Raw genomic sequence first — 282,043 nt, 5'->3', positions numbered from 1 at the left:
ATCCAGGGAACCCCAGCTTCTGGCCCCCTGCCCCTGCCACGCCCCTGCCTGTGCTTGATGCCAGGAAATAGCAGGAAGTTTGGAACCTGAGTTGTTTGTGGAGGGTGTGACCGGGGGGCAGGAACACCCTTCACAGCATATCCAGGCACCCCACTGAGCAGCCCAGGGTGAGCTCAAAGCCTGGGAGATCTGGGACATGTTCAGTTAAAGTTCCAGGGGATCAGAGGCCTCTTCCTTCTCTTACAGGAGTCACAACACCCTGACACAAACATTTACTGCCGATCAACCCCAGGACAGAAGTGGCTTCAGATACCCACCTCCAGGTTTTCCTAGTGACATTGAGAGCCCAGACCTGGGGGAATGTCAAGACAACAATTGACCCAGATCTGAGCTCTGGAATGTTCCAAAAACTGGATCCAGGGTTACGGTCCATCTTGGTTTTCTAGATATCCTGTTCTGAGCCCTGAATGGGCCTGGACAAAGCCCATGGAACACCAAGATGTGTGTGCTCCCGGGGGAGTGACCAGGCCTGTGACCCACAAGATGGCGACAGAGCCACTATGCCCCTGCAGCCCGCCCAGGGAGGCTGACCCATCTCAGTTCTGGTCCCTAAACCAAAAGGGACCTCACCTCTTTTGTCAACTGCCCGACTCCATCAGGCTGCAGCGGCCACAGCCTATTCTCTATATGCAGCTGAAAGAAAGTGCCTCAGCCGTGTACAAGTTCACACAGGTCTTGGACCCCAAACAGCGACCCCACAGCTTAAGCTGGCCCACAAGTACAGACCAGAGACGAAGCAAGAGCAGAAGCAGGGGTTGCTGGATTGGCCTGAGAGAAAAGCTGCTGGCAAAGGAGATGGCCCCCCAAAGCATCCACCTGTCCTGTTGGGGGAATAGTATGTCCTGAATGAACTCCACCCACACTGTGAGTGATACCACTCGGTGAATGATTTCAGATTTTCAGGAATATGTGTCCTAGTGTGTCTCCAGTAAGTTACTATGTCCGGAGGGGAAGGTGTGTGTTCTACGAGCAGAAGGGTTCATTGACAACGCAACTCCACCGACACCTCCCTGCCAAAGAGAGTCCAGGCGCCAAGGACTACAACTCCCAGCATGCCATGGACCTGCCTTGACGCCGACGTCCTGAAAGGGGCATGCTGGGAACTAAGGGCGGGGTGAAGCATCCCTGCTTTCTGGAACACCCTACTGAGGGGCCTGCGCCCGCTTTGTTTCGCCTGCCTACGGCGCGCACCTGGGGTGTCGGCTCAGACAAGTTGCCGGTAGGACGTATCTCTTTTTCTCTCCTTTCCTCTCCTCCACATCACCTCACTTCCCTTGTGAATAAACCTTTTAACCTTGCTATGTGTGCCTGCCCCTGGGTCTTGTCCCGAGTTTTTTTCAGCACACAGGTGAGGACTCACTTTCAGGCCACCCCGTTTGTTCCCTGGGGCGTTCCAAGCAGCGTTATTACTGTCACCGCTGGGCTGGAGAACAGGCTGGCCGAGCGGCCGGTGATCGCACGTGAGCTGGACCCCACGGAGCCGTCGTCTTCCGGCTGCCTTGTGTCGGGGTATTAGGGTTCGCCGAGGCGTGATCAAGGGGAGGTCCACAGGGAGACTTGTGCCAGCGTCACCTTAGCGGAGGTTCACTCGGAAGACAAGGGAGCCCTGGCTAAGCTGGTGGAGCAATCAGGACCAATTACAGTGACAAATACAATGAGATCCGGCCTCACTCGGGAGGCAACTACCAGGGTCCAGATTCTGTGGCTCGCATCGCCACGCTGGAAAAGGCAAAGACTAGAGAATTCACCGCCTATCTGGGCTGAATGTATGCTCATTTTTTTCTGCAGGAAAAAATGATAAATTTCCTCCTTCAAAGAAGAAAAAGGGCAAGTTGAAGAAGGCAGAAGTACAGGAGTTTCTGAAGCAGCCAAATGTAGGCCCAAAGGAAATGGGAAGGAGGGGACTAGGGAGGAAAATCAGAGGAAAGGGAAGGTCCAGGCAGAGACTCACCCCCCGGGTCACTTGATCAATCTAAGAGATCCAGCCCCAGGGGACGAGCTTAGCCCAGAGGAGGAAGCACCTCAGCGATGACACTCAGGAGCAGCCGTTCTTGGGAGCCTTTCTGGAGCCCCAGCTCTTCTCTCAGAGGGAGCTCAGAGCCAGCGGCACACACCATGGAGGCCCCCTGAGCCCATGGACACAGACGGCGAGTCCCCTGGCAGGGACTCCTGCTGGCAGGTGAGAGGGGGTCATTCCTGATGTGGATGGGAGAACCGAGACTGTCTGGGCCCCTTGGGAGGACAGGGCCTGAGAGGAGACAGAGGGCTTCTGTCGGACCTGGGGCCGGGGGGAGGACAGTGCTGAGGTGACGGTGGGCTCTGCCCTCAGAGACCGTGCACAGTGACAGGACATGGAAGTGAAACAAGCAGAGTGTGAGAAGAGAGGCCTTAAGGGAAAATGGCGGGAAGCGATACTGCTGCGTGTGGGAGAATGTGAGGGGTGCAGCAAGTGCAAGGTCTCGCTGTGAGAGCAGAAGGACGCAGCAGCTGGGAGGGGGGTCTGGACACTCTGAGGACGACACACAACCTCACACAGACCAGTGACCTTGCCTTCCCCTCACCAGGCCCTTTCCCTACATGTCCCTCCTCGTCTCCCCACAAAATGACCTTCATTTCCCCTTTCTCTTCTTTCATCAGGAGGAGACACCACAGGCCTCTCTGCATGGGTCATCGCAGCCATCGTAATTGGGATTGAGGTTGGGATGGCGCCGGCAGCCTCCCTGGGGTGTGTCCTGGTTCGCAGAAGGTCTGGCAGGTATGAGGGCATTTCCCACATCTGATCCTGTCCCTGGCCAGGAGGAGGACATCCCATCCTTGTTTTCTGGACATGGCTCCCTGGCCTCCCACCTCCCATGGCTGTTCCCTCTCACCCCATCCCTTCCTCTCTCACTAGCTGCTGGCCTGGGGCCTCCTCAGAGCCTCCTCATCTATCCATGAGCTCAGGGAAGGCCCCCTCAGTGCTGTCCTTGTCCTTCAGCAAACCCCTAGAAGGGAGACAGGAAAGGGCTAAATAGCAGCCCCCCTGTTGTTGGCCTAATCCACCCTCCCCTTGAGGGGCCTTTGCAGCCTCATATCTGAGGGTGTCCTGGCCCAGGTCACACACCAGGGTTGGAAGAGCCTGGACAGGTGGCGTGGGGTCAGATGCCCTCAGGTGGGAGAGGGGTGAGCCCAGCCCCTGAGATGTGAGGCAAGAGGAGGTGGGCCAGCCAGGAGGACAGGGCCTGGGAAGTGCTTGTGCCTCTTGTCCAGGCAGATGGAGAAGGGTGAGGCCACTGACACATTCAGCAGCTCCTGGCCTGAGGGGGGTGATCAGCCCACAGCAGGGCACCTCATTCAGGGACACTCAGGGATACCTGGGCCCTCTGCTCAGCCAAACCTCAGTCAGATTCATCTAGATCCCTCCTCCTTCAGGAGTAACTTCCTCCTGAACCCCCATCAGCTGTGGGTCCTTCCCCTCTAGGCCCAGGACAGATGTGGCTTCTTCAGACCGTCCCCGAGCCCCCTCTGTGGGCCCTCCTCTCCTAAACAGCACTGGGGGAGGAAGGGAGTTTCCACATCCTTCTGGGAAGGGTGACCCTCCAAGTCCCCTGTCCTTATATCAAAGCTATGCCCTCACCTCACCTCCCCATAAATGACTAGCCAGGTCAGAGTGGCAGGGCTCCCCACCTAACCCTCACCCAGACTCTCATGGTGACAGCAATACCGCTCCCTCCACCCGGCCCCTGTGCCTCTGCCCCATCTCCCCTGCAGCCCCTCCACACACCTGTCTGCAGTTCTTATCCTTCCCCAAGGGCCCTTAGGTGGTCCCAGAAGAATCACTTGGATTAGGGAGCCCATATTCCACAGACACGCTGGTCTGAGCACCAAGGCACAGGACCCCAGTGTGCGAGGATGTGCTGGCACCCTGAGTGGTATGATGAGTGAAAGAGACCTTTGAGTTTTCAGATCACAGTTTAGTTCTAATTTGCTCTTTATCCCACCTGAACATGATGGGATCAGACAAAATTCTCTCATCACTTTCCTATTACTGTTTAGCAAATGATCAAATGGTGGAGCAAATCACACGTTAAGGTGTCAACACGACTGTCTTTTCTGGGGCCCTAGGAGAGAGCTGTCTCCTTGTCTTTTCGGGCTGTGGGGCGCTGCCGCTTTCCTACGCTCGGGCCCCTCTTCCTTCTTCACAGCCATGGCGTAGCACCATGACGTCTCTGCTCTGTCTCCACCAGCACATCTCCTCCTTGGCCCTGCCCTCCTGCTCCCTCTGTCACGTATGAGAAAGGGCCTTTGTGATTCTGTTGGGCCCAGTCAATAAACCACCATCATCTCCCATCACATGATCATAAGGACATCAGTAAATTCCCTTTATCACACAAAACTTAGTCACAGATTCCAAGGATTACCATGTGAAATATTTGAGGGGCCCTTGTTCTGTTACACACCTCTCCAGGCCATGTTCTTCATCTTTGTTCACGACCAACGGCTGTGGGCGGCCTGAAGTCTCCATCTTGAGTGTGGGGCCAGTTCCTGCACTGATGTCCACCGCACCTCACTCCCCCATGTGATGGGGACCAAGAGCAGTCCACACCCCGCCCCTCCACTCCTTTCTTGATTGCGGTAACTGATCCCCTACTGTGACACAAAGCAACCTGTGTAAGCGCACTACTCTGAGGAAATGTCTTGGGTAGATTGCAGGATATTGAAAATTCAAGAGTGGGACAGGTTTAGAGTAAAATTACACGTCAACCCCTGAGATAATCTGAGGACAAACTACTTGGCAGTGACTCTTCCTTCTGCAATTCCCTCTGTGTTCACAAGAGGGCGACCGAGCCAATACGTACCTGCAGCCTCTCCAGGGCTGCTGACACCACTTAGCCTGGCCCACAAGTCGCGCCTGATGCTCATGTCATCTCTACGACATTCTCCTCTTCTCCACTCCCCACACTGGACTCTCAGCCCCTCATAGGGTCAGGCGTCTGCCCCTGATGGCCCTGCTTTGTCAGGGCCATCCTTATCACTCCGTGAATGTCCAATTAACCCTCACACTAAGATCCCAGATAGGGCACATTTTCAAGTGTTCAGTGACCAGAGATATGACATACATTCCTTCAGTCTGGACAGTGACATCTCATTGTGGGGGAGGAAGTGGGAAGAAGAGAATTAAGAGAGGACCCTGGGCAGAGACCCGCCCACAGGCCATGTGACCCTGCTAAGGGATCCTGAGGAAGGAGGAGGCACCTCAGCACTGACACTCAAGCGCAGCCATGCTCTGAGCCGTTCTGGAGCCCCAGCTCTCCTCTCAGAGGAGCACAGAGCAGGCAGCAGATACCATGGCCCACCCTCAGCCCATGAACACAGAAGGTGTGCCCCTGAAATTAACTACAATGTAGGTACATTTAGTAGCCTAAATGGTTTGTACTCTTGTGTCTGTGACATGTCTAGGGAGTTCATAGTTTGAGCCCCAAGTTAGCAACGTGCCTTAAATGCAGTATGTGTGTAGTGTTTATAGAACAAAAGAGCAACCTGAGCATAGCATTTTTGGTGAAAACTTTTGAAAGCCAAGGTTTAAGTTGTCAACTAACTTAGAGCTTCTCAGGCTATAGGACTGTAAGAGCAATTTCTAGAAAATGAAAGCAAGAAAAGGCCCCATTCTTTATTACTAGGTATTTCCCCTGCCATACCTTCACTGAAAATTGCATGTAGCCTCCTTGCTGGAGTTATTTAGGACCTCAGTGATGCCATCGCATTCAGGAAGCTGGGGATAGGGAAAGAACATACCCCAAAGGCCTAAATTGGCAAGTGAGAGTTATGTGAGAGTCCAGAACAAAAGTCTGAGCCATGATTTGGTTGGCTGGAAGTGATAAATAGGTAAATGGTAACCGGAGGATGTGTGAAGAAATCATACAAGGAAGGAGACACAATAGTTAGAGCTGGTTCGTGTGCTAGTGTGTCAGGCACACTCAGTCTGTAACCAGAAGACTGGAGTTCAGGCCCCCTGTCACCGCCGAATGCCAGTGAAGTTGGGGGGTGGGGGAGGAGGGGACGGTTTTAAGCACCCTTACGAAACCACCTTCGCATTTCATTTCCAGCTGGCTTTTTAGAGTGGATTGAACAACGGCAGTTCAACAGTAAGCAGGCTTCACTGCTGCCAGGAGCGGTGACGTCCAGCCCCTGAAGCTCCTCATTGCCTTCCTGGACACTTGGCCTCACGCTCACCCCAGCGTGCTGAGGCTGGTGTTCAGAGAGCACTGGCTCCCTGCACGCCTCCAGACGTGTCCTTGGGCTGGGAAATTATGTCTAGGCGATAGACAATGGGTGTGCAGATCTACTGTACATGAACAGTGTCTTACCCGATCACCTCCCCCTCCCTAGCCCCTATGAAGTCCACCAGAGATCTGGTGTTTCCTTGACATTTCGGCTCCATAACGACGATTCTATGGAGTATTTTCCAGAATTCCAGGAAACTTACTCCAGGTACTCAGGGTAGTTATCGAAACCTTTTCGCCCAGGGAGACGGACTGTTCTCACGGTTGCCCTGTGGCCCTGCAGAAAGGGTAGTCCGGGAGCCCCTTGTGGCCGCAAACACTTGCCCCACGAAGGGACCACAGACAGCGTCCTCCGGCCTCCCGGGCAGTGCTGCAGCTCAGAGAGGCCACATCCACCGAGAGGGGCCGGGGGCGGGGCCGCGGAGCCCTCCTCGTGCATGCTGGGAAGTGTAGTCCAGGGGCGCCGCGCAGGCTCCGGCACTTCCGTTCTCGGCGGGCCCCGCGGGGGATTCTGGGAACGGCCGTCCGGGGCCTAGTAGCCGCTTCCGCTCCCGACGGGCGGCGCGGGTCTCCCCGCTTCCTTGCGGGGTGTCAGTGCCGCGCCCCGCCGCCCTCCCGCGCGTCCTCGCCTGCTCGCGAGTCAGCAGCGACGCGGCCGTGGCTGTGGGGCGGGCAGGACGGGCGTGGGCGGGTGGGGCCGGCGGGGCAGCCCGTCCTCGCGCCGTGAGGAGATGCCCGCGCCGGCGCCCCACGGGTGAGTGGCCGGAGCGCGCGGGCCCGCGGTGTGCTCGGCGGCGGAGGCGGTCGGCGGAGGGGCGAGCGCACGGCTGCTCCTGGGAAGCTCCTCGCGCGCCGGGAGTGCGGCTGCGGGGCGGGCGGGGCAGTGGCCGCGCCAGGGCTTCCTGCGGGGACGCCCAGAGCGGGCCCGGGGAATGCGCCTTTGCCGTCGCGAAGTTAACACTTAAGGATTTACTTTAAATATATGTCTAAGCGCTGCCGCGGAGCTTGCCGGGAAGGGATCTGGAAAGGAATGTTCTGGATAGCGGTGCCCCGATGCGGTTCCAGAATCTCCCCGGGTGCAGGTCTTGGGCGCGGGCTTGCCCATCCCGGAGCGGCCACTCAGTACGTGCGCAGGTTCCCCAGGCAAGGGTGACCATTAACCAGACTTGCCTGCCCCACTCCACCACTGTTCTCTCCAGGCCTCAGGAAAAAGAGCTTGGCCACCCAGTCAACTATTCTCTGGCATCTGGAGCTCGAGGAGACGTAGTGCGCACGTGCCGGAACGAAGTAGATAGTGGTTGAGGAGGTCCCCGATTTCCTAAGGGTAGGCCCTAACCAGAGCCTGCTGCTCTCCAGGCCTCGTTCTTTAAGATTTGAGTTCTGAGGTCTGACAGGGGACAGGCAGAAAGCCCTCCTTGGCTTCCCGCACCTGCTGCACAGAGGGTGGTTTATTCATCTACAGGTCTTAGGGCCTCAGAAGGCACAGGCAACTGGGAATTAGGAATAGAGAGAAAGGGAGGCCCACTTAGATCATCCTGGTCCATCCTCTGCCTTTCTGTTGGCTTTTGTCTTTACCTTTTGATCTGTAAATTTTTTGATCTGAATATAAGCCCTCTGTCAGATTATGTGTATTGCAAATATTGTCTCCAACTCTGTGATTTACTTTTTCACTATGTTTTTTTTTTAATTTATTTATTTTTGCATACAAGAGCTGGGGTACAGGCCAGAGACGTGGGGGCTGAAAGGATTCACTAGAGACAGAGTGGGGACAGAACAGGCAGGCTGACTGAAACACACTGCTGAGGGGAGCAGCAGGCGAGAAAGGAGAGGTCTGCTTCGCCTTGTGGGTTGCTCCCTGGCTGGCCAGAATTGAACTTGTGCTGCAGAGGCTGCAGATTGATTCATAGTGCGGTGCTCAACTCCTTGCACCACCAGGGAGGCCCCTACTTTTTCACCGTCTTTTTGCTGTGATTTTCAAGTGAAATTTCATGCATGAAAAGATGGTCATATAATGAATCATCATATATTTATCAGTTTCAATAGTTAACTATTCATGGTCAATCCTATTTTAACTATGTCTCTGCCTGTTTTCCTAACCCCCAATTTGAAGCAACTCCCAGACATCATCACATGTAGCTAAGCAATTCCTAGGCATTTCATCTATACATAAATCTGAGATAAGTAATCCCTTCTGTCTTAAAATATAATCACAGTATTCACACACACACACACCATTCCTTGACATCATCAAATATAGTTACTATTCATATTTCCCAATTGTCTTAGATTTAGAATTTTTAAAAAATTCCCTGTTCATTATTAACATAAGGTCTCAATGGTATCTAGCAGTGATCAGCTGTATTCTTAATGTTATTTTTGGATAAGATTGTATATTTTCATTTGTGTGATTGAGGGGGCAGCTCTTTGCTCTCATGAATGCAGGGCCTGCCATGTGTCTAGGGGTCTGCAATTCAGGATGTATTTGACCCAGCAGCCACCCTGTCTTCAACTAATCCTTATTAAACTCGGTATAGCCCTACTTCCTGGATATCAGCATTTTCTGGCAGCCAGGGAATTTGAACGTGGCCCTGCTTAGAACCTCCATTACATTGCCCTTGTTCTGCATCTCAGTGCAGATTGACATGATGACTTAGCCAAAAACTAAAGTATGGGCAGTTTATATTTTTCTTTAAGAGATTGAACTGCTTTTAGTCTTAAAACAAACTTCTTATGTTAAAATGAAAGCCATATTACCTAAATTGGCAGCTTAACCTTCAAATTGTAAACTGGAAATGTTGTTAATCAAATTTACTACTAAATTAAACCTGAAAAATTATGGTGGTTTTGTTCAAAAGAGGAATGAAAAATAAGTATTTCCTTTCCCCACAATTAATGTGTGGGTCTGTGTGTAGAAAATTCAGTGGTGCATTTAACAATGACATCTTTTTCAAGCTACTCGTTTGACAATCAACATCTCAGATGCCCTGTTCCTGGGTGCAGGCTGCTTTATTGGATGCCCCCCTAGTGATCCAGGGGGCGATAGCAACCCAGAGAGGGTGAAAACTGGTTTTTGGAGACTGAGAAAAGGTTATTCTTCTTGTGTTAAAGCATAGCTATGTATCCCTATAGGTACATCATCAGATAAATAATGTATTCGTGGTATTAAAATTCCATGGGAGATACTGATTAGGAAAAGACATCAATGGCAATAAGAAAAAATGGTTAAGAAGTACTGTTTGTGGGGCCTCTATGGTGGAGCAGGGGTGAATGTTTCAGCTCTATCAAGCAGTTGCCAGCCACTGCGACATGAGTTCCATCACTGGCCAGGGAGCTACCCACATGGAGCTGCAGACCTCTCCTGACTCACCCCTGCTCCCCTCAGCAGTGTATTTCAGTAGATACACCTGTTCTGCTCCCCACTCTGTCTCTGGTGAATCCTCTCACCCCCCACACCTGTGGCCTACACCCTAGTTCTTTTTTTTTTTTAAGATTTATTTATTTATTTATACAATTACTGGGTATAGTCAGAAGCGCAGGAGGGTGAGAGAATTCACCAGAGTCAGAGCGGGGAACAGAGCAGGCAGACTGACAAAACACACTGCCGAGGGGAGCAGCAGAGCAGCAGGAGAGGTCTGCGTGCCATGTGGGACCCTCACCGGTGGCTGGGAATCGATCCGCTGCTGCAGAGGCTGCAGGCTGCTTCACAACCCAGCGCTCAACCGCTGCGCCACTGGGGAGGCCCTACACCCTAGTTCTTGTATGCATAAATAAATTTTTTAAATATTGATTTAAGAAACAAAAAAGAAGAAGTACTGCTATTATCTTTGCCAGTTTACTTTTCAGGTACCATTTCATCCTGTCTTCACCTGCCCAGAAACCTTCAGTAGTCCCCCCATGATCAACTCTGGAAAGCCTGAATTCATTGTTGTGTTGTTTAAATTTCTTTCTATTTTACCCGAACCATCTTGCCATCCTGATTCCACTCCTGTCCCCACAGAGGTGCCCTCTCATGTAAATTGCTGCTCACTTGGGAGCTCTTGCTTTCCTTGCCAGTCTGGATGCCTTCCCCTTCTCTCTTTCCCTGTGGAAACCCATTCCGTTTTCTAGAACAAACTCAACCCCACCGCTGTATTTAGCACTTCCCTCTTCACTCCAGTCCAGAGGTATAGCTCGCTCATCTAAGTTTCTGCGGTGTAGGTTGCCTGTATCATGCAGTAGGTAGAAATTTATTGCTCTGTGCTTTTAATCATCTGATTTAGATCCTTCCTCCAATAAAATGCAGTTACTCTAGGAGCGTTTCTGAGATTTATATCCCTCTCTTCTGAGAATAGACCTTGTGTAGTTGGCACTGGTAATTTTCTATAATTGATTTAATTATTTCTAATTTAAGGAGAAAAACGCAAGATTGTCTGTCAGAAGGACATAATAGACTTTGATGATGCTGTAGAGGAGTAGATTTATATGCTGTTTTTCAAATATAATTCTCATTTTACATTTCCACAAGCCTCCTTCATAATAGTAGTGATGTAAATTTGCTTCATGATAACCATTCTCATGTGTGTGAATGAGATTCTGATTATAGTTTTAATTTGTGTTTCCATAACCATTAGTGATGTTGAACATCGTTTTAGATGCTTGTTGACCATTTATATGTGTGCAAGTGGAAATTATCAGGCCTCAAAGTTTCCAGTACATTATATACCACAGGTATTTTACAACTTACCCTTTATTCCTTCAGAAAAGAAAAAATTATATACTCTGTCTCAGCACAAATTTAAAAACAAAATTTAGAAAAGAAGAAATGATGACAATAAGTACAGACAAGCGTTTTGAGGAGTTTTGCTCTAAAACTGATTTCCAGACAAGTGAGTGTCAAACCAATTAGCACATGATAGGCGTGGACAAGAAATTAGATTTCAACATGGCGGCGAGGAGACACTGCGAGTAAGATCTCCCATTAAAAAAAGTTAATAGGGAGGAAAAGCGGCAGGTCCCAGTAAGAACTGGGACACGGAAGATAAACAGACGACTCCAGCAAACTGCCCGAAGAAGAAAGTTGCCATAAAAGAGGACCAGAAGGGAGGGAAGCGCAGAACCCTGCTCCCCTCCCCCGCCCACAAATTCGGCACTCTCCGACCGGCAGAGAGGAGGGAAACAACAAACCAAAACGGCCAACAAGAAAAACGGACGCAGCAAGTGGGACTGTGAGTGGAAAGGAACTATTTCAGCCACCACACCCCGTGAACGGGAGCTGTGGAGAACCCTGCAGGATCCGCCGCGGAGGTGAGCTCCAGGCGCCATTAAAGAGAGCCCCGCCCCCCAGGAGGAGACCAGCACCAGCACACAGCCCCGGCCACCCGGTAAGCTTGCGCAGAAAGCCGCGCGCTGATCCAGATCGGATCGCAGCTGCCCAGGTCCCCGCGCCTGTGACCTAGGCTTGCGGGGAGACCGCGGAGGCCCTCCCTGAGTGAGCAGGAACAAGGCGCCCAGGCAGGGAAGCGGGATTCAAAAGGCGCCATTCCCGCGCCACTGATCTGGGCTACAGCCCGCGTCCTGGAACTGAGGGCTTTGGAACTGAGACCCGGGGCACGAAATTAGGGGCATGGGTTCCCCACGACGGTGGGGCACAAGGCAGACACAGCACCCCAAAGCCGTTGAGGTGTACCCTACCATCCCCGCTCTGCTCCCTGTCCCATGGGGCGGAAAATCAGCTCCCCAAGGGCTCTAGGAGAGATCTCTGGCGCCACCTAGCGACTTGAAGCCAGCAGAGGCTCCTGAAGGAGCTAGTGGCCAGCTGGGGAGTTAGCCCACACCGGGCCCCTTCCGAACAAGTAGTCTGAGCCCACAGGGAGAGCGAGCACCCACAGCCGGGGCAGACCAGGCGCGCAGAAGAGTGTGGCTGAGACCAGACGCACAGGGAGTGTGTCCCACATCACCATTTTAGAACAGGGACATTTCTTCAGTAAAGACTACCTGCAGAAGGCTTCCTCAGGAGCCAGAGGTGAGCGGGGGAAGTTCGCCCACGCCAGACCCCCTCTGGCCTGCAGTCCAAGCCCAGAGGGGGAGCAGGAACCCACCGCCGGGGCAGACCAGGCGCACAGGGGAGTGTGTCCCCACATCGGCATTTTAGAACAGGGACCTTTCTCCAGTAAAGACTGCTTGAAACTGACAGATGACTCCTGGAGGAACCAGAGGGGAGCAGAGAAGCCCACCCAAGATGCCAGCCAGTCCCAACAACACAGTGTCCCAACGCATACGGCAAATTAGAAAACAGACAGTAGGGAGGAGAAGAACCACACGCAACCTAGCAACTCTCCAGAGAAAAAGCACACCACAAAAAGAAAACCAGCCCCCAGATTGCAACGACAATAACTTGGAAGAATTTCTGAGCCTTCCAGAAAGAGAATTTAAAATTGCCGTGATTAAAAAACTGACAGAAGTCATAAAGGAAAACAATGATAAGGGAAAAATAATCAACGATCAGAAGAATGCAATTGAGTCCCTAGAGAGGGAAAACAATGGTCAGAAGAAAGAAATTGAGTCCCTAAAGAGGGAAGTAAAAGAAATGCTGGAGATCAAAGAATTAATGGAAGAACTAAAGAATTCTGGGAAAAGCACTGAAAGCAGAATAGATAAAATGGAAGAACGAATAAGTAATCTTGAAGACACAGAAATAAAAAGAACCAAAACAGAAGAGGAAAGAGAAGTACGAAGGAAAAAGAACGAAGAAAGACTTCGGGAACTATCTGACTCCATGAGGAAAGGAAATATAAGAGTTATAGGAATACCAGAAGGAGAGGAGAGAGATGTAGGAACAGAGAAAATATTCAAAGAGATAATTGAAGAGAACTTCCCAAATGTGAAGAAGGAGCTGAAAATTGATATACAAGAAGCAAGAAGAACACCAAACTTCCACAACGAAAGGAAAAATACAGCAAGACACATAATAGTAAAGCTCCCAAGAATCCAGGACAAGGAAAAAATAATGAAGCTGGCAAGAGGGAAGAAACAGATAACATTCAAAGGAAAGCCAATCAGGCTGACATCAGACTTCTCCGAAGAAACACTACGGGCAAGGAGAGAGTGGAGGGACATAGTCAACAGACTCCAAGAAAACAAATGCCAACCAAGAATACTCTATCCCGCAAAGCTCTCCTTCCTCTTTGAAGAAAGAATATGGACCTTCCCAGACAAACAGAAACTCCAGAATTTCATTACAACTAAACCCCCACTCCAAAAAATACTACAAGGAGTCCTAAAGCCAGAACCTCAGAGGGACGAATAACAATGAAAGAAGGCCAAAAAAAAAAAAGCTATTAAAAGAATAAATAATTAAAATCAAAGGAAAGACAATCACAATGGCAAATACAGATGCTAACATATCAATATTATCTCTAAATGTAAATGGATGAAACTCTTCAATAAAAAGACATAGAGTTGCAGCCTGGATTAAGAAACAAAACCCAACCTTTGGCTGTCTCCAGGAAACACATTTAGCTACAAAAGATAAAAATAGGCTCAAAGTTAAAGGATGGAAAACAATCCTACAAGCAAATGGACCAAAAAAGAAAGCAGGAACAGCTATACTTATATCAGATAAAACAGATTTCAAACTCAAAAAGATAAAAAGAGACCCCAATGGTCACTACATTATGATCAAGGGGACAATACTTCAAGAAGAAATAACACTCATTAACATATACTCACCAAACGAAGGAGCACCAAAATATATCAGACAACTGTTGTCCTCTCTGAAAACAGACATCGGAGAAAACACATACGTAGTGGGAGACTTCAACACACCACAATCAACAATGGATAGATCAACAAGACAAAAAATAAGTAAAGAAACCAAAGCTCTAAATAAGGACATAGAGCAATTGGGCTTAACAGACATCTATAGAACACTAAACCCCAAAAAAACGGAGTACACATTTTTCTCAAGCGCACACGGATCATTCTCCAGGATCGATCACATACTGGGGCACAAGACAAACATCAACAGATACACCAAGATTGAAATCATATCAACCATCTTTTCTGACCATGAAGGCATAAAACTAGAAATAAACCATAAAAAGAAGGCAAGGAACTTTCCTACCTCATGGAGATTAAAAACCACACTACTGGAAGACCACTGGACTAATGAGGAGATCAAAGAAGAAATTAAAAAAATTTTTGAATTGAACGACAAGGAGGGCACCAATATCCTAAATGTATGGGATGCAGCAAAAGCAGTAATAAGAGGAAAATATATAGCAATAGAAGCTCACATCAAGAAACAAGAAAGAACTCAAAGAAACAACCTAATCTCGAAGCTCAAAGATCTAGAAAAAGAACAACAAAAAAGCCCCAAAACCAGTAGAAGAAAAGAAATAATAAAAACCAAAGCAGAAATAAATGAAATTGAAACTAAAAAAACAATCCAAAAGATCAATGAAACCAAGAGCTGGTTCTTTGAAAAAATCAATAAAATAGACAAACCCCTAGCCAGGCTCACACAGGAAAAAAGGGAGAAAGCACAAATAAACAGGATCATCAAAAAAAGAGGAGAAATCACAACGGACACAGCAGAAATCAAATGAATAATCAGTAACTACTATGAACAGTTATATGGAAACAAGTTTAACAATCTAGAGGAGATGGACAAATTCCTACAACTCTACAATCACCCAAAGCTAGATAAAGAAGAAATAGAACACCTAAACAGACCAATTACAATTAGCGAAATTGAAATGGTAATCAAAAACCTCCCCAAAAACAAAAGCCCAGGACCTGATGGATTTAGAAATGAATTCTACCAAACATTCAGAGACGAATTAGTGCCTATCCTTCACAAACTCTTCCAAAAAATTGAGAAGGAAGGGACAATACCAAACACGTTCTATGAAGCCAACATTACACTAATACCAAAACCGAACAAGGACAACACAAAAAAGGAAAACTACAGGCCAATCTCCCTAATGAACACTGATGCAAAAATCCTCAATAAAATTTTAGCTATCAGAATCCAACAATGTATCCATAAGATAATTCACCACGACCAAGTAGGATTCATTCCAGGGACACAAGGATGGTTTAAGATCCGAAAATCAATCAACGTTATCCAACACATCAACAAAAAGAAATATAAAAACCATATGATAATATCAATAGATGCTGAGAAAGCTTTCGACAAAGTGCAACACCCATACATGATAAAAGCCCTTGAAATTCTTGGGATACAAGGAACATACCTCAACATCATAAAGGCCATCTATGACAAGCCAACAGCCAGTATCATTCTCAATGGTGAAAAGCTGAAAGCAATTCCATTAAGATCTGGAACAAGACAAGGATGTCCACTCTCACCACTGTTTTTCAATATAATACTGGAAGTCCTAGCCAGGGCAATAAGACAAGAGAAAGACATCCAAGGAATCCAAATAGGAAAAGAAGAAGTCAAACTATCACTATTTGCAGACGATATGATATTATACATAGAGAACCCCAAAAACTCCACAGAAAAACTAATTCAACTCATCAATCAGTTCAGTAAAGTGGCAGGATACAAAATCAACACGCAAAAGTCAGTAGCCTTCCTATACACAAACAATAAATCTGAAGAAGAAGAAATCAAAAAAACCATCCCTTTTGTTATTGAAACAAAAAAATCAAATATTTGGGAATAAATCTAACAAAAGAGGTAAAGGACCTATACAAAGAAAACTATAAAACACTGTTAAAAGAAATAGAAGAAGACACAAAGAAATGGAAACACATACCCTGCTCATGGATTGGAAGAATAAACATTATTAAAATGGCCATCCTTCCAAAAGCAATATACAGATTCAATGCTATTCCAATGAAAATTTCAATGTCATTCTTCAAAGAAATAGAACAATTATTGATGAAATTCATATGGAATCACAAAAAAACCCGAATAGCCAAAGCTCTCCTGAAAAAAAAAGAAGGGAATGGAGGCATCACACTCCCAGACTTCAAACTATACTACAAAGCCATAATCATCAAAACTGCATGGTATTGGAACAAGAACAGACATACAGACCAATGGAATCGAATAGAAAATCCAGAAATAAACCCACAGATTTATGGTCAACTAATCTTTGACAAAGGAGCAAAGAATATGCATTGGAGCAAAGAAAGTTTGTTCAATAAATGGTGCTGGGAAAACTGGGTCGCTACATGCAAAAGAATGAAGCTTGACCACTACCTCACACCATACACAAAAATCAACTCAAAATGGATTAAAGAACTAGACATAAGACCTGAAACCATAAAATATATAGAAGGAAATACAGGCAAAACACTACGTGATTTGCACATCAAAGACATCTTTACAGACACATCACCCAAAGCAGTGATAGTGAAGGCAAAGATCAACAGCTGGGACTACATCAAATTAAAGAGCTTTTGCACAGCAAAAGAGACAATAACAAAAACAAAGAGAAACCCCACCGACTGGGAGAACATTTTTGCACCCAACACTAATGATAAAGGACTGATCACAAAAATCTGCAAAGAGCTGATGAGACTCAACAACAACAAAGAAAATAATCCAGTCAAAAAATGGGCAGAAGAGCTAAAAAGAAACTTCTCTGAAGAGGAAATGCAAATGGCCAACAGGCATATGAAAAAATGTTCAACATCACTTGTCATCAGGGAAATGCAAATCAAAACTACCATGAGATACCATCTTACACCAGTGAGAACGGCACATATTAAAAAAACTAGCAACAACAAATGTTGGCAAGGGTGTGGAGAAAAAGGAACTCTTCTGCACTGTTGGTGGGAGTGCAAACTGGTCCAACCACTGTGGAAAGCTGTGTGGAGATTTCTGGACCTACTAAACATAGAGCTTCCATATGATCCAGCAATTCCACTCCTAGGTATTTACCCAAAGGACACAGAAACATCAATTCCAAAGAACACCTGCACCCCTATGTTTATAGCAGCACTGTTTACAATAGCTAAGCTTTGGAAACAACCCAAATGCCCAAAAATAGATGACTGGATCAAGAAGATGTGGTACATATATACCATGGAATATTACTCAGCATTCAAAAAAGATAAACACATGCAATTTGCAGCAACATGGATGGCGCTGGAAGGGATCATGCTCAGCGAAATAAGCCAAAAAGAAAAAGAAAAATACCGGATGGTCTCACTCATAGCAGGAATCTAGAAAACTTAAATAAGGGACCAGGAAAATGAATAACTATAAGAAAGTGAAAATCAAAATCAACAAAAAACTATGAACCAGAGACACTTTTAGGGGGGCGGGGGCGGGAGGGGAGGGATTGGGGTCAGAATGGGGGGGCTGCAATTGTATGGGGAATATAACAATAAAATTTATTAAAAAATAAATAAATAAATAAATAAAAATAAAAACAAAATTTATCGGGGCCTCCCTGCTGACGCAGCAGGTTGAGCACAGCGCTGTGAAGCTGTCCTCAGCCTCTGCAGCGCGGGTTCAATTCCCGGCCAGCCAGGGAGATTCCCACATGGCGTGGCAGACCTCTCCTGTCTCGCCTGCTGCTCCCCTCAGCAGTGCTTTCAGTCTGTCTGCCTGTTCTGTTCCCCGCTCTGTCTCTGGTGAATCCGCTCACCCTCCAGCGCCTCTGGCCTGTACCCCAGCTACTGTATAAATAAAAAATAAATCTTTAAAAAAAAACACAAAATCTGTCAAAGAAGTAAGACTCAGAAGCAATCAAACTCTTGTTTAGTTGATTTAGCAATCAAACTGTTTTTTCCTCAGTGTGTTTAAGAAATACGTCACTCACAAATAGAATTAGCAGTTCCACAAATTAAAATTACATGATTTTGTTGATCAGAAAAGTGTGTGCTCTATTGGTTTCCGTGTGTGTGGCTCCTATCTGTATATGGCTGTGTACAAGGCTCATGTTATTTACCGCATTCTATGTTCTTCTAAATTGTTCCCGTTATTGTCAGAGGACACGCCATGAACAAATTTAGAGTCTCTAAGGGCACTTGGTGACTGAACCATTTAGAAATGCTAATTTGTTCTCCTTTAGCCACTCACAGAAAGCATCTGCCTTTAATCTTTAAAGCTCTCAGAGTGGTAGAGAATGTTTATGCTAATCAAGCATTTCTTTATGTCTTTTCCATTTGATTAATGGGAAGGATATATTTGTTCTAGTTGAAAAGAAGCTGCCAATAAGTTTGAAATTATTCTGTTGCAGGACACGGCTCAAGCCTGAAAGATGATGTGGTGCGGCCGCTTCAGGGTACAGCAGAGGATGTTGGTGGTTCTTTATCAGGTACCGGGTGGAGACTATTTACAGTTTGAGTAAAAAATCTGAAGCCTGACTAGGATGAATATGGTTGAGTAAGGTCACTTAAATTCTTTTCTGGTTGTGTTTTGCAACCTCTTGACTTAAGCTCTTAATAGCTAACTTGAAGGTGTTTGGTTTTTCTCGGTATCTCTGGAGTTGAATCTCAGGTCAACACAGTCAGTTTGGTTTTGCACAGAGCTGGGTGACAAAGTGAAATCTTGTAGAATTGCTATGATCTTTATTTTTTTATTTTTTTTTTAGAGGCATGTTTTTTTTTATTTTTTATTTATTTATTTGTTTATTTGTTTGTTTTGTTTACACATGCACTGGGTACACTCAGAAGCGCGGGAGGGTGAGAGAATTCACCAGAGCCAGAGCAGGGAGCAGAGCAGGCAGAAGGACCGAAGTACACTGCTGAGGGGAGCAGCGGGCGGCAGGAGAGGTCTGCGCGCCATGTGGGACCCTCCTCTGGTGGCCGGGGAGCAGCCGGGCATCGAACCGGCACCGCAGAGGCTGCAGACAGCTTCGCAACCCAGCGCTCAACCGCTGCGCCACCGGGGAGGCCCTGCTATGATCTTTATAAAAACATATTCCTCCCAAGAGAAAAGGCCTTGTATGCCTTCCGATGCAGCCATTTCTCCTTTTGCATGGAAACACTCATGTAATTCAACACTCTGACATGTTCTGTATTTTAGGCAAATAGAGACCGTGATGTAGAGTTGATGAAGCTGAGGTTGAACAGGATGCGTAGATGTAAATGAGACTTAATATGTGAGAGATTTCATTAGAACATATAAGTAAAAGAAGAATAATATGGTTAATAAAAAAAACACAAAATCCATGTTGTAATAGCATCTAAACAATCTTATTTATGGGTCAGTAACAAATCATAAGACCTCTGCAATTATAGTTTTATCAGTTTGATCTGGCAACAAAATATTTTATCCCAAAATTGAAATGAAATAAGATAAATGGTGTATAAATAGTGAGTCCCACCTAGGTATGTTACTTTTGTCCAGTTATAGAACAGCCATATAACAATTTCCCATTAAAAAAACAAGGTTTTATTTTTCTAAAACGACCCAGGAGGTCTGTTTGCAGAAGATGAAGAAAGAATATTTCAGTGATAAGGGTTGTTCTATTATATATCATAATACTGGGAAATTTTTCCACCTTTCCTTGGATGGAACTCTGAGGAGGATTATTCTTTTGTCTTCTGCTTTATGGTGACACCCAGATAAAGTGTTGCACTTAAGCTGTTTTTAAATTCCAGTATAGTGTCAGTGTGGCTTACAAAGTTATCAGATGTAGGAATTAAGAAATTTGAAACGTGACATGGTAATACAGGTAGAATCATGTATCTTAGATCTGTCTGCGTTCACACATGTCAGTGAAATACACGAGCCTTGATTGTTGGCCCTGAAAATTTCAGGGTCTTTTTCACTCTTCCAATGGCCTGTTCTTTCTGAGAGTGGGCTCTATTAGCAAAGTCAGGCCCCCATTTCTGCTGTTTCGGGTGGGTTGGGTTCATGTCTTCAGCATGCTGGCCTGTCTTTGCCTGGCTGGAAGAGAAAAGGGAGGAACCACATGTTTACTGAGGCCCGTCTGCAGTCTTTCACTCTAGTCTTGCTTTGCTGTCACACACAGAAGACAAACTTACTGTGTTATGTCATCATTTATAAAGCCTTAAAGCCTTTCTTTGCTTCCCACTGTCCTTAGGATAGTCCAAGCCTCCGGGTGCAGTTTATGAGACACTGTTAACCCTTTCCTGCTTTCTTCCACCTGCACCTCTCTGTGACATGCTCACTCTCCTTTCTTCCCCTCTTACCCCATTCACCTTTTCAAGGGTTTGTCCTCAGATTAGCTACTTTCTAGGTAGTCCTGCCTAACCAGCCCCCTCTCCCCATCTCCAGGGGTGTATCACATGTTCCTTGTAGGGGACACTCAACATCCTGTCACAGTCCTCAGGGTCATCTGTTGAAGTTGCCTGTGTGCCTGACTGCCCCCAGGGTTCTCTGAGCTGCTGGCTCAGCTTGTATCCTCAGCTTCTAACAGATAGTGTGCACCTAGTTGATAATTGGTGAATGCATCATGCATGCCTCTAAAGTACAGGGGTTTTTTCCCTTGTAAAGATAAGGAAAATGAGACTCAGGAATTGGAGGAAGAAACCATGGCTCCCACCTGGACCTGTCAGACCCTGAAGCCCACCTCCTTTGGCCGAGATAAGAACCTCAGGTTCTTGCCTGTCAGCTCCTCTCTCTCCTTATTAACTGTAGATTGGAAGCACAGATCTGGCTGAATTCTACCTTTTGGAGGAGAAAACACTAGAGCCTCCCTGCAGACCTCTCTCCCAATGCTAAGAGCTTTATTGATTACTGAGATGACACCATGCTGTAAAAATTAAGTTACTTAACTGGGAGACAGTGTGGTTGTCACACTCCTCCAGGGTGGGAGTTCATATCAGGGTAAAGATGTAGGCAGTCTCAGATAACTGGGCAAGGCCTGGGTTAGCAGGCAGCAGGCTGACTTCCCTGCAGGACTGGTGAGCTCATGCTGAGTGGACAGTGAGGCTCCTGTGAGTGGACAGTGGTACATTTTTATCTTCTTGTTACTGATTTCTCTCCTCAGAGCACTCAGTATAGAGCATTCACCAGACTTTCATGTGCCAGTGGGTCTCCTGGCCATCCCCTCACAGTACAGGTTCTACCCCAGAAGGTGCTCAATAAGAACCAGGCCCCGATGTTCCTCCATGCACATAAATGAACCCAAAAAAGCCCTAGCTTTCCACATCCAGCCCTCCCTCCATCTGGTCCTCTGACTGCTCCCCACCCACAGTCAGCCACCCACAGGGAGATGGTCTCACCTTCTCCTCACTTTGGGCTCACCTTGTCCTTTCCCAGCCCAGTGAAGTCCCCAGAGCAAAGCACAGATGGTGCCTCCTTGCCAGGTCCTGAAGAGACCAGGTTCCTGCCAGCACGATCTCCATTCCAAGCTCCCAGAAGTACTAGCAGATGAGGGTGGCACTTGCTCCTAGTTGCCAAGCCCACCCTGCTACAGCGTGACCTTTAAGAAATTCAGAGTGAAATGAGGCAAATATCCTGTCTCCTCCAAAAATAAAGTTTACCTAACAATTCTGAGGTCAATGGGGAAGGCTTAAGTGTCCCCATGATTTTAGGTGGAAGGTTTGTTATGATGTAAATTTTATTTGGTTTGTATGCAGTTCAATTTCAAAATTTCTGAAATGTGTCAAGCTAGGCTGAAATTCACCACGTTAAAAAAAAATGCATGGGTATACATTGCAAAGGTGTCCACAATGTATTCATGACAGACTTTGATTGGCAGCTGACATCAGGTCACTTAGAGTGAAATATTTTTCGCCAAAAAAAAAAATGTCCTCTTTAAAAAGGGAGTTTAAATATTACTGACATTCTTCTGGTTCCTTTAAATGTCTCTGGCTATTCCCAGAGGGTTTTTGCCTTTCTTTTGTCTCTTCCTTATTTGAGTCTTAGCACCCATTTAAGTTATGATCCTCTGGCCTTGTATGGTTTTCAAGCTTGCCTAGAAATGAGACCATTGTCAAACCACCACAAATGTATAAATGGCTATTTTAATGCCACAGTCTTTCCTGTTGCCTGTGGAATTACATTGTCTCTAGAATTTTATACTTTCATCATTTAACATTGTAACATCAGTATGTTGTGCAGCATTAAAAACTTCAGATTATTGTGTCTAATTGCTACACTTCATCTGTATATATTGTAACTTAAGTATTCACTGGCACTTCCATGTAGATTGTGTGTGATTACTTGTTACTATAAAGTGAGTTCTGGTGAACATTTGTCCACATAAAGATTTTTATCTCTATTTGAAAGCATTGAGAAACAGGTTATTTCCAAAAATGAGAATTGTTTCTATTTAAAATAAAAGTTAAATTCAAATTTTAATTCGAATTTTAAGCAGAAGTGTGTTGTGAATTTATTTTCTCAGCAGCAAATGAGAGTACATGTTAGGATCTCACCCTTGGAACGTTTCATTCTTTCTAGCTGCCTTCCTCCAGGCTTTTGATACCATTCCTTCCTCCACCTGGCAGAGCCCCTCATCTTGTTTGGCCTCCTTTCATTCCCACTGGGAACTGTCAGCATTCCCACCCTTTGCCACTTTACTCCTCACCACCAGGTAGCTTGCTCTGTTCCCACCAATCTACGACATTAGCCACCCTCCGCCTTACTTGCTGTCATTTCTCAGGCTTTTGCTGCATCACTCTGACTTGCCACCAAGCAGGGACCTCCATTTTTATGCACTTGGCCTGATAGGGACATTTCCTTTCCCTGTCAGCCCTCAATCATGTCTCATCAACCCTCTTTTATAATTTTGCCCTTTGCACTATTCCTCCCCCATCTCTCCCGCCTGTGTGCTGCCATCAGCCTGGGCTTCTTACCCCATTACCCCCTTCAAACGATGAGACAACGCTGTCCGTTTCTCCCGTCCTTTTTTTGCCCCTCCCCACCCGCCACCCCTGGAGCCCCCCCCCCCGCGGCATCCCCTCCTTCCTCCAATGACTTCCGGTCACTTAGTTGTTTCAGACTATTTTCCGACGATACCACCCCAGTCCACGAGGGGGCGCTCTCCGTTTTTCCCGTCCCTTTTTTTGCCCCAGGAGCCCCTCCTTCCTCCAACAACTTCCAAGTCCCAAAGTTATTTCAGACCGCTATTTTCCCACGTTGCCACCCCAGTCCACAAGGCGGCGCTCTCCGTTTATCCCGTCCTTGTTTGACCCAGGAGCCCCTCCTTCCTCCAGCGATTTCTGGACCCTTAGTGATTTCAGACCACTATTTTCCCACGATACCACCCCAGTCCACAAAGGGGCGCTCTCCGTTTTTCCCGTCTTTTATTGGCCCAAGGAACCCCTCTTTCCTCCAACAACTTCCGGTCCCTTAGTTATTTCAGACCACTGTTTTCCCACGATACCACCCCAGTCCACAAGGCGGCGCTCTCCGTTTTTCCCGTCCTTTTTTTTTGGCCCAAGGAGCCCCTCTATCCTCCAACGACTTCTGGTCCCTTAGTTATTTCAGACCATTTTTTTCCCACAATACCACCCCAGTCCACAAGGCGGCGCTCTCCGTTTCCCCCGTCTTTTTTTTTTGGCCCAAGGAGCCCCTCTTTCCTCCAACGACTTCCGGTCCCTTAGTTATTTCAGGCCACTGTTTTCCCACGATACCACCCCAGTCCACAAGGCGGCGCTATCCGTTTTCCCTGTCCTTTTTTTTTTTTTTCCGACGGGGGCCCTTCTTTTTTTGCACGGCCAAAATTTTTCCCACGATACCACCCCAGTCCACCAGGCGGCGCTGTCCGTTTTTCCTGTCTTTTTTTTTCCAACGGGGGCCCTTCTTCTTTTGCACTGCCAATATTTTCCCACGATACCACCCCAGCCCACAAGGCGGCGCTCTCCGTTTCTCCCGTAATTTTCTTTTGCCCCCGGAGCCCCTCCTTCCTCCCACCACTTCCATGTCCGGCCCTTCTTCAGACCGTTATCTTTCTAGTCCCCGTTCCCTCCCTCCCGTCCCTTTAATTTGACCCATAAGCTGCTCCTTCCGCCACCGTTTCGTGCCGCTCTAGCAGTGTGGGTTTTACCCATGAGTTGCGAGGGGGAGCATAAAGGGCACAGTAGAGAGAGGCTCCCAGGGCAAGGGGAAGGCACTCCACGACCGCCAAGGGCCGGCAGGGCCGGAGCAAGCTGCCTGGTGGTGAGACGCGGTAAAGTGGCAACAGCCGAGAGTAAGGGCAATTCAGAGCGGGGATGAGAGGGGGCGGGCCAAAGGAAGGAGCCAAAGAGTGACTGCTGCTTAGTCTTTTATTTGAAAGTATTTAACATTCATGCTGAGATGGAGCACATAATTTTTCTTCTCTGAAAGAATAAAGGGTGAGTGTGTGAAATGCCTGCGGTATACAATGTAATGGAAACTTACAAGACTAAACCCTGATAGTTTCCATTTGCAAAAGCCAGTATCTCCAAAGGTGAGGCCTTCCTTTTCAAATCATTGAAACAATCTGAAAAATATTTTTAGATAAAATGTGGTTGATGTACAGTAAAAATCTCCATCACCCTTATTCATAACTATAAATTGGGCCTCCCAGGTGGCACAGGGGTTGAGCGCAGCGCTGTGAAGCTGTCCGCAGCCTCTGCAGCGCGGGTTCGATACTGGCTGGCCACGAAGAGTCCCACATAGCGCAGCAGACCTCTTCTGTCTCGCCCACTGCTCCCCTCAGCAGTGGATTTCGGTCCTTCTGCCTGTTCTGCTCCCTGCTCTGTCTCTGGTGAATCCTCTCACCCTCCTGCACCTCTGGCCTGTACCCCAGCTCCTGTATAAAAATTAATAAATCTTTTTTTAAAAAAGTTAAAAAAAAAACTAGAAATTTATTGCCTCTGTAGTGGAGGAAGCTGGTGGAGAAACCCGGAACCAACAGAATGAAGCTCACAGGAGAGAGCATTGTGTGCAGCCCTTGCTTTGCCCTATCTCCAGACCCCAGCACAAGGAACAGGGCCAACCCCTTTAATATTAACTGCCTGGGAAATGTGCGAAGGGGAGGCTGGGAATGTGTTGGTCACCAGAGTGGGTGCTGGAGGCAAATCAGAGCCTTGCCACTCTGGCCGGATAGTGTCTGTGCCATCTGCAAGTTGAGAATAACAATCCGCCCACCTCCCAGGGGGGCCCTGAGGATGGAAGGGTGCGCCACTGTCACCTGCTGGAGCCCAGGACCTTGTTTCCTGGCAGCTGCAAAGCAGAGGCTAATCTGCCTCATCAAAGTATCTTAGCAAACGTGCTTGTGAGATGTGCAAAGGTCATAATCCCCCACACAGCACCGCCTCAGTTTCCATGCACTAATAATGTACAAAACCGACGTTATTGCATTTCAATGAATATAACAGAATGCGACAACTGTCTACACGACAAAGTGGCCACCACAGCATTTACCGTCTTTTCGTAGCACCTTTCACGTCTGCGACAGCACAGTCCTGACTTGGTCCCCGGGGGTGCGGCAGGCACAGCTCCCGACCCGCTGGCTGCTCGGCTGTTTAATATTCTGAAATAAGTTTCTTTTGTTATTGAGGCCTTCACACCCCCCTCTCCCACCCAACCCCACCTCCCGCTCCAGCCCCTGCTGGGTGACGCATTTTCTAACGGGAAGTTTGCACCTTTTCATCCCCCGCACCCATATCGCCCCCCCATCATCTGGTCGCCCTGAATGTTTTCTGCCTCCACTCCTTTGCAAAGCTGAAATCCTGACTGGCAGCTACATTTATTGGTCTAATTCCTTTTTTTATTTATTTTTTATTTTTTTAAAGATTTATTTATTTATTTATACATGCACTGGGTACAGTCAGAAGCATGGGAGGGCGAGAGAATTCACCAGAGCCAGAGCAGGGAGCAGAGCAGGCAGAAGGACCGAAGTCCACTGCTGAGGGGAGCAGCGGGCGGCAGGAGAGGTCTGCGCGCCATGCGGGACCCTCCTCTGGTGGCCGGGGAGCAGCCGGGGATCGAACCGGGGCTGCAGAGGCTGCGGGCAGTTTCGCAACCCAGCGCTCAACCGCTGCGCCACCGGGGAGGCCCATCCTTTTTTTATTTTTTAACCTTCATATGTGTTTTCTAAACAGCAGCAAGCGGCGGTGAACTTTCCTCCCGAGGCCAGACGCGGCTCAGGGGCACCAGCCTCGCGCGCGGCCCCCACAGAACCTCCGACGCGCGTCACCTCCGGGCTACACGAACCCCCCGCGCCTGGTCCTTCCCCGCCCTGGAGCAGCGATGCGGGGGGGGGGGGGGAGGGGCGGGGGTCCCCACGACCCGGGGAAGGGAGTCGTGGCGTACGCGCTCCCCGCGGCTGCCGAAAAACAACTTCCCTGAAGCCCGCACGCGGCTCCTCACGGTCCCGACGGTCCGGAGTTCGGGGCGTCTGGGGCGAGGCCCCCGGCTCCGCAGCTGCCAGGCGCGGCGGCGTCTCGGCTCCGCCTCGGGCTCCGGCGCCCACGGGGCGGCGTCCCGAGCCCCGAGCCCCGCGCGCCCGCCGGGCCGCCCGCCGGGGGAGCCGCTTTCGGGCCGGGGCGCGGCCACCGCCTGGGGGAGCAGGGAGCCCCGCGGGGAGGGGGTCCCGGGAGCCGCGTCTCGGCCCCGACGGGACTCGCTCCCGCTCCGCGGCCCCGCTCGACACGAGGACTCGGCCGGTCCTCCCAGCGGGAGGCCCTGGACAGACGCGCCCCGCGCCCCCAGCCCCGCGTCGGGGAAGCAGCGCCGCCCCCGAGGGAGCCCGCGCGCCCCGCGGCGCCACCTGCCCGCGCCTGCGCGCCCCGCCCCTCGCGCTCCGGCCGCCGGCTCCGGCCCGACGCACACGGGCCAGGCGAGCCGCTCCCCGCGCGAGCCCCGCGGGAGCCGCCCACCTGCACCCCAGGCGCCGCCCCCGGGAGGGAGGGGGCGCGGCAGGGGCCGAGGGCCGCGGAGTTGCGCGCGCGCCCCCCGTGGTGACCTGAACATCCCTGTTCGCAGCTTCCCGCCGCGCCCTTCCCCGGACCCCGCGCTCCACACGGGCCGCGTCCGGCCAGGCGCCCCGGCCCCGCTGCTCACAGAGCCCGCCCTTCCCCGCCCGCACCCGGCGGGGGCCGTCGGGAGCCTCCTCGCACCCCCGGGGGTCGCTCGTGAATGAGCCTCCGGGGGCGCCTGAGCGGGGTGATCGCTCCTCGGCGTCGCGCCGCGGGTCCTGTGGCGGGAGTGAACCCCAGGACAGGGCAGGGAGGCGGCCCCCACGTCGGAGGGCGAGGCGAGGCGCAGCTTCGCGTCCTGGAAGCTTGCGCCCCGAGGCCGGCCCTGCCCTGTCCCCGACGGCGTCAACCCCCGCCCCCCCCAGCCCGTCTCAGCGCCCCCCGGCGAGGACGCCCTTTCTGCTGGGAGCCGGGGCGCCCCCCCCCGCGCAGCTCCCCCGGGGTTCACCCACCGCGGGCCGGGTCAGGAGAGCGGCCAGACGCCGCCCGCGCCCGGGTGCGCCCCGCAGCGGCTCAGGGTCCCGTCGGGCTTAAGCCCCTCCCGGGGCGCGTCCCCGTGACCCAGAAGGTCCGGCGTCTCGGGTACAGTGTGGGCCCCCCCGCGGGTGCCCTAATCCCGCCGTCGCCCGGCGAGAGCGGCTCCCGGGGCGCGCCTCCAGCCGTCGGGCAGCTCCGCGCGCGGCCACAGTCCGCGGGAGGCGGCGGCGGGTCGGGGCGCCCCGGGGGCTGCTTCCTGCCAGGGAAGCGCGGTCCCCCCAGCGCACCCCCTCGTCTCCCGGCGAAGGGTGGGGACCCTGCCAGGTCCCCCAGAGTCCTCTCCGCGCGGAGTCGCGCAGGACGCGCTCAGCCCCGCCGCGAGCGGGAGGCGCCGGCCTGGGGAGCGGGAGGCCGCGCCGAGGCGCCCGCGCGGGCGGGGCTGAGATAGAGGTTCAGGAACACGACGGAGCATTTACAGGACGTGTGACCCACGGGAAGTGTCCACTGATTGTTTGAATAAAGAAACGGAGCAGCAGCTGCGCTGCCCGCTTGTGACTGTGCAGGGGCCTCTTTTCTTTCTCCTTTTCCTAATAAACAAGTTCCTGTAAATTTTAACAAAATACAGCAGAGATCGGAGCTGCTGCAATTCCGCCCGTGTCCACAAGACGGCGACAGAGCCACGACGCACCTGCGGCCTCCCCAGGACTCAGCCCGGTCCACGTCCCAGGGGTCTGACCCTCAGAACAGCTCGACCACAAGACTCCTTGCTGTCCACTCCCCACATTGGACCCTCGGCCCCTCATCGGGCCAGGAATCTTCCCTGACGGCCCGTCTTTGCCATTCACTCCTAAAACTTCCATTTATATCTCAGTGAATTTCCTTCCAATCAGCCCTGATAGTCAGGTCCCTGGCAGAATCGGGGTTCAGCGATGGACACACGCTGACATCCATTCCTGCAGTCTGAGCAGTGGCAGCTCATGTGGGGGAGGGAGGAGATTATGGGGAGCAGGGACTCGTGAGCAGAAGCATGGTGGCGCATCTGCGGAGTGTGTGACCCATGGACAATGTCCACGGATCGTTAGAAAAACGAGGCGGAGCAGCAGCTGTGCCGTGCCCTCGTGACTACGCAGGTAACTCTCTCTTCCCTTCTCCTTTTCCTAATAAACAAGGTCTTTTAACATCTTAAAAACAGGGCCTCCCTGGTGGCGGAGGGGTTAAATTCTCAGCGCTATCAAGCTATCAGCAGCCACTGCAGCATGAGCGGCATGCCCCCACATGGCACAGCAGACCTCTCCTCTCCAGTCTTGCCCGCTGCTCCCCTCAGCAGTGCATTTCAGTAGATTCACCTGCTCTGCTCCCACTCCCGCACCTCTGGTTGGCCTAGACCCCAGCTTTTGTATGCATAAGTAAATAAAATAATTAAAAACAAACCCTCTCACGCAGATCAGAACTGCTGCACAGCCTGCAGTTCCCGCCGTGTCCACAAGACGGCGACAGAGCCACTACACCTGCAGCTTCCCCAGGGCTGCTAACCCCACTTCAGCCTGGTCCACAACTCAGGAGTCTGGCGTCCAAGGCACCTCAGCCACAGGCGTCCACGCTGTCCAGTCCCCATACTGGACTCTTAGCCCCTTTTTGGGTCAGGTGTCTGCCCTGTTGGCCCGTCGGGGTCAGGCAGCTCTCCCATAAAGCCTTCCACCTGTAACTGAGAATGTCCAATACGCCCTAATATTCAGATCCCTTAGAGAACACATTCACAGGAGCTCAATGACTGGACACACGCTGACATCCATTCCTGCAGTCTGAGCAGTGACAGCTCACTGGGGGAGGGGGGGAGGAAGGTGGTTATGAGGATCAGGAACTCATGATGATGGAGCATCAGCAGGATATGACCCACCGGAAATGTCCACTGATTGTTTGAATAAGGAGACGGAGCAGCAGCCGTGCCACTCGTGTGTGACTGTGCAGGGGCACAGTCCTTTTCCTAATAAACAAGTTTATTGTAAATGTTTCTTTTTTAATTGGAAGATCAGAGCTTCTGCAATTCTGCCCATGTCCACAAGACAGCGAGTCTCACTACGCACCTGCAGCCTCCCCAGGGCTGCAGACCCCACTCAGCCTGGCCCACATCCCAGGGGTCTGCCTCTCACAGCACCTCAACTGTCCTCCTCGCTGTCCACCCCCCACACTGGACTCTCAGCCATCAGGTCAGGCATCTGTCCCTGATGGCATGTCTTTGACAGCTCCTTCCTAAATCTTTCCACCTATAACTCAGTGAATGTCCAATCAGCCCTCACACTCAGGTCCCAGGTAGGACACGTTCCCAGGGGCTCAATGACTGGAGATATGATACACCTGCCTGCAATCTGAGAGGGTGACATCTCATTGTGGGGCAGGGAGGAGATTATGGGGAGCAGGGACTCATGAGCTGGACATGATGGAGCATCTGCCGGATGTGTGAACCATGGACAATGTCCACTGATTGTTTGAATAATGAGTCGGGGCAGCAGTTGTGTTGCCCGCTTGTGACTGTGCAGGGGTCTGTTTTTCCTTCTGCTTTTCCTAATAAACAAGTTGTTTTAGATGATTTAAAAAAAAAAAGTGAGCAGCAGAGATCAGAGCTTCTGCAATTCCGTCCGTGTCCACAAGGCGGCGACAGCGCCACGCTCACGCCACTCTGCCTGGTCCACGTGCCGGGGTCTGACGCGCACGTCTCCTCAGCCACAGGCCTCCTCGCTGTCCACTCTCCACAGTGGACTCTCAGCCCCAACCCCAGTCAGGCGTCTGCGCCTGGTGGCCTGTCCTTCAGGCAGCGCCCCCCTCCTGCCCTGCCCTATAGAGTTGACATACACTCACCTGTTAGATCAACCCACACATCCTCTCAGGGCATTCTCCGTGATCCCCAGAACAGCTGACACCCACTGCGGAACGGGAAGCACCAGCCACTGTCCTTCCCAGCCCTTGTCTCCATTCTCGTTAACGCTTAGCTGCATGACTTTTACCAGGTGCAGGGACCAGGCGTGTCCTGCTCTCTGTGGCGTTCCCAGGTCCAGTCAGTCTGAGCTGCTGGAGGCTCTGCACATACCTGGAGGAGGAAGCCACAGTGACCCCTGGGGGTCAGACACCTCCCTTGTAGGCACAGGGGCACCGGCATCAGCCAGGTGATGCCCACCGCTGCCCAGGGACTTCACCTTGCTGGAGTCAGGAGTGGGGACAGGGCCTCTGAACAGTGCGGCGTCAGATCCCTGTTCATTCCCAGAAAACAGACACACACACCCCGATTTCTTCCTGTGAGTGACTGTCTCCTGCAGGGCCTAAGCCGGCAGCCTCTGTCCTTCCCCTTCAGAAACCCGACCTGGCTCAGACCCGGGGTTCCCCACCCTGGAAGTTACCTCCAGGCCAGGGAAAGACAGGGGTGACTGCATGGTCTCAGGTGATCCCTGGCTATGGACCCTGAACACTGCTCCCAAGTCAGTGAGTTGGGGGACATGGGGGCTTCTGTGTAGAATGGGAGCAGACACCCAGGTTCTGCTTCCATATCAGAGCAGTTGAGGATCCGAGGGCTTCTCTCCCCACGGTCTTATATGTCTGGGGAGCCACTTGGTGCTGACGCAGCTCCTGGGCCGTGTGGGCAGGTCTGGACTGGCCTCCCAAAATGCCCCAAGGTGTCCTGGCATTTTCAATACTTGTCTCCCTGACTTTGTGGAGCAAAGGTCAACTGAGGCCCTGAAGAGAAACAGTCACCACCACGTACAAAAGCAGGTCACACCACAGGCAGCTGATTCATGATAAGAGAGGCAAGACGGCAAGACGGCCTGGGGAAAGAAGCGCCTCTAACAAAGGTGCCGGAAGCAGGGGGGCCACATCCAAAAGAATGAAGCTGGGTCACTCTCCAACTCTGTGCACAGAGGTCACAGGGGACCCAGAGGGTGTGGAGGGGCCCCCGCCCAGGAGGTGTGCCCCCCACTGCTGTGCCTTCCTTGCTCATCTGTGTGTCCCCGCACCCATCTTCTGTGCTCCCGAGCCTCCAAGCAGCGAAGCTGGGAGGGGCCCACGGCCTTGGCCCTGGGCAGTGAGGACAGCGGGCGCCCTCCAGGCGGACAGGCCTCTGCAAGCTCAGCTTCTGTGAGCAACGTCCCTCCACATCTGCAAACCCCCTCCCCGGGAAGACACATGCTTCGGGGAGGACCTAAGAGATCATGATTTTCCCCGTGAGGCCCAGGAGGAATGGCCGGCGCCAGGGAAATATCTGCCTACAAGTTCCCACGAGGAGACGGGGAGCAAACGGGGAGGTTCCCTTTATTCAGCCCCTGTCAGGCGGCCCCCAGTGGGTCACAGGCCTGGACACTTCCTGGGAGCTGCCCACGTCCTGGTGCTTGATGGCCTTTGCCCAGGCTCACTCAGGGATCAGAACAGTGTGTTGGGGTCTTCAGAAAATCAAAAGGGACCCCAAGCCCTGGTCCAGTGTTCGGAATATCCCATTTATAATTCTGGCTCTTGAGGTCATCTTGTAGCTCTTGATGTCCCCCAATTCTGGGGTGGCAGTGGGGCCCTCTGAAAGGCCTAAGAGAACAGGCCTAACAGGACCCAGAAGAAGCTAAGCCTCTTGTGCCCTGGGGATGATCTGGCAGTAGATGTCTGTGTCGGGGTGCAGTAACTCCTGGAACAGAAGGAAGAGGCCTCAGAGCCCCTGGAACCTTCTCAGAACAGGTCCTGCCTGGTCCCACTCAGAGCTCCTCTGTGAGAGGCCCCGGCTGTGCAGAGAGGGGTTTTCCTGCCCCCAGGTCACACCCTCCTCAACCACCCCCTGTTCCCCTTTCCCTGCTGTTCCCTGACATGAAAACACAGCCAGGGGTTGCAGGGGGCAGATGCTGGGCTCCCCCGGCCTGCAGGACAGGACACGCATCACCTGCACTCACCTCATAGATGGGAACATCTGGCTTGATGTCAAGTTGGGGGGCCTGGGCAGGGGGAGAGAGCAGGAGTCAGGTGTCAGGGAGGGTCACTGCCCATAGACCAGCTCTGCCTCCAGAGCAGCTGACTTCACGAGACAACCCTGAACCCCAGTGCTGGTCCTGGCTGTACCCCTATACTTCTGTTAGTCCAAAACCCCTGACTAATGCCCCAGCACCCATCCTGCTGCTGACTGGACTCCAGGGTCCCCAGAGGCTGAGTGAGGGGAGCAAGGAGGGAGTCATCCTTCCCCGAAGATGGGTCCAGCCCAGCCCAGAGCACCTGGTCCCAGCTGATTGGGGGACAGGGCATCTGCTATGCTGGGGGGCTGAGCCCCACGCTGAGCCTGCACAGCAGGACCCCGGGCAGAACGGATGGGTGGGCTTACCGAGGAGGCGGAGCAGCCTGAGGGAGCAGAGCCTGGGAGCAGAGACAGGAGTTAGCACGAGTTGGGGGGGAACCTGGGCCCGCCCAGCAGTGGGGCTGGTGTCCTGGACCCCCAGATACTAGGGGTGAAGGAGACTCTACCAGAGTCCAGTGAGAGCCACATGGAGACCCACGACCCACACATCACAAATCAGGTTGGCTGATAGTCAGGGTCGCCTGTGCTGAGTAGATTTTGAAAACTTCTCTGAATTTTAATAGGAAACAGTCAGAGAGCAGGGGTGACAGGCAGGAGCAGACACAGGACAGGGGTTGCTCCAGGGTCTCCAAGTCTGTGTGACACTCACCAGGGGTGGGTGCTGGGGGCTGGCGCTCTGGGAGGCTGTGCTTGTCTCTGGTTGGAGGAAAGGCTGGATTATTAGTGAGGGGAGGTGAGGAGAGGGCACAGCTTTGGTGGCAGGACAGGGGACAAGGAGGGTGCCCCTTCTCAGCAGGATGTGGAAACTCCCTTCCTCCCCCAGTGCTGTTTAGGAGGGGAGGGCCCACAGAGGGGGCTCAGGAAAGGTCTGAAGAAGCAACATCTGTCCTGGACCCAGAGGGGAAGGACCTGCAGTTGATGGGGGTTCAGGAGGAAATTACCCCAGAAGGAGGAGGGACCCAGGAGAGGTATCCGACTGAGGTTTGGCTGAGCAAAAGGTCAGAGCCTCAGAGGGACAGCAGGGCCAGGTGTGTGCTGGACACTCAGAGAGTCCAGGTATGTGGGTGTCCCTGAATGAGGTACCCCTGCTGTGAGCAGACTCCTCCCTCCTGGCCAGGAGACACTGTGTCAGTAGGCTCACCCTCACCTGACATGTGGAGTCTGAGTTCCCTCCCGCCTCACACCTCAGGGGCTGGGGTCAACGCTTCTCCCACCTGAGGGCATCTGACCCCACCCTGTCTTTCCAGGCTCTTCTGCCCCCTGTGTGTGACCTGGCCAGGACACCCTCAGATCTGAGGCTGCAAAGGCCCCTCAAGGGAAGGATGGATTTAGCAAAACAGGGGGTGCTGCTACTGAGCCCTTTCCCGCCTCCCTGCTGGGGGTTTGTTTGCTGAGGGACAAGGACAGCACTGAGGGGGTCTTCCCTGAGCTCAAGGATAGATGAGGAGGCTCTGAAGAGGCCCCAGGCCAGCAGCTGGTGAGGGAGGAGGGGATGGGGTGAGAGGGAACAGGCACAGGGAGGTGGAGGCCGTGGGAGCCATGCCCAGAAAACAAGGACAGGATGTCCTCCTTCTGGCCCGGGACAGGATCGGATGTGGGAAATGCCCTCGTACCTGCCAGACCTTCTGCAAACCAGGACACACCCCAGGGCAGCTGCCAGCACAACCCCGATGACAATGGCTGCGATGACCCCTGCAGAGAGGCCTGTGGTGTCTCCTTCTGCTGAAAGGAGAAGAGAAAGGGGACATGAGCCTAGGGCCATTCCGGGGGCACCACGAGGAGCCTGACAGGAAGGCGAGGGGAAGGAAAGGTCACTGGTCTGTGTGAAGTTGTGTGTCGTCCTCAGTGTGTCCAGACGCCCCTCCCGGCTGCTGCATCCTTCTGCTCTCACAGCCGAGACCTTGCACTTGCTGCACCCCTCACATTCTCCCACACGCAGCCGTACCGCTTCCCGCCATTTTCCTCAAGGCCTCTCTTCTCACACTCTGCTCGTCCCTCTTCCCTGTCCCGTCACTGTGCACGGTCTCTGAGGGCAGAGCCCACCGTCACCTCAGCGCTGACGAGGAATAATAATATGAGCCGATGTGTCCTGCTCGGCCTGTGCCAGGCTCGTGGAAGAACTTTCCATTCCCTCACCTGGTCCTCCTTCCAGGAAGGAGAGAGTGTCATCCCCACGCTGCATAATCAGAACCTGACAGAAATCTTGAAATAGTACAGGGGTCACAGAGCAAAAGAGATAAAACAGTGACCACATTCTGGGGGATGATCAGTGTATAAAACGTTAATTTTCACAAATTGAAATAATAAATACTAGTTGAAAACACACCTGTGCTCTGACTCTGTACGAGCCTGACAACATGATTTCATTTCATTAGCCTCCTAATAACACCCTCACGACAGCCTGAGAGCCAGCTGTTCTATTCCAGTTTGACAGATGGGGAAACTGAGGCTTAGGAGGTTGAGTCTTGCCTGAAACAAGCTGGGTCATCAGAACCAGCAAGGTTGGCTTAACTCTGGTTCTTCCCCATGTTGCCCCACAGGCTCTGAGGAGGCGCCCACTCCTCAAGGCTCCTCCATTTCACACCTCCCTCCGCCAGTAAGATGTACAAGGGGAAGCAGGAGAGGTTAAGGGTCACTCACTATTCACAATGAGGGTGAGGGGGTCACTTCTGCTGGAACTGACCAGGTTGGAGACATCACACTGATACTCCCTGGCATCCTCCCTCCTGACAGGGTTGATGGGGAGGGAGCTCTTGTCCTGGGGCAGCGTCATCCTGTCTGTGAGCCGCAGACGCTGGTTATTGAGGAGCCACAGGATGGAGATCCCAGTGTCTCTTGTGAGGCAGGTCAGGACCACGGGCTCCTTGTTCAGTGTCTGTGGTGCTGCTGGCTTAGATGGAGGGCAGGGCCACTGGGTTTGTTGAGAAACAGCGGAGGTGACTGACTGAGAGTGGGCCTGGGCCTGGGCCATGCTCCCTTCTCAGATCACAGCCTCTCACAGGCCACAGTGAAGCTGTAAAAGGCCACAGAGGATGGACCTGACCCCTGCAGGAGGTGAGTATTTGTGTTCAGGTAATGATATGTAAGGAGAGGGCTGTACCAGCCCTCTGACCCCAGGGTGACCTCTGAACAATCCCTCTGGGCATCAAGGAACCCCTTCTCATCCCAGGTGTCCAGCAACCTCATCCTCAGGTGGAATTTGTTCCCTGGACTCTGTTTCTTCCCTGCTCCTCATGTGAACTTCCGGGTATGTGGGAAGGCAGCTTGCCAGTCCTGCCCATCTGCGGCCAGGGCAGCCTCACATAAAACAGGAAAGGACTTTACTCCTGGTCAAATACTGATGAGGGAATGAGGACGCCCCTCCCAGTCTTCATGACCTTAGCACCAAGAGTCTGCAATCCAATGACTTCTCACTGAACACAGGACTTTGCTTTCTCAGTCTGAAGGAACAATCTAGAGGGGGGGGTACAGATTTAACAATAGGCTGGTGCTCTGGGAACAGAAGGAAACTCCTGCAACATAACAAAGGCCTCTTGAAAGGCCCTCAGCAGCACCTCATGGGGACGCCCTGAAGCTAACCCCTAGGGTCAAGAAGGAGGCCGCACTTTCCCCTCCCCCATCAGCACAGGACTGGTCCTGAAGCTAACTCCTAGGGTCAAGAAGGAGGCCGCACTTTCCCCTCCCCCATCAGCACAGGACTGGTATAGAAGCTTGAACAATTGGTCAAGAAAAAGAAAGAGAGGCATCCTAGTGGAAAGGAGAAGTGCAGCTAGGTGTGTTTGTAGATGGTATGAACTTAACTGCAGAAAACCCTAAAGAGTCCACAAATCCATGAGAAATAATACAGGAGTTGAGGAAGGCTGCAGGATACAAAAACCAACACACAAGTATCAGTTGTGTTTCTCCACACTAACAATAAACTATTTGGATTTTTTTTTATGCATACAAGAACTGGGCTGTAGGCCAGAGGTAGGGGGGTGAGAGGATTCACCAGAGACGGAGTGGGGAGCAGAACAGGCAGATGGACTGAAATACACTGCTGAGGGGACCAGCAGGGAGACAGGAGAGGTCTGCTGTGCCCTGTGGGTCAGCTTCCTGGCCGGGGATCGAACTCAGGCCACAGTGGTGACAGTGCTGAGACTTAACCCCTGTGCCACCCAGGAGGTCCACAATGAACTACTTGTGAAAAAAAATCAAGAGCACAATTCCACTTAAAGGAACATCAGGGAATAAAATACTTAGGGATAAACTTAGCCAATGAGACAACAGACTTGTACATGGAAATACACCAAAGGTTTCTGAGAAGAATTAAAGGAGACATAAAGAAATGGAAAGGCTGGGCCTCCCCGGTGGCGCAGCGGTTGAGCGCTGGGTTGCGAAGCTGCCCGCAGCCTCTGCAGTGCCGGTTCGATCCCCGGCTGCTCCCTGGCCACTGGAGGAGGGTCCCACATTCCCACATGGCGCGCAGGCCTCTCCTGCCACCCGCTGCTCCCCTCAGTAGTGTGCTTCAGTCTGCCTGCTCTGCTCCCCGCTCTGGCTCTGGTGAATTCTCTCACCCTCCCGTGCTTCTGACTGTAGACAGTGCTTGTATAAATAAATAAATATTAAAAAAATAAAAGACTGACAGGCTGCCTGTGAGGGCTCTTCAGGCTTACCTGTATTTATTAAAAAAAAAGAAAGAAATGGAAAGGCATCTGTGCTCATGGGCGGGAAGACTTCATATGGCAGAGATGACAGTGGATCCACAGGACCCACAGATCCTGTGCAATTCCTATACAAAATAGTTTGCAGAAGCCAATATCCCAATATGCATATGAAATCTCAAATGACCCCAACAATCAAATTCTTTTTAAAATAGAAGAAAGTTGGAGGACTAATAATTCCTGATATCAAAACTGACAGCATAAGAATAAGTAACCACATTTTTACTTAAACAGAAATGCAGAGCAATGGAATAGAATAGAAAATCCAGAAATAAGCCTCGACAAATATGATGTAATGATTTTTGGCAATGTTGACAATATCTTTCAAAGGAGAAAAATCTATTCAAGACATTATGTCAGGAAAACAGAATATCCAGTGTAAGTAATGAAATGTGATCCTTGCCTTACACCCTGAAATTAACTTAAAATGGATCAGAAATCTATATCTGTTAATGCCCTGTAAGAAACACAGGAAAATTCTTTTGAAATTGGATTTGCATGATTTCTTAGCTGTGACCAAAAAAAGAGAGAGACTAAGATCCAGAATATATAAAGAGCTTCTGCAAATCAATACCACAAAAAGAAATTTGACCCTGAGAACCTTTCTTCCTTCCCCATCTGTGAAGACCTCTCCATGACTGGGGCTTGGGGCTGAGAGAAGTCCCGCCTCCAGGATAGACCCACATCTGTCATGTGAAATCCAAAAGCAAGGGGAAAGTTTCAGGGGTGGAAGGATGGGGGAAGTTCAGCGAGAGATTTGGGATTTATGTGTCCATGGACACGATGGGTGGGAGTAACTTCTTTCAGTCTCTTTTCTAAACCAACGTTCTCCACCCAGAGATGGTGCTGATGGTCCAAGGACCCACTTACCAGAGACCATGATATTCTTGACTACAGCACTGTTGAGGCCAGTGGCGTTGTTGTGGGCCAGGCAGGTGTAGGATCCACTGTCACTCTCAGTGATGTTGGGGATAAAGAGCTCATGTGTGGAATTCTGGGGCCTCCCATTGATCAGCCAGTAATACTGTGAGGGCGGGTTAGAGGCTGCATGGCAGGAGAGGCTGAGCGCTGCCCCTGGAGGGTAGTAAGGTTGTGGGGGGAAAATGATGGGGGTGTCCGGGCCATCTGGAGCAAAGAGAATAAAGCACACGTGATAGCATCAGAGAGAGGGAACTCCTGGGCTGTACAAGGACCACAATGACCCTCTAAGCAGATCTCACCTTGTTTGAAAAAGTCCCACCACCACCCCCGAGTTTGGCTCCTGAGTCTGAGACAGTCCTCTGCTCCTCCATCACAGGTTGTGGACTCGCCTGAGGCCCCCAGCCCAGAAGCAGCCCCCCTCCTAGTCTTGGCTCAGGCTGGGCCTGCCTGGCTTTGCCTGGGACAGCCAGTCATGCCCAGCCCGGGTGTTCAGGGGAGGGCCGTGCACGTGGACCTGAGGGGGACAATGGGGCCGGGGCTCTGGCTGTGTGGATGTGGGGCAGCCCAAGGTGTCGGGACAGGAGTTACTCACAGAGAACATTCAGGCTGAGAGGGTCGCTGCGGCGGGCACACAATGGGTTCCGGGTCTCACACACATAGGGCCCCGTGTCAGTCCTGGTGACACGGAGTAGCATGAGGGTCCGGTTGTCCTTGGACAGCTGCAGCCTGTTGCTGTTCGGGAGGCTCTGGCTGTTGATGGACCACAGGAAGGTTGTGTCCAGAGTCTCAGGTCCACATGTTAACACCACGGTGTCCTCGTGCTCCACGGGGTCCGAGTTGTTGCTTGTGATGTGGGGTTTGGGTAACACTGTTGAGCGGGGAACAGAGAGAACATTGCCCTGAGGTCCCCTGCCTCCTGCAAAGGTGTCCGCATATAGCTGGCATCTCTCACCTCTGGGCCAACCTGAGTCCTTAAGCACAAGGCGGGCGTGTGTCTCCAGACAAATGCAGGAGGGTGTGAGCTCAGAGCGTGAGGCCGCCTGCTCCATGATGACAAAGACAGACCTTCTCTGCATCAGGTCAGTGTCAGGGCTTAACACGGAACCCAGGTCAGGAGTCAGAGCCCTGCTCCTGCTGTTTGTCACTGAGCAGCGATGCCTGACCTGCTGTGCTCACCTGGGACGGGGTGCTGGGTCCCTCCAGCCGCACAGGCCTGCACTGCTGGGTTGAGATGTGTTTTCACTAAGGCCTCTTTCCCAGGGATTCCTAGAGCTGGGTGAGGAGGCACCACCCACAGTCCTGAGACCCCGAGTGTGGGGGCAGCAGGGCCTGATGTGCTGCTCAAACGTGGAGGTTTGAGCAGAAATGACACAGGGGGGCCTTACTAGTGACACAAGGAGTTAAAGACATAGCACTATGAAGCTATCAGCAGCCACTTCAGCACTACTTGGATCCCCGGCCAGGGAGCTACCCACATGGTGCAGGAGACCTCTCCTGTTGCGCCTGCTGCTCCCCTCAGCAGTGTATTTCAGTAGATCAGTCTGTTCTTTGGTGAATCCTCTCAACCACTGCCCCCTGCCCTATACCTCATTTCTTCTATGCAAAAATAAATAAATGAAATCTAAAAAAAAATGACACAGGGACAGGGGCCAGACCAGGCTGCAGGACCATGAGGTGGGCAGTCCTGCCCAGGTGATGGTGTGACTGACAGGACAGTGACCTGAGAAGGGAGAGCAGAGAAGGAAGGTTCTAGAACAGAGTGAGGGGACAGCAGGAGCTGGTACAGCAGAGCCAGGTCCCCTGTCCTCAGTCTTCCATGTCTCCTCTCTGAGGGCGGTTGAGGGCCCTGCTGGTCTCTCCTGACATCCTCCTGTACAACAGCCACACAGAGGAGTGACTCGTAGACAGTAAGACATGAGCCTGCTGAGACTCTGGCTGGTGGGCCCTTTGTGTTTGGCAGTTATGACCCAGAACTGGACAAGTTCAATTGTGAGAGAATATGTGAGCTCATGATTGAAGCCCCAGAGGTCCTGGGAGCAGTTTCTGGAGGATTCTCCTTGGAGAGCAGTCTGGGACCTTGGACCCTGATCTGCAGTCAGGCCAGGATCAGGCACCAATCAGAGGAAAATGCTGATGTGGGTGACAGACTCAACCAGGGAGAACTCTGGGTGCCTCAATTGTGTAAAAGGAGAAAAGTCCCCAAACTACTAGAGATGCTGTGGTTAGTCTACTAAGGAGAGACTTCCGGCCACCAATCTCTAGGCCCTCAGGCCCTGGGAGGAGGCCCCAGGCACAGGTGCAGGCTTCCTGGGCTTTCCTCTCTGCCTCAGCAAACACACTTTCAGGGTGTTTCTAGGGTTGTGGTCATGGGAAGGGCCCGGGGGGCTGAGACCGACCCCTCCTCTGCTCTTCACTCCATCGGACTGGTCCTGATTTCAGCAGGGGCTCCAGTTCTATGAGCCTTCTCCACTCTCTGTTTCCTGCACTAAATGTTCAACCCCACAGTTGGGGGATGAGGCAGAGCCAGGCCTGTGAGTCCCATGTGTGTGAAGCAGAATTTACCCCCCAAACCCAAAGGCCAGAGCAGAATTACTCACAGTATACGCAGAGCTGTTCGGTTATTTCTTTCATAATGTGACTTCTATTTGTGAATCTTAGGGTGTAGTCTCCTGTGTCATTCTGGGTGACGTTCTGGAACAGCAGGGATATATTGGGGTGCATGATCTCTCGACCGCTGTGTGCAGGCCCATTTAAAACCTCTTCCGTGGCTACATTGTATGATGCAATACGTTGACTGCCGTCCACCTTTCCTCCTTTGTACCAGGAATAGATTCCAAAACGCTCTGGCAGATTGCGGACACGCAGAATCACATCCTGCCCCTCAGCAGCATCGAGAGGCTCTGATTCAATAGTAGGCTTCGCAGTGATGTGCGGGACATCGAATGTTAAGAATGAGGCTAGGAGGGAAGTGAGAGAAAATGATCAAAATTTGGGCTGAAGTATTGGCATGGAAAGGAGAGGCCTGGACAGAGCAGGTCCAGAATCCCTCAGATTTGGGGTGTGATATGTGTGTGTGTCCTACATGCTCCAGGCCAGGATATGACAGCCATCACCGCTTCCCCTGACCTTGTCCTTCCCTCTGTTTGATTACCCTTCCCCAGGTGTGTGTCCTCCTCACCCCCTCCCTGCCCTCAGACCCTGCTCACCCTCAGGGCGTCCTTGGGAGATGCCTCCCTGACCCCCTGCTCTGAGACCCTCTGTCCTCACTGTGTGACCTTTCCCTGCTCTGTGCCCTTCAGGACACTTGTCAGCACCTGACAGCACATTCTAGATCTTTGTTTACTTCAGATCTTCCTCCCCAAGAATGTGAGCTCCACGCCTTCAGGGACTTGCCTGATCTTTTTCCGCCCCCAGTAGTGGGTCAAGCTGCCAAACCCTGTGGATGAGTGACAGTCCCCACAGCCTCCATGTCCTGATGTTTATTTGCCAAGTTCTAATGGCAGTGACTAGAGAGTTTAGTGCTCTCTCTGATTTTTTTTTTTTTATGACGTGACCTCTTGCTATTAAGGACACCAGTTTTCAACAATCACTTTTCAGTGATAAATAATTTAGAAAACAGTTGGTGTCTCACCACATTCAGACCATGAGAATTCCCGGTTGCTTAGTTCCAGCCCCTCCATTCACATCTCTCATTCTGGTCCTACCAGAAGCTTCTGTCCCCTCTCAGACCCTGTACTCCGGGGGGACCCAGCCAATCTCTGGTCTCCCTCCTCCCACCCTCGGGAACAGCCCCTCTCACCTGCCAGCAGAAGCCCCTGCCAGGGGCCTCGGCCTCTGCGTCCATGGGCTGAGGGGGCCTCCATGGCGTCTACTGCCTGCTCTGTGCTCCCTCTGAGAGAAGAGCTGGGGCTCCAGAGAGGCTCCCAAGCACGGCTGCTCCTGAGTGTCAGCCCTGAGGGGCCTCCTCCTGTGCAGACCTGGGCCAGGAGCTCTAGGCAGGGTCACATGACCGAGGGCCTGTTCTTGTACCTAGATCCTCCCTTTCCCCTCTCTCAGTCCAGCCTCTCCTGTCCCTTCCTCCCTATTTCCTCTCTCCCACATTTGGTTCCCAGGGAACTGCTACTGTCTCTGCCATCCTCACCTGCAACTTTATGACCGACACACATAGAAATGCCTGCAAACACGCACCCCTGTTTGGACAACTCTGGGGTGTCTGTGTCCAGGGTTCCCCCACAGATATAGGTTGGGGAGCACAATATCCTCCCCCACACCCCTCTCCCCTCCGACTGTTCCCTTCAGAGCAGGAGTCCGGGGGCCACACCTGGTCACAGGGATGTCCCCTCCTTATAAGCACAATGAATCCTCCTCCTGCCTCTCCCCTCCCCTCCTCCTCCATTCTTCCTCCCATCCCCTCCTCCTCCTTCTCTTGGGAAGGTCCGATGGAGTGAAGAGCAGAGGAGGGGTCGGTCTCAGCCCCCCGGGCCCTTCCCATGACCACAACCCTAGAACACCAGAGATAGCGGCAGTCCCCAGCACTGTGGAACTCTACAATACCTCAAATGCCAAGGTGACACCTTAGAAATGCTGCTTTAGCAGCTGCCCAGGGAACAGTAACCCCATGATTGGGGTGGGCGCTTCTCCCCCCCAGCCTGTGCACAGGCAGGGGCTGCAGATCCCGGGAAAATAAAGCTCCTGACCCAGCAAATGAGGAGGGACAGAGACTAGGAGGATCAGGTGATGCTGACCATCCTGGCCCGTGAAGCCCCCTTTCCATAGCGAGGCTGTCCACTGCCACATCATAAACACTCAGACTCAGTTTGTTTTAAGTCAGTGATGACACCTATTTGCTCAGGAACCTGTGCTCTGCAGGTGCCACTCATCACTGTCCCAGGAGGAGCCAGAGCCTGGGCTCTGAAGACGCTCTCTGTGGCAGGCTGGCTGCAGCTGCAGCCCGGGACCCTCCCCTGTGGCCTCTCCCTGTGGGTGAGACTGGACTTTCACACAAGGGGAGGAGAGGGGAGGGGAGGGGAGGGGAGGGGAAGGGAGGGGAGGGGAAGGGAAATGGTGCTCAAATTGCAATGTTATGGGCCTCCCTGGTGACACAAGGGGTTAAGTCTCAGCACTATGAAGCTATCAGCAGCCACTGCAGCAAGAGTTCGATCCCCGGCCAGGGAGCTACCCACATGGCAGAGCAGACCTCTCCTGTCTCACCCGCTGCTCCCCTCAGCAGTGTATTTCAGTCAGTCTGCCTGTTCTGTTCCCTACTCTGTCTCTGGTGAATCCTCTCACCCCCCGTACCGCTGGCCTAACCCCAGTTCTTGTATGCATAATTAAATAAAATAAATCTTTTAAAGAAAATTCAACATGCAATGTTATGAAAGGAGCTATGCTCATTTGTCTGCTCTTGGGGTATCTCCCTTCCTGGGGGCTGGGGTCTGACTTTCAACATTCTCCCTAACACCCCTCAGGTAGAACTCCAACAACGGCAGACCTGACTCAGTTTGGAAAAGGAAGACCAGGCTGGAGATGAAGCCTGAGCCCCTAAGCCCCCAGTCTTGGGGGGCTCCACTGGACAAAAATCAACAGGATGTTTATAAGGAGGAAATCCCACAGGCAGACATCCAGCACCTCACTTCTCTGGGAACATCCTCGCTCCACATGAGAGAGCTGTGATGGGGCTTCCCTGGTGGTGCAAGGAGTTAAGACGCAGCACTATGACGCTATCCCAGCCACTGCTGCATGAGTTCAATCCCCAGCCAGGGAGCGACCCACATGGCAAGCAGACCTCTCCTGTCTCACCCGCTGCTCCCCTCAGCAGTGTATTTCAGTTAGTCTGCCTGTTCTGGTCCCCACTCTGTCTCTGGTGGATCCTCTCACCCCCGCATGTCTGGCCTGTACCCCAGTTTCTTGTATGCATAATTAAAAAAAAAAAAGCTGTGATGAAGAACTGCAAAAATATGTGTTCGAACTCACAGGGGGCAATGGTTTTACCCACAGGTATGGCGACTGTCCCCGGAGGAGATGTCTGCACTGCACTGCACTGGAGCCCTCCACCTGCTCAAGGGGCATCTTTTCTTTTCTTTTTTTTTTAAAGATTTATTTATTTATGCATACAAGAAATGGGGCCAGAGGTGTGGGGGGTAGGGTAAGAGGATTCACCAGGGACAGAGTGGGAAGCAGAACAGGCAAATCTACTGAAATACACTGCTGAGGGGAGTAGCAGGCGAGACAGGAGAGGTCTGCTGTGCCATGTGGGTCAGCTCCCTGGCCGGGGATCGAACTCATGCTGCAGTGGCTGCGGACAGCTTCACAGTATTGTGTCTTAATCTCTCGAGTCACCAGGGAGGCCCCTCATGGGGCATCTTTTCTGCAGGTGTGGTGCTGGGCTGCGTTACCTTTGCAGTCACTTATCCTGGGCGTGGCAGGCACATACCTGTGTCTCCTGCAGGTATGCTGGAGACACGCTGGCAACATGCGGAATGTCTGTCCACAAACCCTCCCGGCTCATTCTCATCAGCTCACGCCCATATTCCATTTACAAAGGTCAGAAATTGTGCGTGCACCAGAAACACAGCGGGAGCTACATATAAAATTTTCTAGCAGTCATATTAAAGATAGATGAAATGACAAGACATATATGAATGAACAGAAGATGCTCAGTATCATTCCTCAATACAAATCCATACCAGAGTGAGCTATCCCCTCACCCTTCCCGCCCCCCCATTAGGACAGAAGGGAAAACCACAACAAGGAAACAAAAAGCAAAAACTACTGGCAAGGAGGCGGAGAAATCAGCTTGTTGTACTGTTGGTGGGGCTGTCAAATGTACATCCTCTGCGGCAGCTGGCCAAAAAAGTAAAAATAGAATCACCATACCATTCCAGAAACTCTATCCCTGGGTATATACCCCAGGAAGTGACCCTAGGGGAGGTATCATGTTCCCTGCCCCCACCTTGGATTAGCTCCAGGGAAGGAAGGGCAGAGCTGAGGCCCTGGTGAAGCTATGTTGCACCCAAGGCAGGATGCTAAAAAGGGGCGCTCTTGCTCCTGGCGCCATCTTGCACCCTGGTATTGTAAGGAGACATGGAGGGAAGCCGTGAAGGGACACTTGAGGAGAGATGTGTGAGGCTGACAATGGCGGCCCTCATCTTGATTTGTACTTTGATTTTGCTTTCTCTGTCCCAGACTCCTTTCACGTGTTTCTTTTCCAGAGGTGCCTTAGATTTGTGGCAAGCTTTTGAGCCTCAGAAGCCCTGCTTCGAGCCAACCCTGTTTGGCTGGGCATTTGCCCATGAGGGGATACTAATTCTGTTAAAGCTCTATCACACTAAGGGTCTTCCTTTGTTTTCATGAGGCGAAAGGCAGAATTCCTTTAGAGCCATTCATCTGGGGGGGTCCCTGTCCCCTGGGCATGTGCCAAGAGGGACTTGAGCAGATGCTTGTACCAGCATGTCAAAGCACAGGTGAACATTTCCCCACCCTCAGGGCTCTTCTCGGGCTGGACAAGCAAACAAATTAACATCAGACAGATGAGTAGGAGAAAAGACCAATTTAATTACAAATGCACGGAGAATCTACATGGCTGTAAACTCTAAAGTAAAAGGAAAAAATCAGGGTTTATGTCCTGGGTTAAGGAATGGAATAGGAGCTGGGGGTTGTCACGGAGAAAGTTGGGGTCTCATATGACAAGGAGGGGATGACTTCATATGACAGAACCCTGCCTGTTTGCCCTGTCCTAAGATATGTTTCTCGGGCCTCCCTGGTGGCACAAGGGGTTAAGACACAACCTATGAAACTATCTGCAGCCACCGCAGCATGAGTTCGATCCCTGCCCAGGGAGCTACCCACATGGCTCAGCACACCTCTCCTGTCCAGCCTGCTGCTCCCCTCATCAGTGTATTTCAGTCTGCATCTTCTATACCCCACTCTGTCTCTGGTGAATCCTCTCACCCCCTGCACCTCTGGCCTGTACCCCAGTTCTTGTATGCATAAATAAATAAATCTTAAAAAAAAAACCCAGACACTTTTTCCAATAAAAAGAGGTTATTTCTGGAGATGACACTAAATCTGGGATATCTGCGTGCTTTAAGGTTATGGCGTCAGTTTCTCCTGAGACCCATCAGGCCTCCACTGACCTTATTACTTCCAGATACCAAGGTGACATAGGTTGGAGAAGAAAAACTGGTCTAGACATCTTGAGAAAAGCCTGTCTGCAGTTTGGGAGAGGCGATCCTATACCCACGTTCAGAGCATGTTATTCACAATAGCCAAAAGGCAGAGACAGCCCAAGCGTTTGTGACGGATGGGAAAACAAAACACAGTAGCGACACATAATGGAATATCACTCAGCCCTGAAAAAGCCTACAGCACCGATGAAGCTTGAAGACAGGATGCTAAGTGAAATAAGCCAGACTCAACAGGACAAATACTCTATGATCCCACTTATTCGAAGGTCCTAAAGTGATGAAATCCACAGAGACAGAGAGTACAGTGCTGCTTGCCAAGGGCTGGGGGGAGGGGAGGGTGGAGTGACAAGAGTTCTGGAGCTGGATGATGCTTATGGATGCTCCACGGTGTGAATATCCTTTACACGACCCAAGGACACACTTAAAAATGGTCAAATGGCTCATTTTATGTTATTTTACCACCACAAATGTTAAACAGATGAAATTAATTTTACCATATTTTTATTTATTTGTATTTACAGTCACTTCTCAACAGGCAATTACTTTTCAAGATGATTGAAATGTTTTCTATGTCCATCCCCTGAATCCTTGAAAGCTCAGAGTGTGCAACATTCAATTCGGATATTAGCCACATTTCAAGGGCTCCACAGCAATGCAGGGCCAGTGTCTACCCCACTGGATGGCCTTGATCTAAAAGCTCCTCTGCAAGCAACCCCACCAAATTGGCAAAGACCCACAGCTCATCTGCAAATGCACTTCCAGTTTCTCTGCAAACCTCCCCCATCCTCTGCAAACAGGCCCAGCTCACAGGCCAACCCCTTGATCGCACCGCAGACAACGTCAGAGAAAGCACTTGCTGGAGGAACACGAGCTGATTCTAAATCAACATCTGCAAGTTGATTTGATGGGAGATCGCTCCTCATTGCATTAATTTGCACCTCATTCATGTGTCCGTCCAGCCGGGACTAGATGGTCATCTCAAAGTCAGGGAGCCGGTAGCCGGGCCCTGGGCAACAAGCCCCCAAGGGTCCTTCCTCCTCCTCCTCCTCCAGGTCTTCATCCTTCTCTTCCACCATGCTCTCCTCGTATTCGTCCTCCTCTTCCAGGAAGTCCAACAGTTCATCCCGCAGCGCCCCCATCTCCAGTCCCAGGCTGCACAGCTGGCCCAGGAGCTGGACATCCACTCGGCGGAGGTTCCCCTGCCGGTGGGAAGGGGAAGTCGTGGGCATCCCACCCCAGAGCGCAAATGGTCAGCATGCCCCTCACCAGCCGGGTGGGAGTAGGGTCCTGGCTCGAGTCCTGACAAGGATTCTCTGCTTGATCAAATTTTTATCAGTCTCCTGCACCTTCTCCTGGGCCCATCTGTGCCCTTCCTGGTAACATCCAGGTTTTGCAAGAATCCCCAGTACTCCTATCTGATCACTCTTGGAATTGTTCAGGAAATGACAGGCTCAGAACAGAGTACCAAGACTCAGTACCTAACCGAACTGGTCTCAAGACCCCTAACAGTTCCAACCTTCCTGGGGAATGCAGACTTAATAGGAGGATGGAACTTTCTGGGCAACACCAGAAATACCATCCTTTCCATTCCCAAAGAGAAATGAAATAATCAATAAGTCCTTCTTCTCCGCCCCATGAGTGAGTTACCCGAGCCTCTTCCCTCACCTTGCCTTTTTTCTGCTCAGGATAACCTTTCTTTTGTATTGCTTTTTGCAACACTTTTCTACTTACCAGAGGAATTCTGTCTGATTCATTAATCATTTAATAAAGTCAATTAGATCCTCAAAATCAACTCAGTTTTTTGTTATTTAACACCATCTAGTGGGGTTCCTCACCTTCCACCATCCACCTGGTGGTGTCTGGTCACCCCCACCTGTCTCCAGCATGAATCCAGCTGGGTCAGCTTACCAGGAGTCCCCTCTAACTCCTGATGTTTCCTCTTAGTAACTTTCCATCCACTAACCACCTCCAACTCTGCCCTTTGGCTGTGAGTTCCCACCCGCTCCTGTGTGAGGAGCAGACCCCAAACTCTCCCCAGCTGCAAGGCCCCATCACAGGGCCCCCTACACTCCCTACACCCATCACAGGGCTCACCTTCAACATATCTTATAAATAATTGGCCACGGACCCTAACTGTCTCTGCACTTCTGCCCCCATCTCTCTCTCTCCATTTCAGTGGCCCTCACTGTCTGAACCTCTGTGTTATAGGTGTGTGTGTCTGAGTCTTAGTCACTTTGTCTCTCTTGCTGTCTATCTCTATGTCTGTTTTCACTTGTCTGTCCCTGTCTCTACGTCATTCTATGTCCCTGTCTCTATTTCTCTAATCTGTCTCATAATTTCCACCCTTGCAATCTCTGGTCTTTCTATTTCCAATCCATTCGTTTCCATTCATTCATCCTTTCTCTGTCTCTCCCCACCACCGCCTACCCCTCCTACACCCACGCCTGCATCCATCTCATCTCTTAACCCTCTAAACCACTTACTCACCAGCTCCTCCCAGATCCACAGCAGACTCTCCCTGGCACCGCCATTGTCTGGCCCTGGGGACATGACAGTCTGGTCATCTCTCCCCGCTGGGGGGACTCCCATCAGGGCCGTAGGGGGTGGACCCAGGCCCTGGGGCAATAGTCCTGCCTGCTTCAGCTGCCTCCACAGCTCCATAGTCTCAGGGCAGTGGCTGTCAGGAGAAGGAAGGTGCAAGGTCCAGAGTGACCCAGGCCTCTGGGGAACTGGAGGAGTAAAGGGCAATGAAGGGAGGGGGCAGGAGGATGGCATCCCAAAGTCCACTCTTCAGTGAAAATAAGCAGTCTGGGGCCGGGGGGTTGTGCGTGTGTGTTTCCTCCTGAAGTCTAACCTCAATTCTGCTCACAAGGGTCTACCCATAGCCACTCCACTCCTCCCTGCCTCTTCTCAGACTGGTCGCCTTGAGGTGCTCACAGCTTCACCTCTTCCTGCCCGCTCTCATGTCCCTACTACCAGTCCTCCTGAGACTCCTGTGTTGCCTTCTTCTCCACTTGGCCGCTGGCTTGGTCCATCCCTGTCTTTTCTACTCTGGCTATCCCAGGGCTTCCCAACCAGCATACCTAAGGAGCCAGGAGTGGTTTCCCAGGGACCATCCCTCAGTCAGGATGCCTCAGGGTCCAGGCCCACAACTGAGCAGCCAGTTCTATGGACCCTCAACTTGCCCACAGCTATTACCACCATCAGCATGGGCCCTGCCAGGGAGGGAAACAGTTGGATGCACTGTGGGCCTCTCTCTGCCACTCTTCCAGGCCCAGGGTGTCGCACGTGCAGTCTGTGGCTAGTGGAAACGTCGTTAAGGGAATGACTATTTTCAGCCTACCACAGGTGCCCCTCTGAACCTACTGCTTTCTCAGGTTCCCCATCTCCATAAGCAGCATCACTATCCTTTCCATTTCTCCAGGTGTTGGCTCAATTGTCAAAACACTCATAATCTGAGCACTTCTCACCATTTCCACTGCCCACCCCCCTCCCATTCATCTTTTGCCTGGATTATTGCAGTAGCCTCTTTGCTAGGGGGACTCCCTTCATTGCCTGTTAGTCCTCCCACCCCCAGTTTCCTAGAGGCCTAGGTCACTCAGGACCTTGCACCTTCCTCCTGACAGACACTGCCCTGAGACTATGGAGCTGTGGAGGCAGTAAAAGCAGGCAGGACTATTGCTCCAAGGCCCTGAGGAGAGTCCCCTGCTTCCACCCTTGCCCACTAAGGTCTGCTGTCCAACTGGCAGAAATAATCTTTACAAATTGTAAATCAGATCAGGACATTCCCTAGCAAATGGAATAAAATCCTACCAGTCCTACACAATCAGCTGCCTGCCCACCTCTCTGAGCCATTCTCCTCTCTGCAAGCCAGTTCCCAGTTCTAGGCCTTTGCACTGGCTCTTACTTCTCCTAGAACATCCACCACCCCCAATCTCTGAATGGTTGTTTCCTTCTTAACCTTCATTACCACGAAGACGTCATCTCTTCAGAGATGTCTTTTTGATGTTTATATCCAAGTCACTCCCTATTATATTGCCTGTTTTTATTTGACTCTTATCAAACCTTGTCTGAAATGATGTTGCTTATTCATCTGTTTCATATCCATCCTCACCCTGCCTAGGATGTTGACTCCTTGATAAAGGCTGCTCTGTCCTGGTCACCATGGTAACCTCAACACAGAGGGCAGTGTGTACCACATGGTGGTACTGAGTAAATATTTATAGAATGAATAATTCTATTCACAAGGTTTCAGTTGAATATTCACGCTGATTTCTAGTCTTTAACTCTAAACTGAGATCGCAAACATCTCAATGCTAGTCTTCAGATCTCACCTCCGGCTCTTACCTTGAAGTCTAATCTCCACACCCACTCAATTTTTTTTTCCCTTTCCAGACCCTGGTTTGAAGAACCACATGATGCCGTTTTAAGGAGGCAGTGAGAGAGAGCTGGAGGAACGGGGGATGCTCAGGGGTACTGTAACTGCAGACGGAGGGTAAGAAGAAGGGATGCCCATCCTCTCTAAGGAAAAGACTGCAGAGGCCCCTTCTAAGGTTAAAGGATTGGGAGCTAAGGGGCATCCCTGGCGGCGCAAGGGGTTAAGCACAGCACTATGAAACTATAAACAGCCACAGCAGCACGAATTTGATCCCCGGCCAGGGAGCTACCCACATGGCGCAGCAGACCTCTCCTGTCTCGGCCGCTGCTCCCCTCAGCAGTGTATTTCGGTCAATCCACCTGTTCTGCTCCCCACTCTGTCTCTGGTGAATCCTCTCGCCCCCTTCCCCGCCCCCCGCCTCTTTTATGCATTAAAAAAATAAAATAAATCTTAAAAAAAAAAAAAAAAAAAAAGAAGGAGGAGGGCCTCCCCTGGTGGCGCAGCGGTTGAGCGCTGGGCTGCGAGGCTGCCGGCAGCCTCTGCAGCGCCGGTTCGTTCCCCGGCCGAACGGCGAGGGTCCCACCAAAAAAAAAAAAAAAAAAAGGAATGGGCGCTAAGAGCAGCGCCCAAACACGAAAGGCATAAAAATTGCGCGCGCCTTTGGAAAACTGGAGAAACGCGTAGTTAAGGAAGGAGGCCGAGAGGAATACCTTGTGGGTGGGGCCTCTTCACGGGCCGGCCCTTTCCGGGTACGTAATCCTAGCAAGATGGCGGCGCCCAGGGCGGTAGGTGACTGACGCTCCTAAAGTCCCCAAGTCGAAGTTCGCTCTGCTGCGTCTGCCTTCAGGGCCTCTGTCAGCGCCCGGGAAGCAAGGAGCGTGAGGGAACAGGCGGCCTCCCCCGTGAGACCGCCTGCTGGCAGACTGGGCGTGCAGCTGTGGGGGGCCGGGAGGGATCGACGGGTCGCCTGAGGCTGAGGAGCTTCGCCGTTAGCGTGGGGGCGGGGCCTTGCTGAGAAACCAATGGGGAAGCAGGGAGTGTGTGCCGTAGGTGGAGCACCTGGCCAATCAGAGGGAAGGACCCTATTGCTTGGAATTGATGGGCTGGAGAGAGTGGGCAGGAGGGCGTGGAGGTGATGGGCACTGGAACTGGAATTTGATGTCCAGCGGTAGGGAAACTGAGCGCAGAGTTAGGAGTTTTGACTGAAAACCAAAGAGATGATAGGGAACGGGAAGACAGGAGCCAAGACGTGAATTGGGGAGTCCAAGGGAAGGACGGGGGTGGGGCTGGGTTAAGAATTAAAGGGACAATTTGCCATATTTATGAGGATATTTTAGGAAGAATTGGGTAAAATCAAGGAATGAGTTTACGTAAGATTAAAGTAAGAGGTTGGGAGAAAAAGAAAATTAGAAAATTTGCGAAAACCAAGAAAGAATGTTTGGCTAAATGAAAGAAATTTAGGGTTAAGAGGAAGGAATTCTGAAAAATCTGGGGAAATTTTGGGAATCCTAAAGGCAGAGTTTGGAATTTCAGAACAGAAAATTTAGTGAGCTCAGAAGCACTGAGTAGGGGTGTGATGTGGAGCATGAACAGGGAGATCCTGCTCCATCTCTCACTGGAGGCTCCAAGCTCAATCCCACTATTCTTCTCCCCAGTCCCTGCACCTGGTGGCCCCAGTCTGGAATCAGGGTACCAAGGGCATTCGTGGCCTGAGCAGCACAGTGACCCCGGAGGGCAGTCGGAAGAAGGGGAGAATGCTGCTCCAGTTCCTGACAGACCGCTTCTATGACGTGAAGGCTCTGAGGGAGTACCTGCTCCAAATGCGGTTGTCAAATGTGCACCAGAAAAATCGGTAAAAACCCCAAGTGTGGGGCCTCCCCTGGTGGCGCAGCGGTTGCGCGCTGGGTTGTGAGGCTGCCCGCAGCCTCTGCAGCGCCAGTTCTATCCCCGGCCACCGGCCAGGGTTCCACAAAAAAATAAAAAATAAAAAAAAATAAAAAAGAACCCCAAGTGTGCCAGACCCTGCTGCTTGGGCCTCATCAGTTACAACTCAGACCCTGCCCTTGCTCCTCCCAGGCAGCCCTGTGCTCCAGAACTGCCTTGCAGACTCTTGCCTCTTCATCTGCAGCCCACACCCTTCCCAAGGGGTCTACCTCATACAGGCAACCTCTGCCCAATCTCTCCTCATGACTAGCTGGCACCTTAAGCCTTACATGACTAACAGCAAACCCTTGATTTTCCCCTGAGAAAAATCTCACTCCCAAACCTTCCCCATCCCAGAATACTACCAGTACCCGTCCTGTTGTTCAAGCTAAGTTCAAAGGACCCATTCCTTATTCCTCTCTTTGCTTCTCTGCCCTCCACCTCCAGGCCATCTCAGCTCCTCGACTGGTGTGAGCCCCTTTATTTTACGATTAGATGACTGCAGTAATTTCCTAATGTCACCCATTGCCCCCTAGAGACTTTTATACCAAGCAGCCTGGGACTCTGGACAGTAAGATAACATTACCACTTGGGTTAAAACCCTCAAATGGTTTCTGATTACAATTAGAATAAGTCAAATTCCAAGGCCTAAGGCATGCCCCCTGTTGAGCTTTGAGACCCCTCCCAAGGGCACACCAACATGGTGGTCTCACTGCTAATTCTTCAACCGTCCTCATTTGAGCTGCCAAGCCCTCCCACCAGCTGTTCCCTTGGCCTGGCAGGCTCTTGCTTTGACCTTCACATTTCTTCCATCACTCAGATTTCTGCTTAAGTAGCAGCTCCTCCAAAAAGCATTTTTTAATACCCACACGAAATTAGCATCCTCCAGCCACACCCATGACCCAAGCCATTCCTGCCAACAGTCCCTCCCAGTTATTTTCATCAGGAATTGATACTCAGCAATTTGCCATTGTTTCCTGTTTTGTTATCTGTTCCCCCTGTAAAACAGTTTCACAAGGGCAGGGACTGCTTTGGTCACGGATGCCCCAGCTGCACTAGCTGCCCTGTGCCTACTTAATAGACACTCAGTAAATATTTATGGCATGACTCAGTCCTTCTCTCTCAATGTCTGTCAGTCTTTGAACTGTGACCCTGTCGTTAGCAGCCAGGCAGGGTGAGGGTTGGTGTTCCCTGACCTCAGGGCCTCACTCACTCTCAGCTATTGTTTCTCCACAGAGCCTTCACCCACATAAAGGAGCGCTATGGCCCAGACATCGCGGGTGCCTATTTCATCCTGAAGCAGGGAGGCGCAGTCAAGTATGACAGCAAAGGTGTCAGAATGGGTGGGGGGAGGCCTGGGGCTCTCCAGGCAGATAGCCACTCCAGGGATCCTCTGTCCACATCTTACTATGCAACTTGGGGCATGTTACTGATCTTCAGTTTTGTCAAGAGGGGTTCTGTGAAGAGGGGTAGGTTCACATCTAACCTGCACAAGTTGCCCTAAAGATTCTAAGGGATTTCACAGTCTAAACATTTACAGCTCCACCAAGCACAGTGCCTGAGCTCATAGGCATATTTCTTTCCTCCTTCCCCCTTACTTTCTCCTTCCCTTTTTTAAATGCAATTCTGTACACTTCCTCTATCTCTTATCTTTGTTCCTATTAAATTTTTTAGTTGGAAGACCTTCCTGCTGGTGCAGGGGTTTAAGTCTCAGCATGATCAAACTGTCACCAGCCACTATGTCCTGAGTTCAATCTCCGGCCAGGGAGCTGACCCACATGGCACAGCATACCTTTCGGTCTCCTCCGCTGCTCCCCTCAGCAGTGTATTTTAGTCAGTCCACCTGTTCTGCTCCCCACTCTGTCTCTGGTGAATCCTCTCACCCCCCGCACCTCTGGCCTGTGCCCCAGTTCTTGTATGCATAAATACTTAAAAATATATATTTTTCACTTGGTTTGAGCACTTCAAACCAGCACCTTCCTTAGAAATGGTGTCTGAAAATGTCTCAACTTTTGCTCATCTGTGAGGATTCTTTCATTACAGCTCTTCTCTCTTGGCTCCAACTCTCAGATTCCAGGTATTAAAGATGGCAGAACATTTCATCTGTGATGGGACTGCCATAGGATGCAGTGAGGCCAGACACGTAAAGCCCTTAGTACAGGGCCTGAGAGGTGTGCCAGACCCCATGCGTGAATGGCGGGCACCCTCACCCTGCTGATGCGCCTGCTCTCCTCCCCTTTCCAGGTTTCAGGGCAAGGAGTGGATGGGGCCCCATGGGCAGCGTCGCTTCTCTCTTGACTTCTTCAAGTTCCAGGAGGTGCCTGTAGAGGCTATCGATGCCAGCGGCTGTACCATCAACTATGAAGGCCTGGACAACCTCTGTGAGTGGGTCGGTGGGGTGGGTTGGAGACTTAATGTTCCCTTAATATTCCCTTTCGTGGTGGGTTCCCAAGGCGCCCTCCCTGCCATTGCCCTCTCCTCCTGCAGTGGCCCTGAAGGAGCTCCAGTCCCTGTCACTGCAGCGCTGCCCCCATGTGGACGATTGGTGTCTCAGCCGCCTCTACCCGCTGGCAGAGTCCTTGCAGGAGCTTTCCTTGGCCGGTTGCCCCCAAATCTCAGAGCGGGGCCTGGCCTGCCTCCATCACCTCCAGTGAGACCTCATCTCAGGCTGGACCCCGAGCCAGGGCACCTCCCACGGGTCAGGATGGGAGAGAGGGTGGGCGGATGCGCTGTGGGCCCTCATGTTGCCCAGTTCTGACCAACCTACAGAGTTAGAGGTAGGGAAGCACATGTGAGCGGTGGCAGTGGCCGGGTCTCTAGGAGAATGAAATGGTGCCTGGATTGTCTTCTGTTTCATTTCTGTGAAAATGCCATGATATCTGCCCTGTTGCAGAGTCCCAGGAGCCCGAGGTGCCAGCTTGCAGTTAATACTGTAGAGTCTATGTATGCTGCGGGGCGCTCACTTGTTCTGGGCACTTAGGGAGATTTTTATTTTAGGAAGCTAGGGGTTGGGGGCAGGGGGCCGTGAGCAGAAATGGATGCCTTTCTCACATGGTCCCTCCCTTCTGCCTCCTCAGGAACCTCCGCAGGCTGGACATCTCAGACCTCCCAGCCGTGTCCAACCCGGGCCTAACGCAGATCTTGGTGGAGGAAATGCTGCCCAACTGTGTGGTTCTGGGGGCTGACTGGGCCCAGGGCCTGAAGTTGGGGCCTAAGGAGCAGTCTCAGGACACAGCCAGGCCCCTCCCAGCCTAGCCTCAGCCGCCTCCAGCTGGAGCTCTGGGGGCCGAGTTGAGTGACAGTTCTCCATGCTTCTGGCTCCCCATGGGGCTGGGCTGGTGAGGGAGTGGCACTAGCAGCTCAGAGGGAAAGAGAGCACAAGGTCAGGTGCTTCCTCCCCACTTCAGGGTGGCCCTGGCCAGCTGCATCCTGGGCCCAAAGTCATCCTGTCAGGCAGCCCCCTCTACGCACTTCTCTCCTTCCCAGTTTCAGTCACCTCCTCTTCAGGCTGGGGGTGGTGAGTAGCCCCTCACAGCTGCCCTCTCCCTTGTGGTTTCCCCACCTCGCCCACTTTTATGTCACAAAACTCTTTAAGAAGCAAAAGTCAAAAAAATCTTCACAAGTCATCCTCACTGTGTGAGCTCCCATTCCCTGCCAGGACCCTGGCCCACACAGTGGGTGCTGCTGGCATTCTGCAGGGGAGGCTCCTCCCTGTGTGCGTCTGCTCAGCAACCTGCAGGGACAGCAACTCTGGCCCGCGCTCACCCAAGCAGGGTGCCTGCTTATCAGCTACTGACTCTCAGCTCCGAACTCAGCTTCTTTGTCTGCTCAGTGAGAACTGATCTGGGCCTTGGAAGCATTTGAAGTATCAGTATTTTCTTTGCCAACTGGCATGATGTGCTTTGTCAGTAGAGGGCGCTCAAGAGACATGACAGAGGAGAGGCTTTGACTTCCAGGCTTGCTACCAATGGGGCTCCCCCAGCGCGGGGTCCTGAGGTATCTGGCATACTGGTCAGCAGCTTCCTCTGGCACACCTTCAGGCAGTTTCACAGAGCAGTGCCCCCCAAGTCACCTCCCTGTGAAGGACTCCCCACCATACCCCAGAAGGTAGAATTCTGTAAGTTCTGAGGCCCCTTATCAATGAATCCCTTACTTTGACTTGCTGTTAAAGTCAGTAATTCCTTATAAACTTTTCCTGTTCAAAATGCTGTATGGTTTTTCTTTCCTGACTCAATCCAGACTGACATGCTGGCATCGAGTGTTCCAGGAGACCGAATCAGAGATGGTATTTGGGGGTGGTTTGGTTTTGTAGGAGGTGCGGATCTCCTTGGTGATGGGAAACTAGGTGCCAGAAAGCCAGGGCGTGCGGTGGCGTCATAACCAAGCTGCCTCTTGGGGCTGGCTATGGTGCACTGCCAGCTGTAGCACAAACCCCAGAGCCCCTGTGGCTGCTGTGCTCGACTGACATGGCAGTGGCAATTCTAAGGATAGGTGCCAACTTCATTAGGGGGCCCTTGATGACTAGACAACAAACTTGGGTCTATTCAGTCAGCTCTAGAGCGTCCCACGACAGCCCCCCCAAAGGCATTCATGTAGGCACAAAGCTGATGCTGCTGAGAATACAACACTTAAGTTTGCAAGTGGGATTCCCAGTTTTCACAATCCTCTCACATGAAAGAGGGAGGTGACTGACAAACAGTGGGACCCCAGATTGGAGCAGGGTCGTGTGGTTGGACCAAAACACCATCTGGAAGCTCCAGGTTGTTCTCCCATGTCTGGAGCCACCAGCCTTCCTATGCTTGAAAACCCAACCATGAGCTCACCTGAGGGAAGTGCCTTGAAAGGAGGGTGTCCCCTCTTAAAACATCACAAGTGCCGCTGCTGTCTCCAGACCCATAAATACCAAGGGTCAACTCTCAGCATGCTCACTATGACTATGACGCAGGAGGGAATAGCTTATCCTCAGAAAGAACTGAAGGGCCTGCAAGTAGATGTAGAGTCAGAAACCTGGGGAACCCATGCAGGAATGCATTCTGGGGTGTTGCTAGAGCCTAATACTTTTCTTGGTGGACTGACAGGAATTTGGACTCAACAGGGCCTACAGTTAATGAGGTGAGAACTGCCATGGCGGCTCTGGAAGAGGGGCCCAAAGGCTCGACTGGGCTGATGAAGTTCCGCCTGCACATCTACCCCCAACTCTTCCCCAGCAAGGGAGCACTCATTCTCCTAGTCCCACCTTCCGGTTCTCCTTCGACAGCAACTGTCCCTGTTCTGATTGCTGTGTGGTTTCTCTCCTGACTGGACCCGCACTTAAGCACTTAGCAACAAAAACTATCCTCCAAGATTTCCAAAGACCCCCCAAGAGGGGCAGTGCAGCCCCAGGTTGACAACCTCAGTGCCCCTGGGAAAGGCGCTTGTGCCAGGAGAGCTCAGGGCCCCGCCCCAGCCCCCGGCTGCCATTCCTCACTCTCCTTTATTCCATCAGTATCCCCACCTCCTCCAGCTGGTCCCACGGGCTCCATTATTCAAACTCGGAGGAAGGAAATCAGCCCTGGTCTGACAACCAACTGCTGCTGATAGGGCCCCTCAGATGATCCAACAGTCCCTCGCCAGCCCGGGTGGGGTGAAAGGGGTCAGCTTCACAGGGGCCCTTAGTCCAGGCTCCAGGAGGTCTGGGATGAAGAGGCTCCGCCTGCCTCCCCAGACAGCTAAAGCAGCCCCAACAGCGAGGCCTCAAGAGAGTGGAGATGTAAACACAGGCAGACACCCTCTTCAGTCCCAGGGGGCCGGATGTGAGTGTTCCTGGAGTCACTGAAGCCTGGGTGGTGCTGGCAAGGGGGACAGGGGAGGGATGAGTTCCCGCCCTGCTGGGCAGGCTGCCCAGGCACCGAAGAGGATGGGGTCAGCTTAGCTCTAGGGTTCACAGCACCCCCTACTGCCCTCCAGCTTGCCCCCGCCCACTTTGCCTGCCCCTCCCCCTTCCATCTGGTCCTCTCCCTCAGTCTCTGTTCAGACTCCCTCCTCTGCCCCCACCCGCTGCCCTCCACCTGCCTCTCCAAATCTCTCCCTCTGCCCACCCCCCCAGGCTTCCTGGCCACCCGTTATCTCTCAGCTCAGTGTCTCATTGCCCTCCTCAGTCCGGCCACCTTCATCCTCTCCCTCTCTCCTCCTCCCTCTTCCTCTCCCAATGCAGTTCTCTCTTCTTTGCCGCCAGTGTCTCCAGCTCCTGTCTCTCTCTGGTCGCCCAGTCTGTCCCTGCCGTCTCCCTGGCTGTCTCTCCTCCTCACTAGCCTCCTTCCCCATTCCCACCCTCATTCAGGCAGCGAGGACACCCCCCATCTCTAGCAGGGCTGACCTATTCGCGCTCAGCACATTCACCGCAGCCTCCTCCCGGCCAGGCGCCAGCCCCTCTCCTCCGGCTTGGCCACTTCAGCGCTCTTCTGTCTCTAGCCCAGACCGACGCGCCCCACCCAGGCTCATGCCTGGCCCTCAAACCTCCCCCTCCCCCGGATCCTCACTGGCAGGTTCTCCCCACCCAGTCTCTGGGCCGCCCCTACCCGAAGTCTCACCAGAAAACTAGCCCTAACACGCTAGGGCCCCATCCCTCAGGTCGGCCTCCAGCCCTCCTCCTCCCTCCCTCAGCCCCGCCCAGGCCCCTCCTGGCCCCTGGGGCCCTCCCAGCCTCCAGCTCCTCTCCTTCCCCTCCCCTCTGGACTGGCTGGGCTGGGCTGGGCTGGGTTGAAGAACAACGACTCAACCACAGCACGGACAAGGGCTGAGGGAGGGCCTGACCAGAGGCCAGGGTGCCGGAGCTGGTGGGAGCAGGACGCAGAGGTAATGAGGAGCGAACAGATGCCTGGTTTCTCCCTCCCTGGGGTGGGGATTGTCGGGGCTCAGGGAGGCTGTGTTTCAACCAGTGGAAGTTGCTGACCGATGATCTTATTCCCAGTGAGGGGAATGAAAGGGGTGTGAACCAGGGTGGAGTCTCTGCTTCTGGGGTGGGGATGAGGACTGGGAAGGTGGAAGGAGTTGAGCTGAAGTGAAAAGAGCAGGATGTTGGAATGGGAGCAGGATTCCAGGGAGCGGGAAGTCAGGCCCTTGGTTGGGGCCAGCTTAGGGTGTGGAATGAAGAAAAGCCTTCACAAGGGTTGGCAGGGGCTGTGGGGGCCCATCCCTGCAACCCCAAATGCTTCTGTGGCTCCTTTGCAGCTCCCTCGGCTACCCCTTCCCTGGGCTGGGTCATGCGCTGCCCCAAGTGCCTTCTCTGCCTGTCAGCATTGCTCACACTCCTGGGTCTCAAAGTGTACATCGAGTGGGCCTCCGAGTCTCGACTGAGCAAGGCCTATTCAGGACCCCGAGGCACCCCACCAGGCCCCACACCAGCCAGCCCCGAGCCCACCCTACCAGCTAACCTCTCCGTCCGTCTGGGACAGACCGGACCGCTGCCCTTGGCATCCTGGAACCAGCAGCAGTGGCGGCTGGGGGTCCTGCCGAGTGGCGAGAGTGCTAAGGCAGGGGGCTGCCAAGCGTGGGGGGCTGCAGCTGCTGCCGAGATCCCCGACTTCACCTCCTACCCTGAGGACCTCCGTCGCTTCTTGCTGTCAGCAGCCTGCCGAAGCTTCCCACAGTGGCTGCCTCCAGGAGACAGTGGCCAAGTTGCCAGCTGCTCAGACACTGCCGTTCCCTACCTGCTGTTGGCTGTCAAGTCGGAACCAGGGCGCTTTGCAGAAAGACAGGCTGTGAGGGAGACGTGGGGCGGTCCTGCTCCCGGCATTCGGCTGCTCTTCCTGCTGGGGTCCCCAGAGAGCGAGGGGGGCCCTGACCTAGGCTCCCTGGTGGCCTGGGAGAGCCGCCGCTATAGTGACCTGCTTCTCTGGGACTTCATCGACGTCCCCTTCAACCGGACGCTCAAGGACCTGCTGCTGCTGGCCTGGCTGGGCCGTCACTGCCCCAACACACACTTTGTCCTCCAAGTTCAGGACGACGCCTTCGTGCACACTTCTGCTCTGCTGGAACACCTGCGGGCCCTGCCCCCTAGCTGGGCCCGAAGCCTCTATCTGGGTGAGATCTTTACCCAGGCCAAGCCACTCCGAAAGCCTGGCGGGCCCTTCTATGTGCCTGGGTCCTTCTTCGATGGTGGCTACCCAGCCTACGCAAGCGGGGGCGGCTACGTCATTGCTGGGCGCCTGGCACCCTGGCTGCTGCAGGCAGCAGCCCGCGTGGCACCCTTCCCCTTTGATGACGTTTACACAGGCCTGTGCTTCCGTGCCCTGGGTCTGGTGCCCAGAGCCCACAAAGGCTTCCTCACCAGCTGGCCACCAGACCGCATGGCTGACCCCTGCGCTCTCCGTAAACTGCTGCTGGTGCGGCCCCTCAGCCCCCAGAATAGCATTCGGCTCTGGAAACAAATGCAGGACCCGCAGCTCCACTGCTAAGCCTCCCTGGGGAGGGCATGGGATGGGAGGACGGGCTGGACCTGACCTGAGCCCAGGGCCCCTGCCTAGGTTCAGCCTCTGTTAGGCCTGGGTGTGAGGAAGTCCCCAAGTTCAGCCGCAGAAGCCACTCCTTGGCCCCCCAGGCCAGCCGGGCACTAGGCGGGAGAGGGCAGCGGACTGTTTTTCTCTACTTTTTGATTAAAAAAAAAAAAAAAACAAATCCACTCTCAACTGTGAGGCCTGAAGTGGTCTTTGCGTCTATGGGGCCTGGAGTAGTTTACAGAACCGAGCCGACCTGCATACCAGACACCTCCCATGCCTCCAAGGCCAGGCCTGCTCTGACAGCCTCTGGTTACCTTGTGGAAACAGAGTTGCCCCAGTCTATGGGAGATCATCAGGAGGACCCCACCCCTGCCCGCCTACTGAAGCTGCCCTCCAGCTTGCAAAAGTTTCCGGGGAGAGTAGGGATCTCGACGGCCTTGACCATATGTACCTAGTGGAGAAGCTAGGGGTGGTCCCAAACCAGTCCTGCCAGACTCTCCTCCCACCTCTGAAACTCCAGGAAACAGACCAGAGTTGGCACAGAGCCAGATGCTGATACAGTTTATTGACCACATGCCGACCCCTCTCCTATGAGTAAGCACCCAGGACCACCTACCGCATCACCCCCGCCTAGAGGGGCTTCCAGACCTGGAGGCGCCCTCACCTGGCCCCTGGGAGAAGGCACTGTGACAACAGGTGAAGAGGGGACTGACAGAGCCCCCAGCAAATGTAACAGCCTGGAGGAGCAGGAGTCCCATGGCAGACTTGGGCACAGCCCTAGCCCTTGAGTATGTGGGAGAGAGTGGGTTGGAGACTGGGGTAGTGTCCCATCAGCTCCCTCCTCCCTGCAGACTCGGGTGGTTGTCGTGGATGGGGTGGGGTGAGTGGGCCTCACTTGTCAAAGTGTTCCAGGGGGTAGTGCTCGCCATAGGTCTGAAGATGACGGGCCAGGGACTCCTGCTGCTTGCGGAGCTGGGCGGGCATCTCCTGGTACACGTCTGAGAACAGCAGGCTGGGGTTGGGCTTCGGCTTCCGCTCAGCCTGCTCAAAGGCCTCCATCACCTGGGGGACATGGGATGGTGAGACAGTAGCCGCCTCCCACCCAGGGCCCTGCTTCCCACCTGTGGCACCACAGTGAGGGGTCTCCCTTCTGAGCCTTTGTGTTTCCCAGGGGCACAGTAGAGCTGGTTGTGCTAATAGTGGTGCTGGCTGACATCCACATCAGCGTCCCAGATCCAGCATCTCCATCCTGAGCAGGACCAGGAACTGTGCTCAGTGTATGGGCTTATTTCAGTCTCTCAAGAGCCCTAAGGAGCAGGCCGCTTAATGGTGAGGAAACAGACACACAGGACTTGCCCACGATGATGTAGTCAGGGGCAGCGCCAAGGTCCGCTCTTACCAATAGACTGCCCAGCCCCTGGCTCACAATGCCAGGGCTGAGGAGGGCAGCGCCCCAACCATGGGAAGGACAGTCACACTGCAGGCAGGGGGAGAGAAGGGAGCACAGGGCCCACGACGCACCAAGGCAACACAGCCAGGATGAGGCAGAAGGCCAGGTGCCACGCAGCCTGCCTCCACAGGTTTAGTGATATTACTGGGTTTTTTTCCTGAGTTTCCCAGTACAGAGTCGCCCAAATCCTAGCCTCACCATCCTTCCAGGTTCTCCATAATGCCTCATCCCAGAACATATCCCCAGAGCACCAGTTTCCTACTGCGGTAGACCCCTTCACCTTCTTGCGGGACTGCTTCCTCCAGGCCTTCTCCTGTTCATCGTCCCACCAGCCACGGCTCTGCAGGTAGTGCCTCAGCCGGGAGATGGGGTGGTCCTGCTTGTCCCAGTAGTTGACCTCATCCACCGAGCGGTATGCAGAGCTGTCGTCACTGGTGCTGTGGTGCCCGATCCTGCCCAAGGGGAGGAGGAAGGGGCTCAGGGTCAGGATGGGGCTCCCTTGGGTGGGGGTCAGATAGGAAGGGGGAATGAGGGGAGAAAGCAAGGAAGGGAATACGGGGTGGGGCGAGGGGGCTTTGCTCTGTGGACAGTGGTCAGTGTGGGGAGATTCTGTCAAGGATGGGAGGGGAGGCAGGCACCTGTAGGTCATGGCCTCAATGAGAAAGGGCTGGTTCTCGGCCACAGCCCGTCGCCGGGCCTCTTTGGTGGCATTGTACACAGCAAACACGTCGTTGCCATCCACGCGGATCGACATGATGCCATAGCCAGGGCCTCGAGCCGCTGCAGGGACAGAGAGAAGGCAGGTGGGACCCAGGGCCCAGATGGGAAGTAAGCAGGGCCAGGAGAGAAGGAAAGGAGGGGAGAACTCATCATCTGTGAGCAGCCTCGTGCCAGCTGTGCCCAGCAGCCCAGGGAGAGCCGGGGGGCGGCGGGGGAGAAGGTGGGAGAGTGACCAAGCAGGCACGCAGGGTGGGGGCAGCCAGGGGCCCATACCTATGCCATCCCCGCGGTACTGCTCAGAGGTGGGTGTGGAGATGGCATAGCCATTGTTCCGGCAGAAGAAGATGATGGGGCACTCCAGGGTGGCGGCGAAATTGAAGCCGGCGTGAGCATCCCCCTCACTGGCCGCCCCCTCACCGAAGTAACAGATGACGGCCCTGTTGTCATTGGCCCTCTTGGCTGCGTAGGCCGCCCCCACAGCTGCAGAGGGGCAAGAGGTGGAGAGCAGGGACAGTCACGGGCAGGCTCACCCAACCCGGGGCTCCTACACTCACATTGGCTGCCAACAGGTGCTGCGAGGAATGAAAACACCTGCCCTCCTGACTGTCACCCCAGAACCTGCCCCACCCCCTCTGCTCCCGTCAGCTAATGGCAGCATCATCTTTGATTCACTCCCACATTTACTCTGCCATGGAAATGGAGCCAGCTCTCCTGCTGCCCCCACTTCCTGGTCCTGCCTTCCCCCACCGTCCCCAACACACACACTCCCCATGGACTTCAGTTTTCACTCAGGAGTTGTCAGCCCTGACGCAGCCGTCTGACTCCTTCATTTTATTTACCATCTGTCTCCCTCATCAGCAGGTCAGCTCCAGGAGGGCTGAGGTTTGTGCCTTGCGTTCACTTAGCAGGGACCGAATGGCTTAGCGGTCGGCCACATGGAAGATGAGCCCAGGACCCACCTTCTGGAAATCCTACCTCCCTTCAGGAAAATGTCACCCCCTCCCTGAAAATCGCCCTCCCACTTGACCCCTCAGAGGCATAACTGTTCCCAGTTCCCACACACAGTTGAACTACTGTGCATGGGGCTTCCCGAGGGACCGGGCACTCTGCTCAGCCCTGCACACATGTCAACTCATGTGTCAGCTGCCCTAGAACAGAGAGCTGGCATGCAGACTGGCCTGAATGGGGCGGACTCGTTGGCCTGGGTCTGGTGCTGTACAGGAACTGGACCGGTGCCCAGGGGCCTGCTTCCCCTTTAATAAAGGCCAGTCTGGCTGCTCTAAGCCTGATGGGCTTCCAGAACCCTAGAGCGAGGTTGGGGGACTGGCTCCGAGGACTGAGGAGAGCAGGGTCGGGGCGGAGACCCCAGGCTCTAGAGGCACATGGCCCACAATTTATGTCCCTGTTGTTAGGTGTCCACAAGCAAGTGGTGTCCCTTCTTTGATGTGTCTAGAACCTGGCTTTAAACTAGAAATACTACAAACACAAATGTGGCCAGACTGCATGTAAACAGGGTGAAGAGCAGGCACTCTCCCTAGGGCTACTCTGCGAGTCACTAGAGGTGACAGAGGCAGCTGGGGGATGCTGGCAGGCCTCGGCACGGGCAATCAGCTGTGTGTAAGGCGACAAACGGGGAGGGAAAGCATGGGGAATCTGGAGCATGGCATGAGGTTCAAGTCTGCCTCATGGGGTCTAGACATCCCCGGCGCCTTCCTCCCAAGGGTACCCAGGGAGTGGGGCCTCGAAAATCTGCAGCCCAGACAAGCACTCCCACCGCAGCGCCAATCAGGAAGCCCGCCGAAAGGGCTGGAGAAGAGACCTGCGTGCTCACCCTGAGGGATCTGCGTGGCCAGGGGAGAGGAGATGGTGACGAAGTGGCGCTCCTTGCAGCCATAGTGGACCGGCATTTGGCGCCCCTTGCCCATGTCGTTCACGTTGCCGTAGCACTGGGCCATGAAGAGCTCCAGGGGGTAGTCCCGGTACATCAGCACACCTGGTGGGGAGGCAGCAGACAGCAAACTGACCCCGTGAGGGTCCCCAGGCAAGGCCCAGCCTACTTCCCTTTCCCTGTCTGTACTGTGAGGGAGCTGGACTGGAGGAGGAGAGGCTCATTCAGATGGGGCACAAGCTGGAGCGGGGGCTGTAGAGCACCCTAAAAACACAGGCCCATCTTTTTTTTAAAAAAAAAAAAAAGCACAGACCCATCTTGAGGGCCAACTATCAGCAGCCCCCAGAGGCCAGACTGCTCAGTGCTGGCCTCCCCTAGGTCCCTGCATATGTGAGCGTGAGCACCAAGCACTGCTGACCCAGAGCACTTTGCAGACACTAACCCTGCAGATTCTCAAGCCCCATCAGAGGAAAGAGGGATGATTTCCCCATTTACAGATGAGGAAACTGAGGTAATGGGCGTTTCCATAACTGACTTCCCACAACTGGGAAGTGGGGAGCATTTCTGTTTCTCAACTAATGGGTGTCACTGTTGAGACAGCAACATACAGTGAAGTATGACTTGCACAGCTGGCTCTGAGACTTGGTGCTAGAATTTTGCATTAGGCTTTTAACATTACTTCAAAATTCACCTGTAACAAAGCTTTATTAGTAACTCTGTCGCCCGTCTTTCAAAGGACATACTACAAACTCACGCAACACATGGCCACGCTGCACACAGCGGGTCAAAGACAAGGGGCTCTGGCTGAAGCAGGAGCCACAGCTTGCAGAGGGCCTGAGGGCACCAGATCTCAGAAGGGGGCTTCCTCCTGGTGTGGCCACATGAGTTAGCGGGCAGGGTCAGAAAGGGATACAGATTCAGAGGTCCAAGGCCCAGGTGGGTCTGACTTGCTCCCGGAAATCACAGGTCCAATGGAATGACAGCTTTGCCAGGCTTGGCGCCTCTGAAATGCCCGTTTCCGTGAGTACTTCCAGTTGGTGCCACAGTGGACACTCCACATACACCCCTAGCTTGTACCAACCGCCCCAGGGCAGCTCCAGAGGCAAGGAGAACAGGCTTACTCAGGGAGGGCTGCTCACCCCTCAGGAGGCATGTGGTCAAGGCCCCGTGACTGCCCCACTCTGACCTGGACTTAGGACCAGGAGCTGTGAGGCCTCACGGGTCTGGCAGGGCCCCAAGGCAGCACGATCTGGCCTGTCTTTGCTCCAGTGGGACCTCACGTCTGCCATGAGGTGAAATGACAGTCTCTGCTTCTAGCATTCAGAGAGCACCTTGGTGCTCAAGAGCTTAGCGTATGACAGCTGCTTTCCTGACTTCCAGTTTTCCCTACCTCACAGGTTGGGGGCAGTCAGCACCCCATCAGGATCAGGGATAGGGTACTCGGCTATGACTCACCCCTACCCAACTCGAGCTTCCTCTGCAGGAGTCTGGCCCGTAGTACTGCAGAGGCGGTTAGGGTCCAGATGGCCTTCCTCCCCTAGATACTCGAGCCCTCAAACACAGTGGCGAGTGCTCAGCAGACCTGCCAGGGCTCAGCTTATAGTCCAGCACCTGAGGAAATCTCATCTCCTTGCTAACCATGCTAAGCCAGAGACAATACCCCTGGGTATCTGTCCCCCTAGAGCATGTGGGGCTGGCATCTGGTACAGTTAGAGAGCAAACTGACTAGAATGCCATGCAGACCAGGGAGGGCTGGGGATTGCCAGATAGGCCCTGTCCCAGGAAGACAGGCCCTGTGACAATATGGCCTCCGACTCCGCTCACCCCAGGCAAGCTTTACACCCCGTGCTCAGGGCTTTACATCACCTGCCTCATGAATCCCCATGACAACCATCTTCAGAAACTGAGTCAAGCAACAGTTAAGCAACTTGCCCACCATCATGTACACCAAAAAGGAAAGGTCAAGATCTGCCCCCAGGGCCTCCCCGGTGGCGCAGCGGTTGAGTGATGGGTTGCGAAGCTGCCCGCAGCCTCTGCAGCACTGTTTGATCCCCGGCTGCTCCCTGGCCACCGGAGGAGGGTCCCACATGGCACGCAGACCTCTCCTGCCGACCACTGCTCCCCTCAGCAGTGTACTTCGGTCTTTCTTCCTGCTCTGCTCCCCGCTCTGGCTCTGGTGAATTCTCTCACCCTCCCGCGCTTCTGACTATACCCAGTGCTTGTATAAATAAATAAATCTTTTAAAAAAAAAAAAAGTAAAAAAAATTGATAAATGTTAAAATAAAAAAATTAAAAAAAAAAAAAAGATCTGCCCCCAGCACCCACCGTGGGGGTGGCTCCCATGCAGCGCCCCCATAGCAACAATAGTTCTGGAAACCCCCTCACAAGCTCACAGGCCAAGGTCACCCCAGTACTCCATAAGGCTAGAGTCTCTTCATTCCTAGTCTGTGATCCTTCTTGGCTCCACTTGTTCACTCAGAAGTCAGCTGGCTCCCCAGCTGGGACCCACCAGGCCCTCCCCTCTGCTTCTGCTCCCTGAAGGTCACGCACCTACAGAAGGGCCAGGAGAAGAGGCCAGAGGCCCACAGCCTGCCACACCCGCAGCTATGCTGACCTCACTAAGACGCCCAGCAACCCCACCATGCAGGTACCAGCATAATCTCAACTGAGATGAGAAAATTGAGGCTCAGAGAAAGGGAGTGATTTGCCCTAAATGTGACAGATGTGGACCAGCAGGGCATGGGATGGTTAGCAGCACAGGCTCCTAACCACACACTGCCCAGCCTTCAGCGAGGGATGCCCCCCACTCCAAGCTCCTGGCCTTGGCTTGGCTCTTTCTTACTTGGAAAGTTTTTCCTCCATCTTAGACCTCTCTAGCCTCAGGTGGTGCCTGGAAGAGTGCTGGTGCTAACGGGTGTGGGCCTCGCCTTTGCCCCAGGAGGGCCTGGGCCTGCCCTGTTCGGTAGTGACCACAGACCCAGGCCTCTAGCAGACATACCTGCCTCCCGGTACTGGCCAAACACCAGGTCCGTGTTGTCCATGGCCGCAGCACTCCCCACGTGCGTCCCCTCCTCACCATAGTTGGTCATGTAGAAGGAGATCCGGCCCTGGGGGTGGAGGGGGCCCGGAGGCCAGGGCTGGGTTATGATGGGCAATGGGAGAGCCACACAAATTCCAATTGACTTCTGATGACTCCATTAATCAACAGATATTCTGGGCCAGGCCGTGCTGGGGTGGCTGCCTTCATGGGGGAGCTGCCAGGCTAGTCAGAGCCAAAGTGGTGGGGCTGTGATGGGAGGCTGTAGGAGAGACCTCAAGGGATCCTGGGAAGAAGACACACCTGGAGTGAGCAAAGGTCCCCACCTTTGTCATTGCATTTTGTGGGTGGAGGTTTCCAGGCAAAGAGAATAAAGGCTGTGAGGCCAGAGAGGCTAAGCACGCAAAGGGTGGCAGGGAGGCAGGAGAAATGGCAGGAATAATATGTCTGAAATTTAGCCTGAGCAGCAATGATCTGACAACAGTTCTCAGGCAAGGCATGTTTTAAATGTCTGTCAGCCAAGGGCAGAGGGGGCAGTGGTCTGGCCTGGTAAGCAGCAGGAGACAGGGAGAGGAGCAGACGGATGAGGTCTTACGAAGCAGTCACTGGATAATGAAAGTGTGGGGTGCAGACTCAACGGGCTAACACCCAGCTACTAAGGTGGAGCAGCTCCTTCCTGAACAAAACGGATGGAGCTAGAGGCCAGGACACTAAGGGAAGCAAGTCAGAAAGGGAAAGTTACCAGATGGTGTCAGTCATTTATGAACATAAATCATCATACAAATCAGACCAGCAAAACATAACAAAATAACTAATAGAAGGGGTCTCTCTGGTGGCCCAGGGGGTAAAGACTCAGCAATATCAAGCTATCTTGAGCCACTGCAGCATGAGTTCGATCCCCGGCGAGGGAGCTACCCACATGGCACAGCAGACCTCTCCTGCCGCGCCCGCTGCTCCCCTCAGCAGTGTATTTCAGTCGATGCGCCTGTTCTGCTCCCCATTCTGCCTCTGGTGAATCCTCTCAGCCCCCGCACCTCTAGCCTACACCCCAGTTCACGTGTGCATAAATCTTTAAGAAAAAATAACTCATAGACTCTGAAAAATACAGTGATTGCCAGAGAAGAGAGAGCGGGGGAATGGGGGTGGTGTGATGGTATGCGGGCCCTGGAGGTGGTGGAGCATGAAGGAAGCGAAGCTGTACTCCCCAAATTATAGTTATGTATACGAATGGCCAGTCAATAAAAACGGATGGAAAAAAAGTGCCAGTGGCAACAATGTCAGGCAGACCTTGCTGGCTAGTACACTGGTTCAATGTCCGGAGGTCCAAATCCAGAGCCTGGAAAAACCAAGTGTTCAGGTTCCCAGCCACCTTTCGGCCAGAGGCGGCTACAGGACACATTTCTAGTGAGAGGCATAGGTGAAGTCTGTATTTGATTTTTTTTTTTTTAAGATTTATTTACGCATACAAGAACTGGGGTACAGGCCAGAGGTGTGGGGGGTGAAAGGACCCACCAGAGACAGAGTGGGGAACAGAACAGGCAGAATGACTGAAATACACTGCTGAGGGGAGCAGCAGGCGAGTTAGGAGAGGTCTGCTGCACCATGTGGGCAGGTCCCTGGCCGGGATCGAACTCGTGCTGCAGTGGCTGCGGACTGCCCCACAGGTTGCATCTCAGCCCCTTGCGCCACCAGGGAGGCCCTGCAATTTTTGATAAAAGATCACTGCAGCTGGTGCCACCCTTCTTCCTGCCTTGCCCATAGCTGCAAAGCCTGAACCCGCAGCAGCCATCTTGGGACGATGAGGCAACAACTACAGGATGAACGCCAACTTGCCCACAGGGGTGAAGCAAAAAGATAGGAAGTCTGGGTCCTTGACAGGGCTGCTGAGCAACAGAACAGACTTCTAACTATATACCAAGACAGAGCGCATGAGGGGACAGTGAGCAGAGGGGTGAGTGGGACAGGGGTGAGATGCAGGTCTCCACTAAGGCACATGGATAGACAGCAGTATCCTGCACTGAGAAATGGCCTGAGGAGGAAGAAAGCCAGGTCTGGGAGGATGATGCTGAGGTCAAGTCTGGACAGGCTGAATTTGGTGCGGGACATCCAGGGAGAGAAGATCAGGGGCTTAGAGATGAGGGCTGGCGGATCTGGAGAGTCCCTGGCACAGACACGAAAATGAGTTCCCTCGAAGCACATGTCAAGTGAAACAGAGAGCGCCTGGGTTGGCACCTGGGGGAGGCCTCTGCCCAGCCCTGTGTTCTGCAGGCCTGGCTTTTCTATTGGGGTGAAGGAACCAGATGAATAATGCTTTCTTCTAAGTGGGGAGCCAATTAAAAGTTAATTGACCTGCCAATGCCAAGTGAGTGGGTGGGTGCTGAGGGCTTTAAGGTTGGCACCAGGAGGAGCCTGAGAGGGGCCCTCTAAGGAAATGGGACCTGATTCCACCCAGCAGCCTATCCCCTTTCTCTCTGCTGACAGGGATCTCATCCCACTGCAGGCAGCAACTGCCAAAACTAAAGGACTACACTTCCCAGTCTCCCTTACAGCTAGGTGGGAACAACGAACTCTGAGCAGATGTTACTGGGGGGGACCCAGAAAGTGGCAGAATGAAGACTTAGGCAGTCCTGCTCCAGGACCTGTACCCCAAATTCCTTCTCTGCCACCTTTCCAAAAGCCAGGAGTTTCTAGAGATGACCGCTGCCTGAGAATGAAGGAAGTCAAGGCCGAGAAAAGAAAATAGAAGAGCGAGAAATGAGTAATATCTTTGGGGCCCCTGGATTTAGATGTACCTGAAATGGAACCCTGGGCCCTTGTGGTGATTTGCATCCATAAGGTCCCGCTATTGATGCTTCTGACTGGTCTCTATGCGCCCACCCAGCACTGTTGGGGAGCACTGAAGATGACACGGCATTCCAGGAAGCAGAGCTCATGCTGCTTCTAGGACTGTGAGCACCCAGAGGAAGAGCTGGCAGATCCCCACCTGCCCTCTCCCAGCACAGCTAAACCCCCAGCCTGGCACATGGTAGGAGCTTCTAGTGATCTGGTCCATCCTTCTGCCCTGAGGCAGGACCCTGCCACCCCTTTCCTCCAGAACCCCAAGAAAACCCCAAGAATTCTAAGGACCTCAAGATAAAGGATCTTCATCCACTCTGTGCTCACGGGGAGCCAACCTCTAATTCAAACATAGGTTGGGGAACCTGTCATTCCAAGCCCCATCCCCAGGCTGTCCCTGTGTACCTGCCGCTGGGACTCATAGAGGATGCGGTCCATGGTGTTGAGCAGGGTCATGCTTTTGTAGAACTTGAGCACCTTCTCCTGGGGCAGCTGCAGATGGAGGTACAGACAGACGTGGGGCAGTTGGAACCAGAGAGAAGATGGGCAAGGGGCCTGGGCATGGAAGGCAGGGGTGGGAAAGGCGGCTTCTCACTTGGGGATCCTCGCTGGGGTTGATGATCTGGCCCTGCCGGTCCATGACGCGGTAGATGGGGATTCCAGAGATGACATTGGGCTGGATGAACTCTAGCTTGTCAATAAATTCCGCCGAGGCCCCTGGAAACTGGGGCTTGTCATCCAGGGATGAGAAGTGCTGTTGCTGCCTCTGGGGGTGCTGGAGAGAAGATACAGGGGACACCATGTCAGAAGGGGCACCGAGGTTCTGCTGAGGTTCCAACCCCACAAGCAGGCAGCATGGCCTGCAGTTTAGCTACTACAGCCCTGGTGGTCTCTTGGGCCCTGACACATGGGGTTGGATCCTTAGGCAACTTAGTAGAACTTCTTTTTTTTTTTAAGATTAATTTATTTATGCATACAAGAACTGGGGTACAGGCCAGAGGTTGGTGAGAGGATCCACCAGAGACAGAGTGGGGAACAGAACAGGCATATTGACTGAAATACACTGCTGAAAGGAGCAGCCGGTGAGTGAGGAGGTCTGCTGTGCCATGTGGGCAGCTCCCTGGCAGGGGATCAAACTCATGCCGCAGTGGCTGTGGACAGCCTCACAGGTTGCGTCTTAACCCCTTGCGCCACCAGGGAGGCCCATTAATAGAACTTCTTTATGCCTCTGTTCCTCATCTGCAAAATCGGGAGGAAAATGCAACTATCTATGCTACAGGTTGCTATGAAGAATAAGTCACTCATCAAATTTCCTTTAGTCTTACCCAGTACTTTTTTTCTTAAAGATGTATTTATTTATGCATACAAGAACTGAGGTACAGGCCAGAGGGTGGGGGTTGGGGGGGGTGAGAGGATTCACCAGGGACAGAGTGGGAAGCAGAACAGGCAGATCCACTGAAATACACTGCTGAGGGGAGCAGCGGCTAAGACAGGAGAGGTCTGCTGTACCATGTGGGTAGCTCCCTGGCCAGGAATCAAACTCATGCTGCAGTGGCTGTGGATAGCTTCATAGGTTGCATCTTAACCCCTTGCACCATGAGGGAGGCATCTTATCCAGTATTAAGTGGCAGGCAGCTCAAGAACTGGCAGCTATTATCATCGTCAGAGACCCAGACTTTACCCAGGCATTCAAGGCCACCCTGGTCTGACCAGATACCCCCTCTAAATCTCCCACTGTTTCCACAAGCCACCCCCACCCCCAGAAACCCTCAGGCTAATGGGCTCTTTGCTGACCCCTGTGACCCCAAGGAGGTCACCCAGCTTGGAGCTCAGATCTGTGAGCTCGAGTCAGCCCACCTGGGTCACATCCCTTTCTGGGTGACTTAGGAAGGTGACATTCTTTCTTCAAGTCTATTTTCTCACCTGTGAAACAGAAGACACCCACAGAAATGTTGTGAGGCTTAAACCATATCACATGCATGAAATGTCTAGCAGAGCGCTGTAGGTAAGCCACAGAGCAAATGCTTGAGAAGTGTGGACTCTCCTCTCAATAGAACATCTCCCTCTCACCTGGCACACCGCCCCACATGCGTCAAGGCCCTCTCCAGCCCAGGACCAACGCTCTCATGGGTCCACACTGACTCGCTCAACAAATATTTGAGCACCTGCTTCGTTGCAAGCCCTCAGCTGGGTTCTGAGGACCTAAGAGACAAAACATCTAACTCTGCTGCCCAGGAGGAAGACAGATGTTGAACAAGTCACGGTGTGGATCATTCCTTTCTCAGAAGCCGTGGGGCTACAGCAGAAGGGCAAAAGGGGGAGGCTTCTCTGAGGTAGCAAGGTGAGAGAGAGCTGAGACCTGAAGAATATCTAGGAGTTAAGGAAGAACATTCAAGGCCAAGGGGACAGAACAGCAAACGCAAAAGGTGAGGTCTAACATGTCCCCTGTAGAACCTGGAAGGAGTTCAGAGAAGCCAGAACAGCCTGTGGGGAGCCTCATCTCTCCCCCAAGAGGAAGAGCAGAGAAGCAGAGGAGGCTTAGCTGAGAAAGTGTGTGAAAAGCCTACATATGCAACAGGCTGAGGCAACTGGATTTCTTAGCTCACGAGCTAGCCTTGAACTGGCCTGAGCATTGCAACAGCTCCCCTTGATGAGCATTTGCAGACAGTGCTGCCAGCACAACCTAACCACATCCTCAGAGCCTGTCTGTGAGGCGAACGTTATTTACTGTCATCATTACTTAGTATCAGCACTACTATCACTTAGCATTACTTACTACTATTTACTATTGCCTTGAGTAGATGAAGACATGAGGTCCACAGAGGTCAAATAATCTCTGGGCCACAAGTCAGGACTGGGATTCAAACTTAAGCAGGGCTGACTTTTGGGACCCGAAACCTCTGCTCTAAACCCAACTGCATCCCCCTTGTCTTCATCTCTTCTTCCCACTGCTCCTCAGACTGTGCTCAGCTCAGTAATCATGTCCTCACTTCTAACAGGAGCTGAAAAAAAATGACTGGGTTTGCCAGGAGCCAGATCACAAACAGGGGTGCTCAAGGACCCTGCCCCCTCACCCGCCGGCAACTGTTGGGAGGAAGCCATCCAGGCTCTAGCGGGGGGGGGGGGGGGGGGGGTGTGTGTGAACACGTGTGAGCGCATCTGCATTTGTGGCTGTAAGGAAATTACACTCCCAACAGCAGGGCAGGTTCAGGCGTGACTACATCGTGCAGGCTTCCAGGCAAACTCTTGCAGACCAGCTTCCCTGGCTCTATTTCTGTCTCACACACATCACAAGCTTCAGGAGGCAGGGCCCTGGTCAGGTCAGCTTACTCAGCAGGTGCGCCACAGGCACTCACTTTACTAGCAGATGAATGAGCAGTTAAGTTCACCGGCTTAGGCGTCTGGTTGGCCTGGGTTCCAATTTCTTAACCCGCTGCATGGCCCTCTGCAAATCACTTGGTCATTCTGAACTTCCTCATCTGTAAAAAGGCTGCAAAGGGTTACTGTGAGAGGCTCCTAAGATAAGGCACACAAGGGTTCAGCCAAGGACAGACTGTTCAAAAACCAGTAAAAGGGAAAAGTGCAAAATCTAGAAGGTGAAGAAATGGGAAGAGGGGAAGTGACTGGTAAGAGGATGAGGAGAGAGGTGTTGGGGAGAAGGACTGACTGCACCTCAAACTGGATGGCAGTATCAGAGCCAGGTCCCATAGACGCTCGAGACAGAGGCAGAGGGCAGGTGCCCAGGCAACAGGATGGGGGCTGAGGTCTGGGAACGGCCCAAAAAGGGTGAGCTCGGGGCCCGCAGAGGTCAGGAAAGGATCTGATGGCTCAGAACCACCCGGGGGGTCAGGACAGGGCTCTGTCCACCTGGAAAGCTACTGTCAGGGCACCCTATGCACCCCAAACATCAGCATGGGGCCTGGCTGTGCCCCGTCTTTCTTGGGCCTGCAGAGGTGAAGGTGGCACCTAAGCCCAGGTTACTTGTGGGTTCAGTGAGCCACGTAAAGGGCTGAGCACAGCACCTGGCCCTAAGGAAACGCTCCACTGTGAGAGTGGGTGATGATAAGCCTGCAGAGGAAGGATGTGACTCCACCCACTTTTTCTTCTGAGAGAAGTGAGTCTGCCTGGTGGCTGGTGACTTACAACGGCAAAGGTTACACAGAGTTACACAAAGCCTTTTAGCCACATCCTCTCCCACCGTGCAGGAAGCAGAAGCCTGTTCAGGAAGCCTGGTCTCCCTGGCAGGTACTGGTCCCCGGGGCCATTCCCTCGGACACCAAGGTTAAGGGCATGGAGCTCCCCGAGCCTGCTTCCTCCTGTGTAACCTGAAGGGGTATGAGGACAATCCATGGGTTGTCATGAGGATCAGCCAGTATGAATGCTCCAGAAATACAAGTAATTGACATGTGCATCTGTCCAGTGCTACAGTTTAAAAGGGAAATGCTGAATACTGGCCCCAGGTAAGGCCCTGAACGGAGGGTGAGAGATGACAGAGAGGATGACAAAACTACAGACAAGTCACATTCAAGAGGGACGATCTCAGAGGAAGCCGATTTAGTGGCTAACCACAGCGAGGGGAGGATGAGGGACCCCAAAGCTAAACTGCTTGTGTAGAATCTGGCTCTGGCCTTCCCAGCTGTGTCGCCTTGGAGGAGATACTTTGCACGAGCCTGCGTCCCCTGGTGGAGATAATGAGCATTTCAACCTCACAGTCTGTCATGGGGTGGGAACCTTTCATTAGCAGGCATCATATGAAGCCTCCCATCAGGAAACGCTTCCTGGACAAAGGGAGTAAAGCCCATGGGGCCTGTGGCAAGCAGGGGTAAGTCAGGGGAAGAAGCCTCAGTCCTCGGGAACAACAAAGGCTCTGAGGCAGCACGGGGCCTGGCTCCTGCAGCCCTGGAGAGCGAAAGGTGCAGCCCAGTACTAACAGACTAACAGCAGCTAAGTCTCTGCCTCTGCGCTAACTGGCCCAGCACCACAGTGAGGTGAGGCAGGCCCTGTCATTACACCTCCCCAAGTCAGACATGGCCCCGAGGCTTGGAGGCATGGAGATCATCAGAGGTGATGTCAGAATCAGAAGCCAGGCTGACCACTACTGCCTGGGGAGGCAGGAGAGGAGGGTGGGTCCCACGTGGAAGGCTTTGTGGGTGGTGCCCGTTAGCTGTGTCCCCTGACTCTAGGACAGCTAAGGTCACCCAACCCACACTCTCCCAGGTCTAAGGCACTCTGCCCTCAAATAGCATGCTCCCTGGTTTTGCTTCCAGCTCAGGAATGTCAGCAACTACCCTTTCTGGGAGACCAGAAGGCCTGCAAAGTGTAGAGATTAATCAGGCTTTTTCTGGCCTCCGAGTGCCTTTGCAGCACTCTGCTCCCCCAGACAGTGGAAGAAGACAGGCCTAGGGAGGCACCCTTGCCTGTGTCAATCCTGGTCACAGCAGATCTATGGTCCCTGGAGAAAACCAGCAGTTCCCTTTCTTAAGCCTAACCAAGCATACAGAATATGTAGTAAGGGCTTCTCAAGAACCACTTTCTTTACTCCTCACCCCATCTCTCTGACCCCATTTTATAGATGGAGACTGGTGTTGCTGTGGAGACTGGTAAAGCTTCTCTGAGGGTGGGGCTTGTGAGCTGACATCTGAAGAGTCATAGCCCAGGAAGGCCTCTGGGTGAGAGGGGTTCAACCAATGGAAAATGGCCAGTGGGCTGGGGTGGCTCCTCTCACCCAGCTACCACCACCCCTGCAAAGCCGGGCAGAGGCTGGTGACACACACCAGCGCTGGACCCCCAGAATGTTACAAGACATGAAGCAAATCCTTGGAGTCCTTCTCCTCCAGGCAGCCTGCTACAATGAAAGAAATCCAAGCTCCACAGTCAGGCCATGACAATCTGAGCCTCAGTTTCCTCACCTATAACAGAATACCACCAGTATGTGCCTTGCAGTGTGGCAGTATGAAATATAATAAGGGTGTGAGCTGGCAATGTAAACCAGAAGGTGCTTCATGTTGTGATAAGAGTCCTCTTGGGGGGGCCTCCCCGGTGGCGCAGCGGTTGAGATCTGGGTTGCAAAGCTGCCCGCGGCCTCTGAGGTGCTGGTTCGATCCCCGGCTGCTCCCCGGCCACCGGAGGAGGGCCCCACATGGCGCGCAGACCTCTCCTGCTGCCCGCTGCTGCCCTCAGCAGTGTACTTCAGTCCTTCTGCCTGTTCTGCTCCCCGCTCTGGCTCTGGTGAATTCTCTCACCCTCCCGCGCTTCTGACTGTACCCAGTGCATGTATAAACAAACGAACAAATAAATGAATAAAATACATGCCTCTTTAAAAAAAAAAAAAAAAAAAGAGTCCTCTTGGGGCCTTCCTGGTGGCGCAAGGAACTGGTTAAATCTCAGCACTATGTAGCTATTGCCAGCTGTCGTGTCACGGGTTCAATCACCGGCCAGGGAGCTGAGCCACATGGCGCAGCAGACCTCTCCTGTCTTGCCTGCTGCTCCCCTCAGCAGTGTATTTCAGTAGATCCTCCTGTTCTGTTCCCCTCTCTGTCTCTGGTGAATCCTCTCACTCCCCTAGGCCCTGCACCTCTGGCCTACACCCCAGCTCTTGTATGTATAAATAAATAAATCTTTAAAAAAAAAAAAAAAAAAAAAAAGCCGAGCTCCAACCAGTTAAGAGACCAGTAACCACCAGCTCCACTCGGGCCACCAGACATACTGGGCACAGACAACTTGAGGACACTGCACCGGCAATGGCATACTGACACGCGGCTCAGACAGCTGCACTGGGGAAGTAACATTACTGCTAATTTGTGAAGATGGGTCCCCTCCATTTTGCAAGAGACTAAGAATTAGGAATAATTGAAACTTCAAACTAACTACTGAACTGCATTCCCTCTATAGGATTAACTATTAACTCTCTGAATTGTACCCCACCCCACCCCCATTCCCTCCTTATGATTAACCGTTAACTGGCTCCAACGAACATTTCTAGAAGATTTGGGAAAACTGACTATATTTTAACCTTAATAAAAATATCTGTGCTTCTATAAGATCAGAAACAAACATCTGCTGGCTGCTGAGAAAACGCTTCCTGGGAAAGTCAAACACCCTGACTTATGGCATCCAAACTCCCAGGCACATTCTCAGACCTGGAGATGTTAAGCCCCAAACTTCCGTCCCATTGCTACCTTCCTTTCCTTAACATTGCTGCTCTCCCGGCAGCTCTCCTGCCCACTTGAGACTGTGCAGGTGCCTCTCTTTTCTTTCTCCTTCTAATAAGCCTGCCATTTTAAAAGGTAAAAAAAATAAATCACTGCACTCTCACATGCGAGGAGCCAGGTGTTTTAGGGTGCCTATCCCTTGATGACCATCTCGAATAAAACTCCTTCGTGTAAAGACAATCTTGGGAATCAGATATGGCTTTCTGGATACGAGTGAAAGATGCCATTTGGTCGTTCACCATCACACCGTCCAAGCTCCAGGTGCTCCCTGACTTCAATGGGCCAGGAACTCTGTTCCCCCATTCAATAAGCTCAGAAAAATCAAGTGTCTTGGCCGAGGTCCCACCTGCTTTTTGGGGTGGTGGCTGAGAAACCAGCGAGGACTCCCTTGACAATTGAAGTTTCCTTCCTCCTCTTCTCCCTGAACACTAAAACATCTGCTAGCAACTGGAACAGAAGGAAGGGAGGTAGAAGTCAAGCAAAACTCTGAAGCAACAGAGTGTTCAGGAAAAGGCACAGTGGAAGGGGGGTGGCGGGCAGGTACGGAGAATGCAGCCCTGGTCATCCTCCTCACCCAGTTGGCACCAACAACGCAGTCTGGCTCAATGCAGTCTCCCAACCTGCCCCCGTGGCACCATTTTGTGGCTCCACCTTGATTGGCCTTGATTGCTTGTGGCTATTTAAACTTAAGCTCCTTAAAATTAAATAAAGAAAAATCGTCAGTTCCTCAGTCACACCAGCCACATTTTGAGAGCTTAATAGCAGTCAGTGGCTACTGTTCTGGATAGCACCAATATGAAATACTCTGTCTTCACAACAGTTCTGCTGGCCTATAATCTCCTGTGACTAAACGCTACCACTCCTTCCCTTCACCCCAGCCCACTGCACTAAAGTGTTTCTTTTTAATCTTAGAAAGAATAAGCTAGATAAATAAAGTGAGAAGGAAAAAAAAGAACACAGGGACTCCAAATATATATAAATAATGAATAGGAACTCTGAAAGACATCCGATCGGCCCCCTCCCCCCAAAAAATGAAGGAGAGGCAAGAGGGAAGGGCAGCAGACTGAGCCAGGAGGGAAACAGATTTTTTTTTTTCTGTCATTTGCATTTTTTTTTTTAGATAATAAATTTTATTGTTATATTCCCCATACAATTGCAGCCCCCCCATTCTGACCCCAATCCCTCCCCTCCCGCCCCCGCCCCCCTAAAAGTGTCTCTGATTCATATTTTTTTGTTGATTTTGATTTTCACTTTCTTATAGTTATTCATTTTCCTGGTCCCTTATTTAAGTTTTCTAGATTCCTGCTATGAGTGAGACCATCCGGTATTTTTCTTTTTCTTTTTGGCTTATTTCACTGAGCATGATCCCTTCCAGCGCCAGGAGGGAAACAGATTTAATCAGCTATAAATGACCTTTCCCTATCCCTACCCCCTCCGCCCACCTCCCGCCCCACTGGCTCAACCAATGGGCTCTTCCCACTGAGATCAGCTGGGGAGGCTCTGACTGCTCCAAAAAAAGCCACAGAGAACACACCAAAGGCAGGAGACTGCCCCACCCCCACCCTGCTCCAGCAGCTCTTCCACAATCACCTGCTTTAAGTGACTCCCTTTCTGGGTCTCTGTACCTCACTCTTGGCCCATCCTCTTGACCCCCACCTTCATCCTATTTCTCCCTACCTAGAGCTTCTTCCCTCAGATTCCAACTTCCCTTCCTAACAGACTGGGGATCAGAGGGTCTAAACCAACTGGACAGGACAGAAATCTTGACAGATTTCCTTCAGGGCCCTCACCAATCCAGGCCCTTTCCCAGGGTCATCTCCTTCCTTCTCCCCATTTCCAAGGTCAGTTTCTGTCCCTTCTCTCCACCCTCATTTTCAACAGTCACAACATTCCCATTGTCCTTATCATAGCCAGTTCTTATCACTTCGCCGATTTCATATTTCATATTTAGATCAACCTTAGTAGGGAGCCAAAGCTACCATTTCCCGAAGGGGAAATTTTAAGTCCAAAGAGGAGCAGCCCCTTGAGGAAAGGCAGAGCAGGGAAGGGTGGTCTAACTTTAGTAACCACCTGAACCACTGCTCTCACGTTTGTGACTTTTTAGTTCCTAACTCTTCTGCAGCCCACTGCCTCTCTTCCTACACAGAGGCTCCCAATTAGATTTCTGCTGCTTGCCACATTAGCAGCCTCAACCTTATTCCAAGCCTTTGAACAAAAAACGAGGTGTTTCTCAAGTGTTTCTAAGAAACAGGGGCAAAGTGCCCTGTCTGGACTTTTCTCCCTCCTCTCTCTTCTCGTTAATTCAGCCACCACTGACTATCGTCACCTCTGTAGAGTAACCAAAACAGGCAGTCTCTGCCCTCACATTTGATGGGGTGGGGGCGGGGGGGGGTGACCAGGAAAATGACTTTTTTATGCAACCCATTTTAAAATCAGAATGTGAGCAAAGAAATACAGGGCACTATTAAAAGCCCATGACAGGAAACCTTACATCTATTTTTTCCCCTGAAAGGGAGGTGGGAGGGAGTCCTTCATGCAGGAAAAAAATCTCTCCCTTACTATGGCAGTTTCACTCTCCCACTTTCTCTTTCAACAGCGGCCAACATCCCTATTGCCCTTATTATACGCCAGATCCTGTTCTTAGCACTTAATTTTACTTTAAAAAAAAAAACAGATGTACTTATTTATGCATACAAGAACTGGGGTACAAGCCAGAGGTGCAGGGGGTGAGAGGATTCACCAGAGACAGAGTGGGGAACAGAACAGGCGGATTGACTGAAACACGCTGAGGGGCGCGGCGGGCGAGTCAGGAGAGGTCTGCCACGCCATGTGGGTAGCTCCCTGGCTGGGGATCGAACTCGTGCTGCAGAGGCTGCGGACAGCTTCACAAAGCTGTGCTTAACCTTTGCGCCACCAGGGAAGCCCCTAATTTTACTTTTTAAATTTTTCAAATTTTATCTAATTTTCACAACAACCCTGAGAGCGGAAAGGTCGCCTTCCTCCTGGGGGCACACTGACACCTGAGGAACGGCTCTCCCTCTCTCCACATTGCCTTCCTTCTTCAGCGCCCACAAAGCGGCTGCTGTGCTTCTCCTCTCCTCAGGAAATGGAGGTTCTTCCCTTGAATGTCCTCTTCAAGTAGTTCTCCCAGTTCCTGCACAGCTTCAGTGACAAACCTTCCCCCACTCTGCAGGGGCCCCCCACACTGAAGACAGCGATGACATGCCTACTCCCCCTTGGGGAGAGCTCCCAGTTACTCACAGATCTAGCCAACCCCCGCGCTCCGGGCCGCCGCAGGAACAGGAAGCCAGCCTGGCTCAGGACTCGACGCAGCCCCCCGACCCTCGCCGCTGCAGCTGCCACCGCCATCTTGGTTGACTACGCTAGACGGTCCGCCCCTGTCTCGGCAGGACTGGGGCTGTCCCTTGTAGTGCCTGACTCACATACCAACACCACCGTGCCAACAAGCCGCCTGATGCCAGCCATTCTGTCTCTACAACATGTATATAGGTGGAGAAAATATATGCGCTTCTCCATCAATACTCTGATGTTCTCATCGTAGTTGTTTTTGTAACAGGCAAGGAAAAGGACAACCTTTCCAGAGCCTCAGTCTTTTAGGGCCCGGGGACCTCGGGTAGGACGAGCCCCTGCCAAGGCCCGCCCTCTCTCCGCTGCTATCCAATGGCTTCCCTGAAGTTGCGGGGCGGGATGGGCGGAACCAGATTGTTAGTAAACCAGGAGCCACGTGCGACGCGGCTCTTGGCGCCCCCGCGTTCCGAATCGGCGCGTGCGCACTGAGTACACAGCCTGTACGCCCGCGCGCGCTTCCGGAAAACAGCAACTGCCGGGTCTGCACGTGGGGCTGGGGGCGATGGAAGGAGTGATGCATGCTGACGCGAAGATTCGCCCAGAGTCTGGGACAGAGCCGGTTGCTCGCGTCCCTGGCTGCAGCCTCCGGCATTTTGCTTGCGAACAGAACTTGCTTTCCCGACCGGATGGCTCTGCATCTTTCCTACAAGGTAAGAACTTAACCCAGGTAAATCCGGTCCGGGTCACCTTCACCCAGGTCGTATTTATTTGGGGGCGCGACTACACTGTACCATACGTAGGCGTGGCCGCCCTCTTCCACGCTAGCTGGTAGCTGTCCTTCCTGAATTGGTGTAGAACTTCTGGCCCTGGCGGATGAGAGTTTACATGTGTCTCTTCCCGTAGAAAAATAGGTGTGGCTACATCTTTTTCTTCCCAACTGGAAGGGGGAAACCATATACCCACCCAGACAGATGCTCTTCATTATGAGAGACTGAGCTCACTCCCATAAGAAAATATTCGAGCAAAGGCGAAATCTCAATAGGGTAAATATCTTCCTTGAATAGATTCCCCCCCAAACCCCTTTCCACATATACCCATACAGCTCAGACTGAGACAGGCCTGTCGATTTGCCTAAATACCTCCTAGGCTTGAAGATCTCCTCTACCGACTTATTTACTTCCTAGACCTAAGTCTTTTACCTAAGTAAACATTTTCTAAATTGAGGGTGACATATACCACCAATTGTGTAACTGACCTCTTCGCTTTGTTAACTACCTCTCAACTACATTCAGCTCCTTGACCCAGTAAATACATATTCTTCTCAAATAAGTGTAAAACCCCAAACTGTACCAGTCCCCTCACTAAGGCCTTACCTTCTACCTAGGTACAAAACCTGCTTTTATTTTTTTTATTTTTTTAAAGATTTATTTATTTATTTATACAAGCACTGGGTACAGTCAGAAGCGCGGGAGGGTGAGAGAATTCACCAGAGCCAGAGCGGGGAGCAGAGCAGGCAGAAGGACCGAAGCACACTGCTGAGGGGAGCAGCGGGCGGCAGGAGAGGTCTGCGCGCCATGTGGGACCCTCCTCCTGTGGCCGGGGAGCAGCCGGGGATCGAACCAGCGCCACAGAGGCCGCGGGCAGCTTCGCAACCCAGCGCTCAACCGCTGTGCCACCGGGGAGGCCCAAAACCTGCTTTTATTCGTTCCTTTGTTCAGCATACACGTATTTGTGCTGAGTACTGTTCCAGGCACTGAGAGTTCAGCAATTTAAAAAAATTAATTGCCACATTAACAGAGTGTATATATGAAAGATAACTAAAATATATAATAAAATGCTGTGGAGAAAAATGCAGCAGTGCCAGCGAGCATTACAGTCGTAAAAGAGATAGTGAGGGGAGCCTCAATGAGAAGGTAAGGTTTGAACAAGAATGAAAGGAAAGGGAGCAAATCTCAAAATATGGGGAGTAAAAGCATACCAGGAATGGGGAACAGAAGGCAAAGCCCCTGAGGCACAAACTGATCTGATAGATTTGAGGAAGTCAGGAAACCATGGTGGTTGAAGCAGGGAGAGGAGGTTTTGGAGGGAAATCAGAAGGCTTGCCCATCGCTGATGCCTAGTCATTGAGATGGAAACCATCAGGGTTTTGCTCAGGAGTGACATGATCTGAATGTATCTTAACAGAATCTCTTCAACTGCAGTATTGACTACAGAGGGTATAAGGAGAAAGGGAGATGGTGTTGACTCATCCCAGCGTAGAGCAGTGGAGGTGGCGAGATTCTGGCACCCAGGCAGTTAAATAGGATGTCTAGGGGAAGGGCCTGGGCATCATAACTGTTAAGCTCCCCAGAAATTGCAATATCCAGCTCCAGTTCTAAGCCACTGTGTGCACTAACAGGCTGCAGACATGACCAGTGATCCTCTGGACTGGAATAGTAGAAAATCCAGCATATCACAACAGTAATAGTAGTAGTTGTGTTGTGAGGCATTTGTTCCATTGACACAGGCGCAGATTTGGTGAGTTTGGAGTTCTGCAGTAAAATGTATTTCATCTGCAGAGTTATGGTCAGACGCTTGAAAGCCACTACAATTGTCCAGTTTCTTCATTCTGCACATGGTAAACGGAGGCCCAGAGAAGTGACAATCTCACAGGAGGGGATAGAGCAGGAAAGGCAGACAGGACTAAGTGCCAGATTTCTATTTGTTAGGACCCCCCTTGCCCTCTCTCATACCCATGCAAGGAAACATGCAGGAGACAGGACCCAGCCCCAGTAGTGATCCCTTTCTCAGGTGTCCTGACTGCTGCAGAGCTTGGGACAAGGGCCTGAGGAAAGACAGCTGGGAAGGAGAAGTTGAGACCAGCAGCAGTAAGAGGGAAGAAGGTTAGCTCAGGAAGAACTTCCTGTTTGTACTATTACCTAAAGTCTGTCACATACTGAGCATGCGCCAGACCATGTCCCAAGTGTTCTACATGATTGTCACATTTCATTTTCGTGGCTCCTTGAGGGAGGTACTGTCATTGGCGCCATTTTACAGATGAGGAAACAGAGGTGGGATGTGAAGCAGGTGCACAGAGAATGACTGCCAACAAATGGTGGGCCAGAGCAGGGGTGACGTAGGGAACCCTGGCCTCTAGCTCACGCCCCCACGGGTAAGTGCTGCCCCTTGGGCACCAGGGGCAGAGAACTGTGGTGATGCCACCCATGCTGTCTCCCCCAGGAGATACCTCCGTCCTGGCCGGTGTGTACGGACCAGCCGAGGTGAAGGTCAGCAAAGAGATCTTCAACAAGGCCACGCTTGAAGTGATCCTGAGGCCAAAGATCGGGCTGCCAGGTAATGAGCCCAGCTGTGTTTCCAGATGCCCTGTCTCTTGGGGCTTCTGGCCCAGCCCCTTGGCACTTCCACCCCCAGTCTCCACTCCCCTCAGATCTTTCTCTTTCCAGCTTTCTACCTCTGATTTCTGTATTTTTGTGGCTTTTCACTTTGCTTCTAACATCTGTCTGTCTCTCTTGTGCTTTCTCTCGCCATCTCCGTCTCTGAGCCGTCCCTTCCCTCTTTTCTGACTCCATCTCCCCTTCTTTCCCTTAACCTATTTTTCTACCCTTGTATCCTCTGTCTCCTTCTGCCCTGGGCCCACTGGCTTATAGGAACCCTTCCCTGGATTCTTTTTCCCACCCTGCCATCCCCACTTCTTTGCCAGATGCTGCAGGTGGCAGGGATGGGTAGCGGTCAGGCCCTGCCTCCTTCTTGCTGAAAATCATCTGTCATCCATGCAGGCTTCCACACCAGCCTAGGCTGAGACCACAGGCCCTTCCCAGAGGACTTGGGGGGAGCATACAGAAGGTGGGCCAGACGGAAAGGGATAACCTGACCACCCCACTCACCCCCGATTTCCCCAGGTGTTGCGGAGAAGAGCCGGGAACGGCTGATCAGGAACACGTGTGAAGCGGTGGTTCTCGGAGCCCTTCACCCCCGAACCTCCATCACCGTGGTGCTGCAGGTTGTCAGTGATGCTGGTTCTGTATCCTTTTTGCTGGAATCCTCCTAATAACCTGCCTTGCTGCTAGTCTTGTCCACACTCTCTGCTAACCAGGAATTCTCTAAACACTTGAGAGGCACCAGCTTACTGAAGAAGAATAATGTAGCTTAAGCACGTGCTTTGAGCCAGGTACCGTTCTGAGTGCCTTACATTAACATGGATTAATTTTATCCACCCAACACAAGAAAAAGGTTTCATGATAATCCCTAGGTTTTAAGTAAGGAAATTGAGGCACCAGAAGGGGGCACTTGAAGCCAGGCCACTGATTCTAGAGCCCAAGGCCCCTGGCAGATGAGTGTTCTTGTGTTACCATGTTTCAGGTGAGGACACTGAGATCAGAGAGAGGAAGTCAGCTTATCCAAGATCACACAGCTGGAAGGCAGCAGAGGCAGAAATGACACCGGGCCCTGCCTGTTCCATCGGCCTCCACTCACCCTGAGCTTCACTGAGCCTCCTCACCAAGGGAGCCCTGAACAGGCAGGGCAGTGGGTCAGCAGCATGGCTAGAGAGATCCCTGTGGTTAGGGTAAGAAAGGCTGAGGCCCTGAAAGCACATTTCCAGAAGGCTGTTCTGGCATGTGGTCCTGCTTTGGCTCAGCACTTCGTACATGGGAAGAGGGAAGGACTACTGTGATACCATTTCACAACAAGGAATTAGAGTTCAAAGGGTGGGTGGTGAGGTGGGGCTGATTCTAAAGCTAGGCCCTCATCCTCTGGGAAGGGGAGACTTGAGGAAACTGCAGACCTGGAGCTGTGTGACTCCAGGTCTGGACTCCTGAGGTCAGTGATAATGACACCTCCCCTACCCATCACCCTAGTGGCTGCCTACGAAATTCCCAGACAGTCTAATCTCTGTCTGTCTCTCTCCTGCTGTCTCCATCTCTGAGTCCTTCTGTGCCTGCCTCTGCCATCACCTTCCCATGGGCTCTTACAAGGTTTCTCTTCCACTCTGTCCTCAGTTTCCCCAAAGGTACTTGGCTCATGCTTCAGTTTGTATCTGTTGAATGTCATCATGATCCACAAGGCAGTTGAGGCTCAGAGAATAGCTTACTTGCTCGGGGTCACAACAAGCTGAGAGGTGGCAAAGTCAGATCCGGAACCCAAGGTTACTCAGTTCCAGAACCAGTTAGAACTAAGCTGCCATACTCGCTTTCAGTGATTGATTAGTGATGTCTGCGACTGGCCCGTGAATGGAAGCTTGGATAAGTTCTGCGGTCCAACCCTACAGTAGAACCTCTTCTTAACCATTCCCTGTGGCACTCAGCTCCTGGCCTGTTGCCTGAACGCTGCCTGCATGGCATTGGTGGATGCTGGTGTGCCCATGCGGGCCCTCTTCTGTGGGGTTACTTGCGCCCTGGACTCTGATGGGAACCTCGTGCTGGATCCCACAACCAAGCAAGAAAAGGTAGGTTCGAAGGCCAGGTAGGTGAAAGGCTGTAAGCAGACATTCCCCCTTTCTCTAGGCCCCACTTTTCCAAAAGAGTTAGTTCAAACTGGTAAGCCAGGCCCTTCGTCAGGGCACAGGTTAGGAACCCAGCTCAAACCCACTTAAGGAGTCTGTTGACAGTCAGTACCAGACTCAGCGTAGCTAGCTCCAGGAGCTCAAACATTTCCTCCATTTCAGCATTTTCTCACTTCATTTCTCAGCCCCTACTTTTTTCTGCATATTGGCTGCTTTCTCTCTAGCCAGTATCTTTCCTGAGGCTGCGATGGCCCCTCAAGCTCCATGCTTTCCCTCTTAAGAGGCTCAAAAGTAAAGGAGAAGAGGAGTGCGCTTTCCTCATCAGCTCATGTCGATGGTGGCCTAAGGCTCTGGTTATTCTAAGTTATTTGCCCAGCACATCTAGTCAGGAAAGCAGATTGCATGCAGGAACTGGCCTTGACAATGAAGAGCAGAAAGTGTAAAAAGGCAGAGGGAGGAATACCCAGAGATTAGAAGCCCATAGCAAGCTCTGCTTTGTGCTGTTGGGGATGTGGCATTGAGTTCAGATGCACAAAGATTCTCTGGCTTTCCCATGGCTGCTGAAGTCCGGAGCCCACCCCCCTCCGTGGCCATTATGGAAACTGCCACCAGCACAGCCCCTGCCTGTGAGGATGAGGGCCAGAATGCTGCTGCTCCTCTTGCAAGGACATTTGGGAAATAGTTTGCCAGCTCCCAGCCCCAGCTCCACCTCTGCTGAGTCCGGAAGGGGGCCAAGAGGCACCTGTTAATGACCATTTCTGTGCTTGGAAGCCTCTGTCAGAACCTTGTGGTTGGAATTGGGCGTGGGGAACGATTCTAAGAAAGGAAAAGCAGAGGAAGCGGGAAAAACAGAGAAAGTTCTCACTTAATGGCCCTCATAGTTCTTGGAAATTACAACTTTAGGTGACGTGCCCATGACAAAACAGATCCTTAAGTATACTTGTTCCACATCAGCCAGTATTTCCATTCCATTCATGCTGTAATGAGGCAATGTTATTTGCTGTGCATTTGCTACGGGAGCCACTGGCTGTAGGAGAAGCAAGTCCACCCTTAGGGCCAATCAAGATCAGGACTGAAGGTCAAGTGCCGGGTCCCCCATCTCTACCCTTCATCCTCAGGAGGCCCGGGCTGTCCTGACCTTTGCGCTCGACAGTGTGGAGAGGAAGCTGCTGATGTCCACCACCAAGGGACAGTACTCCGACACTGAGGTAGCCCCGCATGCCTAGCAGTGGAAAGCAGATCCCTCCCACTCCCCCGAGAGGTTGAAGGAGTCCTTTTCAGGCACTGCACATTTCCAAGTGCCCTGGCAGCCACAGTCCAGAGCCCACCCCCTCCGTGGGACCGTGTGTGTGAGGGCCAGATGCAGCCATGGACACCTGGGTGGAAATTTTAAATGGAAGCTAAATGTGTGAATTGGAGGGAAAGAAATTTCAGGTTGAAATGAGGGAGGGGGCACCTGAAGCCCCCCAGCATCCAGCTCAGAGTGGTATACACCCCAGAATTCTGGGTCTCTGAAGGGAGAAGGTTTAGAAACCTGGGCCCAGTGGTATCCCAAGAGCATTCCAGCCTGGCCCTCTGTGAATGTAGAAATACCAGGCAGTCAAGGTTTGGGGTCTCCAAAAAGAAAATACTCAAAAACTAAGGGACATTCATAAATGCAGTGAGGGCTCTGAAGGGAGAGGGGAGAGGAAGGGACGAGGGGATATAAAGGATGGCGATGGGGAAGAAAAAGATTTGGGGTCTCAGATGCCATGGTTTTAAAGAGTATCTGGAGGCACAGGGCCTATGGCTCTAAAATTCCATCTCTAATTCCATGAGGAATGGGAGCTTCTTGAGGGTGCCTGGTCCTGCTGGTGAGGTCCTGGAGCTGCCAGAATCCTATCCTCTGAGGTCCTTGCATTCTATTTCTCTCTTTCCCTCAAAGAGAGAGCCCATGAAGTAAAGGGGGCCGGGAAAGGGTGGAGAAATACCCTTGGAATCATCCCCACCTGGGTCACCTTGAGAGGAGGGGGCTGGAGGTGAAGAAGCTCTGGGCATTGGGTGGGTCAGACAGGGCTGGCCAGGTGATGCGGGGGTGCAGGGCTGGGCCCCCAGCACTAACCAGCCTCTCCCTTACAGCTCCAGCAGTGCCTGGCTGCGGCTCAGGCTGCCACCCAGCACGTCTTCCGCTTCTACCGGGAATCGCTACAGAGGCGTTACTCCAAGAGCTGATTCCTTCCCACCGCCACCACCCACCAGCTCCAGTGTAAAATAAACACATGGCCCAGCCTAGCCAGCCTGCCCTGTGTCCTGCCTACCCGGAAAGCTTGACCACAGCCCTGACCCTGGGGCACAAGCCTCCTCCCCCAGAACACTGAGAATCGCCCATCCACTGGCTCCATTCATTCTAACAAATGCCCGTTGAGCACCCACGTGTATGAGCACTCCTAGATGCTGGGACCCAACAGTGAAGGATACCCAGGCCCCATGCTCAAGGAACCATGAGGGGCTGGGCAAAGAAAATAATGTATAGCAGATGGTGGCAGTTGCGGGGGGGTGGGGGGCAGGGAAGAGGGGCTTGGAAGAGTTAGTTAGGAGAGGGCAAATTTACATTAATTGTGGTCTCCTGGAGGGAAGGGGGACATCAGAGGGAAACCCAGGAGGAGGCCAGGGAGTGAGGTCATGGACATAGGGCTATGTGGGGGCAGAGGCCTGCAGTTTGGCATGGGGTATGGGTTAAGGAACAGCCCAGGCAGAGCAAGTAAGGGCCAGAGAGGGAAAAGGTGGCCCGGAAGGGAATGTCACTGCAGGTAGGAGCCTGGTTCTGAGCCCTGCTTCCATGCACAAAACCCTGTGAGCTGGGGCCGTTGCTGCTGGCCCTTTTTAACATGAGGAAACAAGGTCACAAGCCAGTTAGCTGCCATGGTCACCTGCTAGTGAGTGGTGGGGCAAGGGTCCCACTCGGAGCCCAGCCCCCAAGCTATTACTTACAGTTAGCCCCTGGAGGCTGGTGGCACAAGGGGTTATTAAGATGCGGCAGCCTATGAAGATATCTGCAGCCACTGCAGCACAAGTTCAATCCCTGGCCAGGTTGCTACCCACATGGTGCAGTAGACCTTTGGCTTGAAGTGGTGCTCCATGAGCAGCTCAAGGAAGCAGCAAATGGCAAGTAGTATTTTTTTCTGGGAAGGGCTGTTTGAATAGCACTAAACAGACACTGCCCGTCACTCTGTTACTTGGTGACGTCAGGCCCCATGGACAGCACCTCCCAGGTGGCCATTCTGTTGATGCCATAAAGCTCCATCTCTGTCCTCATCTCGGACCATTGAACGGGGCTGCCACAGCTCAGGGAAGCCAACGAGAGGGCACCTCTAGATGGTACCTGAGCTGTTGGGGCCATTTTCTCCCCCAGACCAGGGATTCTACACAAGGCAACAGGAAAGGTAAGGGTGGGGCAACCAGTGGAGACTAGGCTGTTCAGTTGAGCCCCTGAATTCAGTTCTGCCTCTGCTGCTTCATTCTGTTGCATAAAGCAGTCAGCATTCTGTTTGTGGCCCCTGGAACAGAAAGAGCTCAGACAGGCTGCTGTTTACCTATATAATCCACCCATTTGGTCCTCACCACAGTTCTGAGGTGTGGAGAACCTTGGTCCCATTTTGCAAATGAGAAAAGAGTCTCAGAGAAGTCACTGTGGGCAGTTAATGTGAAGGAGGACTAAAGACTGGGTACTCAACTCAAATTCTTGACTGACTCCTCTTCCCTGCCTTTGAGATCCCCCCTTCTCCAGCTCCAAAATAACAGCTTGGAACACTGGCCCATCCCTTGCTGGTCTCGGGCACCCCCAGCCCCTTCCACCTTCCCCCACACACGGACAGACACGGGTTTGGCTACGAGAGTGCCTGATGTTTAATCTCATGTTTCACCTGCGATGGGGGAGAGGGGTGGTCCAGCTGGCCCCCATTCTGGATGCAGCTGTCGCTACTGCCTCCTCATCCACCCCAAGTCTCCACTCTGCCCTGGGCTGCCGGCCTCTGGGTTCACGAAGCTGCTGGGGCAGCTAGGGTGGGTCTCGGGAGGCAAGGTAGGCAGCCAGAGTCACCAGGGCCGCTGCGTATGTGCACACGCCCAGCCCCACAGCCAGGACCCCGAGCAGGAAGGCACGGCGGGAGGCAGCCCCTGCCCCCTGGATGTCCCCGTTGGCCCAGGCCTTGTTGGTCTGCGGAGGCATTGACAGTGGTGATCCAAGCATCCCTCAACCCATCCTGCTTCCTTCCACCCTAGCCCGCCCCCATGGACACACCCATATATTCACTCATATTCCCAAAACAGGGAGTGCCATGGTTGGGCACTGGGGATACTGAGTGACGAGGAGAATTATACATATATCGCTGTATGCCCCTGTCCTGACTCATCTGACGCAGTGATCCCATGGCAGCATTACTCCCAATTGGCAGGAGGAAAACGAGGCCGTGGGGAGGTTAAGTGGCTTGCCCCAGATCTTCAGCATGCACAAATTCATCACCTTTCAGGGCTACCCCTGTGAAAACCCCCTTTTGCAACACTGAATGTTGCTAAGGGGTTCCTCCTCCTCATCTTTCCCTGAGGCTGGCCCCTCCGCTTTGTTTCCTTTGGTTTGGTTGCTTTTTTCCTCTTATATATACAATCCCCTCCCAGCCACACACACACAGACTGACCTTCTGGGCCAGGCAAAAGGCAGCGATGCCCAGAGGCCAGAAACAGCACAGCATGGAGAAGACAGCCAAGCCGAGGTGGTCGTGGGGTAGGAGCGGGGAGAGGAGGACACCCCTATCCCAGTCCGAGTCGCTGTCACTGGATGATGCGTCCTGTGGGCAGAGACAACTGGTTGGTCCTTTCCACCCGGCCCTATCCCACTGTTCTGCTCCCCCCCTGCCCCCAAAGACCAGTACTAGGGTCCCCCTGGACACCCCAAGAAAAAAAAATTCTAAGAGCTAGGCCCTTGACTTTTCTATATCCTGGATACTTTTGAGAGGAGCCTGTGAACCCTGCCTCTGGAGAAAAGCCCCAGCCCCACCTGAAGTTTTTGAATTTAGTTTCAGGGTGTTCCCAGGTCCAGTCACGGGTACTGCTCTTGCCTGCAATCTGAGTTACAAGCCCTTGATGTGGATGCAGACACTATAGAGCACAGGAACCCGCAATAAGGAGATTAGGGGAGACAGGCCAAAATAACTGCAGCCTGCCTCTAAGGAACCTACCTGTTGAAGCGGTATGTTTTAGGTAATTTTATTTTTTAATCTTTATCAAGTAGCTCACAAGAGTGCCTCAGCTTACAGAAGCCAGCCAAATATTCTTTGGAAGACGATACCTGCATTCTAGGCCTCAATAAATTTTTCCTCAAAACAATGTTTTAAGGGGCCTCCCCGGTGGCGCAGCGGTTGAGCGCTGGGTTGCGAAGCTGCCCGCAGCCTCTGTGGCACCCGTTCGATCCCCGGCTGTTCCCCGGCCACCGGAGGAGGGTCCCACATGGCGCGCAGACCTCTCCTGCCGCCCACTGCTCCCCTCAGCAGTGTACTTCGGTCATTCTGCCTGCTCTGCTCCCCGCTCTGGCTCTGGTGAATTCTCTCACCCTCCTGCGCTTCTGACTGTACCCAGTGCATGTATAAACAAAACAAACAAACAAATAAATAATAAATAAATAAGAAAAAAAAAACAATGTTTTAAATACAATGATCAGCATGCAAAGACAACCAGGTATTCAGGGAACCACGTATGAAAACTAACAGAGATAAAACCCTCAAAGTCTTCAAAACATGGGCTTTTAGATATATCCAGTGTCAAAGTGAAGCTTCCTGCCACCAGGTAGCAGACACTTCAAAAACAATGGCCAAAACAGTCTCTCCCATCCCGCCTGTTTCTACAGTGTGAGTCCAATACTCTGTTGGGGTGAGGTCTGTGTCCCCTTTCCTTGAATAGGGCAGTCTGTGGCTCACTCCTGGTTGGCAGAATGTGGTACTATTCTGTCACAAGACTTTTAAGCCAAAGTCAAATGGTTGGGCGGGTTCTTTGCTGAAACACTCATGCTGAAGGTGTCTGACTGCCCTGAAGCCACCATGACGTGAGGAAGCCCAAACCAGCCCACACGGAGAGACCACGTGGAAGCCCCAAGACTACATGGAGATGCCCAGCCCCTGACTGCTCCAGCTCTAGCCTCTGGCCAAGTGCTACCTCATAAGAGACCCTGAGGCAGAATGCCTGACTCACAGAAACCATGCAAGGTGATGACTGCTGGCATAAGCTACTAAATGTTGCAGTGGTTTCATATCCTGCAATAGTAACCAAAAAACCTGTTTAAGAAATAAAAGGGGGGCCTCCCCAGTGGCACAGCGGTTGAGCGCTGGGTTGCGAAGCTGCCCGCAGCCACTGCAGCGCCAGTTCGATCCCCGGCTGCTCCCCGGCCACCAGAGGAGGGTCCCACATGGCGTGCAGACCTCTCCTGCCGCCCGCTGCTCCCCTCAGCAGTGTACTTCGGTCCTTCTGCCTGCTCTGCTCCCCGCTCTTGTGAATTCTCTCATACTCCCGCACTTCTGAATGTACCCCGTGCATGTACAAATAAACAAAACAAATAAACAAATAAATAAAAACATGCCTCTATTAAAAAATAAATAAATACATTAAAAAAAAAAAGAAATAAAAGGGGCCTCTCTGGTGGCACAGAGGTTAAAGTCTCAACACTATCAAGCTGTCACCTGCCACTGCAGCATGAGTTTGATCCCCAGCCAGGGAGCTGACCCACATGGCGCAGCAGACCTTTCCTCTCTCGCCCACTGCTCCTCTCAGCAGTGTATTTCAGCCAATCTGCCTGTTCTGTTCCCCACTCTGTCTCTGGTGGGTCCTCTCACCACCCCCCACCTCTGGCCTACACCCTAATTCTTGTATGCATAAATAAGTAAATCTTTTAAAAAACAAAACTTCAGGGGACCCAGCTAAAAAGGGCCCCCCCATAGATTAAAAAATATGTGCAAGGAATTATAGAAAGTAATACTAATTTGGGGGGCCTTCCCTGGTGGCGCAGGCGGTTGAGCACAGTGCTGTGAAGCTGTCCACAGCCTCCGCAGCGCCGGTTTTCCATCCCGGCCGGCCGGCGAGAATCCCACATGGTGCAGCAGACCTCTCCTGTCTCGCCCGCTGCTCCCCTCAGCAGTGTATTTCAGTCAGTCTGCCAGTTCTGTTCCCCACTCTGTCTCTGGTGGATCCTCTCACCCTCCCGCACATCTGGCCTGTACCCTGGTTCTTATATGCACGAATAAATAAATCTTTAAAAGAAAAAAAGTAATACTAATTTGCGGGGAGAAACAAGACTGACAACAGTCAGAGGTACATCAGCTTTGGGGAGAGAGTGATGGGGAGAGAACGGGGGTGTCAGATACCAGAGGGGAGACAAAGGGCCAAAGGGAGGGAATGAAGATGAGAGGCAGAGAAAAAAGTAAAGGAGCCAGGGGGAATGGAGGACAGTGGAAAAAAGGAAAAGTGGAGTGAGTCTAAGCTAGAGGCAGATTCCCTAGCAGCTAGCCTGCCGATGTTGACCACAGCTGGACTCCCTAGCCCCTTTCTCCTACCTCGGGGTCTGGGTGCCCTGGCTCCCCCAGGCCAGCGCTCACAGATGGAAGTGATGGCAGGAATGGCCAAGCCCTCGGCGACTCGGCAAAGGCTGTCTCCCGGAGAGGGGGGCCTGGCTCACGCTCACCAGGGTTCTGGACAGGAGGCTCACGGCCTGTACCTGCCAGCAGAGGCTTCTGGAGCTCTGGAAGACTGCAGCTGTCCATGACTGGGGAGAGGTTCCCAGAGGATTTCCTGGGGGCAAAGGAAAAATAAAGGCAAGGTATCAGAAGTCTCACCTTCCTCTTCTGACTCCTGCAGAAGAGGCTCTAGGCAGAGACTTGCCTGATCAGTGACCCTCACACCCATTTAGTTCCGGGCTTTTCCTCAGGCAAAAGCCAAGTCTATTGCTTACTCCAGACTATTGGAAGCTGCCCCTGGGCTATACTTGTCCACCCCTCCCCCAACCCCATCCTCAGTGACCCTTCATCCTTAGCTCCAGCCTACACACCCTCTGTGCATACCCCACCGTGCACACACTGAATGCCCAAGTCCCCTGCCACACCCACCCACTGAGGCAGGCTGCACCCCCACATAAGGGACTCCTTGCACACTTCGCCCAAACAACATGAGCTCCCAGAAGACACTCCTCTGGAGCCCCCAATTTTCATACCAACACTCATTCCAAGTGACTTCTTGCACACTCCTAATTGCGCCCCCACTCTCCCCTCCCCATTCAGATCTCCACATTTGCACACATATTCACAGGTTTCTCACAAAAGCACCTGACACACTCCCCTTTTCCCATCACTCCCTTGCACATCTGCTCCCAAAGCCAGTCCAGCATCCCTCCCCTACTCCACCCACAGCTCCCTAAGCACCAGCAGTGAATTCACCTTTACAGACACCTCCATAACATCCCCAACCCATCACACCACAGAGGTGCACCTTCAACTCAACCAAAAAGGAATGGTCTCACCCTTCGATCCCCACGCAAGCCTCCTGCCCTCACTCCTGCCCTGGCTAGAGCCGGTTTCCTCATCAAAGGCTTGCCTCCCCATCCCCAACACCCGGACCCCAGAAAGAGGCGGTGCTCCCCAACTCCCACTCACCGCCCTCGGGCAGAGGGACCTCCTTAGCCCCCTGCACCAACACCCGCCTCAACCCTGCTTCCCGTCAGTAGTGGGGGCTCAATGAGCTTGGCGCTCCCTGGCGACCCCGGCCTGTGGGGCGCTGGGTCTGCACACGGCACTTGGTTACCCACCCCCGAAGGCCCCCACCTGCCGCCCGCAGAGCGCGGGGGCGGAGATGGGGGCGGGGCGAGCCCCGCCCTCTGCTAACCCGGGAGAGGGCCTTGACGGCCGGGGACAGCACTCCGGCGCCCGCATCTGCCACCCCGGGCGTGTGTACAAGCGGGGGTCCCTAATCTCTGAGGACACTCGACCTTGCACTTGCAACGGGGCGGAGAAGGGGACCCCCACCCCATCCTCCAGGGCCTTGCTGGCTTGGCCCCGCCTACACACACACATATACACACACACACACACACTAACAACGGCAGCCAGGGCTAACAGGTAGACTGTTCCAAAGCTCTGCATGTACACGTACGCATTTATTCCTGGCACAGCCTGAGACGCAGGAGCCTTCCCTGTCCTGTTGCACTGGAGGAAACTGGCGCAGAGAGGCGAGGTAATCGGCTAAGCGTGCAGCTGCTCACCAAGCACGGACTCTCCGGCCCAGTATCGGATACTCCTCACATCGCTTTCTCTAAGGAGCTCTATTTCTATCCCTAGTTTGCAGATAAAGAAATTGAAGCTCACTTGGCCGAGGCAAACAACCTGTGCTGGACCCCGCGGATGGTAACCCAGGACAGCAGTCCTCACCTGCCAGCCCAGGCAGAAGCTGGGGGTGGGGGTGGGGGGGAGGCAGTGGTGGGATGACGCACTGATGCTCAGGAGGTACAGGTAGAGGTTAGGAGTCAGTGTTTGGACCCACACTGACCTGAATTCCTTTCCAGGATGTTCAAGATATTTGCTGTGTGACCTCTGGGCAGTGGCATCCTCTGTCTGAACCCTGATTACTTTACTGCGTGAAATGGGGTCGATTTCCTGTTTCCTAGGTGTGATAAGATAAAGCACTTAGGTAACATTCAGCAACAAGTGTCCAACATTTACCCAAAGTCTGCCCAAGTAACACTGTTTGGTGGTGCTTGTTTTATCCTCTACATCCACCTCCATCAGTCCCTATTAGGGGACTCTCCTCTTCCTGCAAGCCTCCACCTCCTCCAGGGGGCCCACCCTGCTGGCACTGGCTTCACCTTCCCAGTAGCCCTTCATCTCACCAGTCCATCACAGAACCTAGAGGACTCCCCTCCTGATGTGGGGTGGCCCAGAGTTCCCTTGCTCCTGGGCTCTGTGCCAAGAGCCAGAAGCTGGAGTTGGCACGGGTCCCACTCCCAGAGAGAACAGATGGTGACCGTGAGTGCACTTGGTACAGCCAGACAACAGGCAAGCAGGGAGACCCAGAGGAAGGCAGCTGAGCGGCAGAGGAAGCAGGATTGTTGTACCTGGGGCACTGCCCTGTTACTCCCCATCCCCTTCACCTCACTCACTGATTGTTGTGTACCACGTATCAGTGTGAAACAGATGCATTTCTGTCCTTTGTACTTTAAATCTTCCTATATCAGTGTCAGCTCCAGGAGGGCTGGGATTTGAGCTCTTGTATTCACTGCTGTGCCTCCTGTGCTAGAACAGTGCCTGGCATAAACCGTTGATACCTATTTGTGGGATGGGGGCATGCATTCCCACCAGCCTCAGTGTTTCACCAAAGCCCTGAGTTCTGGGCCTCCCCTGGTGGTGCAGGCAGTTGAGTGTAGCACTGTGTGGCTGTCTGCATCCTCTGCAGCGCCAGTTTGATCCCGGCTGGCTAGCAAGGGTCCCACATGACACAGCAGACCTCTCCTGTCACACCCGCTGCTCCCCTCGTCAGTGTATTTCGTCAGTCTGCCTGTTCAGTTCCCCGCTCTGTTTCTGGTGAATCCTCTCACCCTCCCGCACATCTCGCCTGTACCCCACTTCTTGTATAAATAAATAAATCTTAAAAAAAAAAAAAAGCCCTGAGTTCTATGGGTACTTTTGTCTCCCTTGCCCTCCCTAGAGATTCAGTGACTTCCAGTTAGATCTCTCTGGTCGCCATCAGACTTGTGCAGTCTCCCCAGCTTCACCCCTTCCATGGAATGACAATCCGGGAGCATGAAACACCAGACTGCAGCCAGGATCATCAATGGAGGCTTGAAACACTGATTTTATGAGAAGCAGAATGTTTCTGGATGTGGCACCAGGCAGTAAGAAGCTCTTGTCACCCACAGCCATGCTGTGCAAGGGCCTGCAGCGGTCCGGTAGGTGGTTTGGATGTAAGAAGAGGGCTATAGTCATGGCCCACTGCAAATGGGGCCACGGCCTCCTCACGGCACTGGAGGCCACAGGAGATGATGGAGCCTTGTGCACTACACTACCAGCCATTCTGACCTGTTTTGCTTCTGGGCAAGAAGCAATTCACCTGCATGGACATCCAAGCCAGTGGGTAGGATGGTGGTTATATGGCCCAGCTTTATGCAACTAGCCAGTCCATCTCCAAAGCCCTGGTGGCCTATTAATAGGAATACACGGATGAGGCTCCCAAGGCGATCGATCAAAGATATCCTTATCAAGTATGAGCCGACCCTGCTGGTGGCCGATCCCCCATTACTGCCAATCAGAAAAATTCTGAGGCCCTGAAATCTATACTCGCTACCAGAAGTCCTACCAATATGCCCATCATACACATCCAGGTTTATAACAAACACTGGTTGTGGGATGTTAAGGTTTTTAAAAAAGGAACGGGATATTTATTAGTCTTAAGTAACTTCCCACAGATTACTTGTTTATTACAAAGGGGGAAAATAGTATTAATGGCAAAGACTGCCAGGTATCACCATAAACGGGTGGTAGAAGTTAACATCGCAGTCATGGGACAAGCTGACATCAGTGCCTCCTGATCTGTCCTGAGAAAGACCTCGACATCATTTCTGTGGTTTCCCTGCCCAAAATGCATCATCTGAATCTCATCATGACAAAACACAAGACAAAGCCAAGTAGCTGGCCTATACTTTTCAAAAAATGTCAGTGTCATGAAAACCAAAACAATAACAACAACAAAAAATTTTTTGTAAGCAGCAGGCCTGTTCTAGATTAGAGGTGACTGAAGAAACATGATGAGTGAAACACAAAGTATGATCCTGGATGTTGGGAAGATACTGACCAAGCATGCTGTTGGGACATATGTAAACTATAAATCAAAGGACATTTTGTATAGTGTTCAATTGACACTGTTGAAAATGTTAAATTGGTTATATAAGAGATTTCTCGTGTTCTCAGGAGGATTTTACTTTTAAAAATAATAAATTATGGGGGCCTCCCTGGTGGCACAGAGGGTTGAGCACAGCACTGTGAAGCAATCCACAGCCTCTGCTGCACAAGTTGGATCCCCGACCGGCCAGGGAGAAACCCATATGGCACAGCAGACCTCTCCTGCCTTGCCCACTGCTCCCCTCAGCAGTGTACTTCGGTCAATCTGCCTGTTCTGTTCCCCACTCTGTCTCTGGTGGATCCTCTCACCCCCCACACCTCTGGCCTGTACCCCAGCTCTTGTATGCATAGATAAATAAATCTTTAAAAAATAATAATAAAAAATTATGAATAGGGACATAGAGGTGTGTGTGTACATACAGATACATGTGTACATACAGATGTGTATGTATATATAGATGTGTTTATGTAATGAACACTATTACTGTTAATGCGTGTGTTTGTGTGTGTGTATGTGTGTGTTTATGTGTGTGTAGAACTGGGCCAGGGGTTAAGTTTCAGCACTATCACCACTAAGGCCTGAGTTGACCTTAAAACATACCAAATAGGAATGCTCTACTTTTAGATAGCGGGAAAACCTCTGTACATACATATACATACATACCTACATATTCTTGTAGGTATGTATGTATATATACATGTAAAATAATTGTGTGTATGTGTAAAATAATTGTATGTATATTTATATATATACATAAGCAAAATAATTGAACAAAAACTTCACAAAGGAGGAAATTCAAAATAATCATGAACATTAAAAAAGACAATCAACTAGTCATCGGAAAAATACACATTAAAATCAAAATGAAAATAAAATAAAAATGCCACCAGAATGATTCAAATGATAAAGAACACTAAATGTTGGTGAGGGGTGGAGGAGAGGAGTACAAATTGGTCCAACCACCACAACTGTTAGTCAGTGTTGTAGCTGAACATCTATCACCCTGCAGTTCCATCCCAACCAGACGCAAACACATCTGGCCACCAAAAGACAAATGCTCCAAAACATATGCATTAGAGGTGACTAAACAGGAAAGACAAAGAAATATTGACAGCCACATGCAACAGCATGGATTAATTCCACAAAAACACTGAGCAAAAAACAGCAGACACCATCAATCTATACTGTGTAATTTCATTTATATAAAGTACATGACCAGGCAAAATTAATCCATGTTGGGCCTCCCTGGTGATGCAGGGGTTAAATCTCAGCACTATCAAGCTATCCTCAGCCATAAGTTCGATCCTTGGCCAGGGAGCCAACCCACGTGGTGCAGTGGACCTCTCCTGTCTCATCCTCTGCTCCCCTCAGCAGTGTACTTCAGTAGATCCCCCCGTTCTGCTCCCCACTCTGTCTCTGGTGAATTCTCTCACCCCCTGCACCTCTGGCCTACACCCCAATTCTTGTATTCATAAATAAATCTTTAAATAAAATAAATCCATGTTGTTAGAATCCCAGAGTGGTTATCCTCAGGTGCAACCTAGGCCCCTGATGGTCATGTTCTTGAGCAGAGTTTTGGTTTGGAGACATATTTACTGAAATTTAATCCAGCAGTTCAGTTATGATCTGTGCACTTCAAAAGAGTTAGTTTGGATAAAGAATGTGTCAGATCTTTATACACTAATATGAATAAATTCCAAGATGCATCACTCAGTGAAAAAAGTGTACATACTGTAACAGTCACTATGGAAAACAGTAAGGTGGTTCCTCAATAAACTTGAAATAGAATTACCATATATGACCCAGCAATTCCCCTTCTGAGTATACTTCTGAGTATATACCCAGAAGAACTGAAAGCAGGGACTTGAGAGATTTGCACACCCATTTTCATAGTAGCAATACTCCCAACAGCCAGCAGGTGGAAGTAGCCCAAGTATCCATTAATAGGTGACTGGATTTAAAAAAATGGACTATTATTCAGCCTTAAAAAGGAAGGAACGAGGGCCTCCCCGGTGGCGCAGCAGTTGAGCGCTGGGTTGCGAAGCTGCCTGCAGCCTCTGCAGCCGGTTCGATCCCCGGCTGCTCCCCGGCCACCGGAGGAGGGTCCCACATGGCGCACAGACCTCTCCTGCCACCCGCTGCTCCCCTCAGCAGTGAGTGTACTTCGGTCCTTCTGCCTGCTCTGCTCCCCGCTCTGGCTCTGGTGAATTCTCTCACCCTCCCGCACTTCTGACTGTACCCAGTGCATGTATAAACCAAACAAACAAATAATAAATAAATAAATAAGACATGCCTCTAGAAAATTAAAAAAAAAAAAGGAAGGAACGGGCCTCCCCGGTGGCGCAGCAGTTGAGCACTGGGTTGCGAAGGTGCCCGCAGCCTCTGTAGCACCGGTTCGATCCCCGGCCACCAGGCAAGGGTCCCACATGGTGCGCAGACCTCTCCTGCCGCCTGCTGCTCCCCTCAGCAGTGTACATCAGTCCTTCTGCCTGTTCTGCTCTCCACTCTGGCTCTGGTGAATTCTCTCACCCTCCCGCGCTTCTGACTGTACCCAGTGCTTGTATAAATAAATAAATAAATCTTAAAAATAAAAAAAAATAAAGATCTTGCCAAACCTTAAAAAAAAAGGTAGGAACTTTTTGAGGAGAAGAAGCAAACACAAAGTAGGGCACAATGGACTATGGCGATGGACTATAGGTGCTTTGGTGGTGGGAATACTATGGTTACAGCACTGGAAGAGGGGAGTATTGCCAAAATGCAAAGAACTATGTTTATCAACCTTAGCTCAATATAAATTTTAAAAGTAAATCTAAACGTGCAATTTAAAGTAGGTTTGAATTTTGAAAACCACTTAAAAATCCCATGTAGTTTCCTTCAGATACTTTCTTACTCCAAATTGTCCCATATTTTCATACTACCAAAATATGTCCTCTAGCAAAACATCGATTATACACAAATATAAGTCAATTTGGTCATGCACAACTATATCGCATTTACCTAATTGCACAGCTGAGCAGAAATTGGAGTCTAAATACTTTGTCTAGCCATTTCGCATTGACTTCACCTAACACTAAAGAGTCACAAGATACCCAGCGCTGGCAACAGTGGAGCCACTGTGTTATAAGTTTAGATGTAACATTGCCATTTTAAAAAATGAAGTACTGGGGCCTCCCTGGTGGCACAAAAAGTTAAGATGCAACCTATAAAGCTAGCCACAGCCACTGCAGCACAAGTTCAATCCCTGACCAGGGAGATACCCACATGGCACAGCAGACCTCTCCTGACTCGGCCGCTGCTCCCCTCAGCAGAGTATTTCAGTCCATCTGACTGTTCTGTTCCCCACTCTGTCTCTGGTGAATCCTATCAGCCCTCACATCTCTGGCCTGTACCCCAGTTCTTGTATGTATAAATAAATAAATTTTTTTTTAAATGAAGTACTTTGATTAAAAATAAGGATCAGCCCGGCAAAACTGAGGGCAGAAGAGGTCGTTTTAAAAATTTTGTCCAGAACAGCAAGGGGAACAAAAGCAAAAGCCCCCGTTTTGCTAAAACGTAAGGCAGTAAACTCCCATCGGCCCCTGGGCTGGAGGAAGGAGGGACCGTGCTGAGCGGGTGGGGCAGGCGCTGCTCCGGCCGGTGCCCATTGCACGGACGAGACGACTGACACCCACAGCCGCGCAGTCACAAGAGGAACGCCTGGCCGAATGCAATCTGCAAGGCCCAGATTTTCTGCCGATAAAGAGGCTTCAGTTCCTCATTTCTCATACTTCTCCCTGCCTTGCTCAGAACCAGCACGAACAGCAAAGAAGCGGGCAGTAATTCTGAGAAGGAAGTCGGATTTATCGGTCGCTGAACCCTCAAAAAGGGGAAGGAAACCCCCGCCCCAACTTCTCGAGCCTGCCTAAGGGAGGGTTATTTCCCGCCCCCAGTTATGAGGCAGGGGGATGCACACAATGACTTGAAGGGGATGCCCCCCTTAGCCCTGGCGCAAGTGTCTGAGTGGTGGTCCCGGAACGGGAAGGCGTTTGGGATGGGGGGAGGGACGAAAGCCTGGAGTGTAGATGGATCTGCTTCGAGGTACCTGGGAGAAACAGCGATCAAACTTCCTCAGCCACACTCAAGATGGCAGCCGCCCAGCCACGCCCCAAATGGCGCGACCGTGGGTCGTGGCGGGAGAGACGCGTTCCTCAAAATGGAGCGTGGCGGAGAGAAAATGTCCATCACGGCCAGCCCCGCCCCGAGCGGGCGGCCAGGGCCAATCAGCTGGCGGGGTTCAAGCAGCGGTTGGGGGGGGGGGCTCCTGTTGCCCTAGCAACCACCAAGGAGCCCGAGGCGGGCGAGGCTTCGGAAGGTTCGGAGCCTCCGCTCTCGCTGCTGGGGCGGGCTGGGAGAGGCGCGGGCCAGGCCCGGAGAGCCGGCGCCCGCGGAGAGCGTCAGTCAGACTCATGCGCTACCGCTCCTGCGGCGGCTTCCGTTCTTCCTAACCGTTAGGAGCGCCGAGGTAGGAAAAACGCATGTGCGGCCCTAGGGGCGGGGCCAAGGCGGCCCTACACTTCGACGCATGCGCCTGGTGGAGCTGGGCGGGGCCGACGGGGCGGGGCCTTGTGCTTGTGGGTGGAGTCATCGGCCCCTGGGGCGGGGTTTGCGCGGCGCTGGGACGGAGGAAGTGGGCTGCTCAGCTCAGCCTCCCTCCCAGGGGCTCTCCTGGGCGGGCAATTAAGATCATGCTTAAAACCGCAAACTTCCATGGTTTGTCGGAACCAGCGTGGGGTCCCAGCACAGCCCCTTACTTGGCGAGCCTCAGTTTCACCATCCTTCAGATGGAGATAATGATACACTTCCCTCACAGGGCTGTCATATTTTCCCCCTCGCAGGGCCATGGCTGAGGTGCACGTGATTGGTCAAATCATGGGGGCCACCGGTTTCTCGGAAAGTAGCCTCTTCTGCAAGTGGGGCGTCCACACAGGTATTCCGGAATCTGATTCATTTCCCCTCTGCCTGTTCCTTGATCCCTCACCCAGTCCCTGAGCCTCCTCTTCCATGGGCACTCAGAACTCTCAGTTGGACCACACTGGCCTCGGGAGTCTGAGGCTCCCTTCTTACCCCTTCCCGTCTCTGGGGGCTCTGACTCCCACAGTCTGAATACACAGTTCCTAGGAACATGAGACTCCATGAGGCTAGCCACAAACATTCCCAATCCTCAAAGCTAACCCTAATCCTTCACTGTTTGGACTTTACTCACTGTCGTATGAGTGTCCTGGATCCCTCCCAGATCTTATTAATTCTTTGCTTAATAGTCTCCATTTATTGAGTTCTTACTATATGTAAAATGGAAGTTTTAATCCCAGATTTACAGAGGTGAAGCCATCCTCTATTCATAATTCTCTGTGAGAAGGTAGGAACCCCGTTTTGTTAATCCAAATGGTAGATCCTGGACACACACCTCAGAGGCCCCAGTTGTCAAGCCTCCCCTCAGGAGCAGTATAGTGTGGTGGTACAGTGTAGTGGTTGGGGCACAGGCTACTAGATCTAGGCCCATATACTAACTCACCCACTTATTTAGTAGGGGGAGGTCTTTGGACTTGACCTCTTCAGCCCTCAGTTTCCTTGCCCAAAAAGGAAGCTAATAGCATCTCAGAGGCAGCAGAGCTGAGGTAGAGTGCAGACAGCCTGAGTTCAAAACCTGCTGTTGCTTATTAATTATGTGACCTTGGGCACTTGTGTGTGCCTCAGTTTTCTGGTCTCTACTATGGGAATATCAACAATATTTATCTCTTGGGATCATTGCCCAGCAAGTGCTCCATAAGGGCATGCCTGGCTTGTGTAACCTGGATGGAGTTTTTTGGGTAAGGCCCCCGGTATCTTGCCTCGCACAGAGGAACATCCAGGAAACAAGTGTGGGTACCGCCATTATCTCTTCAGGCCCTGGGTCCTTTGTGATTTCACTGGTGGGTAGGTGGGTGGTTGTGATTCCTGGGGAATTTGGGATCCTTTGGTTGAGTAAATAATAGGGGGAAAAAATGGTTTCTAGTCTGGATCCTGTCTCTCACCTGCTCTGTTTGACCCTAGGCAGGAATGGTCCCTTCTGGGAGCCTCGGTTTTCTCATATGTAAAATGGAATCATTGTCCTTCTTAGGGCCATTGGGATATCTTGTATGTGAAGATCCTGATTGGGAGCTTGGTATTTTCCTCATCTGACCCAGAAGGAATAGTAACTTACATGACTTACTGTTTCAGCAGGATGAGGGTAGGGGGCCTTAATCCAGCAGAGAGCACACAGGGCTTGGGTAAAGGACTTGGGCTCTGCACTTACATGGATCCCAGTTTGAATCTAGCTCAGTTTATGGAAACTTGGTCTACAGTACCCCAGCACTGAGAACATTGCTTGGCTAACAGGAAGTGTTCAATCCATGTTTATGGGATGAACAGCCAAGTGACTTTCATTCTCAGAGGCTGTTGTTTTACCTGTCAGTTGGGTGTCCGATTAGCACCCACCACCTAGGGTCACTTGTGCAACATTTACTGAGTACTTTCTGTGTCTCAAAAGTGGGGCTTGAGGTTCAGGGGATCCAGCTAAGTACAAGATCCCTACTTTGCTGGGACTCACAGGAGGAGAGAAAAATTTGAATAAGCAGATAAAGAAATGAGAACCATGACTACAGACAAGGGTAGTGTCAGAGCTCTGAGGGAAACCCCCCCATCCCTCTGTGTTTAAGGACTTGGACCATCAAAGAGAGAGAAAGGGGGAGTCTTCAAATGTTAAGGAGGGGATTATCTCATCTTTACTCAAAAGAGTAAAGATGAAATTCTCAGACAGAGAGGTCATATTGACTGATATACCAGCTCCTGGATGATACCCTTCCCAGAAACTACATTCTTCTCAGTCATCAAAAACAGAGGCCTCAGGGATTGCCCATTTGATTAGGACAGGAACAAAGGACTGAGCTGAGACCAGGAAGGCCCTTCACTGGTCTTCAACTTCTATCTGTATTCCTGAACAGAGGTTCTTGGGGCCTCATTTGGTTCCTCATACCAAGGTGACATTTATTGGAAGAGGCCTACCCTGGGCATATTGAGAAAGCCTATGGGACCATTTTAGGGAGACTGATCCACAGTAGGTACTAGGAAGAAAAGGGATGATATGCTAGAGACTTCGTTTTTGGATAGGAGGCTAACGCATAACTCTCTGTGAAAGCAGCACATGAGCTAATCCCTAAAGGATGCAAAGCGAGGCTGGCAACATGTAGAAGGGCTTTCTAGGCAGAGGGAACAGTCAATGCAAAGACCCTGAGGAAGGGGAATAAAAATATGACCAGTGAGGCTAGAGGTTGGTAAGGGCTAGGGACAGAGATGCGGAGATGAGCTCACAAAAGGAGGTACAGGCCAGGCCACGAGGGGCCCTGTGGGCTGTGGTGGTGTGGAAGAAATTTCTCCCTACCCCTCTGGGTCATTTTCAGGCTGGCTGAGCAATCAAATTAATGTCAGACAGATTAGCAAGAAAAAAGAACAAATTCAATTACATGGGGAAACACCACATAGATGTAGATTCTAAAACCAATGGGGCAAAATGAGTATATGTATCCTGAGCTAATGAATGGGGTGAGGGTCTGGGGCTTCAAGGAGAAAGGAAGGGAACTCACATGGTGGGGTGGGGAACTCAGAGCTCATATGACACAGACCAGACGCTCTGACATTAGTTGTCTGCCCTGTCTTATAGCCAGGTTTCTCTGATAAAAAGGCTCCTTTCCCCTTCTACAACTTTTTTATTTTTTAAAGATTCATTTATTTTATGCATACAAGAACTGGAGTACAGGCCAGAGACGTGGGATATGAGAGAACTCACTAGAGACAGAGTAGGGAACAGAACAGGCTGAAATATACTGAATACACTGCTGAGGGGGGCAGCGGGCGAGTCAAGAGAGGTCTGCTGCGCCATGTGGGTAGTTCCCTGGCCAGGGATCGAACCCACGGCGCAGTGGCTACGGGTAGCTTCATAGTGCTGTCTTAACCCCTTGAGCCACCAGGGAGGCCCTCCTCTTTTACAACTTTTTACTTTCATATTTTGCTCCATTTCCTTCCTATTTCCCTTTCCAAAATACCTGTTTTTCTTTAGAACAAAATCTACATTCTTTCCCCTTAATTAAAAACTCAGTTCTGGGCCTCCCAGTTGGTGCTGTGCTGTGAAGCTGTCCTCAGCCTCTGCAGCGAGGATTCAAAAAAAAAATAATAATAATAATAAAAACTCAGCTCTATTCCTTATACCTTCCCTTACTGAAAACATGTATCTTACTTCTTTGCTTGCAAAGATACTTTTCCAATTATTTCCATTAGCTTTAATTAATACATTAATTCCAATTCTTAACCCTTAGAAACCTTCATTTCTAATGAAAACTAAGCAGAAAGCAGTTGTGAACAGTTACACCATATCAGATTGGAAAACTTACAAATAAATTTTCATCATTTCTAGGACACTTCCTTGTAGTATAGTTTTTCAGTGGGGCATAAGGCATGTTTACTAAAAGGCCCAAATTTCTTTAGTTCTCCTGAAATAAGAAGCCAAAAGTAACCTTAGTTCATCCAATCATTAAGGGTTCAACAGTTTATCTTATTAGGGAATGATCGACATAGTCAATGAATTTTAACACAGCAAAACTCTAAATGTTTCATGTTACCAAAGATATTTGTGAGACAAACAAAACTACTGCTAGAACGTTCACTTTAAAAGTCTTATCCCATGGACATCTATTTAAAACATTTACTTCTAGCAACTATGTTGAATGGGAGTCTGTCAAGCAAGTTTACCTGACCCGAAATTCCAGGCTGACGTTTCTGGGTTGCAACTGCAAGTCAGTTAAGTATTAAGTCTTGAATTTGGTGACATGAGCTTTGCAGTAACAACTCCATCTTAGGCCTGTTGTCTCTTGATACTAGCGATATTTTTCTTGTTAAATAATTTTAGCTTATTTTGATTAATAAACCCATTAATAAATACCGAATGTTCTAACTCTATAGATAGCCTTGTTTTAGATAAAACCATCCATTTTAAGCTAGCTTTCATTTACCAAAAATTATCCCAGGTCACATTAACTCGAATACAAGCATTTGGGTTAGTTTCAGTTGTTTGACAGTGTTTGGAAATAACTTTTATAAATGCTTATTTTCTTAAATTTATTTATTTAGTTATGTATACAAGAACTGGGGTACAGGCCAGAGGTGTGGGGGTGAGAGCATTCACCAGAGACAAAGTGGGGAGCAGAACAGGCAAATCTGCTGAAATACACTGCTGAGGGGAAACAGCGAGCGAGACAGAAGAGGTCTGCAATGCCATGTAAGTAGAGCTCCCTGGCCAGGGATTGAACACATGCTGCAGTGGCTGTGGATAGCTTCATAGGCTGCATCCTAACCACTTACACCACCAGGGAGGCCCTATAAATGCTTATAATTAAACCCACTTACAAGTTAATTTCAGTAATGCCATCCAGAGGTGGGAATGTCACATACATAACACACATGGGAAGACACGCACAATATACAAATGTACAATCAGATATAAACAGACACTAAAAAAAAGTGCTTGCGGTGAGTTGCGTACAATGTAAAAACTCATTTTTTAAAAGAACAACTGGGCCCTTTGATGAGCAGTCCCACTGGGGCTGTGGGCCAGAGTCTAGGCAAGGAACCATCTGCCATCATGGGTGCATTCATATCAAAACCACAAGTAGGGGGGCGTCCCTGGTGGATTAAGTCTTAGCACTATGAAGCTATCGCCAGCCACTGCAGCACAAGTTTGATCCCCAGCCAGGGAGCTACCCACATGGCACAGCAGACCTCTCCTGTCTCACCCCTGCTCCCCTCAGCAGTGTATTTCAGTAGATCCACCTGTCTGCTCCCCACTCTGTCTCTCGTGAATCCTCTCACCCCCTGCACCTCTGGCCTGTACCCCAGTTCTTGTATGCATAAATAAATAAATCTTTACAAAAAAAAAAAAGCAAACCGTGAGTAGGTGGCTCAGATTATCTTTGAAAAGTACTACCCGTACCTGGGCTATAATTTCCATAGCAGCCGCCTGTAGAGTTAAAAGGGCTTCCCCTCGCTTCCTGTTTCTTTTCCTCTTGTTTTCTGTGTCTTGTCTCCCTGAAGATTGGAGAGAGAGAGAAAATCCATTAAGATAATACCTGAGATGCAAGGCTCTGGGGCTGATACTATCTCTAGATTCCTATTTCTGATATTGCTAAGTGGAGAGTATTTTATCTGCAGCGAACATTTCGCTTAAGGGAGAAAGTCAGAAAGTCGGAACAATTTAAAAAATCCCTATGGGGTCTGATTATTAGCTTTCCCTTTGGTAAAAAAAAAAAAAAAAAAAGATCTTTTGATCCTTTCAGAGAGTTTGTCAGATTTCAGCCAGATGAACAGAAAATATTTCTGAGAATATTGAACAATTTCATGGACCCAAGAGGGTGCAAAGTATATTGTCACTCTAGGACCCAGAGCCCCTGCTAAGGTAGTGGAAAGAAAGGCCTTAAATTTAAACCAGCTTCCGTTTCCTTTTTTTCCTTTCCTGTTCCTGTAGGTACCCAGATGCTAACTGCTAAGAAACTCTAAATGAAAAACAAACTTTTCAAATATAGTTTTTCCAATTCAAAGTATCCTTATCTGGCCATTATCTTAATAATCCAAATAGCAATTCAAACCAATATGCCTTTTTTCTGGTTTCCCAAGATAGAGATAATTTACTCCTGAAGAATATAGTTCTAAGAAAAACTGCAGAGAGCCAGCACTCTCTTCCCTAGTGGTGGAGACCAAGGAGGTTATAAAACCTTGGCCTTAGGGCAAAGAAACTAGAAAAATTCTTCCCTTAGGTTCTTTTGGGTTTTATTTAGTTTTGTTATGTTTGGTTTACATGCACATTAGCAATTTCAGCTAGGCCTGAGGGCAGCCTTTAGTTCTACAGAGTACCTCATGGCATGTAAGCTGTCTGGAGAGGTTGGCAGGTGGTCCAGTGCCAATCTGAGCCTCTCAGAGACCAACCTATCCTTGAGGTGGCAAGTGCTCTAACAGCTTTTCAGTGCTTGACCCATACCCACCAAATTTGCAGCTGCTTGTCGGCCAAGATTCCCTTAGCAATAGCTGTACCTTACGTGTGTATTCATTTCCTACCGTTCTCCACATGACGGTAGATAAAAGCAAGGAACACAAAGACCTTCTCTGGGAGGAATAGAATCAAAAGATCAACAGTTCTCATACCCAAATTAGGAAGAATACATTATCGTTATACCCACTTTACAGGTGAGGAGACTGAGGCAGGGAAAGGGAACTTCCCCAAGGCTGCATAGGCAGGAAGAAGTAGTCCCAGGAGCTGAACCCAGGCATTTGGCTCCAGAGTCCACGCTTTGTGACCCTGGCCTCCAAATGCCAAGGAGAGATGGGGTTCTCCCTCCACCAATGGCATCCCTTCCCAATGATGGCCTGCCACCCCTACCCCCCATCTGTTTGTGTCGTGGCTCTCATTGCAGGGGCGGCATGGAAGCTCCTATCGGGCCTGCGGGAAGGCCAAACACAGGTGGACACCCCCCAGATCGGGGACATGGCGTACTGGTCCCACCCCATTGACCTGCACTTTGCCACCAAAGGTCTCCAAGGTAGGTTCCAGGCTTGCATCCCAGGCCAAATTGAGGGAATGGGGCTAGTAGCACCCAGAGCTGCTGGGGCTCTCCACATCAAGTTCTATCTCTGCTCCCCATTGCCTTTCCCCACCAAGCCTGGCCCTGGAGAAGCTGAACTGTATCCCTGGTCTAGAAGGTGTGGGACCAGGGCAGGGGTCAGGGCTGGTGGAGAGGGGGCAAGGTGTGACCAGGGTGAGGACTGGATAGCTTTTATTTTTTTAAAGATTTATTTATTTATGCATACAAATAGAGATGGCCTCAGAGCTGGGGTGCAGGCCAGAGGTGTGGTGGGTGAGAGGATTCACCAGAGACAGAGTCAGGAACAGAACAGGCAGATCTACTGAAATACACTGCTGAGGGGAGCAGTGGGCGAAGACAGGAGAGGCCTGCCCTGCCATGTGGGTCACCTCCTTGGCTGGGGATTGAACTTGTGCTGTAGTGGCTGCTGACTGCTTCATAGTGCTTAGACTTAAGCCCTTGCACCACCAGGAAGGCGCAGCGTATCTTTTAAAGACACGCCAACGGTGTCTTCAATCAGGAGGAACTGGGAGGAGGTTAGCCGGCCCCCCCATTCCCGGCCCAACCCCCATCCCAGTGCTGGTAGCTGTTCTGCAGGCAGGAGTTCTCAGCTTGAGAAGTGAGGTACTGCTTAGAGGGGAAGTGAGTATGTTGGGGAGGAGAGTTACCAGAAAAGCTTTTCTGGTAGAAATTTTGGGTCCTTGGAGACAAGTAGTTTCTAAGAATTGATCTAAGTAAAGATGCTATATATTTCAACAACATGAATAATATCTACTGATTGCCTGCCCTGTTGCCCAGGCTGTGTTGGGTAAGGCCAGGGAGAGGTCATTGATTGAGATAGCCCCCAAGCCCTGTCCTCTTAGGCTTTTTCATCCCAGACACTGGCAGCCCCAAGTGGGCAGGGCTGTGATAGGGGATCCTAAAGGCCCGTGGAAGCCCAGAGGAGGTACCTGACTCTGCTGGTAGTTCACCGAGGGCTTCTGGGAGGAAGGATGTTTGCGCTTTGTTGTGAAGGGCCAATAGATGCTGATAAAGCAGAGGGCTAGAAGGTGGTTCTAGGCCAAGAAGTTGGTTCAAGGGAGAAAGTCAGCCAGGGGCATCTGGAGGACCAAGACTGAAGAGATGAGGAGACAGGGGGTGGAGGGGGGCGGGCCATTCAGACGCTGAATGCCAGGCCACAGAGCTGAGGCCATCTCCTGAAGGCGCTGGGGAGCAAGAGCAGGCTACTGATTGCAATCTTAAAAGATTCTCTGGCTGCCCTGTGGGTGATGGATTGCCGGGTAAGACAGATAACTGCCCTTTCAGCCCTGCAGACACCATGACCCCTATGTTGTCATCCTTGCCTCTTTTCTCAACCCCCGATTCTGTCCATCAAGGAATCCAACTGGCTCTACTTTTTGAAATGCATCCTAAATCCTGTAACTTCTCCTCCCTCCTCTCTTTCAAGACCCAGATCTGCCCGCCCTCACCTCTCCTGAATGATCACAGTAGGCCCACCCCCATAGTGTGGGCCCCTGTGAACACCTGAATCACCTCAGGTGTTCGCTCCATTCAGACCCTCCATGAGCAGCATAAAAGCCCAAACTTTACCATGATCACAGGGCCCTGCACAGCCTGATTCTGTCACTACTTTCCCTCCAGCCACACTGATTCCACTGGTGTGTTCCACCTCAGGGCCTTTGCACGAGCTGTTCCCTCTACACAGAGCACTTTTCCCTAGATGTGCACTTTTCCCTTCTCTCCTTTATTTTTTTTAAAGATTTATTTATTTATGCATACAAGAACTGGGGTACAGGCCAGAGGTATTGGGGGGCGGTGAGAGGACTCACCACAGAGTGGGGAACAGAACAGACAGATTGAAATACACTGCAAGTCAGGAGAGGTCTGCTGCGCCATGTAGGTAGCTCCCTGGCCGGGGATTGAACTCATGCTGTAGTGACTGCGGACAGCTTTGTAGGTTGCGTCTTAACCCCTTGTGCCACCAGGGAGGCCCCCTTCTCTCCCTTAAACACTCAAGTGCCGGGCCTCCCCGGTGGCGCAGTGGTTGAGCGCTGGGTTGCGAAGCTGCCTGCAGAGGCCTCTGCAGCGCCAGTTTGATCCCCGGCTGCTCCCCGGCCACCAGAGGAGGGTCCCACATGGCGCGCAGACCTCTCCTGCCGCCCGCTGCTCCCCTCAGCAGTGTACTTCGGTCCTTCTGCCTGCTCTGCTCCCCGCTCTGGCTCTGGTGAATTCTCTCACCCTCCCGTGCTTCTGACTGTAGCCAGTGCTTGTATAAATAAATAAATAAATAAATAAATAAATAAATAAATAAATAAATCTTTAAAAAAAAAAAAAAGAAAGCGAAAATAATCCATAGAATGGGGGAAAATATTAAAAAAAAAAACAAAACACTCAAGTGTCACTTTCTCAGAGAAACTTTTCTTGATCACCCCCTTTCTAAAACTGCACCCCACCCCCACCCTGCCCAGCCTTTTTTCCAGAGCAGTTATCACCATCTGACATACCCTATAATCTGCTTATGCACTACATTCACTGTCTAGGATGTCGGCTATCCAAGGGAATTTTTGTCTGCTCTGTTCACAGCCATGTGCCGGCTTCTAGGAGAGGGCCTGGTACAGAGGGGGAATAAGAATGGAGGTGAAATGGGGCCAGAGGGCTTTGCCTTCAAGGCTCAAGAGCCAAACTGTACACCGAGGACACTGGGGAACCTCTGGAGGGGGAGGAAGATGCTTCCAGCTGCCGGGTGGAAGGTGAATGGGGGGGGTCACAGCTTAAAGGCCTGAGCCCAGAGAGGAGGACAGGACAGGGCTGTGGGGAAGGAAAGAGGGAGGCATCTAGAGACATGACCCAAGGGGCTCATGTGCCCTGACATGGGGGCACAGAGGAGGCTACAGAGGGCAGTCTGTAGAGGCTAGATCCAAAGGGCCATGAATGCTGAGGAGACTGGACTTTACACTGAGGGTACTGGGGCACCAGGGAAGCGTTCTGAGCAAGGGAGGGACATGATGTGGAAAGATCATTCTGGCTACAGTGTAGACATGGGAGTTCAAGGAGGAGGATGGGGCAGAAACCCCGAGAAGGGACAGAGGGGTATCTGGGAGCAGGTGGCTAGGCTATACCTCCCCTCCTTACCGCCTTCCCTCCCATCCTGCAGGCTGGCCCCGGCTTCATCTACAGGTGTGGTCCCAAGACAGCTTCGGCCGCTGCCAGCTGGCTGGTTACGGCTTTTGTCATGTGCCCAGCAGTCCAGGGACTCATCAGCTGGACTGCCCCACATGGCGGCCCCTGGGCAGCTGGCGGGAGCAGCTGGCTCGGGCCTTCGTGGGAGGTGGCCCTCAGCTGCTGCACGGGGATGCCATCTACAGCGGGGCTGACCGCTACCGCCTGCACACGGCCGCGGGTGGCACTGTGCACCTCGAGTTGGGCCTGCTGCTGCGCCACTTCGACCGCTATGGTGTGGAATGCTGAGGGACCCTGCCAGACTGCCCGATCCGTATCCACACCCCCAGACCCCCGGGAGGGGCAGGATGGCACAGCCGTCAAAAGAGTGGGCTCTGGGGACAGTCAGACCTGAGCCTGCGAAGGTAGGCACTGCTTCTGTCCCGCTGGGCCCTTCAGGCAGTGACTGCCACTCCGGTGTCCTGTTTCCCCAGCTGTAAAATGGGGCGGTCGCATGTGGGTGAGAAGAGGCTGCTTAGCAGGGAGAGTGCTCAATAAAGGCGAGCAGCTCCGCAGTGTTGGTGCCCGCCTGCGTCAAGGCCCCGCCACACCCTCCTTCCTCAGGGTCCCTTCTCGGGGCAGACCCTTCCTCATCGCCTCCGCCTCAGCCTCTCCCTCCTCCCCACGCCGGGGGCGTCCCTTTCCCTCACGGCCCCCCTCCTTTGCTCCACCGCCCCCACTTTCCTCCACTGAGCCCCGTACCCTGTGACCCCTCCTCTAATGGGCCCCGTCTCTATTCTCCCTCGGTGGCCCCTGCTCAGCGCCCCAAGCGCGCGAGTCTCCGTGGACCGCCCGGGTAGCGCGCGGCCGCCAGGAGGCAGCACCCCCTCGGCGGGGCGGAGCGGGGTGCCCACCCCTCCCCCCGGGCCTGAGGGACCCCCCTCAGAGCCCGCCCACGCGGGGTGAGGGTGGCTCGGCCCCCCCATGCCCTCCCCCTGGGAGCCGCCCCCGCCCCGCGCGCGCTTCCTGGGTGGGGCCCGGCGGCTTCAAAACCCCCCGCCGCCCGCCCGCGTCCCCACCGCGCCACCCAGCCCGCCCGGCCGCCCCGCCTCCGCCGCACCGGGCAGCGCCCCGAGGGGCCAGGGGGACGCCCCCCCTCGGGGCACCCCCCGGCGGAGCCGCCAGCGAAGCCGCCGGGCGGGAGGGAGGAAGGCGCTGCCGGGGAGCAGCCCGAGGCCCCAGAGTCCGAGACGAGCCGCCGCCCCCGCCGCCACTGCGGGGAGGAGGAGGAGGAGGAGCGGGAGGAGGGACGAGCCGGTGGAGAGAAAAGGAAAAAAGTTTTGAGACTTTTCCGCTGCCGCTGGGAGCCGGAGGCGCGGACCGCTTGGCGCGGCGCTGCCCCGCGCTGAGGCAGGTCTCGGGGACCCCGGGCCGATCCCCCACGCCCCGCCTCGGACGCTCGCGCGCCCCCTGCCCCCACACGGCGCGGCCCGGCGCCCCCACTCCGGACCAGCCCTCTGGAGCCGCGACCCGACTCCCGCGAAGACTCGACCCCCGACTCCGGGCGCACCCCCTCCGCCTCCCCCCGCCCCCGCCTCCCCCTAGAGCCCCAGCGCCACCGAGGACCCTCTCGGCTCGGGAACCTGGAGGCAGAATCCTCAGACCCGCCTCAGCTGCCCCTCAGGACCGCCCACCTCTGGCACCAGCGCGTCCTCCCCGTCTCTCCCGGGGTCCACCCCGAGCCTCCCGCCGTCCTCCCAGGGCCAGCTTTGGCCTCGCACCCGCTCACCTTCCCCGAGAGGATCCCCGGCCCCGGCAGGGGCGGGGCCTCCCCTCCTACCCCAGCCCGGCCCGCGCGCTCGGCTGTGCCGGGGGCGCCGCCTCCTCCATGCCGCCCTCGGGGCTGCGGCTGCTGCCGCTGCTGCTGCCGCTGCTGTGGCTGCTCGTGCTGACCCCCGGCCGGCCGGCCGCCGGCCTCTCCACCTGCAAGACCATCGACATGGAGCTGGTGAAGCGGAAGCGCATCGAGGCCATCCGCGGCCAGATCCTGTCCAAGCTGCGGCTCGCCAGCCCCCCGAGCCAGGGCGACGTGCCGCCGGGCCCGCTGCCGGAGACGGTGCTGGCGCTGTACAACAGCACCCGCGACCGGGTGGCCGGGGAGAGGGCCGAGCCCGAGCCCGAGCCCGAGGCCGACTACTACGCCAAGGAGGTCTCCCGCGTGCTCATGGTGGAGTACGGCAACGGTGAGCCGCCGGGGCGGGCGCGGGTGGGGGAGCCCCCAGGGGGCGCCGGAGCGCCGGGGTCCCGGGGAGGAAATTCCTGGCCTGGGAACTGCCCGGGGAGAGAGGACCTGCGGAGCGAGGCGCTGGGAACGCGGGTGGGGGTCCCGAAGGATAAGGGCCGAGCCCCCTGCCCCCCAGGTATCTGGACTCCAAGTGAGCAAAGGAAGCCGCGTCTGGAGCGCGCCGAGGCGCGCGGGGGTCGTGGGGTGGGGGTGGCGGAGAGGGAGCCAGGTTTGGGGGGAAGCGCAGACCCCAGTACTGGGGCAAGCAGAGGCGGAGAATTCAAGGACAGAAAAGCCGCCGCGGGAGGCGGACCCGGGCGGTGCAGGACCGGCGGCGCGAAGCCCTTCCCGAGGGCGCGAGGACGGCGCGGCGGGGAGGCGCGGTCAGCGCCGGGCGGAGCGGGACAGGCGCCCGCGGGGGGCCGGCAAGCGGGGACTCGCGGGACGCGGCGGGGGTGCGCGGGGAGGCGTCCGGTGTGTTTCGCAAATGGACGTGAGAGGAGGAACCCCGCGGGGGAAGCGCGCTCCGGGAACCTAGATCTGGATCGTGGGAAGGGGCTCCCGGAGGGGGAGGACGAGCGTGGGAAAAGCGGGCCCGGAGGGGGTCGGCGGGGCGCAGCGCGGCCCTGCTGGGAGCCGCGCCCCCGCCCGCCCGCGCCCCGCCGGGAGGAAGTGGCCGAGGGGAGCAGCGGAGGGTCGAGGTGGGTGGGTGCGACTCACCAGCTCGGGGTGAGAGCGCCGAGCTGATAGGGGTGAGGACGCCCCACGTGGGTGCCACGCGCGGGGGGAGGAGCCTGCGCGCCCGGAAGGGGGAAGGAGGACCCCGCGCCGCTGCAGGCTCCGCGCCTGGCCCCTCAAGCCCTAGTTCCTCTCCCCGAGGCCGGGGAAACCCCAGCGTCCGGCCACCGCGCCCTCCCAACCCCCCTTTCCTTCCCGTGCCCGGGGGGCGGGGGATGGCGCGCGCGGGGCCTGGGGCGAGACGAGGCAGGTCGGTCCCCGCCCTCGCGGCCGAGGCGCCTCGGGCGGAGCTGCCGCCGGGCCGGCCTGGTCGGCGCCCACGCGGGGACCCGGCGTCCCGTGTGGCCTGGAGACTTGGGGGGCGGCCCCCCAACTTTCACTTTCTCTGTTGGGCGCTACGCTTGTGGGGCCCCAGCTCATTCACGCACCCAGTTTGTGACTCGAGCCAGATGACGCTCCTGCCTCCCCACGGCTGTGTCTCACCGTTTCTCGGCAGAGATTTCTCTACCAGATACTCCCCCCTCCCAGACGGTGCCCCTCGCGCCCCCAAACCCTGCCTCTCTCCCGCTGTGTGTGTTCCCCGTCTCCCTTGCCGTCCCTCTGGCCTCCCCCTCAGTCTCTCTACCCCTGTACGGGTCCTCCGTTTCTCTCTCCATCTCTCCTGGGGGTAGGGTTCCCCGTGCGTGCTTTTCCTCCTCTGCAGCCCAGCCCCACAGACACGAGCCGCCTCCCGGTGTCCGCCTGCACCCATCCCTCTCCAGCCTTTCCTGCTCCTCCTTTCCCTTTCCCCCTATCGCTCGCTCCCAGCCTCTCTACCCTTCCTTTGGGGTTTGCTGAGTTGCCACCAGGTGAAGATAGGGCTTCTTTGCTGGGGAACCTCAGGGCTGACCCGAGGGGAACAGGGGTAGGGGCCCTCGGAGGGGCTTTCCTCTGCCCTTTCTCATCAGATTCTGCCTCAACCGCTTGGACACCAACCACCGCAGAAGCCAAAAAGAGTTACTCAAATTGACCTAGTTGGTCCTATCCCCCTCATCCCAGCCTCTTCCTAATTTTCTCCCCCTCCATTCCCAGCTATCCCTATCTAGAATGAACTTTGCCTTCTCTAGCCAGCTGATGGAGAGAATTAAGGGAGGAAGCAATTAATAGTAATAATAATATCACATTAGCAGGAAGCAGCATAGCCTGGGGTTAAGAGCAGTCTTTGGAACCAGGCTGTCTCCGATTGAACTTCCCCTCTGCAGCTCCTTAGTCATGTGACCTTGTGCAAATTACTTAATCTCTTTGTGCCTCAGCTTCCCCATCTATAAAATGGGTATAATGATAGTATCTTCCTCATGGACAAGTTGTGAGGCTTAATTGTCTTAACCCTTGTAATGTGCTTTGAAGAGCGCCTGGCCCATATGGGTGCTCTCTCTAACACGGTAGCCCCAGGTGTATGCTCACTGCTACATGCTTTACCTGCAGTGTCTCACTTCATGCTGTCATCCCGCAGCGTGTCCTTGTTTTACAGAGGAGTATCTGGCAAAGAGAGAGGAATTCACTTGCCCACAGTTGCACAGCACTTCAGTTACGAGAGTCTGGTTTGGGAGGCAGGGAGCTTGGTATCACTGCTGGGTCCCTAGGAATGACAGGAAACAAGGGAGGGAATGAGAGTCACCCAGGCCCCCAGAGCTGGAAGACAGCAGAGACACAACTGCCCTTGATCCCTACGCTGCACTTTAACTGGCATTTGAGGCTCCAAGCACTGGGGGAAGCCTGAGCAAGCAGAATAGCCCCTTTGGTGGCAGCCTCGTCCCCACTGGGCATTTCACACATAATGGGAGAAAAGGACCCCACTTTGCAGAGGAAAGCAGACCCAAGAGAGGAACCCACTGGCTCAAGGTCACACAGTTTTGAAGTGTCAGGCAGACTGAATAACATCCAGTCCCTGCTCTTAGACTTGGGGTGTGCCAGCAACCTCGCCTCTGCCAACCCCCTGACATCCCATCTCTGCTCCTTCCTCCTAGAAATCTATAAAAAAATCAAGTCTGGCTCTCACAGCATATACATGCTCTTCAACACGTCAGAGCTCCGGGAAGCGGTACCTGATCCCTTGTTGCTGTCCCGGGCAGAGCTGCGCCTGCAGAGGCAAAAACTGAACACAGAGCAGCGCGTGGAGCTGTACCAGGTAGGGACCCACGCTCTAGGATGGATGGCGGGGCTGGGCCAAGAGGGCCACTGGCGGGGGGGGGGTGGCACAGGGCCCACATACATACAGCCTGAAGGACAGAGGAGCACGGAGCTTTCTGGGACTTTCAGACTCTTAGCTCCTGAGAATGTTAAACATTGGGAAGGCAGGAATCACAGAGGAGCTGCACTCGAAGAACGCAGAATTCTTGAAAGTTGGAAATTCTGGAAAGGTCGGAGGCTCAACCCTATGTCAGGGTGGTGGCTGCTAGCCACAGATGGCCATTTAAGTTGATTAAAAATTAGATAAAAGCAAACATTCAATCCCTCAGCCTCACTGGCCATATTTCAAGTGCCCCGTGCTCACTTGTGGTTCGCGGCAGCTATTTTGGACGCCACAGATAAAGGACATTTCCTACGTCACAGAAAGTTCTCGTGGCTAGCACTGCTCTAGAAGATTCGTAGTCTCCAGGAAGTCTTGGACCTCTGGAAGGGCTGGAGTCCCCAGAAGGTTAGGCGACCTAGAACCCATGTCCCAGGGAACACTGGGCTTGAATGGTAGATATTAGACCCTTCACAAGAGCACTTCGTTGTTAACTTCCGGGAGTCCAGAGAATTCAGCGTCAAGCTGCCAGCCCCTGGGGACCCTTCCACACCCTGTCAGCCATCTGCAACATGTGCTTTGTGGCATGCCAGACTCCTGGGTGTGTAGAACATTCATCTAGAATGTGTTAATTCTTGGGGAGCTGTGGCGCACTGGAGCTACAAGCCCCTAGAAGGGTGTAGACTCTCAGAATTCTGGGTATCCGAATTGACTGAACTCAGGATGTCTGCTGGAGAATCTAGCACTGTGGGCTCTCCAGGTGGAAGGGGACCTGGCATTTTACCCATGCGGAAACTGAGGCCTGGAAATAAGAAAGGAATTCCCCATGACCCTGCAGGGTATGGAGGCAGAGACTGGGCTCCCCCAGTGCCTCGACCTCAGACTGGGGAACTTAACCTCTCTTCTCAGTGGCACTGGGGGGAGGAAGTGGCAACATCTACCCATTGTCTCACCCCCATTCATCATCCCCCAGAAATATAGCAATAATACCTGGCGCTACCTCAGCAACCGGCTACTGGCCCCCAGCGACACGCCGGAGTGGCTGTCCTTTGATGTCACTGGAGTTGTGCGGCAATGGCTGAGCCACGGAGGTGAGGACTGCTTGTCCACCCCACCCCTCTTTGGTAATGAGGTTGACTCCATTGTTTGTCCCGGGGCTGCCCTGCCTAGTACCCCCCCCCCACCACATTGGTGTCACAGAGCCAAGTCGTGGCCCTCCTCCCAGACACTAACCTGCGAGACTAATGACTAATTCATTTCCTGAGCACCTGCCCTCTGCTGGGTGATGCTGGGGACACAGCAGTGACCCAAACAGCCCCACCCACGCCCTCATGGACTTCATGGTCCATTGCTGAGGGCTGGGGACAGGACCTGAAACTCAGGTAGTAATGACCCAAAATGGACAGGGCTGTGCTGGGGACCAGTCCAGGCGGTGCCTGACCCACTCCTCAGGGAGGGCTTCTTGGAGGAGGGAACATCAAAACTGATGTCTAAAGGATGACTGGACCCACACAGGAAAAGAGGAGTAAGAGCGTTGGAGGTAGTTGGGACAGTTGTGTAAAGGCCCTGAGTCGAGGAGAAGCTGACAACTCCAGTCTGCTGGGAAGAGAACTGTCTGTCCTGGCTATTCCATGGCACCCACATCTCCCTTCCTGATCTCACTCTTCCTCATGATCCCATTCAACAAGTGCCCATAGATTCCAGCTCTGTCCACTCCTGTGCTAGGGATGTGTCTGGGGACAAGAGTAAGGACCAAGATGGCGTCTCAGCTCTGCCCTCATGAAGCCAGCAGTTGCCAAAGCCCTAGCAGTCATTGATGACCCCAAGGATCAGGACCAGGATGGGGGAGGCCCTTCGTGCTGTGGGAGCCCAGAGCAAGCACCCAGACCCATCTGCAGGAAGCATCGTGGAGGGCTTCCTGGAGGAGGGTGATTGTGTTGTGACTCATGGGATGAGTGGTAGTTTGGCCAGATGAGAAGATGGGGCTTAGGGAGCAGGTGGGTTTGGGAGGCGTATCCTGGACCACTGGGAAAAGGCTATGTGGGTCATTGAATCCAGAGCACCTGGCATAGGGCTCAGTCAAAATGTCCCTTCATTCATCTCTCCATTTCTCCCACAGCTGCCCTGTGCCTTACAGCTTCCAGTCTGTAAATTGAGCAGCTGGCTGAGGAGGAAAGATGATAGATACATAGTATTTAGCTCAGGGCTTGGCACCTGGTAGGACTCAGTACATGTTTGTTTTTGCAACTCTGGGCCAGGCCCAAGAAAACAAAGATCTCTGCCCCCATGCAGCTGGCTTCCCACTGGAAAAGAGAAAGAAATAGCCAAATATGAGGAGAAAAATAAAGTGATATTACCTTGGGGAGGAGGGGTATCCTGGAGGGCCTCTCTGAGGAGGTGACTGTAGAGTGGAGACTTGAAGGAAAAGGAGGCTGCGAGGCAGAAGACTGCAGGAGAGGATCCTCTGGGTGGTGAGGCCAATGTTCACACCCTCCCTTCTCCTCACTCCAGCAGGGGAAATAGAGGGCTTTCGACTCAGTGCCCACTGTTCCTGTGACAACAGCAATAACACACTCCAAGTGGAAATCAACGGTGAGGCCCGCCTCCTCGACTCCTGTGCTGTGTTCTGCGTGTTCTGTGAGCCCCTCTTTCCCACCAGCTCATTCTTGTGTATATATATCCTCCCTCCCCTGCACCTCACCACATGCCCCCCCACCATCCACCCCTCTGTGAAAGTGAGTGTGTCCTCCCCCTGCCCACTTCCCATTTATCCATCTGAGAGTCTGTCTACATGTCTCCCCCACCCCCTGACTCCCAAACCAAAGCAGGGTTCAGCTCCAGTCTCCGGGGCGACCTGGCCACCATTCGTGGCATGAACCGGCCTTTCCTGCTCCTCATGGCCACCCCACTGGAGAGGGCCCAGCACCTGCACAGCTCCCGGCACCGCCGAGCCCTGGACACCAACTACTGCTTCAGGTAAACCTTGTGGCTTCCCCTGAAGGCTTCCAGCCAGGTGCGACTGCTGCCTGCTGACCCACTGCTTTGAGTTGGGCACTGGCTGGTGCAACGCTGGCCCGGTGCCCCCTTCAGCCTGGTGACCTCAAGGGATGAGGGCTGAGTCCTAGAACGCTGGGACCTGCAAACTGGGAGTCTTAAAATATTGCAGTCAGGTCACCTCCTAGCTGGTATGCTAGAATCAGAGACTTAGAATGTTGAACATCGCCTGTGGTGGAATTTAGGACTGGAAGGTCACTGTTTTAGATTCCTATACGCTTGGCAGGTGGGGATTCTAGGATGCTAGAATCCATTCTTCCTTACTGAAATCTGAAAACGCTGGGTGCAGTGAAAACAAGATTGATAGAACCCTAGAATATGAACACTCAGAATTGGAAGATTGCTTAGCTTGGGTTTCTATACCACTGGCAGATTCTATACCACTCCAACTGTGAGCCCCTCTTTCCCACCAGTTCATTCCTGTATATCTATCTCCTCTCTACCCTGCACCTCCACACAGGAGGGCTGGACTCAGTGCAGTAGAATCCTGTATTAAAATATTAGCATCAAGGCCTCCCTGGTGGCACAGGGGTTCAATCTCAGCACTATCATGTCATTGCCACTGTAGCACAGGTCCAATCCCCGGCCAGGGAGGTGACCCACATGGCACAGCAGACCTCTCCTGTCTTACCTGCTGCTCCCCTCAGCAGTGTATTTCAGTAGATCCACCTGTTCTGCTCCCCACTCTTGTCTCTGGTGAATCCTCTCACCCACCACACCTCTGGCCTACACCCCAGTTCTTGTACACATAAAAAAAGTTAGCATCAAATGTTGGCACTGGGAAAAGCCAGGAGATGGGTACCCTAAAACGCCAGGACATGGTGTTGGGATGCTGGGATCTTAGAAAGTGGGAGCATGTACCTCTTCAGGGATGGGCTCAGAGTTGTGGAATGTTGGAATGTGGTATTGAAATCCCGGAATTCAAGAAGGCCAAGGTCCTGGAGAATCAGAATGTGGGAGTGCTAGAACGCTGGAAATGCTGTTGGAGGGTTGGAGTCTTGAGATGCTGAAGTAGCGCATTCTATCAAAGTTGAAAACTGGGGCCTCCCTAGTGGCCTAGGAGTTAAGTCTCAGCACTATCACTACCATGGCCTGAGTTCGATCCCCCGGCAGGTAGCTAACCCACTTATAGCGCAGACCTCTCCTGTCTCTCCCACTGCTCCCCTTAGCAGTGTATTTCAGTGGATCCACCTGAAATGTTCTGCTCCCCATTCTGTCTCTGGTGAATCCTCTCACCAAACACCCTCCCTCCCCCCGCAACACACACACTCCGCACCTCTGGCCTACACTCTAGTTCTTCTATGCAAAAAAACAAAAACAATGTTAGGAGTTTAGGTTGCTCTAATGCTAAAATTCAGAGTTAGGATGTTTATAAATTTAGAGCAATAATAGGACACTGCTCTCCACTGCATATTACCTTTTTAATGTAATTAAAATTTTAAATTGAGATAATATTGGTTTTAGGCACTATAGGAATTAGAATATAGGGTCACAGCTTTCCAGTGTATGTTCCCATACCCCTCCCACCACCAAGGCATACATGTAGTCCTCCACGTAGTCCATTATGCGCCCTCCCCCTTTGGTAGCCTCAAGTCCACAGTCAAATTTCTAGCATTTGTTACTGGTTTGGTTTTGTCTCACCCTTTGCTTTGTCCCTCTGTGTTCCACATCTAAATGCCACCATCCGGTATTTGTCTTTATGTCCGTTCAGCTTCATTTTCTCCAGTTTCATCCCTGTTGTCGCAAATGACAAGAGTTTATCTTTTTTATAGCTGAGTAATATTGTGTTGTCTGTATACATACTGTATCTTCCTAAATCTCTCATTTGTCTTTGAGCACTTAGGTTGTTTCTATACCTTGGCTGTGGTAAATAGCGCTGCATTGAACATAGGAGTGTCTATATTCCTTCAAATTAGTGTTTTTGCATTCTTCGGGCAGGCAGATACCTAGGAGTGGAATTGCTGGGTCACATGGTAGATCTATTTTTAACATTTTGAGTATCTGCCAAGCTGTTTTCCACAGGGGCTGGACTGGTCTATAGTCCCAGCAGCAGTGTACCAGGGTTCCTTTTTCCAACACTTGTTTCTGTGTATATTTTAAGGGTGCCTCTTGGCTTTGTTTCTGTTTGTTAGTTTGTTTGTTGCTTATAAGAACTGGGGTGTAGGCCAGAGGTGCTGGGAGGGTAGAGGGGGGCAATGATAGGGTTCACCAGAGACAGAATGGGGAGCAGAACAGGCAGATCTACTGAAATACACTGTTGAGGGGAGTGGTAGGGAGACAGGAGGGGTCTGCTGTGCCTTGTGGGTCAGCTCCCTGGCTGGGGATTGAACTCAGGTTGCAGAGGGTCACCTGGAGGGCTTGTGACATGTGATCATGGCCTCCCACCCCCAGTTTCTGATTCAGTGAGTCTGGAGTGTGGCCCAAGAATCTGCATTTCCCACCAGTTCCCAAGCCACGCTGCTGCTGGTGCAGAGGCTGCAGGTAGAGAACTGCTGAGTTGGGCAACAGCACCACAGATTGTTCGGATATTCAAACCCAGGCACCCCAGCCTGTTGGATGGGATGTTAAAAATTGTTCTGGACAGTGATTCTTCCTCTTGGAGGAGTCTAGGACCCCCCTGAGACGCCAAAGGGCATCTCCCCCTAGAAAATGGCCCACTTAGACACGTATGTGCATATGGTTTCAGGGGCTCAGGCTCCTCCCTGAGTTTGTACCTGGACTTCCTCTCCTCTCCTAGGCCAGTAGGTTGACAACACCCTAATTTGAGCCCCTACCCTCTCAGCTTTTTTTTTTTTAAGATTTATTTATTTATGCATATAAGAGCTGGGGTATAGGCTAGAGCTGCTGGGGGTGAAAGGATTCACCAGAGACAGAGTGGGGAACAGAACAGGCAGATTGACCGAAGTACACTGCTGAGGGGAGCAGCGGGCGAATCAGGAGAGTTCTGCTGTGCCATGTGGGCAACTGCTCCCTGGCCGGCTAGGGAATCGAACTTGTGTTGGAGAGGCTGCAGACAACTTCATAGGTTGCGTCTTAACCCCTTGCACCACCAGGGAGGCCCCCCTCTCATCTTTGATGGGGAAACAGGCCCAAGCAGATTGGCTAGGGCCAAGGCTCAGCTTACAGAGGTCTGTTTCCTGACTTCCTTCTCAGAGCACTGTAGCTCTTGGGTCTGGCATCAGGGCCTTGCCCACCTCTGCTGGAATGGACCCTGTCTCAGCTGGGTAGCTGAGACCACAGGCTATGGGCAGCACAGAGTCAGCTGTGAACTGGCCTTGAGCTTCGCCACTACTCCCCACGTGAGCAGGCTATGTCCCCAAAGAGGAGACACTCTTCTCTGAGTGTCCCTTTATTCATCCTTCAAGTGGGAGTAATAATAATAAGGCCTGCCTCAAAACCTGAAGGGCTTTGAAATGAATTGATTCATTCTCTGTTGAATGAATCACAGAAAGTGATCTGGATTTAAAAATCAGAAATGGGGCCTCCCCAATGGCAGAGCAGTTGAGTGCTGGGTTGTGAAGCTGCCCACACCCTCTGCAGTGCCGATTCAATCCCTGGCCGCCAGGCGAGCGTCCCACGTGGCACAACAGACCTCTCCTCCGGCCTGCTGCTCCCCTCAGTGGTGTACTTCATCAGTCTGCCTGTTCTCCACTCTGGTTCTGGTGAATTCTCTCACCTTCCCGTGCTTCTGACTGTACCCAGTGCTTATATAAAAATAAGTAAATTTAAAAAAAATTAAGAAAAAATCAGAAATGGAAATACCCTATGACCCAGCAGTTCCACCCTTTTGTGTGTGTGTGTGTGTGTGTGTGTGTGTGTGTGTGTGTGTAAAAACTGGGGCATAGGCCAGAGGTGCAGGGAGCAGGTTGGGGGGTGAGAGGATTCACCTGAGACAGTGCAGGGATCAGAACAGACGGATCTACTGAAATACACTGCTGTGGGGAGCAGAGGGCAAGACAGGAGAGGTCTGCTGTGCCACATGTGGGTCAGCTCCCTGGCTGAGGATCGAACATCAGGCTGTAATGATGATAGTGCTGAGCATTCACCCCGAGGCTACCAGGGAGGCTCCAGCAGTCCCACTCTTGGGTGTCAATCCAAAGTACTGAAAACAACAACTTAAAAAATTATATGCCCTACAGTGTGGACTGCAGCACTATTTACAATAACCAGGACATCAAAGCACCCTAAGTGCCCGTGAAAAAAGGGTGGGATCAATAAGATATGGGATCTTGGTATGTGATCCCACAATACCATGGGATTTATTTATTTATGCATACAAGAGCTGGGGTACAGGCTAGAGCTGTTGGGGGTGAAAGGATTCACCAGAGACAGCGTGGGGAACAGAACAGCAGATTGACCAAAGTACACTGCTGAGGGGAGCAGCAGGCAGGCAGGAGCAGCCACGGGAGAGAGGAAATGTTGCCACTTAGAGCAAAAAAGAAGGAGATGGAAGGAATAATGTGTATAAAAGCAGGTCAGAATGATGCCAAACATTGAATGTTTACATAGTGGACAATTCGAGAAAGCTAAATACTTGAAAAACTACTGGAGGGCCTCCGATCCCCAGCCAACTAGGGAGCTACCCACATGGTACAGCAGAACTCTCCTGACTCACCCGCTGCTCCCCTCAGCAGTGTATTTCAGTCTGCCTGTTCTGTTCCCCATTCTGTCTCTGGTGAATCCTCTCAGCCCCCGCACCCCACCTCTGGCCTGCATCCCAGTTCTTGTATGCATAAATAAATCTTTTTTTTAAAAATTTAAAAAGAGATTTTTTTCCCACATCAAATAAGGGCATTTTCATATTCTCTTATATTATCGTAATGTCACTGCTATACAGAATGGAATCAAATCACTTGGTTTGACCTTTTGGAAAGGTGGATGGTCAGGAGGGACTCTAAGGAAATGACACCCCTTTCTATAGCTGATAGTTACTGAGCACCAGCTGCGCGCCAGGCAGCGTCATAGCCTCCTAGGTGAAGGATACGTGAACGTCCATTTAAATGAAGCAGAGACCAGCCAGTGTGGACTGTCTGGGAATCGCAAGTCAGGCAAAGGGAACAGCAAGTACAAAGGCCCCATTACTGTTTTTTAGGAGCAGGGAGGATGCCCTGTGGCTGGAGTGGAATATGGGTGGGGGAGAGGGGCCTTAAGATTAGCCAAATGGGCCTCCCTGGTGGCACAAGGGGTTGGGCACTGCACTATGGGGCAATCCGTGGCCTCTGAAGTATGAGTTCGATACCTCGCCAGCCGGGGAGCTGACCCACATGGCACAGCAGACCTCTCCTGGCTCGCTTGCTGCTCGCCTTAGCGGTGTGTTTTGGCCAGTCTGCCTGTTCCGTTCCCCACTCTGTCTCTGATGGATCCTCTCACCCCCTGCATCTCTGGCCTGTACCCCAGCTCTTGTGTGCATGCGTGAATGAATCTTTAGGAAAAAACAAAACAAAACAAAAAACAATCCTATGTATTTAAAAAAAAAAGATTAGCCACATCCACGAGCACCTTGTGGATTCATGGGGAGACTTGGGCATTTTCCCTGAGGTGGAGCCATGTTTGGAGGAGAGGAAGGACATGACTTTGGGGGGGCATGTGATCTCCAAGGGCAGGGATTTGTCTGTTTGGTTTATGCTGAGCGTCCCGCAGACACACAGTAGTAGAGCAAGCATTTGTTGCACAGATAGAAGGCACTGGAACACGTGGGGGTGTACTTTGTTTTTTGTGTTCCAGTGTGTGAATATGCCGTGCTTTATTCAGCGTCCCCTGAGGGTGGTCACTTGGCTTCTCAAGGTTTGTTTTGAGCATTGCATGAGATAATGTTTATTATGATGCTCTTAACACAGTGCTTGACTGGAAGAGATGTGTTATCAGTGCTCGTGATTATTATTATTATGATTGCTGTCGTTATTATCACAGTGGGTGCTGGGGAGGCCGAGATGGAACAGTGCTGGGTGGCAAGGCAGTGTGAAACACACACACACACCCCAGAAGGGCCATGCCCTGCCCCTAGGACAGCCCCTAGACCTCCTGACCTGGGTTACCCCCTGTCCTGCAGCTCCACAGAAAAGAACTGCTGTGTGCGGCAGCTTTACATCGACTTCCGCAAGGACCTGGGCTGGAAGTGGATCCACGAGCCTAAGGGCTACCATGCCAACTTCTGCCTGGGGCCCTGCCCCTACATCTGGAGCCTGGACACACAGTACAGCAAGGTGCATCTACCCTGGGTGCCAGGAGTGGGCTGGAGAAGCAGGAGCTGAGGGAGTGGAGGGAGAGAGAGGGGTAAAATCGTAGCTATATTGACAAAATGGGGGGAAACAGTCTAGGAGGCAGAGGGAGACAGAAATAGGGTAGACCCAGGAGCTAGAGTAACGGGGTGGAAGATGCAGGGAGATGGAACAGAGCATCGCAGAGACCAAAGGAGAGAGAAAAGGGCAGCCACAGATTGGTATAGAGTGACAGCGAGGATGGAAACAGAAAGACAAAGACTGACATACAAGGCAAGAGTGGAGAACGGGGAGAAACCGAGGTTGAGAAGAAAGACTGGGATAAGGCAGACATTGGTGGTTGGTCGGGCGAAGCCGGTGGGTGTAGTGGGGGACCCCCCCCCCCCCCCCCCCCGCCACCCCGACCCTGACCCACCTGCTCGTCCGTCCGCAGGTCCTGGCCCTGTACAACCAGCACAACCCGGGCGCGTCGGCAGCGCCGTGCTGCGTGCCGCAGGTGCTCGAGCCGCTGCCCATCGTGTACTACGTGGGCCGCAAGGCCAAGGTGGAGCAGCTGACCAACATGATCGTGCGCTCCTGCAAGTGCAGCTGAGGCCCCGCCCCGCTCGCAGGCCCCACCCACAGGCCCCGCCCCCGGCAGGCCCGGCCCCGCCCCGCCCTCCGTGCGGGGCTTTATTTAAGGACACAGCCCCCCAAACCCACCTGGGGGCCCATTAAAGGTGGAGAGAGGACTGGGGTCTCTGTGTCATTGAGCGCCTGACTGGGGTCTCCCCGACGAGCATTTGCCCTGAATGTCCGCTCCCCCTCCCTCCTCCTGTCTCTCCACCATCCACTTGGCCCTCCTGACAGAAACTCTGGGCTGGTGGTGTCTGCAGGTTCCCGTCCAGGTGCAGGGGATCTGTGGTGAAAGCTAGTTAGGGCTATTTATTGAGCACGCTGGCCCCGTTCTAAGTGCCTTGTATCAACTAATTTAATCGCCATAGCTAAGACATAGGGGTTCTGATAACACCCACTTTCAAGGTGAAGAAGCCCAGAGCTTAAGGGTAAAGCCCTGCCCACCAGGACCCACTTTCTGGGTGGGAGACAGACTTGACAGGTGGCAGGAAGATAGGGAAGCAGGATAGAGTGAGAGATGGCTCTGGGGAGGAGGGCAGGCTTCCTGAAGGAGGAGGCATTTGAGACTTGAGGGAAGCCAAGAAGGAAAGCCCTGTGGCGGGAGGGTGGAGGAAAGTGTTCTTGGTAGGAGGAGGACACAAAAGCAAAGGCCTGGAAGTGAGGATGAAATTGGGGTGAGCTACACAGTGAGCAAGAGGCCAGTGTGGTTGGGAGGGAACGGGCAAGGGGAGGGCGTTGGGAGCTGAGTCAGATCCGTAACACTCGCAGGCCAGAGCAGTAATAACAATTCTCCATGCCAGGTATGAATCTACTAGCTCACGGCATTCTCCCCGCAACCCGGCAGAGCAGGGGTTGGCGAACCACGGCCTGCTGCCTGTCTCTGTAAATAAAGTTTTATTGGAGCATAGCCACGCTTATTCTTTTACCTCTCGTCTATGGCTGTTTTAATGCTACCAGTGCCGGATTAAGTAGAAACTATGCAAAGCCAAAAATATTTACCATCTGGCTCTTTATAGGAATAACTTGACGACTCCTGCTATGCAGACCATTTGATCGCAGATGGGAATATAGAGGCACAGAGGTTAAATTACTCATTAAGGTCACAAAGCTAGGAAGCAGAGGAGCTTGGAGTGCTTCTCGGGCCACACCAGGCCTGTGGGAACCTGTGAGAACTTGCCTCTGAAGGAGACGGGAGCCATGAGGGTTCTCAACAGAGGAGGGTGTGATTTGACTTGGGTGCTCAGAGGGGCCCTCAGCCTGATGGGGGAACACAGACTGGATGTGAGGGGGGGGTCCACTGCCGGAAGACCAGTAGCCCAGGTGAGAGGTGACAGTGACCTGAGCCAGGGTGGGCTTCTCTGTTGCCTCCCCCCATCTGCTGTGGTCTGGCTTATGAATTCTCTCCTGCTGCTTTCTCCGGTTTTCAGGTTCCCCTCTTTCTCCCTGGTTTTAGTTTTCCTTGTGTCCCTGGCCTCCTCGGGACCTCTGTCCTGCTACCCTGCCCAGTGATCGCCCAGCTGGGATGTGTGTGGACGGGGCAAGTGCTGTGCTTCCTCTGTGGCTTGGCTTGGGTGAGTGGGTTCTGGGGTGGCCCAGTCCAGCCTAGGCATGGAAATGGGGTTATTCCCCCCAGCCCTAAGTCTGGGAGCAGGGGGTGGGGATGAGATGAGCCAGAATCTTATGTAAGGACACGTCACATCATCACAGCCTCCTGGGTGGAGACTGGCCCAAGGACCCCCTGATGATGTGGCACAGTACACATGCTCACTCGCATCAGAGGCTCCCATGTGGGCTGTGTCCCAGAGCCGCACTGACAACCTCCTAGGCAGAGCTGCCAGGGTCACACGGGCTCCTGCATGCTTACTGGGGCACGACACGGGCAGAGACTTCCACAGGGACACGGCAAAACATGACCACGCAGATACATTCCGAAGGCCACTTCACGAGTGCCATACACCAGACACATCCGGAGCTGGTGTCACCACGCACAGACACACCTCGAGGCAGCAGAGCCCCGTCAGGAAGTGAAACAGGCTCTGGCTGGGTCCCACCAGCAGTTACACAAACATCCTCCATGGGGTCACAGTCCCAAACGGGCCCGGTGCGCATGCACACGACCCAACACGTCACAGTCCCACCCAGACCCACACCACACACGGAGATCTGACACATCACGGTCACACACTGCCAGTGGGTCGTGCCCACTCAGTCTGCTGTCTCTGGCCCCACGCGCTCAGGCCTGGGGAGTCCCCCACGGCCTGACAGACGGGAGCTGACCCCGGCACACCCAGACACCCTGTCAGATCCCAGACGAGTGGCTCCCACACATCCAGACACACCCCCCCACCCCAGGTCGAGGCCCTCACACGCCCAGCTCGTGCCTATCAAGGCCCCAGGACAAGTCCTGGCCGGTGGCGCACATGGCAGGGCTGCCCAGCCCTCACCCCGCCCTCATGACACACCCCGCCCACCTGCCCAGGGCCATGGGTGAGCTGGCACGGCCCATCCGGGAAGGGAAACTTGCAGGTTCAGCACCTTCCCCAGGGCCTCCTGCACTGCCTCTGCTCTGCCACCCTGGCACCCCTGGCTCTGCTGGGTGGCCGGGTCCAGTCGGGACAAGTCAGCCCCGGCCCACAGCCAACCTCTGGGGCGGGACAGGGGGTTTGGGGCGCCCTGCACCCCTCCCCCGCCTCTGTAGGCAGCCCGGGCGGGGAGGGAAGTTGTGGGGGGAGCTTGGGTTCCGGCTGGAGCCCCAGCTTCCCGTCCAGCCCCCAAGGGGCAGGAAGCAAGGCCGGGGGAGGCCAGCTCAGGCCTTCCTGCCCCCTCCCCCAGACAGGCCTGGGACCTGGGTCAGTGAGAGGTGGGGCGGATGAGATCAGGGAGGGGAAGCCCCTTCTCTCTACATCTCTGGACTTCCACAGTGTGGGTGTCTTTCGTGTTTCTAATGTGAACTGAATGTGTTCAGGCCCCTTGTGAGTGAGTCTGCAGGCTCTGTGGCGTCTTAGCAGCCACATCAGTTGGGTGCCCGTGGGCTGTGTTGGATGGGGTATGGGGGTGTTATTTTCAATACGTGTGTGTGTGTGTGGCCCACGCATGTTCAGCTCCATGTGGTTGCGATGGGGCCGTGTTTGGTTTGCGCATCTGCTTTTTGCGTTGCTGCTGTTCGAGCTGGCATGTGCTCCGTGGCTTCTGTTGGACTCAGCAAATCTATGTGTACGAGTGGGTCATATCTCTGGGATGTGTTGTGTTTCTAATTTTTTTCTCCACAACTTTGTTGTTCTTCTCGGGGTGCAAATTTGCACATTCTTAATGTGAGTTTGTGTGTCCGTGGGCGAGCTGTTTCTAGGTCATGTTTTGTGATGCGTGTGCTGCTGGCATCTGGCGTGTATCATGTGGATGTGATCCGCTGTCGTCCTCCCGGTGCGGATGTGTCTGTGTCCACATCAGGGGTGGGTGGTCTCAGCCTTGGTGGGTGTCTTTGAGCAGGTGGTGTCTGCATTTTATGTCCTCACACATGGGTTGGTAGCTTCAGTGTATGAGTCTCAGGGTCACCTTCCAGGGCTTTCTGGGCATGGCTGGTGTTTTCAGGGGAGGGGGCCATTGTGTGTTCCCACGGAAGCCACTGGCATCCCGTGCAACGTGCCTGGTGGCCTCTGTGCTGAGTGGAGGCTACAGCTGTGGTGCGTCCCCTTGCTGGCTGGTGCCACGCTGGCTCGGGGCTGGCTGTGGCAGGCAGGGCAGGGCAGGGGCTGCGGTGGGCACTGGACCTGCGCCCGGCCTGGGTATAAATATCCCGGGCTGCTGGCGGCTGTGTTTACTCGGGCCCAGCCCGGGGGCGGCAGCAGCCGGGCAGGTCCCGGGGGCGGGGGTGACCAGGCCACAGCACAGACACTTCCTTCTGGCCAGACAGGCCACAGCCTTGCTGCCCCCTCCTACTCTTCTTCTGAATGGGGGCAAGGCAGTGACCCCTCACTCTGGGCTCCTAGGGCCACCAGTGAACCTCTGACCTGGACATCCCTGCTGGGCTTGCCAGGGTCTGGGAGACACAAGAGAGGACAGAGACTGAGATGGGGGGGGGGCGGGGGGTGCTGAGAGACAGCCAGGAGAAGGGTAGGAAAAAATGAGGGCAAAGAGGAGGAGCAGGGTAGGAGGGAGACTCCCCAGAGAAAGGCCTGGGAAGCAGGCTTCCAAGACAGTGGCCAACACAGAGGCTGAGCTGGAGGGAATGACAAGGAGGGCATGGGAGGGGAGATGGAGGGGGGGAGAGGAGGCAGAGGCACTGGAACACTGGAAAACCGAGGGAGGAGAGGGGCGCTGACAAGATGGGGAAACACTGGGAACGGGAAAAATAAGAACTGAGAGGGAGTAAGGCAGAGGGACAGGAAGGAGGTGAGAAGCAGGGAGGCAGGAGGGCATGGGGAGGAGCAGGGAGTTACTTTTGGCTTTGGCAGGATGCACAGAGGTGTCAGACACGGGGTTGGGGAGGTGGTGGCCAGGAGGACAGACAGGAGACATGGGGGTGGTGGCCGGATGCCCAGGAGGGGCTCCCCCAGTGGGGCCTCCCTCCTTGACTCAGCCTCTCCGCCCACCCCAGGTCCAGAACTGGGGGCACCTCAGGGCCTCAGTGGCTAGAAGGCTGCTACTGACGGGGGTGTGTCCCTTGCAGGGCCTCCGGACAGGCTCCGCCTCTGTCTCTCGGCTACAGACGCTCACGTCTCCACCATCTGACTCACCCCAGTGCTCACTCAATCGCTGTCTCTCATCACTTTTTTTTTATTATATAACAAATTTAGGTATGGCAAAGTATATCACAAGTTTAATGATCAAATATGAGACAGTGGGGCGTGCACGTCCCCAGGGGCCACCGCCTGCCTTGTGAAGTCTGTCGCGACCACAGGCACCTACTAGACACACACCACTAACACCCCCTCTGTTTTCCCACCTGGCCTGGGGCTAGCTGGCCGGCTGACCTTGGCCTCTGGGAGACTGAGGCACCATCCCAACAGCACCCGCCACTTAGGACGCCATGACAACAGCTCAGTGGCTTCTCGTCAAGTGATTCAGTCCCCACAGTGTGCAGAATGGCACCAACAGCAGGGTGCCCCCAAAATCTCAGGTGCTGCTACCATCCTCAGCACTAGCTTTTCTCCATCTTTCCACCTGAGGAAGACGGTCTACATAGCCACTGGCTCTGACAGCCTTATCTGACAGGCCTTGAGTGCTTCTAGACCTGCGTTCCCAGCACTGAGGGCCCCAAGTCACATCTTTCTGGGTCTCCCCTCACCCACCTGTGAAATGGAGCTGAGTCTCTGGCTCACAGCATCTGGGGGACTCTGCGCAGTCAGGTCGCCACTTGGGCCTGGCATAGGCCAGAAATGCCCAATAACTAGGACTTTCATTATTTAATAGTTTCTGCGTCTGAGAGGCCCTTGGCCTCCATCCAGCTCTCACTTTCTGTCTGGCTCTGATCCTGGCTGACCCAGAGGGCAGAGCCAAGGCCCTTGGGTTAAGTGCCCTGGCCCCAGGAGGCCTCTGGGTCTCCCCCTAGGGCTCTGGGCCACATGCCTAAGGGGGCAATTTCGAGGGTCCTCCAGCACGGCCTGGGCAGGATGCCACCATTCCATCTTACAGGAGAGGGGTCCCCAGGCCTCACTCCACTGACCTCACTCTCCCCAGGGTGGCCCTTTCTCTGTGTCTACTGGGGGAGCATGAGCTGGGTGTGGGGGCATGGGAAGGCGGGACGCCTGGGTTCCCACAGGCCACGGCTGAGTCACCAGGCGGCCATCTGGCTCCCATTAGCCTGGGGCGGCAGGGGGCTCGGTGGGGCGGGTCCTGTGGCCGGCTGGGGGCAGGGCCGCTGGGGCAGGCTGTGTGTGTGTGTATGTGTGTGTGTGTCTGAGGGATGACTCAGGACCCATGATAACAGCCTGTATTTGGGGAGTGTAAACAGGAGGGAGGCGGAGGAAGTGAAGGGAAGGAAAATTGCTACTGGGCCGAGGGGGGTGGTGGGACTGGGAGGAGAGAGTCCCCCCTCCCTCCACACCCAAGCTGGCAGCCCAGGATCCCCAATGCTGCCCTGCCCACCCCTCCCAGGCCTGGGTCCTGAGGGAGAGGTGAGAATAGTGGCCACTGTCAGGGGTGCAGGCCGAATTACTCAGCAGTCACATGAGGGGGTGGGGGGAGTAGAACACAGAGATAAAGGCTGAGTGATGGACAGAGGGTCAGAAAGCACACAGAGGCCCAGAGGGAGATGGAAATGTACCTTTGGGAAGAACCACAGGCCCAGACAGTGGGGCCCAAGGAGAGAGGGGAACGTGACAGGCAGCCACGAGTTGTGACATCAAGAGAGGTGGAGAGAGCAGTGGAGGGAGGGTAGGCGGCCCGGGGCCACAGGGCAGCCCCAACCGAGCTGGGCACTGGGAGCAGCCGGGCCACTCCAGGTACCAAGGGGCCCACTGGCTGGCCAAGGGGAGGACGCGCTCCTGGCCTCGTGGTAGGTCAGAGGCCGAGATGGATAGCGGGAGGCGCAGGCGACAGACATGGACGGTAGAAAGGCAGACAGTGAGGGGAAGGCGCAGAAAGCAAGAGAATGGCAGGGAGAGGAGACCAACAGATGGCGAAAGAACCCCAGAGACAGCAAGAGAAAGATGGAAGCAGGGCTCAAGGGGGAGGAAGAAGGGGAGAAAAGTGGGGAACCCCAGAAGCGGAGGCGAGGGATCGTCTGAGATGAGACCAGACCCAGCCAGGCTGGGGCAGCCGCCTGGTTCCCCTAGACAGTCACTGAGTCAGCCTGCAATCAGCTGCCTTGTTGGGTTGGGGGGGCTGGGCCATCAGTCCCCATCCAGCTCCGGGCTGGGAGCATCCTCGGGCTCCTCCTCATCGAAGTACCTCTCTTCTTCGTCCCGGGCCACGATGTCCAGATTGTCAAAGTCAGGGTTGTCATCTACTGTGCTGCAGGGGGACGAGGCTGTCAGGGGTTCTGCCTGGAGTCCCTGGCCTCCCCCCACCCACCCCCAGGTCAAGACCAAACACGGGCGACTCCCAGTCTGAGCGAACCCTTGGAGGGAGAAGTGGGGTCTCTCCAGGCTTCAAATCGAAGGTCAAGAGATTTTACATAAAACTTCGGTTTCTCTTGGAAAGCTGGAAGATGTGGTGAGACGTGGGCCCACACCCCAGGCAGCGGTCCTCTCAGGAAGATTCTGCTCTCAGGGTGACAATGAGACATCCTGCTGTCACCCCTGGGACACTGCAGCTGCCCTGGCCAGGGATGCTGCTACACCGGCTGCGCACAGGGCAGCCCCCACATGAAGAATTCCAGTCCTGAGGTTCAGTCCTGAGGCTGCACTGGGGTAACAAGTGACCCCAAATTGTAAGGAGGACCCCTGTTTGCTCCAAACCCTCCCACTCACTTGGGTGACAGAGCCCTGCCAGATCGCCGCAGAGCTCTCTGACCCCTGGCCCAGCCTCAGCTCTTGCACTGGCCGCCGTGCCGTCCCCCAGGGACATTCTCCTCCATTTATGGCACTTCCGTCTCACTTCCTACAGGCCTTTGCTTAATTGTGACCTCTTCAGAGAGGCTTCCCTGGCCCCTCGTCCCTCTCCCACCCCCAACCCTGCTTCATTTTTTCATGGCCTTGTCACCATCACTGCCAAATGCGTCTTTGTCTTCTCCACTGCAGTGGGACCCCTTTCGGGGTAGGGAACCAGTTGTGGTTTTGTTCCCTGTAGCGCTCAGCACGTGTGGGCTAAACACACAGACAAGGGACACACTGCCCAGCAAGTGCCTTCCAGAGGGGGCACAGGCTTCATCCCCATTTCTCACACCAGGCCCAAGCTCCTGGGATCCCCTGGCTTTATGATGGCAGCGGCACCCCAACCGAGGGCTCCCCACACCCAGGCATGCTGCTGGGGCTCAGCCAGACTCTCCTCCAGGGATAGGGGCCAGCGGTGCTCAGTCTCCAGCTACTGCCTGTGGCAGTGGCCACCACCTTCGCTGCTCATCCACTCATTCATGTTGTTGGGCTGGGCCAGAAACCAGGGCTGTCTGCAGCCGACCCCGGTGTCGGGTACCAAGCGCGAGACTGCCTCAGCTGACAGCCTCTTCACTCTCCTTTTCCCAGAGGGCAAAATCCTTTCTTTCTTTCTTTCTTTCTTTTTTTTTTTTGTGGGACCTTGCCAGTGGCCGGTGATCGAACTGGCGCTGCAGAGGCTGCGGGCAGCCTCGCAACCCAGCACTCAAGCACTGCACCACCAGGGCAAAATCCTTTCTAAAGCAGGTGGCCCATGTTTCTTACCTCTCGGGTGACGCTAGAGAAATGAATGGCCAGAGCCAAAAGACTGGCACAGGCCCCTCCAACCCGGGCATGAACTCTGCCAGGTGACTTCCTGCAGCATGTGGATGTCTGGGGTCCTGGGGGACACTTGGGAGTGGTGGCACCCTAGCAGCCACTACTGCTTACCAGAATGGAAACATCAGCCTTGCCCATTTCTAGCTTCAGATGAGGAGATGGAGGCTCACAGATGGACAAAGCGAGTCTAAGGTCACTGATCTCTGGCTGCTCTGAAACCCTGATGCTGTCTGACCTCAGGGCCCACGACCTGGCCCTGTTCCAGGGCCTTTTATCCCCACAAGGGCCCTCGAGCAGGTACATAGGATCTGGCCATGGCTGGGATTGCGGGTGCTGGGTGGGGGAGGGCGCCGGGGGGCACATGGGCACCTGTAGTCAAAGTCTCCGTCCTTGCCATCCAGGAAGCGCTGGTGCATCCGGCTGGTGAACTCTTCCCGCAGGATCAGCCTCTCCTCTGAGTCAGGGACCCAGGCCTCCGAGTCTCCATCCGGCCTCTGGTCTGCAGGGGGAGATGCCCAGAGTGAGGGGGTGAGAGCTGCTTCCCCAGTGCTGGGTCTCACTGGTGGTCCTGGGGACATGGCAGTGATGGAGCTGGCTAGTCCCTGTGCTCCTGGGTGTGTGTGTGTGCGCACACATGTGCAGACATGGACATGGACACACACACAGGGCAACCCAGTGGTCTTGAGACTGTAGAAGAGGGTCAGGACCTGACCCCAGAGGGTGCTGAGGGGACAGCATTCCTGGCAAAGGATGGCATGAGCAAAAGCCTGCAGGTGTGGGCTCGTTTGGTGCTCTGAGCAGGGCCAGAGAAGCCGGGGTGAGTGAGAGGGCCCAGGGGCTCGAGGCATCTGGCTGGCAGCAGGTGCCAGGTCTGCCCAGGTGGCCTGCAGCCCTCACCTTCTTCGCCGCTGTCCTCCTCCTCCTCCTCCTCTTCCAGGCAGGCCTCCTCCTCCTCCTGCTGCCGGAGCAGTCGTTGCTGCAGCTCCCGCTCCTGGTAGGACTGGAGCAGCAGGTCCGAGAGCGGGCAGGCAGGCGTGCCCGGTGAGCCGGGCCTGGGCGGCTGGGCGGCTGGGGTACGGGTACTGAGCTCCTCCTGGGTCAGGTACTGCCCGATGTACTGCTCGTACAGCAGCGGGGCCCGGAACCGCATCTGCTCATCGCTGAAGTACTCACCCCCTGCAGAGGAGACAGGGTGGGCAAGGCAGGGCGCTGGGCATGGGATGGGCAGACGTGTGTCTCTGCCCATGTGCGACTGTGCGTGTGGAAGCTACGCAGGCATGGTGTAGAAGTGTACATACACACCCTGGTGCACAGAACGTGCCTGTGTGCCCAATGCTGCGTGGCTATGTACAGCCACGCATGCAGGTGAGCAAACCTGGCCAGGCCTGTGGTTGCATCACGTGTCCACGCGTGTGTGCATAGTAAGACTAAGTACATGCAGGCCCTGACACACCAGTGGGCTGGGAACCCAGACACAGCTGTGCTGTCAGTGTATACCAGGTCACAGGTGTTAGCACGCTGCTCAGGGCACCGTGTCCAGGAACCAGCGTGCAGGACGTGGCAGACAGTGTAGACTGTGAGCCTGTGTGTCGAGTTCCAGTCTGGGCTGGACCGCACTGCTGGGCATGTCCGTGTATGTCTGTGTGGAGCTGCTCACGCGTGCTTGACATCAGGTAGAACATCTGCCCAGATGGTCTCCAGACCCCAGCGCTCACCTCACCCCACTGTGCTCATCTCTGCAGCCAGCCTATGGGTGGGCTTCCCTGCTGAAAGTGGTCCTCTCCCCTGGCTGCCCGCTCCAGCTGCCCTCAGAGAGCAGTTACCCCTGCCCTGACCCCTCCTGCCCCTGGCCCTAGCCCCGCCTCCAGAGCCCCTGAATTCCTGGCCTGCGAAGCATCCCTGTCCTGTCTTGCCCTCCATCTTGCCCCACCTTCTAGTTTCTATCATTTTTTTCACCAGATTCTGTTTCTATCCCTCCCTCCTGGCTGTCTCACCCTGTTTCTGGGTCTCAGTTTTACTTCCTGTCCTCCTCTACCCTCGTGTGCCTGCCCATCTGCACCCACTTCTGTCTCCTGCTCTTACCTTCGTTCACCTAACCCCACCGCCCGTCCTCCTTTTTGATCTGTGCTCCCCATCAGTTGCTGTCTCACTCTTCCTGCATCTGTCTCTATAGCTCGTGCCTCCTGTTTAACTGACTCTGCTTCCTTTGCTTGTCTGTTAGTCTTAGTTCTCAAGTCTAGTCACAGAGAAGCACGTTAGTCTGTCACAGCCAAAATGGAATCAGTGTTTTCATGTGTGTGTCTTGTTCAAGAAGGCCTTGGTGTCCCCAAGGCAGACACATATTCCCCTTGGCTTCTGTCAATGCTGTGATGCATGGCGTGAGGCAGGGATTGGCTTTCCCCATCAGTGCTGGCTAGTGTGTCTTCTCCCCTTGATCTGAAATGGCACCATCTGTCATCTACTAAATTCTAACCCTTTTCCCTCCTGGCCCCATTCTCTTCTCCCAGGGCTGTTTGTCTCTCCCTGTCTCTTCATGTTTCGCTCTCGGTCTCTTCCTGTGTCCCCAACTCTGCCTCAAAACTCATCTCCCAGGGTCTGTGTATCTACTCCTGCATCCTCATTTCTCACTTCCTTCGATTAGGTCACTCTACCGTCTGCCCCACACCTTGGATGAGCTCACGCAGGGCAGCGTAGCGCCGGTTACGTAGGCGGGTGCGCAGGGTGCGGGGCCGGGCAGAGCCCTGCCGGGACACTTCAGCACAGTAGAAGTCTGCACGGTGGTCACCCCGCAAGTGGCCAAAGCAGGGGAGATGTTCCTCGCGGAGGCCTGTGCGGAAACGCTCCAGAAACACCAGCGGCTTCTCGTGGTACAGCTGGCTCAGGATGGCCACCTTCTCCCGCTCGGTGAGGTCAGGCTCGCCCTGCTGCTGGCTGCATATGGATAGGCGGCTGGCTGCCACCGCGCGCAGCATGGCATTCACTGCTGCGTCTTCAGTCCCGGGGTTGTCATCGTCCAGGGCCCTTGGAACTGCCTCTGTTGCTGTCCCCTGCTCCTGGGGCCTGGAAGGTGTCCAGCTTAGCTCTCCCCAGTGCCCAGGACTGGGCTCCGTGCAGTCTGTGGGGAAAGTGGAGAAATTTTTAGTCCAGGGTGGGCGTGGGGAAGGGCAGTGACTGGGGGCTCAGTTTCTCAGTGACTGCACATTTACTGAGCTAGCACTAAATTCCAAGTACTGTTCTAGGCCCCAGAGATACCACAGGAAGCAAAAAGTTGGCATTTTAGCAGGGGGCATGATGTAAGACAATTAAAAACATCATTACTGAAAAGAGTGTGTTTAGGTGGTTCCTAGATCTGTGTGGAAATATAAAGAGGGAAACAGGATGGAATGGGGGTGGCTGCAGTTTTAAATGAGATCGTCTGAGGCGGCCTAGACAAAAAAGTGACATCTCAATAGAGACCTGAAGTGGGACTGAGCTGTGAGTTTTCAGGGGGAAGAGAGTTCTAGGCAGAAAGATGAGCCCATGCAAAGGCCCTGAGGCAAGAGTGTGCTCTGTGTGTTTACTTGGTCCTTTACCATCTCGTTCATTGATTCACTCAATTTCGGGCCTCTCTACTTATTCACAAAATCATTAAGACATTCACTAACTTATTCACTTATTCAGTTATTCTTGCCTACTCCTTCATATATTCAGGCACCCTATAGTACCTCTAAATCTAATCAAGGGCCTGAGCTGGGCAATGCTGAGGATCCAGCAGGAAATCTAGTCCAGCTTGTGCCCTCAGGGAGTACCAACCCTGATGGGGGAGAAAGGCAAGGTCAAAAACAACACAGGCACTGTAAGAGGAAAGCTGTGCACTAGGCAAATCTTAGTGCAAGCTGTTTCTTTTCTTTTTTTTAAAAAAAGTTATTTATTTATTTATTTATTTATTTATTTATTTATACAAGAACTGGGGTACAGGCCAGATGTGCAGGAGGGTGAGAGGATTCACCTGAGACAGTGAGGAACAGAACAGGCAGACTGACGAAATCCACTGCTGAGGGGATCAGCGGGCGAGAAAGGAGAGGCCCGGCACTGCAGAGGCTGTGGACAGCTTCACAGCATGGTGCTCAACCTCCTGCGCCACCAAGGGAGGCACGCAAGCTGTTTCTTGAAGGTGTTGGAATGGGAGCAAGAAGTAAGTGAAGTCATAAAGTACCGACAACTCCCACAGGCAGCTTGGCTGGGAAGGGCTTATGGCTACAGATGTAATGGATTTCAATTTCTGAGGCAAGAAAAATCTGAGCTGGACAGGGCAGGGGCTCTCTAGTTGGGGACAGGAGGAGAGGGCTGGCTAGCCAGATGCTCAGGAGGCAGAATAGACAAGCCAGGGGGCTGAAGGGCTGGAGGTGAGGGAAATACCCAATTAGGGTTCAGGGCTCTGGCTCAGTGACTTGCCAAACTATGCCTGAAACAGAGACATGGACCAGGAACAGGTTTGGGAGGAAATGTGGAGGCCAACATGGGACAAGAAGGCATGATGGGTGACATCGAAGGGGAGGCATCTAAGAGTCTGCTGGTACATGGGGCTAGACACCTCCCAGGAGAAAAGTACTAGGCTTGGGAGAGTTGTGGATCTCATCCAGTCAAGACTAGAACTGGAGACAAAGGAAATGGGAGGTCGCCGGAGGGCATGAGGAGAGTGTGTGAGCGATGATGAGGGTTAGGATAGAGCCCTGATTGGGAGACAAGATACGTCTGTGAAGGAAGCTGCAAGAGGCTAAGAAATGGCCCCCCAAAATGTGTCACTTCTTGGGTCCTCCCTGGTAGCCTAGGGGTTAAGTCTTAGTGCTATCACAGTGACAGCCAGAGTTTGATGCCTGGCCAGGGAGCTGACCCACATATGGTGCAGCAGGCCTCTCCTGTCTTGCCTGCTGCTCCCCTTAGCAGTGTATTTTGGTGGATCTGCCTATTCTGCTCCACACTCTGTCTCTGGTGAACCCCCTATGCCCCAGTACCTCTGGCCTGCACCCCAGTTCTTCTACACAAGAATAAATAAAATCTTTTTTTTTTTTTTTTAAATAGCACTTAATTCCTAGAACCTTTGACTGTTCCCTTATGTGTGGGGAAAAAAAGAAAGAAAAAGGAAAAACAAATGATCTTTGCAGATGTGTTTAGGTAAAGGATCTTGAGATGAGAACATTATCTTCATTATCCTCCTGGACCTTAAATGCAAACTGAAGTGTCCTGTAAGAGAGAGGCTGAGGGAGATTTGACACCCAACAGAAGGCAACATGAACATGAATGGAAGCAGAGGTGAGTGATGTGGTCATAAGTTAAGGAATGCCAGGAGCCACCAGAGCTGGAGTAAGTCCTGCTGACATCCTGGCTTCAGCCTGCTGATACTGATTTTAGACTTCCAGCCTCCAAAACCAGAAAAGAACAACTTTACATTGTTTTTTTTTTTTTAAGATTTACTTTTACTTATTTATGCATATAAGAACTGGGGTATAGGTCAGAGGTTTTGGGGGTGAGAGGTTTCACCAGAGACAGAGTGGGGAACAGAACAGGCGGATCAACTGAAATACACTGCTGAGGGGCGCAGCGGGTGAGACCGGAGAGGTCTGCTGCGCCATGTGTGGGTCAGCTCCCTGGCCAGGGATCGAACTTGTGCTGCAGTGGCTGCTGATAGCTTCATAGGGCTGACTTAATTCCTTGTGCCACCAAGAAGACCCCCCAACTTTTTATTGTTTTCAATCACCCAGTGGGCATTTGCTACAGAACCCCTTAAAACAAAGAGAGGCTGAGAAGGAGGAGCTTCAGAGGAAATTGGAGGGTGTCACAAACATGAGGGGAAAACTTGCAAAAAGGATGGAGGATGGTCAGTGGCACTGAGTTCTCCAAGTAGCCTAGTAAGAAAAAGCTGAGTGCGGGGCCTCCCTGGTGGCGCAGGGGTTAAAGTCTCAGTGCTATGAAGCTATTGACAGCCACTGTGGTATGAGTTCCATCCCAGCTAGGGAGCTAACTCACATGGTGCAGATTTCTCCTGTCTGGCCCACTGCTCCCCTTAGCAGTGTATTTCAGTAGATCCGCTTGTTCTGCTCCCCACTCTGTCTCCAGTGAATCCTTTCACCACCACCCTCCCTCCACTGCACCTCTGGCCTACACCCCAGCTCTTGCATACATACATAAATAAATCTTTTTTTTTTTTTTTTTAAAAAAAGCTGAATGCGGTGACTTGGTTTAACTGCTCAGGAAGGTGACTGGGGACACCAAACAGCAGTTTCTGAAGGTAAAAGCCAGACTGCAGTGGGTGGGAGGTGAGGAAACAGACAAGCACCGATGACTCTGGAGAAAACAGATGGTGTCTGGAAGGCAGCGGAATCAAGCAATAGATGTTTCTTTTTAAGTTTTTAAAAAACCACTTTTTTATTATGGAAAAATTTCAAACATACACAAAAGAGTACAATCACCCCTTCACTCCACACACCGCCATTATTCAGCTTAAACAATGATCAATCCTTGGCCGGTGATGTTTTAGCCAACCTCTCAACCACACCTCACCCTGTAACAGGGTGGTCCCCAGGAAAGGGGGAGGTTCCCTGCCCCACCCAAGGGAGGGTGGAGCTGAGCAGGGAGAGAAGCAGCAGAAGAGACTGAGGAAAGGAAGCAGGATGGAGCCAGGAGACCTGGAGGAGGCGCGAGAAGCCTAGAGACACGTGAAGAAACTGTGCTTGTCTTTTGGTCGTGGACTGGGTGACACAGATGTGGGTGAGACCCATGGGGAGGTGACAATGGCAGCTTTTATCTTGATGTTGATTTTGCTCTTTTCCTTCTGGGCTTGTCTGGTTGTTTTTGACCCTTTTCTGTGGGTCCCCACTGGAAGTTGCTTTAGACTTGGGGCAGGCTTTGGGGCCTTGCTCTGCGCCATTCCCATATGGATGGACTTTTACCCACGAGGGGGCGGGTAACTTTGGGTGCTTCATTTAGAAACTAGACTCTTTGCCTTACCTGCATTGTTTCCTACTTTTATTAAAGTTCCTTCCCATTAAAGTCTCATATGTTTTGTGTTGATGCGGCGGATGGCAGAACCCATTTAGAATAGGCGGGTTTGCGGGGTTTGGGCTGCCCCTCTCCCTGTCCTGTAACAACCCGACATCGGTTTACTCTGAAGCAGCGGGATGAATTTTAAGATGAGCAAAACAAAAGCATTTTAGAAACTGATAGGAAGGCATCAGGAGAAACAAGAGACGTGATGAAAGATGAAAGGGAGATGGGGGGGAGCACAGAAATGAAGGGCTCTGAGGAGCCTCAGGGAAGGGGAATCCAGGTGAAACGGGGGCGCTGCGGGCCCTGCACGAGCAGTGAGCACGGGGCGGGGGGGTGGGGGGATGAGGCCGGCGCCAGGGCCAGGTGGGTACACGGAAGCAGCGAGAAGCTGGGCTGGCTGGGACGAGGGGAGAGTTAGCCCGGGACAGAGCAGAGACTTGGGAACCGGAGTATCCTGGAGCGAGCAGGCCTGGAACTCGGCAGAGGTTAATTTCAGGGAAGGGGGCCGGGGCAGCAAGGCCCAGGGCGGGTGTCCCCCTATAAAGCGTCCTCCGCATCCACGGGGAATCATTTCCCCGTGACACCGCGGCCTCACCCTCCCGCCGCCTCCGCGTACAAGCCCCGCACCTTCATCTGCCTCCTTCGGTGTCGTCGCCGCCGCCGCCGCCGCCGCCGCGGTCGCCACGGCCTCCATCCTAATTCTTCAGGTCTTAACCGCCGCCGCAGGGTCCACACGCCAGCCCCAGCCCCACGGTCAGCAGCCACTTCCGGCTGAGTACACTCCGGAGTCCGGGTGGCGCACCGCACCCAGAACCAAAGTTCCGGGCCGAACGTAGACCTTCCCAAGCGCAGGCGACCCTCCTTTGGGCCCACCCTGAGCCAGAAAGGAAAAGGGCGCCAGGGATAGAGATGCCCTTCCGCCTCCACTGTCTGAATTTGTAAAGTCAGAAGCAATCTGACTCACTGCCCACTGCTGTGCCTTCAGAGCCGGGCATACTAATTGTGGAACGGATGGCTGAATGACCACCCTCAGCCTCTTGAGGGTGTGCTTTCTGGTTTAGTTCCTGTCTGTCCTCTTCATTTACCACTTCAAAGTACATTTACTAAGCCTTGACTCTTGCTTCTGTCATTTCACCCAGACTCTGGTTAGCATATGGATGGTTACCTCCAAGCTAGAGCCCCTCCCTCTCCCACTTTGTGTTCCCAGAGGCCGGAGGAAGACAACCACGGTACCGATTTGTCCTAGGTGATGGGTAAGGGACTCATGCTGACATGTTACCAACAGTGACAGACATGTCAGCAGCGGCCAGCCTTTGTGACCAGGGCTGTCTGATCCAGGGAGCTAAGGGAGCTGCTTTCTCCAGCCTGGAGTGTCAGGGAAGGGCATGCCTGTTCCAGTCAATGCCTGAAGGGTGTGAATTAAGAAGCAGAGAGGTAGGAGAGGGTTTCAGGATGTGCGAGGCAAAGACCCAGAGGGGCAGGGAGGCACTGATAGTTGTGGTGTTGCAAGGACTTCAGTATGGTCAATAAGCCCATACTTCTAACTTGAAGACCAAGATTTTGCCGCAGAGGCTTGCAAACCTCACCGATAGTTACTATGTGTAGATGTACACTTTCCAAGGTAGAGAATCCTGGCATTTTCTTATACCCCCAAATGGATCTGTAATTCCCTCAGAACAAGAGAACCACTGATGTGAAATTTAAAGAAGTGGCAAGGGGTAAAGCCAGGGAGAGTACCAGGGGCCAGGCATGCAGAGCTTCTTTATCCTGTAGGGCGCAAGGGCCATCAGGATCAGGAACTATGGAGATTGGTGCAGCCATCCAGCACTGTGTCCAGGAACAAAGAAATAACTTACCAACTTGCATTCCCAGGATAAGCATCTGGAGCAGAGGCCAAGGCTTAAGATCTAACACACAACCCTGGTAGGGACTAGTCTTACCAGAAGAGACCAGCAGAGGGTGCTGTTGCCCAACACATGGATGAGCAGTGATGAGAGCCAGGACTTCCCAGAGTGGTCAAGGCCCTTCCAGTGGTTCTCCCGGGGGAGAGTTGGGAGGCATTCTGGGGCCCTTTCTAGCCCAACAAGTCACCAACTTTGGACCCTTACATCCAGATGTTACACCCCTGATGTAAAAACTAGCTAGCCTTCTGTCTTTCTGCACCCTGAGATTTCTTCCTGTGAAAAATGATATTGGGGCTGACCTGGGGATGTCCCTCATGAAAGGCCAGAAGATAGCATGTCTAGAGGGGATGAAGGAACAATTTAAATTGCTTAGCAAAGAGGATGATGTCTCTCACTCTATTTATTTTTTTCCCTTCTTTAGGAAGCCCTATCCTCACCACACCCCGCCCAGGCTCGTAGCTGACAGCATGGAACTGTGATGCTTGACGAGTCTATTACCTGTGAACTGGGTGTCCTGTGAGAACAGGGTCCAGGACTGCCTTCTCCATGCTGTGTCCTAGTACCACCCAGAAAAGGGTGAGGAACAGATCAAGTACCTAGCACATATTAGATGGATAAAGCAGCTCCTAGAACTCCCACAACCCTGGACTTGGAACACAGGCAGGGGCTATCCCAAATGATGCAGGTTGTGCCTAAGGCGGGTGTGCAGCTGCCTCACAATCACCCCCAACAGACCAGCCCTGGTTTCCACCCTGTTGCTCTACCTTGCTCCAATCTAGTGATCTATGCCATGCTCTCTACTCATGAGTTCCTACAGGGATTTAGAACTGAGTTGAAGCCAGGGACCAGAAAGAACCATTTAAAAAATGAACTCATGGATTTCAAATTGAGGACCCTGGGCTTACAGGGGTAACCCCAGAACTAAAAATGGGGCCAGGCACACGAATCCCTCAGTAAGTGTCTGTTTAATGAATGAGTAAATAACATCCTCTTGGAAAGGCCCCACCCCAATTGAAGGCCAACTGTAGTAACACTTCAGGATTTCAACCCTGCTTCCTTCCTATTAGGAGGTGCCATGTCATTTATTGAAAGAAAACAAAACAGGGCAAACACATTTCTTTGTAAGTGCAGTTTGTTAAAATCATGTTAAAACATATGGGTCAAGGGGAAGTAAAAATAATCAAAAAGGATCACTGTAGGAGAACTTTTAGGTCAGGCACCTAGGAGACCTCTGGAGATGAGGCTGCGGGAGAAAACTCATGTTTTGAAGGGCAGGCGCCCCACCTCCCCTTCTTCCCTCTCACGCGCTTAATCCCACCAGAAACTACCAAGACGCCTGGAATAAAAGGTTTCAAGTTCAATAGTCACACTCTCTCCAAATACAAAAAGCAGTTACAATTCAACTCAACACAGAAGCTTGTGTGCAAAGTTATGGGAAACTGAGAAGTCGTATAAAAAGTTAGGTTCAAGATCAATCTCTCCTTTTATGTGTTTTGTTTTGAGGGTGTGGCTCTTCCTGGGTCACCTGAACTAAGCAAAGAAATGGTTATCTTGATGACATACCAACAGCTGACCCACAGTAAAAATGGACAAATTCTAAAAATTAAAAAAAAGCATAATTACCCCAAAAAAAAAAAAAAAATCATTGCTTCCTGCCTCCGTGTTTTGCTTTTTAAACTTTTTTTTTTTAAGTTTTTGATTTTTTTTTAATCCTGAAAAGTAGACAGAAAAACAGCTTTTGGAAGAATTTACAACCAACTGCATGAAGATCTGGGAAGCTGAGGGGCTAGAGCAGGGCTGGGGTAAGTGGACAGGAAGGGGTCTTCCCCTCAGCCACCACAGCCTCACTGTATGACCAAGGGCTGTGTGTGTGGGGGGTGTACTTTAGTCAAAAAGGAAGAAAGGAGAAGGATGTGGAGAAGGGAGGTAGGGGGACAAAAAGAAAATGAAAGGTCATTGTTGCCTGTTTGAATCCAGAGAAAAATGCCTGGCCCCATATGGGGGCAGAAGCCCCTCTTAGGGGAGGCAATGGGCCAGAGGGAGGCAGCCCTGGGATGACCCCGTTCCCCAGCACCAAGGGACCCGGTGGGGGCAGACGAGAGGGCCGAGGTGGGCGCTGGTGGAGGAAGCCGGCAGGGGCCTTTGGGGGCCACGGGAGCATGGCTACTGTGTGCTTGTGCCCCCTGGTGTGCTCCCGGAGTAACTCCCATAGTCGTAGTTCCCGTAGTATGGCGGCCACTGGCCCTGGTTTTGATAGTACTGGTTCCACTGCTGGGCATACTGGGGAGAAAGAAACCAAGAGCACCTGGTTGTCCTTCATCTAGACCCATGTGCAGTTCTTCCCCTCCCCCACACTGGCCCAGGGTAGAGACAGATGCAGTGACAACAGCAGGCATGTGGGTCCCCTGACAGAGAAATCAGGCTTTCGAAGGCTAAGTGCCTGATGCCAAATGGATAGGCCGTTAGCAATGATGCCCAGGAATCCTGGCTTGCCAACCTTGTGCCCTTTTAGGTATAGGTAGATGCCACATTCAAAACACTTAAAACAGGTGTGGCAGCCTGATCACCAAGTGGACACTGGCCATGGTGCTGAAGCAGGATTTGGCAGCCCAGTTATGCCCTCTGCTTGCTGCCTGGTGGAGAGGAGCTTGAATACCAGTGCTTTAGCAGCCAGAGCAGAAATGATTACCAAATGGGATGGTTGTACCACACAAATAACAGTGTGAGGTCAGCAAGTTACCATTTTTTTAAGGGTAATAAGCAGGGATTCATCTGGGAACACACATCTATATGGGGACCCTGGAAGTCTCCATCCCACTGGCCTCCCATCTGGTACTTACCTGCTGATACTGATTATAGCTGGGCTGGGGGTAGGTCTGTGCAGTGGGGGGTGGTGGTGGGGTATAGGGGGCTGGATTGTAGCCGCCGTAGCTCCCGTAGTTGTAGGCAGGTGGTGGCGGAGGCGGAGGTGGTGGGGCCGTGTAGCCCTGGCTGTAACCTCCCTGGTTGTAGGGTGGCTGGCTATAACTCGGCTGCAAAGTGGAGGGAAAAAACGATGCTCTAAGAAACAGCTTGCTCAGCAGGGCTGGAGGAAGGTCCCATAAAGGACATCCCTGGTGGAGGTTGTTTGGGGTCTGGGAGGAGGTGGGTCAGCTCTGTGGCAAGACAATGTAGGATGAAGGCAAGCCCAGGGCTGTGTTCCAAACTCTAACCCCATGTCCCAGACCCTGGGAACAAGGCCCACAGCAATTCTCTTCTGTCAAATGAGAATGACAACAGAGTTACCCCACTGAGTTGGCTTTGGTGCACAACCACTGGGTATTCAAGAAAAACCAGCAGTGGCGATTTTCTAAGTGTGTTCCACGTCCAAGCCATATCATTAATTCCCTAATTCTCCCATCAACTCTTGAGGTGGGTTCCATTAGTCTTATTTTTTTTTTTTATAGAGGCATGTTTTCTTTCTTTATTTGTTTGTTTGTTTTGTTTATACATGCACTGGGTATAGTCAGAAGCGCGGGAGGGTGAGAGAATTCACCAGAGCCAGAGCGGGGAGCAGAGCAGGCAGAAGGACCGAGGTACACTGCTGAGGGGAGCAGCGGGCAGCAGGAGAGGTCTGCGCGCCATGTGGGACCCTCCTCCGGTGGCCGGGAAGCAGCCGGGGATCGAACCGGCGCCGCAGAGGCCGCGGGCAGCTTCGCAACCCAGCGCTCAACCGCTGCGCCACCGGGGAGGCCCCCATTAGTCTTATTTTAAAGAAGGAAGCTCAGGCTCAAGGCGGTAACCTGGGCCCAATAACTGTACCTTCCCGAGGCTCACAAACCTCAGAAGTGAGTCTACTTACAACCCTAGTTTTTTATGAGAAACATGAGGTCCTGAGAGGTGAAGATCTTTTTCCAAGATCACAAAACCAGACATCGTGGGGCTGGGTTTGAATCTGTGTCTATCCAGCTCTGTCTAGGAAATACTGTTAGATCAGGACTGGGAACCATTCCTGTCTGCAGCTGTCCTTAGGCCTCGTGCGTGCAAGCAGCACAGAACACTTGCGGTAAATAGAAACCACTCTGGTTACCGGGCCCATGTGTACCAGAGCCCAAACAACAACTTCTAACAACTGCATGTGAGACTGGAGGAGCTCCAGGGAAGCTTTTGGCAGAGGGTTAGTACTCAGCAACCTTGGGGCTTAACTTCCACATCCTGAAGACAAGGTTGGTCAGCCCACCTGGCATATACAACAGGTAATTCTAATTTAATCTTTGTTGAGGATTCAGAGAGGCCAGCCACACAACACAGCCAAAAGGCATGTACTTGCTCGAGAAACCAAAGCTTACAGCTGGTGCCAAAGGGAGATGGAGAAGAACAGGTAGGTTTCCGGTTTGCTCTGGGTTGGGATGGGATCTGGGAATGTCTATAGCCTATCCCAGCCCAAAGCACTGCCAGGGAGAGGGAAGGGCAGGATCAGAGAGCAGAGTAGAGACTTGTGGCTGGAGCAGTGTTGGCAACGTCCCTGGTCCCACCCCGTCTCCTACACTCACACACGCATGCTCATTCTCTCACCTGTGGAGGGCTGTAGCTGCTGATGGTGGGGGTGCTGGTATTGGCACTGGAGCCAGGGATGTTGCTGTTCTTGTTGTAGCCACTGGCCCCAGGGGGGTTCCGAGCAGGGCTGTAGCTGGGTGGCGGTGGTGGTTGTTGTGGTGGCGGCTGTGGGGGCGGTGGCTGCTGTGGGGGTGGCTGCTGCTGGGGAGCCCGGTTGTAGCTGCCTCTGTTGTTGGAGTTGTTGTTGTCCCGGTTGCTGTTACCCCAGCGATTATGGTTGTAGCCACCACCTCCACTGCGGTTGAAACCTGAATTGGAGAAACCAGACACCTCCATCATTCTCAACATAGGTTTGTCAAGACTGGCTGCCTTGGTGACACTGTGGTCCCAGCATGACTGGGTAAAGAGGAGCTCATTTCAAGTGAACAAATAAAGCACCCCCTCTGGGCTTCCCTAGACCCTGGGTGTGCTCCCCTGTGCCAGACCTGGCAACACTCAAATCATCACTATCTGTGACAGGTTTTCCCTGTCCATTGAACTGTGAGCCCATGAGGCAGAGACCAGGGTTTCCAATATGTCACCGGCATCTCAACAGTTGTTCAACAAAGAAGGGGTGCTAGCAGCAGGGCCAGTCATCTTCAGACTTGGTCAAATGGGCCAGCCTCTCCTAAGCTTCTGTGCAGCTGGCTGTCAGGCCTGGAATACTCCTCCTGTCCAATTCCTACTGGGGTTTAGGACCTAAGCTGACATCAGCATCTCAGGCCTTTCTGGAGCCCTGACCCCCCTGCAGCTGTCACTCGTGTGCAATACCCCCACCACTTCCCTAAACTTTCCCATTAGGCCAAGAACCTTTCTGGACATCACTACAGGAGGTTATGTCTGTCTGGGTCATGGCTTTCCTCAGAACAATCTAGAACACAACCAAAACAGATCTAAAAGGGCAGGTTTGTGAATTCATAATACACTGCTTCAGAACTTAGGGCCTTAGTAGGCTTTGGCTCACTTGATTCCACCTCTGGATTTAGCCAGGTGACTCTTGAGCAAGTGAAACTTTCTGTTATATTTCTCCAATTCTCTTACAAACAAAACCCAAAAATAGTCCTAATGTTTGCCTTGTGTTAGGTCCTAAGCTGGGGCCCAAGACTAGGTGTACACTCAGTCTAGCTCCTCTTCTCAAGGGGCCCCTGGTCAGATGGCACAAAGACTCACAAAAATGGCAGCACCATGACAAATGGGTAAGGGCTTGGGGAACAATGCCATGGGAAGTGGGACGGGGGCGTGCGGTGGGTAGAGAGGGTTTCCTAAGCTCCCAGTCTGACTCCTCTTGGTTCCCTACCAGAGTGGGGACCCCACTGGTAGCAGGTCAACTTCATCTGCTGACAGAATAAACAATCAATCATAAGGCCCAACCTTGACTTGGGAACCAACGGGGGGGCGTGCGGGGGATGGGGGGGGCGGGGTGTGTGTGTTTGTGAGAGAGAGAGAGAGAGAGAGAGAGAGAGACATGTCTCACCTCCTCGGTAGTTGCCTCCTCCACCACTGCCGCCTCCTCGGTTCTGGAAGCCTCCTCGGTTGCCCCCAGGTGGACCTCGGTTGTCATAGCGCTGGAAACCACCGCCACCCCCGCGGCCCCGGAAGCCACCACTGCCTCGGTTGTCAAAGCGCTTCTCAGGGGGTGGCCCAGCTTTGCGGCCTTCCTCGTTGTATTGTCTCACCAGCTTGTCTGCTTCCTCTCGCTGAAGCTCAATGAACAGCACCTCATCCAGGAAGTCCCCAACATCAGGTAATGTGAAGTTGGCTAGGAAGAAGGGAGGGCCCCAAAAGGAGCAAGGAGGGCGGTTTAGTACCTTCTGAGGTCTGGTCCCCTCCACCCCCAGGACATTGGTCTGCCAGATGGGAGAAACAGAGCAGACTGAAATAGTGGGCAACAAAAGTAAACAGAGCCCCAACCTCAATCCTTCTGACAATGGTCAGGAGCTAACAAATATCCTCTCCTCCCTTTCTTGAAAAGGTGGCTAATACTCGCAGCAACATGGATGGAGCTGGAAGGGATTATGCTCAGTGAAATAAGTCAGAAGGAAAAAGAAAAGTATCAGATGGTTTCACTTAGAGGAGGTATATAGGGAAACCAAACATGGGATAGGGAAAGGGAAAAAAAAAGACAAAATAGCAGGCAAACTATAAATCAGACATGCAGTAGGGGATGGGGAGGAAGAGGGATCAAAACAGGGGCGGGGAAAGCACAAGAGACTATGGTGATGGTCCATGGGTAACTGGAATTTTGTGAGAGGAAAAATCAAAGCTTATACAAAAATGTAAAATATGTGTATATATACATACACTTAATAATAATAAAAAAAGGTGGCTAAGTCCCACTAAACTAGTGTCTATGAACAGTACCTTCTGCCTCATCCAAGTGGAATCATCATCCTTACTTTTACAGAGGAGCAAACAGGCTTGCTTAGTCAGCCCAACCAGGGCCTGCCAGAGGCAGGTGACCCTGCAGGTCTCCTAGCATTGCGCCTACACCTCTTCTCCCACCTGTAGCCCCAGCCCCGTCAAGTCTGACAAGCCTGCCACAGGAGACACTGGCAGTCTTTCTACTCACAATGCACTAGAGGGAAGGAACAAGGCAGAATTAAAGAAGGAAAAAGCAAGGCCAGAGAAAGAATTGCAGCACTGGGGAAGAAAAGCCCACGTAAGGGGCTTGGTGGTGGCGTGCTCCTGGGAGCCGCTCCCCCCTACCTTTCATCTCCAGGACTGCGTGGTCTGGGACATCCTTCCCTTCTTCGTCAGTGCGCTTTATGGTTCGGTCTTTCAGGTCCTCGTCGGTGGGACAAATGACAATAGCCTTGCGCTGGAAGCCTTCAAACGGTCTCATTTTTCGTCTCTGGGCCGACCCATAAACATTTGTCTAGGGTGGGTAATGGAAGAGGTGAAAGACCATGAATCACAGGCTGGTTCTCCCCTGGTGAAACTTTAAGTGTGCCAGGCGTTGAGGGAACCAGAGACACTCATCAGTCTCTCTCCTTCACTTTTAAGATTCTTGATTCCACCTTTAGAAAATAAACAAACTTGGGAAAGTGGCTGCTGAAAGACCTAAGATAAGAGATTCCTAATGATCAGACTTTGCTTATTAATCCTATTTATTCTTGGTAAGTAAAACCCACTCACTGTTAAAAGTTCAGAGTACAAAGTATAGTTTAGATCTCATCTGCCTACTGCCAGCGATCATCTGTATCATATTTCTTATGTGTACTCGTAGAGATTACCTGTGTGACTTTTAACATGAATGGAATTCTACTCTACATTCTTCTGAAGTCTGTTTTCAGAAATGTTTTCCTAACATTTTTCTGTGCCAGTGTTCTTTTAACGGCTGAATAGTATTTACAGAATGGTGCCACAATCAACCAGACCTCTGACAGGTAGTTTTCATCAATACTGTGGTTTTCTATAGTCCTTAAGTCTTTGAAGCATTACACTCATCTACAAACTTCTAACCAGAAAGTCTGGTGAAGCCAATTGTTTGTAGTTTACTTTTTATTTTTTTTTTTAAAGATTTATTCATTTATTTATACGAGCACTGGGTACAGTCACAAGTGTGGGAGGGTGAGAGAATTCACCAGAGTCAGAGCGGAGAGCAGAGCAGGCAGACTGACGAAGTACACTGCTGAGGGGAGCAGTGGGAGGCAGGAGAGGTCTGCGCGCCATGTGGGACCCTCACCCGGTGGCCGGGGATCAACTGCTGCGCCACCGGGGAGGTCCCTGTAGTTTTCTTAAAAAAAAAAAAAAAAAAAGATTTATTTATTTATGCATTCAAGAACTGGGGTGCAGGCCAGAGGTACAGGGGATGAGAGGATGCACCAGAGACAGAGTGGGGAACAGAACAGGCAGATTGATCGAAGTACACTGCTAAGGAGAGCAGCGGGCAAGCCAGGAGGGGTCTGCTGCGCCATATAAGTAGCTCCCTGGCTGACTGGGGATTGAACTTGTGCTGTGGCGGCTGGAGGTAACTTGATAGTGCTGTCTTTAACCCCTGCACCACCAGGGAGGCCCAATAGTCTGTAATTTTCAGATGCAGTTTTCTTCCCTCCCTCTGAGTGATGGGGAGGTACACTGGGCTGTGCTGACACAGAATGGTGCTCTCAGACATATCTGATAGTGAAAAGCCTCCATTTACCCACATCCTCTCTGTGCCAGGCCCACTGGACCCAGGACTCCACAGATTCAGCCTGGGCCCTGGAATCATCTGGACTCTACCAGAAAAGATCAGCTTAAAACCAGTGGAGACTTTCCAAATATCAATCTTTGGAGATGTGACCCAGGTACCTATATGGGTCTCCACAATCTAAACTCAGAGATTCCACAGAACTGGTCTGATGGGCAACACTTCTTTTAAACAAATTTTCAGTGTCTCTGCCTGGGTGCAAAAAGGGAAGAACCATTTACAAAGGGACATGGTAGAGTGGTTAAAAAAAGTGTAGCCTGGGGGTCTCCATGGTGGTGCAGGAGTTAAAAGTCTCAGTGCTATCAAGCTATTAGCAGCCACTGTGGCATGAGTTCGATCCCTTGCTAGGCCGCTGACCCACATGGTACAGCAGACCTCTCCTGTGTTGCCTGCTGCTCCCCTCAGCAGCGTATTTCAGTAAATTCACCTGTTCTGCTCCCCAATCTGTGTCTGGTAAATGCTCTCGCCAGCTGCACCTCTGTTCTACAACTCAGTTCTTGTATGCATAATAGATAGATAGATAGATAGATAGATAGATAGATAGATAGATAGATAAAGATGTACTCTGAAGACACAGCCTGGCAGGGTGGAAAAAACCCGTGAAGGCCTGGTGTGGCCATTAACTCACTCTGGCCGTCTTCAGAGATGCTTCCGCTGTGAAGTGGAAAGAGGCTCCCACATGGGACGGGTAAGGACTGAGTAAGGACAAAACAGGTAATGACAAAACAACTGACCACTCATGAGGAACTCCCTGAATGGGGTTACAGAGGCCTCCAGGGTGGGGGCTGCCTTGACTCAGGCAGGCTGGTGTGAAGGAAGGCCCAGCACACCTCAGCTCTGATCTGAATTGGCCACCTCACCTGTGTAGCCCTGGACAGATGAACTTCACTGAGAGCCTTAGACTGCTCATCTGGAAAATCAACTTAGTGTGAATTTATTGAGTCTCAAGCCCTGAAAGGGGAAAACAGTACAACTGTCACATGGTCACTGTGAAGACTGAAGTGGATCATGAGTGAGGGCCCTTGGTTAGCTCCGCACCGACCTCACAGGCAGCAAGGTGAGAAATGGGATCCTCCACGGGTACAGCTGCCACTGGGGAGGAATGGAGAGGGGTGATTTTTTTTTTCCCCTAAGATTTATTTATTTTTGCATACAAGAACTGGGGTGTAGGCCAGAGGTATGGTGGGGGATGTGTGTGTGAGAAGATTCACCACACACAGAGTGGGGAACAGAACAGGCAGATGTACTGAAATACATTGCTGAGGGGAGCAGCAGGTGAGGCAGGAGAGATCTGCTTTGCCATGTAGGTCAGCTCCCTGGCTGGGGATCGAGCTCATGTTGCAAGTAGCTGATGATAGCTTGCTTGAGACTTTAACCCCCATGTCAGCAGGGAGGCCCAAGGGTGAAGCATCCCAGACCAGGGACAGGTAAACTATAGTGACTTGTGATCAGAAAGGCAGGGACAGGGAAGTGGGGTTGAAAGAACATAGGTTTTGGGGAAGCAGCTCAGGGTTGAAATCCCAGCTGTTCCTTTACTATCTCTGAGACTATAGTTCAATCACCTAATTAGTCTGAGTCTCAGATTTCTTCATCCACAAAACAGGGATCATCTCCTTTCCCCTCCTCCTGACTCTAGTGAGGACTTGCAGATGTGAAAACATCTGGCATGTGGCAGGAAGGGGCAGGAAAAGAAGTCAACATACATAGGGTTGATCTAAAAATAGGTCAGGCCTCCCTGGTGGCGCAGGCGGTTGAGTGCCACACTGTGAAGCTGTCTGCAGCCTCTGCAATATGGGTTTGATCCCAGCTGGCCGGCCGGCGAGAATTTTACCTGGTGAAGCAGACCTCTCCTGTCTTGCCTGCTGCTTCCCTCAGGAGTGTATTTCTTCAGTTTGCCTGTTCTGTTCTCCTCTCTGTCTCTGGTGAATCCTCTCACCCTCCCGTGCATCTGGCCTGCACCCTGGTTCTTGTATAAAAATAAATAAATCTTTTTTTTTTTTAAGATTTATTTATTATACAAGCACTGGGTGCAGTCAGAAGCACGGGAGGGTGAGAGAATTCACCAGAGCCACAGGGGAGAGCAGAGCAGGCCGAGTGACGAAGTACACTGCTGAGGGGAGCAGCAGGCGGCAGGAGAGGTTTGCGCACCATATGGGACCCTCGCCCAGCGGCCGGGGATCGAACTGGTGTTGCAGAAGCTGCAGGCAGCTTTGCGACCCAGTGCTCAACCGCTGCGCCAGCGGGGAGGCCCAAAAATAAATAAATCTTAAAAAAAAAAAAGAAAAAAAAGAAAAAAAAATAGGTCAACAGTGATGATGCTGTCCTAGGAGAGGTCTCCCAGTGGAAAGTACCAAGAAAATTTAAGTCTGAGGAAAAGATGAGGCACAGGAGAGCCTCTTCTGAGATATAATGAAGCCGGGGAGTGAGTCAGTCAGAAGCCACGGACCCAAGTGCAAACCTGTGAGGGATCTGGGGTGTGGGTACAGCTGTTCTCCATGCCAACCAGACCCCTGGCCCTGACGTATGTAGCAAAGACATTGGTCCCATTCCCCAGGGAGGGTGCATGGGGTGTGTCTGCACATGCTGTGATCTGGGCCTCCAGCACTGGCCCAAGGAGAGGCCATGGGTGACCAAGGGCTCTAAAGGGGCACATCAGGTTACAGGCGACAAGCCAAGTCCCTCTCCTACTGCTCTTCTTGAACTCTGCTCCCAAAAGCAAAGCAAAGGTAGTTCCTGGGTATAGCAAGACACACTGGGAGTTCCTCCTGTCGAGGTTTTCTCCTTGCACTAAAGCCAAAATGGGTAGATGCTAGGGTCAGTGTGGCCCCAGATCATTCTGCAGACAGCCCACTCCACTGCTCACTTGCCCGTAAGAAGTGATCCTATTTTGACTCCTCTGAATCCTGACGGCAAGGATAAACACCTCTTAGAAGTTTCCTGTGGGGCAGACTTGCTCCATGTCTGGATGAGGGGAGAGAGAAGAGAAGCTACTGCCAAGAGAACCAATCCCTACAGCTTCACTGGGAAGAATGGGGGTGGAAGAGACTGGACTCATAAACAGCTGGCCTTTGTGCTGGGGGGAGGCGAGACTCTGAGGGATGGCTCCTCAGACACTTTGGAACCGAGGTGCCGAGAAGACGCTTGGAGATGGTTTCACAGCTTAAAACACGCCAGTAGAAATGCAAATACTTGACTTTCCTGGAGGAAAGGGAGTTAGCTGCCGGTGGCTGTTGCCACAGCAAACACAATGAGGTCAGAGCCCCGGGCCAGCCCAGCACTGCTGTGGTCACTGGGGGCTGCTGGCGGCTGTTGCCAGGAGACCAGCACAACAGCTAGGTCAGCCTTTCCAGATGCGTGGGCTCCCTCTGCCTAGCTGCTGCGTCTCCTGGTCCCACCCTGCATGGAGATGCTGACTCTACGAGAAGGTCTGAGGCAATCTGTGTTCTCGGGCCCCTCGATACTCCCCATCCCAGTAACGTGGCCAAAGGCTAGGAATCAGGTTTCTCAAAGAAGCTGCATGGGTAGATTTGGTGTGAGACAGTCCAGAAAGTGAGGGAGGAAAACAGCCAGCTCCTGACTGCCCAAGTATTGCAAGAACCCCACTGTTTCCTGCCCACTTTCACTTTGCTCCCCACCCATAGCTCAACAGGGTCAGGCTGGCAATGACAAGCGTGGCTGGATTTCAGAGGAAATCCAGCTTAAAGCTAGGCAGGAGAGTCTGCTTTGGGCTGAGTGAGGTGAACCCAGTGGAAGGAACCACACACAGCCTGGGAAGAGAGTAAGCCAGAATATCAACAATGGAATGAGGCTCTGGGGAGGCTGAGGGTGGAAGAAACATTCCCTCTGCAATGTCTGCCAATAGAGGCGGTTTCCTTTGCACTTCACTCTTCCCCGGGTTTCTGTTTCAGGCACAGACATAGCACCTGTCAATAAGGATGAGGAACAGGACTAGAAAGCCGTCAGAAGGGAGGTTACTGATGTTGTCACTTAGCCCCACCTCTGACCACTGCCTGACCTAGCTCTGGGCTGTCAGTTCCAAGGGAAATCCTAACCCGCAGCCTGGCCCTCCACTGGTGGGTGGGAGGAGTAGGGGTGTAATGCATCTGGGGCCCTCTCAGAAGCCTCCAGGAGGATCACTTCGCTGCCTCACAGTAGATCCCAGTCCCTGCTCTGCATCCAGCCTCCAGGCTCCTTGGTAGGCTGGGGACAGATCAGGCAGCATTTCATTCCAGGCTTTCTACTGGCAACAAAGGAACCCAAAAAGCTATCAGAAGTGATGTGGCTCATACTTCCCTATTTGCCTTTCTCTTCAACATCTTTTTTTTTTTTAAATATTTATTTATTTATTTGTTTATTTATACAAGCAGTGGGTACAGTCAGAAGCGCGGGAGGGTGAGAGAATTCACCAGAGCCAGAGCGGGGAGCAGAGGAGGCAGAAGGACCCAAGCACACTACTGAGGGGAGCAGCGGGCGGCAGGAGAGGTCTGCGCGCCATGTGGGACCCTCCTCTGGTGCCAGGGATCAAACCAGCCCTGCAGAGGCTGCGGGTAGCTTCGCAACCCAGCGCTCAACCACAGCGCCACCAGGGAGGCCCTCTCTTCAACATCTTATTAGCCAGGCAATTTATCCTTATCCTTCCCTGATGACCTGGCTCCCCCAAACTCAGGACACTCTTCATGTTACCTTCCATGCCTCAGTGTAGACTCGCCATCTCTAGAAAGCTCTCCCAACTCCATCATAGCCCCAACCATTCTGGAGTGTGGCCATTTGAATTCAGCAGAGAAGAAGAGACAAGTACTACCAGCAAATTAGCAGTAGGACTTCAGACAGGTTGTTTTCTGTTAGAAGGCTCGAGTTTCTCCTCTGTCTGTCTCCTTTCTATCTTTTTCTTTTCAAAGATATTTATTTATTTATGCATACAAGAGCTGGGGTGCAGGCCAGAGGTACGAGGTGTCAGAGGATTCACCAGAGACAAAGTGGGGAGCAGAATAGGCAGATCTACTGAAACACACTGCTGAGGGGAGCAGCAGGCAAGTCAGGAGAGGTCTGCTGCACCATGTGGGTCACCTCCCTGGTGGTGCTGCAGTGGCTGCGAATAGCCTCATGGTGATGAGACTTAACCCCTTGCACCACCAGGAAGGCCCTCCTTTCTATGTTTTCTCTTGAGATATTTCATCACTATACTACCCACATGACCTGAAGAGGGCAGCCACTCAGGCCATCATGGCATGTAAGGCAGAGTCCCGATACACCGGATCATGTCTTCTGGAGTACACCCCTATTCTGGAGTAGGGACTGGGGTCTTGGCCTGACAAAAGCAGTCTTCGCTCACAAGGCCCTGCCTGCTTCTATAAGTGTGTTCTCCTTTCCTCTCAAGGATGGGCATTTCTGAGGCCAACCAGTGTAACAGGAGGCCCAGAAGAGGCAAATGTGGGGCGGTCTGACAATTTGGGAAAAACCATGAAAGGGAAAAGACATCCTGGGGCTGAGATCCAGGGACTGAAGGGCTTTGCCTGTAGTACTGGTTTCCGCTTTGGGAGCTCCAACGAGCTGAGACAGCTATGCATCATTAACTCACCCCTCACTGCCAAATTCGGTAGGATAGAAAAAGTTCAGATCTGGCCAGGAGCCCAAATTTTTCAAACACACATACCCACACCCCAACACCCAGGGTTTTCTGGAGCCCCATTTTTGGGAGTCAGTCCAAAAGAGGTTAAACCACTGGTTTTAGACCGCTTCTCAGTAATGCACAGTTTTTAGGCTCCAAGTCTATCCACTGCTATGTGGTTAACCACCATCAAAGTTTAGCATCTTTTGCTTCACTTTTTGCCGGGACACTTGGCACAACCTGCACGCCCCCTCCTACTCCTCATCAGGAGACCAGCAACCCTGAAGACCATGGCTATACCTGCTACAGCCCTGGGCTCGGTTGCTGAAGGAATGAGAGGTACTGAGAAGGTCAAAATAAATACTGGGGATACTCGGCTAGGGCTTGAACAGAGAAGTTAAGCTCCACTCCAGGACTATAATCCTTCTCCATTGGGTCACATACTAAAAGGGGTTTCACATCTGAACTGACCAATAAGCCAAGAGAAAGATGAGCAGTGAATACTTGCCGGGGTATCTGAAATGAATTTTCACTGCTAAAACCACCCCACAACTCTACCTTCCAGGTCACTGAGTCCTGCTGGAACCAAGTTAGACTATAATACCCAAGTGCCCTGACAAAAAGAATGGGGTTCCAAAACAAACCAAGGCAGCAAAGCAAAGAAGGCTGGCTACATGTATGTACTATTGATGGGGCTGAGCTGAGGTAGTAACCCCGGATGGCCCTTGGACTCCTCTATGTGCAACTATTTTGTGATTTTTTTTACCCCCCCACAGAAATAAGTTTATTCTGCACATTAGCCCAATCAATTGTTCGTATTACAACTTAGTATTATGGGATCATATTTTTCCTTCACAAATGTTAGGGTCTTAGGGCTCACTCCTATGGTTGCAGTATTGTCCTTCACGTCCATCATCCAAAAAAGGTGAAGCCAAAACAAATCTCACATTTCCATGAAAGAAGAGCCCCAAGTGTGTGGCACAACTTTAGCCAACTTCTAGTTGTTTTTAGCAAGGCAGTTTCATTAGCAAGCTGCACACTTCTACTCCCAGACTCCAACTGCTCGGCAAGATCAATTGAGATCAATGTTTTTACTATAAAGAACTACCCCCAGGGCCTCCCCGGTGGCGCAGCGGTTGCGCGCTGGGTTGCGAAGCTGCCCGCGGCCTCTGCGGCGCTGGTTCAATCCCTGGCTGCTCCCTGGCCACCAGAGGAGGGTCCCACATGGCGCGCAGACCTCTCCTGCCGCCCGCTGCTCCCCTCAGCAGTGTACTTCGGTCCTTCTGCCTGCTCTGCTCCCCACTCTGGCTCTGGTGAGTTCTCTCACCCTCCCGCGCTTCTGAGCTTCTGACTGTACCCAGTGCATGTATAAACAAACAAGCAAGCAAGCAAATAAATAAATAAATAAATAAACATGCCTCTACAAAAAAAAAAAAAAAAGAACTACCCCCAGCTGACAGTCTTCCTTTTGTCTTTAAGATAAATTCTTACTATGTGCTGCTTTCAAATGGCAACTACAAACATTAGATTACCAGTTTATTCTAAAAGGATATAACTCATGAAGAGGCAGAAGGAAGAGCTGCATAGAGCAAGATGTGTGGAAAGGAGCTTCTGAGTACCACTCTCCCTAAATCTGTTTGCTAACCTGCACACTCCTGCTTAATTGATTAGTATCAGAGGCACACTTCCACGCAACGCAACTGAAGATTCTGGACGCCACTGGAGCTTCCAACCACTTTTCAGTAACCGAGCATGGCCACCAGGTCCCCCCCATCATGACCCCTTTGAACTCACGCCAACCAGGTGCCCAAGCAACATGTCCAGAAGATTCCAGGTCAGGGCAAGAATGCTTCAAGCTTACAAATTTGTGTACCACAGGTTTTTAAGAATATACAGATGCTGGGCCTCCCCTGGTGGCGCAGCGGTTGAGCGCTGGGCTGTGAAGCTGCCTGCAGCCTCTGCAGCGCCGGTTTGATCCCCGGCTGCTCCCCGGCCACCTGAGGGAGGGTCCCACATGGCGCGCAGACCTCTCCTGCCGCCCGCTGCTCCCCTCAGCAGTGTGCTTCGGTCCTTCTGCCTGCTCTGCTCCCCGCTCTGGCTCTGGTGAATTCTCTCACCCACCCGCGCTTCTGACTATACCCAGTGCTTGTATAAATAAATAAATAAAATAAAAAATTTAAAAAAAAAAAAAAAAGAATATACAGATGCAAAGCTGAGGGAAAGTTTTTTTCACAAAGGTCCAAATACAGGATCTGTTAACTGAGAAAGCCTCATTGACAAGTGTCAACGACAATGCCTCAAAGATAGTAAATGAGGTTCATTGTTCTAGAGACAGAAATCCTTATCCATGTCTGGGTAACTTCTGAGACTGGTGGAAAGGCATGGAGGATCTTCCTACCCTAACTTAAAACTGTCTAGTTTGAAATAAAAGGACATACTGTACCTGCAGACAAATCTGTTTAATTTTCAGGGTTCCCAGATAATCTGATGTTCTAAGAAGCCTAACCTTTTTTTTTTTAAATGTAATTTATTTATGCATACAAGAGCTAGGGTGCAGGCGAGAGGTGCGGGGGGTGAGAGGATTCACCAGAGACAGAGCGGGGAGCAAAACAGGTGGATCTACTCAGATACACATGCTGAGGGGAGCAGCCGGACAGGAGAGGTCTGCTACGCCATGTGGGTCAGCTCCCTGGCTGGAGATTGAACTCGTGTCGCAGTGGCTGACAACAGCTTGATAGCGCTGAGACTTTAACTCATGCACCACCAGGGATGACCCAAGAAACCTACTCTTAGGCCTCCCTGGTGGTGCAAGGGGTTAAGTAGCAGCACTATGACGCTATCCCCAGCCACACCGCAGCATGAGTTCAATCCCCGGCCATCCAGGGAGCTACCCACATGGCGCAACATGTGGGTATTTATTCATTCATAAATATTTATGAATATTTACTTATGCATACAAGAGCTGGGGTACAGGCCAGAGGTTTGGGTGGGGGCAAGAGGATCCACCAGAGACAGAGTAGGGAATAGAACAGGTGGATCTACTGAGATACACTGCTGAGGGGAGCAGCAGGCAAGATGGGAGGGGTCTGCTGCGCCGTGTGGGTAGCCCCCTGGCTGGCCGGGGATTGAACTTTTGCTGCAGTGGCTGGGGATAGCTTCATAGGTTGTGTTTTAACCCCCTGCACCACCAGGGAGGCCCCCAATAAATAAATCTTAAAAAAAAACAAAAGCCGCCTACTCCTAATTGAAATGCAGGTGGAGTATTTGTGCCTTAGATGTGTGCTGTCAGGAAAACATGCTAAAAGTAGCTTTGAGGGCCTCCCCAATGGCGCAGCGGTTGAGCGCTGGGTTGCGAAACTCCCCGCGGCCTCTGCGGCGCTGGTTCGATCCCCGGCTGCTCCCCGGCCACCAGAGGAGGGTCCCACATGGCGCGCAGACCTCTCCTGCTGCCCACTGCTCCCCTCAGCAGTGTACTTCGGTACTCCTGCCTGCTCTGCTCCCCGCTCTGGCTCTGGGGAATTCTCTCACCCTCCCGCGCTTCTGACTGTACCCAGCGCATGTATAAACAAACAAACAAACAAACAAACAAACAAACAAATATACGTGCCTCTAAAAGTAGCTTTGATGTACCTACTCCATAACTTGTAGCAATGTCCAGGTATTATATGTCAAGCCGGTGTCAGCAAAGTGAGTGCCATTATGATCCCCACTATACAGGTAAGAAGACTGAGATTCAAAGGATGAAGTCAGCTGCCCACCAGCAGAGCAAGGAAGGAGCAGCTCTGGGATTCAAGCCTAGGTCTGTCCAGTTCAGCATTCCATGCCCTTTCCACTTCACCAAATAGTTCTGACCTAATGACGTTCTCCTGAGCTACTGCTGAGCCTAAGACCTGGATCACAGTCCCAGACCCTAGCCACAGTCCGGACTCAGAAAGCTAGGCTAAAAGTGTGAGACGGTGCCACGATGTATGGCAACAATTCTACCAGCAGTGCAGTCCAGAAGCATTATGGGGGAAAAATATAATGTCCAGAAGGAAATTACCCCCACCCAATAGGTCCCTTCTCTCTCCTGAGGGCATGATGGTCAGCAGTTAAATACCTGATCTAGGATGTAGTTGCGTTTCTTGCGGGCGGCAATCTGGATGAGGCGGTTGAGGCACTGGGTGGCCTGCTGGATCAGAACGTCCCAGCGGCCAGCGTAGTTCCGCTGTCGGCGTAGGCCCATCACCTGGGGACATGGGGGTGGTGAGGAGTGGGTGGTCCTGGTTTTAGGGCAGCACTTGGGGAATGGGAAGTGGCTAAGGAGATACCAGAAGCCATCCTTACCCGCATCTTATCCATGATGGCATTGGTACCCAGGATGTTGTACTTCTTGGAGGGGTTGGAGGCTGCATGTTTGATGGCCCACGTGGTCTTGCCGGCAGCAGGCAGGCCCACCATCATCAGAATCTGTGAGGATGGGACAGGGTGGGGTACTGGGAGGCAGTAGCAGTGTGTAGTGCAGCAGCCTGGCACCACCCTGACTTCTGGTGACCACGGGGATGATTTTAACCTCATAGCCACCTCTGGGAAACAGTACCCAGCTCTATGTTGCACTGGGACTCAGAGGCAAGACTTGCCAGACCCTTAGCAGAGGACTGCATGGGGTGAGCATAAGATCAAGTTCTATCTTCATGGGCACTACAGTTTTGTTCAGGCAGGATGATGTGGCCCCTGTAGGGAAAGACCCAGGGAAGGGACTTGACTAAGAGTGGGTTTGAGAAGTGATACACCCTGAAGTCTGTGATGTGGATAGAACAGTACACACAAGAACAAACATCCTATCTAATTAGTACATTTAGAAATTGGCAAACATGAAATGCAACCTAATAAATGCCCAACAAGAGAATGGTGAGTTATTTTTGGGAGTGGGGGGTGGGGAGAGTACTAAAAATGAGTTTAAAAAGATATGTTCATGTAGTGGGAATAAAGTTCACAAAATAATGTTAAAAGGGCAGAATCTCAAAATGTTTATACATTATAAGATCTTTTAAGTTTGTGAGTATAAATCAAGCAACGAGCACAGGAAAAATGGGATCAACTCCAAAACTTTTATAAAAGTAAATTTTCCAAGTGGTGGAATGGAAATTCTTAATTTTCTCTGTATTTCTCAGTGTCCTCCAATAAACATATATGCCACACAGAGGAAAACTATCATTTTGAGAGCAAAAATCACCAATATAGCTCCTAAGCCATCAAAGGCCAGAAATCTTTTTTGTTCTTAGACAACCATGGTGGGAGAGTTGAAGTGCATAACTTCCTGCAAGAAGGCACTCACCAGGAAGTGACTTCCGACCCTTTTCTGTTAGAAGAAAGACCTCCTGTTCTAAGATTCTAACCTCACAAGAAGGACTGTGGCAACTTCCTCTTGGAACCTTTCCAAGAGGCTAGCCTCTCCCTCACTGGCCTAAGACACACCCACAGCCGTCTCTCCACTCACAGCAGCTTAGGGTGCCAAGGAGCTACAAGAGTTCCCCTGCCCTAGTGTCACACAGCAAGTCTGCAGAGCTTTCACCACAGTCAAATGCCAAGTGTCTCCCTTCTGCCTTGGCAGCCACCTGACTTTGGTGAGAGCACCATCAATCCAGGCTACCAGGCCTACTTACCTCACACTCTGCCTTGCTCTTTGGTCCAACGGTGCCCCGGATCCGCTCACTCAGGGGAAGGTGCTGGATGAATGTGAAGCCTGGGAGTACGGAACAGTAGGGCTCTGCCCTCTGGCCGAAATTGAATTCTACTGCACAATTCTTCACCAGGACATGTGGGTAAAGGGCCTGACCCGCCAAGGCTTCCTTCTGGATTCGGAAGGCAATGCCCATCCATTTCCCATTCTTGGTAAAGGAAAGTTCCACATCATTTCCACATTCAAAGTCCTGGGAGAAAAATTCAAAGGAATATAACTGCCAATGCTCAGCTTAAAGCTGAGCACAAATCAGAGTGCAGAGGCGGGTGTGAAAATATTGCTTGTTTCCCTCCTTGCCCAAGACCCAAAAGCTGGTGGCTATGCAGCACATCATATAAGGAAGAGCCAAATACTTGGGTCTTGTGCCCAGTCTGAGATAAGATAAAGGAAAAGGCTATCCTGTCCATCCTCAACTGCAGCAAGGCAGTCTGAAGATGACAGATGAACAGAAAGCCATTTTGTTTGACACCTGTTCCCCAAGTTCCTATTCTTCCCAGTGCATATGCCTGTGACCATCTGCGTTTGAGAGCCCACGGCTTAGTGAGAAATCAGACAAGGGCACTATCTCAACTCATAAGCACCTACACAAGAGCAGTTTCTCTGAGGAAATGGGACTTGTAAGCCACATCCTGAATAATAAACAGAAATGAGCCAAGACAGGTTCTATATCATTTGTATCTAAATCTGGTGCTGAGAGTGCCAGGTCAGACTGTCTGAAGCATAAAGACGCATAGGGTGGGGGGTGGAGGGAGTGTTGGGAAGGGGAGAGTAACTTCAGGAACAGCTGGAAAGCCGAGCAGGGACCACAAACATTCCTTTGACTATTGAGTTCAGACTAAGCAGTCAGTTGAGAGGCTAAGACCCTGTTTGGAAGGCAGGCTGCTTTAGCCTTACCATTTACTAACCGTGTAGCGTCCTTTCCTTTGTGAGCTGGGAGACCACCTTGGAGTTGTCCTTTAAGAAGCAGTAGAAACCCTTTCCCCTCAAAACCTTCTTGACCATCCTGTTAGTGCTCACCGGGTACAGCTGTGCGATTCTTTGTATGTGTTCATCTCTAAGCACCCACACAGGTCAGATGAGTAAACATACCACACTGAATCCTGCCATGCCTTCCCATCTAACCAGGAGTGATCCCAGGGCGCCTTCGCTCTAATATGGACATGGGGACACATGTTCCTTTAAGGGCTACCAGTTTCACTACAGGAATTGACCAGTCAGAAAGTCCACCACCACCAACAGAGCTAACTATCTAGAGACAAGCACAGTCACGTCACTCCTGCTTAAATACTGTAGCAGTTCGGAATCTAGAGACCTGATCCTTAAGCCTGGCATTATTCAGAGTGTGTCATTTTTTTGTACTCATCTCATATCTCCTTGTGCTGTCACTGAGGCGCCAAGTGTCACAGTCATTACGGTTGATTGAGGTGGGTTATACTGTTCTGTTTCCCTGGAAGGCTGCTTTGTCCTTCTTGTTTTGTGCATGTTGAGAACTCAAGATCTGACAAAAATGTGCTCCCCCACCAGGTCCCTTCAGCCTTGCAATTTTCATACCTCCTCCAACCCCTCACCCTGAATCTTTTTAAAGTTAGGGCATACTTTGAGCAAAGGAAATTGCACATGGCATTTTAAAAAGAAAAGTAGAGAAAACTGGTTCCAACAGAATTGTCAAGGCCTAGAGTTCCAATCTGCTACACACGTACATCTGATCTCAAGTTCAGATGGGTTTGGGGAAACCTACATACTGGTGACAAGTTAAATTGCTGCAGTCTTGGGTGTAGCTATCAAAATCTGAAAGTATGCCTTTGGGGAAAAAAAGGAAAAAAGATCCTAAAGCATACCACCCCCACCCCCACCCCGAACCAAAAATACACCTTTGACCTAGAAGTTGTGCTTTCAGAAAGAAGTACCACAACTATTACAATAATAATATACTGCTGTAGCCCCAGACTAATGCAAAGATGTGAGTGTACAGTGCTTCCTCCAGTACTGCTAATGTGCTCCAAAGGGAAGGGGGAGAGGCTAAATTACAAGGAGATCCAAGTGTGGGGACTCAAAAAGACCTGCAGGATACTCTGGTAACTAGGAAAAAGGTAAGCTGTCACTGCAGCAGTGACTGTTCCAGCAAATAACACTCAGGTCCACCACCAGAGGACTAGCTACATGAAACTGCGTAAATTGACACCTGCAACATATTACAAGGTAGCTCTACTAAATAAAAAGATGAGAAACTAACCACATGTCCACAACAGGTAGACCCACAAAATAACTACTGATCATATAAAAGAACAAAGAAGCCCTCTCAGCAGCGATATAAAGGGATCTCTAAGATGCTAAGATGTAGAATAACAGGCGTAGTATACTATCTTTTGTGTGAAAGATGAAAAACAGCAATCGTTCTTCCATTTGGATAACATACTCTGAGTATCAGAGGGTCTTGGGGTGGGAAGAGGAAGTATCTGTGAACAACAGGTGGAGGGGAAGGCCTGAAAACTTTGCACTTCCTATCTTTTTATATTCCTTGATTTCTGGGGGGTAAACCATGTGAATCTACTAGCTTTTCAAAAAATGTTTTTAATTGAGTTAGCTCTATATTATCTGTGTGGACAGGGAAAGCCAGCTAAGATTTACTGTTAAAAGGAAAACTGTAAGGTTCAGAACAATTTGCAGAATAGAAGCAAAAATTTCTTAAATTTTTGTTTAAGAAAATGTTCTATTAAAAAGATGAAGTCATGAAAGACAAAAGACTGAGAAACTGTTTCAGACTGAAGACACATCACCAGAGAATGCAATACACAATCCTGAATTGGATGGTGAACCAGAAACAAAATTGCTCTAAAGAATATTGTTGGGACAAATGATAAAATTTAAATGTGGACTGTGGAGTAGATAATAGTATTACATCAGTTTTAAATCTAATAACTGTACTATGATTAATAAGTTTATTTTGGAAAAAAAAAGAGCATGGTAAAGTATTAAGGAGTAAACACAGGAGGTTTACAACCTACTTTCAAATAGATCAGATAAAACTCATGTATGGTAAATATAAACAAACTCATAAATGATAAAGCAAATGTTAGCATTTGGACAAGGCTCAATGAGAAATCTTAGGGCTTTCCTGAGTTATTTCAAAGTTAAAAAATAAAAAGAAAAAAAGTACATGAGTACGCTGATGAGGGAGGCAGAGAAAACAGGACCAAGAAGACCTGGGTAGTCAGTCACTCCTTCCTAGGGGCCTAGTGGCACATTTTATCAACATCTCCTAGTGATAGCAGTATTAGGCAGTACTTACTGAGCACTTCCTGTAACCCACATTGTTCTGTTTTTAATGGACCGATTTATTGGTCCTACACAAGATTCAAAGGTAAACAGTCTCATTTATAGGAGATGGAACTACAGAGGGCAAGCTGGTCAGGACTAGGAGTTTGGCCCGAGCCAACCGCATACTCCCAGCACCGTGTTGTCTCTGATCCCAGGGACTAGAGTTCCACAGCAGCTCAGCACCAGTTATCTTGCTGTGTTGTACCCACCCCACCCTCCTAGAAGCAGTGCTCTGTAGAAAATCCCTGGATTAGCCAACGGTGAGGTAGGGAAGGAGAAGATGAAATGACGTCAACGTGGCACAAGAGCCAACACTGCTATCAAGAGCAGCTAGGCTCTTCCCTAGCAAAGAAAGTTAAGAAATTCCTGGGCCTGTTTCGAAAATGTCATCCTGTTATCTAAGAATGGAGGAAGCTCGTGCACACCTGATGTCCCCAACCTTTTCAGGTGCCATCTGATAGCTTTGCATAGAAGACCAGAGAGGGCAGAATGGCGGCATTGTGCACAGAATGACAGCAAACACTCCAGGCTGCCAGAGATGAAGCGGTACGGTGAGAGTGGCTGGATGGGGCAGACATCGGACAGAGGTACTGTGAAAAAGAAGTCCGCAGGTCCGGCTGACGGGACCAACATTTGACTCTGCCAACTCCCACAGGCTGCCAGCACTCACCGCAAAGCAGCCAATCACATCATTCTCTGCAAACTTGTCTCCGTAGTTTTCAAACCGGCTATTGGTGGACTTCTTCCCAGTGCCTCCATAACCATAGGAGAAAGGCTCTTCGCCTGATGAAAGAAATAGGCAAAGGCAGGTTAAACCTGCGATGGTCACAACAGCCTTTATGGCTGTCACATACTTTTAAAGAAAAAAATCATTTCCTTTACAAGTTTTACTTATCAGAAGCTTTTTCTGGGGAAAGGTGAGGAAGAGTCCCCTGAAAGGAAGCAGAACTGCTATGGGCTTGATGCACTTAGGTGTTAAGACTGGTAGCAGGAGTTGAACTGAACTGCTCTGCACAGAAAGGGAGAATTTGGAAAGAAAGGGAGGAGGGAAAGAGAGGAGCTGGGATGGAGCAAGGCCATATGCCGAGATGCAAACCTTTCCTCTGACCTTAATGTTCAGTCAAGTCTACTACTGGCATCCATTTTTGGTGCCAGTGGCTGCCGGATGGAAGTCAGCAAAGGGGCTGGGTTCTGCTATTGGAGACCATGAGGTCTAACCTCCTACAAAAGGTACTGGATCTCCTCCGGCTGAAATGATCTGACTGAGATCCCAAGGGCCCTGACTGACACCTGGGTTATACTGAGATCCTTGGCCGGGAACGCAAGGAGTCACCAAGCATGAATCTCAGGCCTGGTCCTTCTCGAAATCACCTGCGGAATTCTGAACATCTGCTTGGCCTTTCTGAGCTTTGGATTCCTCTGTCCACTTTCATTTTACAACTGAGACAAAGATAAGTGAGATGACACATAGCACATCTTAAACAGAAAGAGCGAACACGCAGCAAAACAAGAACTACCTCTGAACTGCCCCTCTGACCTAACATCCCTACTTTTAAGCATCAATACTGAGTGAACAATCAGAACAACTATACACAAGGGTAGCAGCTCAACTGCTGAACAGCAAAAAGTGCCACTGACTTAAATGACCTAGAAAACATTTACAAATAAGTGACAACTTTATGTTGGAAAATATGTAGTCAAAAGCTACACTTATTTACAAAAATGTCTATCACATAGTGAAAAGGAAAAAGAAGTCAGGCTACACAATGTTGTGTAACGTGTGGCCCAATTTGAGACAGACACAGAACAAAAGAACTGTCCAAAGGCTGTAGATAAAAACCCCATCATTGGTTGTTACCCTGCAGTTTTAAGAGGGGTTTTCATACCACCCACCCCCATTCAGGCATGGCCTGAATTTTTTCAAAGAGCACAGTATGAAAATAATCAGAATGATTATTTTGACTGAGGCAGAAAAGTCTTAGCATTAGTCACTGAAATCAGTCACTTGGGGTCAGGTCACAGAGGTCTGAGATGCTGTGAAAATTCAAAACCTTTCAATGGCCCGCCCCACCCCTTTCTGCTAACTGGCTCTGGTCCCAATGGTCTGCTTCCCCTTTTACTCTAAGTTTGGCTCTGGAAAAAATTCCAGACAGAGCCTAAAGGGGTTTGAGGAACTTATTTTCAGCATGGTTTGAGTGCAAAGACTGACCTTTTTTTTAAGGGAATAGTTTTCGAAAGAGAATTTTGGACTCTCTCGTAGGAGATGAAGGGAAAGAATAAATCTTCACAGAAAGTAGTATTATGACCATGGTTCTTCCATTTGAATCCCATAAGTCTGGAAATGGACAGCGGCATACGCCCAATCCTTGTATTTTCAACCCAGACTAGTTCTGTTTCAAGTCCCAAACTGGGAAGAGAAGCTCAGGAAGCTCTAGAATTCAGGGATGGGGCAATTGTTCCAAACTGCTTGGCTGACCTCTCCTTACCTAGCTGGGTGCTGCAGGAGTCCAGGGACCAGCCAATGCGGACAACGTGTGGATCAGGCTCTGTTGATGGAAGGTGCTTCACGGAAATTTCCTCGTTGATCTGGGGACAGAAGACAAGAGGGCTCAGGGCTGAGTCTCTGGAGGCTAGTGGATGATGAGGCAGTAAGGAAGGTAGCACATCAGCCTTTAAAAAATAACAGTGGTGGGCCTCCCTGGTGGCTCAAGGGATTAAGCACCACACTATGAAACAAGCCGCAGCCTCTGCAGCACGAGTTCGATCCCCAGTCGGCCAGGGATCTACCCACATGGTGCAGCAGACCTCTCCTGTCTCATCCGCTGCTCCCCTCAGCAGTATATTTCAGTCAGTCTGCCTGTTCTGCTCCCCACTCTGTCTCTGGTGAATCCTCTCACCACGCCGCATTTCTGACCTATACTCCAGCTCTCGTATGTATAAATAAATAAATCTTAAAAAAACAAACAAGCAAACAAACAGTGGCTTTTACAATGAAAGTTGTTTAATCTGCTCTGCAGGGTCTGCTGCAAGGAAAACCAGTGCACAGTGCAGGAACACAGAGACAGCTATTTCAGAAAATATTTCCCCTGTAGGGCAAATATGGGCTCTCATATTTGGGGTAGAAGGATAAACTGGTACCACATCTTTGAAAGGCAATTTAGCAGGCCCTCTGAAAACTGAAAATACATATACTCTATAATACAACAATTAAATTTTGAAGTTTATTCTACAGTACACTCTCTGTGAAGGTGTGCATGCACACAGAAGATTAGTCAGTATATCACTGCTTATATTGAAAAAAGATATTTTAAAATACCAGTAAGGGTTTGGTTATACTATGGCACAGCCACACCACAGAATATGATATAGCAGTTAAAAAGAATGAGGGAGGGCAAATGTGCTATATGGAAAAATTTCCAAGATAGTATATTAAATAAAGTTACTCCATCTCACTGACTTAAAAAAAAAAAAAAAAGATTTATTTATTTATGCATACAAGAACTTGGGTATAGGCTAGAGGCGTGGGGGGTGAGAGGACTCACCAGACAAGAGCGGTGAACAGAACAGGCGGACCAACCGAAGCACACTGCTGAAGGGAGCAGCAGGTGAGCCAGAAGTCTGCTGCACCATGTGGGCCGCTCCCTGGCCCACTGGGGATCAAGCCTGTATTGCAGTGGCTGCGGATAGCCTCATAGGCTGCGTCTCAACCCCTTGCGCCACCAGGTAGGCCCTCCCACTGACTTTTGGACACTTACTTTCACAACTCCATTAATTAGGATATCTTACAACTGATGTGATAATAAAAAACACTGTCAAGTGTAACTGGCAACATTTCTCTATGAGCTACACACCAAACAATGGGCAACTTACAACCAATGGTGTCATAGCCGATAAAATACAATACCTAGCGGTCCAGATGTCCATCTCTACAACGTGGGGTTAACAGTAGCTATCCATGATGGTGCTATGAGAACTAAGGGAGCTGTCTGCAGAGTTTGGCACAACTAGTACATGCAAAGTGCCCTATAAATATTAGCTACTGGGCTTCCCTGGTGGCGCAGGGGGTTGAGCACCGCGCTGCAGAGGCTGTTTGCAGTTTCCTACAGTTTGGCTGTTTGCAGCCTCTGCAGCGCGGGTTCGATCCTGACTGGCCGGTGGGAACCCCAAATGGCAAGGCAGACCTCTCCTGTCTCGCCCGCTGCTCCCCTCAGCAGTGTATTTTGTCAGTCTGTCTGTTCTCCCCACTCTGTCTCTGGTGAATCCTCTTGCCCTCCCACACATCTGGCCTGTACCCTGGTTCTTGTATAAATCAATCAATCTTTAAAAATAATAATAATAAATAAATATTAGCTACCATGAGTAAGACTGGATATAGAAAGAACACACAGGAAACCATTAACACTAAAGTCTCTCAGGAAGGTAAGACAGAGGCTGGGAGGATGTTAATATAACATCTGCTTTTATACCCTGTACTCATATCCTCTGTTGTCTATACTTTTGTTAAACATGAGCATGTACTAGTCTCATAAACAACTTGACTTGGGACTATGGAGAGATGATGGCAAAGGATGGTGTGAGTTGGTAGAACCTTTCTTTGCCCTGTTCTCTCTCTGGCCTCCCTTTAATTGGTGATGCTCAAGTCCTCACTTTTCTTCAAAAAAACTCTTTTTCCCAGTTCAACAAACACCTCTAGACTGGTTGGCTGTATAATACCCTGAGTCAAGTCCCACCAAGAAAAAACCTGCCACGAGACAATAAATGGTTGTCCTACTTCCCAGTACAGCGATTGGGAACGGTGTAGTTCTCTCGAGTACTTCTACTTGCTTGGATGCCAAGTCTACACCTAAACAAGTCTCTTCTGCAATCGCAGCCCTGAATGAGCTGGTAGGCAACGCCTATTCCAGAGGATGGGTCTTTATGTTCTTGTACTCTCTGCCGCTCCTGCTCACCTTCATCTCAAAGCACATGCTCACCTTCATCTCAAAGCACACACGGCCCCTTCTGATCCCATAACTGGCACGGGCTCCTGACCACAGGTATGCAAAGCCCTCAATTGTGAGCGGGTAGCCACTACTCCGGTCTCTGGCCACTTTGAAGTGAAGATCACAATTATCTGTGGAGGAAAAAGTCTGTAGTTGGCTGATGTTTTAAAGATCACAAAAGAAGGACAGGAACAGGCAAAAGTAACATCCCCAAGAGTTTTGACTAGGAATGTGCAACCTGACATATGGCAGAAGCAGGCTGAGAAACCTCTTAAGGTTTCTCATTCTCCTTTTAAGCAGAAAGACTCTATAAACTACTGCAAACTAGCCTGCACAGATCAAAGCAGCCACTCCACATGGGAACTGAGGTTTTTTATCCAGCTGAGGTCCAAGGGTGGCTTACAGCTGGTCCTTAAAAACCGCACACAAGCACCTTTGTACACTTGCTAAGGACAGGATCCACATCCTCACTAATTTCAAGGTATTTTGGAATCCCGTATGTTTCAACCACCTCCCCCTGCTAACTCTCATCAATTTGGGGGCCAGAGTCCTGCTGCCTGACCCAGACCCACCATCCAGGCACCACCGTCCAGGACCAGCACAGTGCACCGCCTCCTTTTATTGGTCTAGGACTCTCCCAAGACTCTGCAAGGAGCAAAACATGCCTCTACGAAGGTCTCTCCTGAAGCGTCTGTCCACTAGGCTCTCTCTTTCCTCTAAAGGCCAAGCACCATGGGTTGCACACTGGCATTTGATCAGATGTTACACTGCACAAACCATTGCCACCCAATACTTTTACAAGTGTTTGGTTTTACCCTGGGTAGATTTTGTCTTTGAGATGTCATGATAGAAAGGGCTATGCATGAAATGTCTTTATCTTTCCCAAAGCATGTAGCCATCGCTCTATAAACGAGCTAATGAAGAAATTCATGAATGACCTACTGCTAACTTTCTGTTCCACTGATTTGGACTTCTGGATACATTCAGTAATTCAGATTCACAAGCTTTACCATTTCGATTTTGTCTTTGGAGGCCTGAGGAGAGACAGGACCTCTATAACCATTCCCAAGTGTTAGGATACACAGTGAGGATGAAAACCACTTATCCAGGGGAAAGAAAACCAGAGGAAAGAGAGGAGGGTAAGCTCAGCAAATAGCTCAGAAGACAAAGTGGCATTGGTTTCATCAGGAAAGCAAGCAGCTGACGGAAACTGGTTGTCAAAGAGTTAAGTTTTCCCAGCAGCACTCAGGTTCCCTTCCTGGTTAGATGACAACCCCCTGGGTGTATAGGACAACTCAGCGTTTTCCAAATTGCTGTCATATCCATTCTCTGATGGTTGTCACTGAAATTCTGAAATATTACAGCATGATTATTCCTCCCTGAAGAGAAGCTCAGAGAAGTAGAATGACTTGCCCAGGGTCCCACAGCTAGAGCTGGGAGTAGATCTTCTGTCTCCAAACCAGCACCCTTGCTCCAGAGCTCTGCCGTTTCTCACATCTGGACTAACAATGGCTCTGGATGGTGCCAGGCAGGGATTCTGTGACGGTCAAGGCATAGTTTCCCAATACTGACTGGAGGCTGAATCAGATAGGCACTCCAAGGACTCACATGTGTCAATGGCAACAAGGGTGTCGTCAAAGTCATCTTCATCCTCTTCAGCAGGAGGCTGAGGAGAGCGGCCCCTGTGTCATAAAGATAGGTTAAGTCACACAAGAATGACTGAATGAACATTGAAGAAGGGAAATGAAGACTCTGCTAGAACTTACAAGTAGTCTCCAGGATGCTACCTGGATTTTGATTTCTTCTCACAAAGGTTAGCAAACTAAACTGGAGTCCAATACGTTCGAAATGAGAGCAATGACAGTTAATGCCTAGGGTGGGCAAAGGACAGGAGAAGGCAGCTCTTCCACAGAGAGCAGAATCAGAATCATTTCAAGACGTTCAGAGAAGACCCTTCCACCCTAAGCTCCTGATCCACACCCTCTGCATATGGAGAACTGCCTCCACTCTCAACTGTTATCTGGGGGAGGTTGTGGGAAGCCAAAGGGTAAAGGGCTAGGAAATGTCAAGTGCCAGAGTGCAGATAAACCTCTATAATTACAATCTGTCCATATGCCAGTCTTCCTAAAACTACATCTGAAAGGATTTTCAATGACCCTTTTTTTTTTTCAGTTTCTTTCTCCAAGTGTCCTAAATTATGAACAAGATTTATCTTCCTACCAAAACACTTGTAAGAGTCTATGTTAAAATAGTCCCGATTTCTAACATATATAAAAATAAGGGAGCGCCTCCCCGGTGGCATAGTGGATTGAGTACAGTGCTGTGAAGCTGTCCGCAGCCTCTGCAGCGCTGGTTCAATTCCCGGCCAGCCAAGGAGATACCCACATGGCACGGCAGACCTCTCCTGTCTCACCTGCTGCTCCCTTCAGCAGTGTATTTCAGTCCGTCTGCCTGTTCTGCTCCCCGCTCTGTCTCTGGTGAATCCTCTCACCCTCCCGCACCTCTGACCTGTACCCCAGTTCTTATATAAATCTTTAAAAAATTAAAATAAGGGAGCAGGAATAAAGGGTATAGTTTTAATGCACAGGGCCCTGCTGGGGCAGTTTGGATAGTCCTAGGCCCCACCCTGTGCCCGCTGGCAGCAGGATTCCCTGTGGTGAGTGCTCTCTGGCCCTATCAATCGAAGAATAGCATAGAGCCTGGTATAAAGGAGGAGCTCATCCCATACTAAGTCTACCATAGGAAGTCCTCCTCTGCACTCCATTAGCATGATGCTCCAAGGGCTCTGCTCTCTGAGAGGCAGTTAGAGAAGGGTGAGGGGTAGGTTCCATGTCCTAACTTTAGTCACAGCCCAAGAGACCAATGCCCTATCTAAAGAAAGTCAAAAGCTAGCTATATGGACTCCACCAGGCAGGAAATTAAATGTGTCAGATGATCAGTCTAGATGAGTGGAGAAGCAATCATTTAGTGTCCATGATCAAAAAAGGCTTCACACGGGAGCTGAAGGAGGCAAGTTAAGGACTGGGTTTGGGGGGAAGGCAGACTTGTCAGGAATGAGAAAAAGCAGAGAATGACCAGAGCAGAGGGGCTATTCTCCTATGAACTCCTCACATTCACACCACAAAGTTATGGCTTATTCGTGTAGAAGGCAAATGTCACTGTTGAAATCAGCTCTGCCCCTGATGTCCAGCCCAAGGGCAGGTACCTTGTGAAAGCACTGAACGCTGACAGTGAATGAAAGAGTAGATGCAGGGTGGGTATGTGTTTTGGAGAAGGGTCAGGACATAGACCTCTCTTTCTATCAGGGATTATCAAGCAGGCAACCATAAAAAAATGGGACGCTATATAGGACTGCAGAGCAGTGGGACAAAAGACTGAAAAGACAGCTGGCATCTCATATGTGAAAGGCCATGGTGTTTGGTGTTTGGCTTGCAGGTAATGAAAGGGAGTAACTAAGGGATGGACAAAGGGCTGAGCACAGGCAAATCTGGCAGTAAGTGCAAGAGAGACAAGTGGGCTATTTAAGGGCAAGGAGAACTCTACTTTACCCCTCTTAGTACAGAGGTGCCAGTGGGCACCAGGCTATAGACATAGAAACCTGCTGGAATAAGCGTGATTATGGCTCCACACATACCCACCTTCTATCCTCTCGGTGTTCGAAGTACCCCCGTCCCCGGTTTTCTTCATAAGGCCTCTTGCGACTCTGGAATTGCTGTCTGTCTGGCTTGAGTTGAGATGCTTCAGGAGAGAGGAAGCTGGGGGGTGCTTCTTGCTTTACCTCCGTCTTCACTTCTACTGTTAGACAAATTCAGATGAATGATATTCAGAAGCTCCTCAGCTATCACTTTTCTGGTTCCCCTTAATTCAGGAGAGGTGGGCAGGAGCCTGACTATAGCGATAAAGGGCTGGGCACTGGTAGCTTGCTGGGTTCAACAGGAGCCTTCAGACGAACCCACAAGACCTGGACTAAGATAAAGGGAGGCTGTGGATAGCCAGTCAGGCATTATCAGCCCATGGAGTGACAGATGTCAGTCAGATAACTCTCAGGCTTCAGGGGGGAAGGAGTGGGAGTTCAGCATTAAATGAAGACAAGGTTTTGAAGAGCCTACCCAAAAGTGGAATGGCTGTTTTGCGAAAGGCCCTATGAAAGTTGGCAGCTATCTTGGCCCACCATGAGTGGGTGGGAGCCCTAAAGACTTCCAAGAGCCCTCTGAACACTGACATTCTGTGATCCTATGTCCTCCGATTTCTACTCCCAAACAATCCACCTCAGATCTTACAAAGCTCTTCAGTCTGGCTGGAGAGAGTCAATGGTATTGTGGATCTGCAGCTAACTTCAATGCCTTGAATCACTCTACCCGAACCCCAGAACCACTATGGGGGGAGGAATCTGCACTTAAGTCAGCCCATTAAGTCACACCACAAACAGGAGACAGAATGGGCTAGGTGCTGTGGATACAGGAAAGTTTCTGTCCCTAGCAGACACCAAGAATCAGCACCTGAGAACAAGCCTCACTTCTCCCATAGCACCTAAGCCTTATGCTGCAGATCACTCGCGTCAGCACTCACCGGAGCACAACTCTCATCATTCCCTAATTTTGGTATGCAGATCTATCTCTGAGAAGGCTCCTGCTTCTCCGGGGCAGGAGCCTATCTTTCTTCCCATCTGAAGAAAGCCTCCATAGTTCCCAGCATAGTGCTAGGCTCACAGGAAGTCCTGACACATGTCTGATGACGGCACAGAAAATACTCTCCTTGGGACAAATGATCCCAAAAGTCTCACGGAGCCTGACACAAATCTGTAGTTTAACCTACATTCATTAAAGGCCTGAGCCACCCACAAGAAACATCTGGGGATTTCACTGTGTGGATGAACCAGAATGGAATTAGAAAGAATCAGCAGCATTCACTAAGAAAAGACACTGGGGCCACAACACAGTGAAAGAAGCACAGGACTGGGAGTTAGTCCCGGCCTTGTCATTACTCAACAAGAAGACTGCTTTCTAAATAGGACACAGGTGGTGAGGAATGCTGCATATGAACCCAGAGCAGTGGCCCAGGAGTCAGATTCCCAGGTTTCAACATGAGCTCTGCCATTAGACAAGACACCTCTCTGATCTGTAAAATGGGGAAGAGAGAGCTGGATTATATCTGTTTCCCAAACTGGCATTATGGGGAACTAAGTTCTGCAAAGACATATTAACATGTCCGAGAAACATCCTGGGTTTATATAATGCAACACTGGGTTTTTCAATTCAGGACTTTGGAGTCTTAATGCTCTAACGAGCACAATGACGCTCCAAGAGATGGTACAGCATGTGCAGCGTTTTTCAGAAGCATTTGGCCACGGAATCCCTTTCTGATAAATCCCTAATAATAACTCCAGAATCTTCAGGACATGGGAAATACCAGACTAGATTTAGAAGGTCCTTTTCTGGCTTCTACATTCTAAGATTCTAAATAAGACTCAGTTGGCTTCCAGATCTAAACTCTCCAGGGCGTCGATACTAAAATCTGAAAACTTCCTTCTCCCACACTGGGGAACAGGACTAAGTTCATACCTTCAAAAAAACCTTGCCAGGGTCACAGATCAAATGCATTGCCCAAGAGGAAGATGCACCATCTCCCTGGAAAGACAGGCTCTAGGGAGAGGAATAGGGCCTCACGCAGAGTCTATCTCCCTCAAAAAAGATGTACAACATGCACTTTCCTACCTGGACGATAGGCCTGCTGCTGCTCCATTTCCAGAGGTCTCCTTTCGTAGCCTGATTCGTTCTCTTGCTTGATGACCTGGGTCTCATAGAATTGGTTCTGTCTGGGAATATTGTCCATGACATCTTAAAGCAAAAGATGGCCAGTTAGAAGGGTACTTCCTGGGACCTGAGGTGGCTTTTTTATCCAACACATCATTGCCAACCAGGGACACTAAGACTGTCAGAGGCTAAAAGGTGTGACAGCACCTTTAGATGAAAACCTATCTGGGTACCAACTGCCTGAGAAGATGCCCTCTTGCCCCTCACGAGGTTAGAGACCTGTAACTGAGTTCTACAGACTGCCAGAGTACAAAATCAAAGGAAGCAACACTACTCCGGTTGAAATGAGATAATCGGAGGATCAGAGAAGGGTTCTGACCTTCCCCTCCGAATTCCTACTCTCAGACGGGGGCAACTCTGCAGACCCCTGCAACGCCATGGAGCACAGTCTAAAAAGCACTAGCCTGCCTCTCCTCTGACACGGTATAAAGCTTAAGGAGTTACCTTTGAGGTTTAAACTTAACTGTTTAGAGGCCTCCATGGTGGCCTAGGGGTTAAGACTCGGCACTATCACCACTGTGACCTGGTTCCATCCCTGGCCAAGGGAGTTGACCCACATGGGCGCAGCAGACCTACCGTCTCGCTCGCTGTTCCCCTTAACATTGTATTTCAGTCTATCCACCTGTTCTGCTCCCCACTCTTGTCTCTGGCAAACACTCTCATACTTCTATACACACAAAAAAGGAATAAATAAACTTAACTAGAGCACAAACTAGTTCACACTGTAAGAACTATAAAGATCAGGGGTAACCACCTTAGTTAAAGGGAACATGGGCACAAGGAAAGAAAATATTAAAAAAAACAGGAATCCTGACAACAGTGTTCTTCAGACACGTTAGGGATGAGTCCTGAACTATTTAGTGGAAGGGTTTGGGGAAGGGATCTTGTGTGTTGAAGAGGAGCTCAGCTGAGGAGTGCTAAGAATGAACAATATGCATTATCCAGAGCACATACTACACATCATACCCTAGGATTCAACTGAGATTAAGCTTGCCCTACTGAAGCCTTCAGTTCGGCAAGGCACACCACTGAACAAATGCTTAAACATAAAAAGCTCATTATGATTCAGCTAAGGGCTACCAATCTAAGACAGGGACCTAAAAAGTAAGAGAAAAGTTAGGAATCAAAAGATACATAGACAATAACTCAGTAATGAGGATGGAGAAGATATTCCTGGGGTTGTGATAACACACGTCAAAGCTCACAGGTGGGACTAAAACCAAAGTATCAAACCCAAAAGTCCCTCAAGGAGGACCCTGCATCCAAACCCAGTGAACAGTTGGGAGACTTGGGAGGAAGAGCACACAGGCCATTCTCCCCAGGGCAAGCCGTGCTAGGTGCCTCCAGGGCCCTGCTGGTGGCTGTGCCAGGACCAGTGAAGCAGAGCCACAGAGAAGGAGAGCCTATTCTGCCACTTGCTAACTGACTGGATCCTTTCTCAGAGGACATATACATCTGGGCACAAATCAGGTGCAGCCCAAAGGGGAAAGCTGCAGCTCAGGTGGTTTGCTACAGCTCTGTTTACCAGGGTTGAAGGAAGAGTTGGAGGGGGCATGAAGGAGGCTCAAAGGGCTTTGCTGTGGGGGGAAGGGAAGAGATGAAGAAATCCAATAGCTTCTTAATTGGAACACAGGGGGCCCTTTGAAACCATTCTGTTTTTCCAGGCTCCCAGCATTGTGCTCCCCCCACCTCCAAATCCTCTACCTGAGACTCCTATGCCCAGAGAAGCTATGATTCTGGGGTCCTTCTCCACTCTCTTAAACACCTTCCTCCTATTAATAAGCCTCTTACACATGTGATCTCATTCATCACAGTCCTGGGGGGCACTATTACTGTCATCCCTATTTCACACACAAGGAAACCAGGACTCACAGAGGCGAAGTGACTTGCCCAAATCATGAAGCCAGATTTGAAACAAAGACTGAGCTGGAACCTGAGCTCTGAAGTACTGAACTTACTTTTAGAGACGCCCCTGGCCACTGCCCCTTCTTCCCAGCCAGGGTGCCTCCTACCCTAGACATGCACACTAGGCCACTCCTTGTTTCACAGCTCTCTGCACTGGAAAGGCCTCTTCACAGCACCCGGGTTCTGGGCAATCCCTAGACCGCTCTCTACCCCAAATCTCTCCGCAGGATGCCTCCCTCCAGGAGACCTCATCTCTCAGGAGCATGGAAAAACTCAATGCCAACCCCAAACCATTTCTTCCCTGACTCCCTTTCTCTCCTAATTCCCTTTGCCCCATGGCTCAGGGTACCCTCTTTCCAGAAAAATACCAAGAGCCCTGGACACCAGAGTCCTTTCTACTTACTCAGTAATCTCTCCAATCCCCACTCCTCAGTTTTGCTAGTTTTGTATCTTCAGAGCTTCTCTAGGCATCCTCTCCTCAATCACAGAACTACCTGAGCCCTTGCAGTGCGAGATACAACTCCCGCTGATGTAGAGGTTCTCTGCTACCCCTTGAGGCTCCCCCAATCCCAGAGCACGCAAACAACAGCTCCTGGGGCCAAGAGCACTCTCATGGAAAGGCTCAGTCCCTGAAACACTCCCCCCACTCCACCCTGCGGGCCCCAGTCAACAGGTTTTCTTTCCCTTTCCCCATCTACACTTTCCCTTTCCCCCATGTTTGCTAGACTAGTCAAACACTCCTGTGTTGCACACAGAATCTTCGTATCCCAGACTCTGCATGGGCATCAAACTCTGCCAACTTGTTATCCACTCCATCCCACCCCTAGTTATTCCCATTCACCAAGCAACCTGGATCTACTGCTAACCCAAAACAGCAACCGCCACTGGGCAACCCGTCCTCAGACCCTTTCTGGCCCTAGACCTCCACGTCCTGAATCCAGCGAAGCATCATCCTTCCTTCCCCTCCACCCCAGACTCAGGACCCAATGTGTCCTCCACCTCCACCTACAAGTCAGCAAGAAGGTCCCCAGAGTTCCCAGCACCAAATATCCAACTTGTCCCTGCCTCAAGGCTGGCCTTCCAGCCCTGAATCTGAATCCCCCAGACCATCCTCAGAGAGAGGCGGGTCCCCCCGGATTCCAGTCATGTAGTGGTTGCTCACATTCCCTATGTGCCCACCAGTCCGCCCAGTGCATCAGACCTTCCCCAGCCAGACACCAGGACCCCCATTTCGCCCCAGCCCAGTACTAAATATGAGGATTCCCAGGACCCCCACCAAAAACCCCATGATGCTCCTTTCTCAAAACTCACCCAGCCCTGCTACCTGGTCATGCCTTTCCCAGCCCGGACAACTCGGCTCCCAACGCGTCCCCAAGCCCAGGCAGCTCCGGACCCGCGGACCACCATTTCCGAGACCTTCCTCACCCCCGCACAGGCAGCCTCTTGTTCTTCCAAGTCTAATAGCTCCAGAAACCACGGTTTCCGGTCTGCGAGCCTCAGACTCCGGAATCCTCTCCACTCTCTGGACCCTTCTCACCACTGAAAACCAAGCCCTACTCCCCTTATCTCCTCGGCACCGAAAGCCCGGGTCCACCTTCCGGTCGTCCCGAAGCCCTGGTCCCTAGATCCTTTGCAGCCGCGGGATCCCCCAACCCTCAGATTGTCTCCCCGACCTCCGGCGCCGGACTCCCGCGCCCCACAGCCCTTCCTCCGCCCGCACTCCAGGCTCCCGGCCCCCGCCCCGCGCACTCTCACAATGTCCATCCGGCCCCGAGTAGCCGCCAGGCTCCGGGTGCGGCTGCAGGCCGGGGGGCGGTGGCTGAGCGGTCCCCTCCAGCTCGGAGCCCCCCTCGGTCTCGGGCTCCTCGTTGTCGTGCCCGGGTCGTCCCGGTTCGTCGTCGGCCTCGAGCTCCCTTTCGTCGTCGGGCTCCTCGGCCTCCAACGCCGCCTGCAGCCGCTCAGCAAGCTCGGCCTTGAGGCCGCGAGTGTCCAGGCCGCGGCGCTGCAGCTCCTCGCGAAGTTCGTTCACCTTCAGACGGCGCACATCCATGGCCCGGGCCCCCGGGGCGGCCCCCGAGCCCGGCCCGGCCTCCCAGGGCTCTGTCCCCCTTAAACCTTTCCTGTCAGGAGCCGAAGGGGGAAAGGGGGGGGGCCCCACTCCAATGGCGGCGGCGGCTCAAAATGGCCGCCGCCGCCACCTCCCCCTCCTCTGTGGCCCCGTGCGATGTAACACGGCAGTCAATTGGCCATCGCTTGGGGGCAACGGGCGCGAGCCCGGAGATTCAGCTAATCAGAGCGCGGCTTTCAAAAGAAAGGCAGTGAAAGGGCTCTGAAGCTGCCGAGGAGGAAGCGTTGGCCTACGTCGATGCCGCGGCCGGAACGGAGGGCGGGAAAAGGCGGGGGGCGGAGCGCGCGCTGATTGGATGGCGCCCGCGCGCCCGCTCCTGTAGGGTCAAATGAGGAAAGGGGAGTAAGAACTTGGACCAGTCAGAGATGCGATCTCAGAATAAGCTCCCCCGCGCACACGGCTTTTCCTGCGCAGTCCTTACATCAAACGAGTGTCTCTGTAATGTAAATCCTGATTGGTCTAGATCTCCCGCCCCTAGAGAGGCCCAAGCGGTAAAACCACTCGAACCAATCCTATGAAGGGTCGGCAGAAACCCCTCCTCCCACTTTTGCCTTTAAGAAACCGGAAAGAGATGAATTGACCGAGGACCCGCCCCTTGCCGTTAGGGCGGTTTCAAAACAATCTATCCACCAATCGCAGCTGTCGTTTTATCTCACCCACGCTAGGACAGTTGGGTCGCTTTCGGAAAACCTAACCAGATTGGCCGTTCTTCAGGGGCCCGCCCCCCCAAAGCTCGCTGTCGAGGGAGGTGGGCGAAATGGAGCCTGAATAGATAAATCATCCCTAATCTGGAAGAAGCTCATTTGCCTTTATGAAAAGGAACTTGCATTGGGCAGCTCGCAGGGCGCCTCTCTGCGCGCCCGTGGCCGCGCGGCGGTCCTTCTCCCCGGCTGGCCCCCGCGTGGCGTGGGGACTCCACGCCCCCAGAGCCGTCCCCTCCGGGAAGCCCTCCAGAGGCCCGCGGGCCTCCGCCCAGGCCCCCTCAGCTGCTGTGCAGTAAATCTGGGTGTTTGGCGTCGGTACGGACAAGCTCACACACACAGGTCCGTCGTGAAGCTTCACGCTAATGCAAACGCCAGAGAATCGCGGGGCGTCTCACGCCGCACCACCTGTCGCCTCTCATCCCAAGACACAAAACTTCAGTAAGTTAGACAATCGCGATAGACAATGCAAAGGCCCGCTGCCCAGGAGCTGGGCCTTCAGTCCACGAAAGTCATATGCAACCTCTACTTAAGACAAAGGCACACACAGCCTCCACGAGCAGATGCCGTGAGTCGGGTCGGATGCGTCGGTTCAGGGGCGAATGCACCAGAGTGCAGAGTATGTGTGCCTGCAGCGGTCCGCGCAGGCAGGCGGCATCAAATGCTGAAGGCATTCGGACGACTGGACAGTTAGACGAGAAGCTTACACGACAGCAACCTAGACACACAGCGCCCACTCAGCGGCGGGACAGACACTCACGTGGGCCCGGAGGTTCCAGTCCAGACACCCCTCCCCTCGCCCACGTCCGACTTCCTCTCTCCACCCAGCTTCCCACAATGATGTGTTCTAAAAAAAAAAAGTTTGTGGCCCGGATTGAACTGCTCTTGCTTCTCAGGAATCGCCACCTGGGGGCGTTCGGGCGCTGCCTAGGGTTCGTCCAACGGCTGCGGGACACACCCAGGGGCTTGTGCCTGAGATGCTGTGCAAAACACAGTGGGCTTGTGTTGACAGGAGTCCCTTTGTGGGCTGGTGAGGATCGGAGGTGTTCGGGGCTTGTGTGTCTATGTGAGTCCGCACGTTTAGGTCTCTGAGTATCTATTGTGTTCTCTGTCTCTGTATATTAGTGTCACTTCACTCTTTTTCTATTTGCGTTGCTGTAGTTTCTTCCTGTTTCTGGTGTCTGCCTGTGCATGTTTGTTATCTGTGTGATTATGAATGTCTCTGTTACTCTGTGTGTCTGTGAATTTCCCTGTCTGTATTCATGACAGCTATGCCAGGGTGTATGCATTAATTCCTGTGTCTGTTACATTGGGGACAGGGGTGTCAACTTCTAGATCCCATCAAGCCTTTTTTTCTACTGATGGGTGAAAACTGAGTTATGAGGGAGAGCTGAGTGGACACATTATAGCTGAGTGGAGACAAGAGAAGACAGACGCATGGTTACAAAGTTTTATGTGATCTGAGCCCCTCTGGAGACACCAGAGTCCACATTCTGTACAGGGGGCAAGAGGGACTGGCTCAGGGGGGCAGCACGCCCCCAAAGGAGAGAGATCATCCCCTTGGGGAAAGGAGGGATCCCTAATTCATTGCACAGGCTTGAGAGGGGCACACCCCCACACGAGAGGAGGAGAGGTGGCTAAGAAGGGAGAGACACACAAATACTATAAGGTTAGAACCTTGGAATTGTACCTTAGGTTTCTAGACCTGTGGACCTTGAGAATCTTATATTAGAATCTTAAAATTATAGTGTCTAGAATCTTAAGACTTAGAAATGTGGATATTTGGACCCTTGATTAAAGATCTAGAAAGGCAGAATGCAGCACAGGGCCTAAAGGTGTCCAAGCTTAGAAATGATTAGAACTTTGGTATCTAGTTAGTCATAAGTGTTGAGTCTTATGCCTTATATACTGCGGATCTAGAATCTTGGACCAAAAGAATCTAGAGTGCTTTGGAACATGCAGTAGAACAACATTAGTATTTTAGAGTTTAATAATCTAGAATATTGGGGCATAGGATCTGGACACTTAGAAACTCCTGGGTCTTGGACTAAGTCTTGGAATATCACATTAAACCTTAGAACCTCCAGCTATAGACTTCTAGAACTTCTGGAGTGCAGATTCTAAAATCTAGATCTTAGGATCTAGGAGCCCATAACAAGAGTTTTGAGGGCCATAAAGACCTAGAACCTATAGTTGACCATCATTAGAGGCTTAGAACTTTGAGAAGATAAAACCTTGAAGGTCTGGTCTTACATCTACAACACTTAGACTCCAAGAGCCACTGAACATCAACTTTTAGAGCATTAGGTCTTAGTATGTCCATGTCTAGAATTGCAGAATTTTTAGAATTGTAGAATCTTATGCCCTAAGGACTCAGCATCCTAGAAAAGTAAAATCTAGAATAATAGAGTCTTAGACCCTAGGACTAGCATCTTTGTGCTTTAGGACCTAAAACCTCAGGGCCTTTTCAATCTTAGAACCTCTGAAAATCTAGCATAGCCTCTCAGAGCCTTAGAATAGTAGGCTTTAGAACTTCCACATCTAGAACCTTAGCACTTTAGAATCAGAGACTTTGGAATTTGGGTCCTTAGAACCAAAAACTCATAGCATCTTTGAAATCTAGAACCTTTGAAGCTGGGCCCTTTAAACTTTAGAATCTTGGAATGAAGACCCTTAGTGGTTGCCAACTAACCCCTTCTTTTTCTGGATGGGGACATGAAGGTGTGCAAAAGGGGAAGAATCTGTCCTGGATGGAAGTGAAATAGGTCAGAAAGGGGAGGGTTGCAGTTGAAGGTAAGGCCAGGAGAAAGTTGAGGGGGGGAAGGTTGTCCCCCAGTGGCAGTGCCTAGCTTGGGTCCTGAGAGAGAGTCCCAGGTAGAGGGTTGTCTCAGGCTCCATCCTCTTGGCCTGGGGGTGCAGGGGAGCTCCTGTCAGCAGGCAGGGTGGGGCCAGGGGCTGTAGAAGGGCAGAGGACATAGCGTCCGGCAGGATGGACCTCAGCCGAGGTGAAGCAGCTGCAGGAATCCTTCGGGTCAGGCTGGGTTGGGGGGTCAGCTCCTCCAGAGGCTCCAAGTGGTTCAGAATGACCCCCACCCTCATCCATGTTGACATAGAGGATTTCATCAGGTTCCTGGGCAGGGGGCAGAACCTTCAGTGTATTCTCCAGGTCTTCCCGTAGCTCTGCAAAACTTGGTCGGTCCCGGGGGTTTAGCTCCCAGCAGCGGAACATCAGGGCATACCTAGGGCAGCAAAATGAGGGGTGGGTGACTGAGCAGGGGCTCAGAAGGGGAGTATTCTGGGAGTTTGGGGGCATTTTAGGACATTGGAGGATTTGGGGGACTGGAGCATTGTGGGGGCATCTATGGGGACTTGAGAAGTCTCAAGAGTTTCTGAGGGGCATGCTGGCATACACAGGAGCTGGAAAGGATCTCGGGAAACCTCTCTCAGTGGGGAGTGGTGTTCTAGTAAGGGTCTGTTAGAGCAGAGGTTCCCAATGTGGTTCCCCAAAAACAAACTCTGGCATCAAAGTCTGGCTCTGCCACTTGCAAGTTGTGTTGGTTCAAAATATGTGTTCGAATTCTTTGATGTTCCTCCCCCGCCTTTAATGTGGGTTGAATTTTTCCACTGGATTCTGACTCAGCAGCAGTGACAGTTTTCAGTGACTTTCTCCTTGTGCTTTCTCTTGAATGTCTCCTCTGGGTGAGGCCAGCAGTCATGCTGTAAGGAAGTTCAAGCGGCACCACAGAGGGTTCCCCATGGTCTGCTGCCTGCCATGACCATGTGACTGAGCCACCTTGAAAGTGATAATCCATTCTCAACCTTCAAGTGACTGCAGCCCCATCTGACACCCTAACTATTACCTTGTTAGAAAGCCCAATCCAGAATCACTTTGCTGAATTGTTCTTAGACCCCTCATCTACAGAAACAACACAGCTAGTTATTCTAAACTTCTGGGTTTGGGGGTATAGCTATGCAGCCTTTGATAAATGACTTATCCTGTCAGTGGGCCTCAATTTCCTCATCTGCAAAATGGGAAGAATGATGATACTTACCTACATCCTATGGCTGTGGTCAGGACATGCAAAGCACCTACAACAGTGCCTTCTAGTAAGTTCTATAGAGACATTAGCTGTTATGCCCCTTGGCTCTCAGAATCTAGAATCTAGAATCTCAGAAGGAGAACCTGGGAAGTTTGAAGACCCTGACTATCTCCTCCTGACCTGAGCAACATCTTCTCTTGGCCCCCAAATGGCTGGATAAACGCTCTGCAATTCTCCAGGTGTCCTGTGAGATAGCACTATCCTAAAGACAACTGAGAACACCCAAGAGTTGGAGACGCTCAATACAACTGACAGGGTTTTGCAGAAGGTCCAGGCCTCTGCAACAGCCTTTTAGGAAGTTGTCGGTGCTCAGGAGAGTGGGTTGAATTCAAATACTTTGGAAGAGGGTATCTCAGAGGCAGGATCCCCAGTTAAGTGTGTGCTGTTCTTCACTGCCCTTGGATACCTGGCCAAAGGGCTAAGCCAGCATTCCATGCTCACAACAGAGAAGGGGAAGGTGCTGTTTGATCACTCACACCCTGTTAGCTAGCAGGGTCCTGCAGAGCATTTTGAGGGGGTGGTAGGTTACTCAACAGTCTGAGGGACTCCATGCAGGTTTTAGAGGGTTCTGGATATGTCAGGACCATGTAGAATGCTCAGGGTTTTGCAGTGGCTTCTGGGATTGGGTGGAATGGGGGTGGGGAATCCTAAGGGTCCTCACAGTCCATCCAGACAGTCCACAGGCTGCTTCAAGCGGTTTCCCTGGCGCAGGTAGTCATAAATCTCGCTGTTCTCCACTCCTGGATATGGGGTTTGGCCCCGTGTGGCAATCTCCCACATCGTCACCCCGAAAGACCACTGTGGTGGCAAAGGAGAGACAATTAGAGCATCTCTTCTGCACAAAGACACCCCCCAACACACGAGTTCGTGACAACACACTTACATGCACATGGATACACAAGCTATCATTAGAGCACATCCCAGCGTTTCACAGAAACCCTACGGCGCATGAAAGTTACCGTTGAGCGTGCACCTGCTCATGCTTGCACACATCTACACACTTCACAGAGCCCTAGCCTCGTGTGTCACTCTCTGTGTCCTCGCCGTTCACATGTATACCTGCTGAGCACTGCCTCTCCTAACCCAAACTGTCACACGTCCCACACGTGAACCTGCCACCATGTGCCCATGGCAGGTACATATCCCCAACATGTCCATAGCTCATAGACACTCACTGCCCCCCCCAGACATGCCTGGCCTGGGTGGCCCTGGGAGCTCAGTGTGAGCTTATCAGGCCATGCGGGCCCACTGTTCCCCACGCATGTCAGGGGTGTACCTACCACATCACTCTTGCTGGTGTAGACACGGTCAGCCAGGCTCTCAATGGCAATCCACTTGACCGGCATCTTGGCGATGCGTCCCTGGCGATAGTAGTCCCCATTGTAGATCTTCTTGGAGAGCCCGAAGTCTGCCACACACACGGACATGTTCTCATTCAGCCTGCCGGGATTGGGATTGGGAGGGAACTGGGTCACGGCGTCAGCCTCCTCTGCAAGAAGCCTGAGCTCACTCTCAGACCTGTCTCCACCACCTGCTCTGGCGCGCCCTGCTTGCAGGGTGGGGCTCTGCCTCCCCTTATTCCCTAGGCCTAAGGGGAATGGCTTACTTTTTTTTTTTAAGATTTATTTATTTATGCATACAGGAGCTGGGGTACAGGCTAGAGATGCGGCGGGGAGAGGACCCACCAGAGACAGAGTGGGGAACAGAACAGGCAGACTGACTGAAACACACTGCTGAGGGGAGCAGGGGTTAGCTCCCTGGCCGGGGATTGAACTTGTGCTACCGAGGCTGCAGATTGCTTCATAGTGCAGTGCTTAACCCCTTGCCCCACTAGGTAGGCCCAGGAACTGATTACTTCTTATGCCCTCCAAAAAGTGAGAGTGGAACAAAAGGCTGATGAGGGTCCTCCCAGTTCTGGTTTTTCACCAGATTCTAAGGTCCTTCCTTAGCTCCTGGGGTTCGATTTTTTGTTTTTTTTAAACAGTTTTCTTGAATTATATATATACACATTTACACACATACACACACACAAAGAAACATGTACAAATCTTAAGTGAACAACTCACTAGATTTTCACAAACACATCCAAGTAACCAGCACCCAGATTAAGCAGCAGAACATTATGGGGCATTTGTGTAAGGAATACTACACAGCAAAGAAAAAGAAAGAACTCTTGATATCCACAATGGCATGGAATAATTTCTAAAACATCATGCTGAGCAAAAGAAGCTGACACAAAGGAGTACAAACAACATGGTTACATCTATATGACATTTTGAGAACTGGTGATGGTGACAGAAGTCTAGAATAGTGGTTAGAGGTTACTCCTCTGGGGGCAGCGACTAGGAAAGGGGATAAGAACCTTCTTGATCTAGTGGTGGTAGTTTACATGGGTCTACAGCCATGTAAACATTCATGGAGCTGTATACATAAGATGCATGTATTTTAGTGTACATAAAATAGACATCAATTTGTTTTAAGTATGAAAAAGAAAGAAACAGATTACCAGTCCCCACTGTTCCCTTCTAGTAACTACTCTCCAAGCATTACCACAACCTTCTGACAGCAGGGATTACCCTGGATTGTTTTTGTGCTTTACTTAGGTAGCAGATTCCCTACCTCTAGCACCTGAGTTTTTGAACGCTTTTTTTTTTTTAAGACTTGAGAGTCCCTAGTCAGGGTCGCAGGCTTAGGGAATGACCAATCAAAACAGACCCTGGAGGACCCTGATGTTGCATGAGTTAACTCTAACTGTGAGGTCCAGGGACATCCAGACTATCAGGCTGGTGGCTGTGAAGCACATGGGAGATGTGGGGTAGTGGCCAATTGCCAGCTGCTATTTGAAATATTTCAGTATTTGAACCACTTACTGGAAAGTATGACATGTTTTTTTATGACAGGTGTTTCTGTACTTGTACCCTCTAGAGGAGTAGGGAACCATGGGAGGATGTTAACTACATGCATAACAGTTGATTGTCCACTCTCATTATTAATGTTGGGGTTTGAGCAGGATCAGCCTGATTGACAGAAATAAAGGAATTTCCATTTGACTCACTCTATTTAAACATTCAGATCTACTTTTCAGTGAACACAAAATACAGAGAACAGAGGAACAAGTCAAAAGCCACCATAAGGAAACGCACACATCTTATACATGGCATGTCCTGCAGAAGAACTGTCCTGGTCTCTTCCTAAAGAAGAGACGGGGCTTCCCTGGTGGCCTAGGGGTTAAGTCTCAGCATATCAGTGCTGTGGCCTGAGTTCCATCCTCACCAGAAAGCTAACCCACACATGGCACAGCAGACCTGCTCCCCTCAGCAGTATATTTCAGTAGATCCGCCTGTTCTGCCCCCCACTCTGTCTCTGGTGAATCCTTTCACCCCCCACACCTCTGGCCTGTACCCCAGTTCTTCTATGCATAAATAAATAAAATCTTTTTTTAAAAAAAGAATGTCATGAAAAAGTGTGTGTTTGGAGGGGGTATCAATTCTAGATTAAAAGTAAAGGGACACAGCAACCAAATGCACTGTGAGCACCTTGAATAGATCCTGGTTTTGGGGGGCAAAATAGCCCTAAGAGAAATTTGGAAAACTGGGAGAATTTAAATATGGATTGGAAGCAGGATAACACAATAAATATTTTTTAGTCTTGTTAGGTGTGATAACAGAATGGTGATTCTTTAGGTGTTTAGGTGTGAGTCCTTATTCTTAGGAGATACCTACTTTAAAGATTCAGGGGTGAGGTATCACCATGAGGGCAACTTACATTGAAATTGTTGAAGGAAATAAATAAACAACCAAACAGAGTTGAATAGAGAGAGGGAAAGAATGAGAAGAGAAATGTACCGACACGTCAATAAGGAGGGTATATGGTGCTCAATTCTTTCAACATCTCTGCAGGATTAGAAATGTTCAAAATAAAAAGTTAAGGGAAGTAAAGACATTTCCAACTTCCCAAGAGCTGTGAACATTCATGCCTTCAAGAAGGTTCTTTGATTCTCCAGCTGTTTCTGTGAGTCCAGCACTGTTGTAAAATTAATATTCTAAGTCTTTGGTTCTGCAGCCCCCTCCTCACCTTAGCCCTGGTTCTGGCCTATTTTCTCTTGTCCATTGGCAGGGGGTTGGAGGGGTGGTGATGGGCCACCCCTAAGGCCAGCCCCTTCCCCCCAAAAAAAAACACTCAGCACAAAGGGGGACAGAGATGAAGCTCCAAGGCCACCACCCTCATTGGTCTCCTCATTCTGCTCACCTCATGCTGCTCATGGAGCCACCCTCTTGCTTCTTTCTCCACATCCAAGTATTCCTTCAGGAGCTCAGTCAAGGCCCATCTCTTCCAAGAAGCCTTCCCTAACTCCCTGGCTGACCTCTCTGCCCTCTGAGTTTTGACTGACCCAGGGCATGTGTGCCTAGTCCCCTCTCCCACCCTGGGAAGAAGAGCTCCCTGAGGAAGCAGGTTCCCGGAAGAGGACACTCACATGCAGTTCCTGGCTGCCAGGTCCCGGTGTATGAATCTCTTGGTACTCAGATACTCCATACCACTGGCAATGTCCGCCATGAACTTCACCAGCATCTGAGTGGGCAGGAACTGAGGGGGGGAGAGAGCGGGGAGTCCCCTTGATCCATCCCTCCCTCCCTTCCTGGGCGTGCCTATCTCTACCTGCAGTGGCTCCCTTTGGCTCTGAGAATTAAATCCAACCTCTTTCGGGGCACAGGGGTTAAAGTCTCAGCGTTATCAAGCCATCAGCAGCCACTGCAGCACGAGTGCAATACCCGGCCAGGGAGCTGACCCGCATGGCGCAGCAGACCTCTCCTGTCTCACCCCCTGCTCCCCTCATCAGTGTCTTTCAGTAGATTCACCTGTTCTGCTCCCCGGCTCTGTCTCTGTGAGTCCTCACACCGCCCCCGCCCCAGCCCCGCCTCACACCTCTGGCCTACACCCCGGCTCTTGTATGCATAAATAAATAAAAACAAATCTTAAAAAAAAAAAATCCAACCTCTTTCCAGCAAGGCCCCTGCTCCTACTGTTCCTGCCCTTGACATATTCTCCAGCGTGTGCCTCCTTTCTGGGCCTCACACCAGTTACACTCATTCTCACCTCCGAGGCCTTTGCCTATGCTGTGCTCTCTGCTGGGATTGAATCCTGCCAGATCCTCCCACTTCCCCCCAAGGGGCTGCTCCTTCAAGGTCACCTCCTAAGGGAGGCCTGTCCACCCAAACAAATCCCCACTCCCTGTCACTCAGCCTACTCTATTTCCTGCCTAGCACTTCGAGGATCTTGCTCATCTGTTCGCTGATACGTTTGTCGCCTCTGTCCTCCCACTGGACGCCAGCTCTGGGAGAGCAAGCTCTGTGTCTCCTGGTCTTCCCCGGTACCTGGAAGGTGCTCAATTAATGTTGTGCACTGGACGATTAAATGCCCCTCACCACTGGCTGGTCTCCGAGCCGGGAATAGAGGAGGAAGCTGTGCAGGTCTCCGTGTTTCATGAAAGGGAGGATGACCACAGGTGCGGGGAAGCCCTCACGTTCAGATCCCTGGAAACAGACGCCTGAACCCCCGGGTGTCCCTGTCACTCCACTGGGCAGAAGGGGCAGCCACCCCCTTCCCAGCTCTGTCTCTCCCTCCCCCTAAAGGCTGGCTTTCACCCTGTAGTGGGGGCGGGGTGGCAAGAACCAAGCTTCAGAGAAGCCATGTCCAGCCTGGTTCCCAGGGATGTTTTCCGAGCCCTCCTGGGGACCTCAGCTATTTCTGGGAAAGGTCAGAGGTCACATTCCAAACTGAGGGAAAGAAAGAAGGGGGAGTTTGTGACTTCCAGGGAGAAGGGACTGGAGGTTTGATCCTTCTAGCTTCTCTCTGGGGTGGCTTCCCTAACCCCCTAAAACTGCCCCTCCCTCACCGATGAGCCTCATGACATTGGGGTGATCGAATTCCTTCATGCAGACAGCCTCACTCAGGAAGTCCTCCAGCTCTGACCTCGTACAGATGGCAACTGTGGAGAGAGGAAAGTGGAGGAGGCTGCCGGGAGAGAGGAAGTGCTCCTTCCAGCTTCCTGCTCCTCCCCTTCTCCATCACCACCACCACCACCTCCACTACCACCACCACCAGATCTTCTTTATCTTCATGGAATGTGTAAGTGCCCAATGCTGTCCTCAGTGCTTTACATATGTAAACTCAGCTAACCTTTTACTCCTCCGAGGAACTCCTATTACTGTCTCCACTTTAAAGATGGAGAAACCAAGGCACAGAATGGTTAAGGAACCTGCCTTAAACTTTCTGCTTGCAAGTGGAACAGGCAGAATTCAAACCTAGTCAGCATGACTCCCAGGTCAGTGCCCACACCCCCAGGCACTGCTGACTGCTTCCCAGCACATTCGCAACAAATCTGGGTGTCTGTATGATCCCCAGATAGTCATATGATCACCCCCATTTTATAGTTCAGGACACTGTGGTTTGTAGAAGCTAAGTACTTGCCTTAAGGGCAAACAGCCGGGATTCAAACCCAGGTCAAAAATAACCTAAGGCCTCCCCTGGTGGCGCAGCAGTTGAGCGCGGGGCTGCGAAGCTGCCCGCAGCCTCTGCAGCGCCGGTTTGATCCCCAGCCGGGTTCGATCCCCGGCCACCAGCGAGGGTCCCACATGGCACGACAGACCTCTCCTGCCACGCCCGCTGCTCCCCTCAGCAGTGTATTTCGTCAGTCTGCCTGTTCTGTTCCCCGCTCTGGCTCTGGTGAATTCTCTCACCCTCCTGCGCTTCTGACTGTACCCAGTGCTTATATAAATAAATAAATAAAAATCTTTAAAAAAAAAAAACAAACAAAAATAAAAGAAAATAACCTAGGTCAAGAATGAATGAATGAATGAATGGGCTTTTAGCATCCGTGATGGACAAAAAAATCATTTCACCAGCTCCAATCTGACTCTTTATGTTTCTTCCTTGTTGGAAAGGACATGGCACTGAGCTTCCTGTGCTGTGTGATCCTGAACTGGTTCCCACCAATTCTGATGATATAAATAATATAGTTGGAATCCACATTAATTGCACATATTGCCCGTCATCCCAGGCATTAAGTGTTTTACCTCATAACAACCTAGGAGGTAGGAACATGAAGATCTGATTTTCCAGAGAAGGAAACTGAGGCTCAGAGAGGGAAAGTCACTTGTCTGAGATCACACAGCTCGTAAATAATAAAGTCAGGTGGGCTTCATTCTGGATCGTCCCCTAGTCTGCTTTGTATTACTAGAGGCTGGTCCCTGAAAAATTACATTTCCCAGGTTCCCTGTCCTATGGGTTTCCTGTTGGTGCTTGCCAATGGGAAGCACTGGTGGATGATTAGCAGGTGGGTGGGAAGAGGTGGGGGAAACCAGGGTATCGCACCCTTACTTGCTTCCTATGTTGTCTTATGGGAGCTGTGTCTCCTTTGTGTTTAAATTAGATAGTAATTCCCAAATCCCGTCAGGGGTCCCTAACTGTGCGCTCTGGCAATACCACTTCCTCCCTCTGCCCTTCAGCCCAAGAGTGAAAGTCTGCCTTCACCTCTGCTGCTAGCCTCTAGGTTGCCACTTCCCCCAGTCATCCCTTCAGCCCTCCCTTCTGTCCTTTGTAATAATGCCCCCCTATGAAATCCCTCCTGTTGAAGGACGTGGCAAGGACGCCATCTCCTGTCGGGAAACACTGAGGCTCAATGGTCCGGGCTAACTTGCCATTAGCTTTTCTGTTTTTCTGTCTCCTTAGGGGCATAGGGAAAGGGCCTGAGGTCACACAGACTTACTCTTCATTGTCTTCACTGCCACCTTGAGGACAGAGTCGTCCTGGTTGAGCTGGCCCTCCATCACAGCTCCAAACTCTCCTGTGGGGGACCAGAGGAAGACATGGACCTCAGAGGGTCCCGTGGGACCCAAGCCTGTGATTGCGCTTAGGCAGGGAAGTGGAGGACTTTGGGGTTGAGGGGACGTGTGTGTGCTGGGGGAACTCACCTTCCCCCAGGGTCTTCCCCAGGGCCACCTTGTGCCGATCCACCATCACATCCCGGAGCTTCTCCTTCAGCTCTTCACTAATTCCCAGGCTGTTCACTGCAGAAGGTGAGGGTGGAGGGAGCATGGACCAGGCCTGGCATTCAGGCGACACTCACCAATAGGCATAGACCCAGTCTTGAAATACTGCAATACCTCTGCTATTCAAAAAGAGGTACCACCTGGAGAAGGCCCACGCCCACCTGAGATCCCCCTGGGGGCCCCTGAATCTTCCCTCAGAGCAGCAACTAAAGAGTTAAAACTTAGATCAAAAACAAGTGATGGTGGGCCTCCCAGGTGGCACAGCGGTTGAGCGCTGGCTTGCGAAGCTGCCCGCGGCTGCAGCAGCGCCGGTTCGATCCCCGGCTGCTCCCCGGCCACCAGAGGAGGGTCCCACATGGCGCGCAGACCTCTCCTGCCGCCCGCTGCTCCCCTCAGCAGTGTACTTCGGTCCTTCTGCCTGCTCTGCTCCCCGCTCTGGCTCTGGTGAATTCTCTCACCCTCCCGCGCTTCTGACTGTACCCAGTGCATGTATAAACAAAACAAACAAACAAAATAAATAAATGAAAAACATGCCTCTATTAAAAAAAATTTAAAAAAAAAAAAAACAAGTGATGGTGAGGATATGGAATAAAGGGAACCTTCTTACACTGCTGGTGAGAATGCAGACTGGTCCAAACCCAATCAAGAAGAGTATGGAGGTTTCTCAAAGGGTTAAAAATGGATCTACCACTTGAGCCAGCAATTCCACTCCTAGGCATCTACCCAGACAATACAAAAATGCTAATTCTAAAGGAAACATGGCCTCCAATGCTCATTTGAGCATTATTTACAAAGTATGGAAATAATCTAAGGGTTCAAATATAGAAGAATGGATCCAGAAGATGTGGTATAGATGCACAATGGAATATTACTTGGTGATCAAAAAGCTAAACTCCTGCCATTTGTGGAATATGAATGGAGTTGAAGATGATGATGCTAAGTTAAACAGGTCAGAAGGGGATAGACAAATACCAGTGGTATCACTTATGTATGGAATATAGAGAAACCAAACAGAAGGTCAGATAAGGCCAAACTAAGAAGTAACCCTAGAAAGCTGACTATAGAAGCTACCTGAGGGGAAGGGGAAGGAAATGGAGCACAAGATGGGGAGGGAGCACAAAGGACTATGGTGGAGGACTACAGGTGTCTTGGTGGTGGGTATAGTGTGGTAACAGCACCTGAGGGGGAAATCCTATACTTCTAATACACAAGCAACAATGTAAACCTCATTGTTATCTTCAAAATAAGTTTTAAAAATATTTATAAAAAAAGATGAGCTCAAAAAAATTTTTAAAAAGCCTGGCATGTAATCTTTTCCAGTGGGTACCTGTTGGCGGACATCCTGCCATACCAGTTGTTAAAAATATTCCTTTACTTCTTATTGAGGTGAAATGTGCACAAATGGTACATGAGCAGCCCCATGGGTTGTGCAAAGACCGTACACAACAAATCACTAGCACTCAGGTCAGGAACAGAATATGGCTGGCCTTCTGGGGGGACCACCTTGCTGACTTTTTTTTTCCAAAGATTTATTTATTTATGCATACAAGAGCTGGGGTACAGGCCAGAGATGTGGGGGGTGAGAGGATTCACCAGAGACAGAGTGGGGAACAGAACAGACAGACTGACTGAAACACACTGCTGACGGGAGCAGCGGGAGAGGCAGGAGAGGTCTGCTGTGCCATGTGGGTTGCTCCCTGGCTGGCCGGGGATTGAACTCACGCTGCAGAGGCTGCGGATTGCTTCACAGTGCGTTGTTTTACCCCTTGCGCCACCAGGGAGGCCCGCTGACTCTTCTTAACCACAAATCAGTCTTCTCCATTTCCTTACAACCAAGGAAATCACATAGCATGTTCTCTTTCGTGTCTGGCTTCTTTCATGCAATGTGATGTCTTTGAGATAATTTTGGTTGTGCACAGCTGTAACGTACTCATTTTACTGCTGTGTGGCCACTCAAACTTTTGCATAGGTGGGTTATAGAGAGGGACATTTACCGTCTTCAAAATCAGAACAGGGGCCTCCCTGGTGGCACAGGGGTTAAGTCTCCGCACTATAAAGCTATTGGCAGCCACTACAGCACGAGGTAGATCCCCAGCCAGGGAACTGCCTACATGGCGCAGCTGACCTCTCCTGTCTTGTCCGCTGCTCCCCTCAGCAGAGTATTTCAGTCAGTCCAACTGTTTTTTTTTTTTTTTAAAGTCTTATTTATTTGTGCATACAAGAGCTGGGGTGCAGGCCAGAGATCCAGGGAGTGACAGGATTCACCAGAGACAGAGTGGGGAGCAGAATAGGCAGTTGAAATACACTGCTGAGGGAAGCAGCGGGAGAGAAAGGAGAGGTCTGCTACGAAATGTGGGTCACCTCCCTGGCCAGGGATGGAACTCATGCTGCAGAGGCTGCGGATGGCTTCATAATGCTGCGTCTTAACCCCTTGAGACACCAGGGGAGGCCCCCAGTCTGACTGTTTTGTTCCTCACTTTGTCTCTGGTGAATCCTTTCGCCCCCTGCACCTCCGGCCTACACCCGGGCTCTTGTATGCATAAATAAATAAAATAAATCTTTAAAAACAACAACAACAAAATCAGAACAGATGGATTTTTAAACAGAGGAAAAACACAAGAACACACTCCGTCACCATGATGACGTCATCACAGGTTGGGAAGCCTCTGGAAAACTCCATGGAACACTCGTGAGAGAACAAGAGTGCAAAAGGGCGCCTAAAATGTCAGTATTATTATAAAAATAGTTCTGATCTTAAAAAAAGAAAAGAAAAAAAAGTCCAAAAAAAAAATTGTTCTGACCTTAAGAAACCCTTGCACAGGTTTTGGGACCCCCAGGGACTCACATCACACTTCGGGAACTGCTGCTCCGTATTATCCGCTAGGTCACTGTGACCTCCTCCTTCCTCTTCCTTCTCTTAAATGTCTTTCCCAGCCCCTTCCGGACATCTCCCCAGGGCCCTGACAGCCCTTGCACTGCGCGAGGGGAGACCTCACTCTCCCTTCCTTTCTGGATTTAAGTTTTCCCAACTGGAAAGATGAAGAGATTTGGTTGGCAGTTGGGAGTGGGGGGGCGGGTGTCTCTCTGAGATCCCTCCTTAACTGGGGCCCCTCATAACTCTACAATCCTCTTAAAGAGTCTATAGTTCTAAAAGTCTACGATTTTCAAGGGATTATAGTACTGAAACTAATCTTTTCAGCAACGATTAGTTCTCCCTTCGTAATGTTCTACAATTCCAACAGGCAGGCCTCCCTGCTGGCACAAGCACTGTGAAGCAATCCACAGCCTCTGCAGCATGAGTTTGATCCCTGGCCGGCCAGGGAGCAACCCACATAGCACAGCAGACCTCTCCTGTCTCGCCCGCTGCTCCTGTCAGCAGTGTGTTTCAGTCAGTCTGCCTGTTCTGCTCCCAACTCTGTCTCTGGTGAATCCTCTCACCCCCACACTTCTGGCCTATACCCCGTTCTTGTATGCATAAATAAATAAATCTTTAAAAAATAATTCCAACAGGCAGTAAAGAGAATGCATCTCAGAGCCAAGCTGCCTGGGTTCAAGTACCAGTTCTCCAGCCTGCAAGCTCTGTGGCTTTGAACAAGTTACTTAATTTAACTACTCCGTGCCACAGCTTTCTTGAAATGGGTGTGAGGATTAAACTGTGATATGTATACCCACTTAGAATACCACCTGCTGCATGGAAGGTGCTTGGGCTGAGTCCAAATCATCATCACACCTCAGCATACTTTATCGCGAGCATCTATAACCATGTCATCATCATCTCCTCCTCCTCCTCCTCCTTCTCTTTATCGCCAGCACTATCATGATTACATTGTTCTAGGTCCCGTGGCTCTGAGTTTTGGTGTTTCTGAGATTGACTGCGTCTAAGATTCTGTTCTTCTAAGTGTCCGTGTGATGCCACAGTTTTTCTTAGGCTCTGTGGTTCTAGCAGTAGCCCAAGGCTGTCAGAAAAACCTGGTTCCTGCATCCTACAGAAGCCCACAAGGCACACATCACCACACTCGAGCTCCAGACCAGGGCGGGGAGGCGTAAAAAGTTCACTTACAGGTGGCTTCAGTGGTCCGGCGACTGTAGGACTTCCGAACGCGGTATCTGACCACCAGCTCGCCTCTCTCTACCGTTGGCTCAAACACTTCTCTGGGGAGGAGTAGAGAGGTGAGGACAGGGCACCCCGTGTGGAAGCCCTCCTCCCAGCGGCAGTAGACGAGTGCACCAGCCTGGCCCCAAGCCGGCCTGCCTCTCCTTCAGCGTCTGCTAAGCATGCCTTGGCCGCTGTCTTCTGCCCTCCATTCATTCCCCACACCTTTGCCCTCATTCCGATTTTTGATCATCTTTCCTCTGCACCTGCCTCCTCCTCCAGGGAGCACTCCGGTCCTCATTAGCCTTCCTACCTGTGTAGTTCCAACTCACCCATAGCGGGTCTCCTTCTTCCGCCGGTGGACGAGGAACAGGGCCAAGATGAGGACACAGGCAGCGGCCACAACTGCTCCCAGAAGCACATACCACCAGGGCCACGAGAAGGCCGGGGCTGGGGGTTCACTCACTGTCAGGGGGCAGGGAGGCCAAGTCATGGCTGAGGCCCCGGATCCAGCTCCCAGGGACCCAAGGGGGTGATGGTGGAGAGAGGCACACTTGAAGGTGTTTGGTGAGGCAGGGGATAGGTGCGCTCACATGTCCCAGGGGACCGCAACGGAGGTGACACTAGTGTGCACTAAGTGAGAGCTGAAACTTGTAGGGTAAGTGGGCTGGGCTAAGAAGGTGATGCACATCTGAGGAGGGGGACGGGAGTGAGAGACGTGTGTGTGTAACGGGTCATAGGTCTGTAAGGAGGCCTGGAGGAGCAGGGGAAGCATGTGAGTAAATCTCAAGCAGTACACGGCGGGCAGTCTTGGATGTGGAAAAACAGCTGACTAAGGGAGAGAATGCACTAGTGTAGGGCCAGTGTGTGAAGCACGTGCAATGAGTGTGCAGGGGAGTGAGGTTCCAAGGAAAATCTTTGAGGTTTGTGCCATGGCTCTGAAAATGTTTTCATAAAGCAAGAAATGAGAATGAAATTAATGTGCAAAGGGGCAGGGTGGGTGTGCGCAGTGTCAGCGGAGTTGGAGTGTGTGAGTGAGGCGTGTTCAAGGAGTTTTATTTGTTTATTTTTATTTTTTCCCACATGGCAAGTTTATTAAGGAAAAGAGAAAAAGGGAAAAAGAGAGCAGTGTGCCTGCAGAGACACTGACGCTCCGTCTTAAAGGACAAGAGCTGTCCTGTTCAAGGAGTTTTAGATAAGAGGAGTGAGCAGGGATTTGTAAGGAAGTAACTTTAGGGTAAGAGGAGTATGTAATGAGCATGAAAAAGAGTTGGGAAGGGCAGGTGAGGCATATGGGATGACTGGGAAGGGCATGCAAAAAGGGAGGAGTGGGTGTGTAAGGAATGAAGAACAGGTGATGAGTGTACAGGAGTTGGTGCACGTGTATGCAGAGTGGACGAGGTTAGGACTGGCAAGGGGTGAGGGAGTAATTTTTTTTTTAAGATTTATTTTATTTATACAAGAGCCAGGGTACAGGCCAGATGCGCGGGAGGGTGAGAGGATTCATCAGAGACAGAGCGGGGAATAGAACAGGCAGACTGACAAAGTACACTGCTGAGGGGAGCAGCGGGCAAGACAGGAGAGGTTGCTCGCCATGTGGGTTGCTCCGAGGCTGGCGGGGATCGAAATGGCATTGCAGAGGCGGCAGACAGCTTCACAGCGCTGCGCTCAACCGCCTGCGTCACCAGGGAGCCCTGGGGAGTAATGTTTTAAGGAGTGTGGGGTGAGTGTGCAAGAAGAGTTGTAGTGTGTGGGATGGTGTGGACTGAAAGTTTTTCAGTGTCTGCAATATAGGGAATGGATGGTAAGTATGTAAACAGGGTGCAGAATTTGTGAATGAGAAGTGTGGAAGGGATGTGTGAGGAATGAAAAATTATAGTATGATAAACATGAAAGTAAAGTGGGATTCGTGTGGAAAGTGTTTGCAAAGAAGCATGGGACGGCGTGAGGAATAGTTTAGGATAGTGGGTTGAGTTATAAGAGGTAGGTTGTGATAGTGCTAGGAGGGTAAAATGGGAATAGAAGGAAAGTTAGAGAATTGTTAGAGAATATTTGAGAGGGACAGATATGGGGGGGGGAACTCATCTATTTGTCTATCCATCTACCCATCCATCCACCTACCCAGTCACCCACCCATCCATCCCCTCACCCACCATCCATCCATGCATCTACCCACCCACCCACCATTTACCGGCTACTTAAAATGTGCTACACCATTCCGGGCAACCCCATTAAGCAGAGGCTTAGAGTGATGAGGTTGAGAAACATGAAAAGGATGCGCAAAGAGCATGAGTATGGTGTTGGAGAAATGGGGGAGAGAAGGCATGCGCAAACCCTTACCTAGCTGGTGGATTGGCTGTTCTTGCCCTGTGAGGAGAAAGGACAGAGGGGACATGCTCAGAGAGGCCAAGACTGCTGCGACACGGGTGAGGGAGCAAAGCTCTCAGTCAGGATCAGGACAGGAACAGAGCCTAGACTGGGGTAACCCTGGGCAAGTCAGGGGCACCCGAGAGACAAGGGCCTATGGCGAGGCTAAAGGGGCTGAGGAAGGCTTTGGAGTTACCTGGGCGCCAGGGCTCCAGGGGCACCGGGAGGCTCCAAGGCCCATCCCCGGCGGCGGTGTAGGCTGCCACGCACACCGTCAGGTTGGGCACGGTCCCACCTCCCTGCAGCTCCAGAGTCACCTCTTGCTTTAGCCCTATGTCCATGAGCACCTGGGATGTTCAGAGGTGACGTCAGTACAGAGGCCCAGGACACTCAGCCTCAACTTGCCGTCTTTCTCAAAGCCCTCTGTGTCCTCTAACCCACAGCCCCTACCTGGAGCTAGCCATCATCTCTCCCCTGCTTTCCCTTCCATTTTCCACCCCCACGGCCATGATAATGTCAGCTCCCCCAGGCTGGCACTGGACTGTCTCCTTGGCCGCTGGGCCGTCCAGCCCCAGCACCATGCATGTGGCACACAGCATTTCTGTTGAAGAACTGAACTCCCACCTCCTCACCCTCTTATCTCCATCCCCTTCTAACTTCCCACCTCTTCCCCACCCTATCTCTCCACCTCGGGGTGGTGCTTGCTCAGCAAATCCCCAGAAGCTGTACAGAGACCTGCTGTGAAGTGTCACGGTAACTATGGTAACCACGTAAGTCCTCTGAAATGCTTCCTGTGTGATTTGCAGATGGCCACTCTCTAACCCTCTCCTGGGTCCCTTGAGCCACCCAGGATGTGCTCCCCTGGGTGGAGCAGGATTGGCAGCTACCCAGCTGCACCACTGTCCAGGTCTACCTGTCATCTCCTCCCCCACACCTTCCCCCCAACCCAGCCAGCAGCACCCACCTCAGGGGTGTCCTGGCCTCGATAGGCCAGCCGGTACCCTAACAGGGTGCCCTGCAGGGACGCCCTTGGCTCCTGCCAACGCACGAGGGCCTGGCTCCCATTCCGCATGGCGCTAACGTTCTCGGGGGGGCCCAGGGGCACTGGAGGACAGGGAAGAGGGGAAGCTGGCACCCCCATCTCTTCCTGACCCTCACCCCTCTCCCCAGGAAGTGGGGGCGGAGTGCCAAGGCATGAGCATGGGTGGCAGGCATCCCGTGAGCAGAAGCACAGGGAGAGGGAGAGACGGCAGGGGCCGGTAGAGGGGCAGGGGCTGAAAGGAGTTTGAAGCCACATGGGGTGAATGGGTGAGAGGAGACGCTGGGGGTGGCACTGATGTGAGCAAGGTCCAGCGTGGCAGTGAACAGCACCTCTTGCCTGCCCAGCCCCCAAGCCCTTCTCACCTCCCTCCGGGGTCTGCACGGGAAGCCAGTGTGTCCAGGGTGAGGGGCCCTGGCTGCTGGTGCACGCCACTCGGATGTGGTAAGGGGTGTGAGGATGGAGCCTGCCCAACCGAAATCGGTGAGGGGGCACGGAGGCCTGCAAGGTGTGGGGCTCCTCCGGGGGGTCTGGCTCTCCCAGCCAGACTCCTACTCCGTCGTCCGATAGCACAGCCTGGGGAGAGAGGGGGGTGCATGAGGGCGGGATGGCCACGTGATGACAGGTGTGAGTCACACAACCCTCTGCTGTGGCAGACCTAGTGCGACTACACAATCTTGCCAGTATGCACGCGTGTGCACGTGTGTGTGAGATGCAGCTCCATGCCAGTACAACATGGGCACCCTGATGTGTAAACCAGGAGGCCACCTGGCTGCACAGTGTGACTATCATCACTTGTAAAGGCCACCTCTGGCAAGACTGTCCCTTTCTGAGCCTCAGTTTCCTCTTCTGGAAAATGGGACTTCATGGAGCAAAGACCTCACAAGGCTGCTTGGAGAGGAAGTGTAGGACAGCTGCGCAGGGCCCAGCAGGCAGTCAGCGTCAACCGTTACCATCAATCCAGGCACTTGGTATATCTTGCTGAAGATCATGCACTTGGTATATCTTAGCTGAACAAAAAACAAACCGAAAGAAAAGAGCCCTTTGCAAAGCCGAGCTCTGAAGACCCTCACCTCAGCCCTGCGGGAGACGTTGCTTATCTCCATTTGACAGATGAGAATACCGAGGCTCAGAGGGATGGAATCACCCACCCAAGGTCACGGCTTGTCACGATGAAGCTGGGACCTGAGCCCCATCCTGTCTCCACAGCCTCTGCCCTACTTACAATGGGAATGTCCCTTGAGGACTTAAGGACAGAGAGGCAGTGCGGTAGTGCTGGTGAGCTCAGGCTGAACCTCAGCCTCCACTGTTCTTGAGCTCTGTGCCTCAGTTTCCCCCTTTGTGAAATGGGATCACACCAGTGGCTCCCCACTTCTCCGAATTGATGGAAATGGTGCTCACTAGCATTCACAAGCGTGCCTGTGCACGCTGAGTGTTTGTCATTATTTGTATTTGTGAGGTTGACTGGCAACAAAAGTCAAATAACAGCAGAGGCTTCCACACCTGCCTGGTCCCTAGGAATGGCATGATCAGAATGGGGGCGGACATGCTGGGAAACACATCTGTACAGGCCTGATGCACAGAGCCACAGATCCACCAAGGGCATACAACTCACAGCCACCAGCCTCTGGGGTACTGTCTTCACTTTGGGGAGCAGCCAGGAGCCCCAGGCGCACTGCCACACTGTGTAGGGAAGGAGTTTACTGTGTAAGGGTGTGGGCTCGGAAGCCAGATTCCTTGGGTCCAAGTCCTAGCTTAGATCTTATTTGCTGTGTGACCTAGAGCGAGTGTCTTGAATCTCAGTTTCTGTCTCTGCAATATGGGCATCCGAGAGTCCTTATCTGGCAGGGTTTATGGCTTAAAGGCACAATGCAGGTTAAATGGATTGCCATAGCATATCAGGATCTCACATTTCTCGAGTGCCAACTATGTACTAAGCACCTCATCCGTGAACTCACTGACTTCTTATTGACACCCTAGAGGTCACTCTCTTTACTCAGTCCCACTTTGCAGTCTAGGAAACAGGCCCAGAGAAGTTGAGCAGTTTGTCCAAAGTTACGCAGTCCCTGTGTGGGGAGAGAAACCACCATGAGGGCTGGGGCGCAGGTGGACACATGGCGGGTGTAAGAATGTGGGGGTGGGGGATGCTGTCCCCGTGCCTGCTCTCTGACCTGCAGTGAAAACTGGGAAAGGGAACCTCGGCTGGTCAAGTGGACTGGGGCGCAGGCAGCTGCCTCCCCATGCCCATTCCCACTTCTCTTTTCTCTGGGACGGTGCTGACCCTCCATTGCAAACTTCAGCCCCAGCCTGGTGCACAGCAGGAAGTGAGACGGGAGAGGGAACAGGGGTCGCTTCTGCTTTCCTGGGCCATTAGAGGGATGTGGCCTGGGGCACAGCTGATGCCTGACCTGGCATTTAAGGTCTCCTGAATGGGCCCGGCCTTCGGGATTGAATCTGTTTACCCTTTCCAGCCACTGGAGAGGGCAGCACTTCAGTTCCTTATTTGAAAATGAGAAGATTAACAGCCACAAGCGTCTAGGGTTGAAATGTCAAGGGAGTGAGTTTGTCTCCAGGGCACGTGATTATAAGGCAGAGAGCTCTGATGAATCAAGTACTGGCTCTAATGGGCATCTAAGGAGGTGAGGAGTATCGTTTTGGTTTGATTTGAATCTAGTGGTTCTGGATTTGAACCCAGGACATCTGGCTCGGCTCTCCTGCCTCTCGACGACACATGAATAGCGGAGAAAGGCTAGTGTCCCAGGGAAAGGAGGAGAGTTTGAGGGGATGGGTAGAAGGAGGAGGATTGAGATTTGAGGGGAGTCAAGTCTGAGGTATTACCTGCAGGGTGCAGTGGGTGAGAGGGTAGATGCCACTTAGGCCTGGGGTCCAAGCCACCTCCAACTCCGTGGGCTGGCTGGAAACCAAGTGGAGGTCACGGGGCCGCTGAGGGAGCACTGTGGACAGGTGAAGGGAGGCACTGACCCTGGGGGGCCTTGTCCCACAACACCCCACTCTGCCCTCTGCCCCCAGTTATGAACTTTGACCCAAGTCCCGCACCCCTGGAAACCCTTTTCCTGTCACCTGTGATGGTGGCTGTGCGGGAGGTGGTGACGCCTTTGGCATTATGGGCTTCACAGGAGAAAGAAGACGTCTTGTTCAGGCCTGCGGAGTGAAATGAGGGGCGGCCCAGGGTCAGCGGGGAGGTGGGGCTCCTAGGCCGTGTTGGGTCACCCCTACTATGCCCTGCCTGACAGGTATAGTCCAGCCCACTGAACACCACAGGGAAGGAGATTGTGGGATGGGGAGGGCAGTGCACTGGAAACACAGGCCTCTGTCCCCAAACACAAGTGCAGGCATGCACATACACACACACGCACACACACACACAGAGACAGGCACACCTACACACAGACACACACACTCATGTACTCAGACAGATACACATACACAGAAACAGAGACACTGATAGACACAAACTCATAAATACACATACTCAGACACAAACTCACACAGACACACGCGGAGCCACATACACCTAATAGACACACACTTAAGGACAGACCCCCGTGGGTGTGGGTAAATACAGAAGTGTTAGTTCATAAGCTGGGCCCCGATCAGCCCCTCTCCTGCCTGCTCACTCACTCACTTGGCTCCAGCCACAACGGCCTCCTGGTGTTTCTGGAACACACATATCAAGCACTCCGTTCCCATTGGGGAACTTTGCACTTCTGCTCCCTTTGCTTGGAACAGTCTTCCCTCAGATGCCAACACGGCTGCCTCCACCCTCCTTCACATTTGCTCTCAGACCCCACCTTCATCACCGCTCTGTCTCTGTCCCTGCCCACCTTGTCTGAGATGGGAACCTGCCCTCCTCGTCCTGGCCTTGCTTGCCTTTTCCTCTTGCGTTCCCCCATCCCAGATATCACACATGACCTGGGTGTCTTTTCCACTAGAGTGTCAGCTCCAGGGGGTCAGGGGTCTCTGGTTTGCCCCCTGCCGTATCCCCAGGGCCCAAGACAGCCTGGCACACAGTAGGCGCTCCCAAAACATGTTGAACGAATGCATAAACTTACGTGTGTACATTTGTGAACTCGGGCGTTTCTGGGGGTGTGTGTGAGCATGTGTGTATCCGTGAGCCAGTGAGTCAATGTTTGTGTCTTGATTAACTGTTTTTGAGTGTCTGGGGGTGGATGACGTTCTCCCTCAGGGCGACGGTGGGGACAAGGACACACACAGAGAACAGGCAAGCACAGCAGCAACACAAGCGATTCAGACACACAAAGCCACACAGACACACAACACGCAGCTACACCACACACACACACACAGAGTGTGCGACAAGGTGTGAGGAAGTGCGAGTCTTAACTCTGCCGGGCCACACCTATCCCTGGCGCATCCTGAAGTGCGAGTTGCGATCCTGGAGCCTTGCAGACTCGTGAGCTTGTGGTGTCCGTTCCCTGGACGCGCTGGGTTCCCACCACCACCCTCTACCCGCAGACACAAAGTTTCCTTTTCTGTAGGCAGCGGGAATGGTATGAGGGGAGAGTCCCGGCCGGAAGGGGGTGGGCAGGGGAGCGAGGGCGAGGGCGGGCGGCCGGCTGTTCCCCCGCCAAGGTCAGGTGCCCAGCGCAGCCCCCGCCACCCCACCGGGGCCGGGGCGGGCAGGACAGCCCGGGCGGGCTGCCCGAGGGGGCGGGGAGCCTGGGTCAGCTCCAGCCACCTGGCACGTGGGGGCCCACCAGGGTCACCGCGCGGGAGCTGGCGCTGCCCGGGAGGAGCCCTGGGCGGGAGGGGGGTTCTGGAGCCCGGTCCTGTTCCGACCGCAGCATTCCTGCCCCCGCGTGAGTCACCGGGGCGTCCCCTCCCCCTCGGCACTTCCGGAGGCGCCACCGGGACCCCCCGGACTCCCCAGGAAGGCTCCTCGAGGGAGCAGGCGGGAAGGGACCTGGGACCCGTCCCCTCTGGCGGGCTCTCCCTCCCGGGGCTGGAGGGGACAGCTCCAGAAGTGCTTTCCAGATGCACGGTGCCTCTCCCCCTCCCCTCCCCGGCACCCTCCCCCTCACTCGCTCTTTGCTTTTTCTCTGCTTTTGGGAGGGAAGGAGAGGATGGAAGGAGAGATGGGACACGCCCTGAGTCAGATGGTAGGGCAGACACACACAAACGGACAAAATTCCTTGGGACAGCACCCCACCCCACCCCCAACACTTGCAGAAATGGCCAACACACAGGGGCCTTCATTGGCACAAAAACAGAAACCAGGGCACTTGCCTGATGCACCCAAAGTTGATACAGTGCTCAGAAAGCCCAGTGCCGGGGACCTGGACAGGTCACTGCGAGTGACACCACACACAGGGACACACACACTCAGCGACCCACGTGTGTACACACAGGAGGTGCCACAGACACACACACCAACAGATAACACCCCTAAGTCACACACACTGTCTGCAAACACCTACAAAACAACAGACACGAGGCTGAAGCTAACAAACACACACTCCTCCTGGCATGTCAGGATGCACGTCAGGATGCACGTCAGGATGCACGTCAGGATGCACCACAGACATTCCTTGAGCCTGAGCTGGACAGATGGAGACACAGCAGGACATGCCGAAGGTGGCTGATGACTTACATGGACAGTCAAGCAGCCTTCATTGGTGCAGGACACAGCTGGACACAGGTGGCCTCAGACACATTCACGGGGCGCGGACTGATCCCAAAACACACAGACATGCCAAGCGTACACAGGTGAGAGACACACATACACACTGGCCGGTGAGCACCTCACCTACCTAGAGGCCATGAAAATACAAAGACACATGTGCATGAGGGTACAGGGCTCCGTGTGACAGGCACCTGCCAGAATGCTCACCCTGGGATGTGTACAGACATACACCCAGACGGCCACCCAGAAGCACACCTCTGACCACTATAGGAAACAAAAACATACCAAGACACTCACACACCTGTTGCTGACACTGTCACTTCTGTACAGGGAGGAGTGCGAAATAGCCACTGCCATCCCTCACACTACCCCCCACCACACATATACACAGGCGTGCACACACAAACACATGCACACGTACACCCCTTGAGAAACTTAAGGAGCCACTATAAAGACCAAACACAAAGACATCCAAGGGTCTCCCTGGTGGCGCAGGGGGTTAAACACAGCACTGTGAAGCTGTCTGCAGCCTCTGCAGTCAATCCACCTGTAATGCTCCCCACTCTGTCTCTGGTGAATCCTCTCACTCCCCGTATCTCTGATCTAAACCCCAGCTCTTGTTTGCATAAATAAATAAACCTTAAAAAAAAAAAAAAGATAGCCAAGCTGATCGAGAAATACCTGGACATAAACACACACACACACACACACACAAACACACACAACACACACACACACAGAAGCTGGTTCTCCCCAAGGCCTCTTCATTCAAAATGGATGGTGCTGATAGCCACACTCACACAGAGAATCCAGAAAGATGTGGATACACACCACCCAGGGGCCCCCTCCCGCTCATGAGACACACACACAGACTACCCCTGACTGCCTACCACACACTGATGCACACCCAGACCCTCTCACACCTGTGGTCCCAGTTCTCCTTCCTGAAATGGGACGGAGGGACTGTTCCCCCCACCCCCAGGGTCCTGGCTGGCTGACTCAGACCCCAGAGCCACAGACCTGAGTCACCCCTCCGGGGGCAGGCGTGCTCACCACTGCTTCCTTGCACACTCAGGGCCCCGGGAATGCTGGGAATGTGGGTGCCTCCCTCTTCCCCGGAGACCCTCTGTGAAGACTCCCTTCTCCATTCCAGTAGATGGAGGCAGCAGAGTGGGGGCATAGGAAGCGAGGCCCTCCCAGGTATAGCTGCCTCCCACTGATGGAGCACCCCAGTCTGTTCTCTGACTCTTCTTCCTCACTGGGGGGAACCCCCTGTGTCCAGTGTCCCCAAGCTAGGTTCTGCCACATCTCTGTAGTGCCTGCCAAAGGGGATGGTGCCCTGAGGCTGGTAGGGGCTTCTGCCACTGGGATCCCCTGACCCACCTCTCTCCATCACCTCCATGGTCTGTTCCTTGTGCCCCTAGTTCTGTCTGTCTGTCTGTTTCTCTCTCTTTCTCCCTCTAACTGCCTTTCTCATCTTCCACTTTCTCCCCCTTTCTCTGCTTTGGGAGTCTGTCCTTCCATCCCTGTGGAGCCCATGGGGGGCAGAGGTGGCAGGCTGGGGAGGGGCGGAGAAGGGAAGGCATGGTTGATTCAGTGCCCTGCAGGGTCAAGGCTGACAGAGGGGCATCAGGCCCACACACACTTGGGCCATGGAACAGCTCACAGGAAGCCCAGGACAAAGAATTCCATTCAGAGAGACTGGGGTGAATGGAGGGAGAAAGAGCAGAGAGACAGAGAGACAGACACAGACAGAAACAAAGAGATAGAGAAATACAGGGAAACGGGGAGCTACTGATAGACAGAGGTGCAGAAACAGAACTTGAGGCAACACAGACAGACAAGGACAGAGGGCCAGGCAGACGTTCAGTTCACACAGGCATGCAGGGCTCCCTTGCTCCCCACTTCCACCATCATGCCCGGCCCTGCACACCACTCACCCCAGGACTCACCTGGAATGTGCAGTGAGTGCTGGGGACCTTCGCCCATGGCCGGAGCCAGTGAGACAGCATTCTGGAACCAGCGCAGGTCGACGGGCTCCGGGGGCCCCTGGGCCTGGCAGCTCAGGTTGAAGGGGGTGTTGGCGGTCACAGCCCTGTCCTCAGGCTCCTCCAGGAAGTAAGGCAGGCCTGGGAGGGGGGTGTGGTAGAGGCTGGGGTCCTCAGAGCCCCCAGAGATCTGACTCATCACTAGGAGGTTGCAAACTGTGGGGGCCTTGACCAATGTCTGACCCCTCAGGCCTCTACCTCCAGGACGCATTACCTCAGTATCTGACTACCCCCGACCGATGTCTGGCTCCTGGTCCCTCATTTTATCAGAGAGGAAAGCGAGCGCTCCCAGGGGTGGGGGGAGAATTAGATCCATCGTGCCTCTGACACCTTCTCTGACCCTCAGTATGCCGCCCCCCCAACACTGTCTAACCCCTGGACATCCAACAACCACTAAGATGAAGATGTTTTCTCCCTCGGGATGTACATCTCCCACCTGTCCCTAACAATTTAGCTTCCCGAGCCCTCACAAGATCTTTCCTGGGTTGAAGGAGTCTGGGACACTCTGAAGTATTCGGCACCCTCTGATCCCTGGGAATTCCTGACTCCCGCGACCTCTACCCCAGGACTCACCCTCCAGCCCCACATAGCCAGGTTGGGACACGAAGGTCTTTCCTCCCAGGACCACCGCACATTGGTACCAGCCCGCGTCTGAGGGCTGCAAGGATGAGATCCTGATGGGGCAGAGGAGGGCGACAGAGGCTGGGGTCAAAGCCGGACACTGGAAAGCAGTCATCAGGACTGAGGGGGGGTCTGGATGGGCAGCTCGGAAGGGCTCAGAAGTGGGACCGTTAGTGACTCATGCTGAGGAAGAAGACCGTGAGACCAGCGAGCACCCCGTGTCCAAGCTGACTTCTGACCCAGGTGGGGTGCTAGCCCAGGCCTTACCCACCACATGATGGGGGGCAGAGATCAGGAGGGACATGGGGTCGTGGCTGAGGCCGGGTGGTGGGGGGAGGCACCTGAGCTGGCTGATCACTTTCCAGTCCTCCTGCCCATCTTCGCCCAAGGGCACCTGGGTCTGCGTGCTGTCCGCCAGCTCTAGGACCTGCCCATCCCGCAGCCAGGTCACCTCGGGGGGCTCCCCCTGGACCTGGAGCTCACACCGAAGGGCCCCCATGAGACCTCGAGCACCAGTGATGTTTCCTAGGCTCCCCACAAAGGGGTTCCCCTCAGCCTGTGCGCCTGCAGGGAGATGGGGGTGTGTTAGTTCAGCCACCCCACTACTCTGGACTCCTCAGTTCCAGCCTCCCGCCTGCCTACCGGCTGCCAGGACCCCGCCAGGCCCTTAGGCCCACATAGTTGTTGGGTGACCTCAGCAGGGGGTGGAGGGTGGAGGCTTTTAGGGGAGGATGGGAGCCTTCCCAGGGGACTGGGGTCCGGCCTCCATCCTTGCTCTGTCCATCGGGAAGTAGGCCGGGATCTGGCAGCCTCCCACGCTCCGAACTGCCTGCAGGGCCAGCCCCTGTCCCCTGCCCTCTCTTAGGGTCTCGAGAGACTTGACAGATCAGGCTGGTGGGTAGTAGGGAAGAAATAGGCGTGGAGAGGGAGGGGGGAGAGAGAAGCAGAGGAGGAGAGACAGAAAGTCAGAATGGGAAACAGAGACCCTCCTCCCGGAGAGACAGGATGGGAATTGAAGGGAGAGGCACCTCCACACCCAGAGAGGGGAAAAATGTGGGGCAAGACACAACAGAGAGAGAGAAAGAGAGACACTGAGACACCAAGAGAACAGGGAGAGATGGAGACAGGCGAGAGAGAAATGGAGACCCACAGAGATGGCAGAGCTGAAGTGAGAAACAGCCCCCAGCCCCAGAGGCGGAGCAGACAGACTTACAGACAGTGGGGCGAAGAAACAAGTGGGGGATAACAGTGATGAGGGTTTTGCCCCAGGGCTCCAGAGCCCTCCTCACCCAGCTGCCTGACTTAGTACTCCCTTCTGGAAGATTCCTTCCCTGGCAGCCTCTAGTTCAGTGTCTCTCCCCAAGCCCCCCCCCCCCACCCGACCCCAATCCAGCCCCACCCCTGCTCTCAGCTTCTCCTTCTGTCCGCCTGAGTGTCTGTCAACCCCAGCCTCCCTGCTTCTGTTTCTGGTTCTTCTGCTCCGTTCTCAGCTCTCAGGGTTTTTCTTGGTGTCTCCCTCCCTGTGGTCTCAGGGAACCTCCATGAGCCAGCCCAGAACTCACTCCCAACACCTGCCATCCATCCCAGCCCCTCCTCGGTGGTCTTGCCCCCCCGAACCCCAATCACTCACCCTTGGGGGCCACACACCCCCAGCAGCACAGAGCCAAGTACCAGGCCAGCAGGACCCTGCCCATCCTCCGGCCACAGCGCAATCGATGCCAAACTTTCCTCAGAAGTTGCTGGGCACCCTGCAGGGGGAGGGGGCAGGGCCGGGCTGTCCCCAGCCCTCCCCCCCAGCTCCGGGCTCCCAGGATTTGGCACTGCCTGCCTGGCACAGCGGGGCCCCTAACCGGCTCGGTTCAGCGGCCGCCTTCCCGGCTCCCCTGCCTCCTTCTCTCCCTCCCGAACTTCAGGCAACCCTTTCTCCGCCTCTTGGCTCCCCCTCTGCCTCCGCCCACCGGGCGGGAGCCCAAGGGGGCCACCTGGACTTGGAGGGGTTAACTGAGAGAGGAGAGGACCAGCCCCATCTTAAAGGGGCCTGGGAGGGAAGCTGAGGGGGGAAGGGGCTCCTCGTGTCTGTGCCCCTAATCCTTGGCCAGCAGGGAGGAGGCTGTGTGTCTCTACCCGGCTCTGGGCGCTGTCCCTCTGGGCTCTCTCTGTGTCTGGTAAACATTCCTCCAGATCTCCACTCCCCTCAGTCTGTGTGACACCCCCTTCCCTGCCTCCACCCCCCAGCCCAGCCCCAGCCAGGCCTCCCTTGTCCCTCCACTCCCCCTCAAGCTCACAGCTCCTCAGCTACACACACACACACACACACACACACACACCATTGACACAGGCTGGGACAGGCAGAGACACGCAAGGGCTCGCTGCTGGCCCACGGACACACTGACAGACATATTCAGACTAGCCGGGCCAGGGACTCTATTCCCAGAGAAAGCTCAGGAATGGGAGGACAATGCCCTGGGCATCCATGGTGCGGCTCATTCCATACAAGAGACCCCCATGGGCACAGAAACAGGCAGTCTGTGTGTGGGTACCCAGTGGGGTGCTCCCAGGCGTGGCTTGGCATCCCAGTTCTACTCCTGAGCAGGTGACCTTGCAGGTGACTGCCCTCCCTGAGACTCAGTTTGTCCATCTGTAAGATGGGAATAAGACTAGAAGCTGCTTGGCAGGCTTGAGGGCAGAAGTCCTGTGTCTGTGCACATGCGGCTCTTGGCACGTAGTACGGACAGCTGATGAGTGCCCGTGACTTTTGCATCTCATCTATCACTGTGCTCGTGCACGGCTATCTCGCTTGGGCCACACTGTGTATGCTTGTCCTTGGCATCCGGTGCCCGTATGTTGGTACTGCTGCATGTCCATTTCCCTGCCCCTGTGTGTCTTGCACCTGCAAGCCTGGGGGTCTGTGCGGGATGAGATGGAGCATTGGTGTCTCCGCTTTGGGACATTCTGCTTGTGTATCAGTGTCCTTACACCTCATCACCAAATCCAGTCCATTCAGCCTCCCTCTTGTCACCCCATCCTACCTGGACCCTACTTGGCCTGCACTCCCTCCAGCCCGGCTCCCATTCAGCAACCAGAGGGATGTTTCCAAACCCCAATCTGACCCTGTCCCTCCCTCTGCCTTCCTAAGCAGTCTCGGCTGTGTCCCATTTCAGTAAGGGCCTCGCCTCCACCCTGCCACTCTGCCTGGCCCTTGGGTCCTCCCCCTTGCAGTAAGTTTCCAAATCCATGGGGTTTCAGCTTCACCAACCTCTGTCCCATCTACCCCTGCACCCCCCAGTTCCCAGGAGCTTTCTGGCCTGGAATCTTGCTCTGGCCTCCTCCCTGGCCCCCATTCTCCCTCTTTTTCACTTGTCTACCACCTGATGGATATTTCTCAATGCCTCCTTGCCCCACACCTTCCGAGATAAACCCCAAATGGCTGCCATGTTCCCGTAGCCCTCCTTTCCCATCCCCAGGCTCCGTTCCCTTGCTCACAGGACTGGGGGTAGGCACATCCTCCTGCACTCTTTGTTCCCAACTCCTACACACCCCTCAGCTGCAACTCAATCGCACACTCTCCATTGCGTCACTGTCTGACCCCTCCCAGTCTCATCTAGGTCCTGTTCACTGTCCTTTGCTTTGGTGGCACCTAGCCATGGTAGATTTATTGGTGTGATTATGTGTTTGTCACATCTGTCTCCTCCCGCTGGCTGGTCGCTGGGCTCTGGGAGGTGAGGGACTGGTCTCTCGCTACAGCTGGGTCTCCACTGTGCATTCTCTGCACAAAGCCTGCCATAAAGGAGACATAGTTGTGGCTTTTGGGGGGGGGGCGCAAATATGCACCAAGGTCAGCTCACTTGTTTGAATGCAATTTACTTTTTTTTTTTTTCAAGATTTATTTATTTATGCATGCAAGAGCTGGGGTACAGGCCAGAGATGCAAGGGGGTGAGTGGATTCACCAGAGACAGAGCAGGGAACAGAACACAGGCAGACTGAAATACATTGCTGAGGGGAGCAGCGGGAGAGACAGGAGAGGTCTACTGTGCCATGTGGGTCAGCTCCCTGGCTGGCCGGGGATCGAACTTGTGCTGTAGAGGCTGCGGATTGCTTCATAGTGCAGTGCTTAACCCCTTGTTCCACCAGGGAGGCCCTGAATGCAATTTACTTTCAAGGGCATTTTAAAAATGAGGTGGACAGGGGCCTCCTTGGTGGTGCAGGGGTGAAAGACACAGCCCTATCAAGCCATTGGCAGCCACTGCAGCACGAGTTTGATCCCTGGCCAGCCAGGGAGCTGACCCACATGGTGCAGCAAACCTCTCCTGTCTCACCCGCTGCTCCCCTCAGCAGTGTATTTCAGTTAGTCTGCCTGTTCTGTTCCCCAATCTCTCTGGTGAAACCTCTCACCCTCTACACATGTAGCCTATACCCCAGTTCTTCCACGGAATAAAAGAAGACCCGACAATTGAGTGGGAGGTGGGGTGTAGGGAACCTTGGGGTCCTGATTTGAACTATAAAACACAAATCATTAGTCCATCAGGCAACCTTGAAAAGAAATTGCAGACATGCTTTTGGGTTAGATGAGAAAATGGTCATTGTGGTTATGATTTTTGAAAAGCTAATTTTACCGGGGCATTATTGTTTAATAAAATCTGTTGGGGAATCATGAAAAATTTGTCATGGCGATGGTTAGAAAGCATGGTGAAAGTATTTAATGCCACTGGATTATACACTTATAAATGGTGAAAATGATAACTATGTCTATTTCACCAGCTGCACACAAAACTAAAAGCCCACTAACACTACTTTTGATTTGGGGTCTTGTACTTCTTTTTTAGAAAAGATTTCTTTTTATTTATTTATGAATATAAGAACTGGAGTATAGGCCAAAGGTGCGGGGATGGGGTGGGGTGTGAGTGTGAGAGATGATTCGCCAGAGACAGAGTGGGGAGCAGAACAGGAGATCTACTGAGATATGCTGCTAAGGTGAACAGGGTAAGACAGGAGAGGTCTGCTGTGAGAGAGTGCTGAGATTTAACCTCAGGGCCACCAGGGAGGCCTGGTCTGGCAATTCTTTATTGTTTAAGCCACTTGGAGTTCGTATTTCCTTTTACCTGCTACTAAATCATCCTACCTCTCCATCCTAACGATGCAATGCAAGATTCATCTTTCCTGCAATCAATGCATTTGCTGCTGTTCTCATTCCAAATTTCCCTGAATATGTATTTTGAGTGCAAAGGAAAGCAAGTCATTGCCTTAATTTAAAAGGATCAAATCTTAAGCCTCATTCCTTTCTACATTGCACTGACATGTAAAAAAAAAAAAAAAGTGATGCAATGAGCTCTAAGAATGTGGCATGTTGCTCCTACTAGATTCCAGGATTTTTCACCATTGTACTCATAACATCTTGTCTTTTAGATGCTACATCCTCTGTCAAGGTGTGATCAGTTGCAAAGTGTAAGGTTACATCTGGTCTTGATCATTTCCACTTGTCTAGCACAGGTTTGGCTTCCTTCTCTACAACTTAAAGTGATTTTTAATGTCGGGAAAAATTTAAAGAATAGAAAAGGAAACTGGAGCTAATGATATACACACTGCTGAAGCATTCAGGGGAAGATGAACCAAAATCTACAATTTACCTTGAAATGCCAGAAGAAATAAAAGCTGGAAGCCCAGGTGGGTAATCTGCTATGGTGGTGGTAAACTGTGGGCGGGAGAAGCAGAGAGATTGTTCACGCATTTTTCCCATCAATTTCCTCAACTTTGCTGCAAGTTTAAAAATTGTCATAATGAAATGGGGGTATAGGATGGGAATGAATGTCCTTTGTAATTTGAAATGTGTATTTAATTATTTTCTGGGATTTGCTTTAAAATAATTCTAAGAGAATGATGCAATAAAGTAGAAAGCTAGTGGTTATCAAATGAGACTGCATGATGGGTATAAGGACTCCTGGCCTGATTCGATTTTTGTATTTGAAAATTTCCTTACCAGACAATTACAGAAAAAGCTGCTTCAGGTATCCCTGGGAAGCGAAGGCAGGAGGATAGTGGAAGAGTGGAGAGTGGGGCTAGGGACTGTTTCGGTAACTGTGTTCATATTGGGGGGTCCTCAGGGAAAGAACCTGTCCTCTTGGAACTTTCCCCACCTGAGGTCCCTCCCCACCCAGGCCAGCAGTCCTGTTCCTCACCTTATCCAGCCCACCTCCCACCCTAGGTGGCCTGGCCGGAAGTGAGGCCCAGGACGAGGCCCTCCCCCACTCCACATCTGGAACTGATGTCAGCAGCAGGGGTGGGCGGGGGCCATGTTTTTCAGTTCCCGCCTGGCCTCGAGGGAGGGGTGGACTCCCCCAACCCCACCCCTCACTCACACTGACAGACACTGTCAACAGGCACACACTCGGCCCAGCCTTGGGCCAAAGCCAGGACCAGAAACAACCTTTTATTGCAAAATAAGGACCTTCAAGTCAAAAAGATGTCAGACTTGGCCTGATCCCTGACACAGGAGTTGGAACGTAGCCCCTGCTTGGTGTCTAGCTCCTTCCACTGAGTCTAGTGGCGACTCTGACAGAATAGGGACTGTGTGTGTGTGTGTGGGGGGCAAAATAGGGGGGGGGGACTCTGAACATGGTCTAGGGGTTTTAGGGCATACAAGTACACTTCGTTCTCAGACCTGTGTGTCCAATTTCGCACCAGGGGTTTGTTCATATATGGGGAGAATTTAGGGATCAGGGTGCTTGGTAGAAGGGTGTCTGTCAGGGGTGAGGGTGCAGAGGAGCCAGGGCTCTGCCTCCTGGGTTGTCTCAGTGGGAAGATATTCAAAAGCTGGGTAGGCAAAGGCCAGGACCAAGCTCTGTGGGATGATATGACCCAGGAGGGGCATGGTGTCTGCACCAGGATTCCAGAGACCATGGCAGCTTTGATAAGTGAAAATGACACGTGGTGGCTGTTTGGGGCTGCAAATCAGGGGTAGTTGTTTTGTGTATGGGCTGGTAGGTTTTCTGGGCATGGGACTGTGGTTGCACATAGACTAAATTTATGTCTGAGAAAGCTTGTGTGGCCTAGTGGCACGCGTGGTTGGGTAGGAGTGTCCAATTTCATCTTGACAGCTGCACGGGTTGTTGAGCATGGCCCTGTGGATGTGTAGGCTGAGTAGTGATGTGACTGATTCTAGAAAATAGCCAGATGTGTGAGAATGTGGCTGGCTGCCTACAGAGTTGGCCTGTGGCCCCAGAGCCACAGCCACGTCCATGCCCACTGTGGAGGCCACTGACTCTCTAAGCTCCCGTGTCGGGTTCACATGGTGGGCAGGTGAGATGGGGTGGAAGTCAGCGGGGCCGGACTTGCAGCTGGAAGGTTGGGGGGATGTTGAAAAGGCCACTGACAGCTGGCTGGAGGCTCAGGGTCCCCAGCGGGCTTGGGCTGTCCAGGAAGAAAGTCTGCAGGATGGTGGTGACCAGGAGGAAGAGTTCTGCCCGCGCCAGGCCCTCCCCGGGGCACACGCGCTTTCCTGAAGGGAAGAGAGAGGAGCTGAACAAGCCTCCTTCACATCTGAACCCATGAGGAACCATTTAGGATGGGGGAGAAGCCAGCAGTGAGCCCCAGGCAGCACAGCAGCCTGGAAGGTTGGGTGGGATCGGGGCCCAGCAGATACCTAAGGAGAAGGGCAGGAAGGCCTCCTCCTTCTTGAAGCGGCCATTCGCGTCCAGGAAGCGGTCTGGATTAAACTCTTCTGGCCTCTCGAAGACCTCGGGGTCATGCAGGACAGAGCCCAGGAGGGGGAAGACCTCAGTGCCCTGAGGGGAAATCAAAACCACTCTCTTTCCCACCACCCAGGCCTCTGTGCAGAGCACAGGAATCTGGAGGGTTGGGGACGCCAGTTCACGACATGTTCACCGAGGCGTGGATGTGTCCTAAGCGCTCATTATGGCCCAGGCACATTATCAAGCATTTTATAGATAGAGTCTCAGAGTAACAGGTGCCTGTGCTACACACACACATGCGCGCATGCTCTTAGGAAGCTGATTCTACTATGATCCATTTCAAGGTAGGAACATTGAGGGCAAGAAAACTCAAGCAACCTGTCTACGGTGACATTGGGACATGGCAGGGCTTGTTACTTTTAAATTTTGTTTTTCGACTTGTGGGGATGCTGTGATTCAGCTGTGGCTCTGAGGGCTCCTTTTCTTTTTTTTTTTTTTTTTTTTTTTTTAGAGGCATGTTTTTATTTATTTATTTATTATATTTGTTTGTTTTGTTTATACATGCACTGGGTACAGTCAGAAGCGCGGGAGGGTGAGAGAATTCACCAGAGCCAGAGTGGGGAGCAGAGCAGGCAGAGGGACTGAAGTACACTGCTGAGGGGAGCAGCGGGCGGCAGGAGAGGTCTGCGCACCATGTGGGATCCTCCTCCGGTGGCCGGGGAGCAGCCGGGGATCGAACCGGCGCCGCAGAGGCCGCAGGCAGCTTCGCAACCCAGCGCTCAACCGCTGCGCCACCGGGGAGGCCCTGAGGGCTCCTTTTCTTACGGTCTTCTTGGAGGTAAAGCCAAGGGTGGGTGGGTAAGGAGGGTCCATGAAGTCCCCCACGTTCAGATTCTGGGACAGTGGCAGCCCCCTCAGTAGGATCAGAGCTGCCACGTTCCCAGGACTGTGCAGGACTGTGCGGTGGAAGAGGAGGGAGATGCAGTGAGGGAGGAAGCGGGGTGCATGAGGAGGGGAGAGGGACTTCCTTCTATAGGGCTGTGGCTAACGGAGCTCTGAGCTGGAAGATGAGATGTGCTCCAGAGAAAGACAGAATTGTGTTACTGCAGTAAAGACGAGAAAATGAGATAGGTCCTGGGTTCAAAACCTGCCTCTATCACTTGTAGGCTGTGTGACCTTGGCAAGTCCGTTAACCATTCAAGACGCCTTGGGTTTCCAGGGAGACATCGCCCCCTGGTGGTGCTGGCTCTGAGATCCTCTCAAATGAATGTGGTAGGAAGAGAGAGAGAGAGAGAGAGGAGTGTGTGTGTGAGAGAGAGAGAGACAGACAGACAGACAGACAGAGACAGGAGACAGAGGGAGCCCTCTGTTCTCATATTGCTTCCCTATCTGTCTGTCCCTTCCTCTGACTGTCCCAATCCCCTTGGAAGGAGGTAGAATCTGAATATTCACTGGATAGATGGGGAAACTAAGGCCCAGAGATAGAATCAAAGGGCAAGAGAAATGCATACGAAAAGAAACAGAGAGCCTGAGAGATGGAGGGGCGGGGTGGGGCGGGGCTAGGCACAAAGACACACAGAGAGGGAGCTGTCTGGGGGAGAGGAGAGAGAGGCATAAGATACAGAGAAAGAGAGAGACCCATGTCCAGGAAAACTCAGATAAGCACCAGTCGTGGGCCTGAGGCAGAGACCACTGCTGGGCTGAGCCGCCCTTGTACCCACCTTGGGCAGGGTGTATCCTCGGAAGCAGGTGGTCTTGGTGAGGGCGCGGGGTATGCCCATGGGCACCAGTGCCAGCAGCCGCTGGGCCTCGTGCAGAACCGCATCCGTGTACGGGAGGTGGGCTCGGTCTGCCAGGCTCGGCACCTGCCCAGCACCCAGCTCCCGGGTCAGCTCCTCCCGCACGCGTTCTGTGCCAAGAAAAGGAGGTTTGGAGGTGAGAGGTGAGGTGATCCTCCCCTCGGAAGTCCCACCTTCTTGGGCAACTGTGGTTTGGGGTGAGGCCTGGGCGGGGAGCCTATGATCTGAGCACTACATCAAGCTTCTCCAAATGCCCATAGCAATCCACCTGTCCTCATTTCCCAGATGGGGAAACTGAGGCCCAGAGAGCCACAGTCCCAGCTGACATCCCCCTCACTAAGGCCACCTGGGCTTTAGTTCCATCCTTCAGGCCAGCCCACCCTATAGGCTGATAGCATTTTTTTTTAATTTTTTTTTTATAGAGACATGTTTTATTTATTTATTTGTTTGTTTGTTTGTTTGTTTATACATGTACAGTCAGAAGCGCGGGAGGGTGAGAGAATTCACCAGAGCCAGAGCGGGGAGCAGAGCAGGCAGAAGGACCGAAGTACACTGCTGAGGGGAGCAGCGGGCGGCAGGAGAGGTCTGCTCGCCATGTGGGACCCTCCTCCGGTGGCCGGGGAGCAGCCGGGGATCGAACCGGCGTGGCAGAGGCCACGGGCAGCTTCGCAACCCAGCACTCAACCGCTGCGCCACCGGGGAAGCCCTAGGCTGATAGCATTTAAGACAGTCGCCTGACCCCTAAAGCTAAAGTTCCTAGGGTACACCCACACCCACACCACCTCCCTCACCAAGTTCCTGCTTGTGTTCTAATGACCCGATGTGCTTTGAGTCTCTAGTCCGGCCTGGGTGTGTCATGACCCCTTGGATACATCTCCCCAGGTGACCCCAGGGCCCTCACACCCAAACTGGCTTCAGTGTCTCCATGGGAACCAGCTGCTCATTCTTCTGTCTCCATCTCAGGGTGGCCTCATGTCCCCCCACGCCCTGGCTGGAGCCTTGGGTCTGTGTCCATACCCTCCCTCCCTCCCATCATCATTCTTATTTTCTGCCCACACAGCCTGGCCCAGGTCAGTCCTGTCCCCCCAGGTTCCTCCCGGTCCTCCCTTCAGTTCTTAAAGCTCCAATCTGCCTCTTCACAGCAGCCCAAAGGATTCTTCTGAAATGCAAATTTGACCCTGCCCTTCCCTGCCCAATATCCTCCCATAGCTCCCTGCTGCTGAGAAATGGGTACACCACGTGCCACCATCCTGGTTTAGAGGTTTCTCCTGCCTTGTTTCTCACCATGCCTCACATTGCCAGACGCTGGGCTCATTCTTACCTCAGCCTCAAGCTAACGCTGTCCACTTAAGCCCTTACTTCTGCCCCCAGGGCCTGATGGGTGGAAAACACTCGTACCTTGGACCTGAGGGTATTTCATCAGGAGCAGGAGTGTGTAGCGGGTCGTGGCGCTGACCGTCATGGTCCCGGCAAACAGCAGATAGATGACATTCATCAGCAAGTTCTTGTCAGTGAATTCTGTGTTGGCGTCTTGTTTCTCCTGGAAGAAAATAGGGAGAGGCGCTCAGAACACAGGTCCAGGACAGGCGAGCCAAAGTGTGTCAGGCAGTTTAAACACACATTTGGGAAAGTTGGGAAGTGGGCTCTTAATGTTAGTTCTTTGTTGAAATATTTGCAGACATGAAAGAGAATGGCCACTATTTAAAATAATAATAATAATAACAAGTGTTGGAGAAGGTGTGGAGAAATGAGAACTCTAGTCACCATGGATGGGAGTGGAAAATGGTGCAGCTGCCATGGAACATGGCCTGGTAGTTCCTCAGAACTTGACAACACAATTCCCATAGGATCCAGCCATTTGGGTATATTCCCCAGGGAACTGAAAGCTGGATTTAGAAGATGCCATTCATAGTAGCGTTATTCACAGTAACTCGAGGACAGAAGTGCCCATGTGTTGATTCACGGACAGATAAGCAAATGTGGACTAGAGTATCCATGTAGTGGAATATTCACCTTAAAAAGAGAGGCAATTCTTGGGAGCCTCCCGGTGGTCTACGGGTTAAGTCTCAAGTGCTATCACGCTATGGTCTGAGTTCAATCCCCGGCAAGGAAGCTGACCCACATGGTGCAGCAGACCTCTCCTGTCATGCCCACTGCTCCCCTCAGCCGTGTATTTCAGTTGATGCGCCTGTTCTGTTCCCAGCTCTGACTTTGGTGAATCCTCTCACACCCCACTCCTCTGGCCCACACCCCAGTTTTGTATGCATAAGTAAATAAAAATAAATCTTTAGAAAAAATAAAAAGAGAGGAATCCTGCCATGTGCCGTAGCAGGGACGACCTTGGAGTGAAATAGGCCAGTCACAAAATAACAAATACTCTATGATTCCACTTCTGTGAGGTATGTAGACAAATTCAGGGAGACAGAAAGCACAACGGTGGTGGCCAGAGGTGGGGGAGGAGAGGATGGTGAGTTGGTAATGGATATAAGAATTTAGTTTTGCAAGATAAAAAGAATTCTGGAGATTCATTGCACAGTGAGAATATAATGAACACTACTGACCTCACATTTAAAAATGGTCAAGATGGCAGATTTTACATTTGGATATTTTACAATTAAAGAAAAAAAATTTAATTTAAAGAATGGAAGAGAGGGCCTCCCCGGTGGCGCAGCGGTTGAGCGCTGGGTTGCGAAGCTGCCCGCGGCCTCTGCGGCACCGGTTCGATCCCCGGCTGCTCCCAGGCCACCGGAGGAGGATCCCACATGGTGCGCAGACCTCTCCTGCCACCCGCTGCTCCCCTCAGCAGTGTACTTCGGTCCTTCTGCCTGCTCTGCTCCCCGCTCTGGCTCTGGTGAATTCTCTCACCCTCCCGCGCTTCTGACTGTACCCAGTGCATGTATGAACAGAACAAACAAATAAAATAAATAATAAATAAATAAAAAAACATGCCTCTATTAAAAAAAAAAAATCTTTAAAAAAAAAAAAAAAAAAAAAGAATGGAAGAGAAAAGAAATGGAGTCACTGGGTTAAGGGAAAAATTGTCTCTCCATGAAGAGGTGGCTGCACTTATTCAAAGGATGTGACCCTGAGTATCTCCCATAATTCCCAGGTCGTTATTGACACAGCAGTTGCCTTAACTTTAACGTTTTCATAATTATACACTGTTCTTATACATGTAATAATGTGGACTTTATTGCATAAGGTGACATTGAAAGGTTCTGTAATTAAATGATGGGATTCATAAAGCATATCCTGTGTGTGTGTGGGTGATGTGATGGTGGTGGGGGTTGCGGGTCATGGGGCCTGGGGTTTGAACAAGAGGGCTGGATAGAGGGAGGAAAAAGGAGAGATGGAAGGAGGCCCCCCAAACCTTCCCCACCTGTGTCATCTTCAGCAGGAAGGCATCCACAAGGTCACGGGCGGGGCCTGAGGTATCTAGGTTTTTCCGGTGCCTCTCTACCTGCTGGACAGCAAAGGCAGCCAGGGTGCCCACGTGGCCAAGGAAGTCTGCGTGCAGGCTGGGCAGGTGCTGCAGGAGCTGGGAGAACATCTCATAGGCCTGCAGGGGGAGAAGAGCAGCTGTTCTCAGGAGGCCTGGCTGGAAGGAGGGCTCTGAGGGTGTTTCCTGGAAGAGAGGGGCCGGATGGAAACTTTGGGGAAGGTGGCTGGAGAGGGGCCCCCCATCCACTTACCTGACCCCACCGGGAACTGATCCCCAGCAGGACTCCGCCAGCTGCCTGAACCATGGCCTGGAACTCCTTATCCTTGTAGGGGAAGCGGAGGCCGAAGATGAGGGAGCAGACCATGTTGGAGGTGGCCTGGGCCAGCAGCAGGGACGGGTCAAATGGCTGTCCTGGGGGGAGGGTTCAGGAGGAGGTGGTGAGGGAGGCTGACTTGCAGGCAGGGTGGACCCACAGTGATGAAGTATGGGCCAGACTCAACCAGAAAGGGACAGGCAGAGAGACGGACTGAGAGAGAGATGAGAGTCAGGGAAAGCGATGGACAGGATAAAACAGACAGGAGACAGACAAGGACAGAGAGTGCGACAGAGAAAGAGACAGACATAGGAGAGAAAAACAGAAATGGCAAGAAAGAGAGGCAGAGTGATGCGACATGTGACAGTTCCGGGTCCTCCCCACATTCAGCTGAATCCGCCATGCTGACCTTTTGTCCCCCGGAATGCCTCCAGCAGACACCGGACCTCTGCCTGGATCATTTCCTCGCCTTCTCTCTTCCCCATGCCCAGGTCCCGCAGAGCGAGTAGGGTGAATCTTCTCTGTTGCCTCCATCGCTCCCCATTGGAGAAGAAAACCCCTGCACAGGAGGCTAGACTCAAGGAGGGAAGAGCTCTTTCCCCAACCCCAGGACTACTCCTGTCCTCCAGGGAGGGTCCCCCAGCGGGGACTCTGCAGGCTCTGCCTGAGACCATACCAGCCTATGTCAAGGATAAGGGCTCAGTAGGGGCATGATAAATTGATAACTGGTTCTTCTATCCTCTGACCTGGGTTCAGAATATTACGTTCTCCTGAAAACTTGGTAACTGGAATTATCTAGGTTCCTCTTGTTTGTGGATAACCAAGGTGACTGAAGATTCCTTCCATCCAACCTCCATCCTTCCATCCACCATGATCAATCCTTCCAATCATCATCCAGTCTTCTATCGACCTACCAATATCCATTCATCTATCATCACCCATTTGTCCGTCAATCATCCATCATCCATTCTTCCATCTACGCATCAATATCCACTCATCCATCCACCCCAACACTTACAGAGCAATATTGAATCCCATGCCCCATGTCATTTGGAGGTTGAACGGGGAGGGAGGACAATAGAACTGCCCATTTTATTACTTTATCCAAGAGGTCTGTCCTCACAGACCTTCCCCTTCTCTGAACTCGCACTCCCACCCATAGAGTGCAGACCTGCAGTGGCCTCCTGCTGGATATCTTCTGCCCATCCCTCCCATCCACTGTGCCCCAAAGTGGCCTTAGCATCCCTCTTCCTTCCTGTCCCAGCCCACGACTCCCTGCCCACTGACAGGGCCTCTCCTAGCCACCACCCCTCTGTTCTTTTTTTATCTTTTAAATATTTATTTATTTATTTATGCATACAAGAGCTGGAATACAGGCCAGACATGGGGGCGCGGTGAGAGGATTCACCAGAGACAGAGTGGGGAACAGGCAGACTGACTGAAATACACTGTTGAGGGGAGCAGCGGGCGAGATAGGCTGCAGAGACTGCGGATTGTTTCATAGTGCCGTGCTTAACCCCCTGCACCACCAGGGAGGCCCACCACCCCTCTCTTCTCCATGGCCTCAGCCATGTCCCATCCTAGTCTCCTTGGGCCCCCACAGAGTGAACAGAAAGTCTTTCTTACTCTGACTATATCCCTTCCATGCTTGGAATCAAATACTCCCAGCAAAATCCAAAGCCCAAACCCTTCAGTGTGACGCAGGCCCTGCGTGACCAGGCTCGCCGACTTCTCCAGGCTTATTACTCATGCCACCACCCTCGCGCCAACGTCTCTCACTTCCTCAATGGAGTCAGAGCCCACTTCACAGCCTTTGCCCCACTGCTCCTGTTATAGGGCAGCCCCAATATGTATGGGATTAGCTCAGGACATTCTTTCCCCCTAACACTCCCTCTGTCTGGGTCACCCAGTCTCCATCCTCACCAAATGAATTCCACTCCTCCTTCTCATCCTTCGGTATCAGCTCACAGGTCGCCTCCTCTGAGCAGGCTTCCTGACTCCTCCCATTCTTCTTTCCTTCTCTTTCCAGTACAGACCCTATGTCCTGCTCTCAATAGTGTCACCGCTCATTTTGAAATCTACTCTCTTCTTCCATTGTCTTATTACAAGTCCTCTCTGGCCCGGGGAGACAGGCCACACACCGATCTGGGTCATCTGAGGTTTTCACGGAAGACAATATGCCAGTGGAATGAATGAATGCTCCCCCCTCACCGCCACACTTTGTCCATGCTGGTCTCTTTGCCTGGAAACCCTTCCCACTCAAGCTGAGTCTCAACTCTGACACTTCAACCTTGTTCGACCCCAGCAGGCTAGGTCAGGTGCTGTCCCCACCCTGACCCTGACCTCTCTGAACTGTCCTTGTCACAAGTACAGGTTGCTGCTCACCGGCCTAGGGGCTCTGGGGGAACAGGATCATTTAGCAGTTGGTTGCCTAGATCCCCCAGGGCCTGATTTTAGTCTCAGCAAGAATAACTCCACCCTGGTCTGTGCTTGCCTAGGGGCTCTGCCTGCAGCCATGATAACAACACAACTGGTAACTAACTAGACTGGCTGTGCAGGACAGGGCGGGGCTGTGCAGGAAGGTCACAGCTCTGAGGGGAGCTCCAGCCTCCTTGCTCCCTTCACGACTCACCATGGCCATCAAAGGTGCCGTCCAGCGTTGCCAATATCCCCCGCCCGCTGAACTCCTTGGCCTGGCCGCCCAAGGCCTCTTGCACTGCCTTGTGTCCCACCAGGACCACCACTCGGCGCCGGGGCCCCAGATAAACGGTGAACACAGATCCATACTTCTGGCTCAGCTGGGGGCAGGGAGGAAGAAGGGGCATGCTGTGGGGTACACTGTTGGGCCTCCAGTCCCTTGTTAGGGTCTGGCACTGGGGGAGGCACTTGCTCCCTTGGTGAGAACCCCTTGCCCTCAGCCCTTCCCTCAATCAAGCCCTTCCTCTAGTCACAAGGTTCCTGGCTCCCTTTCCTAAAACCCCCTCCCCTCTACACTCCCTAGTCCCCACCCCCTTCCCTGGGGGCAGCATCCTGACTACTGAACCCGGGACAACAAGAAACCCATTCTGATGCCCTCAAGCTGACAAATGGCGGCTGCATGCTGGGTCTCCCATAATTCGGCACCTCTCGGGCCCTCACTCTAATATCTAGCCACCCTTTCAATCACTGCTAACCCCTCACCTCCTGGAGGGGCTGCCAGACCTGCCCCATCTCTCCCTGAGAGCCCCAACTGCTTTGCCAGGCCCTGAAATTTCTAGGCTCCTTTAGAATGGGGAGTGATTTCCAAGGCCCACACCTGGCAGAGGCCCACACCGGCCTCTCTCAGCTTTCATTCTTGCTCTCCTTCTCTTCCTGGTCCCAGGAACTGCCAGCTCCCTCCTGCCTGGGCTCCACCTATCTGCCCCACCCCCCACCCCCCTTCTCTGCTGACAGATTTCTGGTATCTGCCTCAACAGCTTCCACTTCCCCACCGGTCCCTCCTCTTCTCTCTCCCCTCAGTTCAGGATACCTCACCTGCAGGTGCAGCAACCTCTCTGGGGGAAAAGCCCACCCACCACCATCACCCTGGACTCCTTCAACTGGAAGGCTTTCAGCTCTGGGCCCGACGCCTCCACTGCCCAGGATTTTGTGGGTCCCTAAGCTTGGGGACCTCTGCCACTCTGGATTCTGCTTCCTTGCCCATACACCCTCTCCAGGGAGTCTGTGGCAGCTGACTCTGTCCCTGCTAGCCCAGGTCCTCCTCTCTCTCCGCAGCCCGGACCCCTCTCCTACCCCACTCCGGGTCACCCCTAGCCCCGTGGCCTAGGTCCCCAGCTCCTGCCACCTCCCTAGGGTACCCTAGCTTCTCCGTCCTGACACTCCTGTGTCTTTCCCTGGAGAACCCCTCCCTCTCGGCCCCTGGGGTCTCGCGGCTGGGGGCTCCCCTCACCCGCAAGAGCCCCTGGTACAGCGTCCCGGGGCGAAGCTGCAGGAGGTTGCCCAGCAGCGGCAGCGGCGCGGGTCCCGGAGGCAGGTGCCCTTGGGTGCGCGTCCGGAGCAGCAGCGCCAGCGCCAGGAGCAGCAGCAGCAGCGCCCAGGTGCCGAGCGTCTCCATCTCCGCAGGTCGCCGCTCCTCCCGCTGCCCGCGGCTGCTCGCGGCTCCCGCGGCTGGCGAGTGCGGGGCGGGCGCCGGCGCCTCCCTCCCAACGAAATCTGGCGGCGGGGGCGGGGCCGCTAGCTCCAGGCGGGGTTTTCTCCCCGCCGCCGCATTTCTTTCCACCACACCGCCGCGGCTATTTCGGGGACACACGCTGTAACGGTGTCTCTCTGGTTACCTCGTTGGGCCCGGTGTTCAGGGGGGTGGGGGTGTCGGAGGCAGCGCCTTGGGGCCCAGGTAGGGCGGGGACAAAGGGGAGGAACCTGGAAGTCCAGAGAGACTTTGGCCTCCTACTAAGGCCACACCCAGCGCCTGACCGACCCCGCCGTCCCCCCTCGCCCCCCAACTTTCGATGCAATGGGGTGTGCTCACGTGTGCTAAGGAGGTGATATCTAGGAGCCAATCTTTCATCTTCACGTGAACTAGAAGACACTTGACCTTTAAGGATAAAGAATTTGAGGTTCAGAGAGGTAAATCGATTGGTGTTAGGTAACACCGCTAACGAGGCGCTGAATTCAGTCCAGCCTGAAGGACTGAGTCTTTCATTCACTCACTTGGAGGCTGAACTGTATAGAGCGGTGCTTAGGAAGGAGCATGATACTGCAAAGCAGACTTCTTGAACTCACAGCCTAGGTCTTTCTGGACCTGTTACCTCTTGTAAAATGGGCATGTTTTTCAGGATAGGTTGCTAAGGAGTGTTTGTTCTTACAAGTTAAATCTGGGCCAGGTGCATATATTAAATAGATGTCAGCTCGTGTTTGTGATTGAGGTCTAACTAGAAACAAGACCTTGTTCTAGACCCAGCGATGCAACTCAGTAACAGAAGGGCCCTGCCCCCCCCTGAGCTCATTCACCTGTAAAAAAAAAGGTCACCTGTAAATAAAGGTCTTTTTTTTTTTTTTTGGTGGGACCCTCGCTGGCAGTGGGGGAACGAACCGGCTGGGCAGCCTCACAGCCCAGCGCTCAACTGCTGCGCCACAGGGGAGGCCCTAAAGGTCTTTTCAGGTACAGCAGAGATCTGCGGAGGGAATGTGTTTGTGGAGGATGAAGACAGTTGCAAGGTCAGGTTGCGATGTCTGCTTGGGTCACTGCAGTCTCTCCAGCTTCTAGAGCATCCAGTAGGTGTTCAATAAAATATTTGTTGCATGAAAGGCTGAATGCAGGAGACAAGTGAGCGAGGTCAGAGGGATCCTCCAAGAAGATCCTCCAAGAGCATCCCAAGAGAATGCATTTTATTTCTAGTGCGAAGGGAAGCACTTGAGGGTTACCAGCCAAGCAGTTACTCAGTTTGCTTTGCATTTTCACTGAGCTTTTTTTTTTTTTTTTTTTAAGATTTCGTTTATTTTGAGTAGAAGAGCTGGGGTGTAGGCCAGAGGTGTGGGGGTGAGAGGACTCACCAGAGACAGAGTGGGGAGCAGAGCAGGTGAATCTACTGAAATAAACTGCTGGGGGAGCAGCAGGGGAGACAGGGGAGGTCTGCTGTGCCAGACCTGTGGATTAGCTCCCTGGCTAGGGATCGAACTCAGACCGGAGTGTGATGGATGATAGCACTGAGGCTTAGCCCCTAGGTCACCAGGGAAGCCCCTTCACTGAACATTTGATTCACTGCAGTATCCCCAGTGCTGGCACACAGTAGGTACTCAATAAATATTTTGTTGAAGAAATGATTTGAATATAACTTGGTAGTCTCTCAAATTAATATAAAGAACAATTAAGGTTTCCAAATTTTAGTTTAAAGAGCAAAGACTGAGAGGTTCTCAAAGTAGATTGAAAAAAATTTTTGTATTAAAGTATCATCATTTTACATCCGTGCTAGTGTTTTGAGAGTCTAGGATTTCTGTGGGTCTGGGCTGCTTTAGGCCCAGAGTGACCCTCTTTGTTTAGTCTCCTTCCATGGATTTTCATAGACCACTCTGGAAGCTGCCCACCCCAGGATTCCAGCAGGTTGTGTGTGGTGAGGTTCTGGAAATTGCTGTGGTAGGGGTGGGATGGGGGGTGGAGGTTATTTTGCTTGGGATCTTCCAAGCCTATGCTTCTAGAACTTGATTTATCTTGCAGGGAAGAGCTGTGCCTGCCTGCTCTCTGGCTTACAGCCATCCTATCTTACTCTTTCTTCTGCCTTTCAAAGTCACCCCACCCAGCACCTGCTGGGCAAACGGGAAGTTTAAGATGAGTTTGGCTTCCTTCCTGCTACTCTGGGCCTGGGACTTCCCCATTCCAAAAGCATCCTTGGCTCTGAGTAACACTGGGGACTTTGTCACAGCAGATAAGCAGCAGAGTTCTTTGGTCTCCTATGGCTATCCCCATCCTGTTCCCTGTCCATCCCCTCATTACCCCACACCCTTGCCCATCCTCCTTTTTCTTGATACCTTCCAGGTACTATGCCCTGTAGTGGGGGTGGGGAGGGATTAAAAAAAAAAAATAAGGCTTTGCCCCGTCAGAAAGGCTGCAGGGGGTTGGGGGGTGGGGGAAGAGTTGAGAAAAGTGAAATCAATGGTCTTCTCCGTGCTGGCCCCTGCTCTTTCCCCTCCATCTCCGCCATATATGACTATCTTCTGACTCCATCCCCCACCCTCTTGTAACAGGGTGGTCCCCAGGAAAGGGGGAGGTTCCCTGCCCCACCCAAGGGAGGGTGGAGCTGAGCAGGAAGAAAAGAAGCAGCAGAAGAGACTGAGGAAGGAAGCAGGATGGAGCCAGGAGACCTGGAGGAGGCGCGTGGAGCCTAGAAACATGTGAAGAAACTGCGCTTGTCTTTTGGTCGTGGACTAGGTGACACAGATGTGTGAGACCCGTGGGGAGGTGACAATGGCAGCTTTTATCTTGATGTTGATTTTGCTCTTTTCCTTCTGGACTTGTCCGGTTGTTTGTGACCCTTTTCTGTGGGTCCCCACTGGAAGATGCTTTAGACTTGTAGCAGGCTTTGGGGCCTTGTTCTGGGCCGATCCCATATGGATGGAGTTTTACCCACGAGGGGACGGGTAACTTTGGGTGCTTCATTTAGAAACTAGACTCTTTGCCTTACCTGTATTGTTTCCTAGTTTTATTAAAGTTCCTTCCCAATAAAGTCTCATGTGTTTTGTGTTGATGCGGCGGATGGCAGAACCCATTTAGAATAGGCAGGTTTGCGGGGTTTGGGCTGCCCCTCTCCCTGTCCTATAACACTCTCTCTGCTTTAAAAATAATTTTTTCAAATACAGAAAAAGAACAGCTTTCAAGGAATTGTGACTTATCGTGTACGTACACCTATCTTTAATACCTTCGCATTTTTACTATTTTTTATTTAAAGAAATCAAACATTCCTGACAGAGTGGGGGTTTTCCTGTGCTCCCTCCCAGATGTCACTTCCTCCCCCCCCCCAGTTTATATTCTGCATGTGGGTGCATTCACATACAAGACATGAGAAAATATCCCCTTGCAGGTTTAAAAGCTGTACAACAGCACACACATTTCTTTCCTCCACTGGCCTAATTTAGCCTCAGCTTTTGAGGTTTGCCCTTCCACAAGTGTGGCTTGGGTCCATGGATCTGAGCTCCCTGAGGCCGCCTTCATCCATTTCCCCTATGGACCTAGCTCAAGGTTGTTTTGGTTTCCCTCATAGAAACAGCCCCATGTCTTTCTCTGAGAGTTTCCTCATTTCAATGGCCTGAGTCACGGGGGTCTGGTTCTTTAAATCAGCATTGTTGGCTACACTGCCCCTTTCTGCCTGCCCTCCCCTGGCCAGCCCCTTCCAGCTCACCTCTCTCACCCACTTAAACACAGAGCCAGGGAGTCTTTAAACTGCTCACCTGTATCTGTTGTCTAGAGCCAATTGTATTCCAAGTCCAGAAGTGGGTGAAGGCACAGAGGAGGCCTCCTTTTCCTCACCCCTGGTTGGTGGGCACCCCACACAGCACTTGGCCAGGAAGACCAATACTAAGTGGGATGGAAACGGTACTAGTCTGACTCTGGCTTTGGAATTTTTCTAGAGCAAGACCTGTCTTGGTTGATGCAAGTATGTGGCTCAGCCGGTTGGTGGAGGAGGGGGTGAAGTGGGAGAGGGAGCTTCTTAGAAAGGGTAGGCAGCCTAGGAGGGAGCTTGCTGGCTCTGAATTTTATTTTTTTTTAATTTTTTTTTTATATATATTTTTTTAAAGAGGCATGTTTTTATTTATTTATTTATTTTATTTGTTTGTTTGTTTGTTTTGTTTATACATGCACTGGGTACAGTCAGAAGCGCGGGAGGGTGAGAGAATTCACCAGAGCCAGAGCGGGGAGCAGAACAGGCAGACTGACGAAGTACACTGCTGAGGGGAGCAGCGGGCGGCAGGAGAGGTCTGCGCACCATGTGGGACCCTCCTCCAGTGGCCGGGGAGCAGCCGGGGATCAAACTGGCGCCGCAGAGGCTGCGGGCAGCTTCGCAACCCAGAGCTCAACCGCTGCGCCACTGGGGAGGCCCTGGCTCTGAATTTTAAAAGCCGGACACATTTGGGGAGATGGGATGGTGAGGGGTGTGAAGGCCCAAGTTTGAGTTTTGCGGGGCTGGAGCTTCTGATCTGGGAACAGGACTTAGCTATTTCCTCTTCCCAAACTGATGTGCCCTTGGGAGTTACTCCATCCCTCAGTTTTCCTTATCTGCAAATGGGCCTCCTGACAGTACCTACCTCCCAGGCGTGTAGTAAAGATCAAATGTGATACATACTCTGTACCCAGCACCTGGGTATGGGGGCTGCACCCTAACCTTCTGGTCAACTCTGACAGCTGGGCAAGATTTTCTCCTCACACCTGAATCCCAGGTTTTATTTATTTTTTTTAAAAGGTTTATTTATTTATGTGTACAAGAGCTGGGGTACAGGCCAGAGATGCAGGGGAGTGAGAGGACTCACCAGAGACAGAGTGGGGAACAGAACAGGTAGCTTGACAGAAATACACTGCTGAGGGGAGCAGCCGGCAAGACAGGAGAGGTCTGCTTGGCCATGTGGGTTTCTCCCTGACCTCGGATTGCTTCACAGTGTGGTGCTTAACCCCTTGCGCCACCAGGGAGGCCCACAATCCCAGGTTTTAAAGGGGCTCCGCCATCCATCAGCTCACACCCACCAACCCTCTAGCTTTCTCCACACAGTTTCCACCAGGGGGCACTCCAGCCCCCAGGCCACTACCTTGGGCAACAGTGAGAGAATGAGTGGGAGGAAGAAAAAAAAGGGGGCAGGAGGAGCGGCCCTAATTTACCACCCCCATCTCTTCAGCAGCGAGTTAGGTTATCTGCTGAAGGTCGCTTACCTTCTAGAAAAGTAGCTATTGTTGTGGTTTGATTCTTCATTCTCCACCCCTCCCTCTGCTCCTTCCCTTCTTTCAGTGTGCCCCGTTGCTGTTGCTAGAGGCCAGGTACTGGCCAGCGGTCGCACTGGGCTGTGATGAAGAAATGAATGCATGAGCCCTATTCTGACACACACCTTTCCACATCCGGGTAGGAACCACTGCCCCCCACAAAGGGCGCACCCCCATCAGTTCCCATTTGCCAACCCTCTAGCGCCCACTCTCCCCCCACTGCAGCTCACCAGCAGCTTCCACCAGGGCATCCTCTGCCCCAGCCCCCAGGCCACTGCTTTGGGCAAGAGAGTTGAGAATGGGGGTGGGGTGGGGTGGGGTGGGGGTGGGGAGAGTCCTATAACCCACCTACCCCTTCCCTTCTCCTCTCCCACCTGCTCTGTGCGGCCTGGAGGCGCCTGGGTTCAAGGCCTGCTTGGGGCTGGAGGAGCTGTGTGGCCTTGGGCAGGTGACCTGACCTCCCTCTAAGTTTCTCATCAGTAAACCGGGGTGCTGTATTAGTACTGCCTCCTCGGAGTAAGGGCCCAGCAGGATTAATGACCTTGTGGGTCAGCCCTTGTTGTGGTCTTGATCTGCAGGAGATGGGTGCTTCTGGGCCAGGTAGGGCGCCCAGCCTCACAGCGGCAATTTCTGCCGTTATTATCTCCACGCCATTATAATTTTTCATAGGAACTCAATTACATAGCGGTAGATGATTATGGGTTCATTAAAACTTCCCTTCAAGTCCTCACTCCCCTGCCCAACCCACTTCATCGCCTGCTGCCTGGGAACTCCTGAGGTCTCTAGCCTCCTTTCTCTGTTCTGGATTGGTTCTGAACCAGCCTGGCCGAGTTCCTTTACACTCTGTCTTTGTACACAGTGACTCCCACCCTCAGCAACAGGTGCCTGCTCAGGGGCCAGTGCCCCTTGGCTCCTGCCATTACCTGGGGGGGGGGAAGTCATGCTCTTTAAACACATTGTCTCCAAATCTAAAGTAAGTTCCATCTGCATTTAGTTCCATGTTCTTTTACAGCATGCCTCAGCTTCCAGAATAAGGAGTGTGCGGCTGGAGATCCAGAGGGTGAGGATGCAGACACCATTCTGTGCCAGGACCGAGCCCCGGACCCCACCGCAGCTCCACACACCCAGAGCTGATGTGGCTACCTGTTGGTGGCTGGGTGATGCTAGTGTCACAGTGGAGACAGAAGTGGTGGCTCTCGTGGGGCTCACTGTCTGGTGGGGGAGACAATCAGTCATCATTGACTGTCCAGTGTGTTCAGAGCTGGGAAGGGGGCAGATGGGCTCAGTGTAGGGAGGGGCAAAGGCAGGGGTGGGGGTCAGAGCTGGGGTGGAGGACACTGAGGCCTGTGGGAACCCAGGGTAAGTACTCACCCCATCCTGAGATGGTTATCAGGGAGGGCCTCCAGGAGAAGGGCATATGTGTATCTGAAGCATGAGTATTTTAAAAAGTTGGTGCAGGGTGGAAATTGGAAATGCCCATATCAAATCAGGGACATCATTAGGCAGATTTGTATAGGTAACTTCTCATTGGGAAGATGAGGATCTTGGGCATTGTTTTCCTTCAGTCTGTCCCTGTACCTGCCTATTCAGTGGGAAATCTTCACTGGCCCTTCTGGGAGCATGTATTCTGGACTAAGGAACAGGCTATCTCGGAGCACACTTGATATTTTCTTTTCTTTGTTTTTTAAAAAAGATTTTATTTATTTTTGCATAGAAAAACTGGGGTGTAGGCCAGAGGTGTGAGGGTGAGAGGATTCACCAGAGACAGAGTGGGGAGCAGAATAGGCAGATTCACTGAAATACACTGCTGAGGGGAGCAGTGGGCAAGACAGGAGAGGTCTGCTGCGCCATGAGGGTCAGCTCCCTGGCCAGGGATCAAATTCAGGTCATTGTGGTGATAGTGCTGAGACTTAACCTCTAGGCCACCAGGAAGGACCAAGATATTTTGTTTATGCGCTTTGATCTGTTGTGTCCTGCATTAAAAGATTTGACCACAGTGAATGTTTCACAGCCCAGATGCTTGACCTTGAGCTGCAGCTACAAACTCAACAACATGTGGCTTGTGTGTGGCCATAACCACCGTGCTGGGCACTGAGGAGGCACTGCCTTATTTAATACCCATTTGACAGATGAGGAAACTGAGGTACAGATGTAGCCAGTCACTTCCCCAAGGGAAAAAAATATTGGGGGCCTCCCTGGTGGTGCAAGGGGTTAAGCACTGCACTATGAAGCAATCCGCAGCCTCTGTGGCACGAGTTCGATCCCTGGCCAGCCAGGGAGATTCCCACATGGCGCAGCAGACCTCTCCTGTCTCGCCCGCTGCTCCCCTCAGCAGTGAACTTCGGTCAGTCTGCCTGTTCTGTTCCCTACTCTGTCTCTGGTGAATTTCTCACACACACACACACACACCCCCCGCACCTCTAGCCTGTACCCCAGCTTGTATGCATAAATAAATCTTAAAAAAAAAAAAAGAAAAAAAATATTGGCTGCAACCAATCACTGGCAGGCTCAGGGCTGGGATTCAGGCCTGTATGCATTCAATGCCTGTACCACCTGGTGAGGGTCTGAGAACTGTGGAATTTAACCTTCAACCCCAATGGAGACCTCATCTAACACCTCAGTGCTCCAAAGGAGGGCCCAAGGCGAGGCCGGAGGGATGTGATTTGTACAAGATTGTCCAGCCAGGGCAAAAGGGTCAGGGTGAAGCTGGAGGCACAGGTGGGAGCCTCTCCTGGTTGACATGCTGATACCAAGGGCTTTAATTGGTTTCTTGTCAAGATAAACACCTTTATAGAGGTGACAGAGTTCCTTCATCTTTTGAGCAATTTCAGGAGGCAGGGGCATGCCTTCAGATGACTTCAGGAAAATCCAGAGCCTTCAACAGCTGGATCCTCCTCCAGGGCTCTGCAATTCCATGCTATCAGGAGTCACTACACGAGAGTACAGGTCAGAAGGGTGAGCCCTGACCTCATGCACACACTGATGCTGATACAGGCCTTGGGGAGAATCTCAACCCTGGATTTAGACTGAACCCTAAATCCCACCACAGAGGGAAATTGAGGGAATGGGGGAGAATCTGGGCAAAAACCAGGAGGTGAGACATACTTGTGTTACAGGGCAGCCCCAATACAAAACGGGTTGCCTGACTGTGGGTCCTCACCCGCGCACTTAAAAGGACTTACCAATACTCTACTGCAGGCACACACGAAAGGTTAATAAAAGGTTTATTTACAAGGGAAGGGCAAATGAGGAAATATAAAACTCAGGAAGAAAAAGTGGGAGACAAAGTTTTAAATGTGTCCTACCTGATCCTCCGATCTGGAATCTCAAATGGCGCTCTGAGAGCTGGCCGCGAGCCAGGAGCCATGAAGCCAGGAGGCGAGTGGGCGAGCGAGACCCCAAGGCCCAAGTGTTTGGTTTTTATACCAAACCTGGCTGCTTAACTCCACCCTCAGGTCCCAGCAACCTTCCTTTTGGTGGTGATGGGATTTGTCTTTCCCAAAGTCCTGATGGCTTTGGTCTGGAGTGGGGGTGGAGTCCACAAAGCCTGTATGGGATTAGCTCAGGACATCCTTTCCCCCTTACACTTGGTCTGATGGAGGGGAGGGACAGCGCTGTTTAAACCAAAGGGACTCCTCAACTCTTTATTTTTATTTTTTAAATAAAGATTTATTTATTTATGCATACAAGATCTGAGGTGTAGGTCAGAGGTGCGGGGAGTGAGGGGATTCACCAGACACAGAATGGGTAGCAGAAGAGGTGAATCTACTGAAATACACTGCTGAGGGGAGCAGCAGGCGAGACAGGAGAGGAATGCTGCGCCATGTGGGTCAGCTCCCTGACCGGGGATTGAACTCATGCTGCAGTGGCTGCCCATAACTTCACAGTGCTGAGATTTAACCCCTTTGCTACCAGGGAGGCCCATCTCAACTCTTTGTTGCCACAAAGCCACTGCAGGGGGATGGCTGGGAGGACACTGAGGAGGGGCTCATTCAGGCACGAACCTTGGTTGTCTTGGGTTCCTACTACCGCTGTAATAAGCCCCATATTTCACAGCTTAAAACAACATGAGTTAAGGGCCTCCCCCCATGGCGCAGGTGGTTGAGCGCAGTGCTTTGAAGCTGTACGCAGCCTCTGCAGCGCCAGTTTGATCCCAGCTGGCCGGCCGGCTGGCGAGGGTCCCACATGGCGCGGCAGACTTCTCCTGTCACTCTCGCTGCTCCCCTCAGCAGTGTACTTCGTCAGTCTGCCTGTTCTGTTCCCCACTCCGTCTCTGGTGAATCCTCTCATCCTCCCACGCGTCTGGCCTGTACCCCGGTTCTTGTATAAATAAATAAATCTTTAAAAACAAAACAACATAAGTTAATTTTCTTACAGTTCTGGAAGTCAGACATCTGAAAGGGTCTTAAGCTAAAAATCAAGGCTCCACAGGTCTGGTTGCTTTTGGAGGCTCTGGGGAGAATTTTTTCCAGCTCCTTCCAGAGACTGCCTGGCCACCTTCCTGGCTGCTTCCCTCCAACCTCTGCCCCTGATATCACATCTGGATCCTTTATTCTCCCTCCTATAAGGACCCCTTTGATTACATTGCTCCACCAGGACAATCCAGCATAATCTCCCCACCACAAGGTCCTTAATCTAACCACATCTGTAGTCTCTTCACCACAGAAGGGAGCACATTCTGGGAACATGGGCATGCTTGTCTTGGGGGGAGGAGGTCATTCACCTTCCCACACCTGCACAAAGTGGACACTGGGTCCTCAGGCTTCGAGGGAATTCCTTCAAGAACCACATCCAGGGCCTCCCTGGTGGCACAAGGGGTTGAGACTCAACCTATCAGGCTATCCACAGCACAAGTTTGATCCCCGGCCAGGGAATTACCCACATGGAGGGGCAGACCTCTCCTGACTCACCCACTGTTCCCCCCAGCAGTGTATTTCAGTAGCTCTGCCTGTTCTGCTCCCCACTCTGTCTCTGGTGAATCCTCCCTCCCATACCTCTGGCCTATACCCCAGTTCTTGTATGCATAAATAAATAAAAAAGTTAAAAAAAGCCAACCACATCTACCATTAGGTCCGGGCACACTCATTCTTCCCCTCTTCCCGGCAGCTTCTTATCACCACTTGGAGTTAAATCAATATGGAGTGTTTACTTTACCATGACTATAGGACAGAGTTCATTACTGGGCCATGTGGTGACCAAAACTATGTTTCCTTTCACTTACAGGTGTGCTTTTCCTAAAGCAAACAACTGCCTGGGCTTTCATTTGCTTACATTCCTAAGCCCTTCTTAATATTTCCTCCTAGATCCTAGCACAGGCCTAAGATTCTCCCCATGACCTGCAATATCAGGGGACCATCATCCCCATACTCTAAAGAAATTTGTGAGTCAACTTAAAAGATGCCACTATGGAAAGCTGTGTGGAGATTCCTCAACCTGCTAAAGATGGTGCTTCCATATGATCCAGCAATTCCACTCCTAGGTATTTACCCAAAGGACACAGAATCATTATTTCAAAAGGGCACCTGCACCCCTATGTTTATAGCAGCACTATTTACAGTAGCTAAGCTATGGAAACAACCCAAATGCCCAAAAATAGATGACTGGATCAAGAAGATGTGGCACATATACACAATGGAATATTACTCAGCAATCAAAAAAGATAAACTCATGCAATTTGCAGCAACATGGATGGAGCTGGAAGGGATCATGCTCAGCGAAATAAGCCAGAAAGAAAAAAAAATACTGGATGGTCTCACTCATAGCAGGAATTTAGAAAACCTAAATAAGGGACTAGGAAAAAGACTATAATAAAGTAAAAACCAAATTAACAAGCAACTATAAACCTGGGGAGGTTTATAGCACACTGGGGAGGGGAGAAGGGAAGAGGGATTAGGGTCAAAATAAGGGGGGGTAGGAATTGTATGGGGAATATAACCAAGATGAAAATGCATACATTGTGCAAAAAATGAAAAATGATGTAAAAAATATACATAAAAAAATAGATGCTAAGGAACCAACTCCTGACAGAGGGATGAAATGAGCATTTTCTTTGTTTTTTCTATACAAACTATACCCCAGGACCTCCTTTCTCACCCACAAAAGACCTGGGTTCTCAATGATATGAACATAATTTATATCTATCTATGCATCCATGGCATATGCCTATACCGTATTTTTACCACCTGTATTTTACCATCTACATTTATATGACATATAGATTGATGTTACCTGTATATTACATCTATGTCAATACCATTCCTTTCTATGCTGTTATCATATATCATACCCACTGCCTATATTTATATTTGCTGATAGTAACATCAGTATCGTTACCACTTATTTACTGAAAGCTGTTTTTTTTTTTTTTTTAGGGAGGTTAGGAAGTTACTGAGTTTAAATCGTACACCCACATATTGACACTCAAACACAGTACCCTCATAACACAGGTACCCAAATGGGGCTCAGACCTACCCTTGACACCTCCACCCCTCGAAGACACTTGCACAAACTGGTTTTTGAATCCAGAAGTCTCCAGATTCCAGCCTCAGACTTCCAGCTGCCCTTCAAGTCCAAACACACAATTACATCCATGGAGCCCAGACCCAGTAGTCTCAGCACAACTCGCTCAGGGGCACACTCCGTCGGCCCACCCTTCCCAATCCCCCAACCCCCCAACCCCCTCGACACCCCCCCCCCCCCCCCGCTTTTTGTACATCCCTGCAAGGATCCTCCAAACCACTAGGCGGCGCTCTGAGTCCACAAACGACTGAGGTTCCCAACAGAAAGGGGAGGGATAGAGCGTTAGCAGGGGTTGGAGAAGGCAAAAAGCGGTGACATGATGATGATGGTGGTAGTAGAAGTATAACATGATGCTATCTAATTCTCAATATTCCTGAGGGAGCTATGATATGATTCCCACTTTACAGGTAAGGAAACTGAGGCTCAGGCAGGTGATGCATTGCTTCTGTTCGCACAGCTAGGAAGCCACAGAAGCAGGCTTGCACCTGGATATTCTGGCAACAAATCACCTTGGGTAACAAGGTGACTGTAGGGTGGTGCGCATGGGGGTGGGTGGAGTGTTGAACCGATCAGACTGTCCTGTGTGAAAATAGTGATAACAAAACCGATAACCACAAGAAGTAGCTAATATTTATGGAGGGTTTCTTAGGCCAGCCCTGTGCTAAATGAGCCCTGTACCCACTGATATTCCTAAATCTTCACAATTCGGGCACAAACAAAGTAGCATTTCATTTCCACTTTAAATAGAGACAGCAAACATTACCTGGCAAAGACAAGGTAAAAATGTGCTCCTTGGTTCATCAGGATGGAGCAACAGAGAGATGAAGAGGTGCATGGCAAGGTGTCATGCACCCCTGGTGGTGCAAGGGGTTAAGTCTCAGCACTATGAAGCTATCCACATTCACGGCAGCACAAGTTTGATCCCCAGGCAGGGAGCTACCCACATGGCATAGGAGATCTCTCCTGTCACGCTCACTGCTCTCCTCAGTAGTGTATTTCAGTAGATCTACCTGTTCTGCTCCCCTGTTCTGTCTCTGGTGAATCCTCTCACCCCCTGCACCTCTGTCCTGCACCCCAGTTCTTCTATGCAAAAACATATAAATAAAATCTTTAAAAAAAATTATAACCACGAGAAAGAAAATCCCATCCTTGCCTGGATCTCAGACACTTGGACACAGAGAAGCAGCCTCCACTTCCAACAACTCAAGTGCAGAACTTCAGAGAAGCATTTTAGAGTTCGCAGTTCTACACTGAACTTGACTTTGAGGTGGTAAATTAACAAGACCCTGTGGGACTTCGAGTCCACTGCTCAGCCTAGACCTGATGCTGATCATTTTACACATGGCCCCACTTTTGTGTCAGTGAAAATACAGCTTTCTTTAGATTTGACCTGAATACCCCCAACACCCACATCCTATGCAACCATATCTTTTGTTTTGGTGAGTATTACCAGTTATGCCAGGCTTTATCTTTTCTCCCCTTTCACAGTGGACAGGCAAATTTTGCACCTTAGGTGACAACGTGACTGTTGGTGGCTGGACTACAGGCTTATCCGTGTTCATCTTAGGTAGATCAGCCTAGAATAAAATGTGAGCATGAGAATCCAGATGCCTGGGAGTGTGAAATACCACAGTGCAGTTCGTTGGAAAGCTGGAGTCAGAGACTAGCTGTCCAGAGACAAGCTGCCATTCTTTTTTTTTTTTTTAAAGATTTATTTATTTATTTATACAAGTACTGGGTACAGTCAGAAGCGCGGGAGGGTGAGAGAATTCACCAGAGCCAGAGCGGGGAGCAGAGCAGGCAGAAGGACCGTAGTACACTGCTGAGGGGAGCAGCGGGCGGCAGGAGAGGTCTGCGCGCCATGCGGGACCCTCCTCCGGTGGCCGGGGAGCAGCCGGGGATGGAACCCGCGCTGCAGAGGCTGCGGGCAGCTTCGCAGCCCAGCGCTCAACAGCTGCGCCACAGGGGAGGCCCCAAGCTGCCATTCTTTTTGCATTTATTTTATTGAAATGTATTACAGGGAGCCTCCCTGGTGGCGTAAGGTTAAGCACGGCACTATGAAGCAATCTGCAGCTCTGCAGCATGACTTTGATCCCCAGTCGGCCAGGGAACAACCCACATGGCACAGCAGACCTCTCCTGTCTCGCCCGCTGCTCCCCTCAGCAGTGCATTTCAGTAGAGCTGCCTGTTCTGCTCCCCACACTGTCTCTGGTGAATCCTCTGACCCCCTGCACCTCTGGCCTGTACCCCAGCTCTTGTATGTATAAATAAATCTTTTAAAAAATGTATTATGAAAGAAACATTTAGACATCTATAAAAGCAGGGAGAAGAGTACAAGGAGCCCTGATTCTCTGGCTCCACCAGTTCTCAGCACTTTCCCATGGAAAATGATGGGCTGGTTTCTCTATGTGTGTCTGTGTGTATTACTCTAAATCAATTTTTGTACAATATACAGTGGGATTGATTCTGTTCATATTTTTACCTCCCCGCCACTTTTCTTAGGCACAGTGTAGTTTTATTAGCCGCACAATGATATAAGCCTCTGTTTTGTTTATCTCTGGATCAACTCATCTTAAATAACACTCATTAAAATAATCCTGATATGTTTGGGGGTCGGGGAAAGGGACTGTTGGGAGCATAGAGGAAACAAGATTTATCACTGTGGAAACTGGAGGATGATAAGATCGCTATGTCTATTTTTGGGTATGCTTAAAATCTACAGTGAAGATATTTATTTCAAAGAAGTAAAAAAATGAAGTGGAGAGGGGTGGAGATTATCAATGACCTGCCTTAGAAGACTGTTAGGAGGAAGGATTAAGCAAATTCATTTAAATTAACTGTAAGTAGGGCCTCCTGGTGGCGCAAGGGTTAAGACGCAACCCATGAAGCTGTCCGCAGCCTCTGCAGCAAGAGTTCGATCCCTGGCCAGGGAGCTACCCACATGGTGCAGCAGACCTCTCCTGTCGCGCCCGCTGCTCCCCTCAGTGGTGTACTTCAGTCAGTCTGCCTGTTCTGCTCCCCACTCTGTCTCTGGTGAATCCTCTCACCCCCCACACCTCTGGCCTGTACCCCATCTCTTGTATGCATAAATACATAAATCTTTAAAAAAATTAACTGTAAATAGAGGCTTAGGACAGTGCCTGGCGGGTGGTAAATGCTACCTGTTATTTCTAGTCTCCCTTCCAGGCCTGGAGCAGCTCAAGCCAGTTCCCACCAGGTGGCACTGTCTCCCAGCTCCACAAGGGGCCTGGCGCAGGACCCGCTCAGTCCTGAGTTTGGGTCCTTTTCTGCCTGTTCCTAGATGAGATCTGGGATAGTTACTATCTCTGGGCTCATTTTACTCATTTCCAAAATGGGGGGACATTGCACTGTCAACTTCCACATCGTTAGAATGATTCAGAGACAGTGATGTAAATCATTGTCTTAAATCATCCAGAGTCTTGTGCGTACCTTTCCGGATCTATCTACGGTGCTGGATCTGCCTCTGGGTTCCAGGCTCCTCCCCTTTCGGGTGGGGGTCCTCTCACCCACGTGTGAGCCGATTGTGAACACAGTGGGGAGACCTTTCCTAGCCGGGCCCCTTCATTCCTAGAGCCTTGCAGCCACTAGGTGGTGCAGTCTTCCTAGCCGACTTAGAGACTTTCAGAAATCCCGTTTTTTTTTTAGATTTAAAGAATGTATTATTTTTTATTTTATAGTGTTTGCTTTCTCTTCTCAGGTATAGTCCTCATGGAATTTCCACCATCAATTCACACTTGCACCATCACCATAGTCCCTTGTGCTCCTCCCGCCCCCCCCCATACCTCTCCCCCTCCCCTGCAAACTGTCTGATTTATAAATCCTTCCCCTATATTCCTCCTATAAGTGAAACCATCCGATATTTTTCTTTTTCCTTCTGACTTAGTTCACTGAGCATAATCGGTTCTAGCTCCATCCATGTTGTTGTGAATGGCATTAGTTTATCTTTTTTGATTGCTGAATAGTAGTCCATTGTGCATAGTACCACATCTTTTCGATCCAGTCATCTATTTTGGGACATTTGGGTTTTTTTCCAAGTCTTACCTATTACAAATAGTGCTGCGATAAACATAGGGGTGCAGTTATCCTTTTGAATTAAAGTTTTTGTGTCCTTTGGGTAGATCCCTAGGATTGCTGGGTCATATGGTAGCTCCATTTTCAGTAGTGTGAGGACTCTCCATACAGCTTTCCACAGTGATTGCACCAGTTTGCATTCCCACCAGCATTGTCGGAGTATTCCTTTTTCACCACATCCTCGCCAACATTTGTTGCTATAGTTTTTTAATATGTGCCATTCTTACTGGCATAAGGTGGTACCTCATTGTGGTTTTGATCTGCAGTTCCTTGATTATGGGAGATTGTTTTCATGGCTGTTGGCCATTTGCCAAACATTCTATTTTCTTGTGAAGTGATGCAGATTTCAGGTTTGTGAAGCAGATTGAAGTAGAATTCCAGTTCTACCACCTGTATACTCTGCACGGACTGGTCAGCCCCTGCAGCTTCTTATGAGTTTCTCCTCTCATTGGATGAATATCCGGGGATCTACTGTTTACTGTCATCTGATCACCTGTTCCCTTCATGCACTAGGCAGTGATCCCCAGCTTTAGGAACATCCTCTACATGTCCGGGCCCTGGTCAGGTTGTCAATCGTCCTGTCCTGCCCTGACCCTCCCAACTAGGCGAGCCAATGACTGGCTGCTGTCATCAACTCATGGTGATGGGACCAAGAAGAGAATTGTGACCCAGGTAGAGCCAATCAGAGTCTCTCCTGAACTGATGCTCTATATGTGCTGTCAATGACCATCTGTCCCATCAAAAGATGTGCAGGTGGCACAGAGCCATAACACAAAGTGGGGAAGGACAGAGGCCAAGGAGGGATGAGAGGGATGAGAGCAGAGGAATACCCCGGCCTGAGGCTCACACAGAGTACCCAGTTATGGGAGCTAATAAGTCTGCTCTGTTGTTTTCTCTTGGTCTTCTTCGCTAGTTGGAGGTGAGCTTCTGTTATCTGAATCCAAGTCAAACAGCATGTATGTGTTTTTTGATCTGTCTCTTTCACAAACATCCAGCTCAACGAGGCAGGAACTTTGGCTCCTGGCTGAATTCCAAGTACTTAGGCTGCACATACTAGGAGCTCAGTAAGTATCTGTTGAATTAATCAAACTATTGAATACCCATGCCCAGAGCTCTGGAAGCAGCCATAGTGGTGGAATCACCATGCAAGAGTTGTAGTCTGACTTCCAAAGTTGTTGCTTCCAGAATTGTGTGCGGGAAGTGGCTGTCTAGTTAGTGTTCCACGGCCAAGACCACTTGACCATTTCTCACCAAAACATGGAGAGTAGGAGTGCTATGTGTCACTTCCGGCTGAAGGTGATTGTGCATGTAGTGTGAAATCCCCACATTCTTCCTCCATTAGGAACACAGAAGAATCATCAGGCAGAAGCCACTGGACCCTGTCATGCCCTCAAGTCACCACTAGGCAGAGCCCTGCCAACCCCACTGCCAGAGGGTGTGTGGGAGAAACAAACTTACTGCTTAAACGTCTGAGATTTGGTAAGCCAGAAAGAAAAAGAAACATACCAATGGTCTCACTCATGGCAGGAATTTAGAAAACCTAAATAAAGGATCAGGAAAAAGACTAATTATAATAAAGTAAAAATCAAAATCAACAGGCAACTATAAACCACAGATACACGACAGGGTGGGGGAAGAAGGGAGTAGGATCAAAACAAGGGTGGTGGGAATTTTACAGGAACTGTAACCCAGATGAAAATGCAGACATTGTACAAAAATGAAAAATTATGTAAAAAATATATAGAAGAAAAAAAAAGAAAAAATGTTTCAGCCAAAAAAGGGAGGAGATAAAGCAAAAAACAAAACAAAAACCTCTGAGATTTGGGGGTTCTTTGTTGCAACTGCTAACCCACCCTGACTGTTGCACCTAGGAGCCATCTTAGCCTCCTCTTTTTTCTACACACAGTCTCACCCCTTCGAAGCCAGTCTCCAAAGCAGAGTGAGTTTTTTTTAAAGATTTAATTATTTATGCATACAAGAACTGGGGTGTAGGCCAGAGGTGTGGAGGGTGAGAGGATTCACCAGAGATAGAGTGGGGAACAGAACAGGCAGATCTAGGAAATACACTGCTGAGGACAGCAGTGGGTGAGTCAGGAGAGGTCTACTGCGCCATGTGGGTCAGCTCCCTGGCCGGGGATCGAACTCAGGCCGCAGTGGCTGGTGGCAGCTTGAAAGCAGAGACTTTAACTCCTGCACCACCAGGGAGGCCCAAGAGAGTGAGTTTTCTAAGGCACTAATCTGATGGTGACCTCTGTTTAAGATTCTGTGTTCCCCAAGGACCTAAGAAAATGCCAGCACTCCTCAGTGTGACATCCAGAGGATTGGGTAACAGCCCAAGGGACCTCCCTGGGTTCCTTTTCCACACTTTCCGCTGATGGAGTCCTTGACCTCTCTGACCTCTGACCAACACAGCACACAATTCATGTATCCTGGTTTTGCTCTTCCAGGCCTTTCCCGCTGGGATCCTTCTCAGGGCCCAGGCTGTGGCTGGGATTAGGCTGGGGGTAGCAACGTGGGGATCTCCTGTTTACTGTGACCAGGCTCGGTGTCACCATCACCAGGATCCAGGGCAGGGCCTGGGCTGAATCAGGGCTTGGGCTTCAACTGGTCAAGTTTTCATTTTCCAGAATATCTACTGATCTGTTGTCAGGTGATAGTCTGAGATAGCCAAGCCTGGTGCATTCAGGTACCAGACAGAATCCAAGATCTGGGGTCATGGGACTCCATAGCAGGAGGGAGTACCTCAGTCTCCTACTTACCCCCAGCCCCGGGATCCCTTCCTGTCCAGGTACTTCAGTGCTCAACCTCCCTCTCCCCATGAATGCATTTGACTTGCCTTCATGAGAACAAGAGGTACACTGAATTGAACAGCTCTTATCTGGCCATTCTTATGATGCCTCACCCATGACCTCACTGAGAGTCTTCAAAACAACCCTGAAGGATGCATCCCACCTCATTTTACCACCTCATTTTATAGATAAATGAAGGTACAGAGACGTCAGGACATTTGTCCAAGTTCACACAGTCTGGATTTCCACTTCAGACCAGGTTCTCAGATCCTCCCCTCTGCATGACCCCACCCCCATACCCTCCTTTTACAACTGGAGATACAGGGATGCCGGGTTTGATCAAGGACACCCAGGCAAAGCTGGGATTCCTCTTTGGGAGGCACAGGGAAGCACTGGGGGTGTTTCAGATCGACCAAGTGGGGACACCTGTCTGGGCAGGGAGGGGGAGAGGTTTCAGAGCAGAGTTTCAGAAGAATTCCTCCGGAGATTAAAAGTCAAAGCCGGCTTTGTCCAAGGTGTTTATGTCTTTCTCAAGGAGGGTGTGGAGGACTGTGTAGGAATGTCTACAACCCGGGGCTCTGATCCAAGACGTCCTCCTTTTCATCACCATGGCCCTTCCCTCGGCTGCAGCATGTGGGGGGCAGGGGCAGGCATGAGATCCCATCTTCTCTGGCTCGGTTTCATGTTCCAGCTTCAGTGTGGGCGAGGAGGACCCTTCCACGGGTCCAGGCTTTAGAGACAGACAGCCGTCTGTAGTGGCCTTGACCTTGAGAGACTTAGCACTTTTGAGCCTGTTTCCTCCTCTGTGAAGTGGGGCTCAGAGACACAGCCTGTCAAAAAGCCAGGGTGCCGACTCACTGCGGCTCTGTAACCTGAGCTTTCTGGTTGTTCTGACAGTGTCCAAAGTGTCAACACAGGTGTAAGTGTGAGGGAGGCCTGCTGCTGAAAGGGAGGCTCAGTTCCATCTCTGCCACATTCTACCCTGAGCTGTTTCCAAGCACCCCCAGTGGGGTGGCCGAGTTCTGGAGGGCAGAAGTTCAAGATTGAGGTATGGCTTCCTTGGAGGGCTGTCCCCAGCCTCTCCCTGCCTTCTGCTGGCGGGCTGTGCTCCTTGGCCTGTGGCGCAACCCCTCAGACTCTGGCTCATGTTCACATCGCTGTCCCCTGTGTGCGTCTCGGGTCCACATCTTCCTTCTCCAGGCGGATCCCGTCGTATTGCAATGGGTTGCCTCATGCCTCCAGCTGGACCGCATCTTGACTGATTACATCCGCACCCAACTCCCAACAAAGGTCACATTCTGAGATACTGGGGATTAAAAGACTCTAGTGCGTGAGCTGGGGGAATGCAAGTCAACCCCTAAAACCCTCTCCCCAGCTATTTAAATTTGTGATCACCAGAGGCTTTACTTCACAGCCTCATGACCCCCACACCAGAACTGCTAATGGTAACCACTGCAGCAGGAGTTCGATCCCTGGCCAGGGAGCAACCCACGTGGCACAGCAGACCTCTCCTGTCTCACCCACTGCTCCCCTCAGCAGTGTATTTCAGTCACTCTGCCTGTTCTGCTCCCCACTCTGACTCTGGTGAATCCTCTCACCCCCTGCACCTCTGGCCTGCACTCCAGTTCTTGTATGCATAAATAAATAAATCCTTAAAAAAAACAAACTTCCAAACCTGCTTGTATTTCAAGATCTCCCCATTCTCTGGGCCAAACCCTGGTTCCCCCAGCAAGAGGCCTGATGCAGGCCCAGTGAGGTGTGCCAGAGGCACCCCCAGTCTCCCCCACGTCCTGACCACCGTGCAAAGACACAGTGAATAAACATTGAACCGAAATGTCTATGTTCCAGAAAGATGATATATACCATCTCAGTCATCTCACAACCCATGTCACGGATGAGAAAATAGTTCTGTCCAAAGCACAAGCAGCCAGGTCCAAACTGGCATGTGGGTGGCAGGGAGGGACAGGGTGTCCCATTCCAGGAACATATAGCATCTTCCCATTTATTCCTCTCCTCACCTGGCTCCCAGAACCTCTCTGCCAATTGCTCCCGCCTGAAGGGTTTCAATCCTAGGGTGGGGTGGATGCTGGAAACTCAAAAGCAATGACTTCTCCTTCCTTTGCTTCCTACTATGTCATCCTTTCCAGAAGTATTTGCAAAGTATCCCTCCTTGGCCAAGTGGCCAAAAAGGCTAAAGACATAGAAAGAAATTGAATAGAAGCAAAGACTGGTCCCTGTTTATCTCTGTCTCTGTTCAGGTGGGAAAGCAGCGACCCTCACCTGCCTGGCACCACTTTTAAGGCCTCATCTCTAAATCGGTGTAGGGTAAAGAAAATGTCAGGCTTTTCTGCCCTTCCGCCATCAGGATAGATGATGGATTCTTATCCTGAATGCATGCCTGATGGCAGGCACCTGGAGTAAGGTGTGGGCATAGGTAGATGGGATTCAGCTGAGTACTGACTGTGCTTTTAAGGGCAGCGTCACGGGGGGACGCCAGCAGCACCAGTAGCAGCAGCCGCAGTAGAAGCCGAAGCTGAAGCCGAAAGAAAAGCTGAGAAGCAGCAGAACCAACGCCAGAGAGCCCAAATAGAGTGAAGACTTGCTCCCAGCCCCCCAGCCAGCACCCCTGCCTGCCATATGCCTGGTGAACCCCAAATAAAAAACCTGCAAAACTACTGAGGACTCTGACTCCTCCTTTACCCGGTCTGCATGGGATCAGAAAACCTGCACTGTGCCCAGTCCTGCCCTTACAAATGGCGTAAGTCGGCAAGATCCATGCAGACGGGTATTGGAGCCCTCCGAAGACCTGGAAGGGACTAAGGAGTAAGTGTTTGCCTGTGACGACGCTGGAGGCGCCAGGGCGGCACAGAAGATGGATACGGTCCGGGAGCTGCAGGACGGGACATGGCGTGAAGGAGACGCCCGAAAGGACCAGCCAACGACACCGGAAAGGACCAGCCAACGACACCGGATAGGACCAGCCAACGACACCGGAAAGGACCAGCCAATGACCCCTGAGGCAGCAGGCCGTTGCTGAAGCAGGGAGAGGCCAATGGACTTGGACTGATAGACTGAAGAACTGATGATCTTGGACTGACAATCCCGCCAGAAGGCGGAGGACCTTGGCAGGTTATGTTTTTTTTTTTGAGAATCTGGGGGTGGCCAGTGGGCCTTGATGGCCAAAAGCAGCCTGTGCATGCCCAGCAGCCAGGTGGAGGAGAAAAGCCAACTAAGGCAGCAAAAGCTGGTACTGATGCTAAGTTGAGAAGCCCTGAGTGGCTGTTAAGCAGCCTGGGTATGCTGAAGAACTGTGAGTCTCGTAAAATCACCTGTGGGTGATGCCCTGCTCATTCTTGAGCGAGGGTGAGGAGCTGAGGAACCTGTCCTTGGGGGACGGGTGGGGAATGTGGCTTGGGGTGGAGCCCAAGCCGAATGCAGAGTTTGGATCCCCGACCCATGTGATTGTGCAGTGGGTTGGCTTGAGTGCAGGGGTCTGTGAGTCGCATGGGTGGCCATGAAGGCCGAGTGTTGGAGCGACTCCAGACAGAAACCCTGAGGGTTGGCGATTACCCCCAACAGAATAAAATTGCCAATCCCAGAGCTAGTGCATCCCGGGGGTGGATGCTGTGTGTGCCTTGTAGCCGAGACTACAGCCAGAGAAGGCCAGGAAGCCTGACGGCTCCTGGTGTGATATAGTAGATGCCGTGAGTGATTCCCCTCCCTCATATGAGCAGTGCCTTCGGCAGCAGATTTGGTGGCTCATCTCCTGGTACCAATAATTGTCTTTTGCTACTAGGTTGGTGCCCTGCCTGGACTTATTTGTGTTCTGTTGTATTTTGTTGTGATGTATTTGCTTCTGTGGGCCATGGCTGCATTGTCTGTTTGATAAGAAAATTGTATATATATAGACTGTATGGCAGAAAACCCTGAGGGGGTGGACTGTAGGGTAAAGAAAATGTCAGGCTTTTCTGCCCTTCCGCCATCAGGATAGATGATGGATTCTTATCCTGAATGCATGCCTGATGGCAGGCACCTGGAGTAAGGTGTGGGCATAGGTAGATGGGATTCAGCTGAGTACTGACTGTGCTTTTAAGGGCGGCGTCACGGGGGGACGCCAGCAGCACCAGTAGCAGCAGCCGCAGTAGAAGCCGAAGCTGAAGCCGAAAGAAAAGCTGAGAAGCAGCAGAACCAACGCCAGAGAGTCCAAATAGAGTGAAGACTTGCTCCCAGCCCCCCAGCCAGCACCCCTGCCTGCCATATGCCTGGTGAACCCCAAATAAAAAACCTGCAAAACTACTGAGGACTCTGACTCCTCCTTTACCCGGTCTGCATGGGATCAGAAAACCTGCACAGTGTCCAGGTCCTGCCCTTACAATCGGGTAGAATTCTCAAGTGTTGGATGTTAATTTTTCCAGCACATGCCTGCCTGGCTGAGTAGAGTAACTCAGTAAACAGAGCAGAGTTTAATAAGGAGGCTGTTACAAAGGTGAGCACAGGGCTGAGAAAAGCCCTAAGAACTGGGCAGTGGCTCAGGGCTGATAACTCACCCGGATGAGAGCAGGTCATCCAACAGGTACTGTGGCTTTCGGTGCTGGATGGAGCCAGCCCTTGGTAACCAGTGGGGAGAGAACTCTTGACTACCTGCTTACATTAGTTTGCCAGTGACATGCCACCGTAACAAAACAAAACAGACCGAATAAACACAGGTCAACAGATGAAAATAAATTTCGTTGCTCACAGTTCTGCAGGCTGACGTCCAAGGTCAATGAGTCAGCAGATTTTTCTGAGGCTTAGCTGCTTGGCTGGCAGGTACCTGCTTCTTTGCTGTGTCTGTGGGTGCATCCTAATGTTGGATCTTATGACACCTGTGAGATTGGGTTAGGGCCCACACCCTAACCACCTCATCTTTGCTTAATCACCATCTCTCAATATAGTAGAATCCTTAGGTGCCAGATGTAAGTTTTTAGCACCTGATAACAATCTTCTCTTCCCTCCGCCCTTCTCCTTTTCTATCGTGATTCCTTGCTAGCCAAACCCAACTAGAATGTGAGCTTATCCCACACCCTTACCCCAGGATAAGGGTGTAAAGAGAATCCAGAATCTGGAAAATAAGTGGGAGAACCTAGCACAGTGTTTGGTCATATTTTTCACCCCCATAAATCTTTGTCTATTTACAGTTATTTCTCATTAGATTTTTTTCTCCCACCATCACCACCACTAATGTAGTCCAAGAAGGTGTAAATCCAGGCTCTGGCCCCAAATGGTTTCTTTGAAATAGTGATTCAGGGCCTCCCTGGTGGTGCAAGGGGTTAAGCATAGCACTGTGAAGCTATCTGCAGCCTCTGCAGCCAAGAGTTCGATCCCCAGCCAACTAGGGAGCTACCCACATGGTGCAGCAGACCTCTCCTGTCTTGCCCACTGCTCCCCTCAGCAGTGTATTTCAGTCAGTCTGCCTGTTCTGCTCCCCCCTCTGACTCTGGTGAATCCTCTCACCCACCCGCACCTCTGGCCAGTACTCCAGTTCTTGTATGCATAAATAAATAAATCTTAAAAAAAAATAGTGATTCTCACATGTGAAACAGTGGGGGTTATACAGTAACGCCGTCCCCACCCTCAACTTTCCACCCCCTTCTCTAGGCTAAGTGGGAAAACCAGGTTTCCTCCGGGGGGTGGGAGGGTGGTGTCCTTCTCAAAGTGGCATGCATCCATGTTCTATGTTTTCCCCAGAATCTTTTCACCCCAGAATCTTTTCCTCAGAATCTTTTCCCCTGAACTAGAATCCTGTTGGAGGGTGCTGAGTCTTTGTTTAGGCAGTGACGATGGCTTGTCCCACTCTTGTCCCCATGTACTCCATCTTCCTCTCCCCGATATTATCACCGCCCCTGGCCCTCAAATGTCTGATGTCAAGAGGAAGAGATGGGGGCTTACCCAGTTCACATGGGTCTCCTTTTTGCATCCCCAAATTCTGGTGGGCGATGGGTTCCAGCATCTGCTTTGTGGCTCAGTCAAATTAAATTCCCACCCACAGTGAATTTCCTAAAGCATGGGAAGAACAAGTCAGCCCGTTTTGCTCCAGTCCCCCCAGGATGAGGTTAGAACTTTTCAGCTTGATGACTTTCATCCTCAGACCCGACCTTCTTCTTCCACTGCCTTCTCCACATGGGGTCTCTTTTGTAGGTAACCCACACTCCAAAGGCAACACCCATTTTCATACCTGCTGGTCGTTCTTCCTGCTGATTCTTCTGGAATGTAGAGGTTCATTCTGGAGTCAGAACCGAATCTCTCACTCTTTTGGAAGATCTATTCTTCCCTGCTATTCTGAGATTGTACAGGCTCTACTGATTTAGGTCCAGTGGAGATATTCCAATTGGAATGCCCAATTTCTGGGCATCAGTTGTGGAGTTCCCTAGAGGTCACTTAAGCCATGATCCTGCCTCCTGCCCATCCATGGAGCACTACACCCCCCGATTCCTCTGAGACCTCCCTTTATAGTACTCCCCTCTTTTCAGTAGACTCTTGTGAGCATATTGAAAGAGGAGGGAAGGGGAAGGATGGAGACACAGTGCATGAACACTGAACTGAAATATCTATGTTCCAGAAAGATGATCCATACCATCTCACTCAGTCATCTCAAAACCCACAGGCATCATTACGCCCGTATCACGGATGAGAAAATAGAGCTAGAGAGGTGACCTGTTTTTCCCAAGATCCCTACACTACTGAATTAGTTGGCTAAGGAATACTAGTTGCTGTAACAGTTTCCCAAAACAACTAGCTTATTTTTCCCCCACGGAAACTCTAGCGAGGTGGATCTAGCTCGTGACTGGACTGCTCTGTGGTCAATCAGAGACCCGGGCCCCTTCCCCTTGTGACTCCATCCCCTTTCATGGTCACAGAATCTTTGCCACCTAGCAACACCTGGAGGAGGAGGGGGGAGCAGAAGAGATAACATGAAGTTCACATGACAGGTTTTGGGGGGTCAAGTCTAGAGCTGGCAGAGAACGCCATTCTGCTCACATGCTATTAGCCAGAGCTCAGTCATGCAACTACATTCCATTCCCGGTACGTGCTTGGGAAGAGCAGAGAAACCGGGAATTGGAGTTTATTAGCAGCCTCTTCCTCAATCTCAGGGAAAGGGAACCTCAGGGGAGTGAAGTGTGTTGAACAAGTTCAGTGAGATGAAGTAGGATGAGAACTCGGGTCCTCCCCTTCCTTGAAGAGTTTTGGTGAACAACATGGCCGGAGGCCCCAGGCAATGCTGGAAATGTTGGAACACCACCTCTGACCTCAGGGTCTAGTACCAAAAAGAATTCCTTTGGAGATTAAGGACTTGTTGCCCGGGGTGTGTATTTGCCCTGCAAGGAGGGTCCAGATGAGCCCTGCATTCTGGTATGTCAACTGAGAATGTGCCCTCAGCTTTGACCTGGCCTGGTAACACCTTTGCTGGGTAAATTTGACCTTAACTCTCTGAGTGGAAGATCCCACCTCCTACCAGAAATATCACTCTATTGTTCTCAGTTCAGGTGATTATGCATGTCTAATTCCCATACAATAAGAACAGACAACTAATATTCCGCAGGAACAGTGTGGAGAAGCCCCAGTGTGGTTAACCCTTTGGGTGCTGGATTCTGGGGAGGTCAACGGGTGCTGGCAGAGCCGGATGGAGAGGCCCACTCTGGGCTGTTTACCCTACCCTCTGGAGTACTCAGACATCTGACCACCACAACAGGCTTGGACCCTGGTCCTAAATGCTGAAGTCCCATTAAGGACTCTGTAGTGCCAGGTGTTGGTGCACTGAGGCAGGGAAGAATGTGGATTAGAAATTGGGGCCTCCCTGGTGGTGCAAGGGGTTAACACACAACCTATGAAGCTATCTGCAGCCATTGAAGTACGAGTTCAATCCCTAGCCAGGGAGCTACCCACATGGTGCAGCAGACCTCTCCTGCCGCCTGCTGCTCCCCTCAGCAGTGTATTTTGTCAATCTGCCTATTCTGTTCCCCGCTCTGGCTCTGGTGAATTCTCTCACCCTCCTGTGCTTCTGACTGTACCCAGTATTTGTATAAATAAACAAATAAATAAATCTTAAAAAAAAAAAGTATTCAGACAGACTGGTCTTCCCTTCTCTCCCTTCTACCATGCGTACAATGAGCTCAGGCCCCTAATGCATGAGTACAGGGATGGGACAAAAGAGAGAATGGCTCCACGTGGAGTGTGGCTGGGGTCTTGGTGAAGGAAAGAACATGCCAGCCGGCGCTCAGCAGACACGGCTCAAGCCACAGGTGGGCCACTCCAGCTGCGTGGCCTTGAGACAGGAGCCTCTTTGGGGCTCCTTCCCTCAGTCCTCTCCCCATTTTGCTCACTCAGTGCCAGCTCCCCGGCCCCCTCAGGGTTCTGCGAACTCGACTCATTGACTCAGGGACTCACCAGGTGCCTCCGCCCAGGGTCAGGACAAATGCTGTTTGGTTCCTCTTTTTGTAGGCCCCAGAGGCGCCAAATCACAAAAGGGAATCATGTTTGCCAGGGACCTGTGGTCAGAGGAGGAGGAGTTCTTGAATGTTCAGCCTCCGCAAGACTGGGAAAGGGGTGGAGTTGGGCAGGGGTGATGGCTGCCCCAGGGTGTGGTTGTACTTTGTGCCACTAACTCAAGATGGCGAAATGTTGTGTTAGATGTACTTCACACACCATGATTCAAAATCAATCAATATTTGGGCCTCCCAGGTGGTGCAAGGGTTTAAGCACAGCACTATGAAGCTAGCCACAGCCACTGCAGCATGAGTTCGATCCCTGGCCAGGGAGCTACCCATATGGCGCAGCAGACCTCTCCTGTCTCGCCTGCTGCTCCCCTCAGCAGTATATTTCAGTCAGTATATTTCTGCCTGTTCTGCTCCCCACTCTGTCTCTGGTGAATCCTCTCAACCCCCGCATCTCTGGCCTGTACCCCAGCTCTCTTGTATGCATAAATAAAAATCAAGCCGTCTTTTGGAAAAAACACCTGAAGTGGGGCTCAAAGATCAACTCCACAGGCTTGTTGTAAAGCATCTGAAATAAGCTTGTCCACTTAAGCAGGTTGTGGTTATTATTAATGTAAATATTATAGTACTTAATGATATGAATATTAACATATTATTGGTATTATTATTATTTAATTTTTTTAATTTTAATTTTTTAAAATTTCTTTTTAATTTTTATATTCCTCATACAATTGCACCCCCCTTATTTTAACCCCAATCCCTCCTTTCCCTGCCCCCCCCATAGTGTGTCTCTGGTTCATAGTTGTTTGTTGGTATTATTATTAATATAAAATAAAAATAAGTTGTCATGACTCTGTGACCACAAAACAGCAGAAGATTAAAAGTCCCAATTTTCTCCTACTTATTGCTGGTAACCTTCTTGCCCCAGTTTCCTGCACCGTAATGTGGAGGCAACAGTATCTACCTCATAAAGTTATGGAAGGAGTAAATGACCTAACTACTGGAAAACATTGACAGCACTGCCTGGCACGGAGTAAGAGGTTCATAGAGCCCAGCTATTTTGTTTGAAGAGTTCATAATTCTAACATCAAGCCAACTAGTCATGGTAACTATTTACTTTTTAAAGCTGCTGAATCCAGTCCTCACCTCCTTCACCATAACTAGGATGTGGAATCAAAGTCCATCTAGGTTGGAGATCACGAAATTAACTGTCTGCCTGGTATGGTTTTGAAGGTGAAAGACAAATTATTATTAAGCCAGGCTCAGGGAGCCACTGGCTATCGGGCTGGGATCCCCACCCAAGACCACTGTCGCTGTAAGTCACCACAACACAGGGGGCAGCAGCGAGCAAGCTGCTTTGCTGATGTTACATAATCCGGGTTCACCGGTTCACCCACAGTGCTAGCTCCCCTTTGTATGACCTGCTTTACTGACGCAGAGAAGCAGCGAAAGCACGTGGGCCTTGTCCCCAGCACATTCCACACTCTGCACCAGAGTGGCTTAGAGCCCAGTTCTGGTTCCCTGCAACTGCCAGGGCTGGTAGTAACAAGGGGTTGAAGGAAATGTCCTCCCGGACCTCACCTCCTCTCGTACCTGTCACAGAGGCGGCAGGCTGGTGTGGAACTAGAGGGATCCTTTAAAAATATAAGTCAGTAAAAATATATAAACCAGATCACCTTACTGCTCTGCTCAAAACCTCCTCATGAGTGAAGACCAAATCCTCCACCATCTGCCCCATCACCTATCTGCCCTCCTTTCCTACCCCTGCCTGCTCCTCTCCTACCCCTGCCTGTGCTAGACGCTGGCCTCCTGGCTGCCTCTCCAAACTCCAGGCACATTCCACCCCAGGGCCTTTGCACTGGCTGTTCCCTCTGCCTGGGGCCCTTTACAATGATACCACTGCTCCAGCACGCTGGTCTCCTTTGTTACATTTCTGTTCAAAAGCCCCCTTCTCAGAGGGCTCTTCCCAATTACCCCACTGACAACTACAAAGGACCCTACACACACTCCTGCCTTTCTAATCCCCACTCCCCATGGTTTTATCACTTTCTGACACCCCATAAAATTATGTTATTTTTGTCTCTTGATCATTATGGTTTCCCTCCCTCCCCAGACACACAGATCAATGTCAACTCCACAAGGGAAAGGAGGCTTTTTCTATTGCTTGCTGTATTCTCAGCCCCTAGAACACAGTAGGCGCTTGACAAATACATGTTAAATGAATGGTCTGTGAGGCAGGTGTTCTTATTACCCTATTCCAGATGCATCCAGCACATGTTTATTGAACACCTACTGTGTACCAGACACTGTTTTAGGAGCTGGGATACAACAGTGAATGAAGGACGTTCCACACAGAGGGTTGGCCTCAGAGTCTGCATGTGAACCCTGTAAGACCTCTCTGTGGTGCAGTTAGGGAAGGAAGACACACACAATGGAAGGAAGGAGGGAAGGAAGGAAGGAAGGAAGGCGCGTTCAGAGCAGATAGTGTTCGCTCAGGTGGGAGGGGCTTGACTTTGAAGGTGTTGTCTTGGCTGCAGGATCAGCTGGAAGGGTGGTGGCTGCTTCCCAAAGCCACTCTCCTGGGGCTGCAGGTCCAGGGTGGCAGGAGGTAGCAGGGAGGAGGGTGAGTAGCGCTGCAGCAGCCACGTCAGGTAGAGAAAGAGCTCAGTTCGTGCCAGAGACTCTCCAGGGCATGCTCGGCGCCCTTGAGGTGGGGGGTAGGGGCAGAAGAGACCGAGATGAGGAGGGGGTGAAGAGGGGGTGTGTATGGGAGAGACATATCAGAGACACAGACAGGAAAGAGACCAGAGCTGAGGTCTGACCACATGGTTTCAGACCATGTCATCCCAGCCAACCTTTCCCGCCCCGTCTTGGGCACATTCGTTCTCTATGAGCCCAGATGCCTTGGATCCTTGTCCACCTGTGGGGGTACAGCGGTCCTTTGGGAATCTGCAGGGGGGCTGGTTCTAGGGCCCCCTGTGATACCCAATTCTGAGGCTGCTCTAGTCTCTTCTATAAAATGGAAGTAATATTTTTCCATTGCAGTAACATTGCACTATAATGTTATACAAGACAGGGGTTCATCATTGAGAACCAGTCACTACATTAAGGTCACTGCTAAAAGTTCAGAAAAATGGTGAAGAATTTGCACATAACCTAAGATATGCTCCTCAGCTATGTTAAATCATCTCTAGGTGGCTTATAATTCCTAATACAATATGAATGCTATGTAAATGGCTGTTATGCTGTTTTTGTGTGTGTTCAGTGCAGACACAGTCAGCAACCATGGTTGACCTAACCACCCAGTCCAGTTGGTGCTGGAATATCATTGCTTTGTTCGGCTGTGACCCCAGGATTAACTGTTCCACTGAGCTTCTACGGGAGCTCATGCTCCTCACATTAGAAAGTCACTCCTTATGTTAAGGGAGAGGTTCAGGGCCTCACTGGTGGCACAAGGGGTTAAGTCTCAGTGCTATCAAGCTAATGTCAGCCACTGTGGTGTGAATTCAATCCTCACCAGAGAGCTACCCACATGGCGCAGCAGACCTCTCCTGTTTTGCCCGCTGCTCCCCTCAGCGGTGTATTTTAGTAGATCCACCTGTTCTGCTCCCCACTCTGTCCCTGGTGAATCTTCTCACCCCCCACACCTCTGGCCTGCACCCCAGTTCTTGTACGCATAAGTAAATAAAAACAAATCTTTGAAAAAAAGAGAGGGGTTCAGAGAGGCACAGTGTTCTTCCTGAGGCCTCACAGCAGCCTCTGGCCTGGACGAGAGCATGGACTGACCTGCAGAGAAAGGCAGAAAGGCAGGGTTCTTTTGAAAAGCCCCACTGGCATCCAGGAACCTCTCGGGCCGGAAGGAGGAGGGGTCTTGGAACCAGTCGGAGTCATTGAGGACAGAGTGGAGCATCGGGAACACCATGGTGCCCTGGGGGAGGAGTAAGGGCCAGATGTTCACAGCTACTCCCCCAGACAGCACCCAGAGGTGGACTTCCTGTCAGTTGGCCCAGCGTTCCCTGGTAGAGCAGGCCCCTGGGGACAGCAGAGCAAAGACCGTGCGCTCTGGGGTCAGCAGAACTGGTGGCTGAACCCCAGCCCTGTCACTTCCCCGCTGGGTGACTTTGGGCCAGTGGCTGTTTCTGAAACGAAATCTGTCCATCTGTGAAATGTTCCTATGACAGTTTTATTACGACTTGACACAGGGTAGTCAAGGAGAAGAAATGAATCTCTGGACATATAATAAACAGTCAAGAATTGGTTATTATTTTTTGTGCCTCACACCAGTGATTGAAACCTCAAGTGGCCCTTTTCCTTAACATCACACACTCAACAGGTCACTGCCTGGAGAAGGTGCCTTTTAAAAATTCTCACAAGGGGGCCTCCCTCGTGGTGCAAGGGGTTAAGTCTCAGCACTCTGACGCTACTGCCAGCCACTGCAGCACGAGTTCTATCTCCGGCCAGGGAGCTGACCCACATGGCGCCACAGACCTCTCCTGTCTTGCCCACTGCTCCCCTCGGCAGTGTATTTCAGTCTGCCTGCCTGTTCTGCTCCCCACTCTGTCTCTGGTGAATTCTCTCTCCTCCTGTGCCTCTGACCTGCACCCCAGCTCTTGTATCACAACTAAATAAATCTTTAAAAAAAAATAAAAATTCTCACCAGGGCCAATGGCTGCCCTGGTATTATTTGTATCACTTCCAGTCACAGAAGCCAATCAACCTCTGTGGGAACTCTTACCTATTTAGATCCTGTTGAACTGTTTGATAGCTTTATAACCTGTCACAGATTTCTTAACCTCTCCAATTAAGGGCCCTTTTGATGTCCATTCAAGCAAATAAGCAGTATCCAGCTAACACTAAGAGCATCGAGGAACTTTCAGGCTGGCAAGGACCAAGGTATGGGGCCTCCCTTGGCAAGCCTCTTCCATCTGGCACCACTTATCTTTAAAGTTTTTTTTTTTTTTAAAGATTAATTTATACAAGAACTGGGGTACAAGCCAGATGTGTGCAGGAGAGTGAGAGGATTCACCAGAGACAGAGCGGGAAACAGAACAGGCAGAATGACCGAAATATACTGCTGAGGGGAGCAGCGGGAGTGACAGGAGAGGTCTGCTGCACCATGTGGGACCCTCCCCGGCCAGCGGTGATCTAACTGGCGCTGCAGAGGCTGTGGACAGCTTCACAGCGCTGCACTCAACTGCCTGCACCACCAGGGGAGGCCCACCACTTATCTTTGTTGTTGCAGGGTGAGGGAAAATCCCCACATCACAAAAGGCCCAGTACATGGCCACACTGACGCTCAAATTCAGGGAGATTGGGCAGGCTATTGGAGCCTGATATTCCTGCCACAACTCAGGCCTGGACAAAGTGTCTGAGAGGGTGTGTCAGAAACAAATCCAGGCCTGGATAAACACCCAAAGAATAACTATAAGAAAGTGAAAATCAAAATCAACAAAAAACTATGAACCAGAGACACTTTTAGGGGGGCGGGGGCGGGAGGGGAGGGATTGGGGTCAGAATGGGGGGCTGCAATTGTATGGGGAATATAACAATAAAATTTATAAAAAAAAAAAAAAGAAGTGGAGACTCAATAAATATTTACTGGATGAATGAAAAAAAAAAAAAAAAGAAGTGAAAGCAGGGCCTCTCTGGTGGTGCAGAAGTTAAAGTCTCAGCACTGTGAAGCTAATGACAGCCACCACAGCACAAGCTTGATCCCCAGTCAGGGAGATACCCACATGGTGCAGCAGACCTCTTCTATCTTACCCACTGCTCCCCTCAGCAGTGTATTTCAGTCAATCTGTCTGTTCTGCTCCCCACTCTGTCTCTGGTGAATTCTCTCACCCCCTTACCTCTGGTCTACCCCAATTCTTATATACACAAATAAATAAAAATAAAAATTAACAATAAAAAAAAGAAGTGAAAGCAGAAGCCTGAAAGGTATCTGTATACCCAGGTTCACAGGAGCATTATTCAGCACAGCCCACAGGTAGAGGCAGCGTATGCATCCACTGATGGATGGTGGAATATTATTCAACCTTAAAAAAGGAAGGGAATTCTGGTATGTGCTACAGTTTGGATGAACCTTGAGGACATTATGCTAAATAGACCTCCTCCATGCTGAGATGCAGGCCTAGCTCCTGGGGTGTCTGCTGTGGATGGCTGGAAGCTGTTGTTTTCTGAGAACTGCCTTTGGCCACAGGAAGCTACCTCATCCTTATGGGAGCTCCTTCCTAAGAGAAGCCACAGCCAATCCCTGGCTGAGATAGGAGTGTTACACCAGCCCCTTGATTCCATGAGTGATGGCTCTTGAGACACTACAGTCCAGAGTACCCCTCAGAGCCCACTGAGTCCTCTGTGCTGCTGTGCCCATGCAGCTCCCCAGGGAACCTCCAGTGTACCACCTGGGGGAAGAGTCTGTGCTCAGAGAACAGGAGTGGACCTGGACTTTTCTCTCCACACAATTCCAGGACCAAACCCAGTTTCTCAAGAGTCCCATCTCTAGCCCCCCTCACCCCAAATACTCTCAGACTAAGACAGACAGACACTCCCCTTCAAACTACATAACCAGTTTGTTCATTTTAGGGCTATGAGAGACAGCCTTGAGAAGGTGACTTCTCAGCAAGTTCTGAAGCAGAGGAGGGAGGGAGCCATGAGGGTCTTTGAGGGAAGGGCATAGCAAGAAGGGGGAACAACCAATGCAAAGAGTCCAGGGAGAGGGAAACCCTGGAAAATGGAAGGACAATGAGGAACCAGGTGTGCTGGAGTGAGCTGGGAGAGAGCAGAGGATGGGCACCCAGAGCACCAGCTGGAGGCCTGATCATGCCAGGATTTTGATTTTGACTCAAAATGAGATGGTAGCCATGGCGGAGTTTTACACCGTGGAGCGATGTGACTGAACGCCACTCTGTCTCTGGGGTGGACAACCAAACTCGTCGTGATAATAACCAAATGACTGAAACATTGGTGCAGTGACTATGTACCATCAACTCATTGATCTTTGCAACCACAAAGTGAAGGTAGCATTCTGGCACCCACTGTATAGAAGAGACCAGGGCTCAGAGAGGTTGAGTCAATTGCCCAGCATTGCATGGCTAGAAAGTGGAAGTGCAGGGGAACTAGGTGACTCCTGAGCCCTAGTTCTCAATGGTTGCACTTTGGTGCCCCATTGGGGAGCTGGCAATCCCACTCCTGCTTGGGTTGAGGAAAGTGGGGCTGGGAACCAGATCTGGAAGGTCCCAGCAGCCTAGTATGGAGAGGACTGGCTTTACAGTTCTGCCTAAGACACATGAAATTGCAGCTGAGCCAGGAGGCCCCCATGACTGTACCTTGGGGATGTGGTATCCTCGGAACTGAGTGTCCTGGGTGACAGCATGGGGCACGCCCAGAGGTATGATGTCTGCAAATCTCAGGATCTCGTGGAGCACAGCCTCTGTGTATGGCATCCGGGGCCTGTCCCCCAGGCAGGGCCGTCTCTCTGGCCCCACCACTCGATCAATCTCTTGCTGTATGAGCTCTGCTCCATTTAGTAAAGGGTGAGAAAAGAAAGTTCTGGCCATGGGAAGGCTTGACAAGCTGGGTACCCACTCCCACCTTCAACTTCCCAGACTCCCAACTCAGAATTGTGTCAAGGGCAGCCACCCTGCACCCGCTGATGATGCTCCACCTGCACTGCCCACCCACACCCACCGCCCCAGGCAAGGTGCTAAGAGACCTGGGTCCTTGTTCCCAACTTGACAACTTGGGGCCACGAAGAGAAAGGGCTGGTTCTAACCTGTAATCTGAGGGTACTTTAGGAGGATTAGGAGACCGTATCTCAGGGTAGTGCTGGTTGTCTCCATCCCCGCAAAAAAGATGTCAAGAGCAGAATTGAGCAAATTCTCTTGGTTGAATTCTGTGTGGGGATCCCCTTGCTCCTACATAAAAAAATGCAGATTGTCAGAATTAGAGAGGAGCCAAAAGAGGCCATCCAGCCAGACCAGGGATGGCAGATGAGTGGCTCTCCTCATTACATGTTCATTTCCTTAGTCTTTGCCCAAAGCAGGCATCACCAATCAATTCCAGCACTCTTTGCACTAAACCTCAGACCCCTGTTATCAAACAGGCAAAGCTGACACATGAAGCTTATTTATAGTTCCAGATCTAGAACAAAGATTCCCTTATCAGTACATCCATTTTATTGGTAAAATGAATGCCAGATTCCCATTTTCATGAGACCCAGAGATACAGAGAAAATTGCATTTGGTCACCCAGTAAACAGAAAAGCAAGGTGGGGGATTTGGTGCCTAATTCTCTTGAGTCCCATCCAAACCCTCAGCCCTCACAGATCCCAGGAGGGAATGACCCCAGCTCCACATCTCACCTGCTGCATTCGGATGAGGAAGGCATCGATGAAGTCCCGGGGCTGAGCCGGGTCCAGAGACACCTCATGCTCTCTCACAACACGGGCCACAAACTCCTTCTGCTTCTCAAAGACCTCGAAGAGCCGGTTGTGTGGCCCAGGGAGGTGCCGCAGCAGAGCCGGGAAAAGGCTGTATATCTTGGGGGCAGAAAGGGGTCCTGGAGAGGAAGTGTCTTGGCACCTGCTGTTTCCTCTGCTGAAATACTACTTCCCACCCTTCTGCTTACTCTGGCTGGTGAACTCCTGCTCATCAGGTATCAGGTGTGTGTCATCTCCTCCAGAAAACCTTCCCGAACCTCCACATTCTTATTGGCCCCAGCTGACAGAGATTTGACCTTGACCCCACTGTTCGTGCCCCCCATTCCAGTTCTGATCCCTCTGCCAGCCAGTGCCCCCTGTCCCTCCATGACCCCTCTGCCTGTCCCCCACCCCCATGATCCACTCTGAGCTGTCACTATCCCATGACTGTTCCGTCTCCTCCTCTGGGGTGAGAGTCCCATGAGGGCAGGGCCCCAACTGTCTCACTAACCCCGTGTCCTCGCTCCCCGGCACAGGCTGGCGGGAGGAGTGGTTCAGGGAACACAGACCAAACGACTCCACTGTGTCGTGCCCTGATCACTGGTCACCCGTGCCTGGGACCAGATCTGTCAACCCCTGGATGGGAGTTGCGTCAGGGCAGGGATTGTTGTGGTCTGCAGTGTTACTAGCACTCAGCAAAGAACTGGACACAACATAAAAGGTTGATGACAGGCATTTGAAGTGATGGATGGGACCCTGGAGGACGGGATGTGTGGCTGGTGTGGGGGGTGGCTTCAGGTACCTGCACCCAAAATGTGTCCACCTGCTTCAGGTTTTCAGCCAGCAGCCACAGGAAGGTCTTGAAGTCCTCATCTTGGTAGTCAAAACGACGGCCAAAGACCACGGAGCAGATGATGTTGGAGATGGAGCGCCGAATTGGGAAGGTGGGGTCAAAGGGCGTGCCTGGGGGGTACTAAGAGAGGTTAACTGCTCCCTGTCACTGGCTCACCCTCCCAGCACACATCTTACCATGCCACTCCCCTGCTCAAACCATCCTGCGGCTCCCCAGGGCCCTCAGGCAGTTCAAGGTCTTAGTATGAAGCACAGGCCCTCACGTGGTCAGCTCCTAGTATCACCCCAGTCTTCCTCTCACCACTTCCTTCCATGTTCAAGGCTCCAGAAAAATGGAACTTTCCTCAGCTTCTCCAGAACACTGAACTCTCTCATCTCTGGATCTCTGGCTTGTCTGCTGCCTCCCAAAACTGAGTGATTTTTTTTCTCACCCTGAAGAGTCAACTTAGATATCTTCTCCAAGAGGCCTTCTCTGACCCTCCCTTCTAGTCCTGACCAAGAGCCTCCTCTGGGATTTCCCCGCCACAGTCCAGCCAGAGCAGCTGGCGCCATGACGGGAGAGGCCTTGGGAACCCAGGGGAGGCTCCTGACCCAGTTTTGAGTGGGGGTGGGGCAACTGGGGCCAGTAGATTCCTGAAGGAATGGATGGCTATGCTGAGCCCTGAGCTGGAGTAGCAGGAGTCGTCACACTAAGGAGGAGGAAAGCCATTCCAGGCCAAGGTTTTGGCCCATGCTTGAGAAGGCCCGAAGGCCCTCTGTCAGGGAGGTTGTCCAGGTTGCACACTGCACAAAGGTGCACAAGTTCTAACAACGTTCTGGCAGATGGCAATCAGGTGTCTTGAGAAGGGGGCACTTTTCATAATTCACAGAGGGGCACCGTATGGCTTGGCAGTTGCCTTGCCCTCAGAAGTTCCCAAAGGCTTTAAATTAAGCTGCATGTGTCTGGTTTTGTCTGGTAAAGACCTTCAGCGTAAATCACCCACATGTGATTGCACATTTGTTGTGTCTGTGGGAAAAGGTGAGTTCAGATCCCGCTCGGCCAGTCTATCTTTAAGGTCAGGAGTCCCAGGGACACTTTCTAGAGGCCCTGGGAGGTCAGAAGACCAGTTGGGAAATGTGATTGGGTCTAGGGCTCCTGAAAGTGATGAGGAACTGTAGTCTCAGAGAGGGGAAGGGGCTTGTCAAAGTCAAAGAGGAGAAGAGCTTCACACACACACACACACACACACACACACACACACATGCTGGATCCTCCCCTGATCCCACGGTTCTCACCACACGTCTTCTCCAGCTCCTCCTCCAGGCAGCCCACTTCCTCCTGGATACGCTCTTCCAGGCTCCGCCTGCCCAGGCCCAGGTCCCGGAGAGCTGTCAGCGCAAACCTCCTCAGAGTTCTCCAGCGCTTGCCCTGGCTGAAGGCAATGCCTGCAGGGAGGCCAGAGATCAGAAGGCTGGTGGAATATTCCCTCTGGGCTGCCCTAGAAGGTGAGACTCCTAGGAACCATAGTACAGGGAGTGGGGAGGGAGACAGGGGCGTCTGCAGGCCCTGAGCCGGGGGTGGGGATAGGACGAGGGGCCTTTGGTCAGCAGCGCTCAGCAGGGGCCAGACCTTGACCATCTGATGAACCAGGACTGTGCCTTGAGGGCAGCGGGGGCACATTTTCCCTAGCCAGGTCTATGTCATTCTAATGTAGCTTCTTTTGAGCATATCAAGGTCATTTGAGTCAATTCTCACATATATATGTACAATTTGTCCCATTTTCAGCGTTCTAGTAATTCTTGGAGTGCACATGTGATACTTTGCTCAGATCCCGCCTGGGGAATACAGAAACTGTGTTCCCTGCTGCTGGTCTGTCCTTGGCCATCAGCCCACACCTACAGCTGCTCCACGTGGGGCAGGAGGTCCAGATACCGTGACTAAATTCAGAATACCGGCAAAAGGTCATCCCCTCTCGAGACCTGTATCTCCACCTGGAGACTGTATCTAAGCTTGACTTGCCCCCTTACCCACTCCTGCTTCACCCCTTCCATTCCCCAGATACCAACCAGAGACCACATTCCCCCCTCCCCTGCCATGGAGGGCTTGGGTGTTAATGTCCGTCTCAGAGTAGGGACTCTGCAGACCCAGTCTGCAGTAAGTTCAAAGTCAAGTGTGGTAACATTTACAACGCCACCCTTCCTCCCCACCCAAAGGTCTCCATGCCCTTATCTTCATCACTCCTGGCTTCAGAGGTAGAGGACCTTGCGAGTGTGATGGAGCGAAGGATCTTGAGATGGGGGGTTATCTTGGATCACCTGGATGGGCCAAAGGAATCGTGAGGGTTTTTAAAAGAGGGGGGCAGAAGAATCAGGGTTAGAGAGAGAAGATTTAAGGACAGAAGCAGAGAGGAGAGAAGAGTTGTGTTCCAGGCTTTGACAGAGGCTGGAAATGCAGGGGGAGGTCACTGGGCAGGGACGACAGCTTCTGGAAGTCAAAAATGCCAGGGAACCAATGCTCCTCTACAGGCTCCAAAAGGAACATGCCCTGGAGGCACATTTGAGACTCTGACCTCCAGTGCTACAAGATAATTAATTCATACTGTAAGCCAGAGTTTGGAATACTTGGTCACAGCGGACAAAGGTAATAGATCACGTGGCTTTCTATCCAGGGTCACCCCAGTCTGCACTGGTTTGCCAGGTTGTAGTAACAAAGTACCACAACTGAGTGGCTCCAACAACAAAGGCACGTCCTACTGTCTTGGAGGCTGAAAGTCCAAGATCAAAGTACAGGCAGCGGCACATTTTCGAGGACCGGAAAGGAGAGTCCCTCTGCACTCGCCCTTGCGTCTGTGTTCGCTGAGCATCTTGTACATTCCTTGGCGATCAGCTGCAGCGCTCTGCTCCCTCCTTCATCCTCACAGGGCATTTCCCAGTGCCCATGTTTGTGTTCATATCTCCTGCTGATTAGATGCCACTCATATTGGATGAGGGGGCCATTAGGGACCTCGTTTTAGCCTGATTAAAATGACGCCACTTCCAAAGAGAGTCACATTCTGAGGTCCTGGGGGTTGGGACCTCAGCCTCCTGGGTGACGTTCATTCTGCAGGATCCTTGGGTCTCTGCCATGAGCCTAACACAGAATTGGGTACAGAGAGTCATCAAGCAGATAAGGTGCTGCCTGCAAGGGATGGAGATTGATGTACCTTAAAAATTTATATTTCCTGGGCCTCCCCTGGTGGCGTAGGCGGTTGAGCGCTGTGCTGTGAAGCTGTCTGCAGCCGGTTCGATCCTGACTGGCCGGCGAGGGTCCCACATGGTGCGCAGACCTCTCCTGTCTCACCTGCTGCTCCCCTCAGCAGTGTGGTTTTGTCGTCAGTCTGCCTGTTTTGTTCCCCCCCTCTAACTCTGGTGAATCCTCTCACCCTCCCGTGCATCTGCCCTGTACCCCAGTTCTTGTGTAAATGAATAAACAAATCTTTAAAAAAATTTATATTTCCTGACACTCATTCTTCAGCCCCACTTCTGAAGACCTTTTGTTACTGTTGACATGTGGTGCGCTTCATCCATATTCTTGTCTAATGCTTATGACAATTTGGGAAAATTCTATTCTGTGCTTACGACAATTTTGGGAAAATTCTATTGCCAAAACGTATACATGGCAGGGCCAGCTGAGGGATCCAGGCCTATGGGACTCCAGGGTGCAGGTGTGAAGCCTCTTGCTGGGGTCCAGGCACCCCTAGGATTCTGGAGGGGCCTGTGAACTAGGATAAAAAACAAAATTGCATTTTTTCACTAACCTCTACCTGAAATTCAGCCTTTTCTTTAGCTGTGAGGGTAGGCCACTTGACAGTGGTTGAGGAGGCATGTATTCCGTGCCAGGTTCTAGGTAAGTGTTTCATATATATTAACTCACCATCATGAAGAAAGTTCTGGGGCTAAGATTTGAACCCAGTTCCTCTTTTTTTTAAAAAAAGATTTATTTATTTACGCATACAAGAACTGGGGTACAGGTCAGATGTGCAGGGGATAAGAGGATTCACCAGAGACAGAGTGGGGAGCAGAACAGGCAGATCGACTGAAATACACTGCTGAGGGGGAGCAGCGGGCGAGACAGGAGAGGTCTGCTGCACCATGTGGGTCACCTCCCTGGCCAGGGTTTGAACGCGTGCTGCAGTGGCTGCAGGCTGCTTGACAGTGCTGAGAATTAACCCCTTGTGCCAGCAGTGAGGCCCCTCTTGCTCTTTAGTTTTTTTAGTGTTTCCACCATTACTTGGTGTCTTGAGTGCTCATTACATCTCAATAGACACTCAGGGCCCACTGGCCCTCGTTGGTAACAGCCGGACTTCAGCCTTTGGCCCTGAATCACTAAGTGGTCATGCACCTTGTGGGAACTTGTTGGGGTTGAGACCCCCCAGACCCTGGGCACCCCCACCCAGTCCCTGCCCAGCCTCACCATAGCCTTTGTTGGTCTTCTCGGAAATGGCCATCTCTGCGCGCCCCCCGAAGGCGTCTGCCTGCTCCACAAGGGCCTCACGCACTGCCTCATAGCCGCACAGCACGACCACAGGGGTCAGGCCCAGGTGCAGTGTGAACACCGGCCCGAACTGGGTCCTAAGCTGCAGCAACAGGATGGGTGGTGTGAGCCCTGCTGAGTGGGTCTGCAACTCCGGGGGGTCGGGTCTGTGGCTGCCTCAAGTCTGCATCTCGCTTGTTTCCCTTTATTCCGGATCTCTGGGTCACCTCTGTGTCTCTGATTCTGAGTGTCTCTGTGCCCTCATTTCTCCATGCCCCACTCTTTCCCAGTGGCCGCTCCTGCCAGCGCCCTCTCGTGGGTCTCTGCCTCAGGCCTCCAGCTCTGTGTTTGTCCCTGTGGGTCTCTTGGCCTCCGCGTGTGTTTGTGTTTCCACCTCTGTGACTATTCCTGGCTCCTGTTGCTCTATCTCGCTCTCTTGCTTTCCTGCTCTCTCCCGCACGAGACTCTTGGCTCCATTCCTGCATAACCTCTCTCATCCTTGCTCCTTGCTTGTCTCCGGAGTTCTCTCTCTCCCCTTTCCTTTTCTCCTTTTCTGTCACTCGCTGTCTCCTTATCTCTGGGATTCCCCAAGTTTCTGTCTCTGAGTATTTCTGATGAGAAAATCCCACCCCCTTACCTCTCTCTAGCCCCTCCCGCCTCTGCCTGTCCCCACCACCATTTGGGTCCAGGCCCAGGGCAGGGGCACAGAAGGAGGCTGGTTCCCACACACCCTACTCCACCCACGCTTACCCTCAGTAGTGTCTGCAGGAAGGGCACCCCTCTCAGCTGCAGGAGGTTTCCCAGCACTGGGATGGGGGGAGGCCCTGGGGGCAGGCCAGCACGGGCAGCCACAGTCCTGCTCCAGAGGGTGAGGGCCACAACGAGGAGGAAGAGGAAGAAAGAGAGCAGAGCCACTGGCAGAGCCATGGGGCCTGGCGCTGAGAGAGGCTCAGGCCAGGAAAAGCAGGAAGAGGAAATAACCCATGCGAGCTCCCGCATGTCTAGGGAGGAGGCAGGGAGGGACCTGGGATCCACCTTTGATCGCTTGCTTTTCCCTCAGCCTGGCTCTCAGCCTGGCTTGGGTGGCTCCCAATTCTCCCCTCAACTGTCCCTGGCTGCCCCGGCCATCAAGCTCCTTGATGCTCACGTTCATCCTCTTCAGTCTCTCAGTGTGTCTTCATGTCTCCAAGAGTCCATGTCTGTCTCTCTGTCTGAGCTTCGGTGTTCCTCTTAGCACCTGCACCTCTCCCGGCCGTGCCCTTTTCGTCAGTCTCAGGTTTCTCAGCTCCCATCTTTGTGCCTCCTGCCCTGATAATAAAGCTCGTCACATTCCAGTGGAAGGAGTGACCTGCTCATCATGGGCACTGGCAGGAAAACAACCTGGACTTGATGTCTGCATAGTGTGTATCACGCTGTGAACTGCTGTGTCTTATCTCTGCTTCATGACCATCCGTCCCTCCCACTCGAATGTTCACTCTATCAGGGCCAGAGCCTTTACCTGTTTTGACCTCTGCTGTGTCCTTGGAGTGCAGAATAGGGCTGGAATATAGGAAGTGCCTACTGTTTGCTGAATGGAGGGATGAATGAATGCTTGCTGTGTCCCTTGCTCTCTCACCATCAGCCTATCTTGGGTTTCTTGCTGTCTTAGCCACATCATACATCTCTCTGTCCTCCCTCCCTCAGCCTTGATCTCTGGGTCTCTTTCTGTGGCCATTATGTATTCACCGGTCACTCACTATGTGCCAAGCCCTCACATCTGTGTGTCTCATTTCCAAGCTCACAAGGTCCCTCTAGGGGAGGTGCTCACCTTTTCCAGGTCAGGAAGCCTGAGGCTCACTGAGGAGCAGACACTTGCCCAAGCGTCCTTGTGTGACAAACAAATGAGGAAACTGAAGCTGAAGGCTGAGTTAGTCTCTCTCTAAAGATCTGTGCTTTATTCTGACACATGAGCACATCCCTGGGTGTGACCCCCATAGCCCTAGACTGGGAGATGGTGGTGGGAACTCCAAAAAAGAAAGAAAGAAAGAAAGCCAAACAGGCTAGGGAGCTACTCTCAACTTCCCTCTCCTCTCGGTGTTATTTAGAAGGCTTGTTACTATCCTAAACGCCCAAAGAAGTTCTGCAGAAAAGAAAGCAGTCTCTCCCTTGTTTACGTATCCATATCTACACAATGGAATACTACTCAGCAATCAAAACAGATAAACTCCTGCCATTTGTGTCACCATGGATGGAGCTGGAAGGGATTATAACCCAGAAGGAGAAAAGTATTTATTGGATGGGTTCATTATATGTTGAATATAGAGAAACTGTTGAACAATAGAAAAAACTAGCAAGCTGATCTTAGATCTGAGGCATACAGTAAGGGGGGGGAGAAAGGGAGGTCAAAATGGGGGAGGGAAGAACACGAGGGATTATGGTGATGGTCGGGGGAGAACTATGGGGTCTACACCTGAGGGGAGAAACCAATTACTGTACAGAAATGATGTAAGAAAATAAAAAAATGAAACTAAAAAAATAATTTCCTCCTGAACTTACTATCCTTCTCTCCCTTTCATACTTTTTCCTTTTCTTTCTTCCTTCTACTCAGTGCTCGCTCTCTCTCTGTCTGTGTCTCTGTATCTCTTTCAGACAGGTAGCAGAAAAAGTGGTAGAAATCAGTTTTGGAAATAGACTGTTTGGATTTGACATCTGATTCTATCTCTTGTCTGCTCTGTGACCTGAGATAAGGTCTTAACCTCTCTGTCCTTCATTTTTTCCATCTATAAAATGGGGATGATGACAATACTGACTTCAGAGGGTGATGGTTAAGTGAATTACTCTGTGTGAAGCATGTCACACTTACCATTCAGTGTTCCCTGGGGTTGGGAGGAAGACCTGAGGTCAATGCCAGATCACACAGCACAGCAAGGAACTAGGACAGGAGGTCAGGAATGTCCATGGTGATAGATCTCCAAGTTCAGAAAAGTGCAGGTTCCACCCCTGAATTCAAGAGGTCAGGACTGTTAGTCCCCTCCTCCTGGGTCAGAGTAGTTCAGAGTGAGGCCTGTAGCTTTGACTTTCAGACCCAGATAAAACTTAGCTTTTGCCTCACTAGCTTGTATGTGGGGATGACTCAGCAGCCCTCACTTACTAGATCAGGATGTTTAGGGGTGGTGAGTGGTTTGTTTAATTTTATAATAAAGATGCTGATTTTCTATTTTAAAGAAGAGAGAAAGAGAGTGGCTGGTAGCCAGAGAGCCATGGACATATTCTTTCTCATATGGGGCAATTATTGACAGATCTATGGCACTGCCTGGATGAGAGCAAGGATGAGAGAGGTTATGCAGGAATGGAGCCAAGAGTCTTATGAAGGAGAGAGTAGGAAAGCAAGAGAGAGAGAGAGAACGGAGAACTGAAGACAGAATAGAGAATATGGAGTCCAAAGCAGCTAGAATTCACAGAAGAGTCCAGCTAGGAGATGCACAAAGAGGGGTGTCCTGGAGTATGCAGGGTCCCTTGAGAACACCAAGTTGAGCACTGACCAGCGCATGTGTATGTAGAAACTTCCAGAGGTTATGGAAAGAACAATGTGAAAGGACTAGAGGAAGCAGTACCAGTTGCTCATGAATAGTCAGGAATAGTGCCTGCTTGCATGAGCCAGACTGAAAAATTCATGATGCGTGGGGCATAAGGGCTCAGGAAAGTCTTGCCTCACTGTGTAGAATAATTAGTCCTATGCTGAACACTTGCTAAAAATCACTGAACAAATCTTAAAGTCAAGACTTTAAAGGATGAAATAGGTCCCAGTTTTTTTGTGTTCCAAAACACAGCTCAAGAATGTTTATAGGAACACAAATAACCAGTACCGAATAGAGTAAAATTCACAAAAAACTTATAATGCATGGGAAGAAGCAGACAAATGGTCCATAATGAGGAAAAATTCAATCAAAACTGACAAAGATGTTAAAATTAGCAAATAAGGATATTAAACAGCTGTTATTTTTGTATTTTATGTGCTTAAAAAGTTAAGTGGTGATGTAGAAGATAAGGTAAAGGCCCAAATTAAAAATTTTAGAGATTAAAAACTACATTATATGAGACGAAAAAATAAACTGGATGGGATTTCTAGCAGAGTAGGCACCACAGAAGAAAAGATTAGTGAAGCTGGAGTTACAGCGATAGAAACTATTCAAAATCAGACACACAGAGAAAAGAGAAATATAAAAAATGAAATAACATTAGTGATTTGCAGAACAACATCAAGAGGCCTTATATATATATAAATATAATTTGTAGACATATATATAAAATACATATGTACATACATAGTTTGAGACCTTGAAGGAAGGCAAGGGAGGACAGAAGAAAATATTTGGGAAAAAAATTGGTGAAAATTATAAAACTTCGATATTTACTCAAGCACAAGAAAAAGATGACACTAAAGCACATTATAACTGAACTGCTCAAAACTAATGTGAAAATGAAAATTTGAAAAGCATACAGAGAAATACACACATGGTATACAGAGGTATGAAGATGAAGATGGCAGCAATTTCTCATCAGAGAATGCACATGAGAAAACAGTGGAGCAATATCTTTAAGAACTGAAATGACAAATCTTTCCACCTAGAATTTTTTTCTAAAGATTTATTTATTTATGCATATAAGAACTGGGGTACAGGTCTTTGGAGGGTGAGAGGATTCACCAGAGACAGAGCAGGGAACAGAATGGGCAGATTGACTGAAACACACTGCTGAGGGGAGCAGCGGGCGAGACAGGAGAGGTCTGCTATGTCATGTGGGTCTCCTCCCTTGCCTTCCTTCAAGGTCTCAAACTCTCTATATATGCATTTTATATGTATTATAAGTGTGTAGATTATATATTTTATATATGTAAGGCCTCTTGATGTTCTGCAAATCACTAATGTTATTTCATTTTTTTAAATTCTCTTTTCTCTGTGTGTCTGATTTTGAATAGTTTCTATCGCTGTAACTCCAGCTTCACTAATCTTTTCTTCTGTGGTGCCTAATCTGGTAGAAATCACATCCAGTTTATTTTTTCATCTCATATAATGTAGTTTTGTGCTGCAGTGGCTGCCGACAGCCTCATGGGTTGTATCTAAACCCCTTGCATCACCAGGGAGGCCCTCTCCACCTAGAATATTGTATCCAGCAAAAACATCTTTCTAAAACAAAGGCAGGATAAGGTAGTTTTCAGATATACAACAGCTTAAAAAGTCATCATTTGAAACCTACACTAGAAATGTTAAAGGAAATTCCTTTGGGCAGAAGGAGATAATATCAGATGGAAATCTGAATCTGGACAAAGGAATAAGGAATCTTTGAAAATATTTTTTAAAAGTTTTTTTATTTTTTAAAGAGGCACGTATTTTATTCATTTATTTATTTGTTTGCTTGTTTGTTTTGTTTATACATGCACTGGGTACAGTCAGAAGCGCGGGAGGGTGAGAGAATTCACCAGAGCCAGAGCGGGGAGCAGAGCAGGCAGAAGGACCGAAGTACACTGCTGAGGGGAGCAGCGGGCGGCAGGAGAGGTCTGCACGCCATGCGGGACCCTCCTCCGGTGGCCGGGGAGCAGCCGGGGATCGAACCGGCACTGCAGAGGCTGCGGGCAGCCTCACAACCCAACGCTCAGCCGCTGCGCCACCGGGGAGGCCCTAAAAGTTTTTTTTTTTTTTAAAGATTTATCTATTTTGCATACAAGAGCTGGGGTACAGGCCAGAGGTATGGGGGGCTGTTGAGAGGATTCACCACAGACAGTGGGGAACAGAAGAAGCAGATCCACCGAAATATATTGCTGGGGGGAGCAGTGGGGACTGCTGAGGGGAGCAGCAGGTGAGACAGGAGAGGTCTGCTGCACTATGTGGGTTGCCACCTGGCTGGGGATCGAACCCTGTGTCACCAGAGAGGCCCAAAAGTAATTATTAAATAAAGTAGTAACATGTAGTGTGAGGTTGTTACCGCAGGATTCCATCAGGTAACCAGGAAGCAAGGCAGTATTCAGAGAGGAGAAGGGAAGCTCTTTATTTATGCTGGTGGGCTCAGAGGAGAGCTTTCTTCAAAGTCTGAGACCTGAGCAATTAGGCAACTGCGTAATTATTGCCTTAGCAGGGGCACTCTTGCACTCTAAAGCAAGCAGGGAGTACAGAAGCAGAAGATTCCTAAGCATAAGTCAGGTGTGTGGACTTGAGAACGTTTATCAGTTTCCCTGAAACTTTTAGTCTACATTGAGGCTTTGTCTTAACATAACTTTACAGGTCAGCCTGACTTTTGCCACTTCAAGGTTTATAGTATATGTAAATACAAGATGTATTAAAACAATAGCCAGCTATACTACAGTAAAATTCTTAAGTAAAGTGACATCTTATCGGGTCTCCCCTGGTGGTGCAGCGGTTGAGTGCTGGGCAGCGAAGCTGCCCGCTGCCTCTGCAGCACCAGTTCGATGCCCGGCCACAGGCGAGGGTCCCACATGGCGTGCAGACCTCTCCATGCCTGCTGCTCCCCTCAGCAGTGTATTTCGTCACTCTGCCTGTTCTGTTCCCCACTCTGGCTCTGGTGAATTCTCTCACCCTCCCGCGCTTCTGACTGTACCCAGTGCTTGTATGAATAAATAAATAAATCTTTAAAAAAAAAAAAGGTGACATCCTATCACTTGAAGACAGATTAGTAAGTTAAGAATTATACTATTAACTCTAAAGCAACCACAAAACTGACAAATCAAAAAGGAAATATAATAGAATCATAAAAATATGTGATAAATTAAAGAAGTTAACTATCAACCTTCAAACAACCACAAAAATAGCAAATCAAAAAGTTGTAGCTACTAAATCAACAAATTAGATATAATAGAACCATAAACATATGTGATAAGCTACAGAGGTAAACTATGAACCCCAAGCAATCACAGAAACAACAAAACAAGAAGTTACGACTAATAACTAGTAAGAGATTTGAATATATTTCTCTTAATAACTTAAAGAGCATAAAGGGGAAAACTTGGAAAGGTGACAGTAGAAATGAACACCATTTTTAACCAACATGGCCAGGGTGACATTGATAGCAAGTTTTTCAGGAAAAAACAGAAAAACAGAAAAAAAAGTCATGACTTTTCGGACAACTCAACGCATTACTTAAAGATTGCAGAATATGGGGCCTCCCTGGTGGCGCAAGGGGTTAAGTGTCAGCACTATAAAGCTACTGGCAGCCACTGCGGCATGAGTTCAGTATAAAGCTACTGGCAGCCACTGTGGCATGAATTCAATCCCTGGCCAGGGAGCTGACCCACATGGTGCAGCAGACTTCTCCTGACTTGCCCGCTGCTCCCCTCAGCAGTGTATTTCAGTAGATCTGCTTGTTCTGCTCCCCACTGTCTCTGGTGAATCCTCTCACCCCTGCACCCCAGTTCTTGCATGCATAATCCTTTAAAAAAAAGATTAGCAGAAAGTTAGGTAAGAATAGAAAATAGAGATAATAAAATAGAAAAATAGAGACTAGCAGGTCCACAGGCAGTAGCAGCCCCCGGTGACTCCAGGGGCTTACATCCCTGATAACAGCATCCCCCACACATGAACTGTCCCACCTTCATACTTGAGTCAAATAAACACCAGGCTGCCTTTGGATCAGGGTGGCCATTACTGTCTGGTGGAGCCCCTCTAGGGTTCTCATTGCTCCAAGCCTACGTGGACTTTGCGTGATCTTTCCCTGCCCCGGGCAACTCCCAATGCTGCCACTAGCAAGGTGGCAAATGGCGACCCCAATGTGATCAGCTTGGGAGAGTAGCCTGGGATCAACTTCCTAAGTTAGAGAAAAGGGAAAAGGACATGCGATTTCATTTTAAGTAAGTAAAATAACAGATGGTGGTAAATTTAGCTTCGCATGTCTGCAGGAGGTCAAGTTAGACAGTTTTCACCTAGAGGTTTCTTTTTTCTCTGTCTCTGTCTCTTCCTCATTCCTCGTCTTTTTTCTTTACAAGTAGGCTGAAAAGGCCAAATATCCTGTTTCTTTTAAGTAGGCTGAAAAGGCTCACATGGTGAAAGTTTCTTTTGATTTCTAAATGTTTCCTTTATTTTGGAACCAATTAAGAGGCCATTAAAAAAAGGGCATAGGTCAGCCAGTTAAAAGCTGTTTAGGGTGGCTGCCACAAGACTCCCCTAATAGGATAAACTGGAAACCGACCTGGATTAGGGATTAGCTGGGATTAGGGATTAGCTGCCCGCCAGTTGCAAGAAGACTGCTGGTCATATTGTTACGTAGCAACCCTGATATAAAACGGGTTGCCCGGCTGTGGGTCCTCACCTGCGCTCTTAAAAGGGACTTATTAATACTCCACTATAGGCACACACAAAAGGTTAATAAAAGGTTTATTTACAAGAGAAAGGGAAATGAGGAAATGTACAACTCAGGGAGAAAATAGGGAAATAAAGTCTTTAATGCGTCCTACCTGATCTGCCGACCTGGAAATCCCAAAGGCACTCCAAGCTGCCCGAGCTGCAAGCTGGCGGTGAGCCAAAAAAAAAGGGAACCCCCCCCCAAAGCCCACGTGTCTGGTTTTATACCCAACCTGGCTGCTTAACCCCACCCTTAGGTTCCAGCAACCTTCCCTTTGGTGGTGATGGGATTTGTAGTTCCCAGTGTCTTGATGGCTTTGGTCTGGAGTGGGGGTGGAGTCCACAAAGCCTGTATAGAATTAGCTTTAGGACATCCTTTTTCCCCTAACAATTCCCCCCTTTCACTTTTTTCCACCATTTCCATGGTGATGAAGATCAACATATGGATGTTGGGATGTAATCTCAGATGAAATTTTTTTTTAAAGATTTATTTTTATTTATTTATTTATACAAGCACTAGGTACAGTCAGAAGCTCGGAAGGGTGAGAGAATTCACCAGAGCCAGAGCAGGGAGCAGAGCAGGCAGAAGGACTGAAGTACACTGCTGAGGGGAGCAGCGGGCGGCAGGAGAGGTCTGCGCGCCATGTGGGACCCTCCTCCGGTGGTGGCCAGGGAGCAGCCGGGGATAGAACCGGCGCAGCAGAGGCTGCGGGCAGCCTCACAACCTGTCGCTCAACCGCTGCGCCATCGGGAGGCCCCGAAAATTTTTTTTTTTTACTGGGTTCCAGTGTGAAAGAAAACCAGTCGCTCCAGGTATTGTCCATTGTGGAAAGCAAAAGTCCTCCATTCCTGGAAAAACAGTTCATCAGTCCAAGTCAAAAAAAATCTGGAGGTATTAGCCCAAACAAGACAGCAAATATTTCAGAATGGAAAACTGTCATACTGGACATTCATGGACAATGCTGCTAATTGCTGCTTCTCTTACATACATTGTAACCTAAGTAGTCTCCTAAGACTACACCCTGAGATTGTGCCACCATATATATGGTGGAATAAAAATTAAAAGGGGGGATTGTAATAGGGTGGTCCCCAGGAAAGGGGGAGGTTCCAGGTTCCCTACCCCACCCAAATGGAAGGTGGAGCTGAGCAGAGAGAGAAGAAGCCACAGAGGAGACTGAGGAAGGAAGCAGGATGGAGCCAGAAGGAGACCTGGAGGAGGCACATGGAGCCTAGAGACACGTGAAGAAACTGTGCTTGTCTTTTGGTCGTGGACTGGGTGACACAGATGTGGGTGGGACCCGTGGGGAGGTGACAGTGGCAGCTTTTATCTTGATTTGATTTTGCTCTTTTCCTTCCGGGCTTGTTTGATTGTTTCTGACCCTTTTCTATCAGTCCTCACTGGAAGATGCTTTGGACTTGTGGCAGGCTTTAGGGCCTTGCTCTGGGCCAATCCCATTTGGATGGAGTTTTACCCATGAGGGGACGGGTAAATTTGGGTGCTTGATTTAGAAACTATATTCTTTGCCTTTCCTGTATTGTTTCTAATTGTATTAAAGTTCCTTCCCATTAAAGTCTCATATGTTTTGTATTGATGCGGCATATGGCAGAACCCATTTAGAGCAGGCAGGTTTTGGGGGGGTCTGGGGTGCACCTCTCCCTGCCCTGTAACAATATGAGGTACCTTGGTTCCTGAAGAAAATAGACACATATACCATCTAGAAGCCCGTCTGGGGTTTGCCTCTAAGGGATTGATCTCCTAGCAACCCAGGCTGTTTTCTCTAAACTGGAGGATTCAATTCTGTGTTGCCAGTTTGAAAGCACTGGCTCCAGTGTGACAGCTGGGAAAACCATTTCCTCATGTAAGCACCACACAAAGATCTGATACAAAATCCCCATCCCAGCCTCAGATCCCCTTTCAGTTACCTAAATGGCTCCTCTTGTCTCTTTTTCTTTATTGCTTTTTCTTGGAGACAAGTTTGACTTCTTGCAAAATGGGCAATACACTAACAAATGGGAAAAACAAGAGACAGCAGTTGCAGGATCTTTTAAAAATGACGGGCTATAGGGTAACAAGGTGGCAGTTAGAAA

General features: G+C 51.7%; 15 protein-coding genes across 17 annotated transcripts; 5 read left to right on the top strand and 10 right to left on the bottom strand.

Moving 5' to 3' along the window:
• Positions 1 to 32,223: 32,223 nt before the first annotated feature.
• On the bottom strand, positions 32,224 to 42,148 carry LOC311186040 (cell adhesion molecule CEACAM6-like; the record flags this gene model as incomplete). Its single annotated transcript, XM_084256927.1, has 9 exons — positions 32,224 to 32,286; positions 32,546 to 32,587; positions 34,295 to 34,383; positions 34,607 to 34,687; positions 35,302 to 35,547; positions 38,163 to 38,489; positions 38,878 to 39,153; positions 40,883 to 41,242; positions 42,085 to 42,148. 9 exons carry the CDS (start codon positions 42,146 to 42,148, stop codon positions 32,224 to 32,226), a joined length of 1,548 nt encoding a protein of 515 aa, XP_084113053.1.
• Positions 42,149 to 47,436: 5,288 nt separating this feature from the next.
• Positions 47,437 to 49,132, bottom strand: ERICH4 (glutamate rich 4; the record flags this gene model as incomplete). Its single annotated transcript, XM_084258014.1, has 2 exons — positions 47,437 to 47,670; positions 48,959 to 49,132. The coding sequence occupies 2 exons, from the start codon at positions 49,130 to 49,132 to the stop codon at positions 47,437 to 47,439; spliced, it is 408 nt and encodes a 135-aa protein (XP_084114140.1).
• A 2,484-nt stretch (positions 49,133 to 51,616) lies between these two features.
• Positions 51,617 to 56,027, top strand: DMAC2 (distal membrane arm assembly component 2; the record flags this gene model as incomplete). Its single annotated transcript, XM_084257603.1, has 6 exons — positions 51,617 to 51,634; positions 52,505 to 52,701; positions 54,009 to 54,089; positions 55,017 to 55,153; positions 55,260 to 55,422; positions 55,850 to 56,027. 6 exons carry the CDS (start codon positions 51,617 to 51,619, stop codon positions 56,025 to 56,027), a joined length of 774 nt encoding a protein of 257 aa, XP_084113729.1.
• Positions 56,028 to 59,986: 3,959 nt separating this feature from the next.
• Positions 59,987 to 61,207, top strand: B3GNT8 (UDP-GlcNAc:betaGal beta-1,3-N-acetylglucosaminyltransferase 8; the record flags this gene model as incomplete). The annotated part of the gene is made up of 1 exon (XM_084257375.1): positions 59,987 to 61,207. The coding sequence occupies exon 1, from the start codon at positions 60,014 to 60,016 to the stop codon at positions 61,205 to 61,207; it is 1,194 nt and encodes a 397-aa protein (XP_084113501.1). The 5' UTR covers positions 59,987 to 60,013.
• A 598-nt stretch (positions 61,208 to 61,805) lies between these two features.
• BCKDHA (branched chain keto acid dehydrogenase E1 subunit alpha) lies at positions 61,806 to 81,759 on the bottom strand (the record flags this gene model as incomplete). The annotated part of the gene is made up of 9 exons (XM_084257223.1): positions 61,806 to 62,311; positions 62,980 to 63,151; positions 63,338 to 63,479; positions 63,693 to 63,899; positions 65,251 to 65,412; positions 68,306 to 68,414; positions 71,585 to 71,671; positions 71,775 to 71,954; positions 81,652 to 81,759. 9 exons carry the CDS (start codon positions 81,757 to 81,759, stop codon positions 62,141 to 62,143), a joined length of 1,338 nt encoding a protein of 445 aa, XP_084113349.1. The 3' UTR covers positions 61,806 to 62,140.
• A 352-nt stretch (positions 81,760 to 82,111) lies between these two features.
• EXOSC5 (exosome component 5) lies at positions 82,112 to 89,483 on the top strand. The gene is made up of 6 exons (XM_084257601.1): positions 82,112 to 82,409; positions 84,919 to 85,032; positions 85,599 to 85,720; positions 87,002 to 87,142; positions 88,318 to 88,407; positions 89,318 to 89,483. The coding sequence occupies exons 1-6, from the start codon at positions 82,262 to 82,264 to the stop codon at positions 89,408 to 89,410; spliced, it is 708 nt and encodes a 235-aa protein (XP_084113727.1). The 5' UTR covers positions 82,112 to 82,261; the 3' UTR covers positions 89,411 to 89,483.
• A 1,639-nt stretch (positions 89,484 to 91,122) lies between these two features.
• TMEM91 (transmembrane protein 91) lies at positions 91,123 to 95,165 on the bottom strand. Its single transcript, XM_084257472.1, has 3 exons — positions 94,774 to 95,165; positions 91,873 to 92,022; positions 91,123 to 91,394 (listed from the first exon to the last, which is right to left on the bottom strand). The coding sequence occupies exons 1-3, from the start codon at positions 94,978 to 94,980 to the stop codon at positions 91,236 to 91,238; spliced, it is 516 nt and encodes a 171-aa protein (XP_084113598.1). The 5' UTR covers positions 94,981 to 95,165; the 3' UTR covers positions 91,123 to 91,235.
• Positions 95,166 to 103,978: 8,813 nt separating this feature from the next.
• On the top strand, positions 103,979 to 114,249 carry B9D2 (B9 domain containing 2; the record flags this gene model as incomplete). Its single annotated transcript, XM_084256598.1, has 3 exons — positions 103,979 to 104,066; positions 110,614 to 110,739; positions 113,936 to 114,249. The coding sequence occupies 3 exons, from the start codon at positions 103,979 to 103,981 to the stop codon at positions 114,247 to 114,249; spliced, it is 528 nt and encodes a 175-aa protein (XP_084112724.1).
• A 1,579-nt stretch (positions 114,250 to 115,828) lies between these two features.
• Positions 115,829 to 129,095, top strand: TGFB1 (transforming growth factor beta 1; the record flags this gene model as incomplete). Its single annotated transcript, XM_084257677.1, has 7 exons — positions 115,829 to 116,183; positions 118,969 to 119,129; positions 120,205 to 120,322; positions 121,746 to 121,823; positions 122,060 to 122,207; positions 128,335 to 128,488; positions 128,937 to 129,095. The coding sequence occupies 7 exons, from the start codon at positions 115,829 to 115,831 to the stop codon at positions 129,093 to 129,095; spliced, it is 1,173 nt and encodes a 390-aa protein (XP_084113803.1).
• A 6,853-nt stretch (positions 129,096 to 135,948) lies between these two features.
• Positions 135,949 to 140,453, bottom strand: CCDC97 (coiled-coil domain containing 97; the record flags this gene model as incomplete). The annotated part of the gene is made up of 4 exons (XM_084257678.1): positions 140,132 to 140,453; positions 138,364 to 138,642; positions 137,836 to 137,965; positions 135,949 to 136,069 (listed from the first exon to the last, which is right to left on the bottom strand). The coding sequence occupies exons 1-4, from the start codon at positions 140,436 to 140,438 to the stop codon at positions 135,949 to 135,951; spliced, it is 837 nt and encodes a 278-aa protein (XP_084113804.1). The 5' UTR covers positions 140,439 to 140,453.
• An 8,106-nt stretch (positions 140,454 to 148,559) lies between these two features.
• On the bottom strand, positions 148,560 to 184,558 carry HNRNPUL1 (heterogeneous nuclear ribonucleoprotein U like 1; the record flags this gene model as incomplete). Its single annotated transcript, XM_084257921.1, has 15 exons — positions 148,560 to 148,676; positions 149,237 to 149,428; positions 150,951 to 151,240; positions 152,446 to 152,730; positions 153,678 to 153,846; positions 164,868 to 164,996; positions 165,095 to 165,217; positions 166,414 to 166,680; positions 170,479 to 170,591; positions 172,295 to 172,394; positions 174,782 to 174,921; positions 176,399 to 176,472; positions 178,429 to 178,582; positions 180,505 to 180,627; positions 184,264 to 184,558. The coding sequence occupies 15 exons, from the start codon at positions 184,556 to 184,558 to the stop codon at positions 148,560 to 148,562; spliced, it is 2,571 nt and encodes an 856-aa protein (XP_084114047.1).
• A 3,666-nt stretch (positions 184,559 to 188,224) lies between these two features.
• On the bottom strand, positions 188,225 to 215,012 carry AXL (AXL receptor tyrosine kinase; the record flags this gene model as incomplete). 3 transcript variants are annotated; one of them, XM_084257917.1, is made up of 20 exons in its annotated part: positions 188,225 to 188,576; positions 190,099 to 190,235; positions 190,718 to 190,877; positions 193,912 to 194,021; positions 194,861 to 194,982; positions 195,331 to 195,423; positions 197,203 to 197,280; positions 197,408 to 197,503; positions 201,546 to 201,637; positions 201,911 to 202,043; positions 203,919 to 203,945; positions 204,142 to 204,292; positions 204,910 to 205,049; positions 205,350 to 205,560; positions 207,823 to 207,938; positions 208,066 to 208,146; positions 212,602 to 212,778; positions 213,271 to 213,371; positions 213,660 to 213,882; positions 214,949 to 215,012. In XM_084257917.1, 20 exons carry the CDS (start codon positions 215,010 to 215,012, stop codon positions 188,225 to 188,227), a joined length of 2,664 nt encoding a protein of 887 aa, XP_084114043.1. The 3 variants fall into 3 exon arrangements, with proteins under 3 accessions (XP_084114043.1, XP_084114044.1, XP_084114045.1); XM_084257918.1 differs by lacking the exon at positions 203,919 to 203,945; XM_084257919.1 differs by lacking the exons at positions 204,142 to 204,292; positions 204,910 to 205,049.
• A 5,617-nt stretch (positions 215,013 to 220,629) lies between these two features.
• On the bottom strand, positions 220,630 to 230,748 carry CYP2S1 (cytochrome P450 family 2 subfamily S member 1; the record flags this gene model as incomplete). The annotated part of the gene is made up of 9 exons (XM_084257120.1): positions 230,487 to 230,748; positions 229,191 to 229,356; positions 226,968 to 227,117; positions 226,496 to 226,656; positions 226,183 to 226,362; positions 224,202 to 224,343; positions 222,726 to 222,913; positions 220,956 to 221,097; positions 220,630 to 220,811 (listed from the first exon to the last, which is right to left on the bottom strand). The coding sequence occupies exons 1-9, from the start codon at positions 230,649 to 230,651 to the stop codon at positions 220,630 to 220,632; spliced, it is 1,476 nt and encodes a 491-aa protein (XP_084113246.1). The 5' UTR covers positions 230,652 to 230,748.
• Positions 230,749 to 260,360: 29,612 nt separating this feature from the next.
• LOC311186039 (putative inactive cytochrome P450 2G1) lies at positions 260,361 to 265,310 on the bottom strand (the record flags this gene model as incomplete). Its single annotated transcript, XM_084256926.1, has 3 exons — positions 260,361 to 260,572; positions 261,655 to 261,796; positions 265,194 to 265,310. 3 exons carry the CDS (start codon positions 265,308 to 265,310, stop codon positions 260,361 to 260,363), a joined length of 471 nt encoding a protein of 156 aa, XP_084113052.1.
• Positions 265,311 to 266,113: 803 nt separating this feature from the next.
• LOC311186038 (cytochrome P450 2G1-like) lies at positions 266,114 to 272,555 on the bottom strand (the record flags this gene model as incomplete). Its single annotated transcript, XM_084256925.1, has 5 exons — positions 266,114 to 266,404; positions 267,087 to 267,247; positions 268,412 to 268,561; positions 271,569 to 271,731; positions 272,379 to 272,555. The coding sequence occupies 5 exons, from the start codon at positions 272,553 to 272,555 to the stop codon at positions 266,186 to 266,188; spliced, it is 870 nt and encodes a 289-aa protein (XP_084113051.1). The 3' UTR covers positions 266,114 to 266,185.
• Between the last annotated feature and the right edge of the window lie 9,488 nt (positions 272,556 to 282,043).

This window comes from Talpa europaea (assembly GCF_964194135.1).
Source record: "Talpa europaea genome assembly, chromosome: 16".
Lineage (NCBI taxonomy): Eukaryota > Metazoa > Chordata > Mammalia > Eulipotyphla > Talpidae > Talpa > Talpa europaea.
The sequence above is the reverse complement of the archived record's forward strand: the minus strand, read 5'-3'. Positions and strand labels throughout refer to the sequence as shown.

Coding starts and splice junctions, on each gene's coding strand:
- TMEM91 (XM_084257472.1), bottom strand. CDS start 94,980: ATGGACAGCTGCAGTCTTCCAGAGCTCCAGAAGCCTCTGCTGGCAGGT. Junction 92,023..94,773: donor CAGGGCACCCAGACCCCGAG/GTAGGAGAAAGG, acceptor CTCTGCCCACAG/GACGCATCATCCAGTGACAG. Junction 91,395..91,872: donor CCTTTTGCCTGGCCCAGAAG/GTCAGTCTGTGT, acceptor ATGCCTCCGCAG/ACCAACAAGGCCTGGGCCAA.
- EXOSC5 (XM_084257601.1), top strand. CDS start 82,262: ATGGAAGGAGTGATGCATGCTGACGCGAAGATTCGCCCAGAGTCTGGG. Junction 85,721..87,001: donor TTGTCAGTGATGCTGGTTCT/GTATCCTTTTTG, acceptor TGTGGCACTCAG/CTCCTGGCCTGTTGCCTGAA. Junction 87,143..88,317: donor CCACAACCAAGCAAGAAAAG/GTAGGTTCGAAG, acceptor CTTCATCCTCAG/GAGGCCCGGGCTGTCCTGAC.